Source organism: Dromiciops gliroides, chromosome 4, assembly GCF_019393635.1.
Source record: "Dromiciops gliroides isolate mDroGli1 chromosome 4, mDroGli1.pri, whole genome shotgun sequence".
Lineage (NCBI taxonomy): Eukaryota > Metazoa > Chordata > Mammalia > Microbiotheria > Microbiotheriidae > Dromiciops > Dromiciops gliroides.
This window is the reverse complement of record NC_057864.1, coordinates 261,846,125-262,134,482: the sequence shown is the minus strand read 5'-3', so window position 1 is coordinate 262,134,482 and position 288,358 is coordinate 261,846,125. Positions and strand designations below refer to the sequence as shown.

Below are 288,358 nucleotides of genomic sequence, written 5' to 3'. Positions count from 1 at the left end.
GGTTAAATAACTTGCCCATAATCACACAGCTACCAATTGTCTGAGGCTGAATTTGAACTCACAAAGAGGAGTCTTTTAAACCCAGCACTCTATCCACTATGTCAACTAGCTGCCCTTCATAATCCACTACTTTCCTTCTTATCCTAGGAGTGGTTTCTCCTACTGTATTTGGGGTGATCTCCATTTGTCTTACCACTGGACCCAGATAGCTCCGGGAGAGAGTGGGGTTGGTGACTTTGCACAGCCCTCCCTCACTTAAATCAAATTCACTGCAAGTCATGACATCACCCTGATGCCATGGTCCTCTTTGAGAATGAAGGACAAACAACAATGAAGTAGTTTCAATACTGTCAGGTGATTTTTAGCCTTTTCCTTACTGTATCTACCTGTCTTCAGGATTGCTACATATCCTCCAAGGCCTGGCTGGCATACCACCACCTCCTCCTTGAAGCATACCCTGATTCATTGACTTTAAAATGGTCATTCCCTCTCCAAAACACTCATAGCCTTTTTTTTCAGGTAAATGAGGGATAAGTGACTTGCCCAGGGTCACACAGCTAGTGTCAAGTGTCTGAGGCCAAATTTGAACTCAGGTCCTCCTCACTCTAGGGCTGGTGCTTTATCCACTGAGCCACCCAGCTGTCCCATTCATAGCCTTTTGATTGAGTCTATTTTTTTTTTTTTTTAGTGAGGCAATTGGGGTTAAGTGACTTGCCCAGGGTCACACACCGGATTTGAACTCAGGTCCTCCTGACTCCAGGGCCAGTGCTCTATCCACTGCGCCACCTAGCTGCCCCTGATTGAGTCTATTTTATACACTAATCAAGTCCTAATTTGAATTATCATTATTTGTGTATTCTCTGTTATATTTTATAATGATAGGATCTATGTTGCCTCAAAGCTCACAGTACATTCCATCCAATACATTTGTTGACTCAATCAAGTATATATTGATTGCCTGCTATATGCCCAGCTCTATGCCAGGAACTGTGAGGAAAAAATGAAGAATATTTGGTTCCCTTCAAAGTGCAAATCAGGTACCATGTCCTACATGACACTCCATGGGATTTCTCCCCATTCCCCAGCTGCTAACGTTCTTTCCTTGAAATTACTCTGTATTTACTTATGCATACATTGCATTTCCTCAGTACAGGGCAGGAACTGTTTTGATGTACTTAGGACAGTTCTGTATTCTAATGAATACTGTACTTTGGAAATATTTGTTAAATTGATTTAGGCAATTAAAAGTTGGAGTGAGGAAAACCTGGGTTTGAATCTTGCCTTAGTCACTCACTAGCTATGTGACCCTGGGCACACTTGACCTCTCAACCACAGTTTCTTCATCTGCAAAATGAGGGTGATAATAACCATCTTACTTCATAGGGTTGAAATGAGGAACAAATTAGATAATATTTGTTAAAATATTTTTCAAGTCTTAAAGGTTAGCTATTATTACATAGGGGCAAAATTAACTGATACTGTCTGAAATGAAATATTGTTTTTCCAAGAAATCCTCAGGATCCCTCAGAGGCTCTATTACATTTGCCTCTGAGTTCTGGGGGGGGGAAATCTCTCTCTCTCTCTCTCTCTCTCTCTCTCTCTCTCTCTCTCTCTCTCTCTCTCTCTCTCTCTCTCTCTGTCTTGTTTTTGTTTTTAATTTTCTGGAAACCAGAGCCCTGCTTCTGGAAAGCCGGTCCATCTATCATCAATCTTTTCATTTCCAAAGCTTAAAGAGCAGCAGATTGGTTTTGCACCTGTGTGATTGACTCTTAGTAATTAGTGGCTTCATTATCCCAGAATGGGATATCCCAGTGGCTTCCTTTGGTCCAAAATCAAGTAACATTCTTTTTGGCTTCTCATTTCTTTAAGTTTAGCTTGAGCATTTTTATTTTCCCTTCCCCAAATTTTCAGTTAGAAAATCCAATTTAGTCAAACAACCAGTGGTAGGAGCAAATAGGGCATTTCATGAGCGTTTGCAGCTGTGTCCACACACCCTGTAGCAAAGCCATCCCCAGAGCTCTTCTGAGGGTAACTTTTGGTCACAAGGATGAACACAGACCCAGTTAACAGAGGTTGCAATGGCAGTGTGGAGAGATAGCTCAGTTGGGCTGAAAGTAAAGGACAGAAGGATTCTAGAATCGTTCCTTTGTTGAGAATGCAGATACAACAGAAAAGTTGTCAAGCCTTCCAATGAGCCTGTATCAATATACAAAGGGGAGGGGAAAAAACTGCATAAAAGAAGGCAATTTCTTCGTCTGCCCAGATGTTTTGATCAAATGATGCCCACAAATTATTGGACTGATTTTTTTTAAAAGAAGGGACTGGCCAGATGTTTTGACAAAATGTCAAAATGAAATCATAAATACCCATGAGGAAAGCAGCAATTTGTCTCTTTTGACTGATTCGGTAAAGTGGCAAAATCATTCAATCAGTTGTGTGTTGTAGACATGGCCTGAATGTTTTATTTATCCAAAGGAAGCACCTAATTTAAAATAGCAATGCTAATAGCTAGCATTTCTGTGGACACCTAGGTTGTGTAGTATAGAAGATTCATCTTCCAGAGATCAAATATGGCTTCAGACTGTATCTGGGCAAGTCACTTCACTTTGTTTGCCTTAGTTTCTTTATCTGTAAAATGAGCTGGAGAAGGAAATGTCAGAATCTCTGCTAAGGAAACCCTAAATGGGATTATAAAGAGTCAGACATGACTGAAACAACTGAATAACAACAAAAGGCATGTATATAATAGTATTTTAAGGTTTGCCTATATACATACATATATGTATATATACATATACTCTAAGTATACATGCTATCTTATTTTATATACTTTAATCAGTATATATATATATGCATATATATCAGTGTTACCGCTAAATTGGGTCTGAAAACATTCTTCTTTCAAAGAATTACTCGCCCACACAGTCCAATCAAAATTTAAGTAAAAGTTTTTATTATTTGGCACATTGAGGTATGACTGGGAGAAGAAGTCTAAACTTCAACTTCTGGGGAGGAATAAATAGGTTTATGGTATGTTCCTCAATCAGTCAGCACATAGAGATATGGCTGGGAGAAGTCTAAACTTCAACTCCCTGAACAAAGGAGAGGGTGATAGTTTTATAGAGGAGAGAAGGGGATGGGGGGAGAGACTTAGGACTGAAAAGTTACAGCAGTTTGGAAAATGATGATGCTAGCTATTTGGGGAGTGGGATGCATGAATAATAAAAATTCCACATTTCTAACTTGAGATTATTGTCACTACATGGTCCTAATCACATAGCAAACACTACAGGCTCCCAACTAAGCTCATGTTATAAATTCAAGGCACCCAGCTTTCTGGGTGTCCGTGACGTGTCTGCTTTGTTATCTGTTTGATTAACCACTACCTGGTTAATTAACTACTTTGCTTTTCCAAGGAAAGAGTAATCTCTAACTGACCCCAGCAAGGTGATTAACCATATTTCTCCATGGTCAGAATACCCCCCTCAGGGCCAGAGCATCCCTAACTGGGCCTATATATAAAATTTTATATATATATATATATATGTCTGTGTGTCTGTGTATTTTATATATATATATATATATATATATATATATATATATATAATCAGTACATATGCTATCTTATTTGATTCTCAAAGACAACCTTGTGAGATACTGTTATTATATATGTTGGGTTATTATCTCCATTAAGAAAACTGAATCTGAGAAAAGTTAAGTGACTTGTCCAAGTTCACACAGCTAGTAAATATCTAAGTCAATATTTGAACTCAGGTCTTCCTAAATACAACTACAGAATTCTTATCCATTGCACCACCTAGCTAAGAGACAAGGATGTTAATGAGAACGTAGGAGTTCAAGGTTTGTTATGGATATTTATTCACATTTGTTTATATTTATATTTTAACATATATAAGGTATGTTATGAATAAAAGTCAGTAAAAACATTGAACCTGCAAATTGACATTCAGTTTTGAAAAGCTGGGCAAAAGCCAATTCTAGGGGTCCTCAAAAATTCAACAAAGTAATATGTGACATTGTACATCATGTATCCAGTTGTCAAGGGGAGTCCTTTTACCACAGCAGATGATAATCCCTCCATAATATACAGTTTTAGATTGCAGCTTGAAAATCAAAGAAATTAAGTGACTTGCCCAGATTCACACAGCCAACACCCATCAGAGGTGGCATTTGAATCCAATTCTTCCTGACTCCCAGACCAGTCCTCTGCTTACCATGCTACACTGCAGGAAACTTGGAACTTTCCAGATTCTAGTCAGTTCATTAAACATTTATTATATCTCCTGTATGCAGAACACCGTGTAAGGCAATTGCAGGGGCAGGGAATGAAAGGTTTAGAGAAGACATTTTTTGTGTCCTCATAAGGCAAGTCAAGTTGGAGTCCATCAGAACTGAATTTAAATCCTGCCTAGGATACTTCCTAGCTGTGAGATCCTGGACAAGTCATTTAACATAACTAGGCCTGAGTTTTTTTCTAATCTGTGAAATGAGAATAATAATAATAGCACCAACCTAACCTGACATGATTGCTGTAGTGATCAAATGATAGAATAATGTAAAGGGCTTTGCAAACCTTAAACTGCTCTGTAAGTGGTAACTATTGTTATTATTGAGGCATAGTCATAAAAGTGGGATAAGACACAGATAAGGGCACAGTATACAACTGTAGACATAATGCTGGAACTGGAATTAGGAGAGACCTAGGTTTGAATTTCCTCTCTGAATCTCCTAGCTCTGTGTCCATGGGCAAATCACTTAACTCCTCTGAAATTCAGTTTCTTCATCTACAAAATAATACTGAGAATATCAGTCTCACAGGATTGTTATGAGACTTAAATGTGATAATGTATGTAAACTGTTTTACCATGTATTATCAATATTATTAAGATGATGTAGAATAATGCATATACATATCAGAGAGGTTGAAAACAAAATTATTTTGGCAAAAGAAAGTCCTTGACCAAGCATCAGAGAAGGAGATAAGATTTGAGTTGGGCTTTAAAAGATATATAGGAATTTAAGAAGTAAAGAGAGAAAGGCAGCATGGTTCAATGTAAAGAATACTGGAATTAAAGGACATGGGTTTAAATCCTGACTTTGCTTTTTCTTACCTGTCCCTGGTCTCAAGGAGCTCACAGTCTAATGGACAATATAATAGGTCAACAACTATGTATAAACAAATAACATACAGAATAAATTTGAGATAATCAATAAAAGGAAGATATTAGTATGAATTTGGATGGATTGTAAAATATGGGATTTTATCTAAGACTTGAAGAGAGCCAGGGAAGCAAGAGTCAAAGATAAGTAGGGAGAGAAATCCAGATCTGGGGAGCAGTCAGTAAAAATGCAAAAAGTTACAGGATGTAGGCACTTGTTCAAGGAAACCAGTGTCACTGGATCAATATGGAAGGTGTGGTGTGAGGAGTAGGGACAGGGTGGAAGTAAGTTATAAGAAGATTGGAAAGATATGTGGGGGCCAGGTTAATAGAGGATTAATCTGGGGGCAGCTAGGTGGCACAATGGATAGAGCACCAGCCTTGGATTCAGGAGGACCTGAGTTCAAATCCAGCCCTAGATACTTGACTGTGACCCTGGGCAAGTCACTGAACCCCAATTACCTCACCAAAAAAAAAAAGAGGATTAATCTATTTGATCTTGAAGGTAGCAGGGCACTATTAGAGTTTATTGAGTGACTTAATCAGATCTGAGCTTTAAGATCATAGTAGAGGATAGACTGCAGTCAGGAGAGACTTGAGTCAGGTAGACCAAACAGGTTATTGCCTCATTCCAGGCATGAGGTGATGAGGGGCTGTTCAAGGGTAGTAGTAGTGTTGGAGGAGACAAGGTGCTATATGAAACATTATGGTGGCAACACATTGGACGTTGGGAGAGGGGTGAGAGTGAGGTGTGAAGGAAGATCATGAGCTCTAGGGTGGTGGGAAAATGCAGAGTCTACTGGGGACATCAAATCCAGTTTGCTTGGAGCACAAACAAGTGGATCACAGACATGAAGCCCATTGAGAGCTTTGAATATCAAGCCAAGAATTTTTAACTTTACTTGTTCAGTTCTAGATAGCCGCTGGAAACTTTTGATCAGAGGGAATAAGTAATATTTTTCATTTACGTGCATTGCAAAATACACTTGATCTAAAGCAAAAAGCCAAGAAGCAATCCAACAACTATTTATTAAGACTTACTATATGCATTTATTCACCACTTTTCCTATTTCTGAAAACTAATCTAAGTGAAGGGTTCTTTATTTACAGAATCCTTATCTTCTTAACTTGTGTTTTCTCTCTAACCCCATAAATCTGGTTTTGAGAGAGAGAGAGAGAGAGAGAGAGAGAGAGAGAGAGAGATGCATAAAATTCCTGTAAAAATTTGAGTTTTGCAAAGTACCTTGCAATGTGATTTAAATAATGTTGTGGGTGGACTTAACCAAATGAAGGTTGCTGAACATTTCTCCCTTCATTGCCTATCATGCAAACTTGGAGACCAGTGCTTGTGGATATTAGTCCATGTGTGATGGCTCAGTACTCTCAGGAAAAGGTTTTCCCAGGCGACTCTAATTTTGGCTTTGGTGGAGCAGTCCTTAATGAGCCATTGTTCCAAACTATCATGCTCTATGCAAAGCAAGGGATGGCCCGAGTCCAATCTCTTATCTTCTCTACATCAGTCTTCCCATAGGAGAGTGCAAAAGGGAATTCAGGATAAAGACTTTTAAGGAAGTGCCCTTTCGACAGCAAGCTCTTTTGTTCCCCTCTCTTGCTCCTGACCACTTTAGCCTATTTTTCTGCTATCACTATTCTTATTTGTTATCTAAAATTAGATTATAGATGATCAGCAGTGACAACTGTCAACTGAACTCAATCCATTTTCTGTGGCCAGCTGTCCTTATCAAGACTGGAATCTAATGGACTTTTTGTTCAATCACGTCTTTAAAAAAAGATTGTGGCTTTTGTTTTTGAACAAGCTATTTTCCCTTGAACTTCACCTTTCTAGTAGCTGCCTAATAGGCCTAGGCCCAGTTTGGGATACTCTGGCCATGAGGGGGACACTCTAACCATGGAGAAATATGGTTGGTCAGCTTGCTGGGGTTAGAGATTACTCTTTCTTTGGAAAAACAAAGTAGTTAATTAGCCAGATGGTGGATAATCAAACAGATAACAATGCAGACATGTCATGGACACCCAGAAAGTTGGGCATCTTGAAATTTATAGCATGAGCTTAGTTGGGAGCCAGTCATGTTTGCTGTGTGATTGGGAACATGTAATGACAATAATCTCAAACTAGAAATGTGGAATTTTTATCATTCATGTATCCCACTCCCCAAATAGCTAGCATCATCATTTTCCAAACTGTTATAACTTTTCAGTCCTAAGTCTCTCCCCCTACCCCTTTCTCTCCTCTTTAAAACTATCACCCTCTCCTTTGTTCCGGGAGTTAAAGTTTAGACTTCTCCCAGCCATACCTCTATGTGCTGACTGATTGAGGAACATACCATAAATCTGTTCCTCCCCAGGAGTTGAAGTTTAGACTTCTTCTCCCAGTCATACCTCTGTTTGCCAAATAATAAAAGCTTTTACTTAAATTTCTGATTAGATTGTGTGGACGAGTAATTTTTTGAAAGAGGAATATTTTTAGTTTAGTGGTGACATAGCTCTGGTGTGTTGGCCAGGAAAAGAATATTCCTCTTCTCGACCACAGCACCCTAAGGTAAAATTCCTTTTTGTGTATTTACTCCCTCACACCCTTAACCCTCTCCCTGGCAGGGCAGCTGCCAAAGGGAAGGGAGGCTGGTCTTCTGGGCCAAGGGAGTGGCATCTCCCTTGCAAGGACCACATCTAGTCTCCACACAAGAGAGTCGGGGACGCCCTGACTGGTGTTCGAACTTGGTGTCAATATCTCCCTGGACGCAGGGACAATATCCAGGTAGCTAGTGACTCACACAGCCTTACTTCTCATGGGGCAGGGAGAAAGTATACTAAAGGATTCCCCTATGAGATACAAATTGAACAATTAGGCTTAATTTGACCTTACAGACCTGAAAAAGAAATGCAGGGTCTTTTAATTGTAGCACTGCCTGGCTGTAATATCAGTTAGAATCCCAAGAATTTTGGCCTCTAAATGGGACCCTAAATTATAACATCATTTTGCATTGGACTTACTCTGCAGGTGCAAGGGAAAATTCACAAAGATCCTGTATATACTAGCTTTGTTGGCCTTAAATTTGAACTCAGGCTTGAAGGAACTGTGTTGTTTAAAATCTAAATTATGGGTTCTAATCTGCCTCCCCCCAGTTTTGGTGGGGAAGCTAGCTAAAATTACTGATAAATTCAGCAAGAGTTTGGGCTTTTAAGGATTTATTAACATATATACATATATACATACATACATACATACATATATACATATACATACATACATACATACATATATACATATATATACATACATACATACATACATACATATATATATATATATATATATATATATATATATATATGATAAGTTAGTGAAGAGAGAGAGAGATTGAGAACAGATAACTTATAGCATGGAAACCCTAGCCTGGATCTATTCGGTATAGCCAGAAAGAAAGAAACCTTCCTTTTCCTAGCAGGCCATGTGAAATCTCTCACTACCAAGATAATGTCTGAACGACCAAGAGGGGCCCTTCTGTTCTGTCTGCTGCCACACCTCATGAAAAAGAGGAAGCGGCAGTGCCCTAACCTATGCTTCCTAGTTCTTCTCTCCCTCCCAGAAAGGGGAGGTCCTTTAAACTGATTGGTTGAGAGTGGTCTCTTGCTGATGTCAGTACTACACCACCTCTGAAAATAACAAGTCACTCAGGGCCAGCCAGGTGTGGTCTCCATCCAATCACCCTTAAGTAGGTACTTAGTTTCTCAGTCTTACCCAATTCAAACAATACTAAATCAATCCTCAGGTGGGACCCCTGGGAGTCTGCCAAATCCCATTATTTTATCACAGAACCATGCGGAACAACCCAAAAAAAGCCTCTCCCCTTCATAGGATTCCTTCTGTTATCAGGAACCTTAGGCCTGTGGGACTGGCTGGCAGTAAATTCCATCTCACCTCACTCACTCTTCTCCCTGTCCCTCCCCACCCCCACACACACCCAGAGTGGGCTCTAGTAAGGTAGACAGGAAGAAATAACCTTAACATTGGGAGTGCTGTCTTACAGGTGTTTGTTTGTGTGTTTTATTTTTATGTGTCTGTCAAGCATTGTACTTGTCTGTCTGGAAGGAAAGGGGTTTTGTTTGTTTGTTTGTTTTGTTTTTTCCCTCTTTACTGATAAAGCTAATTCTAAAATCTTTTTGCCTTCCCATGCTTTGGTCAAGCTGGGAAGGTCAGAATCTGACTGCAGGATGTTTTTTTACATTGTGAACTACTCAGAGTTTGACTTTGGCATTAGAATGTAATTTCTTTTCTATGTTGTAAATTAATGCTTCTCATCCTTCAAGGTTAATAGCTGCAAGATGATGAGAAGGGTGAGTATATGATTCTTTAATTCCCAAAACTGTTCAGTAAGCAATTGAGTTCCTAGTGAATACCTTAATTTTATAATGGGCAAATTAGTGAAGAGTAATCTCTAATTGACTCCAGTAAGCTGATTAAGCATATTTCTCCATGGTCAGAGTATCACCCTCACAGCCAGAGTATCCCTAACTGGGCCCAGGCTGCTACTACACCATCCTTCTCATTAAAACCTTGTGCTGTAATGAAAATCAAGCTACTTGATATATCAACTATAAGACAGATTTGTCACATTTCAGACCCATCCTCCTCCACCTTTCCATTAAGAGAAGGGAAGTGTGTTTCCTGATCATTTCTCTCAGATGAAGATCATTAATTATAATTCATGCAAATTCAAGAGCCTTTTAATATCCTTACAGTTGACATTATAAATAATATAATATATAATATAGTCATTTTATATATTGTTATCACCTATCTGGTGCCTTCTTTACTTTGTACTACTTCATACAAATCTTACCATTTTTTTCTGAATTCTTTGTCCTTCCCCTTTCTGGTCTGGAAATGTTATTTTGCTGACACAGGGAATTCTTGGTATGGAAATTACCAAGATTTATTTATAATAATTTCTAGTATTTTTAAGCTGCTTGGGGCACTGAGAAATTATGACTTGTTTTGGGTAAGTTGGTATGTGGCAGAGATAGGACTTGAACCCAGATCTTCATGATTCCAAGGCTAGCCTTCTATCCATTACATCTACCTACTTCTCATCACCTTTTTTTGGAGGCGGTTGGAGTTAAGTGCCTTGTCTAGGGTCACACAGCTAGTAAGTGTCTGAGGTTGGACTTGAACTCAGGATTTCCTGACTCCAGGGCTGATGTTCCATCCATTGTACCACCTTTTTGCCCTCATCACTTTTTAATGGCTTAAAAATATTCAAGAACTTTTTCAGGTATTCAAACCTTAGGTCCTCTCACTCCAAATCTAACTCTTTTCAGCTCCATCAACATCTGTCATATACCTACTTTGCACAAAGTGCCAAACTTCTAAGCTTCCAATGAACCATAAGCCTCTGGAACCAAGAAAGCAAATCAGCTCATTCTGAGAGATTAATGAGTCCAGTATTGAAGCTAGAACTAGAAAATTCTGGATCTCTATTTGAACTACGTCACAAAAATGAAGATAGGATTTATCAGTGGAGGACAAGGACCAGGTTAGAAAGTTCTCAAGGGATTTCCACCCTTTCCTGATTGACTGATAGTCACAGTGACGTTTCCTTTAGTGAGGTTGTTTTCTCCCCTCTTTATGGATTTCTTTGGTTTTATTGAAGGGATCTATTAGAAATCATCATGGCACAGAGAAAAGAGCCCTGGATTTATCAGAAGGTCTAGGCTCAAGTTTTAGTTCGATTGCTTAGTAATTCTTTGATCTTTTGAGTTAATCAGTCATTTAATTTCCCTCAACCTCAGTTTCTTATATAATCAATATGTACTACCTGTGTCACTTCATAGGAAAAGCATTATGTAAATATGATATTTTTCCTCCTCTTCCTTCCCCCTCCCTCCTCCTCCTCCATCTTCCCTCCTCCTCTTCATCCCCCTCCCCTTACCTTTTCTTCACTCCTTCCCCTTCTCCTCCCTCTCTTCCCACCTCCTCTTTTGCCCCCTCCTCCCCATTCCCTCCTCCCTCCCTCCTCTTCCTTCTTTTCCTTCTCCTTCTCTTCCTCCTCCTCCTCCTGCTGCTGCTCCTAGAACTAATACTCTAGAACTAATCCATTTGTATAAGCTCTGAAGAAATTTGATCATATAACCAGAAATGAATAAAATGGGTAAGGAGAGAGGGATGGAATTAGAATAATCAGGGTTTTGACTTTTCTAGTGCTTTGGGTTTTACAAAGTACTTTGGGAAATTGAGAACCAGAGACATGAAGTGATTCAACCAAGATTGCACAGTGAGTCAGGATTAAAACCCATAGGAATTAGATTTTTGACATTCAGACCAAGTTGTTGTTCAGAAAACTGAGCTCCCTCTTGGGGAATCAATATTTTAGGGGATGAGATGACACCCTAACTTGCCCAAATGTCCATTTGTAAATGATGCATGAAATCACTCTCAGCCATGAGTCAGTTCACAATAACTAATGTTATTCATTGGGTAGACAATTTCCCACATTTGGCATAGGAAAGAAAGAAGGAAAAGAAGAAAGTTCATGCAACTTTGTTGTTTTCACATTGAAGAAAGGCATTGTCCATTCTGAGAATATGAATCATTGTTCATTGGGCCATGTTGTGAAATGAAGATGGATACTCCTTCCCAAGGGTTGGCCATTTAGGGGATTATCTTTTTAGAGTCTTATAAAATATGTTCATTTCCAACTGCTTGGAAGAGATTTCTAAGAAGAGGCAGCTAATTACTCTGGCAAACTTTATGGAAATTTGACCCACAAAGTATCTGGGATGGTATTAAAAATGAATGAAGGCATTTTATTCTCTAAGGAAAGCAAGAGAGTGATCATGCCCACTCATTGCTCCAGGTCAGCAGGCTAATAATCATTTATTTATAGAAGATATTCTGCCAACAGGGCATTGGTAAAGCCATGCACTGGTATGCAGGGTGGGCCAGGTGAATGCACATAAGTTTAGGAAGATTTAGGAAGGATAAAGAAAATCTGGAATGGACTAAATTTTTTTTTCTTTGTAGTTTCATAGACAAATGTCCTTGAATGAGTAATTTTTCCTGTTTATTTTTTAACTAGCAAATAAGGAACTTAGGAATAATGATAATAGTCATATTTATAGCTTACATTTCTATAGCACTAATTATATGCCAGACACTGTGCTGAGCACTTTACAATTATTATCTTATTTGATCCTCACAACAACCTTGGGGGGGAGGTACTATTATTATCCCCATTTTACAAATCAGGATCACACAACTATTTAGTATCTGAGGCTAGATTTGAACTCAAGTCTTTCCAACTCCAAGCCCAGGCATTCTATCCACTTCGTCTCATTCTATGTTCTTTGACCGAAAGTCACTTCTAGTTCTGCCATTCTATGCTCTATGGTCTAAGGTCACTTCTAGCTCCAACATTCTTTGTTATATATTTTTCAATTAATCAATCAACATAAATTTATTGTCTACTATGTGTTAGGTGCTGTGTTAGTTTTAGATGTCAATGACAGAAATGAAACATCCCCTGTCCTTACATTCTGTAATGGAGGAAGAGAAAACATGTATCTTTATAGCTATTTCAAAATGAAAGCTAGTTTTTGAGAGAGAAGAAGGCACTAGTAGCCAGGGAGTAGAGAGGAATCAGGGCAGACTTCTTTGTAGTAGGTACCATTTTGGATGAGCTTTGAAAGAAACTATGGATTTTAAGAGGCAGAGGTGAGGAAGTGGTGCATTCCAGATCTGGGAAACATCCTAAGGGAGGGCAGAGAGATGGGAGGAGGAGCATTTTACATGAGGAACAGTAAGAAGTCCAGTTTGGTCGTACCATGAACACATGGAGGGAGTAATAGGTAATATGGCTAAAAGGTCAATTGAGGCCAAATTTTATTTTTAATTTTTTAAATTTAATTTTTTTTTCAGGGCAATGAGGGTTAAATGACTTGCCCAAGGTCACACAGCTAGTTAAGTGTCAATTGTCTGAGGCCACATTTGAACTCAGGTCCTCCTGAATCCAGGGCTGGTGCTTTATCCATTGTTCCACCTAGCTGCCCTGAGGCCAATTTTTAAAGGGCTTTAAATACCAAACAAAAGACTTCATATCTGATCTGAAAGGTAATAGGGAGCACCAAAATTTACTGAGTGATTGAGTGACATAGCAGTTCTAGGCTTTAGGAAATCTCTTAGGGAAGGATATATTAGAATTCAGAGAGACTTGGGGTAGAGATAGCAACTAGCAGATTATTACAAATCTCATAAAAAGAGGAGGTAAAAGCCTGAACTATAGTGGTGTATTTGAGAGAAGTTCTATGATTCTATGATTTTTAATTCAAGGTACTAATCATTCCACTTCAATTTTTTTTTACTTCTTCAATTTTTGATAGGATGATCCTTTCGATTTTGAATCAGATGATCTTTTTTAAAAATATTTTTTCAATTTATTATTTATTTTTAACATTCTTTTCTTTTTAAATTATGAGTTTCAAATTCTCTCCCTCTCCCCCACCCCCTACCCCAACCACTGAGAAGGCAAGCTTATATGATATCAATGATACATGTGAATTCATGCAAAACATACTTCCATATTATTATTCCATATTATTCCACATTTCAAAAAAGCAAGAAAAATACAGTGAGTAAATTTTGCTTCATCTTGCACTCAGAGTTCATCAATTCTCTTTCTGGAAATGGATAGCATTTTTTAAAATTATGAGTCCTTCAGAGTTGTCTTGGATCACTGTATTTATGAGAGTAGCCCAGTCTTCACTGTTGAACATCATTGCAACATTGCTGTAACTGTGCAAAATGATCTCCTGGTTCTTTTCGCTTTGCTTTGCATCAGTTCATACGGGTCTTGCTATGTTTTTCTGAAACCATTCCCTTCATCATTTGCCACCCCACAATAGTACTCCATCACAATCATATGGTATAACTTGTTTAGCCACTCTGAAATTGATGAGCATCCCCATAATTTCCAATTTCTTGCCAATTCTACAAAAAGAGCTTGCTATAAATATTTTTTTTCCCTTTTCCTTTGATTTCTTTGGGATACAGAGGTAGTAGTGATGTTTCTGGGTTTTATATCCCTTTGGGCCTGGTTATAAATTATTCTCCAGAATGGCTGGCTCAGTTCACTACTCCATCAATATCCCCTCCAGCATTTGTCATTTTTGACAGGTTAGGTGATACCTCAAAGTTATTTTAATTTCCCTTTCTCTAATCAATTGTAATTTAGAGCATTTTTTTTTTTTGCGGGGCAATGGGGGTTAAGTGACTTGCCCAGGGTCACACAGCTAATAAGTGTCAAGTGTCTGAGGCTGGATTTGAACCCTAGTCCTCCTGAATCCAGGACTGGTGCTTTATCCACTGCGCCACCTACCTGCCCCCTAAGTCTTTTTCTTTTTTTTTTTTCTTTCTTTTTTTTTTTGTTTTTAGTGAGGCAATTGGGGTTAAGTGACTTGCTCAGGGTCACACAGCTAGTAAGTGTTAAGTGTCTGAGGCTGGATTTGAACTCAGGTACTCCTGACTCCAGGGCCGGTGCTCTATCCACTGCACCACCTAGCTGCCCCTATTTAGAGCATTTTTGTATGACTATAGAGAACTTTGATTTCCTCTTCTGAAAATGCTTGCTTATATCCTTTAACTATTTATCAATTGGGAAATGGCTCTTATTTTTATAAACTTGACCCAGTACTATACTAAGTATATATTCAAGAAATGAGGCCTTTTAAAGAGATACTGGCTGTAAAATATTTGACATTACTTTATAGCCTGGTACCTTTTATCAAAATGTAGATTACCTGATTATCCCTTTTAATTAGACCTAGTTTTGCTTTTGCTTTGTCTGAGATAATGATTGCTATCCCTGCCTTTTTTTAGTTCACCTGAAGTATCTTAGATTCTTCTCCAACCTGTTATTCTAACTCTCTGTGTGTGTCTTTTTATTTCAAGTGTATCTCTAGTAAACAACATATTGTTGGATCCTGGTTTCTAATCCTTTCTGCTATCTGCTTCCATTTTATGGGTGAGCTCTTCCCATTCCCATTCATAGTTATGATTACTGTGTATTTCCTTCCATCTGATTTTATTCTGCTTCTTCTCTTTCTCTCTTTTTATCTTGTCTCTCCTCAAAAGTCTATTTTAGTTATAACCCCTACCTCTCTTAATCTGTTTTCCCTTTTTTCATCTCCCCCCTTCCTTTCCTATTTCCCTATTGGGTAAGTTACATTTCTATACATAACTGTGTGTAGATATAGATGGATAGATAGATAGACAGATAGACAGATAGATAGATAGATAGATAGATAGATAGATAGATAGATAGATAGATAGACATGTTTTCCTCTTTAAACCAATTCAGATGAGAGTGGGGTTTAAGCATTGCCTGCCACCACCCCCATTCCCCCCTCCATTGTAAAAATTCTTCATCGTGCATCTTTTTATGTGAGAAAAATTTCCCCATTCTATCTCTCCTTTCCCCTTTCTCTCACGCCTTAAATTTTTTGAAGATCATTCCATCGTTGTCAACTCATACATCTGCCCTCTATCTATATAGGCTCCTTCTAACTTTCCTAATAATGATAAAGTTACAATTATCTTTTTCCCATATAGAAAGATAAAATGTTTAACTTTATCGAGTTCCTTGTGATTACTCTTTCATGTTTAGCTCTTCATGCTTATCTTGAGTCTTCTGTTTGAATGTCAAAGATTCATTTAGCTATGGTCTTTTCATCAGTAATGCTTGAAAATCCTTTATTACATTAAATATCTATTTCCCCCCGAAGGATTATACGCAGTTTTACTGGCTAGGTTATTCTTGGTTCTAATCCTAGCCCCTTTGCCTTCCAGAATATTATATTCTAAGACTTATGCTCCTTTAATGTAGAGGCTGCTAAATCTTGTGTTATCCTGACTCCACCATATTTGAATTATTTCTTTCTGACTGCTTGAAGTATTTTCTCTTTGATCTGGGAGTTTGGGATCTCTTTTGGGAGGTGATAGATGGATTCCTTTGACTTTTATTTTACTCTCTATAGCTAAGATATCAGGGCAATTTTCCTTCATACTTTCTTGAAATATGATGTCTAGGCTCTTTATGTAATCATGGCTTTCAGGCAGCCCAATGATTCTAAATTATCTCTCCCCAATCTATTTTCCAGACAAGTTATTTTTTCTGATGAGGTATTTCACATTTTCTTCTGTAATGGGCAGTTGGTACTGATTAGAAATTCTATTGCCCAGACGTAGTTCTGGGTCACAGTTCCAGAGTAGAGAGGAGGACTGGGGGTTGGACACAAGAGAGAGGGGGCCTTGATCCCAGTTTCAGGGCCAAGAGGAGTGCTAGCATTTGTGGCTGCAGGGGACCAAGGACCCTTCCTTTTTAAAGACCAGAGTGCAGATAAGGAGGGCAGTGATCATATCTCTCCCAGGATCATACCATCTGGGAAGCATAAAAAGCTTGCAGATTCCCAGAACTAGCTTTGAAAAAAGCAGCATAAAAAAGCCTAAAGTTTGGGACAGTGCCTTTTTATGCCCAAGTGAGCATAATCAAACTTTAACATAAAGTTCAAAATCAAGAAATAGACTGGAAATCCCTTACCATCTCTGAGCTAAGAGTTATCAAAGCTGCTGTTGCTGCTGCAGACCACTGTTGCTGCTACCACATGTGTAGGGTCCAGGCAGGCCTCCACCCCCGTGTCATAAACTTCTTCTACAGACCTCCTAAATTTTCTTAGGCTGGAAGAATGTCTCACCCACACCTTTTGTTGGCTCTGCTGCTTCAAAATTTGATTTGAAGCATTTTATATATATACTTTCCCCCCAATTATATGTAAAAACAATTTCTAACATTCTTTTTTTTTTGTTTTGAGTTACAAATTCTAACTGTTCCTTATTCTCCTTCCCTCTTCTTTGAGACAGTAAGCAATCTGGTATAGGTTATATATATGCAATCATGTAAAACATCCATAATAGTCATTTTCTGGAAGAAAAGAAAGAAAGAAAGAAAGAAAGAAAGAAAGAAAGAAAGAAAGAAAGAAAGAAAGAAAGAAAGAAAGAAAGAAAGAAAGAAAGAAAGAAAGAAAGAAAGAAAAAAGAGAGAGAAAGAGAGAAAGAAAGAAAGAAAAATAGTATGCTTTGGTCTGTATTTAAGAAACCATCAGTTCTTTCTATGAAAGTAGATAGTATTTTTCAACATGAGTACTTTGGTATTGTCTGGGATCATTGGATTGTTGAGAATAGCTAAGTCATTCATAGTTACTCATCATACAATATTGCTGTTCCTATTTACAATGTTCTCCTAGTTCTTAATTTACTTTTCATCACTTCATGTAAATCTTTTCAGGTTTTTTCTAAAATCATCCTACTAATTATTTCTTTTGCCACTATAGTTTTCCATTACAATCATATACCACAGCTTGTTCAGCCATTCCCCAATTGATGGGCACCCCTTCAGTTTCTGATTCTTAGCCACCACAAAAAAAGCATTCATTTAAAGCTGTTTGGAGAGGAATGTTGGGAGAGTTCAACTGAATTACCTCTAATCTGCCATCTTGGCTCTGCCTCCAACCAGAAAGTATCAACAGAATCCCAGAAAACCTATTTCTGCTAAATGTAGTTACTTCAAGGATAAGTATATTCTGGAAAATAAATAACTAATGAAAAGAGAATTGGAGTATTAGAAAGTAGACAGATTTATTTAAACCCATTATAGAGCCAGCTTCATGTGCAATGAAAATAACTGCTAGTGTGATTTAAGGTCTACTGAGTGCTTTAGAAATATTATCTTGTTTGATCCTCACCTCCGCCTTGGGAGATAGGTGCTGTCGTTGCCATCATTTTATAGATGAAGAAACTGAGGCTGTGAGAGACTGTGATTTGCCCAGGGTGACATCCAAATTGGAAGTATCTGAGTCAATATTTAAACTCAGGTTTTTATGACTCCAGATCAGGTACTTTTTCCATCTAACTGTACCACCTAATTGCTACTGAATTTGGATTCAAAAGACCCAGTTTTAGATTAAAAAGATCCATTTTTGATATTTAGCTGTGTGATTTAGGGAAAGCAATGTCACATCTCTGAGACTCATTTCCTAATCTGTAAAATGGTTATCATAATATCTCCACTCTACATTTCACAAGTTTCTTATGAAGAACTTAAAGTATTCCAAAGTATATACTGTAAAGTGCTATATAAATGTAAATTATTATCATCTGTTCCTGAAGGTGTGGCTGGGGGCTATAATTTTCCTTTTGGCCTAGGGTGTATTTTACCCAGGAGTACAATTGTTCAGGATTACTTGTAAGGGAACAAAAATTCCTCAGATTCCTACCTAGGGTCACAAATTTATATTAATTTCTGGACAGAGGGATGGTCTGGGTAAGTGATATTTGTTTTCTAGAGTTACCAGGATCTTCAATTTTCTCTTTATTGTTGCATTGCCCATGTCTCTCTATATTTTCACTTTACTTTTGGGTGAACTCAGGAAACAATCTAAATTCATACATAGTTGTAAATGACCAATAACAGTCAATGCATGACCTCTCAATGTTATTTATATCTTGATAAGGACATATGCAGTCTTAAGAAAAAGAAATGCTTTTCTAATTATGCAATCCAAGGTCCAACAAATAACAGGGAAGCTTCAGGGCGAGAGTTCCTTCTCAAGGATCCCTGAAAGCATATCACATGGTCAGTCAAATAGCCAAATTGAAGAGCCAAAATCAAAACTCAAATTCCTAACAACAAACCACAGTTTGATTTATGTATCCTGTCTTTATTTAACTCCTATTGTCTCAACTCTCTCAATCCTTATTCAATGTCAATGTCATTAGTGGTTACCAAACTGGTTATTACTTTTTGTAATATTCATGTCTGGCCAGTCAGCTCATTTGGTGCTAACAAAGTAAAGGAAACTCTGAGATCCCCAGAGGAGTCCCAAAGTGGGACTACACCTCCTTACCATCCCCCAGCAAGCTACCTTGCAAAGGGATGGTTTTCTGGTGAGAAAATGCGGGTTGTTGAATGGATATCGACCAGCAATTCAGTCCCATACACTCCACTCCAATTCAACAAGCATATATTAATTTCCTACTACACATAAAGCATTGAAATAAGTGTGAAAGTATAATGACAAAACAAAACAACCAAAACACCCTGCCCTAATGGAGTTTACACTTTACTAGGGGTGGGGGGGTGGTAAATAGAATGTAAACAATTAAGTCTATAGATAATAATTTTTGAAAGGAGAGAGCACCAGTTAACTAACAGCTAGGGGAATTGCAAAATGCTTGTTGTAGATTTTGCTTGAGCTGAATCTTGAAGGGAATTCGGGATTCTAAGAGGCAGAAGTATGTGGGGAGGGAGTTCCTTCCATGTATGAGGGACAACCTTGTTAAGGCATAGAACACTGAGTTCTGGGAATAGCAAGGAGGGCAGTTTAGAAGGAGTATATGAAGGGGAGTGGTGTATATAGTGAATGTTCTATCTATCTATCTATCTGTCTGTCTGTCTGTCTGTCTGTCTGTCTCTGTCAATCTGTCTTTCTCTGAAAATATAAACTAGAGCCAGATTATAAATTATGCCAAACTGAGAAATTTTTATTTTTCCTAAGGACAATAGGGAGTCACTGAAAATTCTTTTAAAAGGAGAGTGACAGTTAAATTTGTTCTTTGTGAAGATTCTATTGTGAGACATGTGGAGGAAGGATTGGAAAAGGGAGAGCCTGGAAAGGCAGAGACTGATTAGGATTTAGGATTAATTAGGATTATTTGAAAAGTGATGAGGATCTAAATTATAATACCCTTGGAAGTTCACATCCTATTGATGATGAGTATGGTAGCCTTCATCCAAGACAGCACATTTTCTATATCATATCTGTCTAGAGTGCTGGATTTGCAATCAATAGTTCCAGATCTAGTACTTACTATCTGACTTTGGTCCAGTCACTCCAAACTTTATGGGCCTGCATTTCCTTATCTACAAAATGAAAGAGGTAGACCAGATGATCCCCTTCTATTCTAAATTCCTGAACTCTATAACATAAGTTGTTTCATATTTGTTCTTCCATTTCCGTCTTTAATGTTTTCTCCTGTGAGCCAGAGGACAAAACGGAATCAATAAACTAAAGAAACTGTGCCCTCTAGGGACTGATTGAGAATAGCCCAGAATTAAGGATGAGTGAGAAAACAAAAAGCAAAAGGGGATTTCAAAGGCATCTCTACTTGAAAGGATAGATAAGGTAGTGATTCCTGATCTTCATAGACCTTCAAGTTGGCCACATCCTCCCTTTTAATCTCCCCATCCTACCTTCTAAAAAGTCACTTTTTTTTTAAAGTCACTTCTTGTTCAGTCATGTCCAACTTTTCATGACCCCATTTGGGGTTCTCTTGGCAAAGATACTAAGTGGTTTGCCATTTCCTTCTCCAGCTCATTTTACAGCTGAGAAAACTGAGACAAACAGGGTTAAGGGATGCCCAGTATCACACAGGTAGTAAGTGTCTGAGGCCAGATTTGAACTCAGGAAGATGAGTCTTTCTGATTCCAGGCCCAGTACTCTATTCACTTTGGTGCCACCTAGCAGTCCTAAAATGTCATTTAATATTGCTTTTTTTTTTTTGAGGCAATTGGGGTTAAGTGACTTGCCCAGGGTCACACAGCTACTAAGTGTTAAGTGTCTGAGGCCGGATTTGAACTCAGGTCCTCCTGAATCTCGGGCCGGTGCTCTATCCACTGCTCCACCTAGCTGCCCCCTTAGTATTGCTTTTACACTACAGTAAATTAAAAGAAATTTGGTTTTGACTCGTGTGTGTATGTGTGTGTGTGTGAACCCCAATTCTAACATCTTTACTTATGCTTCTTCCAGGAATTCAAAAGTAATGAGGAAATAGTGCCTTCCTAACTTGTTTCATTTTTTTTATGGGTTTAGAGTTGGAAGGAACCACAGAGGTCATCTAGTCCGACCCTTTTCATTTTAGGGATGAGGAGTCTGAGGCCAAGAGAAGTTAAGTGACAGGGAGGAAGAATCAGAAACAGGATTTGAATTCAGGTCCCATTATACCAGAGTCTGCATATGGGACTTCCTCACTGAGTTACCTGAACCTTGTAAAAGTCAGTTTTTACTTTGAGATTCTAAAGAAAGTATGTTGTATGTTCACCCAAAATACATTAAAACATAGGCATTTTTTCAAAGTAGTTCTTTTATGAAGATCTATTTTGATTTACATTATCCTTTCTTAACATATGGAGCAAAAAAATCCCCAGTAACCATAATCTGAATTTTGAGAGAATAATGGAAAGAGTGGGGTAGCTAGGTGATGCAGTGGGTAGAGTTCTGGGCCTAGAGTCAAGAAGACTCATCTTATTGAGTTCAAATCTTGCCTCAGACAATTGCTAGCTGTGTTCCCTTGGACAAGTCACTTAACCCTGTTTGTCTCTGTTTCCTCATCTATAAAATGAGCTGGAGGGGGAAATGGCAAACCACTCCAGTAGTTTTGCCAAGAAAACCTTAAATAGGATCATGAAGAGTCAGATACGACTAAAATAACTGAAGAACAACAAAAACCAAGATGGTTAGACTAGAAGATTTCTAGGGTCCTTTCTAGTTCTAAATCTATAATTCTAAAGTGTCCATTTTAGATGCCTGTGTTTTGAAATTCACAATTTATTGATTTCTGTGGACTTTTTATCTATAACCACAAGCCAACCAGTGTTCCCATTAAGAAAACGACAATTCCTCAGGTTCATATCTGTGGCTTTTCCATTAGAATGCACTCTATGATGTGTCAGGGGTCATAGGAGGATGGAAACACTTGCTGAGCACCAAACTGGAAGCTCTTCTTGGTCCTTGTACAAAGTGAGAAAGTTGAGACCACTGGTACTTGAATAGGGTAGAATAAAATAGTGTTCATACAGTCATTAGATCCCATGTCATGGACTTCTGCCACAGGTACAGAGTCTACACGGATATATGGTCAAGACTTTATGACTGGTTTTATATGTTTTTTGGAAAACCACACCCAATTCATTTTCATCCATTTCAACAAACATTTGTCAACATCATCAAAAGGTATTTTGGTGCTATGGATTGAAAGATGAGCAAGGTAGTCACGTGGAACAGTGAATGGACCATTTGTCTTAGAATCAGGAAAATGAGTTCAAATTTAGACATTTCCTAACTTTGTGGTTTTGGGCAAATCACTTAATCTCTATTTTCCTCAGTTTCCTCATCTGTAAAATGGAGATAATAACAGCACCAACTGTATAGAATTGTTGTGAGGACCAAGTGAGATAACATATGTAAAGTGCTATGCAAACTTAAAGGTGCTATATAAATGCTAGCTTATTGTTTTATTGTTATCATTGTTTTTATTACCCAGGTACTACTCTCAAATGGTATCTAAGCTAAAAGAAAGTAGATTCAAATCACCTTCTGCCTCAAACCCCAATTCTTTTAAAGTAACAGGAAGGTCTCAGCAGATCTATAGAAAAGTGCTTGCTGTACTATATACTTTCAGTTTTTTAAAGTTTTATTGGCACCTATTTTTTTTTGTATACCATAGCCATTTCCCAGGATACATTCCATTTCCAAACCTCCCTTATAGAAAACAACAACAACAACAACAATTGCATGAAAACAACTAACACGGAATTTTCATCTGACAACTCATGCAGTATTACTCACCCAGAATTCTCTTTATTTTTTAAACAGATTTTTTTTTAATTTACAAGTTTTTATTTTATCTTTCTGACTATCTCTATGCCCAATTGAGCAAATTAAAAAAAAAATCTCTGGTCTTGGGTAGGCTGGTAAGGCTTATTAGAGGTGGTGGGACATATGGATTCAGAAAGAAAAGAGGAGAAAAAAAAAGGGTTTCATGTGAGGAGAATGTCACGAACAGAAGTAAAAAGAGGCTAACATAAGCTATGTCCATGGGACATCCAAACAACCAACCACTTCGGTCAAACAATCAGCCAACCTAGTGGGGGAAAAAATCCTCATTCTAAAAAACTTGACAGAAAATTGAAGGAATTTAGACACTTCCCCTCAAGTACAGGACCAAGTGCAGGATGGATTTTTTCTCCCCATTTTCCAACTGCTTTACAACAAAGATCAGTTTCTGAGTCTGGGGAAATGCTGTCCTTGTCTTGGATTTTGGCTTAGACATTCTCAGTGGTGTAACTGGGCACCCTTTCAAATGCCATTGTCTTACCAGTCAAGCTTTACACAAAGATCTACATCTCACCCGAGATGAAGGACCAATTGTAGGGAGGATTTTTTCCGGTTTTGTAGTAAGATGAGGTTTGCCCATCTTCCAGTTGCTTTTCAGAAAAGATCAATCTCTGCTCCTCTGAGGGAATTCCTTCCTTGTCTTGGATTTTGGCCTTGATATTCTCATAGTATCACTGGGCTCCACTTCAAGGGTGATGGTCTTGCCAGTCATAGTCTTCACAAAGATCTGTATTGTCAAGCATTGGTGATGGCAAAGTACATACTGAACAATAGAATCAACTCTTGTCCTTAGTGGATCTCAAGTTTGTTTGTTTTTTTTTCTATATTATCTTACTATTTAACCTTTCAGTACCCTTTCTCATCATCCTTATTCCCTTCCACCCAAATCTAACCTCTTGTTCTATGTCTGGTTCCCACAGTTTTGCTCTCATTTGACCTCCATTAAAGCTGAAGATATTAGCCCTCTCAAAGACTTAAAAAATATTAAACTTTTTGCTTTTACACCACCTTTGTTTCTCCATATATGACTCTTTCCCCTCTATTCATAGCAATTTTGCAATTGATGGAGAAATCTGGAGAAGACTAAGATTTATAAATAGTGTTTTTGTCCATTGGTTCCACATGACCTCTTGATTAAAGGTCAAAACCTTCAGTTTTTATTTCTTCTTGGTATACATTGAGAGATTTACACTTATAGAATTCAAATAATCTTCTCACCTGATAAGAGAAACTTTCTAAGTAAAAGAGTAGCTATTTAATGTGTTCTTTGATGGAGCCATTCCATTTGATGTCATCATTTTATATCAAGTGATTAATTCAATGTTTTGATGTTACTGTCTTCTCAACTTGGGAGCCATACTGAATTCTAATTTTTTTTCCATACTGAATTTTATTCAGAAGATATGATGATGAGTTTGGGGCTAGGCAGAAATACAAAGAGCTTAGTTTGTTCTAAGAGGCCATATGTTGCATCAATTTTTAAAAAATTTTTTGTTTGTTTGTTTTTGTGTGGGCAATGAGAGTTAAGTGACTTGCCCAGGGTTACACAGCTGGTTAAATGTCAAGTGTCTGAGACTGGATTTGAAATCAGGTCTTCCTGAATCCAGGGCTGGTGCTTTATCCACTGTGCCACGTAGCTGCCACATCAATTATTCTTTATTTGTATTGGTGTTATATTTTTAATAGAGAATACTTTTTCCACATAGTTGCCATTTGCTGTTGGGTTCTCACTATACTCATGCCAATTTTACATATTTGCAATACAGGAATAAGCCATGGGGACTGAGCTAAATCAAAACCTCTGAATGTTCCAATAAAGACCCCATAAGCATTTTGCTTTTGTGTGACTTGCTAAATAATTATCAAATTAATAATGAGTTGTACTTTATACCTCTGGGACTTTCTGTCACACCTTCAGCTGATATGTTGTTTTTTTTGTTCAGTGTTTTTTAAATTTTGGGATAATGCAAGATATGAATGCTTTAAAGAACATGTATAAACATGTAAGTCACTTATATTTACAGAGATAGCTGGTGTTTTCATTTTTGGGGAATAAATATGTGATGCCTTCTGTTAAGAAGTGTGGAAAGGCTTATATCCAAGATGAAGCTAATGAACATTCTTTTCACCACTGTGAAATGTCTAAGTCAATAATAACAAATCTTATCTGGACTCACCATTTTCTAGTTCTGTCAAGAAACTAGAGTTTCAACCATCTCCCTTGATTTAATTCTTCTGGAATTCATTACATTGAAAGTGAGCAAGCTCTCTGCTCTGTGCTTTAACCAAATTGTACTTTCATTGTTGTAAGGCTTTCTGTATCTTACAGATACAGATGACCAGAAATTTTTCATATTTTCCTTCTTTGGAAATTCTCTCTTTCCTCTGATTTCTTTTCTTCTCAAGTCTCTATAGTAACACTTTTTGATTGATGTTAAATTATTTATTTAGTTCACTATGCTGCTTTGACTCCTTGTATCCCCTTAACCTTTCAGCTTTCATTCTCATTTGTTGATTGAGGCCAACTCTCCCGATTAGTGGCTTCAACAATATTACACTCCTCTCCTGACTCCATTCTCTGGACTTCTTTTGCTTCTGCACAGGTGCCTTGCCTCCTTTCTCATCTACCACCCCCTCCTCTTCCAGCTCCCCTTTTTGTGTTGCCTTTCTCAATTAGAAGGCAAACTTGCTTATATTTGTTTGTCTGGTGTTTAATATGGTGTCTAACACATAATAAGTATTTAACAAATGCTCTCTCTCATCTTTCTATAATTACTGGTATTTTTTTTTTTTGCTTTCTAATTTCCATTTTGTGTTTTTTGTTTGGTTTGGTCTCTCTACTCAGGTGGTATGGCATTAAAGTTTTCTACTGCAAATACAGGCTTGGTGTTGATGATAGTAAGACTTCAAAAGTCTTTCTATAGGTAATCAATAACTTTCTCAAGTTGTTTATGCTATGGTGGGGCTTGTCCTGAGGATTATTCCTTGACAGCTCCACCTTTTCCCCTATGGTTCTCATGGTGGGGACACGCACAGCAAATATCTTGTGCAAATCCTGAAATCTTTTCACATTCATGTTGCTAATTGTCCATATTGGTTCTATTAATTATTAGTATTACTGGTATTCTACTACTATGTCATTTCTTGCATGGGATCCTTCCTGTTTGATTTCTGCGCCTATATTCCACTATTAAAGACTGATAACTTATCAATCATATCTTTACCCTTGCTTTTGCTTTATGACAAAATACAAACTGTTTAGCTTAGCATTCAACTCCCCCCCCCACCACCACCAATCTGGTTTCTAGGTACCTTTCCAATGTCATTTCCCATTACTCCTTTTCAACAGCTCAATCTTCTGGCCAAATTGGACTTGAAGTTAGTAGTCCTTAAACTCCACATTACATCTCTTGTCTCTGTGCCTTCACCCAGTGCCTGAAAGGCATTGCCTCCTCACTTCTGCTTCTTAGAATACGTACTTTCCTCTAAGGCTCAGCTTAGATGACATTTTTTCTCTGCTAAACCTTTCTCTGGGAACCAGTCCCCCTCTGTACTATCCCCCCCAACCAGTTGTTAGTTCTCTTTCCTTCCTCAAATTACCTTGTATTTACTTATCTGCCTGTGTAATCATATCTCCTCAGTAGCACATACATTCCTTGAGATCAGAGACTGTTCATTGTTTTGCCTTTCTATCCCCTGTGCTTAGCACAGTGCCTCAGATATAGTAGGTGCATAATAAGTGTTTGTCTTTCTGTCCCTGGTGCTTAATAAATGTTTGTCATATTGAATTGATCCATTGCCATCTCCCTCTATTAACGTGAAAGTATTTCTTCCTGGTGGGAATAACAAATCCCTTTCTATTATTAGTCAACAAATAACAAGTATTTATTAAGTGTTTGTTATAGGGCAAGAAATGTATTGGCTCTCAAGAAGCATGCACTCCACACAGTGGGTAGAGCACTGGCCTTGGATTTGGGAGGACCTGGGTTCGGGTCCGGCCTCAGACACTTAACTAAGCTGTGTGACCCTGGGCAAGTCACTTAACCCACATTGCCCTGAAGAAAAAAAAAAAGAAAAAAAAAAAGAAGCATACACTCTACTGTATAGCTTAAAACCTTATGGAAATGTGAGCTTGTTAATGTATATGTCTATTGTTCTGATGGGTCAAGCTCAACAAAAAGGCCCAATCCAGTGAAGGAAGATGCAGATGCAGTAGGACATCAGCCTTTCTCTCCCCTCCTCAACACACACACACACACACACACACACACACACACACACACACACACACACACACACCTCTGTCTCTCTCTCTTTCTGTGTCTCTGTCTCTGTCTCTGTCTCTCTCTCACCTTTCACACAGGTTCAGTGGGGGAGTCATTTGGGAAAGCCATTTCAAGGACCTTGGTCACAGGAAGCAGGGGGCACTTAAGTAGTGATGGGAAGGAGGCACATCCTTCCCTTCTCTACTTCTCACCCCCCACATTGGAGTTATTCAGCTAGCACAATAAATATCCATTATGCTGAGCTTGGAGTCAGGAAGACACACGTTCAAATGCTGCCTTGGAATCTCTCTGTGTGATCCTAGACAGATCTCTTCAGCTTTTTCAGTCTCAGTTTCTTCATTTACAAAATAGGGGTGATAATAGTACCTACTTCATAGGATCACTGTGAGGCTCAAATGATATATAAAGCACTTTGCAAACCATAATGTGCTATACAGACACGAGTTTAACTATTATTAGAACAATGTGGCATCCTCCCTCTCCTCTACACTACTGCAGATTTCAAATGCCTTCCAAGGTTAATTTCATGACCCACTTCCTCCATTAGGCCTTCCCTGATTAACTTAGCCCACAATGGTCTTTCAGTTATTTGAATCTCTCTAATTTGACTTAGAACCCAGGATAGTAATTTGAAACTTGGATAGAAGAATAGGCATAGTATCTTCCCTTAACCATCTATTTCCCCCTAGCATCTAGCATGGTGTTCTATACATTAGTACTATAGATTTAGACCTAGAAGGAAAATTGGAGTTCATTTAGTACAGTGGTTTCCCAAAGTATGGTCCAGGGACCCTTGGGGATCACCAAGAATTTTTCAGAGGTCCAAGAAGTTAAAGTTCTTTTCATGAAAAACTAAGGTTTTTACAGTTTCTACTAAGGTGAACATCAGTTGATATATAACTCATATAAACAAAAGCTCTTTGGGGTCCTCAATAATTTTAAAGAGTAAAAAAAGAGATCTCGAGACCAGAATGTTTAAGAACTGCTGATCTAGTCCAATTACTCTCCTTATTTTACAGGGGAGGAAATAGAGGATCAGAGAGGTTAAGTAATTTGTCTAAGGTCACACAGGCAGTAAACAGTTGTGGTGAAATCTGTACATAAATCTTATAACTCAGTGGGTATTGGTGGAGACAGGAATGTGAGGCCTCAGAACCCCTTACTCCACTGAATGACGGATTTGAGATAGAAACAATAACAAAGGAATGGGGAGATGCTACTGTTCGTGGGACTTTGGGACTTATCTGCCCATCAAAGGCAACTGGCCAGTAGATTGGTGGACCCTATTGTCTCCATGCATTCATACAAACTATTTTCTGAGCCTGGAACAAACTTCATATATATTTCATATCTCCCTATTCAATTATAGACTTTTTTTTAGGCAATCAGGATTAAGTGACTTGCCCAGGGTCACACAGCTAGTAAATATCTTGGACTGGATCAGAACTCAGGTCCTCCTGATTCCTGAACAGGTACTCTATCCACTGTGCCACCTAGCTGCCCCCAACTACAGACTTATTGAGGGTAGAAATGGTATCCTTTTTCATCTTTGTATGACCTGTGACATGCACCTAATAGGAACTTAGTATATCTTTATTGAATTGAATTAATAAATGTTTTTGGATGACTAAAAGGATGGATTCATGGTGGGAGTGTGTTTACATGAAAGAAGTGGCTAGTGGATGATGGGTCTATTGAATCTCATGAGAAAGTCCATTTTCCCTCATGAAAGCCTAATTCAGCTGCAGATCTAAGGCTGGTAACTTGAAGCCCAAGATACCTCGGAATCAACAAGGCAACAATACACAAAACTAAGGTTTCTTGGTAACTCAAACCTCTATTCTTCAGAGTCAACTGACAATGTGCCAGTTTTTTTAAAACAAGTTATTAGAGTTTCCTTCACTGAGAATTCATTTTACAGCTCAGCAACAAGTCAGCCTCATTGTGTGCCATGGTTAGCCTAAAAAAAAATATCCCATGAGAATACAGTGCTTTGTCCAATCATCTAAGACATCCACCCCTAAATCTGACCCCAACAGATTGGCGAACTATTTAGTCACATAGATTTCCTTGTGTAGTTCATCTTGGTGTCTCTAATCAGTATAATTGTAACTAGGGTAGGGTGGCTACCACTTTGCCCCAGGGTTCTCAAACTTAGAGTGATCTGACAGCACTTATATACTCCTTTAGCAAGCAGAAACAACTGAGTTTAGCACCAAGCTAGCAAGGATAATGAATACAACTAGGAAGCTACCAGATGGTGTTTCTTTCCCCTCTGACATCCTTTACCACAACCAGGATAGCCATACCCAGGTGACTCCTCGCCAGTTAGATTCCATGCTGCTCCCTCTCGAGCAGTGGCTTCAAGCCGTTCTACAGTCTCTGTATCCAGAGGATCTTGTGTCCTTCAGGTTCCCTCCCTTAGGTGGGTTGAAGGTACCCTCCTTGTGTTTTCCTTAGACATTAGAATTCATCAACCTACAAGCATTTATTAAGTGCTAATTAATTATGTGTGGTGCACTGTGTGAGCACTAGGGATACAAATAGAAGGAAAGAAGGAATCAAGCATTTAATTTAGACCCTACTATGTACTATTATGTTAAGAGCTTTACAAACACTGCATTTGATCCTCACAAAAATTCTGTGTTGTTGTTCACTCCTTTCAGTTATATCTGACTCTTTGTGACCCCATTTGGGGCTTTCTTGGCAGATAGTGGAGTGGTTTACAGTTTTTCTCCAGCTCATTTTACAGACAAGGAAACTGACACAAACACAGTTAAGTGACTTGCCCAGGGTCACACAGCTAGTGTCTGAGGTTGGATTTGAACTCAGGAGGATGAGGTCACTTTATCCACTGAGCCACTTCACTTCCCTACTATTCCAGTGTAATTAGTAATAAAGAAGACAGCTTCATCATCATCAGACTACAGAAGCTGGCCTTGGAAAGGACCTCTAGCCCAATCCCCTCTTTTCACAAATGAGGAAATTGTAACCCAGGGAGGTCAGGGGACCTCCCCGGGGCCACATAGGTGGTGTTGAAGCAGATCTGACCCGGGTTCTCTGATTCAGGAAACCAGTATGCTTTCCACTGTACGTGCTGACACCCTGGGCATTGTTATAGGCATTATCCTATGGACCCTGTACACATTTGCTCATCTCCACACCCCTCCTCCCTATCATAGAGGGGGTACTAAGGCAGGGTTCACTTGCCTTAGTCACATGGTTTTTCCATGACCAGCAGAGAAGAAACAGCTAAGGGCCAGCTGACCACTGGTGTGGCTGTTTGGAAAGCCCAGCCCTGTATCCTTGGATTCAATGACTTCCTACCAAATGAGTCTTTTAGCATGTGAGTAATGCAGGATATATGTCAGAGCTTCAGTTAATCATGCATCTAGGCTCTTAGAGCTTTATAGTGACATTAAGTATAATGGGAGCTGATGTAATCATGCCAGGCTGTGTCAATCCAAGAAAACTGACTAGTGTTACATTCAGCTTTCTTCCTCCAGAGACTGTGTTTTATAAAGGGGGTGGGGGAGAGAAGGCATTGGTGACAATGGCTCTGTTTATTCCTAGATGCTCTTCTGGGGCTGTAATCTTATAGATGAGAGTACCCTTGATAACAAGAAGGATCACAGCCAGTCCTAGGTCACCCTTGGCCATATCCTCCTATAATTTTGCCAGTGAGAGGGTCCAACCGGCATGCTGGGACCTTTTTCATGTTCTCTTGATTTTCTGAGGATAGGGGACAGGGACTGGACTTCTGGTTCCTCTGGATGAGGAAACTCCCTTTCTGCAAGGTATTTTGTGCTGTTCCTCGCACGAGTCATGCCATCTCCCAGCTGGAGGCATTTTTACTGGGTGCCTAAAATTCTCTCCCTCATCTATGTCTCTTGACTTCCTTGGCTTCTTTTAAATTCCAGCTAAAATTACTTCTTCTGCAAGAAGGCTTTCCTGATCCCCCCTTGATGTTAGTATCTTCCCTATGGTGGATATCTCCTATTTAAATTATATATATATATATATATATATATATATATATATATATATATATATATATATATATATATATATACACACACACACATATACACACACATATATATACATATATAAGTATATGTATATGCATGTATATATGTGTATATAACACATGTATAAGTATGGATATTTTTGATCATATCACATATATGATCAAATGAGATGGTGTATACAAAGCACTTTGGAAATTATAAAGCCCTCTATAAATTTCGTGTACCACTATTTAATTATAATTAGTAGGAATGTTAACATAAAAAGATAGTCTCATTATCACCATCAGACCATAGAAGCTAGGGCTGAAAAGGACCTCTAGTCCAATTTCTCCTCAACCACCCCCCCCCTTTTATTTTTTCCACTGAGGAAATAGAAGCCCAGGCAGATTGAGGGACTTTTTGCCACATGGGTGGTGTTGAGGTAGATCTGACCCGTTCTCTGATTCAGAGGGCCAATTTGCTTCCTACTGTACATGCTGCCTCCCTGGGCATTATCAAAGCCATCATAAACTATTGTCTTCTGGAAATAGGACTAGTTGATGAGGCAGCAGAACCTGGCCAAGGTCCAGTGATCTTGGACAAGAAGATCCCTTTCAGAGTAGTGTACAGCTCACTACTTTCAAGGATTGGTGATTTCATCCACAAGCACACTGAGCCCATTGGGACAGCTGACAATCCAACTACAGCTTCTTATCTTTTGCAATGCTTGCCTATGTCTTTCTGTGGATCCTTTATCTCTTCAATGTGCTGAAGCACTTCTTTTAGGCTTTTAAAAAATATATTATAGGTAGTGGCACAATACTCAGTTTGTCCATCTGTTTTCTCTCACTCTCAATCAACAAGCATTTATTAAAGAAGCTAAGTGCTAGGCACCAGGGATACAAATATCAAAACTGTGGGGCAGCTAGGTGGCACAGTGGATAGAGCACCAGCCCTGGATTCAGGAGTTCAAATCAAGCCTCAGACACTTGACACTTACTAGCTGTGTGACCCTGGGCAAGTCACTTAACCCCAATTGCCCCACCCCCAAAAAATAATCAGTAGTTACTCTCAAGGAGCTTACTTCCATTCTACGGTGGGAAGCAAGATGTATACTTTTCATATAAGAACATGTCAAATAAATACAAAATGAAAGCAAGGATATTGCATACAAGTAGTTAGGGAGGCAGGAAGAAGTGTGCTGAAGCCTGGTGGCTTGTGAGAACTCATTGAATTTTCAGTGTGAACATTTACACCTCGGGAATCAGCAAATCTAGAAATCTGGGCTATCCTATAATTCTATTGATTGTCTAGATTTAAGAAAGTGAGAGAGAAAATGTTTTTTTTTTCTTTTTTTTTTTTTGCGGGGCAATGGGGGTTAAGTGACTTGCCCAGGGTCACACAGCTACTAAGTGTCAAGTGTCTGAGGCCGGATTTGAACTCAGGTACTCCTGAATCCAGGGCCGGTGCTTTATCCACTGCGCCACCTAGCCGCCCCTGAGAAAATGTTTTTTGTTGTTCAGTCGTGTCTGACTCTTCCTGACTCCATTTAGCAAAGATACTAGAGTGGTTTAAAGCTTTTCTCCAGCTCATTTTAATAGATGAGGAAACCGAGGTAAACAGGGTAAAGAAACTTGCCCAGAGTCACCCAGCCAGTAAGTGCCTGAGGACAGGTTTGAACTCAGGAAGATGAGTCTTCCTGACTCCAGGCCTGGCACTTTAGCCACTATGCCACCTAGCTGCCCCTGAGAAAATGTTTACACCATATATTAAACTTTAAAGTGTGTTAGGGAAACTTTTTTGTGTGTGTGTGTGTGGGGGGGGGGAATGGGGACCTGATTATTCAACACACCCCTGGAGAGAAAGCACTATCATTTGAAGAGGATAAAGAAATATTTTGGGGGGAAGGTAATGCTTGAGCTCTATCTCAGAGGGGGAGAGAGAGTGCATGAGGTGGAGGTGAGAAGGGAGTGCATCCCGGGCATAAGGGGATAGCCAGTCACTTGTAAAGTAAGAGGAAATGGTGAGAAAGTCACTTTGGATGAATTAGAAAAGGAGAATGGAGAGTAATGTAAATGAGGCTGGAGAAAGAGGGTGGGGCCAGGTTGGGAAGGGTTTTAAAGCTAAAATGGGAAGTTTATCTTTTATCTTAGAGGCAATGCAGAACCCATGGAATTTATCTAGCAGGGGAGTAATGTAGTCAGATCAAGGCTTAAGGAAAACCCCTTAAGCAGTTGTTCGGAGGATGGTTTCAATAGGGAAAGACTTGAGGCAGGGAGACCAATTAGATCCTACTATGGACTAGTTGACTTTCTTTTCCTATCATACATTTCCTGAATGATACTGTTTGGGTTTTTGTTTGTTTGTTTGTTTGTTTGTTTTGTTTTGTTTGTGGCGCAATGGGGTTAAGTGACTTGGCCAGGGTCACACAGCTAGTGTCAAGTGTCTGAGGCCATATTTGAATTCAGGTACTCCTGAATCCAGGGCTGGTGCTTTATCCACTGCGCCACCTAGCTGCTCCTCCTGAATGATACTGACAGTGTAGGATAGTAGCAGGTTGGGCACTGGACTAGGAGTCCAGAAGATTTGGGTTAGAGTCTTTCCTTGGACAAATACTAGCTGTGTGAGTCTGGGCAAGTCACCAAAACTCTCTGTTCCTCAGGTTCCTGAAGAGTAAAAATGAGAGGGGTTAGACTTCATAGACTTTAAGGTCCCTTCCATATCTAAATCTATGATCCTGCAATCACTACCACCACTCCTTGGGCTAAGGTTATAATAGGTAACATGTTGTAGCCGACTTGTGCCTACTGCCCTTGAGTCTCTCTATATGTATATGTATGTGTGTATACATGCACACATACATATGTATGAATAAGATGTGTATATAATGTCCATGATGCACATTTGTATGTATGTGTGTATGCATATGTAACTGTGTGTGTTGTTCAGGGAGGACTCTCACTTCTGGTGTGAGGGCTTGCTGAGCCCTTTTCAGGACTGCTCATCTCCATTTGGTGTCCACCTTTCACCCACCTCTCACCTCTAGCTCCAAGAAGCTGTAGCAACTACAAGCAGCCACACCCAAGTAAACCTATCTCAGTAGACTGGCTGAACCAGCTTGAAGGTAATCAATAAGCCTCAAACCCATTGGTGAGTTAGGGGGATGCCTACAAGTTTGTGAATACTTTCCCCAGAGGAATGGGCAGATGAGAACAATTTGTCCCAATAGCCACAAAGGTAGCTGAAGCAAGTGTTGTGGATCTTGGTCAGAGGTTGAAGATGCCAAGGTCACCACTGCGTCCCGGACTACCACCAATTGTCTGACTTTTGTCCTGCCACTGGACTTCAATGACTCTATAGAGAGAGTGAAACTAATGACTTTGTGCAACTTTGCCTCACTGAAATCCAAATCACACACAAGCCCTAGGGCTAGATCTATAGATCTTTATATAGAGATAGATAGATATTATAGATATTATTATATTATTATCGAGAGAGATATCTATAGATATATTTATTGATAGTTAGAAATGCAAATAATGTATACATGTATATATATATATGCATATGTATATTGAAATCCAATTCACAAGCAAGTCAAGACAACATTGGTCCTCTTCTACATGGATAGACAATAAAATATGTATGTGTGTATAAACATAGAAATGTATACATATGTGTATATATTAATAGATTATGGTACATCTACTATCTAATAGAGAATATATTAGATACATAATATAATCTTTTAACAATTATTATATATTATATTATCTATAATACTATATATGACTTTATATATACAGACATATATGTATGTATATTTAGATGTATTTATATCTATAGATATAAATATATCTATATCTTCCTATATCTATAAATTTCTATTATGCGATTCTGTTTCACTTAAATTCAATTCACACATCAGTCAAAACATCTATATATCTCTCTTTAGATATATATATATCTATAGATAGCTATAAATGCAAATAATATATAGACATATATGAATGTGTGGATAGAGACATAGGTAGATGATAGATAGATAGATAGATAGATAGATAGATAGATAGATAGATAGATAGATGATAGATAGATAGATAGATAGATAGATAGATAGATAGATAGATAGATAGATAGATAGATAGATGATAGATAGATAAAGATAGGATAGACAAGATAAATGGATGGATAGTTGGATGGATGGATGGATGGATGGATGGATGGATGGATGGATGGATGGGTGGATAGATATTAGACAGTGACTACCTGGGATCGCTATCCAAAAGTAGAAAAAGAGAATCCTAGACTTCATCTGGGAAATTGTGCATTGCTTTCAATGATCCAAGGCTGCTTGCTCCCAAGCCAAAAAAAAAAAAAATTGATCATTAAAAAGCCAAAAATGTCTTCCTGGTGTCACTAAGTGGTTGGGAATCTTGGAACACCATAATCTCTAAAGAATCAAAGTTGTAAGTGACCCAAAGATCAATTTTTTTTACAGTCTAGTAAAAGCAGGTTTTCCTGCCAACACATTCTCTTTCTTAAGCTGAAAGTGGAAATGACATTTAGACCTTATGAGAACATTGTGACCATGATAGATAAGATGTGTGAAGCACTTTGTACCTTCTAATCAGAAGGGCACAAGGGTCATGCAGGGTACACTGCTATGATTTTATTTCTCCCAAGCCCTGTAGGATATTGGTGTCATCTCTCAGAGCAAACTATAAACAATCTAGTAACTGCCCAAAGGGCAAAGTGTATCATGAAACAGAGTCATGTTTATCTCCCGGTGTCAGCTCTGAGCAGAATTCAAGTGTAAAGTGTTGTAGCTATAAAAAGCAAAAATAAAATGGGTCTCCTTTTGTCATGATATCAGTGGTGACTCATTTTAAGGAATGTATGGAGATACTGAGGTTCTATAGGTGGAATAACTGGGCTTCTTAAAAGATACAAATATAAAGAAAGAGTTATTCATAAAAAGAGAGACCAAGAGAAGGAGGTGGAACAACAACAACAAAAAAAAGACTGATAAATGTAGAACTATCTGAAGAGCCTTAGGGCTAGAACAAGTCTTCATAGTGTCATCCCCCTGCCTTAATAGTAGGCTTTCCTTAAATCATTACTATTAGGTAAGAAACTGCCTTATCAGTAAATACTTACAGAACAGATTTATTTATTTTATACATACATGTATAATATAAATAATATGTAATTGTCATTATATATTATATTTTATCAAAGATATTTATATTATATATTTACTATAGAAACATAGAAGTTAGAGTTAGACAAGACTTTAGAGCTCAAAGAAGGCAATTCAGGGAAGCAGGAGTGTTGTATAGTGGTTAGAACACTTATTCGGGATCTAGAGGGCCTAGGTTAAAATCCCGTTTCTGATGATCACTGCTTACGTGACTTGAGGCATGTCACCTAACCACACTGGGCCTCAGTTTACTCATCTGTAAAATGAAGGGTTGGGAGAGTGGTAGATTAAATTAGATGGCTTCTGTGGTTTCTTCTAGCTCTATGACCTGCTTTATTTTTTTTTAACCTGCACTGATTCCAGAGTCAGAGGACCTGTTTTCAAATTTAGTTTTTTATGTTTATTAAATCTTAATAGTAAATATATTAATTATATATAAGATAGAATATAAATATAATAATATATTAATAATAAAAACATGATCAAGCAAGTCACTCCATTTCCGTGGGCTTCTGTTAATGGCAGGCCAATTTAGGAAGATACCCAGTTGGTTCAGGTTCATTGTTGGAATGAAGTGAGATACTCAGAGGTCTTTCAACTGGTAACAAAAGGAGGTTTAGTTAGCCCTAACAGAGAAGGAATAATTAACAAAGAGACTCCAGCACTTAGCTTGAGTAGATGGGGCTACCCTCTTCTCCATATGCAAACATATTTGGTGGGCAGGGAAGTGTGGCCATTCTACTTGCCCGGTTGATCTTGGGATATTTGCTTCTAAGCATGAAGTGCCCTTATGTCATGACTCCATTTTATGCCCTTAGGCGACCAGGAAGCCATAGCACATCCAAATACTACCAGCAAGCAGCATCAAGAGAGCTATGATTTTGGCTTTAGCTACTTGATCTAGTCAAGTCCCAGAAACAGAATAGAGTGCTGAACCTGGAGTCAGGAAGACTCATCTTCCTGCACTCATTTTACAGATGAGGAACTGAGGCAAGCAGGGTTAAGTGACTTACCCAGGGTCACAGACCTAGTAAGTGTCTGAGGTTGGATTTGAACTGAGGAGGATGAGTTTTCCTGACTTCAGGCCCCTTGCTCTATCTACTGTGCCACCTAGCTGCCCCTAATGCAAATTATCTACCCATCTTTTTTTTTCTAGGCTGAATAATCTCAATTCCATTATCCTTCTCTCCATTCTTTTTTCTTTTTTTTTAGCCCTCCCCTGAAATCTTGCCAATTTTTTCCATGTCCTTCTCTTTAAATTAAATTATATTTATTTTTAATTAATACTCTTTTTTCTCTTCCTCTCATCTACCCCACCCCCATTGGAAAAAGGGAAAACAAAACAAAACTTTCATTATATATATTCAACCAAAACAAATTCCCACATTGCATACCCTTATTTTGTGGTGTCAAGCCTAGACAGTCTCAGAGATCTAATAAAGTCCTGGGTCTTGTTAAGTATAATCAGTCAGTCTGCATGCCTTTATTAAGCAAGACTTAGTACATGCCAGGAACTATGTTAAGTGCTGGGTATACAAATATTGGGTGTATATATACCCACAAGGGATACATTATACTTTGACTTCAGGCTTCAGTTTATCCTATTTTCATTCTTTTACCTATGCCCAAACATCACTGGACACATGACTCTAAGTCCCTGCCCTCAAGGAGCTTATATTCTTTTTTTTTTTTTTTTTTTGGTGAGGCAATTGGGGTTAAGTGACTTGCCTAGGGTCACACAGCTAAGTGTCTGAGGTCGGATTTGAACTCAGGTCCTCCTGACTCCAGGGCTGGTGCTCTATCCACTGCGCCACCTAGCTGCCCCAAGGAACTTATATTCTAAGGGAGAGAAAAGACAACACATAAAAGGGGAAACATGGAGTGGAGCATCGTGATCAAGTCCAGATAATAAGAGATGGATGTTCTGGAAATCTTTCCTAAAATGAAGGTTTCAGGAAAAATTCACTGATAGAAGGGGCCTTCAGGGACACAGTCAGGAGGCAGTTGAAGCATGGTTGTATTGTTCATGAGCATGACAACCAATCCTATTGAAGTATCTGAAAATCATATTTGCTTTTCAAAAAACAGTGCTAGTTTTTCCCATGCCCCTGAGATCATTGTCCGTCATAATGACACCAAGTTCTTTGCCCTTGTGTATTCATTGGACCTGGAAAACCTGCATAGGTCCCTGCTAAACTTCATGTTTACTTATTCCTGATTATTTCTTCAGAGTACCAGAAATACTCTGAATTTCAATTCCATTCTTCCATCATGGGCTAGCTGCTATCACTCAGTTTCTTTCTAGATATTCCTCCCTTCTCTTCCTTGTCACTCCTACAATCCCAAATCTGGTGGTATGTGATTAATCAATGATTGAACGACAATATTTATGTATCTCATGGCTTTGGAAAAAAAAAAGATTAGATGTGGAGATAAACTGGATCTGGAGTCAAAGGACCTCGATTTGAATTATGGTTCTGCTGTTTATTGTCTTGTGTGACCTTAGGCCAGTTGCTAACTTTTTCAGCACTGTGGAAAATATAAAAGAAATACAGGACTGAAGCTTCATGGTCTAAAGAACTCTGGACTTTGCAGGGTTGATCTTAGTACATGTCCTCCCCTTTTTGTGTTGTTCAGTTGTTTCAGTCATACCAAATTCTCTGTGACCCATCTGGGTTTGTTTGTTTGTTTGTTTTCCATCTGGGTTTTCTTGACAAAGATACTGGAGTAGTTTGCCATTTCCTTCTCCAGCTCATTTTACAGATGAGGAAACTGAGGTAAACAATATTAAGTGACTTTCCTAGGGTCACCCCGGTAGTAAGTGTCTGAGGCTAGATTTGAATTCAGGAAGATAGGTCTTCCTGACTCCACTCTATGTACTGCATCATCAGACTACATCATACTACATTAAAATGTTGTAGTAAAGATCAAAATGAGAATAATGGATTGGAAAGCACTTTGCAAACAAATGGATTTGTAACCAGAGGACCTACTTTCAAATCATGAGTTTTCTATTTGTTAGCTGTATTGTTAGACTTGACCTCAATTTCCCTATCTGTAAAAGGGGAAGGTTGGGTAAGATGACTTGATGGGTCCTTAAGATACTTGTAATAACAGTAATTGCTATCCAATGTAATCTCAGAAATATAATTTCCTTGAAGAGGTCAACAAATAGCTGATCAATCTAAAAGCATTTATTAACTGCCTACCACATGTACTCTTCTGGGTACTGAGGAATAAAATGGGGGAAATTGAAATAGTCTCTGCCCTAAAGTAGTAACTATCCAGTACAGTTGAGTAAAATAACATACACATATATGCATCTATTTATGTACTTATCTTCTTTCCCTCCTTCCTCTCTTTTTCCTTCTTTCCTTCCTTCCTTTTTTCTTTCTTTCTCCATTCTTTTTTCTTCCTTCCTTTATCATCTGTCTATTTTCGTGTGTACATATAATCTGCTTTTTAAATTTTTTTTTTTGGCAGGGCAATGGGGGTTAAGTGACTTGCCCAGGGTCACATAGCTAGTAAGTGTCAAATGTCTGAGGCCTGATTTGAACTCAGGTCTTCCTGAATCCAGGGCCAGTGCTTTATCCACTATATAATCTGTTTTAAAAGTGTGTTTATATATATGTGTACAGAGAGAGAGAGAGAGAGAGAGAGAGAGAGAGAGAGAGAGAGAGAGAGAGAGAAACCAAACAAGAAATCATAAAGTCTGCTGCTAAAAGGCAAGGGCCAAATTCCAATTTTATGGGATATCAGAGAATGGAGAAGGCAGTAAGAGTTCAAGTAGATAGGAAAACCCTGGAGGATAGAGGGTAGGACCTGATAAAGTCTTTAAATAGAGGTAGGATTTATATAGCTAGAGAGGAATGAGTCCGATATTCCTGGATCTATAACTAGCACAAAGATGGGAAAGTATAGGGCAGGACATATACATGGGGAGATACTGAAGAGACCAGACTTCCCAGAGTGGTCATAGGGTTGAGAATTGGAAGGAACCTGAGGCATTATCTAATTTAACACCTTCCATTTTACAGATGGAGAAAGATGAAGCCCCAGGAAGTAACATTGCCTCATGTTACATGGCAGAACATTGATTCAGTCTATTCAGGGCCCAGATCTTCTGAGTTCAGATCCAGTGATTTTTTTTCCTATGGCAGCATAGAAAAAAGGGTGAGGCAGTTAGACATTACAGTGGATAGAGTGCTGGTCCTGGAGTCAGGAAGATGTGAGTTCAAATCTGGCCTTAGACACTTACTAGCTGTATGACCCTGGGCAAGTCACTTAATTTCTGTTTGCCTCAGTTTCATTCTTTACAAAAATGGGGATCAAAATAGTTCCCAAGGTTGTTGTATTAATTGAGATAATATTTGTAGAGTGTTTAGCCCAGTACCTGGCAATATAGTAGGTACTCATTAAATGCTTATTCCCTTCCTTCCCTTCATTAGAAAGTAGTCTGATCCAGTGCAAAGAGAGTTGACTTTGGAGTCAGAGGACATGGGTTTGAATTCCATATCTACCACTCTCCCTCTGGGCCTCAGATTATTCATCTGCAAAAAAGAAGGGATTGGCCCGGGTGACCCAAAGGAGGGACTCTTCCTGTTCTAGGCTATGGTCCTTGTGGGACATCATTTTGGATAGACTGGGGTGGCCACATCACAGAGGCCCTGCGGGCAGAGTGCAGATTCGACAAGAGGAGGGGTGGTGACTCTTTCTTTCTCCTTCACTTATTCTCAACCACTTTAAATTGGGGGTTTGCCTTTTATATTTGGCCAGCCCCTAGGTGAATAAAATCATTAGTTCCTAGAACTGCCAGCAGAAATGTTTTAGGACATGACGCTGAGGTATAATCCCATGAATTGAGTTCAGTGGTTAACGTTAAACGGAGAGTCCAGTTATTCTCAAAAGGACACTAAACACGGCCATTTTCTCGGAGCTACACAGAAGGCAGTTCACTTAAAACAAGCATTCATGAAGCACCTGCTACATGCCAGGCTCTGTGTTAAGTGGTGGGAACACAAAGACAAAACAAAGCAATCTCTGACCTCAAGGGGCTCACATTCTGCCTAGAGTCGGAGTCAATACACAAATATAAAATATATACTAAGAAATGTGGAGGAGGTTCTAAGAACTGGGGGGACGGGGATTAGGAAACGCCTCATGTGGAAGGTGACACAAACTGAAATATTGTAGGAAGCTGAAGTTTCCAAGAGACAAAGGTGAGGAAGGAAAACACTCCAGGCATGGGGAACAGTCTGTACAAAGCATGAAGGCAAGAATTGGCATATTGTGTATGGGGACCATCAAGGAGGCCAGTTTGCCTGAAAGTGAAGTAGGATGTGTACCTGCCCCAGAATCTGGAGCTAAAATTTCTCATCATAATGAATGACGGGAGGTAGTTTTCCCCTTCTAGGCTCCTATATGTTAGGCACCCTGCTAAGTACTGAGGATACAAAGAAAGGCAAAAGACAGTCCCTACCCTCAAGGATCTTACAATCTAATGGGGAAGACAGCCTGAAAAAATTTATGTAGAGATAAGATATAGGCAAGATAAACTGGGGGTAGTCTCAGAGATTTGTATGCATGATGGGTACGTGTATATCTTGGTTTCAGCTTCAGTTCATGCCATTTTTATTCCCTTATCCATACCCAAATGTCAATGGACATATAGCTCTGAGTGCCAATATCATCATTGAAGCTGGGCACACCCAAGGCCACCTTTGTTTATAGAGAAATTGACCTATACCATCTGGCCCCACCCAGGTACAAATGTGCCTTTCTTATCAAGCTTTGACTTTCTTTTCCTTTTCCCTGGGTCTCCTTGTCCTCAGGTCTCCAAGAGTCCCCCTTACCTTCAACCCCCCAAAATCTGTTTCTAGGGACACTAATTCAGAGCTAGAATCAAAACTGCTGGAGCATATTATGGTTCTTTAATGCCCAGAGCTAGTCACTTCACTCAGACTAGATAGAAGGTTCTGGAATGAACTTCATGTTTCTTTACACAGAACACAAAGAAAAATGTAGATCTGGGACCTCCCAAAGAAATGGGGGTGTCTTTTGAGCACATAGCTATATCTAGCAGTTTTGGTGCCCAGGAAAAGCAGTGAAAAATGCACTTTGGAGCAAGTCATGTGAATGTTGCCCTTAAATCGATTTTGTAATATTATGAAATGAAAATAAAATTAGTATTTAAAAAAAACCAGTTAATCAGGAGGGAGAATTAGTTACTATAGTGGTTGCTCTATCAGCTTTTCTGCTACAAGAGTGCACCGGTCAAAATTTTCATGTTAAGTTTCATTTTCCGGAGACATTGTACCTATTGCCACACCCTGGTTGTAGCTCTCACAGTTATGTATAGTACAGCCAAACTGCACCTACTTTCTCTTCCCAGAATTAGCATTCCATGACCTAGCCCAAGATTTTTTATAGGCTATCTTAGATACTTGGAATGTATTACCTCCTCCTCTTCACACTTTAAAAAATCTTACATTTCCTTCATTCAACTCAAAGGCCATTGCCTATGGGAAGTTTTTCTTTATCTCCCTCGTTATTTATACTCTGCCCCTTCTTCCACAGTTTACATTGTATTTCATTATATCCCCCAAATGGAATGGAAGCTCCTTGCCGGCAGGGACTTTTTCTGTTTTGTTTTGTATTAGTATCACGCACATGAAAGACAGTGTAACTTCCTAGATGGAGAATTGGCTTCAGAGTCAGGAAGTCCTGATTCAAATCCTGCTTCTGACAAATACCAGCTGTGTGACTCTGAGGAATTACACAAGTCTCTAAGTTACAGAGCTGATCTGCACTGGCAGAAGGAGTTTAAATGTCCAAAGTTCCCTACACCAGGCTCAAGTCCAGACAAATAACAAGAGAAACACACACACACACACACACACACACACACACACACACACACACAGGTGAGGGGTAGAGAAGTTGCCCATGCTGAAACAAATGGCCAGTATGAACTAGAAATTATAGTTTAAAGAGGATCACTCTGTTTTTCCAAAATTAGAGTATAGTTCTGAAAGAAATACTCCAAGTTTACTCTGCCAGCTATGGATTTTGTAACTTTAGAAACACTAGGAGGGGCAGCTGGATGGCGCAGTGGGTAGAGCACCGGCCCTGGAGTCAGGAGTACCTGATTTCAGATCCGGCCTCAGACACTTGACACTTGCTGGCTGTGTGACCCTGGGCAAGTCACTTAACCCCAATTGCCTCACTAAAAAAAAAAAAAAGAAAAGAAAAAAGAAACACTAGGAGTCAGGTTAGACATTACTTAGGCTCTAGAACCTGAGTTAATTTTTGCAGTAATTTTAAACAAAACTCTAACAGAACCCTTGTTCAGTATTTTGAAATTATCTTGTAAATGCCTCTAATGGTACTAAATAGCTGTTATATAGTTGATTTTCTAAAATCATGTATTTTCAGATGGATTTTATTATATGCCTAACACCAAATATCATATGCTAAAGTCTATGATTGTTGGCAAAGTCTATGATTGTTGGCTAACAATCCTTTAATATTTAAAGAATCTTTAATTTCTCCAGTGTTTCTACTTTTCCCATCAGTAAAGATCAATAAGGGAATAAGTGGAGTGTGGATTGCAAGTCAGAGGATCTGGCTCCCTATCCCAACTTGGCCATTTGACAGCACCTGGCACATTATAGGCACATTGATAAAAGTTTACTGATTGATGGATCATGATCCTCTGGGATCTTGAGGAAGCCATTTTCCTACTGTGGGTCTCTCATTTGTAAAACATTAGAGTTCCCTTCTTCACTGAATTCTACGAGGATATGAACTTCTCTGTGGCTTAATATATGCTTCTGGGGAACTCTGTAGCCAACCTGGTGTTCAATCTCTCCCTAGACTGGTCCTCAGATGGCACATGCTTTTTGTCATCAGGACCATACTGGAAGTATGTGCTGGAAGCATAACCTTTAAGAATCTGGTGTCACCCCCCACACCATGATGAGGGCTTTAATGGAGTACTATAAATAATTATTTGATAACTAGGAAGAAAGTTTGGATAATTCCTCTTATAAAGACATCACAATTTTCATTTTCCCCTTTATTTTCAATAAGCCTTGTTGTCACCCCATTTTGGAGGAATTGTTTTGTTTTTATTTTAAAAGTTTTACTGATTTTTTTATATGGAAGTCATTTCATGATAAATCCTCTCCCCACCTTTCCCAATGAATCCTTTATAACAAAGGAAAAGCTAAGCCAAACTGACAAATTAGCCTTATCTAATACTATAAGCAACATTCTGCTTCCATAGCTCCCTCTTCTTTACTGAGAGTAGCAAACTGTGTTTCATCATCTGTTTGGAGGGACTGTTTTAGTTTATCACGTTTTTGTTCCTAAAAATTTGAGAATTTTATTTTATTTTGCTTTTGCAGGGTTTTGAGGGTTAAGTGACTAGCCCAGGGTCACACAGCTAATGTCAAGTGTCTGAGGCTAGATTTGAACTCAGGTCCTCCTGAATCCAGGACTGGTGCTTATCCACTGCACCACCTAACTTCCCCGAGAATTTTATTTTAAAATCCATTATGCTTAATTCATTAATGCCTTTGTAATTTTGCCAAAACCATGGAATTGGTTTTTTTTAAGTTTTGCTAATATCACACATAAACATGAGGTTTACTAGAAGTAACCTCAAATAGATTAAAAATTGTGATATATTTGGTATTTGATGCTTAAGAGTTTTATGGATGTCTTGATAAATATCAGTCTCAGTTATCAACCTTTTGGGGTGTTTTTTTCTGCTTTTTAAAAAAGATCTGATTTAGGGGCAGCTAGGTGGTACAGTAGATAAAGCACTGGCCTTGGATTCAGGAGGACCTGAGTTCAAATCCAGCCTCAGACACTTGACACTAGCTGTGTGACCCTGGGCAAGTCACTTAACCCTCATTGCCCCACAAAACAAAACAAAAAAAAGAAAGATCTGATTTCACTCAACTATCTGTATTATGTTAGTACATGAATAAACCCAGTCTGAAAGCCCATTGGTGAGGGATTCTTTATTGGTGGAGATCAATATCCTGCACATGAATGAGGGGTAGGAAGGAGTTGATGAGAACAGGAGAAGAAAGCTCTGGGGAATCCAAACTCGACATACAAGGCTTGACTCCTTTGCCAACAAATACCTGTTCCAAAAATGAATACACATATAACAATTAGCCAAGAAATCTACCAAATAGGTAGCAAAACAGAAATCAGAGACAGTATGCACAGGAGAATAAATATCAAACAATAGAGAGTAAAGGAGCTTTCTTTCCATTTGGGAGTGAGGTAACCCAGTTCATCCAAGAGAGAATCCTAGATCTCATCGAAGGAGAAGTTCCCTAAAGTCTCTAGTATAGCAAGGTGGGGATAGGGACATGATGGGGACTGCCAGCTCCTCTCATATTTTCTGAGTCTTTCCTTCAGCAACCTGAAATAGGTTTGACCTTGTCCATCTTCTCTTTGTCAAAGCTGGAAGCCAGAAGCTCCCAGGGTGACTGCAGAGTCCAAAGTGACTTGAAGATTGAAGAAAGTAAAAAAAAAACACAAAAAACCAAAATCTCTCTCTCCATTTCACTAGCTCCACCTTGCCCCTCACACAGGTGAGGGACATTGATCTCCACCAATAAGGAGACCATCCTATACCAATGGGCTTTGGAATTGGGGTTACATATTAATTACTTTATATTTTAAAAGCTAAGACTATGATTGGGGATAGCTTATCTTACACATATTCTGCCAGGGCATACTGACAATAAAGTTTGGCATTGGACAAATTCATTGAGTCTGGACCAATAAAAAGTCAGCTTTTCAGTCAAGTAGTTGCTTTCAACTAAACATGGATAGTCTCCCCATGGAAGGCATATATACACATTGTATACCACAAACATGGACCAAAATAAAATGGATTGGTTTGCCATGTGTACTTCATAACAACTTATTTTCCTTCATGGAATCCATTGACTTGTTTCAAGAAATTCACATTTCCATGGAATATAGCTTCAGAAAGTCTACTTTTTATTGTAGCTGAGAAAACATTAACAATAATATTGACAATTCATATGCATATTACACCTTACAGTTCACCAACTGGTTTCCTCAACACAATCCATGCACTAAGTAGCATGATTATCATTGTCTACATTTTACAGATGAGGAAACTGAGTCTCAGAGAGGCTAAGTGATTTGCCAAATATCACACAACTAATATTTACAGAACACCTTTCCTTTAGAAAGCTCAAAATAATTTTATGTATATGTCAGCTTCCCCTCCTTACCACATTCCTAATGTGCTTTTTAAACATATCTCAAAGACAGGAATTCTCAGAACAGAAAAGCTAGCTAGGATGATAGAATCAGGGTAGAACCAAGTTCAGGCCTCTTCAGTCAGTTTAGGACCTTATTCACCAACCATTTCTTTGCTCCACCCCTACAGTGGGTATGTCACTAACCTGGAATGTGTAATCATGAAACAAACAATTTTTCCAAGTGCTTTAGTGATGTAAGCCCGAAACCAACAATGAAAGCAATTAGCCACAATCTTGATTAAATGTCCACTGTAAAGACTGCAAACTGAGCTTTGCAGGTGCTTCCTCCACAGCAAAAATAGCAGCACCCTTCTGGTTTGATAGTAATGTACCTAACAACTTGCTATAAAAGACCCTTGGAGTTTTCCTTCCTCTGTGTCTTTGATTTCTGCTTATTCTTCAAGATGCACCTCAAATTCTACTCTCCACAGGAAAGCATTCTCTGACCACCCCAGCCCATAGTGATCTATTGTCCTCTGAACCACTATAGGGGTCCATTTACTTTACTATTCTTTTGGTGCTCATTACATATCCTCTTTTATTCCTAATTATCTGGGGATTTTTAAAGTAAAACTTATTATCTTTTGCTTTTATATCACCTACATTTCTAACTATTGCCTGCCTTCCCATTGATCTATACACACACACACACACACACACACACACACACACACAAACACCCGAGTTCAAATTTTACTTCAGACCTTACTACCTGTGTGACCCTGGGCAAATCATTTAAATTGCTATTTGCCTCAGTTTCCTTCTCTGTAAATTACGGATAATAATAGCACCAGGGTTGTTGTGAGGATTAAATCAGATAATTTTTAAATGTTTAGCACAGTACCTGGCACATGTAGCTGCTATATAAATATTAGCTTTTGTTCTTCTTCTTATTATTGCTTTATAATAATGAAGACAAGAGAAAGAAAATTGTAAAGTTCTACAAAATTAACCAAAATATCAAAAAAAGTCTAACATTATATGCAGTATTCTATGCCAATAGTGTCTCACTTCTGCAAAGAAATGGGAGTGGTAGAAATATCTTCTGACAAGTTTTATCACTGGGACCAAGCTTGGTCAATATAATTTTATGGCAATCGTTTCAATGGTTTTGTTGTTCTTTCCATTTAAATTATGTTTTTATGTTGGTTCCTGATTGTCTAAACTGATTGCAAGCTCCCTAAGGTGGCAGTGTAGTTTTGTAGTCTCTACTTGTTTTGCCTACAGTAGGTGCTTAATAAAAATCAGCTGAATGCTTTGTAATCAATTAAGATTATGTTTTAAAGGGATTTGTAAACCCAGAAGGTAGTATGATTGTTAGTATGTTAGTAGATGACATTAATGATAATAATTACCCGTGAAAGGCATCATAGAATACTGGAAGTCAGGAAGACCTGCTTTCAAACTCTCCCTCTAATAGGAACTGTCCTTGTGATCTTGGTAAGCCACTTAACCTCTTAGTGATCCAGGCAACTCTTCAGATCTGCCTTGTGCATCAGGAGGAGACAGACATTCCTTACCTGGAGTTCTCTACACTGAGATCAAAGTTCAGGTGAAAAACAGAAATAAGGGGGGGGGGGGGAGAACACCTACCAACCACTTAACACCAGGTATATATTGGTAATTAAGCAAATTAAGATCAAAGTTCGACTGCTGTAGGAAAATGAAAATGAAAACAAAATAACTTTTTATAGGTTGTGTCCATAAGTACAATGTACCAAGCACTGGGAATACAAGTTTTAAAAAAAGGCAACAATCCCTAATTGCAAGAACTTACATTTTAATGGGTGAAACAACTTCATGAAAAAAAAAATATATATATATACAGCTTAAATGCAAAGTTAATAAATACAAACATTTACAAAGTAAGTTTAATATGTTGTTTAAAAACACCTGTCAAAGTTAGGGGGAGAGAGAGAGAGAGAGAGAGAGAGAGAGAGAGAGAGAGAGAGAGAGAAAGTTGAAAAGAACACTGATTCCTGGCTATGAATGAATTTGACCTGCTTGGCTCACCTTTCCCTTAACATGACACCCCGCGCCCGCCCATCTCTCCACACACTTTCCCCTTGACTTACTCTTATTTTTTCCTGGATATAAAGAGATAAATACCTCCTCATTTCTCATGGGGATGGGGGGATTACGCTCCCTGTCGCCTCGTTCTTCCCCTTCTTGAGCACCGATCGTGCAGAAACGGTACTTTCGAGTTGGTAACTCTAGTACTCTGCTGTCCTGAAGAAACTCTTCATAAAAGAAACATTAGAACCTGAAAACCATCTCTGTCTATCTCTCCTCTGCTCTAGCCCTCTCCTTCCTCTCCTCTCTAGTTCTCCTCTCTTCTTGCTCTGCTCATCTTCTCTCCTCCAGGTCTCCTCTGCACCACCTTTCACCCCGCCCCCCCCCCCCATCCCCACTGCCCCTTAGCCCACCCGAGTTTATTTCCCTCTTCTTTTCCCCCCCTTCTCTCGCCCGACTCTCCAAAGGAAGAAGGGCCCAACACATTCCCCGTAGCTCAATCCCTTCTATTAAGGGGGTTTCGCCCCGGATGCGAAAAGGAAGGCAAACCCCAGCCCCAGCCAGGGGGTCGAGCACCGATCCAGGACCCAGCCTGGGGCCGAGTAAGCCTAAGGCTCTGCCCGGCAGTGTCTCCTCCTCCTCCCCCCACTGCCCGCTAGCCCCGCCCTCCTATGTTCCCAGCTATTTTGGGCGGCCTGGGAGCTCAGGAGCGCTGACAGATGAAGATACAGTGACACAACAGAGACGGGCTCGGCACTTGTTGCACCCTGGAACTGTTATCAGCCCCACGGGTTCATTTGTTTCCGTTTCTCCTCTGGTAGCCTGGCTCCTCTCTTTTTGGGTGGGGGCTCTGCCACGGAAGATCCTCCCCAGCTGGAGAACTAGAATGTTTTAGAAAGCTTCGGTGGGAGCTATTGAGGAGGGAGGGAGCGAGAGAGCGAGAGTGAGAGAGCATCCAGCTGTTGCTGAAGTGGCCACCTCTCAGGATACGGGCAGTGACTCCTGCCTATGACAACATGACTGACTCGGCTTCTTCTAACGGGGACAGTAAGGACCCTGAAATTGAGCTCTTCGTGAAGGTAAGTCTACGCCAGCCTCCACTCCCCCACCTGCCACTCAGTCGCACCTTGAGTCGTCCCCGCCCTTGCTGGCCCCTGGCAGGGAGCAGCGGTCCACAGCGGGCCTGGGCCGTACTGCATCCAAGGCCACCTTCTCGAACACCAGCGCTCCCGGGGAAGAGAGACGGGAGTCAGGTGAAAAGTTGGCAGTTACCCCCTGTTTACTTTCTTCTGGGAGAGTTTGCCCTGCACTTTGTCAAACCTGCCGCCTGGGACCGACTGTGTCGTCACCTCCCCAGCTCCACAGCCAGGCAGGAACTCCGTTTGTCTTCCCACCTGGACTTGTTACAGAGAGGAAGATAAAGGGGAAAGGGGTGGAGGCAGATATCTGGATGCTGAGGCTAGGAAGCGAAAGACGAGATACTTAAGCCTCTAGGACCCTAATTGGGAAAGAAAAAGAAAGAAAGGTCAAAGATTATAGATATGTTTCTCCTTTGGTGATACCAGAAAACCAATTCAGTACTTTTCCTTGTCTTTTTTTTTTTTCTAATAAGTAAGAGCTACCTAAAAGGAAAAACAAAGGAAGATGTTCCCATCTCTGTAAAGCAAGGCTGGTCCCTCGCAAGGAGTCTATAATAAATGGGATGGTGATAACTCTCATCATCATGATTGCTTGCTCTTAAAATTGAAAGCTATTATCCGGAAATGCTAAGTTAGTGAAGAAAAGGGAAAACTTTGGAATAATCAGCCCCAGAGAGGGTCCAAATAGATGGTAGAGAGGCGCAGTGCAAAATTAAGCAGTCTTGTTCTCTTAGCAGTAAGGCCTAACCTTGAAAGCTGCTCTAATTCATTTGCAACCTGTAGCTAAGAGGAGATCTGGGAGAGGTGGCTGCTTTCTCTGGTCCTGCCAGTGTGAAGAGAAAGAAACATTTGATCAGTCCCTTCCTTGCACCAGCATCCTCAGGAGCTGAGTAACCTGAGGCCCATTGGATATTGCCTCTAAAACTTGCTGAAGGAAAGGGTAGGAGGAAGGAACTAATAGGGTTCAAACAACTGGGGAGGCTAAACATGGAGGAGAGAGATTTCAAAAAATCTTTAAAATGCAAAGGCAACTCCAGAAACCTGGAGATAAGTTTCAGATGAGAAATAGTATGTTATTTTGGGGGTCAAAGGGGCAGCAGAAGTCTCAGCTTTGGTTTAACTTGAATTTTCCTTGGGATGAAAAGGAAATTCCTGTTCACAGGTGAACCTTCATCATTTTTTAAACTATTAAGGGAATTTGAAGCACCTTGCAACTATTAAGAGCTCTAGAAATCCCTTGATGCTTAACAGAACTCCTAAAAAAATAGAAAAATCAGTTGTTGATTTTTTTTACACTAGGAATTCGGTTATGCCCTACACTTTGCCTGCCTTTTACAGTGTCCTTTTAGTTTCACCAAATCTGTTTTGAGCATGGTTTGCATGAACACACATACAATTTTCTAAATTATCTCTGGGAATGTGTTTGTGACAATTTTTCTCTGACCTCCCCCTCCACACCTCCTCCCAGCTTCCTCCATCTATTTCTATGACAGTTCTCCATGTGGGTGTCCAGGTGCCTTGACAGATAGGGACCATAAAAGATGAGAAAAAACTATCCACTCCCAGTGGAGCCAGCCACGTATCTGTAGCTGAGCTGTGGCTGGTTGTATTGCGGCATCAGTCAGAAATAGCCTCAATCACAGCTTCCAGGTCAGGAGACTAGGAGGAAACCTGAACAAAGACATTAGTCTTGCTTCTCTCTCCTGGAAGACAGCTATTTTGGGGCTTCCTCAGATTCCCTAGGAGTAAGTAGGTAGCTTCAGTCTCAGATTCCTGAACGACTTAAAAAAACACAAATGGGCCCTTCAGAGCCAAAAAGGCCTCTCAGTGCTGCAGGTAACAGTGTCATCTGTGCCCAGGAAATTTGGCATTGACAATCTTGAAGAGTTCTTTCTATGGCATAAAATCTCCATTATCCCAATGGGCTTTTAGAAATAACCACAATGATCAATTTTCCCCACAAAAGATAATCCATATTTGGTAACCCAATCTTTCATAATGAGTCCAATAATCAGTCCACTGCTAAGGAGTTCAGAGGACAGAATGGGACAGGGGATTCTTCAAAAATAATTTTCATTTTTGAACTGCTAAATAATTCAAATCCTGCATTTGATACTTAGTAGCTGTGTGGCTATGGAAATCACTTAACCTTTCTGAGTTTGAGACAATTCTAAGACTACAATTTGGAGGGAGGGGGTAATAGATGTCTTATTTTTATATCAGCTTAATTTTCTAATATATCCCTATATCCCCCTTCTAGAGATCTATCTCTTATTAAAAAAAAGAATTTTTTAAAAGAAAAACAAATGAACAATTAATACATCATCCTCTTGATTCTAGTACCTTCCCTGTTATTTCTTTTCTTTACTTTTTCTTCTCCTTCTTCCTTCTTCCTCCTTTTCTTTTTTTGTGGGGCAATGGGGGCTAAGTGACTTGCCCAGGGTCACACAGCTAGTAAGTGTCAAGTGTCTGAGGGTGGATTTGAACTCAGGTCCTCCTGAATCCAGGGCTGGTGCTTTATCTACTTTGCCACCTAGCTGTGCCTCCCCCACCTTGGTTATTTCTTATTTATTCTGTATAGAGCTTATTTGTACATATTGATTTGCTTGTTGTCTCTCCCCATATGTTATGAGCTTCTCAAAGACAGGGACTGTTTTTTGCTTCTCTTTACATCTCCAGCAAGCATCAGAGTCCCTAGCACATGGTTGTTGTTGTTGTTGTTGTTGTTCAGTTGTTTCAGTCTTTGTGACCACATTTGGGGTTTTTCTTGGCAAAGGTACTGGAGTGATTTGTCATGTCCTTCTCCGGCTCATTTTACAGATGAGGAAACGGAGGCAAGAAGTGTTAGGTGACTTGCCCAGAGTCACACAGGTAGTAAGTATCTGAGGCTGGGATTTGAACTTAGAAAGATGAGTCTTCCTGACTTTAGGTCTGGTATCTACTGTACCACCTAGCTTCCCTGAACGATAATATCACATAGTAGTTGCTTAATAAATGTTTATTGACTAATTGCCTGATAGCTGATGACTCTCCACATTCATCAAATTAGGGATCTTTGATGTAATGACTTAGCCAAGTAATTTACCTTCTCTGATGCTGAGTTCTTTCTTCTATAAACTGGATTTTCATTCATGAGGATAGGAAAATGTTTGAAATATTCTGATATACTTACACTGGTCAGGGCGTTCAGCAGTTCTTTCTAATGAAGTCATAACACTTTATAGAGCAAGGTTTCAATTTTTTTTCATTTTTCATTTTTTTTTTTGGCGGGGCAATGAGGGTTAAGTGTCTTGCCCAGGGTCACACAGCTAGTAAGTGTCAAGTGTCTGAGGCCGGATTTGAACTCAGGTACTCCTGAATCCAGGGCCAGTGCTTTAATCCATTGTGCCACCTGGCTGCCCCTAGAGCAAGGTTTTAAGGAAGGTATTTACTTAAATAACTTTTTAATAGAGGAAAAAGATAGCTAAGTATAGAAGGATCTGTGAGTTAATCAGCACAGGTAATTCCCAGTGTTTGAATTCCCTTCACTAATAGATTTCAACCCATTTATGACCTTGTGGCTAAATCCTAGGGTTTTAATTATTGCCTGAGACACTGAGGGATTAAGTGTCTAGTCCAGCTAGTAAGTGTCAGAAATGGGGTTTGAATCCCTGGGTCACCCTTTTTTCATCATAAAATTAGGGAGTTGAACTAAATGGCCTTAGAGTTCTCTTTCAGTTCTCAATCTATTATTCTATGGGGGGAAAAAAACACCACAGTATTATTCAGATAAATGGGCGATGGTTATGTTATTCAGTAGTTTTTCAGTTCTCTGTGACTCTCCCTGACTCCATTTGGAGTTTTCTTGCCAAAGATACAGGAATGGTTTGCTATTTCCTTCTCCAGCTCATTTTACAGATGAGGTAACTGAGGCATATAGGGTTAAGTGACTTGCCCAGTCAATTAGTCTGTCTGAGACTGAATTCGAACTCAGGAAGATGTCTTACTTACTCCAGGCCTGATGCTCTCTATCCGCCTCTTGCTGCCAAAATGAATTGTAGGTACACCAGATCAGCCCACAATTTTTTTTTGTCAATTAAAAAAAATGACACCAATAACTGTTATCTGGCTTCAAGAGATGAGGTTGGTTTTATTTTATTTATTTATTGGTCTCAAATTATTATAAAGCATGCTCAAGGTGACAAAGATTTCTTCAAGACACTGAGAGTTTAAGTGACTTGCTTATGGTCACATGGCTAAATATGTCAGGAACTGAACCTAAATCTTCTTGATTCCAAGTGTTCTTACTTGGTTTTTTTTCGGGTTAAACTTCTAACTACTATGTCCAGAGAGCCATATGAAGCTGTCAAAGTCAAAGGAGTCAAAGGCATGTCCATGGATTAGAGTCAAAGGCATTTGGGATTCATTCCTGCACCATAAAGACTGTCACATAGCTAGCCAGTGTAAATTTTTCTTCATTCTTGCCCTCTCTTCTCCTGGGCCTATTTGGTCACTTTTTTCTTCTAATGACTGGCATTTACTCAACTCTTTCTTTCCACACAACAACTAGGTAAAATTAGGTACTTTAACTATTATCATCTCCATTTTACAAATGAACAGAGTGTCTCAGAGAGTGTAAATAACTCACCAAAAGTCAAATAATGAACCTGAGATTTCACAGGAGTCGGTTCTCACCTGGATCACACCCAATCTACAATTTATAATGTGAGTTGTCTTTGGCTTATAGACTTTAAATGACTTGCTTGTGGTCATGTATACAGCTTGTATATTTCAGAGGCAGAATCTGAACCCTTTCCTCACCTAACCTCAGATCTAGTCCTCTTTCCAGTATATCATACAGTTTCTATTCTCCTAGTCCCACCCTCTTATCATAGAGCTTCTTAAATTTTCTTAGTCATCAACCAAGATTTCAAATTTAACGTGGGTGTTGTCAACAGAATGTAGACACAATGAGGTAGGTTTTCATGGACCTTCTTAGTGTACTTAGTTGTACTTAGGTACTAGAAGTACATAGTACTTCTTAGTATACTTATGTACTAGGGCTGGACCCTGATGGATGGGAGAAGGGAATTCTAGGAAGAGATAAGTAGAAATAGGAAATAAGTGGGGAGAGATGGGTAGAGTTGAAAAAATAATCCCAGCTTGTCACCGAGTTAGGAGTAAACTTTTGTGCAAGTAGGTGGGACAAAAAAGAATCTGACTAATCGACATAGAGGGTTTATGTTGGGATGAAGTCTTACAGGAAATTAGATCAGTAGGGTGGATCCATGTAATAGAGAACCTTGAAAAGGAAATAAGGTGGAGTTTTATAGGAAGAGTATAGTAGATTCTTAAGAGAGAAGTAACAGAATGAAAACAGAGGAAAATTAAGATCACATGAGTTGGCAGGATAGGTTGAATCACAGAAAAACTGGAGGCAGGGACACCTGCTAGGAAGCAAATGCGGTAATCTGAATCAGGGGTAATGGGGGTTAGGGTTAGGATGGTAGCAATGGGAGGATGAATGGGTGGACCTGAAAGAAATGGCTAGGAGAAATTTGATGAGTATTGTAACTGAATGGATGTAAGGGACAAAAAAAGAAGGCTGGTGTCAGTGAGGAATGATCTCTCTCTCTTTTTTTTTTTTTTTGGTAATAAAGTATTTTTTTTTTTCCGTTACATGTAAAGATAGTTCTCTACTTTTGTTTATACAAGCTTTCCAATTTAAGATTTTTCTCCGTCCCTCCCCTCCCTCCCTCCTCCCCTAGACAGCAGGTAATCTGATATAGGATATATATATATATATATATATACATATATATATATATAAAACATTAAACATATTTCTGCATTAGTCATGTTATAAGAGAAAAATCAGAGCAATGACGAAAAACCTCAGAATAGAAAAATAACAGCATCAAAGACAAAAGAAATAGTGTGGTTCATTCAGCATCTATACTCCACAGTTGTTTTTTTCCCCTGGATTTGGAGATCCTCTTCTATCATGAGTTCCCTGGAACTCTTCTGTACCATTTCATTGGTGAGAACACACAATGTTGATGATACTGTGTACAATGTTCTTCTGGTTCTGGTCATCTCACTCATTCAAGACCCTCCAGATTTCTCTGAACTCCTCCTGCTCATCTTTTCTTACAGCACAATAGTATTCCATTGTATTCATATACCACAACTTGTCCAGCCATTCCCCAATTGACGGGCATCCCCTCAACTTCCAATTCCTTGCTACCACGTAAAGAGCAGCTATAAATATTTTTGTACATGTGGGTACCTCTCCCCTTTGTGGGTCCCTCTCCCCTTAGGAATGATTTAAAAAAGCTATTTCACCTTTTGGCCTCAGGCTCCCCAGTAAAATGAGAGGTTTACATTAGATTATTCTTAAGGTCTCTTCTGCTGTTAACCGGTGAAGAGACATTTATTAAGCATGTGTATGTGCCAAGAATTTTAAGTGCTAGGGATGTATATAGAGAAAATGAGACAGTTGCTTGCTTCAAGGAGTTCATATTCTAATCAGGGGAGACAACGAATATAAAAGTGTTCAACTGTAGGCCAGATGGGCAAGAAGTAGGAGTCCTTAAGAGTGTGGGGGCAGAAGGGGCAGCTAGAGGGCAGCTAGAGGGCAGCTAGGTGGCAAAGTGGATAAAGCACTGGCCCTGGATTCAGGAGGACCTAAGTTTAAAGTGACACTTGTCACTTACTATCTATATAACCCTGGGCAAGTCACTTAACCCTCATTGCTCTACCAAAAAAAAAAAGTGTGTGGGCAGAGAAATTGGCAGAACACTTGGGTCTACATAGCAGACTATAGTAGGACCTGGTGGGCCTAAGGACTCAGCATTGGGGCAGGTGATGGGCCTCCTCCTTACCAAAAGGATTAGAGTGGGTGACTTCCTACTGGGTAACACTTCCTGACTGTAAGATGCTGGGCAAGTCACTTAACTTCTGTTTGCCTCAATTTCCTTATCTATAAAATTGGAATAATAAAAGTACCTACCTTGTAGGGTTGTTGTGAGGATCAAATGAGAGAATAATTATAAAGCGCTTAGCACAGTGCCTGCCACATAATAACCACTACATAGATGTTAGCTATTATTATCATGAAAGCCTGAATGAATAGCCATTGAGCAGAGAGACTAAGACTCATCACCTTTAGGTGGGAGGTGGGGGTGGGGGGTGGTCCTGAGAAGATTTGGCATATAATAGACACTCCAGGTTCCCTGCTTTAGGAATGTATGTGTGACTGAGAAGTAAAGGCTGGGGTGGGGGAGGTTGTCAGCATGAAGCCAGATTAGAGAGAGAGGGAAAAGCAGATATTCCTTTCTTTTTTTTCTTTTTCTTTTTCTTTTTTTAGTGAGGCAATTGGGGTTAAGTGACTTGCTCAGGGTCACACAGCTAGTAAGTGTTGTGTCTGAGGCTGGATTTGAACTCAGGTACTCCTGACTCCAGAGCCGGTGTATCCACTGCGCCACCTAGCTGCCCCGAAAAGGAGATATTCTGATGGGATCTGGGCAAGGGACAGTTCAGAGCTAATATTTTTATGTTCTTCGATTGGAGAAGAACATATTTGGAGGCCATTGACACCTTGCCAACACCTTTCAATTCTAACCTCGTTGGCAGCTGCATGTTCTATTTCAACTAGTTCAATTTTGCTACCTAATCCAGAAAAGGGAACTTCAGATTAGCAATGATGCCACAGGTTTTTGAGTATTTGGGTAAATTTGAGCCAGGTACTTCTCAGCCTTCTAAGCAGATTTAAAAAAACTATGAGACCCACCAGTTTTGTGTAGCCTTCACTCATTGAGGAAAGCCCCCTTCTACCCAATCCACCATCTCCTTGATTATTTTCCTTTGCCAATAAGACCAAAAAAATACTTGTAGTCACTAAGCTCCTGTCAAAGAAAACCCAGGGAAATGTTGACTCTGGAAAAGAGCTAGAAAGAAGTAGACAGGCTGTATTGTACTTATTTTATATCTGTTCACTAAATCCCTTTAGGTCAACTAACAGACATACTAATACATAAATACATATAATATACATACAGATATGTTACATATGTAATTATAAGCTCCTTGAGGATAACTGTATTTTGAAGTCATAAAGCCACAAGATTTAGATCCTGAAAGGACCTTTTAGGTCATATAGTACAAATTCATGATTCAAAGAAGTGACATGACTTGCCCAAGGTCACATGATGTGATAGTGGCAGAACCAAAATTCGAACTTGGCCTTCAGGCTTCAAATCCTATGCTTTTTAGACTATGTCACATGGCCAAAGTACCTAATATAATTCAATGTTTGATCAATATATGCTGCTTGACTGATGTTGGGGGTAAGAGTGAAAGAGATAGGAAAAGAAATGGGATGTGTGATTTCATTGGCCTAGGAAACTCCTAGGTGAGACAGCTCCCTTTACTAATGCAATTTGGCACCTGCTCTGCACCTTGTGGTGGTCTAAAGTGGCCTAGAAAACAGAGGTTAAGTGAGTTGCTTACACAGTCAAATGTGTTAGAGGTAGGACTTAAATTTACTAATTTGAAAATGCAACCCAACTGATCTCCTATACAATTCTGGGTCCACCTCCCTTATCTTTCAGCAGAACTTGTCCAATACATACATATTTTTTTGGGGGGTGGCAGTTTGGAGACAATTGGGGTTAAGTGATTTACCCAGGGTCATACAGGGCAGATTTGAACTCAGGGCCTCCTGACTCCAGGGCCAGTGTTCTATCCACAGTGCCACCTAACTGCCACATACATATTAATAAACTAATTTAACAGGTTTTCTATCCAGGTACATGTTATAATCTGGGTAGTTTTCATTTTTCATCCACTTTGTTTTTTTAGTATGAATTATTAGATTGAGCGCTTTTGCATTTTGGTCAGTTTCATTCAGGAAATTTGAACCCTGACTAACCCTGGAGTATCTTTCAACCCTGACCCCAACCCAAGTGTATAGTACAGTATTCTAGAACTCAATGCAATTATTAGGATGTCATCTGAGAAGAGGAGCAGTTAGAAAACTTCACCATTATGTTAATAATAACTCATAATGGATAAAAATCTCCATCTTATAGGTGATAAAACTGATGCACAGCAATGCCAAATGATTTTCTCAAGGTCATGTAACTAATTAGTGGAAGGACTAGAACCCAGGTCTTCTGACTCCTGGAGTCCGTTGTTCTCATCACTGCTCTATACTTTATTACTTAACAAGGATTTATTAATCACCTGCTATGTGTCAGCCACTGTTCTAGGTGCTGGAACATAGGGTATGAGATCATTTAGGCAGTTTGAGCTTTGATTTTTTTAAAGGACCCTATAAATTTTAGATCTTGAAAGGAGAAGTGAGGGTAGTATTATAGAAGAAAAAGAGACAGGGAAAAAAGGAAAATGGAAAGTGGTTGAGAATGACAAATACCAGATGTGTTGTATATGTTAGTTTCTGATTAATTTTTGGTCTATTTTTCCATGGCCCTTTATTACACGCAATTTTTATTGCATCATGATCTGAAAAGGATACATTCACTATTTTTGCCTTTCTGCATTTGACTGAGGATTTTATGCCCTAATACAAGGACAATTTTTGTGTAGATGCCATGTACTACTGAGAAAAAGGTATATTCTTTTCTATCCCCATTCAGTTTTCTCCAGAGGTCTATCATATCTAATTTTTCCAAAATTCTATTTGCCTCCTTAATATCTTTCTTATTTATTTTTGTGTTAGTTTTATCTAGTTCTGAGAGGGAGAGGTTGAGGTTCCCTACTAATATAATTTTGCTGTCTATTTCTTCCTGTAACTCACTTAACTTCTCTAAGAATTTGGATGCTATACCACTTGGTGCATATATGTTTAGTATTGATATTACTTAATTTTCTATGGTACCTTTTAGCAAGATCGAGTTTCCTTCCTTCTCTCTTTTAATTAGGTCTATTTTTCCTTTTGCTTTGTCTGAGATAAGGATTTCTACCCCTGGTGTTTTTTTTTTTTTTTTTACTTCAGCTGAAGCATAAAATATTCTGCTCCAGCCTTTTACTTTTACTCTGTGTATATCTCTCTGCTACAAATTTGTTTCTTGTAAATGCTGTATATGTTAGGACAGGATTCTCCAGGCTTCGTTTCTCCCACCTTTCCCTCATCTGCCTCCAAGGCTTAGGAAGCAGCAAAGATTCAATACAGCTACTATACAAAGACTCACCATACTGTCACTTGGAGGCCCATAATACCAGAGCTAGGTGTGAAAGGCCATTGTTTCCCCTTGTGCTTATGCTTTGTCACCATTCCTTGATGGGCAAAGAACATATAGGGGCCTTTGAGCAATGCCTTATGGTTATCAATTCCACAGGGATTTGGATCTAATTGTTGTTGTTCAGTTGTTACTCTATATGACTCCATGGACTTGGCTCATGGGGTTTTCTTGGCAGTGATACAAGGGTGGTTTCCCATTTCCTTTTCCAGTGTGTCCCCATTTTAAAGAAGAACACAGGTAAATAGATGTTATGTGACTTGACCAGAGTCACACAGCTAGTAAATATCTGAGACCACATTTGAACTCAGATCTTCCTACCTCCAGGCCTGGCGCTCTATCTGCTGCACCACCAATCTAATAGGTGCTCAATAGGTGCACTAATTGTTGGCTGAGACTGGGTTTACATAACTCATAATCATTTGCTTATATGGTCTATCCAGTCAAATAATCAGCAACTCATTGTGAAAAAAATATAGTCAAATTAATTGCTCTACCATTATTTTGATAGTATATTGAGTGAATGCAATATATATATATAGTAATTATAGCAAAAATAAAGTACTCTATGAACACAGACATAAAAATGAAATCTGAATATGCAAGGGTCTTATTACCCTAGGTAAGATTGGGATAACTCTGTGTCATAGAATTGTGGAGCTGTGTGTGGCCTTCCAAACCTTCTATTCTTTTTTTTAATTATTATTAATTTTTTTTGGTGAGGCAGTTGGGGTTAAGTGACTTGCCCAGGGTCACACAGCTAGTGTCAAGTGTCTGAGGCCGGATTTGAACTCAGGTCCTCCTGAATCCAGGGCTGGTGCTTTATCCACTGCACCACCTAGCTGCCCCAAAACCATCTATTCTAACCTCTTCATTTTATTTATGAGTGAATTGAGGCCCAGTATCAGAACCAAGACCTGATAAAGTTAATCTTGTATGCTTTACCTCCAGTTCTTTCACCATAGTCCATAATTGATTTCTGCTTTTTGGGAAGGCATCCAATGGTCCTCCCACTTTGGTCAGCCTCCAAACCTCTTCTTCCTCTGATCCATCCCTTCCCTACCTACTCTCCCACCCCATCCCTAATCCCTATTACCTTGGCATGGAAAGAATGTTGGACTTGGAGTGAGGGTTCAAATGTCACCGCTGGCATTTACTGTCCGGGTGACTAAACAAACCTGAACTTCAGTTTACTCATCTATAAAATGGGAATGATTCTTGTAGAATTCCCCTCAAAAGGTTGTTGTGAGGCTCAAAGAACAGCAACAATAACAAAATATGGTGCAGAGGCCATTTCTATTGTGGGAAGGAGCCAAGTGGCACACTGGATAGAGTGCTAGACCTGAAGTGAGAAAGACCTGAATTTGAATCCTGCCTCAGCCACTTCCTAGCTGTGTGACTCTCCACAAGTAACTTAAGCTTTCTGCCTCAGTTTCCTCATCTCTAAAATAAGCACTCTGCCTCACAGGGCATTTGTGAAGATCAAATTAGACATATTAAAATTAAAATTATATTGAAAATGTGAAAGCACTCTATAAATGTTAGCTGTTATTACTCAGAGCAAATAGTTTGGCTATTTTAATTGTATGGATTGCTCAATTGAGTCAATAATTGCTTTGACTGCTTCTACTAACTTGAACAAGATTTTTCATTCAAATGACCAAGTTGACATTTGGTTTTGGCACAGCCTCAATCCTATTCGTGATCAAAGTTATGGGGAGAGGGTTGAATGTGAATAACAATACATTTTCTGGAGAAAATAGGACTTCTAATAAGGGCTTACTTTGTTTATTTGGGGATGGGGTATGATTTCTTGACTGTGGAGAACTTATGTTGTGGAAATTCCCTTCATTGATAGAGTTGGCAAATAATTATAATTTATAGATTTGCTGATTGGCAAAACAAATGTAATTTATAGTTCTAGTTGTCTGGAACATAGAAACTTGCCAGGGGCCACATTGCTAGTACATGAAGAACTTGGCTTGTTTAGGCAGGATTTGAATCTGAGTCTTTCTAAAACTGAAGCTCAACTTCAGTCTTCTACTGCAGAGGTCAGACACACAACTCTCCTGAGTGTGTACTGAACCAGATGGGAGGGGCAGCCAGGTGGCACAGTGGATAAAACACCAGCCCTGGATTCAGGAGGACCTGAGTTCAAATCCAGCCTCAGACACTTGACACTTACTAGCTGTGTGACCCTGGGCAAGTCACTTAACCCCCATTGCCCCGCCCCCCAAAAAACTTTTTAAAAATGTAATTGGGAAATATTTAAATAAAAATTCATTTTTTGTTCAGTTGTTTTGGTCATATTTAATTCTTTGTGAACTCATTTGGGGTTTTCTTGGCAAAGATACCAGAGCAATTTGCCATTTCCTTCTCCAGCTCATTTTACAGAATAGGAAACTGAGGCAAATAGGGTGAAGTGACTTTCCCAGGGTCACAGAACTAGTGTCTCAGGCTGGATTTGAACTCGGGTCTTCCTGAGTCCAGGCCTGGCACTTTATTCACTTCACCCCCTAGTTGTCTTCCCAATACAATAAAACATAGATAATGTTAATATGTGGTTTTCTACGTCAATATGTGTCCAGAAGTCTTCTCTTCTCTTCTCTTCTCTTCTCTTCTCTTCTCTTCTCTTCTCTTCTCTTCTCTTCTCTTCTCTTCTCTTCTCTTCTCTTCTCTTCTCTTCTCTTCTCTTCTCTTCTCTTCTCTTCTCTTCTCTTCTCTTCTCTTCTCTTCTCGCAGGGCAATGAGGGTTAAGTGACTTGCCCAGAGTCACACAGCTAGGAAGTGCTAAGTGTCTGAGGTCAGATTTGAACTCAGGTCCTCCTGAATCCAGGGCCTGTGCTTTATCCACTGCGCCACCTAGCTGCCCCTTCCATTTCTATTTGGGTTCAATACCACTGCTCTACTCCATGCTGCCTATCTAGAAGAAACAGTTCTTACTATTGGATTCAGGAGAAATGGTGATTAGGAAATTCCTGTCCCAGCTAGTAGCATAAGTGTGATTTCTGCCTTTCCCTTTATCAATTTAGTCTTGGCCTTTGAAAAAAGTTTTTTAAAATCAGATAAGATTGCATATACTGGGATCAAAAGTGTCAGAGAAGAACCTCTCTGAGAGCAGAGGATGCATTAGAATCAAGGAGACCTTAAAGATATCTTAGTCAATAATAACAACTCCTGGTAGAATGCCAACTACTCGAGGGTATGCAATTTTCCCTTTTTGTGTCCCCAATTCTTGGCACCATATCTGGCACACAGTGGGTACTTACATTTGTTGATTCATGTTTATATTTACCTAGCATTTTATGGTTTACAAGGTTCCTTTTCACTACATTCCTTTGTGTTGGTTACTCAATGATGCTTTAAGATGCTTCATAATTGGGTCCCAACCTACTTTATAACCTTATCTCTCACTCTTAAATTGGACTAAAGGATTTCATTTATCCTATAGGCAACAGGGAGCCAAGGAAAGGATGTCAAGCAGAGAAAGTGATGAAATGGTGTTTTAGGCAGATTCCCTTGGCAGCAAAGAACTGGATGAATTGAAGGCTGCTCCAGGTGTGTGATAATGAGGGCTTGAACCAAGGTGTCATCAATGAGAATGAATGAGAAGACATAATGAGAATAACATGAGAGACATTTTGAAGGGTGAATCCACAGGATTAAGGAGATGAATGAGAAGTAAAATTCAAGGATGACCCTGAGGCTTTCAGCCAAAGTCACTAGGATCATGATGGAGCCTACTGAAAAAAATTGGGGAAAACAGGATGGAATTTGGATTTGGGGAAAAAATAGGAAATTTCATTTAATTAGACTGAATATGTTGAAACATCCACATGGAAATGTGCAGCAGGCAACTAAAGATGTGGGATTCAAGAAATAGACCAGGGATGGTGTTTGAGATATCCAATCAGTTGCCAAGTCTTACTGATCCTACCTATATAGCCTATCTCCCATTTGCCCCCTCCCCTCCATTCATACAATCACCACTCTAGTTCAGGTCCTCATTGCTTTTCACTAAGATTAATAGTCTTCTAAAGTCATCTAGGTGGGACAATAGATAGAGTATCAGGCTTGGAGTCAGGAAGAGTCATCTTCCTCAGTTTAAATTCAGCCTCAGATGCTTATTAACAGTGTGACCCTGGGTAAGTCACTTAACTTTGGTTGCCTCAGTTCCTCATGTGTAAAATGATCTGGAGAATGAAATGTCAAACCATTGTAGCATCTTTGCTAAGAAAACCCCAAATGGTGTTACAGAAGGTTGGACATGACTAAAATGACTCAACAACAACAAAATGAAGATAACAATAGCATCTATCTCACAGGGTTGTTGTGAGGATCAAATGAGATAATAATTGTAAAGTGCTTAATTAGCACAGTGCCAGACACATAAGTGAGTGCTATATCAGTCAATCAATAAACATTTATTAATGTTAGGTACTGTGCAAAATGCAGGAGATACAGAAAGAGGCAAAAGACAGTCCCTGACCTCAAGAAGCTTACAATATAATGGGGAAGACATGATACAAACAAATACATACAAAGAAAGCTGTATACAGGATAAATAGGAAATAATTAATAGAGAAAAGGCACTGGAATTACAAGGGTTTGGTGAAGACTTCCTGTAGAAGACTAGATTATAGTTGGGACTTAAAGGAAGCCAGAGAGGGTTAATAGTCTGACCAGAGGAGGGAAAGCATTCCAAGTATGGTGGATATCCAGAGAGAGTGCCAAGAGTTGAAATGGAGTGTCTTGTTTGTGGAACAGCTAGGAGTGTCCCTGGATTGAATAGTATGTGATATAGATAGATATAGTTTATGTGTGTATATATACATGCACATATGTTTCTATTCACATATATGCTATATATGTAGTTACATATCATTTAATGCATAGTTATAAATATATATTTATAACTAAATATACATATTTACAACTATAGTTACATGTATAATTATATATGTTATATAAGATATTTATTGTTTTATATGTGTATGTATATAGATATAGATATTACATAGGAGGAAAGTGAGACTTAGGGCCCCTACATGTCTTAAATATCCAGTGACATATTTTAGCTTTTACTCAGTCAACAAGCATTTATTATGGTATAGTAGATAGAACAGTGAACTTAGAATGAAGATGTCCTGCATTCAAATCCTCACTCAGACACTAAATAGCTGTGTGACCCTGGGCACTTATCTATAAAATGAGATTGGACCTGATGACCTTTAAGGTCCCTTTCTGCTTTAAATGTATCATCATCATCATCACCACCACCAGACACTGTGCTAATCATTGTGGATACAAAGAAAGGCTTTTGAAGGAGTTGTAATTCTAATTGTGGGTTGGGGATTGGGGGGAGACATTCATAGAGCCATTGCTGTGAAGTAGAAAAAGTGGCTGGATTTGGAGTCAGAGAACTTGGGTTCGGATTTTGACTGTGCCATTATGTGACTTCGACTCAGTTTCTTCATCTGTAAAATTATAAGATTAGAATAGATAGGTTTTTAAGGTCCTTTCTAGCTCTAGATCTCTGATGTTTATCTGAAACTTAATTGATTATAAAAATTATCATTCATGACCATACAGTAGGTAAAGGAACAAGAAACAGGTATCTGAAATCCAGAAAAATATGTAAAATGAAAAGCCTTTAGGAAAGTGTTTTTTTTTATTGGAGTCAAACTGTGAGTCCATTACTGAGAATGAAGAGAACTAGAAACAGTGCCCTAGTTATTCTCTCTTTAAGAAAAAAAAGAACAATTTTGGCTGTTGTCAAGGCAATGGCAAACTGGTACATTCAATAGGTTATGGGGTTGAGAAAACTGTGATTGCAAAGGCAACCATAATTGTTTCTTGATTCTGCTAGTGGCATTAAAGTGATGGCCCAGTAAATGTAGCTGAAGGGGTAGAATTTCATCAGTTAAAAACTTTTAAACTATATAGCAATAAGTTATCATTAATATAGTTTTCAGGGGAGCAAAGTGCTTTTGCAATTATTATTTCATTTGATCCTCATCACAACCCCAAAGGTAGGTGCTGTTTTTATTTATTTATTTATCTATCTATTTATTTATTTGTTCATTTATTTATTTTGGGGGGACAATGAGGGTTAAGTGACTTGCCCAGGGTCACACAGCTAGTAAGTGTCAAGTGTCTGAGGCTGGATTTGAACTCAGGTCCTCCTGAATCCAAGGCCAGTGTTTTATCCATTGTGCCACCTAGCTGCCCCCAGTAGGTGCTGTTTTTAATCTTCATTTTATATATGAGAAAACTGAGGCCCAGAACAGTTAGGTTACTTGTCCAGGGTCGTGAAGCTAGCAAATGTCTGAGGGTAAATTTGAACTTGGGTTCAACTTTATCCACTGAATCACAAATTCCTGAGTATAAGTTTGTTGCTAAGGCTAGAATCACAGAGATATTTTTAGAATTTGCCTCAAAAACTTTTACCTCAAATAAGCACAAGATTTTAAAGGTAGAGAAACTTTAAAGATTCAAACTTTAAAGTGTGTGTGTGTGTGTGTGTGTGTGTGTGTGTGTGTAAGAGTATCGGCACCAGAGAGAACATGATTTGAAGAATAGGAGGGGTTGGTTAAGGGTTAAGTTGAAGAACCTCTTGGTAATAGAACCCAAGTAGTCACAGTACTGATAAAACTAGAATCAGCAGAACAGGACTGGAGATCCCAGGTAAAAAGAAAATAAAAAATCAGAACAGAGTTTGAAGTCCTTTTTATCATGTCCTCTGACATGATGAACTAGGACAGTTTGATGGCAAACTTGCTTGGTTCTCAAACTCTTAGGTATTTAAAAAAAATTTTGTTTTTTCCCAATAACACGTAGACATTTAAAAATATTCATTTTTTAAAGATTTTGAGTTCAAAATTCCCTCTCTTGGATGGTAAACAATTTGATATAGGTTATACATATGCAATCATGCAAAACATATTAACATATTAGTCATGTTGTGGAAGAAGGCACAGACAAAAAATATGCAAAAAGTAGAGAAAGTGAATATGCTTCGATCTGCATTCAGACTTCATTAGTTGCCCCCCCCCAATATGGCTAGCATTTTTCATTATGAATCCTTTGGAATTTTCTTGGATCATTGTATTGCAGAAAATAGCCAAGTTATTCACAGGTAATCATCATACAATATTGCTGTTGCATTGTATACAATGTTCTCCTGATTCTATTCACTTCACTTTGCATCAGTTCATGTTAGTCTTTCCGGGGTTTTCTGAAATCTGCCGGTTCATAATTACTTAAGGCACAATAGTATTCCATTACATTCATATACCACAATTTGTTCAGCCATTCCCCAGTTGATGGACATCTCCTCGATTTCCATTCTTTGCCCCCCACTCTTTCAGCAGATGATCGATCTAACCTTACCCACAGGTAGTCAAGATTAAGACAGGAGAAAGAGTCAGGGAGGCCAGCTTTTCTCTTTTCCACCCATGCTGTGGTTCTTATTCCTTCTCACCTTGCTGCCACGTTCATCTCTTCCCCAGAGTCTTTCTTTCTGCTTTCAAATATACCCAAGACTCCCATATCTTAAAACACAGACAGATTAACTGTGATTCCTCATTCAACTGCCCTCCAATTTCTATCCTGCCTTCATGAACTCACTTATTCCCCATTCACTCTTTTTTTTTTTTTTTTAGTGAGGTAATTGGGGTTAAGTGACTTGCCCAGGCTCACACAGCTAGTAAGTGTTAAGTGTCTGAGGCCGGATTTGAACTCAGGTACTCCTGACTCCAGGGCCAGTGCTCTATCCACTGCGCCATCTAGCTGCCCCTTCCCCATTCACTCTTAAATCACTCACCATCACTCCAGTGGAATTACTCCCTCAGGTTTTCTCAGCCTCTTTACTGCATTCCTACGTATATTGCTCCAGTTGACCCCATTATATTACACTTGGGAAGAGGAAGTGTATCATACTGAATAGAGAGCACGGGGTTTGGAATCAAAGAGACTTTGGTCCAAATCCCAGTGCAGACACTCACTAACTGTGTATCTCTGGGCAAGTCACTTAATCCTTTCTGATCTATAAAATAATGATAATAATAGCTCCTATCTCACAGGACTGTTGCAAAGATCAAATGAGGTAATATGTGTAAAATGCTTTGCAAACTATAAAGGACAATGTAATGTTTATTAATAACAATAATAATTATTATTGTTGTTATTATACCAGCTTCATAAATTGGTCAAATATTTATTAAGTGCCTCCTAGAGGATGTCTAGTGCCATCCTGAACAACAAAATAATTTTGTTTAATAAAGCTTCAAATCCTAAGTCTGACCTTGATGGTTCTCCATTTGGTGGTCCCATTCTTCCTGTTGAAGAAATGTGATATAATAGAAAGAGAAATGCCTTGGAGTAAGGAGAATGTAGGTCAAAATCCTGGTTCTGTCATTCTCTAGCTGTGTGATATCAGGAAAATCACTTAACTTTTGACCCTCACTTTTCTCATCTGCTGAATGTGGAGAATACTTGTATAACACCTCTCTCAAAAGCTTGTTTTGAGAAAAGAACTTTGTAAAACTTGACAAGGTGTGGAAATATGAGGTACTGTTATCCAATTATTATTCTCCAGTAATAAAAAATACCTCATACTTATGATATTCTATGCATCAGTCACTTTGATGGATCTTTGGTCTTGTCAGTGTGGGTACTCCCTCCAATGGTATAGATTGCCGCTCACTTGACTGCTTATACTACAAATTTATTAACTATGTTATCACAGACATCCTCCTCAGGTGTCAGAGAAGGTGGGAGTTCTCTATGTATCCAGGGCTTTTTTCTAAATCTTTTGCTACTCTGTGGATGCTGATAGTACACTTGGGCAATCGTTAGTTAGTCCTTGATCTCACCTTTTTGAGTGACACATTTCCCTGATGTCATCTGTAAGGCAAGTTTCTTGTGTAGTTTTTGTTGGTGATATGTGTTAGCCTAAAAAATGCTCACCGTGCCTTTTGAATGACCTACTCCTTTAATCTTTTTCAAAGACTGTCGTAATCCATGTCTCTGAGTTAATATAGCATCATTGGAAGAATATTAATGTTAAAAGGAATGGCCTTTGTTCCAGGGAGAAGCTTAGAGTCACTGAAAGCAACATGTAATTTCTTTTTAAAAAATGCTTTATCGATGTTCATTTTAACATCTACCTTACTTCTCAATAAATCCTCCACACTTCTCTGTAACAGAGACATACAATTAAGCAAAATAAATCAACATACTGTCTGGGTCTGACAGTTCCCTGTCTATAATGTACAACTTCTCTGGAAAGAGATTAAAGAGACATTGTACAATTTCCCTACTGTCATCATCCTCATTAGAAATTCTCATCTCAGCTCATCATCTGTCGCTGTTATCTGTTCAAGATATATGTAATGAAGGATAGCTATATAGGTTGTCCATCTTATAGTCTGCATAATAACTGTCCTTCATCTACTTCATTTTTCCTATGTGGGTGGTTAGGGGAATTTTTAAAAAGTGAATATAATCTGTAATATTCTGGATATTGATGGATTCTACACAATGTCACCTGTAAATAAGAACCTCTGGAGAATCTCCATCTATAGGAGATCCCCTTTTGATTTGGACTTTGTATTAGACCATCCTCCATGATGGTGATGAACACTTTTTGCAAAGCTTGTCATCCTATTTTATAACCCTGTGTTTTTTGTTTTTGTTCAGTTGTTTCAGTTGTATATGACTCTTTGTGACCCCTTTTGGGGTTTTCTTGGCAAAGATACTGGAGTGGTTTGCCATTTCCTTCTCCAGCTCATTTTACAGATGAGGCTGAAAGAGTTAAGTAACTTGCCTAGGGTCACACAATGAGTAAATGTCTGAGGCCAGATTTGAACCCAGGAAGATGAGTCTTCCTGACTCCAGGCCTGGAACATTATCTACTTCCCCACCTAGCTGCCAATTTTATAACCAACTTGATGTTGATAATTGGAGAGTTGTTGAATGAAGTTATTTCCATTGTTTTATTTTTTGTAAAGAATCATGTATGGGGGCAGCTAGATGGCGCAGTGGATAGAGCACCGGCCCTGGAGTCAGGAGTACCTGAGTTCAAATCCAGCCTCAGACACTTAACACTTACTAGCTGTGGGACCCTAGGCAAGTCACTTAACCCCAATTGCCTCACTAAAAAAAAAAAAAAAGAATCATGTATGATTTGAACATACATATGAAAGATAACCTGTTAAAAGAGATCTTTAAATCAGCATTGTGTTTTACTGAATTTTGTTTTGTTTTGTTTGTTTTTTTGTTTTGTTTTTTTTGGCAAGGCAATTGGGGTTAAGTGACTTGCCCAGGGTCACACAGCTAGTAAGTGTTAAGTGTCTGAGGTCAGAATTGAACTCAGGTATTCCTGACTCCAGGGCCGGTGCTCTATCCACTGTGCCACCTAGCTGCCCCTTGTTTTACTAAATTAAAAAAAATAGTCAACAAACAATAGTCACTGTGAAATCTTGAATTTGCTGTATGTTTCATTATGTGATTGGGAAGATGGAAATTGCTTTTGGATAGCATTTGCAAAATGATGAAACATAGTCTTCTTGTACCTTTATCAAGGATGCCCTCTATATAAGTACCAACTATTCTCAAAAAGATTTTATAAAGTTGGAAGGGGCAGCTAGGTGGTGCAGTGGATAGAGCATTGGGCTTGGAATCAGAAAGACTCCTCTTCCTGAATTAATATCTGGTTTTAGACTCTAGCTGTGTGAGCCACTTCATCCTGTTTGACTGTTTCCTCATCTGTAAAATGAGCTGGAGAAGGAAACAAGAAAACCCCAAATGGGGTCACAAAGAATCAGACACAACTGAAATGAGTGAGCAGCATTAAGTTGAAAAAGTAGGCCTTGCATTGGAAACTTATGTATATACTCTTGATCTTTTGTGGGGGGGGGAGGGCATGGGGATGAAGTAAATATAAAATCTAATTTTCCCATATATTTGCTAAATTCACTGTTTTCACATCTCTTGAGAACCGATCTTTCTTACTTTCAAAATTAGCAGCTCCAGCACTGATATTGTCCATGTGTACTTGGTCTAGTCCAGCTTTTCTTCTAACCTTTTCCTTAGAGCCATGTGTAGTTATTTGTGAAACACACCATGGTCTATAGAGTTGAATCCAAATATGGCAGTGTCATTGTAACTGATGAAGATTTGTCTCAAGTTGGAGTGAATTCCTGACTAAAGGAGACCAGAACTCGAATATGACGTCCGAACTGGTACATTTTTGGCTAGACCACATTAGTGCAGAACTTAAATCCAAGGAGCACACTCCTTGCTCATTCTTTTTTTTTTTTTTTTCCTAAAGCATAATGTGCCTATGAGAGCCTGGTGGGACAGCTTGGAGGAGGGAAAGGAAGCGTGTAACTTAAGAGGCAAAAATGGGCCTTTGAACCAGCCTTTACTTCTAAGTCTAATTGCTTAAATCTCTCTCTCTCTCTCTCTCTCTCTCTCTCTCTCTCTCTCTCTCTCTCTCTCTCGGCCAAATCAAATTTAGAGACAAAAAAAACCCTTTATTTTTCTGCCTGGTCCATGATGTGACTTCATGTACAAAATATCTGAAGGTCCTGATGGAGAATTTTACTTATAGCAATCTTAGCTAAAGTAGGAAAAAGACTGCCTTTATATCTAATTATTCAGCCAATCAACAAGCTTATTTACTAAGCAGAAGGCCATATTCATAGATATGAGTTGACAGACTCAAATGAAATAATGTATGTAGAGTGTAATAGAAATGCCAGCTACTATTATTATTTATAAATTTGTGTGTTCTGTTTTTTCTTTTGACTAAATCCTAGAATACATATTCTTGTGGACTTGACGGTCATTAGACAAGAGGTACAAGGAAAAGAAAAAGTAAATAGGCACTATAATCGTATACCAGGATATAGTAGTAATAACAGAAATAGGGCAAATAATTAAGGATTACAGATTGAGAATAACAGAACTCTGAGGCCATAGCATCCAGGAAGTCAAGAGATAGCAGAGAATTTAATCATTCAGAGATGAAAGAAGGTGAAAGCGTGAGCTTGAATGAAGTGACACACCAAATGATTTCCTGGCAGAGAAGATAATGACTTGGAAAGCTGACATGATTCAGGGAGGCCTAAGGCTGTGAGGACTCAACCCTTCCCAGATACATATTCTATTTGGGCAGAAAGTGAAAGTTGCTATCAGTAGGTAGACTTGGTTCCAAGTCCTGAAGGAAGCTTAGATGAATCCAATCTCCTGCATCTTCAGCAAATTTTGATATTTGCAAGTCTATCTACCTGATTTCTCCAAAGAAACAAGGGTCCATGATGGGGAGAAACTATGGACCATCCATTTAGGTCCCAACCTTACCCTGATTATTTCTTTTAGACTGAATGAACTTAGCCTAAAAGTAAATCAGATTTCGTTTCAAGGGCAATAAAGGTAGGGACATCCTGCCTATCTTCAAATAGTTCCTTATCACCGTGTGTCTGTCTGTCTGTCTGTCTGTCTCTCTCTCTCTCTCTCTCTCTCTCGGCATTCATTTTCAAAAAGAAAAAAACAAATGTCTTTCTTTCCACAAATAAGGCAAAAGATTTGAAATGCAAAGGAACAGTTAAGGGAACAATAAGAATATGAGATGAGTTTCAACCAAAGTATAATCTGGAAGCAGAATGGTGCAAAGTAAAGGAATGTGAATTGAGTGGCAAAAGACCAGAATTTGAATTTCAGCTAGCATCTGATATAGGCCAAAGCATTTGACCTCTTTGGGCCTCAATTTCCCTGTCTGTAAAACAAGAGGGACTGGATTAACCAATAGGTACCTACATCTTAGGATCTAATCAAGGTCCCAGAGTAGACATGACTGGCTTTTAGGGCTGTTTTGATTGTTGTTCTGGCTAGAGTAAGAGGAATTGGAGAATAAATGGATAGGTATTTAAATTGAGGCAGGAACATCACCATGAATAGGGAGGGGTAGGTGGCAGGGTGTGGGTCGTGCAGTGATACAGGAAGATGAAGCTGGGGATAAAAGAAAAATTTCACACACTTGACTATTTTGCCTAAATTCTATGCTTTATCTAGGTAGATGCAGAAAAAAAATCTATGCACTGAAGTGTTTTTGTTACTCAGCAATAAATCACTTGATTTATGAAGGTTTCTCTATAAAAGTCCTATAGATTTATAGCTAGAAGGGATTTTAGAGATGAATCTATTCCAAGTCCCTCTTTTTGCAGATGAGGAAACTTAGGCCCTGTGATGTTAAATGATGTTCCCAAGGTCACACAGACAGAGCCAGGATTTGAATTCAGTTCCCAACACCTGCCTCATCTTATATTTGTTCTCTAATTGTGTTGCATACAGAATTATTGTTTCCTCAGTTAAGTATCTTTCAGTCGAGGACTGTGCCATTTAATATCAGATACTGAGAGCTAGAAGGGCCCCCTAGTCCAGCCCTATCATTTTTCAGATTAAGAAATGGAGGCCCAGGGGCAGCTAGGTGGCACAGTGGATAGAGCACCAGTCCTGGATTCAGGAGGACCTGAGTTCAAATCTGACCTCAGACACTTGACACTTACTAGCTGTGTGATCCTGGGCAAGTCACTTAATCCCAATTGCCTCACCAAAAAAAAAAAAAGAAAGAAAGAAAGAAAGAAAGAAAGAAATGGAGGCCCAGGTTGATGAAGTCACATGCCCATGTTGGAATTTGGACCCAGTTCCTCTGACTCCATAGCCACCACTCTTCCTACAATCCTGTACCTTATGTAGATTTGTTCATTCAATAAAAAGTTATTGAATAATCATAAAAGAGACTTGGGTTCAACTTGACCTGCCCTGCCCTGGCATTAAATAAATCACTTATCTTCTGTGAACCCTAAATTTATTTCTTCATCCCTAAAATGGGGGAGTTGGACTTAATGATTTCTAAGGACCCATTCAACACTTTATTATTGTTTGGTGGTTCTCCAATTTTACTGTGTACATTAACACTCTATTATATACTTTGGAGGGTACAAAGACAAGGTTCTTCCCTTGAAAAGATTTATACTTGGGGAAGAGGCCAGCATCTCAGTGCACTAGGCATTTATCAGGTACTAATTTTATTATAATGTATCATAGCAGCAGGAATTGTGGATTTGGCCTCTCAAAGTGGTGATAATGTAGCCTGTCGACCTCCAACGTCTGCCTGCTTTGGCTGGGGATAGGCACCTGGCCCTGAACTGTTCTCTTCTGATGGTTAAGTAATAAGATGAAGAACTTTTCATTTCTTGGATCTGGTCCCCATGTAAATCTTCAGTTATTACTATTCCTGGCCTGCCTCGGCTGAAATAGTCATAGCAGCTGAGACCCAGGAAGTTGTCTCTCAGCCATAAACTTGGGGTACTGAGTAGCCTTTCTATCTATGGACAAGTACTGTGGTCCTGGTGTTGGACGTCTGCTTTTGAGCTGCTGGGCTTTGCAAAGACATTCTCCTGGAACAGAAGTCATCTACTCCCTCTTGTCTTCCCATTTCTCCTCCCTGCTGCTTTTTTTCCCCTGGATATTTTTGGGGAAATAGCTTTGTCAAGTGATATTCCTGACATTTGTCTCTGGGATAAGCCATGTGGTAGTGGGGAAATGCCACTGCCCCTGGGATAGTAGCCACAAGATCATAGGTTGAGAAGAGCTGCGAGGAGATTCAGAGGTCACTGAGTGCATTCTCCTCATTTTACACAGGAGCCTGAGACCCATAGTAATGAAGTGAGACTTGCCAAAGTCACACATGTAGTAAGTAGAAGAATTAAGACTCAGGTGCTGGTCTTCAGATGACCACTTCTCTTTTCACCGTACCAAGGTCTTTGTCATCCCTGAACAGTGGTGCAAAGAAAGCATTTATTAAATGTACCGTGGGCCAGACATTGGTGGTGGTCTTGGCTAAATGGTGAAGTGAATAGAGCACCAGGCCTCAGACACATGCTAGCTACTTGACGTGGGCAAATCATTTAACCCCCCCATTTGCCTCAGTTCCTCATCTATAAAATGGGGATGCACAGGAGACAGAAATGGCAAACTACTCCAGTATCTTTGCCAAGAAAAACCCATGAACAAAGTCCATGGGGTCACTTAGAGTCGAAGAGAACAACAATGATGGGTCAGGCACAATAGGTAATGGGGACACAAATAGAAGCGATCAAGATCGTCTCCTTCTCATGAGGAGTTTACATTCTCTTTTTCCCCCCCAGGGCAATGAAGGTTAAGTGACTTGCCCAGGGTCACACAGCTAGTGTCAAGTGTCTGAGGCTGGATTTGAACTCAGATCCTCCTGAATCCAGGGCCAGAACTTTATCCAAGGAGTTTAAATTCCAATGGTGGAAGATAACACACAAAGGAGAGATAGAGACTGGAGTGGGGAGAAAAGAAGGGTGTGGTGGCATAGGAAGGGGCCTCTTGATAAAGCAATAAGGAGAGGTGGAGCAGTCTGGAGAGTGAGTAATCTGGGAATGAGCAAGCAAGACTTTGGCTCCTCAAGAAATGCTTGAGGCTTGCCAGGCTGGGGCCAATCTGATGATAAATGATAATCAGAGATAATAGCAATAGCTAGCATTTATGTAGTGTTTTGAGGTTTACAAAATGCTTTACATATATAATCTTATTTGAACCTCACAACAACCCTATGAAGTGGGCAGTATTATTATCTTTATTTTGCATATGAGGAAACTGAAGCTAAGCAGTATTAAGAAACTTGTTGAAGTTCATCTAGCTAATAAATGACTAAGGAAGAATTCAAACTTGGGACTTCTAACTTCCAAATCCTGGAATGTATCCACCAAATCAGCTAGCTGCATGAAGAACTTCATGAAGTTATTGAAGATTATTTCCAACTCTAAAATCCAATGATTCTGTTGTTGCGTCATTTTTCCAGTCATGCCCAACTCTTTGTGACTCCATTTGGGGTTTTCTTGGCAAAGATACAGGAGTGATTTGCCATGTCCTTCTCTGACTCATTTTACAGATGGGGAAACAGAGGCAAGCAAGTTACTTGACTTGCCCAGGGTTACACAGCTAGTAAGTGTCTGAAGCCATATTTGAATTCAGGAAGATGGGTCTTCCTGACTCCAGGCCCAGCATTGAATCTACTTCATCATGTAGCTGAGCTTTCCTAAGTGCAATATCATCTGCCCAGGGGGCACTGCTTAGGGTGTCCAATAACAACACAAAATATGTTTAATGGAGATGGGAAATGACATGAGTTCCTCATTTCTGTACTAATTATCCACCATAAATTAAATTTGTAAACTCTTTTCCAAAACACAAGCCAATCTTGACATCACTGCAAGCCACCCCAGAGGGTGGAGTTGGTAAAGAAATTAGAGGGGCATTTTGCAGTGCTTAGAGACCACACCCATAGCTAATGGCAGGAGCTCTTGGATGATCCTTGCTCTTGACTTCCCTGTGTCTTTGGGCAAGATGCTATACTTTTCTAGAGAAGCTGACTCATCTCAGAAGTGGGGACAAACCATAAACATACTGAGTACCTGCTATATACAGTAAAACAAAGTATGCAACAAAGCATTGTCTCTGTCATGAAGGATTGATCCATTTGGAGAGCCACATGATATCCCTTGACTTCATAGTACCCTATGAATAAATGTTAATGATTTAATATTGTGGTTTGGGTTTTTTTTTTTTGTTTTTTTTGGCGGGGCAATGAGGGTTAAGTGACTTGCCCAGAGTCACACAGCTAGCAAGTGTCAAGTGTCTGAGGCCAGATTTGAACCCAGGTCCTCCTGAATCTAGGGCCGGTGCTTTATCCACTGTACCACCTAGCTGCCCCCAATTTTATATTACTTTTGATAAAGCCATCTCTGGAAGGTTCTAGTTAAGTCAGAATATGTCATTTATCTCCCTTTTCCTATCCTTTCCCATTGTCACTCCTTTTCTCCTGGGACATTTTTATTTTTGATGTTACCAACGGATATTTACTTCAACAATATAGCAAGAACAGAGAAGAAAAAAATTTCCCCAATACCTACCAGGCATATTTTCCCCTGCACTATCTCAGTCTTTGGGAGAAGTTTGCCCAAAACTTATTTCTGTTCCTAGTCTTGGTACCATCAAGTACCTGTCCAAAGGTGACATTGCTGTCCCCATGAATCTTCCTTTCAACTTTCTTTGATGTGGGTTCAGAAGGTCTCTTCTTGTTCCTTGGGACATCAAAGTTGGCTCTAGAACCTGGCCTAGACTACCAGGACACCAAGGCACACCTTCCTGAGCCTCACCTGGAAATCACCAGGTTGAGTAGGCTCCATTCCCTTTGACTCTAATGTAAAGGGACAAATGAAAAGGTCATGTACATATGGCCTTTTTCTCCTGTCCATATGACCTCAGACAGAAAAAAGACTTACAAGGTCTTTCCCCTTATTCCACAGTCTCTTGTGGTTAAATTGCATTAACACAACATGGTGAGCTAAAGAGTCCCCAAGTTTCCCCAGATGTGAATGAAATAGAAAGACCCTTTAGAGTTATTTTGCACATTTCAGTCTAATGCTAAGCTATTTTCATTACCCAAGTGTTTATTTTTAGTCTCTTGTGGTCCCTGAATGAGAAAGGCCCTTTCCTCCTTGGATCCTAGGCCTTTACCTTTTGATTTCTGATCAAAATTACTCTGTAGATAATAGTTGCCAAAGGAATTTGGTTTGGAATAGTTTGGGAAAGACTTTACAGTAGAAAGTAGATTTAAGTTGGGTCCTGAAGTATATTCATGATTGGAAAAATGGATAGAAGTAAGGAAAGGCATTCTAGGATGCAGGATAAGTGTGAGCAAAAACAAGGTAGCTGGGAAAAGATAAGGATAGCATCTAGAGCTTGGCTGGCATGTACAGTTTGGGGAAGGCGTATAGTAGGGAAGTTTGGAAATGTAGGTTGGGGAAGACCTTGAATACTTTGAGTTAAGGAGATTAAACTTCATCTTTTCGGTTAGTTGTGTGCAAAATTTTAATTGTACTTTTCTATTAAAAAAAAAAGAGTATGTGCTCCTAATATACATATGTTTATTTATTTTTAAGTTATATTTCTGTTTTATACAAGTTATAGAAATATATTCATTTCTGTTATGTATATTTCTAAATTATTTAAAACTGTGTTAATAATTTTAAAGGATGAGATAAAGATTAAATAATATTAGTTCTCAGGGTCCATAGGGAGCCACTGGAGTTTGTAGAGTAAGGAAGTGATATGATGAGATCTGAACTTTAGGAAAAATCACTTTGGAGCTATGTGGAATGGGGAGGCCCAAAGCAGGAAAACAATTAGGAGGTTCTTGTAAATAGTTTAGGCAAGAAGAGATGAGGGTTAGGGTGGTAGCTATGTGAGTGGTGACGAGGGAGAGTCATATACATGTATATGTAGAGACATACACACATTTATATACATATAGATAAATGTAGATGTGTCAATATAGACACACACATATATATCTTTATATAAATAATATATGTATACACACACACACACACACACACACACGAGATGTTGTGAAGATAGAAACAAAAAGGTATGGATCCTGATTGTACATGACAGTGAAAGTGAGGAACTGAGGGTGGTGACCAAGGTTTTAACCTTGGCAGCAGGGATGGTGGTGTCCTGGATAGAAAGAGGGAAGTTCAGAAGAGGAATGTGTTTGTGGGAAAGGATTATATGATGAGACTTGATCATATATCATATATCAGCCTGCTTGTCCCATGTGACTCATGCTATCCCCTCTCCCCTAGCCCCCTCCTCCTCACCCCACCCCTCAGGATAGAGCCTGCCCCCCTGAGGCGAGCCTGCTGTAGCTATGAGATGATCTGGTGGGAAGGGGCAGCATGCAATTAGGGGAGTAGTTGTGGTCATGGATTTTCCTTGTGTAGCTGCTGATGCTAATGGGTCACTGTTAGGTGGTTACTACCCAGAGGGGAGGAGAGCTAGAGAAGAAAGGGAGCGGTTGGGAGGTTAGAGTGGGAGTGGCAGGCGCGGGAGAAGGGAGCAAAGTGGATAAAGGTGAGGGCATGATATAGTTGTGTTGGAAACAAAACTGGGACTGGCTACTTAGGGAGAATGGGATGCCATTTTCCCAGCCTCCTTTTGGCTCATCAACATACCCCCCAAGTGATAGCTTTTGGAAATGTCAGGCCTCAGTTTCTTCATCCTCAAAATTAGGAAGTTGGTTCAGATCAGGGCTTCTTAAAGTCCACAGATCTTCACGGGGTCCCTGGATAGATTTCAGAGGATTGGTTGACTTGAATGGGAGAACAAACAAAAACAACTTGCATCTTTATTTTCACCAGCTTCTAACAGTGATTTAAAAACATTTCTGAGAAAGGGTTCATAGGTTTCATCAGATTGCCAAAGGAGTGGTCCATCACACACACACACACACACACACACACACACACACCCCGTTAAGAACCCCTGCACTAAACTATCTCTTAAACACTATTTTGGAGACCATTGCTTTAGGCAATAATGAGCCATGGAAGAGCTTTGAGCAAGTGATGCCCTAGTGGCAGTGGTGTATTAAGAAAAGTAGCAATAGTGTGCAGGATAGACTTACTATGCTAAAAGAGGCTGCTTATCCATCCTGATAATTCAAGAAAAAAAAAGAATTCAAATGGATTTTTCAAAGACTAGAAAGGTTTTTTTTTCTTCTTTTTTTCTGATGGCAGCAAGGAAAATTATCTTTCACAAAGTAGTCACATAGAAATGATGATTACATTGTCAATGAAGCTGTCAGGAGCAGCTGATAAAATTCAGATTTGCCAGGAACTGCAAAGGAGCCTGCAATCCCGATTGGAAGGAGAGATGCTTTATCAAGAAAAGTCAGGACTGAAATAATGTCAGTGCTATGCATCAGAACTTCCAGGAGTAAAAATGTTTCCCTGTAATCTATTATTTGATAATAGAATAAAAATGATCATTAGCCTTTCTTTTTTTTTTTTGTTTTTGTTTTTGTGGGGCAATGAGGGTTAAGTGACTTGCCCAGGGTCACACAGCTAGTAAGTGTAAAGTGTCTGAGACTGGATTTGAACTCAGGTACTCCTGAATCCAGGGCCGGTGCTTTATCCACTGCGCCATCTAGCTGCCCCCTAGCCTTTCATTTTTAAAAAGTATCATAATAGGGGCAGCTAGGTGGAACAGTGGATGGAGCACCAGCCCTGGAGTCAGGAGTACCTGAGTTCAAATCCAGCCTCAGACACTTAACACTTACTAGCTGTGTGACCCTGGGCAAGTCACTTAACCCCAATTGCCTCACTAAAAAAAAAAAAGTATCATAATATATATCACAAGTGGAATTCCTCTATAAAAGACAAAAGCAAGCAAGACAATCTTTACCTGCCTTGATAAACCTGGACAGAGCTGAGGGAGGTCAGCTGCCCAGTCAGCTGCTAAAAGTCAAAAGACCAAAGTAACACAATACAGGTAATTCCCCCCTCCCCCCCCCAAATCTGAATCTAGAACAGAGGCTGTCCCTCTTCACTGTCTGTCTGAGAGCTGTTCTCATTGTTTCAGAACAGTGCATAGGTATACATGTGCTATGGGGATGCCCAACTCTCCACTGAAGGGTAGCCCCATTGACAGCTGATACTGGTTGGATTCAGTGGAGGACAAAGGCAAGGGGATAATGAAGAGTGGGAGTGGATGTTGGATTCTAGCCAACCCGCTGTGAAATCTGACCCCTGACCGTTGGATATGCATGGCACAAATGAAGATGTATGTAGTCATTTATGTAGGCGATTGTGCTTTCCCTTCTCCAAAGACTTCCCTCCTCCAAAACACATTAATGGATTGAGAGGCATGGCCAGAAGTGGGTATGTTAGAATATAAATATAGGGCCCTAAGTATTTGTAAATGTCCTATTATTGGGGGTCAACAAACTATACAGCCAAAATACCAAATCCGCTTCTGCCCATTTAAACTTTACTTTAAAATATAAAAATCATTCTTAGCTCCTTGTTAAGTTGTTTTTCAGTCATGTCTGACCCTTCATGACCCCATTTGAAATTTTCTTGGCAAAGATACTGGAGTGGTCTTTCATTTTCTTCTTCAGTGAATCCATTTTGTCAGGCAATATGACTTTAAGTGATTTGCCCAGGGTCATACAGTATGAAATGTCTGAGGCCGGTTTTGAACTCAGGTCCTCCTGACTCCAGGCTCAGTGCTCTATCAATTGAACCACCAACTGCCTCCAATTCATGATTGTACAAAAATAGGTCCTGCGGTCTATCGTTAGGCAAACTAGTGGCACTTTACTCCTAAGGGCTCACCATATTGATGTAGAACTTGATGCAGATACCCAGTCTTCTTACAGAGCAGCTATACCAGTTCATAGCTCCACCAACAGGGTAGTAGTGTGCCCGTCTTTCTAGAACTCCTCTAAAATGAACAATTCTTTCTTATATCACCTTTGCCAGTTTGCCAGGTGTGAGGTAATAAGTTGTTTGGATTATACTTTTCTTATTGTTAGTGATTTAGCGCATTCTTTCATATGCTTGATAGTACTCAGCAATTCTCCTTTTTAGAATCGTTTGTTCACATCCTATGCATACATTTCTATTGAAAGAATAGCTTTTCGTGTCAAATCCACAATCCATTTATTGAGCTGCTGCCATATGCCAGGCACTACTCTACATAGCAAAAAACCAAACAAACCCAAACCAAAAAAATCTCTAATTTTGTTCCTATTTTCAATGAATTCACAGTCCAATGGGGGAGACAACATGCAAAATGTCTGTGACAAGTTATATACAGATTAAATTAGAAACTGTCTCAAAAAGAAAGAGCTAAGATTGGAGGGGAACTAGAAAGGCTGCTTGCAGAAAGTAGAGACTTAAAGGAAGCCATAGAAGCCAGGAGGTGGAGATGAGTTATGTGGGACAATCATTGAAAATGCCCAGAGTCAGGAGCAGATGGGTGATGCAGTGCATAGAGCACTGGCCTTGGAGTAAGGAGGTCCTGAGTTCAAACCCAGATTCAGATACTTACTAGCTGTGTGACCCTGGGAACGTCACTTAACTCCCCCCCCCCAAAAAAATGCACTGTCAGGAGATGGACAGTTGGGTATGAGGAACAACAAGGAGGTCAATGCTCCTGGATCACAAAGTACATGGAGGAAGAGTCGAGTATAAACACATTGGAAAGGTAGAAGGGAGCCATGTTATAAAAAGCTTTGAAGCCAGAGGAGTTTATATTTAATATAGGAGGTAATATTGTTGTTTTTAGTCTTTTATTCTCGAAGAGGACCATGACATCAGGATGATCGCATGACTTACACTGAATTGGATTTAAGTGAGGGAGGGCTGTTCAAGGTCAGCAGCCTCACTCTCTCCTCCAGAGCCATCTGAGTCAAGTGGCAATTTGTACATCCTGATTACTGGAGATGGCCCTGGATATCTTAAGGCAATCAGGGTTAAGTGACTTGACCAGGGTCACACAGCTAGTAAGTGTCAAGTGCCTGAGGCTGGATTTGAACTCGGGTCTTCCTGACTCCAGGGACTGTGCTGTATTCACCTAGCTGCCCCTAGGAGATAACAAGGTGTTTATTGAATGGAAGAAGTGACATAGCAAGGCATATGCTTTAAGAACACCAGTTTCACAGCGGAGTGGAGGATGCCCAGAGTAGGAAGAGATGAGATAGGGAAACCAACCACAGGGCTATAGCAATAGTCCAGTTATGAGGTGATGAAGGCCTAAACCAGGGTAATAGAAGTGTCAGAGGGAAGGATGGGGCATATGCTAGAGATGTTGCAAAAATAAGATTTATAGGATTTTGGCAATTAGATGTGGGGTGTGACAGTGAAGAGTCAAAGACAACACTTAGGCTATGAGCCTGGGTAGGTGGGTGAGGAACATGGTGGTATGCTTGATAGCAACAAAGATGTTAAGAAGAGGCTTGGGGGAGGGTGGAGATAATGAGTCCAGTTTTGGAATGTTGAATTTAAGATGTCTTTGAGATATCCAGATATCTAATAGGCAGTTAGAGGTATGAGACTAGAGATCAGGGGAGAAGTAGGAATGGACAAACAGATCAGAGAGTCATCTGCTTAGAGATGATCATTGGATATATGGGAGCCAGTGAAATCAGCAAGTAAACAGTAAAGGAGAAGAGAAGACAGTCCAGGACAGAGCCCTGTGGGACATTAACAATTAGTGGGCTTTTGGGGTAAGAAGACTTTTTAAAAGTAATAAACATTTTTATTTATAGTTTTGAGTTCCAATTTTTATCCCTCCTTCCCTCCCTCTCTCCCTCCCCTCATCCCTCTCTGAGGCGGTAAGCAATCGGATATGGGTTATACATGTATGATTATGTAAAAATTACCACATTACTCATTTTGTCCAAGAAAACTTGAATAAAAGAGAAAAATGAAAGAAAGTGAAAATAGCATGTTTTGGTCTGTGTTCCATCAATATCAGTTCTTTCTTTGAAGGTGGATAGTATGTTTCATCGGTAGTCCTTTGGGATTGTCTCGGATCATTGTATTGTTGAGAATAGTTAAAAGTCATTCACAGTTCTTCATCCAACAATATTGCTCTCTGTGCACAATATTTCCTTGGTTCTGCTCATTTCACTATTCATAAGTTCATACAAGTCTTTCCAGGCCTTTTTGAAATCATCCTGCTTGTCATTTCTTATAGCACAATAACATTCCATCACCATCATATACCATAGTTTGTTTAGCCATTCCCAATTGATGGGCATTCCTTGATTTCCAATTATTAGCCAACACAAAAAGAGCTGCTCTAAATATTTTTGTGCAAATAAGTCTTTTTTCTCTTTTTTGGGATGTTTTTGGAATATAAACCTAGCAGTGGTATTGCTGGATCAAAGGGTCTGCACAGTTCTATAGTCCTTTGGGCATAGTTCCAATTGCTCTCCAGAATGGTTGTATCTTTTCACAACTCTACCAACAGTGGATTAGAATCCCAGCTTTCCCTCATCCCCTCCAACATCCAGTATTTTCCTTGTTTTTGTTATCTTTGCCACTCTGATAGGTGTGAGGTGATACCTCAGAGTTGTTTTAATTTGCATTTTTCTGATCAATAGTGATCTAGAGCATTTTTTCATATGATTTTAGATAGCTTCGATTTCTTTGTCAAGACTTTTTAATGACATCTTAGGGATGGTCAGAAGCTAGGGAAAATGTAAAATGACTGAATTAAAAATGAAAAGGTTTGGGGACTAGCATACCAGAAAAGCTTACAAGAGTAGGGGCAGCAGGAAACAGAGGAACAGCAATCAGGAAGAGCAAATGTGGTGGATACAGACATGCTGATAAAGATAGGAAGCTCAAATAAGGGGCAATGAACAAGACATTGACATCAGAAGGACTAGTTACAGATTTCCTGAGGGCAGAGCCCAAGGGAACTTGCCAGCCAAGTTAGTAAAGCAGGTGGCTAAACAGAATGCCAAAAGTTTCTCCCCAAAGCCTATGGTCACCATTTAACTTGGACCTAGATCCTAGATGGAGAAGGACCTTTATTCTTTCAGAGACCAAAAGGGGATTAAATCAAATTTCTTGCCTTTAGACTACGAGGGTAGGAGTAGGGTAGGCTAGTAAGATAAGCCATAGCCTCAAAGGCCAGAGCCTAGCTAGACATGAATTTTGTGAATTAGGAAGGAATTGTGAAGATGAGGAGCACTTAGAAGAGGCAGTGTTTAATAATGCTCAGAACCGGTGCTAAACAAAGTGATTAATATGTTTAAAAAATGAAACAAAAGAAAAAACCCTAAATAGAGGATTTTCCATTTATTTTTATTGCATTAAATCTTCCAGTCTGTTGAGATAATTGTGATTCTTCTATCAACCACTGTATTCACTCCCTCAGATACTCTAATAGATCTGGGGTCTCCTTTGAAATGAATATTCCTTTCATAGATGTCATTGAGAATTTTTTATGTCTGCTCTTGTCCACACCCTTCCATAAATTGATTATTGGGTGTTCAATATTCCAGACATCCTGACTTTCTCTTGACATCACAAAGATACCAAAGAAGCATGCCAGTTGCCCGTTGACTGTCCTTGTTCTCTCAGTCATCCTCACTTTACATGTTCTTCCCTTCATAATTGTTGGCTTGGTGTGTGCTTCAGTTTTCTCATGACCCCCTTGGGTCTCTCTGTTGTGCTTTGGGTGACCCTCAGTTCCAGTTCTTCAGGGAATATAGTAACCCTCTCCCTCCTAATCTTGTGTCATTTGCTCACTTGTAAAGACTATCTGTCACGGCAATTAAATCATTGATAAAAATATTTCAGGGGGCAGCTAGGTGGTGCAGTGGATAGAGCACCGGCCCTGGAGTCAGAAGTACCTGAGTTCAAATCCGGCCTCAGACACTTAACACTTACTAGTTGTGTGATCCTGGGCAAGTCACTTAACCCCAATTACCTCACAAAAAAAATAAATAAATAAATTCAGGGTGCAAGGCCAATCACAGAGACTTAATAACCACCACTAAAAACATTGTACCAGGTAGACATTGACCTATGAATACTTTTTTGCTATAGTTTTTTTTAATTAACATAATTGTAGTTTGGATAGAGTTTTACATCTTAAACTGTACTGTTATTCAGCCCATACTTCTTCATCTTGTCAACAAGGATACTGGTAAATATTAATACCTTGTTTTTTATGTGAAGGACATTCCCCTAAAGTTACTATTTTAAAAAAGGAAATGGGGTTAGGTTGAAGTCATTATTTGATTTTTCTTTTTTTTATGGAAAGGATCCAGATCCTTTAGAGAACTCTTGGCATGGGAATGCCCTCTGCTGATTCCGATTAGCTCTTTATCTGCAGCGTACAGTCAATAGAAAGATTTTGTTGTTGTTTAGTTGTTTTTCAGTCATTTCTGGCTCTTTATGACACCTTTTAGGATTTTCTTAACAAGGATACTGGAGAGGTTTGCCATTTCCTTCTCCAGCTCATTTTTTTATGGATGAGGAAACTGAAGCAAAGAGGGTTAAGTGACTTGCCCAGGTTCACAGAGCTAGTAAGTATCTGAGCTAGATTTGAATTTAGGTCTTCCTGACACCAGGTCTGGCACTAGCCACCTAATCAATGTAATGGAAAGTTACATGGGGCAATAAGAAGTCAAATAATTTGTCCATGATCATGTAGCAGACTTGTTCTTAGTGAACTCATTCCTATTCTTAAGATTGCCTCTTCTTGCCCTGGTTTACAAGTCATCTATTTAATAATCTGTTTTAGAATTTTGTTGGGAATAGACATCAAGCTTAAATGCTATGTGATGTTCAGAATCTGCTTTTCTACTCTTTAAAAAAATATCAGGGGGCGGCTAGGTGGCACAGTGGATAAAGCATGGGTGCTGGATTCAGGAGGGCCTTAGTTTGAATCCAGCCTCAGACACTTGACACTTACTAGCTGTGTAACCCTGGGCAAGTCACTTAACCCTCATTGTCCTGCAAAACAAACAAACAAAAAACATATTGAAAAAGTATCAGAACATTCACAGGATTCCTGTCTTTGAGGTTTTCTCTTATTTTCTGTGTTGGCTCTAAGATTACTGACATCAATCACTCCTGCAAGACTTTTTCAAGTCAGTAGAATGCAATTAATTCATCTATGTATGGAGATTTGAACTCATTTAAATCAGATAGGTTCTGTCTAAAGGAGGAGCCAGTCATTATAACCTTCATAGGGAAAATATGGCAGGTTGGCTATACATCAATTTCAAAAAATTATTTTACTTTAAAAATATTGATGATATTAAGCACAGAATTCTCTAAAGTATATACTTTATTTTTTTAAATTTTTATTTTTTTCTATGATTTTGCCAAGATCCTTATTCCCATTAAGAGATGGTTGCTTTATTAATTCTTTTTTTGCAGGGCAATGAGGGTTAAGTTACTTGCCCAGGGCCACCCAGCTAGTGTCAAGTGTCTGAGGCCGGATTTGAACTCAGGTCCTTCTGAATCCAGGGCCAGTGCTTTATCCACCGTGCCACCTAGCTGTCCCCTTTATAATTTTTTAATACTATGAATCAAGTGACAATCATTTGTCCCTACTGTTTACCAGATACTGTGGTAGGCGCTGAGGACATAAGGACATAAAATGGAATCTCCTTGGCCCTCTAGGAACTTACATACTATATATATTTTACTTATGAGGAACTTACATATGTGTGTATTTATATATCATATTATTTGTGTGTGTGTGTGTGTGTGTGTGTGTGTATGTGTGAATCCCCAAACCATATTATTTGGTTTTTCTTAAATGACATATTGTATTTTTCACTTGCTTTCAGCATATGGATACATTACCATACTGCTATTTGGTCAGTGAATTTAAAAAGTCAATTCTCATTTATCCAAACTATTGGAGAGAGTCTATCACTTTTTTAGGCAAGATAGGATCATGGTTCTAGAGCAGGATGGGAATTCAGAGGGCATTTAGGCCATCCCTTTCATTTTAAGATGAGGAAATTGAGGCCCAGGGACTTGATGTGACTTGCCTGAGGTATAGAGGTAGAAAGTGGCAGAGGTGAGATTTGAACCCAAGTCCTCTAACTCTAAACCCAATGTGCCGTCTTGCTACCATATTCAATCTAAGAGGATTTAAAAAAATTTATTGCACCATCAAGACTTGAGTATGGTTCATTTAATAGCAAGGGAAACTGAGTCATTGAGCGCCAAGTGACTTGCCTCAGGTTACAGAGTATTAACAACTTTAATGCTAACATTTAAGAGTCTGGCTTTTGGTGGTTTAAAATAGTTGGATTAGTGGTACTTTTTTATTATACTTACCCTCAAGCCTTTTGTAAAAAAGAAATCCAAGACACATTGTAAACTTTTTTCTCTTTTTAATAAAGAGCTAAGATAGACAGAAGCTTGGCCAATTCATCAAGCTCAGCTCCCTTCTACTTTCCATGCCCCATTGAGTGTTTCCCAGAGCTCTATTAAACATGTATACTTGACACCTAATGAATGCTAAATACACTTCCCCTTAGTAAGCAGGAATTACTGCTACTGATTTTACACACTCTAATACCTAACCAGGACATAGGGGTTTCCTGTCATTTTCCATTATTGAAAGATTTCAGGGCATTGTGTTCTGAGACAGATTCCTAGAACCTCAATTTAATTTCTGGTCATAAATGAGGCACTTTTGGAAGTCAGGGTCAAAGTTTGTAGCCCAGGGAGGAACTTCAGTTTGGAGATTTCTTCTGTTCAGGGAAACAAATGTTATAATTAAAAAGGATGTTTTAGCCAAAGTGTGTTTAAAAAATATGACTGTATTTCCATCTTAGTCTTCATGTCACCTTTAGGAGTTTACTGTCAAGGATTTTTTTTTCCCTAACCATTATACAGGTGGAGAAACTGAGACAGAGAACCAACAATCTTGAATTGCCCTAGACATGTGGTATTTTTTGTGTTCTATGGTTCAAAGAGATGCCCTAGTGATTAACTGTACTTCATTACAGATGGGCTCTAAGAGCTCCCCTGTGCTAGTCTTGGAAAACCCAGTTTAATAGCTGCAGAAGCATATCCAATTAAACCATTGTGAGGTAAGGATCCAATACCTTAGTATTCCAATAGGCTAAATGCCCAGTGACTTAAAGGCTGCAGGATTGGATTCTACTTTAGTTTGTGTATTTTCAATGAATGCAAATTCGACTGGCTTCTAATAGTACAGGGAGACTCATGGAATTTCAATAAATAATTTAACCCTGGCCCTGGTGTCAGTTTCAGTGTTAACTTTCAGCACCTGGCTGCCAGTACTCTATGTATACAGCAGGCTGGACCCTCCTCCACTCAGAAGTATGGAAATTTGGCTGAGATTCACTACCCTTTTTAGAATACAGAAGTACCAGATTACTGTCCTGGAGTCAGAGATTTTTTTCTTCTTTTTCCTTAAACAGGAGTTATGTGATTTCCAGATGTGCACAGATGTGATTTTAAAGTTTTTTTTTGTTGTTGTTGTTGTTGTTTTTTTTTTTTTTTTAAGGAACACTGGGCACAGATATAGCTGGTTTTAGTGCATCGGTTATAGAATGTGTCTTTACATAGCTACTGGGGAGCAATATACTCGTTTTTTTTTTTTATTGTCAAAATGTGCAAGATGGGAAAGTTATACCTTGCTTTACATCCTGTTGATGCTGTTGTCTCTGTACAAAGAACCTCCCTCGGGGACTCTGGAGAAAACCTCTGGAGATCTCCTCCTAAGGGAAAAAGAGGAAAAGGAAAAGGAAAAGGAAAAGAGTTCTCTTTCTCAGGGCCACACCTCTAAGAGATAAGAGAGAAAGTTGCTCAGGGAGAGACCTAGACAGACCAACAGAGACAGACGGAGACAGAGATTTAGGGGAAGAAATGTTATCTTAAAACAACTTGAAAACTGTAGGAGAGGTGTGCTTTTAATTATAACAACAAGAAAAGTCACATTTTCATGGTGCCTTAGGGTTTATAAAGACCTTTGGTCACAACAACCCATTGTAGCCCCTGGTTACTAAGGGGAAATGTATTTCACATTAGACTGTATTGTAATTAATGACTCCCCAAACCCTATGGTTTGTTTTGGTTTATACGAATTATATTGTATTTTTCATTTGCCTTCAGCATATAGCCAAGCCACCGAGTTTCTGCTTGGCCATTTAAAAAGCCAGTTCTCAGTTATCTGCATGGTTGGAGAGAGGCTTGTCAGTTTTTTAGGTAAGATAGGATCGTGGTTCAAGAACAGGATAGGAATTTAGAGGGTATTTAGTCCATCCCTCTCATTTTACAGATGAGGAAACTGAGGCCCACGGGAGGGAAGATGACTTGCCTGAAGTACAGAGGTAGAAAGTGGCAAAGGTGAAATTTGAAATTAGAGCTGTCCCATATTGAGGTAACATTTGTATATAGCTCTTAATACTTTTAAAAGTATTTCCACATCTATTATCTTGCTTGATCCTCACAACCTCTCTATAGGCATAGACAGGGTAGGAGTATTACCCTCATTTTATACGTGAAAAAAATTAAGATTAAAGAATTTACTGAAAGCCACATAAACTAGTATATTTGACTGCCTAGTTAATAATCTTTCAGTTGAACCATATTGTCAACAATTCATCATAGCAGTGAATCTCCCAGTTCTTGTCAACTCTTCATTTGATCACTTTATAGAGAATTCTCCAATTGATTTCTTTCATGAAAATTTGGTAGATGGAGACAGGTTAGGGAATGATCTGAGGGGAGTGTGAGACCAAGCTAGCTAGGGATAGAACAACAACAACAACAACAACAACAACGATTATGATGATAATAATAGCTAGTATTTATATAGCACTTACTATATACAAGGCACTGTGCTAAGTGGATTTACAAGTATTATTTCACTTGATCCTCATAACAACTTTAGGAGATAGGTGCTATTATTATCCACATTTTACAATGGGAGAAAGTGAGGCAAACAGAGGTTAAGTGACTTGTCCAGGGTCACATAAGCCAGTAAGTATCTGAGAGCAGATTTGAACTCAGGTCTGTTGGATTCCAGGCCCAGAACTTTTTTGACTCCATCAGATATCACAGGGAGCATGACAGGGTTTTAGGTACTAATTTTCCAGCTGGACTGTAAGCTCCTTGAGGGAAGGACACAAATCTCATGTTTCTCTGTTATTTCCTTCAGCATTGAAGATCATGTTGCATAATAACTAAGTGTTGACATTGATGGGGTACAGTATACCCATCTACACTTTATCTCACTGCCTCTGGAGTCAGATGTTCTGGGTTCAAATCCTGCCTCTAATGTTATTATTTGTGTTACTTTGGGTAAGTCATTTAATCTCCCCATGCCTCAGTTTCCTCATTTGTATCATGTTGAACTAGGTCAAAACTTCTTTTTTTTTTTAAGTGGGACAATGAGGGTTAAGCGACTTGCCCAGGGTCACACAGCTAGTGTCAAGTGTCTGAGGCTGGATTTGAACTCAGGTCCTCCTGAATACAGGACCGGTGCTTTATCCACTTTGCCACCTAGCTGCCCCCAGGTCAAAATGTGGGGTTCGTGAAAAATTTGGTAACAGTAAAAGGTTATGTATACCTATTTTATATACCTATATACCCAAGGTCATGTAAAAATTTCTCAGGCAAAAAGGGGTTGCCATTGGAAAAAGTTTAAGAAGCCCTGACCTAGATAACCTCTGACATCTGACATTTATGACTTTGGGCAAGTCAACTTAACCTCTTTGGGCATTAGCTTCCTCATCTATAAAATAAGAGAATTGGATTAAATGACCCAAAAGTTCTTTGGAGTTGTGTTGTGTTGTGTTGTTGTTGTTCTTGGCAAAGATACTGGAGTGGTTTGCCATTTTCTTCTTTTGTGGATTATGACAAATGGAGGTTAAGTGACTAACCCAGAGTCACATAGCTAGTAAGTGTCTGAGGCTGTATTTGAATTCAGGTGGTTGTTCTTTTTTTGTACTCCAGGCCCAGTGCTCTCCATTGAGCCACATAGTTGTAGAGCTGTGCTTCTGAGTGAAGGTGGGTGCTGCTGTTGTCTCTGTTTTGCTGATGAGAAAAATGAGACCCACAGTTAAGTGACTTACCCAGGGTCACTCAGTAAATCTAGGAGAAAAGATTTGAATCCAAGTGTTCAATAAATATTTCTTGAGTCGAGCTATGTGTGAAATGTTTGGGAGATCTGAGATCTAGATTAATTTTTACCCCCTTACTGGCTTTGTGACTTGGCCTCTGTTGCACTACTATTCAACAGATCTATTGAAAACAGGCATATGAACTTAAAAGTAGTATTGAAAATTCACTAGACTTTTTTGTTCAGCGCTTTTTTGTTCAGTTTCCCAGACCTTTCCACATTTACTTGTGCCCTAATGATGACTGGCAGGAGGGCATCTGTAACCTGAAGAATCCTAGAATGTCCTCTTTGGAAGAGACCATAGTGATCATTTAGTCTGACCCCTTTCATCCTACCAAGTAGGAAATAGACTCTTATGGAGGTCAAGTGACTTTATTCAGCATTACCCAGATAGTTATTGGCAGACCTGGAAGTGTTCTATGATCAAAGCCCTCCCTTGCCTCCAAGGGCACATTCTATTTTTCCCCAGATGGCCTGCCTCATGTCACTGTATCATAGATTGTAGACCTAAGATTCCAGGCTTCACTTGCCTAACTGAAATAATTGATGATGCCTGGCCTGATAATGCCTTTATTTACATTGCATGGTCAGGAAGAGGTAATGTAAATGATGTAAGTAGTGTAATGAGCACTCCTTCACACAAAGATGTCCTATAGAAAGAAGGTGTGATTAGTAGATACTTAGGTGACTCACTGGATAGAGCTCTTGACTGGAAGTCAGTAAGACCAGAGTTTGAATACTTCCTCAGACACTTACTGGCCATGTGAACCATATTCATACAAATAATATAAATCAGAAGCAGGATAAGAACCCAGTTCTGTTGACTCCAGAACCTGCACTCTGCTCTGTGCCCTAATGCTTCCTCACAAGATTGTGGCAAGGAACCAATGAGATAATATACAGAAAGTGTTTTTCAAACTTTAAGCTATCAGAGAAGGTATCACTGAAATGTTACTTGAGTCAACTAGGTGGCTCAGTGAGTAGAGTGTCAGGCCTAGAGTCAGGAGGACCTGATTTCAAATGTGGCCTCAGATGCTAGCTCTGTGACCCTGGGCAAGTCGCTCAGTTTCCTCATCCGTAAAATGTAGAAGGAAATGGCAAACCCCTCCAGTATCTTTGTTAAGAAAACCCCGAATGGGGTCATGGAGAGGAAGACACAACTGAAATGACTGAACAACAAAATTTTTATTACTTAGTATAGTGTTAGGTGCTAGGAAAGTCAGGGAACCTCTCTAAGCCTCGGGTTTCTCAGCTCTAAAACTGAGCTCTAAGCTGCTGTTGCTACTACTACTACTACTACTACTACTACTACTACTACTACTACTACTACTACTACCACCACCACCAACTACTTGGTTAGAAAGATTCAAGGGGTCACCATGACTTCTTTCCACAAAAGCCCTTTTCATTTTGGCTGCTAACCACTTCTTTTAACTGTTCAAAGACCTCCTTACTTTCTGCTCATGAAGAGGGCCTATATAATTCTGTCCAAAAACAATCGAAGGGACTGGCTGACCAAAGCAACTGATAAGACTGAACAGGGGCCTCACTGCTATTTGTGCTTAAAAGGCCATTTTTCTTATCACTGAATACTCTAAACATAGTCAAATAATAGCATGTTTCCTTCCTTAGTAATATGCCATCAAAATAAATGGAAGCTGGTGTAATTCTGTCCTGCCCTAGGCGACTACAGAGGAGATGGTGGTGAGGAAGAGGGAGCTAGGGAGGGACAAAATAGTCTCTCATTATCCAAGGACTGGAAGCAATTTTTAGAAACAGGTGAAACTAGTTAATCCTGAGCCTTCAGATGAAGGACTGTATACCTTTGTCTGAAATTACTTTTGTTCCATATTTGTAAATGGACAAGGAATACTTGAAAAAAATTGTTACTGTCTTTTGTTTTTACAGCTCAGTCATTTCCTGATATGCACTGCCCCCCACACACAGCAACCCCCCACTGAAAGCCTCCTTTCCAACAAAGAAAACAACCAATGAAGCAAAACTAACCAATGAAGTCTGATAGCACATGCCTCATCAATAACCTCCACCTCTCTAGGGAGAGAAAGGAAATGTGTTTCATCATCTTTTCTCCAGGACCAAGATCAGTCATCACAATTAATCAAAGTTTAGCTGCCTTTCCGTGTTATTTTAATATTTATTATTGAAATGATTTTGTAAATTAGCTTAGCTCTCTGTCAGTTCACTCGAATCTTTCCATATCCCTCTGAATTCCTCAATAATAGTAATATTTACAGTTAGCATTTAAATAGTGCCTACTATGTGCCAGGCACTATGCTAAGGACTTTACAAATATTATCTCCTTTGATCCTCACCATGGCCATGGGAAGTAAGTTATATTATTATTACCATTTTACAGATGAGGAACCTGAGGCAAACCGAAGTTAAGTGTCTTGCCCAGGGTTATACAACTAGCTTGTATCACTGAGGCTAAATTTGAACTCCGGTCTCCCTGACTCTAGGTCCTTCACTCTCCCTACTGTACCATCTAGCTGCCTCTATTTGTTATTTCTCATAGTGTAGATGGGGTAGCTAGGCGGTACAATGGATAGAGCACTGGACTGGGAATCAGGAAGACCCCAATCAGGATTTTGCTGGAATATGTTTAACAATGGGCTGGGAGGAAGAAGATGTATGCACAAATTTTTTTTTTTAGTGAGGCAAGGTTAAGTGACTTGCCCAGGGTCATACAGCTAGTAAGTGTTAAGTGTCTAAGACCGGATTTGAACTCAGGTACTCCTGAATCCAGGGCCGGTGCTCTATCCACTGCGCCACCTAGCTGCCCCATGTATGCATGAATTAATAAAATATTACTATTATGAATATCATCAATAATATTTAATTAAAACATTAATTACTAATAAAATAAAAATAATCTGCATAATTAACATTTTCTCCACCCCTTTATTAAGACTAGACAGTTAACAAAATAAATCAAGCCCCATGTGTAGCATTTGCTAATTTCCAACGTGAAAAGTTAACAGTCCTTTCAGGATACCCCTGAAATGGTCTTTTCCTCTGTCCTCCTCCCCCACTCCTTTTTTCTTCATTAGAAAGAAGTGGCAAGAAATCAAGCCGATATCAAGAATTTATATTTTAAAATTAAATTCCAGGGAATGTCCTGGGTTCTGTGCAGATGCTGCTTGATCTAGTTCTGCAAATTCATCCATAGGAGTACAATGGCTCCCTTGGATGTATATTCTGTTCCAACTGTAAATGTGAATTCCTTGAGGACAGGGAATGTGAGTGGTTTGGTTTTAACATTTTTTTGTCTTTGACTCTCCAAGGTCTGGGAGGCAATTTGGTATAGCGAGAGGGAACCCATCTCTGCATCAGGAAGATGTGACTTCATTTCTCTATCATCTTTATAGTTATAGGGGCTTAGACTAATGATATCACATGTCTGATCTACATCCCCTCACTCCACCCAGAAACCCAGCTCCTAGCACAGCATCATGCACATTGGGGTCGGGATGGGTTATGGACCTTTGATTTCTTTTCAAAAAATAATTTTATTGATTTTTTTTTACATTCCCTAAACTTCTTCTTTTATCCCACATTTCCCTTCTCCCAGAGAGTCAATTTATATATGTGTGTGTGTGTGTGTGTGTGTGTGTGTGTATAATATATATGTATACATTTGTGTATAATATATATGTATATATAATAAAGAGAAATGAGAAGAGGAAGAGAGAAAATGGTGCAAAAAGGTTAATTCATTGAAAATATCTGAAAATGTATTAATTATTTCACACCCATGGGCCTCCTACCATTGCAAAAGAGTAGAAAGTATCATATTATATCTATTATTTGAGCTTGTTCTATAATTTAATTTTTTTTGGTGGTGGTTCTTTTCATTTTACATTTTTGTAGTATAATTGTGCATGCCGTTGGTTCTGTTTCTGTTTGCATCAATTCATATAAACCCTTGCTTTCCATCATACTTGTTTTTATAGTGCAGTAAATATTCCATTATATCCATCTATCATGATTTGTTTAGCCAAACCCCCATTAATGGACATCTTTCTCTCCCCCTCCCCAACCCCAGTTCTAACCTTTGATTTCATTGTTCCTTCCATTCATGCAAATCCACTACTCTTTTGCCCAGGGCATTGAGAGGCTAAATTATCTCCCCTTGAATCATACTAGGGCAGCTGGGTAATTTAGTGGTTAGAGTGCTAGACCTGGAACAAGAAGATTTCTCTTCCTAAGTTCCAACCTGGCCTCAGACATTGACTAAGTGTGTGACCCTGGGCAAGTCACTTAACCCTGCTTGCCTCAGTTTCCTCATCTGTAAAATGAGCTGGAAAAGGAAATGGCAAACTGCTCTAGTATCTCTGCCAAGAAAATCCCAAATGGGGTCATTAAGTGTCAGAGTTACTGAACAACAACAAAAAGGATCACCCAAGCAGTCTAGGGTCACCCAGCCCATATGTATCAAAGGTGGGGCCTGAGCCTAGATCTTTCTGACCCCAATGCAAGCTCTCTAACCACTGTGCCATACACCTTTGCCTTGCAGAGATCAAGGGCTTAGTTATATGCCTGGTGAATTGAATCCAGAACGATGACCCTGAGTTCTCCCAAGATCCTCTATCCTCAGCAGTTGATTCAGTAATGTACACTCAGCTCCCCAAGAAAAAAGAGGGAGCAAATAAATCTCAGGAAGGATTTTAAGAGCAAGTATCAAAACAAAAGGGAAGCAGGGTGCTTAGCTACTCATTCATCAGCTATTTTTGGAGAAGCCCTTGGCTGACTTCCCACCACCTGAGCATGTGTGTGTGGGATGTCATAAAATGCTGTTGCCTCTAGTTGATGCTTATCCATGGGCAAATTGTCATTGCCAGAAGCTATATTCCCTCAGGCTTTATTCTCTGGATGTGCTTTATGTGGTTTGCCCTTGGACTTCCAACATTGTCTCCAAACTGCAACTCACCATTTCTGCCAGGATCTTGGCAATCTTGTTCATTTCTCATTTCAAAGCTCTGAGGCTGCTGGGTACAGTGTTGGACGTGGAATAAGAAAGACTCTGGGGGCAGCTAGGTGGCGCAGTGGATAAAGCACCAGCCCTGGATTCAGGAGGACCTGAGTTCAAATGCGACCTCACACACTTGACACTTACTAGCTGTGTGACCCTGGACAAGTCATTTAATCCTCATTGCCTCACCAAAAAAAATTAAAAAAAAGTTCTAGTTCTAATCCTGCCCTAGACACTTAGGACACTGGGCAAGTCATTTGACCTCTCACAGCCTCCGTTTCCTCATTTGTAAAATGAAAATAATAACTGGCCCTACTTCACCAAGTTGTTGGTGAACTCATCAGATGAGATGACATTTTGTAGAGTGTTTTGCTTTTTCCCAATTACATGTAAAGACAATTTTTGACATTCATTTAAAAACGTGTTTTATTAACTTTTTTTTTTTTTGGTGAGGCAATGGGGGTTAAGTGACTTGCCCAGGGTCACACAGCTAGTGTCAACTGTCTGAGGCCGGATTTGAACTCAGGTCCTCCTGAATCCAGAGTTGGTGCTCTATCCACTGTGCCACCTAGCTGCCCCGTGTTTTGGAAACTTTTAAAGCATTTTTATAAATTCTGGCTTTTTGACCTTGGACTATTACTGGTGCCTTGTTTGATTCTTAATATTTGAACCCCTTATAGCTCCATACACACACCATGTAAAGTACAAATATAAAGTCCATTAATATAAAATACAAATAAAGTGCTATGGTTGTAGAGGAAAGAGAGAAATTGCCTGGAGAGGCAGCACCAGAGAAAGTTTTGTGGAGAAGGTAGCAAATGAGTCAGTATTAAGTATTAGGACCCATAAGTAATGCAGAGTGAACTGTAGAGATAATTTAGCCCAACCTGTGGAAGACAACATGGTATAGCGGAAAGAAGACAAAATGGACAGTCATAGTACCCAAGTTTTTATTTTGGCTCTGCCATTTAAAAAAAAATCAACTTTTTGAAGGTAAGATTAGCTAATGATAACAAATTATTTGGGTTCTTTTTTGTGGGGCAATGAGGGTTAAGTGACTTGCCCAGGGTCACACAGTTACTAAGTGTCAAGTGTTTGAGGCCAGATTTGAACTCAAGTCCTCCTGAATCCAAGGCCAGTGCTTTATCCACAGTGCCACCTAGCTGCCCCCAATCACTTGACTTTCTATGTGATCTTAAGCAAGGCATAACCCCTCTGGGCCTTAGTTTCCACATCTGTAAAATGAGGGGTCTGGGCTTGTTGTTCAGTCATTTCCGTTGTGTCTGACTGTCATCCCATTTGGGGTTTTCTTGACTAAGCTACTAGTTGCCATTTCCTTTTCCAGCTCATTTTATGTGTAAAGAAGTTGAGGCAAAAAGGGTTAAGTGACTTGTCAAGGGTCACACAGCTAGTAAGTGTCTGATGCTAGATTTGAACTCAGTTTGATGAGTTTTCCTAACTCCAGGCCAAGCACTTTACCCACCGGGCCACGTAGGCACTAGACTAGAATACCTCTAAGTTCCTTTCCCTCTGGGATCTAAATTCCTATCAACTCTCCCAACCCATTTTAAAAATCTATTTTATTTTATTGGTGAGGCAATTGGGGTTACGTGACTTACCCAGGGTCACACAGCTAGTAAGTGTCAAGTGTCTGGGGCTGGATTTGAACTCAGGTCTTCCTCACTCCAGAGCCAGTGCTCTATCCACTGTGCCACCTAACTGCCCCCTCCTAACCCATTTTAAAGATAAAGAAATGGGCTCAGAGGCGCAGCTAGATGGCACAGTAGATAGAACACCAGCCCTGGAGTCAGGAGGACCTGAGTTCAAATCCGGCCTCAGACACTTAACATTTACTGGCTGTGTGACCCTGGGCAAGTCACTTAACCCCAATTGCCTCACCAAAAAAGAAAGAAAGAAAAAAATGGCCTCAGAGATAAAATTAGTTGTTCAAAGTCATAGAGGATTTCATTGGTTATGATGATGATGATGCTATTGTTGCTGCTGTTGTTATTGTAGATGATAAATGGGTCTCACAACAAAGTCTTCTCATTCCTATCCCAATTTTGCCTGGACTCAGCTAGGGTAACTCTAAAAGGGTTAATAAGAAAATCCATTCCACTAGAAAATTCTCCTGCTCCTTGCAGATTCTGACTAACCAAAATTTTACTGTTTATGAAGAAAGCAGAGCATATGTTGTTCCAAAAACGTCTTGCTTATTAAAAAAAAAAATACATCCCGATAGTCTCCCACCTCCAGATTAATTAAAGGGAAGCTTGTGTGTGTGTTTTAGGTCACAACACTTGAACTAAGGAACTAAAGTAATTTAAAATAAAGGCCTACATGGAAATTAAAGCCATTTGTTTGCAGAGATGTTCGTGCCCATTTGCCTGTGGCAACTACTGTAAAAAAGGAGAAAAAAAAGGAAAAAGAAAAGTTTCCCTAATAAATCTAGGAGGTGATAGTCAGGTGACTTTATCCCTAGTTAGAGTAGGAGGCCATCTCTGTGGTGTGACTTCAGGGACTCTAAGAAGGTGCCAATGCCACCTCAACAGCTTAATTCTATCTTAGGAAAGTAATTGGCTATACTAGAAAAAGCTTTGGTCTTGGGAGTCAGAAGATATGAATTAAGTTCTAGCTGAGACAGTTCCTAGCTATGATTCTGTTCAGTCATTTAAACTTCTTTGAACCTCAGTTTGACCATCTCTGAAATGGGGATGATAATACTCTTATTATTGTAAGGAAAGTGCATTGGAAAGCTTCAGGCATTGTACAAATGTGAGAAATAGTATTATTAGACTTTGCTACTTCAAATGGATTTGTGGATTCATCCATATGGGTACTCCCTTCAAAAGGACAGATCGTGGCCCATCCATCTTTCTCCTATGCTGAGAATCTTGTAAATGTCCTGTAATCACAGGGCTCCATCCAATGTGCTGGGCTCCTTCCTCTGGGATTCCACATTGTATGGATACCAGTGAACCATGTGGGCTATTTCTCATTGTTTCTTGCTCTTGCTACATGGCCAGACCATCTCCTTTTTCAGCTCATACTTCTCTCTGATAATTTCCTTTATATGTAACAATTTTCCTGCATGACTCTTTGTTAGTAGTAAATGTATTTCCATCTATTTATATCCATCTTTTCCCAGGCTATTCAGTAACTTTTGTAAATTAGATGGTGGCTACAATTCCTGCAGTGGTTTTAGGTTTTTATTTTTATGTTTAACCAATTTTTTTAAGGCCAAAATGAAACCTAGGTTCATTGTAGGGTTTTTTGTTTGTTTTTCAAAGAGTGCAACAATAAGGCCTTTAACTTGGCTGACTTCCTGTAATAGAACTTTTGGTCCCTTGAAGTCTTGTATTTTTTCTCTAATTGTTCTATGCACCTAAGCCTTAATTCCCAACTAAACTGTGAGCCTCTTACATTTTAGGACTGCACGTCTTGTACTCTTTTTCTATTTTTTTTCATTTGACAAATATTTGTTGAGCTTCTGTAAACATTGGACCAAGGGTCAGGGGATCTGTATTCAAAATTCAGTCTCGGGGAGCTAGGTGGCACAGTAGATAAAGCACCAGCCCTGGATTCAGGAGTACCCAGTTCAAATGCAGCTTCAGACACTTGCCACTTACTAGCTGTGTGACCCTGGGCAAGTCACTTAACCCTCATTGACTCACAAAACAAAACAAAACAAAAACCTCAGTGTCTACATCATCCTGGGGAGATGGGGAACCTTGGCTACCATCATGTCAAAGCATAAAAATTTGTGTGAGGTTCAGGATGTGTGTGTTAAGATACCTTAGACCTCTCCTTTGTGGTATGAAGACTGTAGGACTCTCATGTCAGTTCTGTTTGCATTAAAGATCCCTCAAGTACATGTCAGGGAAATTACTTTATGACCAAGTGCTGGAAATAATTCCCCAACATCTTGAATAACAAATGGAAAAGTGTCAGGAGAAGAAAACAAAAACTTTTCGACAGTGGTCTGATGGTGTGGGAAACATGTTTCTTCTATCAGGTTTGAGGATTCTCCCAGGGGGAGATTTATGCAAGAAGGGTGTCTCTTTGGAATTAGGACCATGTGGGAAGGAATTCTGTTTATTTGAGACTATAGATTTGTATCTCATTTTGGTTTCCTGTGCTTGGGCACATTGCCGGGACAGAAGGATTCAAACCCACCTTGCTGATCCAAGTATTAGGGCCAGTGAGAGAGCCTGAAGAATAACATGTCTATATAATAAATATTTGTGAAAAAAGTTCCTGGTGCTCTCAAGCAAGACAAAAGCTTGCATTAGACTTTGGTAGTAGATTCTCAGGAAGCAGCAATGGGGTCAAAGACCCCTTCTCATTGCAACTTTCAGTTTCATAACTTTGGTTCCTGATATAATCAAAATAATCCTTCACTTCTCTTACTTGAAATTTTCTGCTTCATACGAAAGCTTAATGGCTTTTTTTTTTTTTTGCTCAGACCTATGATTTGGTGGGTATGCTTCCACCATGTAAAATCCCCCCTCCCCCGGATACAGACTGGCAATTTGTTTATAATTTTTAATCAGAGAGAGTTGCCTGGATTTCTAGGGGCAGTGGTGACTAGTGAAGATGCTTAGGGAGTAGAGTAAAGCATGACAAGAGCTAGGAATAGGAGAGAGGAGGGAAAGGATGAGTGTTGCAGAAGCTGAAAGATATGGGAGCCACAGCACAGGTAGGGGGTAGGACGAATCTCCCTCCATGAAACTGCAGGGAAGGATGAGAGGCATGGCAGCAAGTGGAAAGAGACATAGGACCTGGGGTTCAAATCCCAGAGCTGCCTATTTGGACTTCCATGGCGTTGGGCAAGACTCCTCTCTTTTTTTTTAAGTTTTAAATAGAATTTTATTTTCCAAAATATATGTAAAAAACAAATTTTAACATCAATTTTTTTTAAAACTTTGTGTTCCAACTTTTCTTCCTCCCTCCATTCCCACCCCCCCCCACAAGAACTCATGGAAACACATTTTTCTAATTTTTTTTTCCTCTTTGACAATTCCTTAATCTGAAGTTTTGGATTTTTTTTTATTGTTTTCTCTCACAACCTAGCTAACGTGGGAATGTTTTCCATGACTACTAATGTATAACTTATTTTGAAAAGACTTCTTTCTTTTCTGGACCTCAGTTTCTTCATCTGTAAAACAAGAAGTGTGGTATCTAAGGTTTCTTCTAGCTCCATATGAGGACAAAGGCAGAGATGGAAGCATGCTAAGATACAGCTCACCTAAGATGGTCTCAGGCTTCTTGATGAAGAACATAGCATTAATAAATAATAATAATAGTAAACAATAATAGACAACATTTATGTAGCATTTACTATGTGCTGTGCACATAGTAAGAGCTTTACAAATATTTCATATGATCCTTCCAACAAGCCTGGGAAGGAGGTACTATTATCATCTCCAATTTACAGTTGAGGAAACTGAGGCAGCAGAGATTAAGTCAGTTGCCCAGTTTACACAACTAGTAAGTGTCTGAGGTAGAATTTGAACTCAGGTCTTTCTGACTCCAGGCCTGGTGCTCCATCCACTGCATCACTGTCATTTAGCAGATGTACCATCAAAGGCACAAGGCATTACAATATTAAGACACAGTAGGGGGCAGCTAGGTGGTGCAGTGGATAAAGCACCAGCCCTCAGGAGAATCTGAGTTCAAATCTGGCCTCAGACACTGGACACTTACTAGCCCATGTGACCCTGGGCAAGTCACATAACCCTCATTGCTGTGAAAAAAAATACACAGAAATTTGAAACTCAAGTAGAGCAGAATGTTCTGCATGTATCAGAGAATGAGATGCTTCCAGTGAGAAATTCCCTTGGCCAAGGCAGATTGACATCTGTTCTGAGACTCCAGAAAGGGGCCTGGAGGCCCTAAGAGATCTAAGGACTTGCCCAAAGACACAGAGAGTCAGGGCTAGGTCATTAACACAATCTTGTAACTTTTCAGTTATTTCTACTATTTTTTACACTCAACAACAATTTATTGAATTCTTTGTGGAATACTTTCCTTACTATGTAAGGCACTGATGATTTATTTACTTATTTTGGCTGGTTTCTTTAGTGTAAGACATTCATGGGAGAGAATAGTCCCACTGCCTACCAATGAAAATGAGCAACTGACCTGTGATTATAACTGATAGAGTTGTTTGGGGATACAAAAGCTTAAGTGACTTGTAATGTGTATCATTTGGTACAGTGGATAGAGCACTAGGTCTAGAGTCAGGAAGATCTGAGCTCAAATTTAGCCTTAGAATTTAATAGCTGTGTGAACCTGGCCAAGTCACTTGTCCTCTGTTTGCCTCAGTTTCCTCATCTGTAAAATGGGCATAATAACATCTATAATAATATCTACTCCTTGGGGTTGTTATAGGATTAAAGGAGATAATTATCACAATGCCTGGCATAGAGTAAAGTGCTATATAAATATTAGATATTATTTTTTTAAACACAGGACTTGAAACCAGGTCTTCATGATTATAAGAATGTCTAAAGGGGGCAGCTAGGTGGCGCAGTAGACAAAGCACCGGACCTGGATTCAGGAGGACCTGAGTTCAAATCCAACATCAGACACTTGACATTTACTAGTTGTATGACCCTGGGCAAGTCACTTAACCCTCATTGCCCTACCAAAAAAAAAAAAAAGAATGACTGTATATAATAATACCATTTGTTCATTCGTTCTTCAGTCATGTCTGACTCTTTGCGACACCATTTGTGGTTTTCTTTTATTTATTTTGTTTTGTTTTGCAAGGCAATGAGGGTTAAGTGACTTGCCCAGGGTCACACAGCTAGTAAGTGTCAAGTTACTGAGGCTGGATTTGAACTCAAGTCCTCCTGAATCCAGGCCCAGTGCTTTATCCACTGCACCCACCACCTAGCTGCCCCCCCCATTTGTGGTTTTCTTGGCAAAGATGCTGGAGGGGTCTCCTATTTTTCCCCAGCTCATTCTACAGATGAGGAAACTGAGGCAAACAGGGCTGAGTAACTAGCCCAGGGGGTCACACAGCTAGTAAGTGTCTGAGGCTGGATTTGAACTCATGAAGATGAGTCTCCCTGATTCCAAGCCCAGTGCTTTATCTACTAGCTGCTCCATCATACTAACACAGAGAAACAAAAGAAATAGCCGCTTCCTTCTAACCCATTATCCCCGCCCAATATGCCCATGAAGGGAAATTTCTGGAGACTCCTCACCCTGTCCTTTAGGTGAGAAACATTGACTATCAGGGTAGGAATGGGATGAGGGAGGAATTGTTGGAAATACTAGTATAAAACTTACATGGTCTCAGGTCTCTGTAAAAACCTAATTGAAGTGTTTTCTGCCTAGGATGTTTTTCGCATTTTTAGTTTAGTTCCTAAGTAGCTACATGTTCTTTTGTTCCTACCCAATGTGTTTTGGCAGAACCAGTCACTGCATTAGGATGGGGAGATATGCCTTATCTTTCTTCTAATGGCTCCCAACAGACTTGACCTTGCCAGTTTTTAAGCTGGTCTCCAGCTGGAGCACTGTGCCTTCACTTCTAAACGTTAGATATTTTGCTCAAAGTTCCCCTAGTCCTTATTATTGTCTTGTTGCTTCCCTACAATTCCTCATAATTATAACTCCTTGCACCGCATTGAAGAATTTCCCTCCTTCACTGGCCGTTGCCACAAAGCCAAGTGACGCATATTTTGCTCCCCCCGAACCATAGTAATAATCACCCCGTGTGCTTTGCTTACAGCCTTATTCTTTTCAGACATGATCTAATTTGGTATTCAGAGCCATGCACCAGGGGATGCAAGGCACTTGTTATTATCCTCCTTATTTAACAGATAAGGAAATAAATGCTCATAGAAGTTGAGTGACTTATGTAACATTTGTATCAGACCCATCGATCTCCATTGGCCAGGTAGTCACCGAGGTTCCCATCTTTTTCTTTCTTTCTACCATAATGAAATTCTCCTTCTGGAACCTCGAGTAAGATCACTCCACTGGCCCACGTAGGATAGTCCAACCAGCTCTACAAAATGATCAAATTTTTGTCTTTTCCAACTGACCACCTTCAAAATGCAAGTGGGGAGCTCTGTGTTTTCTGTCTGAGGATCTAGGGTCAGTCAAGAGGATTGTAAACTAAAGGATGACCATCTTGATAGCCACATAGTAAATACTTCTCCATTTCAACAACCTACCAGGTATCCCATCAACTTTAATCTCTCCTCCAGGATTCAACATTCTCTGTTCGTTACCCCCTGCCCACTGTGTTCCTAAGGAACCCAGGGCTCCTTCTTAGCCTTCAATTTCAGTTCAATTCATCAAGTATTTGTTGATGAACTTTCAATACCCAGTGTTCACTACTTCCACATGTAGCACACATTAATTTAGCAGGCTAAACAAGGTCCTGAGAGGGATGGGCCCACATGATAAGCATATTTAATGGAGGAAAGGAGGAAGAGGAAAGAGGGAGCCTCCTAAAATGGAGATGCAGGTATGGAGAAGACAAATACTAAATCTATGATTTTGCTTGTAGCTTCCTACTCAAGGGATTTGCTTGGATTTTTTTGAGGGAGGTAATTTTTCTGATGTGTAATTTTATCTTTATAGGGAATTTCTGGTGTGGGAAGTCCCTTGACCCATGCGTATAGGTAACCTATCAGTAATTTTGGGTCTTAGAGCATTTCCAAGGGTCACCGAGACATTGTTCAACTTGCCCATGATCATACAGATAGTAATAATGATGATAACAACAACAACAACAATAACTAGCATCTGTATGGTGCTTTGATTTATATAGTTGGCAAAGTGCTTTACATATTATCTCATTTGTTCTTCGGGGAGGTAGCTACTATTATTATCTCCATTTTTACAGATGAGGATACTAAGGCTGAAACACTTAAGTGACTCACAAGTGTCACTCAATAAGTGTCTGATGCAGGATTTGAACTCAAGATCTTCTTGACTCTAAGCTGAGAGCTCTAGCCATTGTCCCACCCAGGACCTGAACTCAGGCCAGCTCTCTATCTACTACACCAAGTTGCCTCTCATATTAGTAATACCAGAGCCACAGTTGGAAGAAATGAGGATGAAATAGAATAGAAGATTGAAACGTTTTAGAAACAAGACAGTGAAGGGAGCACTGGACTGGGGATCAGAAGTCCTGGGTTCTAGTCCAGACTACTCCTACTTGTGACCTTACATACATTAATTCCCCTCTTTGTGATACTCAGTTTTCTCATCCATAAAATGTAAATCTTGGATTAGACAAAACTTAAGGCTCCCTCCTAAATTTTCATATTTTTTTAAATACCAGACTCTTTCTTTCCCTAAAAGAAACCCACCAACAAAATTAATTTAAAAGAGAAAAAAATTCTTCAGACTTCATCAAAGTTAAATTGACTCTAACACTGGGATAGTTTTTTGTCAAACTATCTTAAATCTGTCAATCTATTCATCAACTATTATTTACTAAGCACTTGCTAATGCCAAGCACATAACAGATTTCAAGAGAGATTCTCTGTCCTTGGCAATTTCTCTTGGAGTAAGCAACATGTATACTATATGGAAACACAACATAAATACAAAGTAAATAAAAAGTGCTGTTGGGGAAGAGGAGGCACTAACAGCCAGGAAATCTATACAGAAAGTCTTCATGAAGAAGCTAGTGTTTAAAATGGGTTTTACATGACTAAGAAGGCAGCTGGGTGGGCTCAATGGAGAGAGTGCTGGGCCAGGAGTCAGGAATACCTGAGTTCAAATCCAGACTCATATATTTACTAGCTCTGTGACCTTAAGCAAGTCACTTAACTGCTGTCTGCCTCGGTTTCCTCATCCGTAAAATGAGAACAGTAAGAGCATGTATCTCCCAGGATTGTTGTGAGCATCAAATAGGATAATATCTGTAAAGGACCTAACACACCGTGGGCACATAGCAAGGTAAAGGAACAGGCATTTATTAGTACATTCTATATGTCAGGCACTATGCTAAACTCTTCCCCCTGCCCCCATATCTGGCCATGGCTTCTTGCAGTGATCTTTGGAGAAACACATGATGAATTCACTTTTAAGTTAGCAGCTATTCCACCAGCTGGGGTGATATTAAAATTAAAGGTGGTCTAGCCTGAGTAAGCTCTGCAGAATAAGGACCTGTCAGGAAGTACAGCTCTGTGGGTGACATACAATGCCCAGTCATCTTATCCTCACACATATAATAGAGCCCATGCACACTTAGTTACTCAGGAGCAGGATGAAGTGAGAAATGAAGAAGTGTTGGGGTTGCTTAGTTTGGTTAGGACCGAGTTACAATGCTCCTGATTTCACTGACGTTCCCAACCTTGGAACAGGGCTGAGTTTTCCATAGTAACTCTAAGTCTAGGTGAGTGTGGAATTGTCAGGTGAGAAATAACTATATAATTTGGGTACTCCCTCCAACTGTGCATCCATCTTATCCAGTTCTCATCCTGGGTAATTCTTGACTGGTTCCTCTTATAAATAAATCCCTGTCCGTTTCTCTGTCCATTTCTTTGTCTGTCTCTCTTTCTCCCCCTGTTTCCCCCTTTTTCTGTTTCCCCCTTTTTCTGTTTCCCCCCTTTCTCTGTTTCCCCCCTTTCTCTGTTTCCCCCCTTTCTCTGTTTCCCCCTTTCTCTGTTTCCCCCTTTCTCTGTTTCCCCCTTTCTCTGTTTCCCCTTTTCTCTGTTTCCCCCTTTCTCTGTTTCCCCCTTTCTCTGTTTCCCCCTTTCTCTGTTTCCCCCCTTTCTCTGTTTCCCCCCTTTCTCTGTTTCCCCCCTTTCTCTGTTTCCCCCCTTTCTCTGTTTCCCCCCTTTCTCTGTTTCCCCCCTTTCTCTGTTTCCCCCTTTCTCTGTTTCCCCCTTTCTCTGTTCCCCCCTTTCTGTCTCTCCCCTCTCTCTGTCTCCTCTCCCTTTCTGTCATCCCCTTCTCTCTCTCTGTTTCCTTCTCTGTCTATATACACAATATGAAAACCTTAAAGAGCACCTGTAAATACCAGCTAGTATTGGTGGTATGTATCATTGTACGATGGCCAAATGATTCTATCTCTAGGGTAGATAGGTGGTGCACTGGATAGAGTGCCAGGCCTGGAATCAGGAAGACCTGGTTTCAAATCTGGCCTCAGACACTCACTAGCTGTGTTACCCTGGGCAAGTCAATTAACCCTGTTTGCCTCAGTTTCCTCACTTGTATAATGAGCTAGAGAAGGACATGGCAAACGAGAAAGAGTCAGATGTGACCGAAAATGACTAAACAACAATAACACTCTATGAGAGGGGGGTGACCAACAGAGAGATGGGGAGAGAGACAGAGAGGAAGGGAGAGAATGTAAACTCCTTGAGCGCAGGGACTATTTTTTCCACTTGTCTTCATGGCCTCAGTGCCTAGTGACCCAATAGGCTAGGTGCCTTCTTCTTCCAGATCTTTCATGTTAAGTGGATGCTGTGGATATTACTCCAAGAAAATGTGCAAAAATTTGTAGCTCTTAAAGAGCACACTTCAGTGACTGTTAGAGATATTGCAGCAGCTTTTGGTGTGGGGAAGTCAAGCATTTCAAAGATCATTCATGTGCACAGTGAAACAGCATCAGTCACAATGAAGCACAAAAGAAAGTGGGGTCATAAACTGAATATGGAGTCAAGAACTTTCTGTAAGACAGCCTAATTAAACTACAGGAAATAAACACAGATCAGCAAGGGCGCCAAGTGTCAAAAGGGGCTGGTAGCAATTCCCTTACAGTGTGACGAAAAATTCTTGAAGCTGGAAGAAAAGTGAGACCAGAAAAAAACATAGCTATTTGCAATTCCTTGTAAGAATAAAGAAGAAATATTGTTATGGCCAAAACTATACAAAGATTAAAGTCCTGATGACTGGAAAAGTAGAGTTCATTGATGAATGAAGCTCCATTTTTCATTCAAGGGTATATCAAAATCATTTTCAAAAAGTCCAGGTCAACCGTTCAAATCTGGGCACTTTTATAATTTTTAAAATATCCACCCCACAAAGCAATATAGTATTGGTGGTATAGATCATTGTGATGTGGCCAAAGAGTTTGTTTTCAGGGGCATCTAGGTGGTGTAGTGGATAAAGCACTGGCCCTGAATTCAGGAGGACCTGAGTTCAAATTCAGCCTCAGACACTTGACACTTACTAGCTCTATGACCCTGGGCAAGTCACTTAACCCTCATTGTCCCACACAAAAAAAAGAACCTAAATAACTTATCATCATTAGCTAATCTTACCTTCAAAAAGTTGATTTTTTTTAAATGGTGTTTAAATATCTCATTTTTTTTTTCCTTCTGGAAACTAATTTTTCCTGAAATACCTCACTCTTACCAGTGTAGTACTTAAAACGAGATGCAGAAGACAATGCTGTCTACTGCAAAGGTATTATTCCTACAGCCAGGGGCCTACTCAGTAATATTTCATATTTAGGGAGAGAGTGAGTGCTTATACTCCCTAATCTGAATGGTTTTCTTTACTTGTTTTTGTTTGTTTACTCATTCTGACACATGCCATGATCATTCTAACTTTTGCTTTATTGTTCAGGTTTTCCTCTTTCATTGCCTATATTTCCACCTGCCTTTCTGCCTATCTAAACATATATCATGTCCTTTAGGGTGCAATTTAAGGTCTAGCTAGTAACCTTCCTGTTTCTCCATATGGGACATTCCCTCTCTTACCTCCACAGTTAGTCCAGGTGACTCTCTCATGCCTGGATATTCTTCCTCTTCACCTTAACTTCCTGGAGGCCTCACAACTTTCAACTCAAGTATTGTCTCCTTTGGGAGATATGGCCATTATTAGTTTATCTCTACCCTGAAATTACTTTGTATATATTTTTCACTGCTACCTCAGTAGATTATTAGCATCTTGAGGAGCAGGAAGGTTTCACTTTTGTCTTTGCATTTCCAGCACTTAAAAGACTGCATGCACTTATTAATAAATGTTCATTGGATTGAAATACTTTGGGTTTCTTTTCCCCTAGGCTGGATCAGATGGCGAAAGCATTGGGAACTGCCCATTCTCTCAGCGTCTCTTCATGATCCTGTGGTTGAAAGGGGTTGTGTTCAATGTCACCACTGTGGACCTGAAAAGGTAACAGAAATATGCACTGACATGTAGAACAGCTTAGGAGAGTGAAACACCTCAAGAAGGGAGATGCTCTTAGCCTGGGACATCTCAAGAAGCATTGTAGATTGGAGAGTTTGAATTTCCAGGGCTATGAAAACCATGCTGTTTTCTCATAGTGGGTTCATGGGTTTGGAATTCCCTACAGGTTATTAGCTTTTAGAGAAAAAGCGTTGGTTCCCCTTATTTCTCAGTGTGATATGACTGCTGCCATTTAAAAAATATACTTTGATCGCTAGTTATAAGATATTCAGGCACCTTCTAATAAAGAGACCAGATTTAAGGAAAATGAAGCCGTTTATGTGGACCACTCCTTTGTCTCTTCACTAACTCACTTTTTTTTTTTTTTTCGGGCAATGAAGATTAAGTGACTTGCCCAGGGTCATACAGCTAGTAAGTGTCAAGTGTCTGAGACTGGATTTGAACTCAGGTCCTCCTGAATCCAGGACCGGTGATTTATCCACTGCACCACCTAGCTGCCCCTAACTCACATTCTTAACTTGGGGATGGAAGTGAGGTTATAAATCGAGGTTCAGTGCTTTCTGCTTTTCTCTCTCTGCACTCCCTTTCTCAGTGAGCTCATCCATTCTTCTAGGGTCTTTATATCAGGTCATTTTTCTTTCAGTCTTAACATCCCTATTTTCATTCACATGTGTATATATGTGTGCGTGTACATGTGCATACATGTATCCATATACATGCACATGCATATACTGATGTGCATGTATAGGTGTGTGTATGGGCATGTATGTGGATATATTAATATATAGATATATAGTATGCATATATGTGGTATGTATATATAGGGTATCTATGTGTATATATATCTGCATGTATATATGTATATTTATACACATATGCATGTGCACATGCATTTTTATATATATATTTATACATATATTATATGAATATATCTTGGTTTTATAATACCTAGATTTCCAAATTTATCTCTTCTGCCTCCCCTACCCAACACATCATCCCTTTTTTTAAAAAATGAAAAGGAAAGAACAATTCAGCAAAGCTAGCAAATATCAACTGAGCCTGACAGTATCTGTAATATTTCACACCTCTAATCTCTGACCGAAAGAGAAGAATTTTCTCATCTCTACTTCAGGGGCAAGTTTGGTCATTATAACAGCACAGTGTTTTTGACCACCCTCCTGATATCTAACTGCAAACTTCCATCTGTTTACTTAACTCTTCACTTGGATATTCCAAAATCACATAAAGCCCAAGGTTCTTTAATCCTCTCTACCTCCAGACTCTCCTTCGTAAATAAGAACCTAGAGATGAGCTTAATTTGGGTTCATAATTCAAACATGCCATATTTAGACAGATTGACAAAACTCTCATCATTGCTTACTCTGTACTGGTGTTGTGTGCGCTCTGTGTGTATGTGCACACAGGTTCGCACATGTTCATACATCAACACACCAGGGCACACATACACACAGCCTTCCACAGTTATCAGAGCTTAGCCTGGCACCTTATCAACAAATGCTTGTTGACTCGATTTCACTTACCATACAGATCTCTGTAGACCACCATATTTATTTACACCTGTTATTCCTTCCTTTCATGCCAAGCTGAGGACTCTTACAGTCCATGCACACATCCAAGACAACTAGCCACAAATGCTATCTAAACTACTTCCTGTCTTTTATGCTGCCTTGTTAACAGCCCTCAGTTTGGCTTCTAGCTATCCCATTGTCTCATACACCAGCCCCTTGCCTCCTCCTTCATACTCCAAAATTCCCCTATCCTATGAAATTGCAATTATATCTCCTCACTTTAGCTCTAATAATGGGAGAGGCAAAGATGAAAACTTCCTGAATAAGCAAAAACACCCGTAGAAACTGTATTTTGCCTTTCTGTGTATCCCCAGATCTTACTTAGAATAGTGCCTGGTACACACTGAATACTAAATAAATGCTTGTTGACTGGCTCACCTATATTTTTGTCTTCTCCTTTCAGTCTTCCAGCACCTTAATCTCTTGATGGAAATTATTTTTTAACTTTTCCTTTGAAGATCATATCTATAGTTAATCACCAAGTCTTGTCCATTCTTCCTTCAGAATATCTCTTACTACCATGTTTTCCTTTTCATTTCGCTGTATACATTATGATTCAAGATCTTAATTCTTTAAGCCTAGGTTCTTATATTAGTTTCCCCATTGGAAGCAATTGACAAATCTGCTTTCAATCTCATCTTCTAGTCTATCCTGTATGCTGCCACAAGAGTAATTCTTGTAAAATGCCACTTGCATCATTCCATTGTCCTACTCAGAAACCTTCATTGGCTCCCTACTTCCAGGTTCTATATACTGACATTCAAGGCCTTTCATATTCTAGATCTGAACAAGCTCATTGATTCCAAGCTAATCTCCTAGTAGTCACATAAATTCTCTATCCAAGCAATTACTCACTGTCCTTGCTCGTTCCCATCATATAATATTCCCCTCACCTAGAATGCCCTCTCTTTTTGGTTTGTCCAAATCCTACATATAATTCAACACTCAGAATAATGATGATGATAAATAACTAGCACTTATATAATACTTTAACATTCACAAAACACTTTATACCTATTATTTCATTTGCTCTTGGCAACAGCCCTAGGACATAGATGCTTATTCACTCATTTTTCAGTTGTGTCCCACTCTTTGGGATCCCATTTGGGGTTTTCTTGGCAAAGATACAGGACTGGTTTGCTATTTCCTTCTCCAACTCATTTTATAGATGAGGAAACAGAGGCAAGCAGGTTAAGTGACTTGCTCAGGGTCACACAGCTAGGAAGTGTCTAAAGCCAAATTTGAACTCATGAAGAGGAGACTTTCTGACTCCAGGCCTGGTGCTCTATCCTGTTTGCCACCTAGCTTCCTGGGTGCTATTATTATCCCCATTTTTACACTGGTCGTCTTTGAAAATGAAGAACCAACAACAGCAGCAGCAGCAACAAATGAGGAAACTGAGGTTGAGAGGGATGGAGAGACTTGTCAAGCATCATACAGCTAATAAATGTCTAAAGTAGCATTAAGACTCTTTCAGAGTCTAAGTTCATCCCTCTATTTTCTTTTTTTTTTGTCATTTTAGTTTTAATTTATGGAATAAAACAAACATTTCCATAATATAATACAATAACAAAAAGATGATTGTACATGAAACTGCTAATCTACTATGCATGGCTTGTTATTCCTTTCAAATATACAGCAAAATTATCGTAGACATTTATTTTTTTCTTCCCCTTCCCCCCACTTGAGAGATGGCTGCCACTAGACATAAATTGTATGTGTGTCTAAACATTTGTAAGATTATTCTACACATACTTCTATTTGTTAGTTCTTTCTCTGGATGCAGATAGCATCTTTCTTCATATGTCTATAGTTAATTTGGGTATTTATAATAGGCAAAATAACTTATTCGCTCCAAGGTGTTCCTAAAACAATATTGCTATTATGGTATACAGTGTTCTCTTGGCTCTGATCATTTCACTCTTCATTATTTCTTGTAAGTCTTTCCATATTTTTCTAAGATCATTGAGATCATTTCTTTTTTTTCCCTTTTTTTTCTTTTTTCTTTTTTGGTGGGGCAATGAGGGTTAAGTGACTTGCCCAGAGTTACACAGCTAGTGAGTGTTAAGTGTCTGAGGTTGGATTTGAACTTGGGTCTTCCTGAATCCAGGGCCGGTACTTTATCCACTGTGCCACCCAGCTGCCCCTGAGATAATTTCTAAGATCATAATTTCTTATAGCACAATACAATACAATAGTATTCCATCAAAATCATATACCACAATTTATTCAGCTATTCCCCAATCGATGGGCATCCCTACAATTTCCAGTTCTTTGACACCATAAAGAGAGCTGCTATAAACAATTTTAGAACATATGGGTTCTTTTCCTTTTTCTCTAATCATCTTTGGAAAAAGACCTAGTAGTGGTATTGCTGGGTCAAAGGGCATAAGTGGTTTAATAACTCTTTGGACTGAATTCCAGATTACTCTCCAAAATCATGGTTGGATCATTGTACAATTGCACCAACAATGAATTAGTGTCCCAATTTTTCCACATCCTCTCCAACATTTGTCACTTTCCCTTCTGTTATTTTATCCAATCTGGTAGGTATAAAATGATATCTCAAGGTTGTTTTAACCTGCATTTCTCTACTCAATAATGATTTAGAGCATTTTTAAAAATATGACTTTAAATTATTTTGATTTCTTCATTGTCAAATTTATGAGAGCAAGTAATTCCCAAATTAATAAATGGTCAAAGGATATGAACAGACAAGTTTTCAAAGTTCTTTCTATATTTTAGATATGAAACCTTTATCTGATAAACTGGCTATAAATTCCAGTCCCCCACCCCCATTTTCTGTTTTCCTTCTAATCTTGGCTACATTTGTTTTATTTATATAAATTCTTTTAAATATAATGTAATCAAAATTATCCATTTTATGCTTAACTTTTCTCTCTATCTCTTGTTTATTCATAAATTGTTTACCAATTCATAAGTCTGAAAAGTAATACCTTCCATGCTCTTCTAATTTTCTTGTAAAAAATCTCTTTATGTCATGTATCCATTTTGACCTTATCTTGGTAAATTGTATAAGATACTGTTCCATGACCTGTTTCTGCCATACCATCCTGCTTTCCAATTTTCCCAACAATTTTACCAAATAATGAATTCTTCTCTCCAAATCTTAAGTCTTTGCACTTGTCAGATACAAGATTTATTTTGTTTATATAATGTTTGTATAATTTATATAATGTTTATTTGTTGTTGTAAATTGTATGTCTACTCTATTCTGTTGATCTACCTTTCTACTTCTTAGCCAGTACCAGACAGTTGGATAATTATTGCCTTATAACATAGTTTAAATCTGGTACTGCTAAACCTCCTTCCTTTATACTTTTTCATTATTTCCTTTGATATCCTTGACTTTTTGTTTTTATAATTTTTCTAATAATGCTAATAATTTAATCTAATAATTTTTAATTCTACTTAATGTAAATTTTTGGGGTAATTTAACTTTCTGAACCACCTAAAATGCCTTGCATCTAATCTTGCCTTCTCCAGGAAGCCTTCCTTGAATACTTCACTTTACCTTCTTATTTCTATTGCTCCAGCAGTCTACCCCATTCATTTTCTACTTAGTATTTCTTTGTCTTTAGAGAGGGTAGAGAACACTTGAACCTAGACCCTCTGACTCAAAGCCTCCACTGATCTCCACTCTCATACTTCCTCCCAAGGAGTTGGCATTATTACTTAGCTTTTCAAGTGTGCTGTTGTTTGTTTGTCTTGTCTCTTCAACTAATTCAGAAGCTCCTTGAATAAGTTTCTGACTGTGTCTCATGGTACCTCTTACATGATACAGTCACTGAATAAATTGACTGAGTGTTAGAAATGCTGCACCTATTATGCTGTTATTGATGTGGGTAAGAAAGAGCTAAAATGATATTTCAGGACATTTCTATTTAAACTTTGTCAAGAAAAGTTTCAAGGAAAGCGAGATCAGTAAGGACACATCTGATGAAATATTTTACAAAGTTTGTCAGGTTTCTGCTCACGTGTCCAAATAAGAACTTAAGGAGAAAGCCATTTAGAACAGAAATGTCAAACAAGGGGCCTGCAAGTTATATGCACCAAGATACTCCTAAGTGCTCTAAGAACCAGATTAAAATGTAATTGGGAAATATTTAACAAAAATAAATAATAATACAATAGAATATAGATAATGTCAATATGTGGTTTTCTAAGTTGATATGGGGCAGTAGGGATCCTTACATGTGGCTTAGTGTCCCCTGTTTCTATTTGAGTTTGACAGCACTAATTTTAAGAGTACCTCCCCATCTCTCTAAGTCGGGGCAACTAGGTGGCACAGTGGATAGAGTGTCAGGCCTTCAGTATTGAAGACTCATCTTCCTGAGTTCAAATCTGGCCTCATCAACTTATTAGCTGTGTGACCCTGGGCAAGTCACTTAACACTGCCTCAGTTTCCTCATCTGTAAAATGAGCTGGAGAAGGGAATGGCAAACTTCTTCAGTATCTTTGCCAAGAAAACCCCAAATGAGGTCACAAAGGGTCAGGCACAAATGAAAATAACACAACAACTTCAACAACTTCTCTATAGTCACCAAATCTCTAGGTCTTCCAGGCAGAAAGTGCTAATTATTGAAAAATAAGAACAGTGTTTCATCTTGGTTTCTGGGAACTGAAGAATTGCTGACTTTTATCGTTAGCTCTCAGAAAAAGGAGGTGAAACTAAACAGGCCCTTTTATTTGTCTGAAGTGAGGAACACATACAGAATAAACAAAGAAACTAAGTAAATGAGATTTTTCAAATGCTTTCAGAAGGCGTGCCACAAAACACAGCTGGTAAGAGTGTGTATATTTTAGAAATGGTATGGGAACAGCAATGTAATTGAAATTCTTCCTTGCTTACTCCCCCATTCCAACCCCCCCACCCCCAATTGATCTCTCTAGAATTTTAATTGACTTCAGGTTGGTCTCAATTCCAGTACTCCCTTCTTATTTTTACAACCCTTCCACTGCCACTTTCCCCATTGCTAAGGCCCCTAAAAACTGCCCTTTTACAAAGAGTATATTTGGAGAGGGACTTTCTGAACTCGCCATCCTTCATATGGATTCTCCCCTCCTTTCCAACCTTATTCTTTCCCTTAAGGCAAGGGATTCTCAACCTTTTTTATGACATGGATCCTTTGGCAGTCTGGTTAAGCTTATAAAACTCTTCTCAGAATAATGTTTTTAAGTGCATAAAATGAAATATATAGGACTATTAAAATGAATTCTTTTGCAAAACCGTTCTCAAAATATATTTTAAAACAAGTTGTGGACCCCAGATTAAGAATACCTGCCATAGGGAATATTCCTCCTTTGTTCAATACCGCTCCAGTATCGTTGGCCAGAAAATCCCACATGGGGTCATGTGATGTCAGACACAACTTAAACAACTCAACAACAACAACAAAATGAAGGAATTGCTTAATATGATCTCTAAGGTCCCTTCTAAATCCAAATCTTATGGTCTCACTCTATCTTAGGCCGTAGCCAGTCATCTTGACCTTTGTCTTGCCACTGGATTTTGATGACTCTGGAGGACAGAAAACGGCAGATGACTTTGCATGGCTCTGCCCTGCTCATAGCCAATTCACACACAAGTCAAGACATTACCCTCATAATATCAATGGTCATATTTTAGAACAAAGGACAAACAACAAAAACAAATCCCATAGTCCTGTATGTAACCAAATAAAAATGAAGTTACTGAAGAATATCATGTGCTCTTACAGTGTGATCATTTACCTTAGATATTATTTCCTTGAAGGTATAGTAATCATTAAATATTTAGCTTTACCTAACCCTCAAACAATTTTAACAAAGTAACTCCTTTGTTAACTTACTGTACCATTTTAGACATCTTTAAACAGTAATACCACATGAGTCAAATATATAATCCCTGGTTGGGAAAAGATAATAGCACATAAAACTAAGGATTGAAATGTCCCGTCTTTGCTTATTAATGGGTGTTTGCCTCATTGTCTTCTGGGACATGTGGTCTATGAACTAATGTCTAGTATGCCTCTGTTGATCTTTCTTTTCCCCCTCGATGTAATGGTCTCAATGCCTGGTGTTCTCATTTAGGGATTGTTAGCATATCACAGTATTAGTTGGTGAGTTTGGAAAGGACTTTATCATTGTGAGACCAGAAGTTACCAGATTTTTCCTGTAGGGTGAATAGTAGGAACACTTTATCTTGGACAAAATGGCAGCAAAGGATCTTAAATTCTCTCTGTGTGAGATAAAGTATTCCCTGGGGATGCATTTGTTACACAATTCGTACATTTTTTATGTTCAAAATTCTGCTAAGTGTATTTCTGTTAAGCAAATGATATCTGTGCTCCAAATATGCTAATTTCCAAAATAACATATCAAAGAAAAAAAGGACATGGTTATATATAAGCTATCGTTATACATAAGCTAAACTTGTAGCTAGTCACCTATTTATGGACTTCCCATGGCCATTTTTTTTTTCTGGTAGAATTTAAAGTATGGGCTTACTACCTAATTATCTCTCAGTAACATTCTTGGCATAGACTATGGAAGCATAATATGTTAGGACTATAGGAGACCTTAGAAATATTTTTTTTTATTTTATCAATCATTATATCAAGGTTCAGAGAAGAGATGTAATTTGTTCAGGGTAACAACAGTTAGTTGGTGGCCACCCAACCATTGACTAGAATCCAAGTTTCCTATGTCTCAACCCTATCCATTATCCACTATATACCATTGCCTTCTTTCCTATAACACTACATCTCCTCATGTTCTTTTTCATCTCTTTTCCCCTTCCACATAAAATTTGCCTTTATCAAAGGGAGAATGGGGTATTAGATTCAAATATATTTCTAGTTTCATTGATTCATGAGGTCAATCCAGTGGTACAGATTGCAACTCATCCATGCCTCCTTATCCTATGTGATTCTTGACCATATTGTCCCAAAAGTCTGACACAAGGAATCTACCCAAGGTGCTTGGCAATAAAGGAATCTTGATCTTATTTTAGGTTTGATATGTTCCTGAAACTGTAAATAGAGTAATATGAACTAACACCTGCTTCTCTTCTTTGTAGAAAGCCAGCTGACCTGCACAACCTAGCCCCTGGGACCCATCCACCATTTCTAACATTCAATGGGGATGTTAAGACTGATGTCAACAAGATTGAAGAGTTCTTGGAGGAGACTTTGACCCCACAAAAGTAAGGAGGGATTTATTTTCTAGGCTTTATGGAATGGGGGTGGGTTGGGAAGAAACCAGGGTATCTAACTGGGGTCAGAAAAATGTTAATTATTATTTGTCTGCTTTGCTTTGCTTTTTTTTTTAAGTGAAGCAATTGGGGTTAAGTGACTTGCCCAGGGTCACACAGCTAGTAAGTGTTAAGTGTCTGAGGCCAGATTTGAACTCAGGTCCTCCTGACTCCAGGGCCAGTGCTCTATCCACTACGCCACCTAGCTGCCCATATTTGTCTGCTTTGTAAAAGGGTGTTCATCAAGTTTGGTTAGGTCTAAAGATTACAGTAAATGGGGTCTCTCTTCTCTGAGAGACTCTTAAATTTCATAGAGAGATCTGTCAGTTGCCAAAAAGACCCAGACATAGAGGAGGCTCATAGAATAAATGCGTCTCCTTGACAAGGTAAGCTTTCCACTTAAGGGGGAGTAAGGGGTCTACATATCCCATCCACCCTTGATACCTGAAATTCCAATGACCGGGAACAAATTCTTTCATACCACACTTAGAGATAAAAAGTTTAACATACAAATGCCCATAGTGTGTCATGATGGATAGGGCTCTGGACTTGAAATAATAAATCCTAGGTTAAATTCTACCTCAGACATTTATTAACTGAGCAATTCATTTAACTCTACCTCAGTTGCATCATCTGTAAAATAACACTGGACTCGGGGAGGGAAGGCAACTAGGTGACACAGTGGATAAAGCACTGGCCTTGGATTCAGGAGGACTTAATCCAGCCTCAGACACTTGACACTTAACTAGCTGTGTGACCCTGGGCAAGTCACTTAACCCTCATTGCCCACCAAAAAAAAAAGTAAAAAAAAAAACAAAAAACAAAAACACTGGACTCAGTCCAACAAATGTCAAACTCTAAGCTCATCAATTAGGAAACTAACCATATGATCCATGAGGCAGTTAACTATTGACTTCAATGGATAATAAGGTATAAATCTTAGATCATATATTTGAAATATATACTCTTTGAGCCAGAAGGGTCCTTAGATATCCCTCATTTAACAGTGAGTCCTTATGATATAGTGGGAAGAGTTCTGACCTTAAATTAGGACTTCAGGTTCCAACTCTGACACTGATACCCTATGTGAACTTGGACAACTCATTTAGCTTCTCTGGAAGACTCAGTTTCTTCATCTATAAAATGCCTACACTATTTCAGGGAGTCATTTTTAAGGATCAAATGAAATGTGAAAATATATTAAGAGCTTTGAAGAAAGACAGCATTGCATAGAGGTTAGAGAATTAGACTCAGTAAGGAAGACCTGGGTTCAGATTTGGCCTAGCTACATTAATCTTCATAAGCTACCCCAACCTATCATTGCCCCCAAGAATCTCTCACAATTGCAAGTTGCAGCACAACTTCTTACTGGCATTGGTAGAGGGAGTTTCCTCACTAAGGAGTTCCCTTTGCCAGTGAAATCACAGATCTCCTTCTCTGCTACCTTCTGCACCCCCATCAGAGTATTCCATAAATAAAGAAAATGACTGCTGTCAGAACATAATGGATTAGTCTAATGAATAAGAAGACTACTGAAGGGCACAGGTTAGCCAAAGATTATAGAACAGAATGCCAAAGAGGAAAGAAAAAGTCACAGAAAAGGGCACCTGGAGTCCAGGAAATTTCACCACCCTCGCAGTTTCACTTGCTTCACTACTATATAATCAGAGGTGCACTAGTATAGTTTAACAAGTTCGCTAAAAATGTATACTATATATACAAAACTTTTAAGTTTAATATGCATTATTAAAGGGCAGCTAGGTGGTGCAGTGGATAGAGTCCTAGGCCTGAAGTGCGGAAGACTCATTCTCCTGTGTTCAAACCTGGCCTCAGGCACTTAGTAACTGTGTGATCCTGGACAAGTCAGTCAACCCTGTTTGCCCCAGTCCCTCATTTGTAAAATGAGTTAGAGAAGAAAATGGTAAACCACTATAGTTTATCTTTGCCCAAAAAGGGGTCAGAAGAGTCACACATGACTGAAATGACTGAACATCAACAAAATGCATTATTAACATTTTCCCCATCACCTTCTTATCAACAAAACAAATCAAGTGCTGATTTATATCATTAGTTGATTCCCAAGGCCTAAATGCTTACACTGGAAATTTAATAATTAATAACCAACTCTTTTGAATCGGTTCAAGTTGCATACAACATGTGCTTGGGTATAGTAGAAAGAAGACTGGATTTAGGGTCAGGGGTAAATTTTTGGTTCTGCAATGAAAATGCCTCCCTTTTCTAGCCTTGTTTTCTTCATCTCTAAAATGATGGGGTTAACCTAGAAAATCTCTAAGGTCTCTTCTGGTTCTGGTTCTTAATCCTATTAAACCTCATTTTCTTGCTGAAGATATTTATAATGGGGGGAAATGGGGTATGGGTTGGGTTAGGGGTTGGGGTTCTTGGGAATTCCTCTTTAAAGAATTACACCCTCTTGCACGCAAAAAGTAGTTAGAATAAGGTGGTAGTGTATTTAGGAGCAAGGGAAGGGAAGGGTGGGGGGAGGGAAACCATGAAAGAAATCCTTGGACTTCTCATGGGGAGATAGGCACAAAGCACATGGCTCAGAGGTACCAAATTTCGAACAGGAGACTGGAGGGTACTTTTATAGAGGACTGATGGGGGTGGACCATCTGACTGTGGAAAGTTCCTTTAGTGAGGAAGGACCATCCCCCACTGGTGGTAGCTGGGGGAATTGGGTGAGGAGTGGAGGACCATTCCCCACTGGTAGTAACTAGAGGAATTGGGTGAGGGGTGGCTATAGACCTCTCTTCAGGACACAAAGGCTGCAGCCACACCCAAATTTATCTCCCCAGGGTAAGGGAGACCAGGAAGAAGGGTAGGAATCCGAAGCTAGCTCAGTCCGATTTGGTTCAGCTTATCTTTCTAGGCATTATCTGTCCTCTGGTTTAGTTTCTCAAGGAGAAGATTCCTTGATGTGCCCCAGAGAACTTCTGGGGTGCTCCGCACCCCATTACATTCCCCACTACCTTTCCTAGTGCACAAGGTAACTTACTATGTGAGTTGAATCTTCTTCCCTCCTCTTCCTCCTTCCCTTCCTCATGTGCTTTTTTGGTGGGGTGGTGGTGCTGAGAGTTTAATGTACAGGGCCTGGACAATAAGCAAGTTTTGTGTTGAGTTCTATTAAGACAAGTAGGATGGTCAGCCTCTCCCAGCCCCAGTTTAGTACCAGAGAGAAATGCTGTGTTCCCTCCAGCAGCCACAAGTAAAACCATCTGGGTCTCAGTGATTTTGATCCCTCAGGGTGCTCTGTTTCTGAGTTCTTGTCTTCATTCTTCATTCTTCACTTCAAGATCTATTGTTTAGGGCTTTGGAGGACACCAGAATTCAACCATTGTGGATAAAAAGAGGGCTAGCCTGGCCTTTGGTTAGCCATACAGATGACCACAATAAAGAAATATATGGGAACCTGCACAGGGTATGCTGGTAAATATTTAATAACTGTCTGTATGTCCCCCTAAAATGTACATATGAAACACTTTTAAGTTTAATAAGCTTTACTAACATGTTAACTCTCACTTTCTCGTGTCTAGATGATCAACAAAACAATAAATCAATCCCTGGGCCTAGAATCAGAAAGATATGTGTCCACATATGGCCTCAGACACACTGAGCTGTGTGACCTTGGGCAAGTAACTTTGTTTTCCCCATCTGTGAAATGGGGATAATAATAACACCTATCTCCCAGGGTTGTTGTGAGGCTCAAATGAGACAATAATAGTAAACAATCAGTATAGTATCTGGAACATAATAAGAGATATATAAATATATTAGCTATCATTATGATTAATTTCCTACTTGTAAATGCTCACACTGAAAATTTAACAATTGGTTCTTTTGAGCTAGGTTCAGCTGGCTCCAGCATAATCCTAGGCTTGCATGTATCTACAAAGTATCCCAGGACCCACTATCATATATCAATCAACCAATTAAGAAACATTTATTAAATACTTACAATTATGCCAGACACTGTTCTTACTTGTCCTTGTTATGTTTCATCAGTCAGGACAACACACACACACACACACACACACACACACACACACAGAGGAAGGATCCCCTGTGCAATGAAGCCTTTTACAAAGTTCACTAATCTAGCAGGCAAGTGAAAGTGCCTGTGTGTGTGTGTATGTTTGTGTGTGTGTATGTGTATGTGTGTTGGATAATGTATAAACATATCTGTCTATGCTTAGGGTCTCCTGGAGAGGGGTAAGCTGCTTTGTAGTTACATCACACTCATGATTAAAACTCATAGCTGACTTGACCCTCACTCATTTATGTTCTAATTATGCCATATAATACATTAAGGATACATGAATTTTAGAGTGGAGAGAAAAGACATAAACAGAAAAGCCAGAAAGCAGCATGGTACAGTGAAAAGATTTTACTTTGGATTGGATGCTAAAGAATTGGGGTTAGAGTCTCAGCTGCCATTTTTAGCTGTGTGACCTTGGGCAAGTCATTAACCTCCCCAGACCTCAGTTCCTTCATTTGTAAATTAGAGGATTGAACCAGATGGATTCTAAAGTTCTTTCTAATTTTATGACCCCATGCTCTCTTGAAGTACTTTTAAACCTCAGATTTTTAATCCTAAAACATAGCACACCCAGTACCTCCAACAGTGTGGCCACTATTCCTGCACATGGACACATCTGTTGGCACTCAGCACCACCAAAGCATTCCTGTCTGCTGTAGTACCTACCCATTCAGTCACTAAAAGACTGATGTCAGGCTCTATGATGTGGATTCTGTTGCACATATGGTCTCTCAGCTCACAGAGGTCATCCATTCATCAATGACTCTATCTTCCTCTTCCAGTATGACTGGTTGGCAAGACTGTAAGACCCCCAAAACTACCATTCTGGATGCGTCCAGCAATCTTAGAAAGACCATAGATTTAGAGCTGGCAGGAACCTCATACATCTAGTCCTAGCATCTTCCTCATTTTAGAGATGAGAATCCTGAATCCCAGATTGACCAAGTGACTTGATCTAGGTCAGCATGGGTAACAAGTGATAGAGTGGGATTTGAGTCTAAATTATGTAACTCCAAATTGAGTATTCTTTCCACCATACCATTTGCTCTCCCCATAGCATGGGATATCCTGAATTGGTCTTTAGTATAGGTTACAAATTTTTCTTCATATCTACCTTGTACTAAATATGTGTGTCCTAAAATCATGTCCTTAGTAAGAGAACAATGAAAAGGATGAAAATCAAGAAAGCAGGTGATAATAAAAAATAAATGAGACCTCTTCATTTGAATAAAAAATCTCTTAAAATTTCATAATAAATATTTTATTCAGAATTTTCTTTTTTTTCATTTTATATTTTTTTCTTAAATCTTATTTTTAGGGCTATATTGTAAATTCAAAGGAAACTCTAGATCTAGACCAGCACAGTAAGCTAACCAATCTAATGGTCCTTCAGCTGACATAAGAGGGGAAATTTTTTAATATGATAAGCATGAAAGTCACTCCAAGATGTAGCATTGGGAACCCCTATAAATCACAGTTGTCTGGGAATTTCCTTTCCGGCTAGTTCTTTATATGAATTCAATGTTCCTTTCCTTTGGTAAGGAGGTCGGGAGAAAACTGTCTTTTTCTTGTACGTTTGGGAGAGGGGTCCAGTTGTGGCAACCTTCTGGCTGTGCATGTATTTTCAGAACAGGTGGTCTTTGGGGGTAATCTCCAATTAATTGAAATTTGTTAAGTGTTCCTCTCTGTATGTAACATGCAATTTCTGGTTTCTATGCCTTTCTCCATGCTATCCCCCATAAGTGTAATGTTCTCTCTCCTCACCTCCACCTCTTATAATTCTTAGTTCCTTTCAAGGCTCACTTCAACTACCTACAGGAATTCTTTTCTTACTTCCATGATTGCTAGTCCTCTCCAGATTTCCACACCCTCCCCCACACTCACAATTATTTTGTATATTTTGCAATTTTCTTATCTGTTTACAATTTATGTTGCCAGATTAAGAGTTGGTGACTCCAATTTCCCAGGAAAAGTTTTTTAAAAAAACCTTTAAAATATCAATTCACATTGATCAAAAAGTATCTATTGATCATTGTGCTAGATACTGTGGAAGAATACATAGGTGAATAGTTGCTTTAAGGAGTTTACAATCCAGTCAATTAAATAGAAGATAAACCAAATACCTATGAAAAGAAACAATAACAACAATTGGAGAGGATCACAAGAAGTATAATGGATAATTTTGATTACATGTAATTAAAATGTTTCTGCACAACAAAACCAGTGAAGCCAAAATTAGAAGGAAAGCAGGATGGTGGGAAATAATTTTTACAGCAAGTTTCTCTGATAAAGGCCTTATTTTTCAAATATATGGGGAATTTGGTCAAATATATTGGAGAACTTATAAAAATAAAAGCCATTCTCCAATTGATAAATGGTTAAAAGATATGGAACAGGCAGTTTTAAAGAAGAAATCTAACCTATCAATAGTCAAATGGAAAAAATGCTCTAAATCACTATTGATTAGAGAAATGTAAATTCAAATTGCTCTGAGGTACCACTTCTTTCCTATCAAACTGGCTAACATGAAAGAAAAGGATAATGACAAATGCTGGAGGGGATGTGGTAAAATAGGGACAATAATGCACTGTTGGTGGAGTTGGGAATTGGTCCAAGCATTTGGGAGAATTATTTGGAATTATGCCCAAAGGGCTATAAAACTGCATATACTCCTTGATCCAGTAATACTACCATTAGGTCTGCATCCCAAAGAGATCAAAGGAAAAGGATCTGTACGTACAAAAATGTTTATAGCAACTCTTTTTGTGGAAGCAAAGAATTAGAAATTGAGGAGATACCCATCAAGTTGTGGTATATGAATGTAATAAAATACTATTGTGCTTTGAGAAAGGACAAGGAGGATGGTTTCAGAAAAACCTGGGAAGACCTATATGAAATGATGTAGAGTGAAGTGAGCAGATCCAAGAGGTCATTGTACACAGTGACAACGATGTTAATCATCAGCTATGAAAGACTTAGCTAACCTGATTAATATGATGATCTAAGATAGTTCCAAAGGACTCATGATAAAAAAAATGCTATCTACCTCCAGAGAGTGAATCTATAAACCCTGAATACAAGTTGAAGTATAATTTTTTTTCATTTTCTTTATTTTCCTTGCTTTTTAGTAATATGACTAATATGGAAATATGTTTTGCATAATTTCACCCATAGAATTGATTTCATATTTCTTGCCTTCTCAATGAGTGGGGGAGGGGCCAAAGGAAGGTAAATAATTTAGAACTCAAAATTTAAATAAAAAATATTTAAAATAAATAATACATTTAAATAAAATTGCAAAGTGAGAAAATACTAATAATAGCTCACATTTATGTTGTGCTTACTATGTAATAGGTATCATGCTTTAAAATTATCTCATTCTATCCTCAAGACAACCCTGGGAGATAGGGGCTATTATCCTTATTTTACAAATGAAGAAACTGAGGCAAACAGGTGAAGTGACTTGGCCAGGGTCACACAGCTAATAAGTGTCTGAAGCAGGATTCAGATTAAGGTATCCTGACTTCACATACAGTGCTCTAACCAATAGAATGTATAGAAGACAAACTGAGAAGTGAGCTGCAACACATACAGAACCCAGGATATCTAACACTCAGCTGTCCAGTCCCCTACCCCACCCCCAAGCTGAAAACACCTTTTACTGAATCCAGCTGGTCATATTGCTCAAAATACCTGAGACCAAGGACATATGAATGGCCTCCTCTATGGTTCTGGCCCTTCCCTCATTGTAGGACTTCATTTTAAATCCCACCATAGGGATGCATAAGCAAAACTTGGGAGATAGAGAGGGTGATTTCAACAAATATATACCAAGTTTCCCATAAAATCAAGTATCTGTATGTACTAACAACCACAATAGTAGTAGTACCAATACTCTATTAAAGTCCTATACTAATACTTCAGTAGTTCATGGAGGTAATCCTGGATTCTTAAAGACCATGACCCTGGAGCAAGTGTTCTAATGAAGTATACTGAGGTGGAAAGCTTTCAGTATGGGTCAGGTGAGACACTGTGTCAATCATCAGTCCATCAGCCAGTCAACAAGCACATATGAAGTGCCCTTTGTTTTTTTCTGTCGCTATTTAGTCCTTTTCAGGCTTGTCTGACTCTTCACCACCCCATTTGGGGTTTTCTTGGCAAAGATACTGGAGTGGTTTGCCATTTAATTCTGCAGCTAATTTTACAGATGAGAAAACTGAAGCAAACAGGGTTAAGTGACTTGCCCAGGGTCACATAGCTAGGAAGTGTCTGAGGTGAGACATGAACCCAGGTCCTCCTAACTTCAGTGCCAATGCTCTATCCACTTTGCCACCTAGCTGCCTACAAGGGTTGCAGTTATATAAGTGGAGTTAAAGAGGTGTATCAGTGAAAGGGTGAACATAGAAATGATAACACCTGACAATAGATTGGTTATGTGGGGTGAGTGAGAATGAGGAGTCAAGGATGATTTTGAAGTTGTGGACCTATGAAACTGGGGGATGGTGGTACTTTTGAAGGTGGTAAGGGAGTTCAGAAGAGAGGAGAGTTTGACGGGTGAGATAGGGAGAAGATAATGGGTTCTGTTCTCAACATATTGAGTTTGAAATTTTTATAGTTCATGATGTCCGAGGGGCATATGGTAATATAAATCTGGAGGTAAAGAGAAAGTTAGGACAGGATGAGTAGATCTGAAAATTCTCTTGGACAATAAATGATAGGTGAATCCATGGGAACTGATGAGATCATCAAATGATACAATATAAAAGAAGAGAACAGGCTAGACCCTTGAGAGAGACCTGTGCTTAATGAGCATGACCTGGAGGAAGATACAAGAAAGGATACTAAGGAGAGGTCAGACAGGGAGGAAGAAAACTTGGAGAGGACAATACCATGAAAACCCAGAGAGCAGAGAGTAGCTGGGAGAGGATGGCAATTGATTGCTTCAGAGGCTGCAGAGAAGTCAATAAGGATAAGTACTGAGAAAAGCCCATTGAGTTTGGGAGTTAAGAGACCACTGGTAACTTTGGGAACAGTACTCTAAGTTGAATGATGAGATTAGAAGAATGAGAGAAGAGGAAATGGAGGCATCAAGTGAAGGAAGCTTAATCACTAAAGGAGTTTAGTAACTTAAGGAGGAAAGATAGAGGGCAATAAGTAGAAGAAAAGGCAGCTAGGATAGAGCACCAGGCCTGGATTCAAGAAAGACTCATCTTCCTGAGTTCAAATCTGGCCTTAGACATGTACTAATTGTGTGACCCTGGGCAAGCCATTTAACCCTGTTTCCCTATCAAGGCTCCACATAGAGGGCTTTGCCGTGGCAAGTAGATCTATAGGTCTTCATGAGAGACAGGGGTGAAGATGAAGGAGAGAAATCTCTGAATGATGTGAGATAAGAAGCGGAGACGTCATTAGCCAATGGCCTCATTTTTTTTCAGGGAAGTATTGAGGCACAGCCTCCATCTTAGGAGGCAGGGAAAATAGACACGGAGGAAGGCTGGAGGAGGAGAGATGGAAAGGTTTATCATCCAAGAGCTAGCCCCTTCTCTTCCTTGGGCCTCAGTTTCTCCTCTCCAAAATCAGGTCATTGGACTACATGGTCTCTAAATTTTCTTCCAGCTCTGACATGCTGTGCTGTCTTTCAACATTTTGTTTTCTAAATCCCCTCTAGTTTTGATACCCCAGGTTTCTAAGAAACGACTCTAGTAGGCTACTTGATAAGTATTTCCCCTGTCATCAGCTCCTACGTGGGTCACAGACCATAAGTGCAGATACCAGTTTGACCACAATTCGATGTTTTGCCCTAAACAAATCTCTTTGTCCTTCCCTTTCTTAGCTGTGGCTAGCCCACCACCTCATCTACTACAAGTGCAGGTTGGGAAAAGAAAAACAATTTTAAAGCAATCTACTGGCCCTAAATGCTGAATAACATCGATGCCAATAATTATGCATCTCCTTCCTTTCATCAGAAACAATGATTTATGGCCTCATCCTCTTCCATTCCAGGTACCCCAAACTGGCTGCTAAACACAGAGAATCCAACACAGCTGGGATTGACATCTTCTCCAAGTTCTCTGCATACATTAAGAACACAAAGCAGCAAGCCAATGCCAGTGAGTAATACACAGATGCAGGACCCTGGTGTCTTGCATGCATCACATCATCTTTGCTGGTTTTGCTCATCACCATTTATGAAATCTACGGCCAATTCTTGGTTGGTATTGATGCCTCCTCTTTGCTTTGGCACAGATGAGGAAGTTGTTAGTGAAACCCTGCCAGGGATACTTCAACATCTTTTTTGGGGGGGAGGGGGGGCAATGGGGGTTAAATGACTTGCCCAGGGTCATACAGCTAATAGGTGTCGAGTATCTGAGGCCAGATTTGAACTCAGGACCTCCTGAATCCACGGCTGGTGCTTTATCCACTGTACCACCAGGCTGAGCTTGAAAGAGGGATGTAGTTTGGTTCCTGTGTGTTCATTGTTGCATAGTATAATTAACACAGTGCTAAGGGTTCTCAGGTTCTGATGTAGCTAAATCAGAAAAGCTTGCTTATGTGTCAGAGAGTATAGTTTGAGGAAGCCCATTTTGCTTTCTTTATGGTCTCTTACTTTCAGGATAATAGTTTATATCCAGAAGAGGCCTTAGAGGTTATCTAGTCCAGAGTTTTCAAAAATTTTTAGAACTCTTTTATAAACTATTGAGTAGCCCAAAGAGTTTTTATTTATGTGTATCAATCAATATTTTTTAAATTAGTAAGTATTTATCAAATATTTATTAAATGAATTGGCAAATTCACTTTCAAACAATAGTAATCCCATTACATGTTAAAACAACATATTTTTATGAAAAATAACTATACTTTCTAAGACAAAACAATGGTGATAAGAGTGGCATTGTTTTATATTTTAGAAAATGTATTTTTTAAATTGTTTTTATACCATTAGTGAAAAAGGCAACCCAGTTGTTATGGGTTCAATCATAAGATTTGAAAGTTATTCCACATTGAGTATTTCAGCACCACTTTGGTTTGATGCCAAATATTCATCCCAAAGATGTTTGACGATTATTAGTGCTGATACCAGACCAATACAAGCAAAATATCAAGTCTAACCATGTCTATAGATTCAATAATTTATAAAGCTTTATAAAAATACAGATGTACAGATGAGATATTAACCCAATCTTCATCCTTGTATCTTAAATCTTTAATCCACAGGTCATGTGGCCTCTACAGAACTCTACTGTACACTCATAAGAGAATCAGAGTGCAAATAGTACATAATTTCTTAGTATTATTACATTAGTTTTGATCTTACTGATCCCTTGAAAGGGTCTTAGAGAATCTCCAGGGGTACTAGGACAACACTTTTTTGGGGAAGCAATTGAAGTTAAGTGATTTTCTCAGGGTTACATAGCTACTAAGTGTCTGAGGTAGAATTTGAGTCAGGTGCTCCTGACTTCAGGGTCGGTGTTCTGTCCACTGTGCTGCCTAGGTGTCCCAGACCAAACTTTTTTAAGAACTTCTATTATAGGGGGCAGCTAGGTGGCCCAGTAGATAAAACACTGGCCCTGGATTCAGGAGGACCTGAGTTCAAATCCAGCCCAGACGCTTGACACTTATTAGCTGTGTGACCCTGGACAAGTCACTTAATCCTCATTGCCCCACAAAAAACAACAAAACAAAACAAAAAAGAACTGCTATTATAGTCCAACTCCATTTTCCATTTACTTTCTTCATTTTATAGGTGAGGGAGTTGATTACAGGGGTATATTTGATTAACAACTGACCAGAATAAGACAAAAAATGTAAGCACCTACAGTTTTAAGTTTAATCTGCATTATTACATTCTGTTCATCACTTTCTTAAATTTAGACAATCAACAAAACAGTAAGTCAAGCCCTGATTTTGTGGCCTTTGCTGATTTCTGAGGTATAAATGTTCACACTGAAAATTTAACAATTAGGCTTTTGAGAGCCTATACAAGCTGGCTCCAGTGCACTCCTGGACTTGAAGCCCAGAATGGTTATGGTTGGCTGAAGATGGCGCAAGGTAGTGAGAATGGCTGGCCTGGGATGTGAGCCCAGGCCTTCTACCTCCAAACACATTATACCAATGCTGCCATGCATTCAGAGTTTCTTGGAAAGGTTGATAAACCATTGGTGACGTGAGAGGTGAGGGCAGAAAAAAAAATGTCATGCTAAGACCCTTGTTTTCTTCTCTCAGCTCCATTGCTAGTGGAATGGCTAGAGACCTCCTTGGCACAGTGGAGAAAGATTCATCTTCCTGAGCTCAAATCTGACTTCAGACACTTTCTAGCTGTGTGACTCTGGGGATGTCACTGAACCCTCTGTGCCTCAGTTTCCTCCTCTGTAAAATGAGATGCAGAGTTAAATAGCAAACCACTCCAGTAGCTTTGGAAAAGGGGTCATGAAGAGTTGGACACAACCAAAACAACTCAATAAGATACACATCCTTTGCCTCTCTAGATCTGAATTTAATATCTGTCTGTACCATCTGGAAGATGGTTGCTGACCAACCATCCCCCTGACTCTGTCACTTAGTAGTTTGCGACCTTAGAGGAAATCTTTCCTCCCTATGAAGCCTAATTCCTTCATCTGTAAAATGAACCTGTTGAATTAGATCATCTCTGAGGTCCCTTCCATCTATAAGAAGTCTACAGGGATCATTTTTATTTCCATTCCTGGTTAGAGTTTCCTTCCCTCATTTCCTCCCAGTGCATTTATTTTGTAATCCCATCCTGTCCCCAGGGAAACACCCAATGGGAGAGCATTTTGGCACAATCAATCCATTTGCAAATATTTACTGACTGCCTTTATGTGTAAAGCATTGTGTCATATTCAAGGAAGTACATGACACTGTCCCTTAAGGAGGTCATAGTGTAATGAGAGAATGGTAACCTGTATCCACAAGAAGATAATTAAGTATCAATGAATGGTATAGACATCAAGTGCTATTCGAGTGCAGGATACAACCTTAGGCTGGATTGGACAGGAAAGGCTTACTAGATTTGGGAATACTGGGGACTGGTCCCTGATGCTAGGATTTAGATGATTACAGAGCAGTGATATGCCAGAGCCAACTTGTACTAACTCAAGAGGGGCAATTGTTGGGGCAGCTAGGTGTCGCAGTTGATGGAGTATGGGCCCTGGAGTCAAGAGGACCTGAGTTCGAATCCAGATTCAGACACTTGACAGTACTGGCTGCGTGACCCTGGGCAAGTGATTTAACCTTTAACTCCATTGCCTTGCAAAAATTGTGTGTGTGTGTGTGTGTGTGTGTGTGTGTGTGTGTGTGTGAGAGAGAGAGAGAGAGAGGGGGGGGGAGGGAGGGAGGGAGGAGAAGAAGGGGAGGAAGAGGAAGAGGAGGAAGAGGAAGAGAAGAGAGCTAATTGTTAAATTTGTATCTTGGAAATCTTCAAACACTGTAAATCGGGGCTTGATTTGTTGTTCCATTGATTGTCCAGACTTGAGAAATTGGAGAAAATGTTAATAATATTAAACTTATATGTATACATACATACATGTATATACGTTCTATATATGATGTGTATAGATGCATACATTATATGTGCATTTACATGTATGCATGCATATACATATATGAGAACCATTTGTTAAACATTTATAAGCACACCCCTGAGGGACCTGAAGAGTATAGGAGGCAGGGAAATCTGCATTAGGTCAGGCATAGAGATAGGAATGGACAAGGTAGGGGATAGTGAATCTACCTGTCTGGCTGGAATTAAAAGGGTTTTCAGGAGAGTTGTGGAAAATAATGCATAACTTAAAAAAAAAATTACTGTTGTTCAGTCATTTCAGTCATGTCTGACTCTTCCTGATCCCATTTGGAGGTTTCTTGGCAAAGATACTGGAATGGCTTGGCATTTCCTTCTCCAGCTCATTTTATAGTGAAAGAAACTGTGGTGGCAAACAGATTGAAGTGTCTTTCCAGGGCTCACACAGATAGTAAGTGTCTGAGGCAAGATTCAAACTCGGGTCTTCTGGACTCTAAATCTGGCCCTCCATCTATCCACTGTCCAGCTGTCCAATGCCACTAGACAATCAGCACCTGAATGGCTATCAGAGAATTGGTACAGATAATAGATGTCATAGGTATTTGGAGGGTTTGGGGCAGAGAAAGCTGATCCTAGAAGACTGAACGAGGGAGAACTTTGGCCTGAGTCCTGAAGGATTTAGATTCAGGTAGACACATAGGAAGGCAATGGGGGTGAGAGTGTGAAGAAAGCCCCAAAAGTGAGAACAGTCTAGTAGGGAGGGGGTAAAAGGGAGGGATGCAAAGGCAGGTGTAAACTGGTTTGGACAAAACAAAGAGAGTGTTTTAGAAAGTGGGAAGTAGGAGATAAGATTGGAAAGATAAGGGGGAGAGAGGGAGCTAGATTTGAATACCAGGTGTTGGAATTCCAGACCTCTAGGCTAGGGAGAGCCTTTTGTGTAATGCCCCACTTCTACCATCTAGTGAGACCTATGACCTCCTCAGGAGAATTTCTTTAAATAATTAAAGGAAATGCTCAATTATACTTAGAAATTATTTTAAAAATTAAAGTTTATATTTTCCCCATCTAAGTCCATGGACCCTCAGAGGTTGTTGATTGCAGGTTAAGAACCCTTGCTTTAGGCCTTAGGGAGTCATTAAAGGTTTTGGGGCAGAGAATTGTCTCATCAAGGTGGTATTTTCTTTTTTTTTTCCTTTTTCTTTCTTTCTTTCTTTCTTTCTTTTCTTTTTTTTTTTTTTTTTTTTTTGGTGTGGCATTTGGGGTTAAGTGATTTGCCTAGGATCACACAGCTAGTAAGTGTAAAGTGTCTGAGGCCGGATTTGAACTTGGATCCTCCTGAATCCAGGGCCGGTGCTCTATCCACTGTACCACCTAGCTGCCCCAAGGTGGTATTTTCAGAAGATTAGATCCAGACATGTTTTGTGGATTTAGCAATGTGGTAGAGTGAAAACAATCCTGGTCATGGAGTCAGAAGACCTGGATGGGAGTCCCAGATTTGCTATTAACTACGTGACCCTGAACATGACTTCTTCACTTCATTTATAAAATGAACTAACAATCCCACTTTTCAGATTTGTTGTGACGAACTTCCTCCTCCAGGAGATTAAGGCAAACAGAGGTCATGTGATTTGCTCAGGGGCACATAGCTAATAAGTGCCAGAGGCTGGATTTGAATTCAGGTCTTCCAGACTCCAGGCCCAGGTCTCTATCCACTGAGGCACCTAATTGCTCTCCCTGGGTCTGTCTCATCTCTGTCGTGTTTTACTCAGCTCTAGAGTGGAAAGGGGACCTACAGGTCCATCTACACCCACGAGTCATTATGCAGATGAAAAGGATAGAAATAAACATTTACTTAGCACCTGCTATATACCAGACACTGTACAATATTATCTCATTTGATCCTCACAACCTTGTGAGATAGGTGCAATTATTAAACCCCATTTCCAGTTAAACTATAATACAATTAACACAGTAATAAATAATACAGTATTATTAAACCCCATTTTACATCTGTAGGAAAATGAGACAGGTATAAAATAACTTGCCCAGGGTCACACAGATAGCCAGTCACAAAGGCGGGATGGCCTACTCTAGTGCCTGAGTCATAGTAGGTGCTTAATAAATGCTTATTCATTGATAGATAAATGTTCTCTAATGTTTCTTCCAACCCTGACATTCCATAATTCTGTAATACCATCCTTCATTTCCCTGAAGAAGGTGTGTGTGGGAGGCTGGGGGCGGGGGGAGGGTGAGGTGGGTGAGGTGTTATCTTAATTATTTGTTAAGAGTTCCACAGCACCACAGAAATGAAAGGGCTGCTATCTGTGTTGTTGGAGGGAACATTCAAACTGATGAGACCAGAGAACCCCTTGCATGCTTGATTGGAGTTCCCTGGGTAGCTTTGGGCAAGTCACATCCCCTCTCTGGGCCTTCATGTCATCATCTGAAAAATGATGGGATTAGACAAGCTGATCTTCCATATCTGACAGGCTATGTTCTTTTTTTTTTTTTTTTTTTTTTAGTGAGGCAATTGGGGTCAAGTGACTTGCCTAGGGTCACACAGCTAGCAAGTGTCAAGTGTCTAAGGCCGGATTTGAACTCAGGTACTCCTGACTCCAGGGCCGGTGCTCCATCCACCTCGCCACCTAGCTGCCCCGACAGGCAATGTTCTAATAAAACAATTACATTTACATGACACTTTATGGTTAGGGACCTTCATATACTTTGTTACACTTGATGAGTCTTTATTATAAGCACTACAAACATTATATTATGTATCATTGTATTATATTATATGTTTTATATTATATGATGGATAAGATGTTATTTTCTTTTTGTTGTTTAGTCATTTAGCTGTGTCTGATTCTTTGTGACCCCATTTGAGATTTTCTTGGTAAACATAACAGAGTGGTTTGTCATTTCCTTCTCCAATGGATCCATTTTGTTAGGCAATTGGGGGTTAAGTGACTTGCCCTAGGGTCACACAGCCAGGAAGTATCTGAGGCTGGATTTGAACTTCGGTCTTCCTGACTCCAGATCCAGTGCAGTATCCATCAAGCCACCAGCTGCCTCCTGTTATTTTCTTTAGATACAAGGAAATTAAGACAGAGAGTCTAAGAACCTTGCTCAAAGTGACATGGCCGACAAAGTGGCAGTCACTCCTCTGCTCAAAGACTTTCAGCGACTCTTCGTCTCATGATGAGTTCAGTTTAAGCTTCTCTTGTTGGCATTGAAGACTATCCATATTCTAATATCAACTTCTCCTTCTTGGGTTCCCTATCACAATACTGCTACATTCTGCCCCTACTCGGGTGGATTCACTATTCAGTTCCTCTGACACACCCTGTTCTTTTGCCCTCTCTACCTCTACTCATGTTATTATCTCTATCGGCAATGTCCTCCTTTCTATCTCTGTTGTAATTCTAGCCAACCTTGGAGGCCTAGATCACATTCCACCTTCTTCATGATGCTTTCCCTTGATACCCCCAACTGAAGGCAGTATTGTAATGCTCATTGCACTTTCTTTGTGCCTACATTTATGATTTCCTGCTTTGTATTAATGTTATTTGTCTATTTGTCTTATTTTTTCCTGCTTCATTCCCTACTGGACTCTATAAGGCTATTTCTTTAATTCATTTAGTAAATACAAGTGATTTTAAGAATATAAGTTTAGCAGCAATGTGGAGTTTGAATTAGAGAGAGGAGAGATTGGAGGGGGAGCTAATTAGGAGGTTTTTGCAAAAGTCCAGGGGAAGGTATGAGAATAGAGACAAGAGATCTCTCACACCTGTGAGAGATGTGGAGGTAGAATCCATAAGACTTGCCAACTGATTATAGGCAAAGGAGTTGTTCTTGCTGCTGCTGCTGTTCCTTTGTTCTTAAAGAGGACCAATGACATCACAAGGGTGATGTCTTGATTTGTTGAGTGAACTAGATTTAAGTGAGGCAGAGCTGTGCAAAGTTGTCAGACTCACTTTCTTCTCCAGAGTTATTGAAGTCCATTGGTAAAACATAAATCAAGTAGACCGACAATGTCCTGAGGTGTAGTGAGTGACCTTGGCTTTTCTAAATTCAGGTCTTTCCCCTCCCAGATTGAGGCAGAGGAGTGAAGGAGAAGGGAAAGTCAAAAATGACTACAGGTTGGGAATCTGGCCTAACCTAACCTAACCTAACCTAACCTAAGCACATTTTATTCATCCTGGTATCTACCGCATTACTTGCCATAGTGTTTTGTAAAAAGTGCTTAATAAATGTTCGTTGTATGAATTTCTTATTATCCTTTTTCTCTTATCACCTGCTCTTTGTCTATAATATTTTGCTTTTAGCTATTTCAAGTCTAAATCCACTTACACTTAAAATATCTCATTGATCTATGTATTCCATCAAATGCCTTTTCAGCTGGGAATATATCTTTTTGCTTTTTGGAGCTGTTAACTTTTTATTCCTTCCTTTGAGAAATTTCATATACATGTGCATATGCTTACATATATGTATATGGTATTCCCCAAAGTCTAGGACTTTTAGGACACCCTATGTGTACATGTATGTGTGTATAAGTAAGTGAATGCTGGACTATTGCCATGAGCATCTAAATAAGAATTCTTCAGACTTCTGTTTTAAAGATTAATTCTGTGTATTTGGCTTCTAAGACACATTTCTGGTCATTTTTAACCTCTTTCCAGGGATACAATTGATTACTCTGCCCCCACCCCCACCCAATCCCACACATGCACACAGTGCCCTTCTCATTGTAGGAAGGAAGGATGCTATATATTCCTAAATAACTTGTTCCTTTCATATTTCTAAGACTTCTCCATTCACAAATTTGGGCTTTTCCCCTTCTCAGTTCATATCCATGATAATTCATCTTTCAATATTGATCTTATATCATTGAGACATCCACATTTTGCCCTTAAAAATCAACAACAGACAAAAAAGACTCCCATTTTTCTATGGTACTTTTGATTTCTTTGACTGGAGGGAAGGTTTTCAAGGACAGTTTATAATTTCCCTCTTCATATTCAGCCTTGTTTCTTATATTAGAATTACATCTAACTTCTCTCAAGAACACTGTAGATAGACATAGGCTCTGTTCTTCTACATGTTATGATTGTAATCACCTGGAACCTCTGTGGGTATTTAACCAAACTGTCTGCTCCTCTCACTCAGAATCTTCAGGGTAGCTGGTTACCACTCATTCAGTGGCTCAGCCCCCTGTTTCAGATTATGCCAAATTCTGAAATCAGTCTATAGGGTTTATGTGTGTCCACCAATCCAATCTCTTGTTTTGTTCCTCCACCTGTTAGTTATTCCCTTCCTTCCCTTTATGCTGTCAATCAACCTCTATTAAAAAGATCATTACTTTGGTAGCACTTTAACTGAATTAAACTAAAAAGGTAATAAAATTTTAAAAAATATTCTATTCTATTCAATCCCAGGGCCCCACATCCCTCTGACCTACCTAAGGTAGGAAAGTCCCCCTTTGGGTTTGTTATCTATTTCTTAAATAGCTATAGAATCCCCAGATGAGATCGAGGTCACAAGATTGTAGGATTTAGTATCTGGTCATAAATATCTTGACTCCCAGTAAAACTCGAGCTACGCTTGGAAAACTATCAGATAATCCATTAACCCATTGTCTGTGCTAATATTAGAATGCCTATGGAAAATTTCAGTACTACTCATGGGGTTGTAGCAGCATGGGTAAACAGGATACCAGGATGCTGACACCTGGGTTTATTATGTCCTCACGCTGCCTGCTCTCTGGTTGGGCAAAACGTTTTCTCCCAAATTCATCTGCTCCTTCCCGTACTTCAACCTCACTTTTCCCAAACTTCTATGCTTGAGATCAACACAGGTGTGGAGAGAAACTTTCTTGATGTTACCATGGCTTTCTATCTCTCCCCATGTCTCTCTTACCTTTAAAATAAAAATAATGTACTTTGTACCATATACAAAGAGACTTTTGGGGTAAGCTAGGTGGTGCAGTGGATAAAGCACTGGCCCTGGATTCAGGAGGACCTGAGTTCAAATCTGGACTCAGACACTTACTATCTGTGTGACCCTGGGCAAGTAACTTAACCCTCATTGCCCAGCAAAAATAAAAAAAGAGACTTTTATATTAAATGCAATTTATATGATCTTACTATGCTTCCCTGTTTCACTTATTTGTAGATACTTTGGAAAGTTTTATTGTTGCTTAAATGGTTATGACTATTTCTATTTAAAAAGTGAGTATCAGGAGTAGAACCTCCTATTATCTTATCATTCCTGTGGAAAAGTCAGATTTTACTTATAGTAAGCACCATTTCCAGGAACAAAATCCTCTTTAAGTGTGAGAAATGCTTATAAATCTTTTTTCCCCCTCCTGAACTTGAAGTTCATAAAGTCCTCAAATCTCAGAATTTAAGTTACTATAAGTATGTCCTTTGGATACATTACCATTAAATTATAATAATTAGGAGTTTCACCAAAGACTCTCGACTGGGAAGTTATTTCTTCTTTGACAAACAGCTCTTCCCAACATGTTTTTAAAAGAGGTTTTCCCATGTCTCTTCACTCTTGGAAATAGTAGAACTGTAGATTTAAAGAAGACCTCAAAGGTCATCTAGTCCAACCCTTCCCCCCCTTCATTTTGCAGATAAGGAAACTGAGACCCAGAGAGGTTAAGTGACTTGCCTATGGTCACACTGGTAGCAAGTGGCAAAGTCAGAATTTGAACCTAGTTCTCCTGATGCCAAATATAAATTATTTCAATTGTACCACTCTGCCTCTAATTTTTTTCTCTTTCCTTTTGCTTCACCTCCTGTAGCCCTTACTGAAGATAAAATCCACAAACTAATATTTCCTATGTTTCTCACCTATTTATCTTCCTCATCCTTTTCCTTCTCTTCCATCCTTCTCTAATTTATTATTTTCCTCCACCTTCCATTTTATTCCATATTCTTCTTTGCAGCAGATCAATGACACTCATTTTCCCCCTTGCCTGTTCCATCCAGTGTCAATCCAATGTAGACTCAACATATCCCAACTCCCATAGTTGTGTTCCTGCTGGAGGTGTGTGTGTGTGTGTGTGTGTTCTTTTTCTTCCAATTTCTATGTGGCTTATGTCCATACCAAGATCTCACTGCCCTCCTTTTCTGTATCTTAGCCTGCATGCACCACTACATCTCCTACTGTTCACATTCAGAAGACTTTATTGTCTTCTTCCTCTTCCTCATTTTGTGAGTAGCCATGTTAGCGTCTTCCTAACATGTACCATATATAAAGGAACATGTACATGTGCAAGGGAAGCCAATTTGGTTTACAATATCTCTATGATAGAGATGTTTATCCCCACTGGCCAGAAGAGGAAGCCAAAATTCAAGATTTGGGCAGGAATTTGCTCTCTACTCCCTCTCCCCAATACCTCACCTCCAAATCCACCAATGTTTATGCCCAGGGTTTTAAGGAAAGGCATGGACATGGGATGACGTGCTGTCATCATTCCTCTATTTGTTCTATGTGTAAGATATAAGGAAAATGGTGTTTGCCATTCTCCATTAGAGCTCTAATAATTAGAGCTATTTAGCATAAAGCAATGGAGCCCGGGTGATGATGGTTGTTGCTCAGACATTTTCAGTCCAGCTCTTTGTGACCCCATTTGGAGTTTTCTTGGCAAAGATACAGGAGTGGTTTGCCATTTCCTTCTCCAGGGTGATGGTACTTGTCTATAATCCTTGATACTGGGGAAGCTAAGGTTGGTGCATTACTTGAACTCATTAGCAGTAGTGTTAAAGTTGACTGGATGTGCACACTAAGTCTTGCTCCAATATGGTAAGCCCATAGCAGCAGGGGATCACTGGGCTATCTAAGGAGGAGTAAACTGGCCCAGGATGGAAAAAGAGCAGGTTAAAGCTTCCATGCTAATATGTATTGGGATTTAAAAAAATAAATTACTCAACCTTTCTGGGCCTCATTTTTTTTTCTCTGTAAACTGAAGGGCTTTGGACTAGATGACCTCTGAGGCCCTTTCCATTTTAAATCCATGATCTGATGATCTCTGAAGCTTCTCCCATTTCCAAGTTCCACGTTAGAAAGGGGATTCCGGCATGAGTTAGATAACCTCTGAGTAGATAAACCTTTTGACTCTAAAATTTCACAACTCTGGGATTACCTTACCCCATGCATGAGTTAAATTGTGAATAAAATGTAAAATTTTTGCATTTCCTCTGAGTCTTGCCTGTTGTTATTCAGTCATACCCAATTCTTGGTGACCCCGTGTAGAGTTTTCTTGGCAAAGATACTGGAGGAGTTTACCATTTCCTTCTTTAGCTCATTTTACAGATGAGGAAACTGAGGCAAATAGGGTTAAGGGATTTGCCCAGGGACACACAGAGGCTGAATTTGAACTCAGGAATAGCAGTATTCTTAAGGATAGGCCTGCCACTGCATCCACTGTGCCACCTATCTGCCTGAGTCTTGTCTAGTTTCCCCTAATTTCCGGCCTCTTTCTTCTTACTCCCACTTTGCTCTTTTATTAACCTCTTTGGCTTAAAATTTAAAAGGTTTGAAAGAATTAGAGCAAAGATACATATGTTTATTTCTGGAATTGTAGGACTCTCAGTTCTATCAAAGAATCAGAAAGTTTTATTTATTTATTTGTTCATTTATTTATTTTGCCTAGGGTTAGAGGTGGACAACAGTATTCCCAGTGTCTACTCTCCATTCCTACCCTGCCACCAAAGCTAATTCCCCTTGTGTAGAAAAGTATCCTTTATCCTTTTATGTCCTCCTCCCCAACCCCGTTGGTTTTGCTCTCCCTTGATGCCAGGAAATGCTTTCTCTTAAACAAATAGGAGTAATCAGGGTTCCCTCCTATCCCCTTCACTTACTGAAGTGGAAGAAGTTCCTAGGTTTGGAGTTTTGCATCCTGGCTGTGTCTCATGCCTGTGTTACCTTGGATAATTCCCTTTATTTCAACAAATGTCTATCAAGTGGTTAATATGCATTGTGTTGAGTACTAAAAAGGGATATGATAAAGGAAGGAAAGAAGGGAAGAAAAGAAGCCCTGCCTTCAAGGATCTTATATTCTATTGAGGGAGGGAGAAGGCAGTAACTTTCTCTCTCTGGACCTCACTTTCCTACTCTGTAAAATCAAGGGGCTGGTCTAAATGAGCAGAGTTGTATGATGGGATGAGCACTGAATTTAGATCTCTGTTTCCTACCTGAGTAACCTCGGACAAGTGACTTAACCTGTCTTGTCCTCAGTTTTCTTATCTGTAAAATGAGGGTCTTGGCAGCGTGGTCTAGTATGCTGGACTTGGAATAAGGAAGACCTGAATTTGAGTTTGAATCCTGCCTTAGACACATACAAGCTGCGTTACCCAAGTAGGTCACTTAACTGCTGTGTGCCTCAGTTTACTCATCTGTGAAATGAGGTAGTTGGCCTCTAAGAGCCCTTTGAACCCTCAAGCTAGGGTCCTATAACTTGACTATCTCTAAGGTTCTTTCCAGCTCAAGATCTATGAATTTCAAGGATGTTTTTTGGTTTCAAATCCTATGAACCTATGCATTCTGGGACTCTGTACAGCTTTCCATTTGACCAGAGCTCCTTTTGCTTTTTTCATCTCCATTTGTAGAGTTGTGTGCTGCCCTCTCCTGGCACTTGGAGAAATAGATGCTAGAGAGATCAAAGCTACAGTGTCTCTTAGATTGCTGGTCAGCCCCAGACCTTCAGGGACCCTCATACAGGGTCCAGCCTGGTCCTCTGTCAGACTCATTCCATACCCAAGGAAGGAGATTCAGAGCAGAGATGCAGCTTGCCTTCTCTTTCTAAGGTGGTGGAAGATACTTGGATGTTAGTTACCTCTAATTTCCAGCCTCTTTCTTCTTTCTCCACCCTTTCCTCTTTTATTAATTTATTGGCTTAAAATTTTTAAAAATGTTTGAAAGGATTAAGGCGCAAGGATATATGTGTTTATTTGTGGAATTTAGGACTCCCAGTTCCATCAAAGGATCAGTGCATTTGGTTGGGTTTTGGGGGTTTGTTTTTTTTTTTTGGTTTTTTGTTGTTGTTGTTGTTGTTGTTGTTTTTTAGTGAGGCAATTGGGGTTAAGTGACTTGCCCAAGGTCACACAGATAGTAAGTGTTAAGTGTCTGAGGCTGGATTTGAACTCAGGTACTCCTGACTCCAGGGCCGGTGCTCTATCCACTGTGCCACCTAGCTGCCCCCTTTTTTTTTTTCATTTTTTTTTTTAAATCATGAAAATAAGAAGGATGGAGAATCTGTCCCAGATCTCCAGGAAGTGGCAAGTGATGTAAAAAGAGAAAGTGCCTGTATTTATTATTCTAAGCCCCTTCAATTACAAGGCTCTCAATCCCTTCTACTCTTTCCCCTTCTCTCTTGCTTCCTCCCATTCCCCTCCCATAGGGATTAAGGAGGAAGGAATATCAGAACAGGGTGGCCAGGAAAGGAGCCATAGATTAGGAGGAGGCCAATTTAGGTTCTAGACACACCTCTTTCACTAACTTGCTGTGTGACCTTGGGTGAGTTGTTTAGCCTCTTCTGTCCCTTTGCCTCCCCACCTGTAAAATGAGGTGGTTAGACTGTGGTTGCTCAGTCATTTCAGCCATGTCTAACTCTTCTTGACCCCATTTGGGGTTTTCTTGGCAAGGATACCGGAGTAGTTTGCCATTTCTTTCTCCAGCTCATTTTACAGATGAGGAAACTGAGGCAAACAGAGTCAAATGACCTGCTCAGGCTCACACACCTATTAGGTGTCTGAGGCTGGATTCAAACTCCTAGCCTGGTGCTCTATCTACTGTGCCACCTAGCTGCCCATTGGACTGAATGGCCTTTTAAAATTCCTTCTAGCCATCGCATCATGGCTTGTGCAGTTTGAGAAGAGTCTTGCCATCTCTGGAGCTCAAAGATTTACTTTAGGAGATAGTGGGGAGGCGGCGGCTAGGTGGCACAGTGGGTAGAGCACCGGCCCTGGATTCAGGAGGACCTGAGTTCAAATTTGGCCTCCGACCCTTACCAAAATTAAATTCCCTCACCAAAATAAAAAAAAAAAAAACAGAAACAAAAACAAAAAACAAAAACAAAAACAAAACACAAGATATTTTAAAAAAAGGAAAAAAGAGAAAAAACGGAGATAGTGGGGTATTAAATGCTGCATATGTGCTAGAACTGAAATCAAGAGGCTTTAGATTCAAATTCTGATTCTGACTCACCTTATTTGTGCTGTGAGTAAGCTACTCTAAGCCTTAGTTTCATTTCCTATAAAATGGGGGCAAGGGATACTTAAGGTACTCATGAAGTTTGCTGAGGCTCAAGCGAGATAATGTAGGTAGAGAAATGTATAGATGTCAGCTATCATTATATCATCACCATCCTCTTGCTCCTTTGCATCTCACAGGGAGGATTCACAGCATAAGGCATTGTACCACTGGGCATGACTCCTGATGTGATCTCAGTGTCTGGAGTGCCTTGGGTTGCTTGCTTATGTGAATGTCCTACAAGGACCTCAAGAATTGAGACAATACGGGGTTGAGTAGAAGGAGCACAGGATTTGGCATCAGAAGACTTGAATTACAACCCCAGCTCTGCCATTTACTATTTGTGTGTCATTGGGTTGGTCAGTTAACCTTTCTGGGCCTCAGTTTCCTCATCTGTAAAAATGAGGCAGACTAGCTGACTTTTAAGCTCTTCTAATCTTCTAAACTGACTTCTAATCTATAATCCAGTGACCCTTTGTTGACTTGCTTAGCTCTGGGGATCAATTGCTTTGGGAGTTTTCTGACTTTAAGATGAATAGATGGATCTTTATAGCACCGGGAAAGTGGGGTGACACTCAGCAGTGACCCCATCATCTCCTCCTTCATCAAGCAGGTCCTGTGGAGGAAGGTATCTGGATCCCAATACATGATTACTTGTTTCACCTTAGCATAACCACTTGAGGCAGTGGGATTGGGAAGAGAGGAGGAGAAGGCCCCCATTGCTGTTATCTTTGTGGCATTCAACTGGGTGGTCCAACTAGTCCCACCAGAGCAATGAGGAGAAGGATGTGACTGTCTACTTTTACTTCCTCATAAACCACACGGTGCTTTCTCCAAACCCACCCTGGTCACAAAGGGACCCTTCAGCCCAGCTTCCCTGGCAACACCAATGTGTAAATGGCCAGCCTTGGTTGTTGATGTTGGGTTTTTGTTTTTGCTTTTGGCTGTTGTTTGTTTGTTTGTCAGTCAAGCTCCAGTTTTGCTTTGCTTAAAATTCCTGCAAGGAAAAACAAACAACATAGGTCTGGTGCACCCAACCTTCCTGGGAGGAGACTCCTCAGGGCTCAAGGGGAGGGCTTGGAACATCCTGCAGAGTTGCACGTTGCCTCCTGTCTGAGGTGCACATTTCCTACTGGCGCCTCTTAGTTCCCCTCAGAATTGTCCAGGGGCTGATCTCCAGAGGGCTGAATTATTGGAGAGGAACACTCATAATTTATGGCTCAGAGACGTTCTTGAAATGAATCCTTGGGCGGGCATGGGGATGGCGTGTGGTGGTGGCCGCAGGCCCCGTGCTCAGAAGGGAGGGTGATGGTGGAGGAAGGGTAGGGAGAGAACTGGGTCCTCTGTGGGTGGGCGCATTCATTAGTGGGATGAGAAGGCCTTTCACTGTGTGGGCTCCCTCCTCAGAACTGAGCAGGGAGACCACCAACACCATTCCATGTGGTGGAATTTCCAGCCGTCTGACCAGAATGATTCCTGTCAGCCTGGCCTGGAGTCAGATCAAGGGCCGGGGATAAAGGAACATTAAATGACTAATTTGTCCATAAGTTAAACGCTCTTTTACCTCTTGCTACTGCTCCCTCATACTGTATGATGGATTCTCTTTTATGCAATTTATAACTCTGTATGTGTGAATCTCTTTGTGCATATATATGTGGATATATGTATATACACATACATGTTATATATATAGATGTGTATATGGAGAAAAATGCACATGTAGCCTGTACACTGTATGTGTGTGTTCTGATCTTTTTATGTACCATCAGAAGCCATCACATACCTCCTTAAATAAACAGCCACATATGCCAATTATCCAGGGAAAAAATGTACTTACACAAGAAAGTTATTAGTGATAGGATGAGAATCCAGGTCTCCCCACTTAGCTGCAAAGTATAGTGGTGATTAAATGAAAGAAACTTGATTTTACATATGTAGATACACGTATGGATATATTTATGGGTGTATGTGTTTGTATATGTATACATGTTTGTATGTAGGTGTGCTTGTATGTGCATTTCATTGTGTTTCTATGGCTACACATACACAGCATTACAGTTAAGTTTACATAACGACTTCCATAATAACCCCCATCTGTGTTGGAAAATAGCTTGAAGAAAAGGTCTCCTAGGCTGTCTGGACCATCAGAAAGAAATAGGTTGCTGGACATGATGGTGCATACCTGTAATCCCTGCTACTGGGGCTTCTGAGCCTGGTGTATCACTTGAGCTGTTGAGTTCTGAGCTGCAGTAGGGAGAAAGCCATTCAGGCGTCTGCACTAAGTCTGGCACTGATAAGTGATCCTAAGTTAGGGCAAACCAACCCAGGGTGGAAAGAGAATAGGTCAGAGTTTCCATGCTAGTCGTTAGTCACAAGCCTGTGAATAGCTTTTATATTTCCAGCCTGGGGGAAGGAGGGAGGAAGGACGGAAGGAAGGAAGGATGGTAGCTAGGTAGGAAGGGGGTTGTCTCATTTTGTTCAAACTGGGCTTAAATTAATAATGATGTTGTTTTCTCGTGTTAAAATCATTGGACAATAGAGCTAGAAGGGATCTTAGAAGTCATCAAGTTCAACCCCCTTCTTTTTGAAGGTGAGGAAACTGAGGCCTATAGAGTTTAGCAGTCTACAAGCCCACATCTTCCTGACTCCCAGGTTCAGTACTCTATCAACTACATTTTAATGCCTCCCAAATCAAACTGACATTTTAAAAGGCTAGACAAAAACAATTTATAATCGTGACCTCTGCAACACACCTCCTCTAATACTCTCTTATAGTATGGAGGTGACCATCAGTTCTCTAAGGTATACAAGAGTATCAGGGGGGATCTAATCTCTTGACACCTCAGGATCTTCTCAGGCCATTTCCCCTTCTCTGACTTCATACTCTTCTCTTCCCAATCTTGACCCTCTAGTTAAGTAATTAATCTCTACCCACTCTTTTGCTCTCGAATTCTTAACCTCCTTGTCTTTCCATCTGACTTGCCAATTCCTGCTCATATCTGCTGAATGAAGCTGGAAGATGTCATACTGGCATTCTAATTGGGGGCATTATATAGATACCTGTCATGCAACTTCAACTGAGCCTTCACTGCAGGAAGGCAGTCTTTTTATTCCTCCCTAATTGATTCCCTTATCTCACTCTCCACAGTTCTTCCAAACCTTCTCTTCTAAACCTTCCACACTTCTCCTTTCTGTCACCCTCTTGGCCAAGGATCTTGCCTCATACTTTATGAGAAAATTGGGACCTCCTGCTCTTCATCTCAAAGCCCTTGACAGAATCCCCAACTCTCTCCTTCTTTTCTATGAAGTCTCTGCCAACAAAGTGGCTCTTCTTTTCAAGGCTAACCCTTCAGGATGTGCCCTTGATTCCATCCCCTTCCTTCCATTCCATTGACCCTAATTTCCCTGCCCTCTTTCTTATCTTCAACTTCTCCCTATCTACTGGTTCTTTCCAACAAGCTCAGGTCCCTCTATCCTTAAAAAAACCTCCACTAGGCCCTATTCTTCTATCAAGCTACCATCTTATATCTCTCTTCTTTATTTCAGCCAAACTACTAGGAAAATCTATATCTATTCTTACCACTTCCACTTTCTCTTCTCTCATTTACTCTCCATCTTCCATATTCCTTCTAACTTCATCATCATCTGAAAATGTTTTCTCAAAAGTTACCAATGATAGCTATCTCTCTCTCCTTTTTCTCACCCTCCCACTCTCTCTTTCTCTCTTTCTTCCTCCCTCCCCATTTCCTTCCTACCCTCTTCCTTTCTTCCTCCTTCTTTCCCTTTCCATTCCTTTCCTTCCTTTCCCATTCCCTTCCTTCCCTGTCCTGGAGACATCTCAAACTCAAACCATCCCAAGAAGAACTCATTATCTGTCTCCACCAAACACATCTGTCTTTCAAACTTCTCTATTTCTGATAAAGACACTACCATTCTTTAGTATTATTTCACACTCCTCATTTTCCTTTATCCCACATATCCAATCAGTTGCCAGATCTTGTCATTTCTCTCTTGAAGCAAGAGAGAGAATCTTTGAGGGGGGAGTGAAAAGGGGATGGGGAATGAATGACCAGAGCAAATACAGAGAGATAGGACATAAAGTACCATGTGTCAGGGGAAGGGGAAGACCACTTTGGCCTAACATGCATCCTCAAATGTGAGGAACAGAGAAGGCCATTTTGGCCTCCCCTACATCCCCTGCTCTCTACTCAAAGAGACACCATGTGAGTTCAGGCCCTCATTACTGCTTGCCTTAATTACTTAAACAGCTTCTTCATTGAACTGCCTGTCTTAAGCCTTTCCCCACTCCGGTCTATCCTACATAGATTTGCCAAAGTGATTTTCCCTAAGCACAAATTTGACTATGTTACTTGCCTCTTTGATAATCTCCCGTGGCCCCATATTACTTCAGGGATAAAATATAATTTCCTCTGTTTACTTTTGAAGCCTTTTACAACCTGGCCTCAAACTATTTTTCCAGCTTCGTTATGTGTTACTCTGCATCCTGCATTGGCAGATTCAGTCAAACTGGCCTTCTCTTTGTTTCTCCCCCACAACATTCCACATCCTATTTCTGTCTCTGCTCCGATTGTTCCATATGCCTGGAATGTATTCACTTCTCATTTTTAGTTCATTGAACTCCTCTTTTCCTTCAAGATTCAGCTCAAAACCCACTTTGTACAAGAAATGTTCCCCAATCCCCTCAACTGCTAGGACCTTTTCCAAACCACTTTATATTTAATTACCTTGGTTTTTTTACTTGTATTTATTCCCTTTATATTTATTTTGTACATACTGACATAATGTATTTCTTGTCTCTCCCAAGAGAATGTAGTCTCATTAAGACAAGCGATTGTTTCATTCTTTGTATCTCTATCACCTTAGTGCAGTGACTGGCATATTATAGGTACTTAATTCATGCTTGTTGATTGATTTGTTGGAGTGGCCTCCCCAGAACCACCTGAGAAGACTTTTCTTGGTACTTTTGTCACATCTTGTGCTTCTTGTCTGCACAAATAGCTAGTTACTGCTCTGATTCTGAGCACTAGTTTTGGACAAGAATAGAGTAGGGAGAGATAGAGTTTGAGGCATAGAAGAGGAGACCCTAAGGAAGGGAAATCACTGATATTTTGAAGCTGAAGTAGAAGAATGTAGCATATTCTCCAGAGTTCGAATTTTCAAGCTTTACTTCATGAATCCCTCAATACCCCATTGAGATGTAGGATATGATTATCATCTTATCATTTCATTATCTGGAAAAGCTGAAACCAAGAAAGAGAGTGGAGTCTATTAATTAACAAGCATTTATTAAGCACTACTGTGTTACAGGCACCAAGCTAGGTTCTGAGAGTACAGAGGAAAAATGGAGCAGTACCCACTGTCTAAGAGTTTATCAGAATATATATGCATACATTTAATAAATAATATAAATTACAAATATAAAATAATCTATAACAATTTATGTAATAATATAATACATTTTAAATATTTTTATAAGGAATATAAAATAAATACAAAGGAAATGTTCTTTGAAAAAATCAATTGATGATTTCCTTTGATAGAAAAACAGGAAAAAAAATTTTAAAAAAAGAAAACCAGGAATAATCTATCCCTTCCTCTGCTGATAAAGAAGTGATTAGAAACATCTCAGGATGAAGTAAGGAAAGTCTAAAAACCAACATTGTTAGTCTAAAATCAACTATTGCTTATTGGTCTTCTTGGGATAGATGAATTTGGGGAGAGTATTTAAAAGCCAATACTAGTAATGGTTGAAATCATTCCCTATGGTTCTGTTAGGCCAAATAGGGTGGAAGGGAATGCTCTCTTATCTAACTTGATGGTGTAATGAATGGCTAGAGTCTTGTTGGGCCTTGGAGTCAAGAAGATCTCAGTTCAAATCTGGCCAGACACTTCCTAGCTATGTTACCCAGCACAAGACATTTAACTGCTGCCTGCCTCAATTTCTTCATCTGCTAAATGAGGATAACAATAGGACCTACCTCTGAGGTTTGTTGTCACGATCAAATTATATACTATTTGCAAGACTGTTTAGCACAGTGCCTAGCACTGTGGGGGCTTGATAAATCCTCTCTCCCTTCCTTCTTTCCTCCAAAGACTTAGCACAGGACCCAGACCTCAGCTTTATGACCTTCTTGTTAGAATACCCTTCTTGGTAGCCCTTTTGGAGTAATAAATTATGCTGTCTGTTCCAGCTGTGAGGTTGGGTCATACCAGGAGGCTAGCCTTCTCTGTGTGTTTCCTGGGGGAAGTAGACTACATTAAGGCTCCAGGTTTGTTGTAATCATCTGGGAAGTGGTCTATGATGGCAAAATTCAGGTTTGTTCTAGAGGGGGCACAAGCCCATATAGTCTTTTTTTATTCATTTATTTATTTTGCAGGGCAATGAGGGTTAAGTGACTTGCCCAGGGTTACATAGCTAGTTAGTGTCATGTGTCTGAAACCGGATTTGAACTCGGGTCCTCCTGAATCCAGGGCTGGTGCTTTATTCACTGCACCACATAGCTGCCCCTAGCCCATATAGTCTTATCTGAGAGTTGGAAGGTCTCCTGATTGGATCCAGGGATAGATAAAAAGGACTCTTAGACTTTTAGTCTTTCCCCAAAATACTAAAGGACACAGTGTGGTTTGAATGGCCATCCTGGTCACTTCTGTGGTCCATCAAACCCAATGTTCTATCTGTAAAATGGATACTAAGGGGGGATCTTGTAGGAAAGCATCATGGCTGGTCACCTTCCATGGTGGGGACTTTAGAAACTGAAGAATCATGCGAAATGTCTCTAATTTTCCTTGATAACTTCTTGTGGATCTACCTTATATGAATTCATCTAAATCCTACTTGCACTTATTTATATTTTCAGCCTCTATTACCTCTTTGACTAAGGAGTTCCATATGCTCACTACCCACTGTATAAAATACTACTTCCTTTTTTGGTTTATTCTATAAATTCTCTTTTTCCAGGCTTCATGGTGGGGGGATAGGAATGGGGGGAGCCTCAGGTCCACTGAGATTTGGCAAACAAGCCCATGCTTGGTCTACACATATCTTCTCTGATTTTATAAACATATACCATATTTCCTTGAATTCTTCTTTATCTTTACATCAGAGTCCCAACTTTTGTAGCCCACCTTTCTCACTTGCATTATTTTAGTTGATTCTCTGGTTTTCTCCAGCTTTATTTTGGGATTTTCAAGGTTCTATCTGTGACCAGGATGGAATTCCAAGTTGGAAAGCAGGGTTTCATGACCTCTTCAATAATTGCTTCCTTTTAGAAACAATAAACAAATTAGTTTAAATATATAAAAAGTGCCTTTGCATGGATAAATTGCATGGGGCATTCCTTTCATTTGTTTATCTTTTACTCTTTGCATGACTCATAGTAAAGATGGCTAGCATTTATATGCCTATAGACATGCACATACTCACATATGCATATCTATGTATATATGTATGGGTATATGTATGTAGCTGTATACATATATAATTTTAAGGTTTGCAAAGTATTTTTCCTATGTTATTTATATATCTAAATCTCACAAGAATCCAGTGGAGTACTTATTATTATTATCCCCATTTTACAGGTGAGAAAAATAAGAATGAGATAGGTTAAGTGACTTGCCCAGGATCACAAACTAGTAAGTATCTATGGCAGGATTTGAACTCAAGTCTTCTTGACTGCAATCCAGGGTTCTATCGACTAAACTACTTAGCTGCCCCAATTCTTAGGTTTTCCCTGGCAGAAGTAGGAAGGGGAGACCATTATTCACTCTAGGAATACCAGTTGTGCAACATTCAGTGGCTTGCAGATTGGAAAGTCTTATGCCCAAGTATGTCTCTCGTGTCTAGTATAATGTCTATCCTAACTATGAGGGGATTGTGACTCTTCAGTTCTCTAACAGACACTTCTTCACTGATACCTATGCCATTATCTACATTAGCATTCACCAAGCTAATTTTCCTATAGAATGCCTTGGTACTTGAAATATATCAATGGAACCTGTAAATTCTGGTCTCAGAAGTCTGAGAAGGGGAGGACTTGTAATACCTCCCCTACCCAACATACCTATACTATATGAGAGTATGTAGGGGTAAATTTTGGAGCAAAACAGAGAAAACAGCAGAGTTTTTTCATATACCAAAGTTGCACATTTTTATATGAAATTATTTAATATGTTACTGGGCAGCCAGGTGGCACAGTGGATAGAGCTCCAGGTCCTGAGTCAGGAAGACTCATCTACTGTAGTTCAAATCTGGCCTCAGATACCTATGAGCTGTGTGACCCTGGGCAAGTCACTTAATCTTGTTTACCCTATTTTCCTCTTCTGTCAAATGAGCTAGAGCTAAGGAAATGGCAAACCACTTTGGTTCTTTGCCAAAAAGCAAAACAAAACAAAATAAAACACAAACGGGGTCACGAAGAGCTAGATGTGACTTAAAAATTACTGAACAACAACAAATTTAATATTTTAGAGGGAAAACATCATTAGCTTTAAAACTTCCTCCTAGATCTTTTGACATTGTGCAGAGAACCAGGGATGTATGGAATATTAAGTTTGAGAAAATTGAGAAATACAATCACCAACCCTTCAGTATGATAATACCACAGTCCTCGAGAAATGGTGTTTTCTGGTTCATTGTAAAAGGTATAGAGTCACCAAAGATAAATTTCCTCACTTAACAGTTCACCTGACCTCCCCTTGCCTACTTTCAGTTTTCTGTTTCACATTGCAAAGAGCAGATACAGTGCAGTCTTTATGGAAGCTTTTCCTCAGGGTGCCTAGATTTAGAAGGGAACACTTTGCAACCTTTCAGTAAATAGAAACAACTGAACTTAGCACCTAGCTAGCAAGAATAATTAGTTAAACATAGAAAGCTCCCAGCACACTGTGGCCAGCAAAACTCTAGGTGAAACTCTTTTCCTGGCCCATTGGCCCACCCTCATCAGGATTTGATGGGACATTTCATATTGCCTGATCCGGGTACCTTTTGTGCTCATTCTTGCCCACAGAAGTTGCCTCTGAGCTGATTTTAGATGGGAACAAAGTGGGGAAAAGATCTTAGGTGGGCACTAGAGGAAGAGACCCTGGGGCAGACAGGCAGGATACCCTTTTTCTGATAATTGGCAAACCTTCAAGAAACCACTTTATACCATTCTCTCTGGGTCAGGGAAATAGATGGAACTAGTGAGGGAATGAATCAAATGTTTGGCCCATGAAGTCAAGATCATCAACATAAACTGTTTCCTCAACAAATTTTGCAATACTGTAAACATTTACTCGTGTTGTATAGATATATACCTTTAAGGAAAATTATATAGAGTTCACTTTTAGCTCCAAGTGAATTCTTACAGAATAGGAAAATGTCTGAACAAAAGACCAACGTGAAATCATTAGTATTAACATAATTCGACATCCCATGAGCCAGAAGGGACCTTAGAGATCATCTAGTCCTCTTGTTTTACACATAAAGAAATTGAGGCCAAGAGAAGTTAAATGATTTGTTTAGCAATACAGGTAGTAAGTAATCAAATAATCAGACAAAGATATCTTTTATAAAAAATTGCTGCTGCTTCAGAATTAGGGCAGTTAGGTGGTTTAGTGTATAGAGTGCCAGGCCTGGAGCCAGGAAGACCCCTCCTTCTGAGTTCAAATCTGTGTGACCTTGGGCAAGTCACTTAACCCTGTTTACCTCAGTTCCCTCATCTGTAAAATGAGCTGGAGAAGGAAATGGCAAAGCACTCTAGTCTCTTTGCCAAGAAATCCCCAAATATCATCACAAAGAGTCAGATGTGACTGAAAGGACTGAACAATAACAACTAGCTTAAGAATTTACTAGCCTTTTTGTACTATTTTTGTTATTGCTGTTATTATTGGCCTTCTAATTGTTATCAGTAGCATATTTAAATTCATGTACCATTGTAAGGACAAAGTATGAATTTAAGCTAAATTCAACAAACATTTATTAAACATCTACATTGGGGGCAGCTAGATGGCGCAGTGGATAAAGCACCGGCCCTGGATTCAGGAGTACCTGAGTTCAAATCTGGCCTCAGACACTTGACACTTACTAGCTGTGTGACCCTGGGCAAGTCACTTAACCCCAATTGCCTCACCAAAAAAAAAAAAAAAAACCAAACAAACCAAAAAAACCAAAAACATCTACATTGGAACATTGTTCTGGGCACTGGCGACTCCCCCCATTCCCTTTATGCAAGCATCTTATAGTGACTATAGAGTATCCCAGCCTCAAATGCTGCCTTTGAGATATACTGTGGGGCTATGGGCAAGTCACTAACATCTCAGTGCTCTTCAGGCAACTTCTTGGGATAACACAAACCAAAAGAAATGGTCCATATTCTTAAGGAGTTTTTCCTCCATGACAACACAGTCAAAGAAATACAAAATAAAGGGGAATAATCTGAAGGAAAAAAGGAACATAAAATGAGAGGAAGTGGTGAGCAAAGGGTTCTTAAACAGGAGTAGAAGTAACATAAATTGTCACAGGCTCATAGATTTAGATATGGAAGGCACTTTTGAGAGTTCTTGTACTCTAACCTCTTTATCTTACAGTTACAGAAACCGAAACTCAGAGAGTTAACCCAATTTGTTGTTGTTGTTGAGTTGTTTCAATCATGTCTCACTCCTTGTGACCTCATTTGGGATTTTCTTGGCAAAAATGCTGGAGTAGATTACCATTTCCTTCTCCAACTCATTTGACAGGTGAGGAAATTGAAGCAGAGTTTTACCCCATTTTACCCAACTAACACAGGTAGTAAGCAGCAGTGTGTATTTGAACACCAAGTTCTCTGTTCTAACACTAGTACTACACCTAACTAATCTAATTACAAAGGACTACTCTATATATGTCCCCAATTTAGCCCTAGGTTAAGAGCATAGGTCCCATGATGAGATTAAGAGGTCAAGAACTAGGCAACTAGGTGACCCAGTGGATTGAGAACTGGGCCTTGAATCAACAAGGCCTGAGTTCAAATTCAGCCTCAGATACTAATAACTGTATGCAAGTCACTTAATGGTCTCCATCTCAGTTTTCCTCATCTATTAAATTGAGAATAATAATAACACATACTTCACAGAATTGTTGTGAGCATCAAATGAGATATTTGTAAGGTATTTGGCACAATGCTCAGCACACAGTAGGCACTGAACAAATATGTTTTCCTTTCCCTTCAAAAAATGGGAAGACTATACTTTACATGACTTCACATGTATAATTGGTATCGTGTTGCTTGCCTCCTCAATCAATGATCAATGGGTGTAGAAAGGGTAGGAGAGAATTTGGAGCTCAAATTTTAAAAAAGATGGGTGTCAATTAAAAAATGTAATTGGGAAATATTTAACAAAATAAGTAAAAATACAAAAAATGGAAAGAGGTTCAAAGGACAGTCTCAGAATGACCAAGGTGAAAAATTGACAAGGATCAGGGATTGTTTACATTGGGAAAATCATAGATCAGGGTCTGACTTCCTACCAGCCTTATTTTTTCTTACAAAGAATCCTTCTGATAGTCACAATGAACATTACCAGAAGAAAACAAAAAGATAGGTAAAGTAAAACATGGCAGAGGGATGGGGGTGGGGGAAGGCCATTTGGTTCAATGGAAAGAATTCTGGTGCTAGAAATAATAGACCTGAGCTTACATCCCAGCTATGCCACTGTTCACATGAGTGACCTTGAGTTGAGTCCTGTCATCTCTTTGGGCCTAAGTTTTCTCATCCGTAAAATGGGAGAGAGCTTTATATCTGTAGCTGTTATTTTAGGGGAGCAAGGAGGTAGAACCTCTTAATCATTAAACATTGAGTACATGACCCAGGGAAGTCGAAGTCTCTGGTTTTTCTTTCTTTTTTTTCCTTCTTCTTCCTTGCTGGTATTACACGAACATCCAAATTAAGTCCAACCTATGGCTTAATGAATAATAATAACCTGTTATAAAATAACCATAAAAAACTTAGCTGTTTTCAGCCTAATTCAGTGTGCCGTATAAACTACGACCAGGACTAATAACTTTAGTCAGCATTTATGTCGCTCTTTCTATTAGCACAATGGGGTTTACAACCATTTATGAGTTTCTGGAAAGCCTAATAGGAAACACACATTCCCCTTCTCCCCGTCTCCCTAACCTCTCTTGGCTGCACAGGAGCAGGATTCAAAAACAGGTGCTTTGCTAGAGCAAGGCCAGTAGGGGTCGCCACCACCCCACCGCTGAAGCAGGAATTGGTCATGCTAATAAGGAACACGTTCAAGCCTAGTGCTTGACTTGCCCCCTCCATTCATAGCTGCTGGCTCTTTTTGCTCTCCTTACTTTTTTCCCTCGCTGGCTTGCTTAATTTCTCCTTGCTCTCTTTTCTTTTCTTTTTTTCTACTGATAAATAAACATGTTGGGGGCCTTCCGTCTGTATAAAAACAAAGGGAAACTTACATTCAATTCCCAAAGTGATCAATTTTTCTTTTAAATGTGGCTTTTAGGAGATTGAGAAAATGACTTGATTCTGTAGTTGTGTGTATTATCTTTTCTCTCCCTTCAGTCTTATATGTGTTTTTTTGTGAATACAGATGCACACATATACAATATTTTTATACGTGTATGCATAGTATAATATATGCACACACCTATACACACAAATATATTTGTCTGTCTGTCTTTCTATCTATCTATCTATCTATCTATCTATCTATCTATCTATCATCTTCTTTCCATTAGATTGTAATCTCCTTGACTTTTGACTCTTTTTGTATCCCCAGTCCTTAGTATAGTGTTTGGCACATAGTAGGATCTTAATAAATGTTCATTTATTGATTGATAGGTGTTTGTGGATATGTATACATTTTATATTTATTGCATGAAAGGCAAGCTGTAGTCATTGTAAATACTGTAATTCACTTTTTTAGTTTGGTATTTTACCCCCAACTTGCCTTAGGACAGCCAAATAATTGTCCAAAGCTGATGTTTTTTATTATTTCTTTGGTTTAAATATAGTGACCCTGGACACCTGGATTTAGAACTCGAGGTTATTCAACCCAAACCCCTCATTTTCTAGATGAAGGATCTGAGCTCTAGCAAGGAGAAGTGATTTGCTTAGGATAATAAGGTGACAAATTTAGACCTCTTGGGCCATCCCATTCAACCACCTCATTTGGCAGTTGGGGCCACTGAGACTCAATGAGGTTCAGTGACTTGCTCAATGTCACATAGGAGGTACAGGATGAAGGCAGGATTTTTACCAGGTCTTCTAACTCAAATCCTATTCTCTTGCCAACTGTCATTCTGAATTAGAGCTAGGATTCAATAGCAGATCCTCTGACTCCAAATTCATTGTTCTTTTTATTGCTGAGACTATCCTATTGATTTGTATAGACTCCCTGACAAGAAATATGATCCCTTTAAAAAACAATGTCGGGGCAGCTAGGTGGTGCAGTGGATAAAGCACCAGCCCTGCATTCAGGAGAACCTGAGTTCAAATCCGGCCTCAGACACTTGACACTTACTAGCCCTGTGACCCTGGGCAAATCACTTAACCCCAATTGCCTCACCCCTCGCAAAAAAATTGACACTGATTTTTATTTATTTATTTAATCAAGAAGCACTTATTGAATACCTGCTGTATGTCTAGCACTGAGCTAGGCCCTGGGGAAACAATTATAAAACTGAGCCAGTCCCTATCCTCCTAAGGGATTGAAGGAAGGGAGATAAATAGTCCTATTTCAGCCAGGTTATGTCCGTGGCAATCTCTTTTGGAAGACAGGGTTCCTGAACCCACAGAAATCCGGAGAAAGTTCCCCTGTCCTCTGTCTTCCCCATTCCCTGTTGCTACCCTCAAAGGAGAAAAGAAGCCCCTGACCTATACTCAATCTAACAGAGATTTCATGCCTGTAATCCTGTCTACTTAACACCGAGTTTTTTTCATAGAATCTTAGAGCTGAAAGTCCTCTGAAACCTAGAGGTCACCTAGGTTAACCTCCCAGCTCATGCAGAAATCCCTTCTTAAAACCCCCCCAAAACTAAAAACAACCACCACCACCACGAACAACAAGCTTGTTTCGGTGTGCACAGTAAACTTTTCTCTGACCTAACCTACATGGTTGAATGAGAGGATTTGGTTATGTTGCCAGTCCATTTTGTTTTCTGGTAAACTTGATGTGGCTTTCCCCACTCCAGTCCCTCTTTTTGTCATGAAGATTTAGAAACGGAGGCCCAGGCGTATCCTCAGAAATGGGATTCTCCGAGCTTTTCACAGCCAGTGTCAATTTGACAGCATTGCCCTCTCTGGCTGTGAACCCAAGTTCAATTTTCCTCTGTCTGCTGAAGAAGGATTCTCTAGAACAGCTGACCAAGAAAATTGGGCCCAGCCATGCAGCCTGAGAGAAAGGAGGATGCCAAACCCTCTGAAATTATTCCAGCCAGGCTTGGATCACGGAAGTGTTGGAAAATGCATGAAAGAGATTTATTCTGTGAGCTGTCCAGCCTGCTCCTTGGACCAGAAAGGTCTTGGGGATGTTCAGATAAGTTTCAGTTGAGGCACTGACCTTTTGCCTCCAGCATATCTCTGTTACTCTGTCTCTCAACCTTTTTCTTCTCTCTTTCTCTGTCTCTGTCTCTGTGTCTGTCTCTCTTTTTTGGTGAGGCATTTGGGGTTAAGCGACTTGCCCAGGGTCACACATCTAGTAAGTGTTAAGTGTCTGAGGCCAGATTTGAACTCAAATCCTCCTGACTCCAGGGCCGGTGCTCTATCTACCGCACCACTTAGCTGCCCCTCTGCCCCTCTGCCCCTCTCTCTTTTTCCTTTTCTTTTACTTCTTCTTCCCTTCTCTCTCCTTCTCAGGGGCTAATGATAGAAACCAAGTTCATCCTGAATGTCACTGCCTTCCCAGATACAAATGTTAGTTACTTACTACCTTAGCCATAAAGCTGAAATTGATGACTGCTCAAAAGGTATGAGAGAAGTTCTTATTCTTTCTCACCCCACCCCCTTACCTGATAACTACAATTCTATCTCACATTCTCAACTGAGCTTACTTACCACTTCCATAGTGCTATGACTTTGATGAAGGGCAGGTCATCCCAAGTCCCTGAGACTTACTTTCCTTATCTCTAACATGGGGATAATAATATTTGTATTGAATTATAGTTTGGTAGCCTGTACAAGGTATCCCAAAAATTTCAGTGCCATTTTTTTTATTTTAAAACTTAAAATACATCTAAGACTTTTGTGACACCTTGTTTAATACCCCATATCAAAACTGGTATTATTAGTTATTTCCAATTCAGTATGAAAGAAGGGAATAAGAGAAGATTTTTCTCAAGTAGAGTTTGAGGATACCAGATACTATTGGGTGGGAAATGCAGATGTGTAGAGTGAGCACCTGAAATGGTTGACTTGGTGCCAGGGAAGATGATTTTGTGATTTTTGCCTAGGTCCTTCCTATGGTATTCTGCTAAGACAGACAAAGGATAGTATCAGGAAAATGTATTACCAGGGGGAAAAAATGGGCACATAGCAAGGGGGAGGGATCAGCAATGGACACACCATTTGCTAAATTGTTATGTACATAATGAGTGGAGAACACAAGGACAGGCCCCAGTGAAGGGGGTTCCCCCCTCTACCTCCCCAGTAGATTTATGGGAAGATATGTACAAGAATCCCCCATGATAGGAAAGCTTGCCCACACTAATCAGATCCATTGGAGTACTAATATTTGTTTTTCCTATCAAAAATCAACAAGGTGTGGCAGCTCCTGCACATCCCTTTAAAAGAAATAGTAGATATTGATGATACCCTGTGAAAAACAACCTCAACGGTTTCTGATTCAAGTCTTTTAACAAAGACCAAACCAGATCTCGAAAAACATAATAATAGCTCACCTTCATCTATCACTTTAAACTTTGCAAATTCTACAATCCAGGTGTTGTTAATGTGGGATCCATTAACTTAAGATATTTTTTTAATAATTGTACTTTGATCTTTTCTAATCCCATGTATTTTGTGTATTTAAAACAAAAAACAACCATCATCCTAAGAAGGAGTTCATAGATTTTACCAGACTGCCAAAAGGGTCCACCAGGGCAACCCCCCCCCAAAAAAAAATCCAACATCAAGAGCCCTTGCTCCACATGGATTATTTTATTTTGTGAGATAAATGCTGTTGTTATCCGCACTTTACATATAAAGAAACAGTGACTTGTCCATACAACTAGTAGTCACATAGCTAATAAGTCTCATAAGTGGGATTCAGACTCAAAGTGAAATTCAAAGTCTTCCTGACTTCAGACCCACAAGGCCCCACTGCCTCTGTGCAAAGCTTCCATCTGTCACCTGTTTCTTTTCTTACTATTTTTGCACATTCCAGCTGAGTCTGTATGATCATAAACAGCAGATGCAAAGTGAAAAATTCAGTCAACTATATTTGGTTCTATATGGTCCCAAAATGTCTGTATTTCTCATATGACATTGCCCTCTAACAATGTCATTTTACCATAATGTTAAGAATATATTATAACTAAACCCTACCATAAAGTATGTCGTTCATATTTTCATAATGTTATTAATATGGACCCAGAGAGGGTAAGCAGTTAGTTGCCCATGCATGCAGATAGTTAGTTTTAGAAGTGGAATTTGAACCTAGATTTTTCTATTCCAACATCAGCATTCTCCCCATTAGACTAGACAACTGCTTTTCAAAATTAGCATATTCAAGTTTAATAGACACCAACTGGGTGTTATGCTTGTAAATATTTAACAACTGGCTTTCCAAATATAGGCACAACTCACTTTTAAGTTTAATCTGCATTGCATTCTTCATATTTTCTCCATTGCTTTCTTGAGTCTAGACAATCAACAAAACAATATGTCAAGCCTTGCTTCTGTAGTTTGTTCATTTTCAAGGTGTAAAGGTTCATTTTCTAAAAATTTAACCATCAGCTTTCCCAAAGCAGCTAACTCCATTACTGTAGCCAGAGAGGTTCCCTCCTTGCTTCTTGCTTCTACATATTTGTGTGTCAGAGAAGGGTTGCTCATGAAAATGAAGATTGTAGGAGTTCCATGGGTTTTAAAGGTCACATTTTCAAGCAAATTTTGATTGGGCATAGGAGTAATATAGTTTGCTAGTGAACTGCTAGACAGTACCACTTTTTGTAGTTAATGACTATAGGGAAAGAAAGAAAGGAAAGGAAAGAAGGAGAAAAAAGGAGAAAAGAAAGGGGGAGAAAAAGAAAGGAAGGAAATTCTGAGCTCTGCTGTGTTGGAGGCTCTGTTTTAAAACTTGGCTTCCCAGTCTCCATTCAGACTCTGTGCCCTGGTAAGAGTATATTATTTTCTTAGCTCAAATTGCTGTTTCCAAATCATCATTTCTCTACGATGAGAAAACAATATTGGGTCTTATGTAATATCAACCTCAATGAATCTGGAAGTGATCAGGGAATGGGTGGGTTTTTCCCCTTCTCTTTAAAAAAAAAAAGAAGGGGGAATAAATTTGAGATTGTTTGCATATGGCTAAGAATATTTATGAACTATTCCCCTTGTTTCCTCATTACATATTTCACCCAGTGTGTTTGTGTGTGGTACAGGATAAATCTTTATAGGAATGAGGAGATGGAGTAGAGAAACAGGTATTATTAGTCAATAACCTGAGCTATTGGTGAATCACAGTTCTCTGGATACCCTAGGAACCCTTCCCCCGCCCCCCACCCACTTTAGCTTCCCATGCCAGGACAATTACCCAGCCTGCCGCTCAAAGGAAGCCATTGGGGTTGGGGGAGGTTTCAGATCGCAAAGACAGAAAGAATCTAAGCCGCCTTGTTTGGACGTTTTCAAAGCCTTCTTGCCTCTCTGGTTTCGATCATATGCCCCTCACATTTGCCGAAATGGAAAGTACAGCATACACTGCTGTTGTCATGACCTAGGCTTAAATAGGTAATGGAATTCTTAGGCTGCCAGATTGGGACAGAACTAATGGTCTGAGATGGAAGGTAGGAGAAAAAAACTCAAATCTCTTGGCAAGGGCCATCTGAATGCAGGCAGCACTTGTCAGATAAGCTTGTTGGCTTTCCAGGGTGTGGAGACGGAGGGATTTGTTTGTGTTTTGTGATGCCTCTCCATATTCGCTGTCCCTCTTCTTACTGAAGTGATTCTAAGGAACAGAGAAATGAATGAGACTGACAGAAGACAATCAGACAGGAAGCAGAATTCTGTGCTGTTGATCCCCCCTTCATTGTTGTGTCTCCAGACCAGACCATAGCTTTTAAGTCTGTTGTATGCCTTAAGTACATGAGAGAGACAGACACGCACAGAGACACAGACAGACAGACACGCACAGAGACACAGACAGACAGACACGCACAGAGACACAGACAGACAGACACGCACAGAGACACAGACAGACAGACACGCACAGAGACACAGACAGACAGACACACACAGATACACAGACAGACAGACACACACAGAGACAGATACCCTCTTCCTCAGAGGCATCATATGCATGAGACTTCAAGTCAGAAGATTGGGGTCTTTGATGACATGGCAGTGTGACCATGGACGAGTCACTTCACCCTATAAGCCTCAGTTTCCTCATTTGTGAAATAGGAATATCATTATATTTGCTTTACTTAAGGTTGTTGTGAGGAAAGCATTTTGCATGAGCTGTCATTTCTCTGGCTATCCATTGGGCAATGTGGTGTGGTGCATGCAGATCGAGCCTCAGAGTTATAAAGATCTGGGTTCAGGTGCTGCTTCTATCACATGATGACTGTGTGACAGTGAGCAAATCACATAAACTCTCAATTCCTCAGGCAGCTCTCAGTAAATTGCAGAGTAGGTGCTGATTTACATGGGTATAAGGAGTTTCCCCAACTCAGTGCTCTCATAGGTCTGGTTCAAAAAGAAGCTCTTAGATCTGAGGTGTTGAACGCACTGTCCATGGACTGCATTGCAACCCACCACTTCCAAGTGATGTCCAAACCAGATTAAAATGTAATTGGGAGAGATTTAACAAAATAAGTAAAAATACAATAGAGCATAGGTAATGTTAATATGTGGTTTTCTAAATTAATATATAGTCTCAGGCATCTTTTTCTACAGTTTAGTCACCACCTTTTCTATTTGAGTGTAACACCACTGTCTTAGACAAGTCATTGGTCCATTTCTCAACACCCACACTCACACATCAGCCATTCTTCCTTTCTACTCTATAATGCTTACCTCCTCCAACCATTATCTACCTATTGAAGTAGGTACATGGGCTTGAGAAAATGAACTAGACTAGTTAACTCCAAGATTTGTTTAATCTATTTGTTCTGGGATCCCAAAATCATAGTATTTTATGATCCTACCCACCAAAGATAACTTCACTCCATATGTCAGTGCTCTATCATACCAGTTAAGAAACAAGGTTACTAAATAATATCCCTTCAAAACCTGTGAGCTCCATAAATGGACCATGTACTTCTATGGATGGGAGATGCACATGCTTATATAAGAAGCATAAAATACTTCTCCACTATCCCCAATACCTGCCCTTGAAGATCTTCTATTTGGGTGTTTGTGTCCTTAAGTGCCTCCAATAGAGACCAGCACATAGTAGGCATTTAATAAGTCTTTGTTCATTGTATTTGTATATTCAGTGTCTAGCACACAGTGAGCAACTGATCAATTTGGGTTGGTTGATCTCAGAGAACTATTGTTAAAATAATTTTCCGGGGGGTGGGGGAGCAGCTAGGTAGCACAGTGGATAAAGCACCGATCCTGGATTCAGGAGGACATGAGTTCAAATCAGGCTTCAGACACTTGACACTTCCTAGCTTTGTGACCCTGGACAAGTCACTTAATCCTCATTACCCTGCAAAAAAATAAAAAAATAATATTTGGTATTTCTTTGGCCTTTCCTCCAAGGCCTTCTTGCTGCTCTTCTGAAAAAAAAAATATTTGTTCACATAAAGTATAGCTCTGTCTGGAATATGATATTGGAATGGCGTCACAGAACTATGAAACAACTTGCTGATTCCAAGTCCCACAGTAGTAGACTGTGGAATTAGAACCTGGGTCTCATGACTTCTCTGTTTGAGGACTCTTTTTTTTCCACAGAAAAGGGACAGTGGAAAGAGCCCTGGATTTGGGGTTAAGGAACCCAGGTTTGAAACTTGCTTTTGTCACCTGCTACCTTTGTGACATTGGGCAAATCACCTAAACTGCCTGGGCCTCAATTTCCTTATCTGTAAAATAAATGGTTGGACTAGATGGCCTCTGAGGTCCCTTACAACTCCAAATATATAGTTTTTGATCTGGATGTGTGTTTTTAAAGACGTTTCAATCAAGAACTAGTCAAAAAATTAGTCAAATGGTTTACATCAACCTTAGTATTTTCCACAACTGACAGATGCCAATTAGCTCTCCTTTATTCTCCTTTTTCCTGGTCCCCATGACTAAAAGGAGCAGAGGGACTTAGCAGACAAACAAAAATAAGACATGAATGCTTCAGGAAGAAAATACAATAAAGCTGTATGAATATTCACTTCTCCCATGGCTCTTAAAGACGCTTACAAACCCATGGAAGTCTAGACTGTGTGACAGAGGGGAATGCAGGCATTTCTGCCTATCCCTGGACTCTCCTTCCTTCCCCTTATGCTGGAAACACAAAGCAGATGATGAAGCAGAAAGGATGAATGATGCACAAGGGAGGGGGAAGTATTGGGAAACAACCTCCAACCTTCAGCCAGTTTTCAAACATTCCAACAGGAATTCAACTGATTTATCCAGAGTTGGTGTCATTCCATTGTTTCCAACAAAAGCATTCTGAAAAGAAGACAAAACATGTATATGTGTTGAATGGCCAACAAAAAGGGAGGGGAGACAGGAGGAGAAAAGCTGGTCCAAAACCAAAAATGTCCTTTCTGCTCCTATTAGAATTAAGGTCAGGCTTGAATCATCTTAGCTTATGGGTTCCTGCTCTGCACAAACTCTGGTGAAACTGGGCAGTTGGGGCAGTGTTGACAACAAGGTTCCATTGGCCAATGACCAGAGTAGCTCTTTGCTCTGGTTGTGCCATTTTTCTGGCTGAACACAGGACAAAGACAGGCATGTATTGCCTAATATCATTAATCGGTTCCATGAAAATATAGTATTAGGTAAAGTAACATTATATGGGTCAATTAGTTCCATAGTTAAATCAACCAGTTTCTTTCTGGATCATTCCAGTGGGGCTCTATCATTGATTTGAGAGGCAGCATGGTACAATGGAAAGAGCACTGGATTTGAAGTCTGAGGACATGAGTTAGAATCCTACTGTCTGTGTGACCTTGAACACCTTAAATAACCTTTTTGGGGGTTTAATTTTCCCATCTGTAAAATGAGCATGGGGGGCAGCTAGGTGGCGCAGTAGATAAAGCACTGGCCCTGGATTCAGGAGTACCTGAGTTCAAATCCGGCCGCAGACACTTAGCACTTACTAGCTGTGTGACCCTGGGCAACACACTTAACCCTCATTGCCCTAAAAAAAAAAAAAGAGCATGATTAGATTAAATGGAAGGTCTCTTCTATCTCCAAATCTCAATCTTATGATCCTGCATTATTATGAAACAACTTTGGCAGGAGGAAAGTAGGTAGAATAGAGGAGACAACATTGGACTTGAAGTCAAGAAAACCTAGGTTCAAATCTTGCCTCAGATACTTATTCATTGTGTGACTGTGGGCAAGTTACTCAATCTCTGTGCCTCAGTTTCCTCATCTATAAAATGAGAAGGGGTGGACTTGATGGCCTCTAAGGTCCCTTCTAGCCTTAAACCTATGATCTTATAAGAGTATACCTGTATTTAAGTGCAAAGAGAGAGAAAGGACAGTGCAGCATAAAGAACACTAGACTTGGAGTCTGTCATGTCACCATGAAGAAATCACTCACCTTCTCTGGATTTCCTCATCTATAGAATAGAAATAATAACACCCGTACTTCCTACCTCACAGTGCTGTTGTAAAGAAATCAACCAACACGCATTTATTAGATACCTTCTGTGTGCTAGCCATGGTGCCTAGGTGCTAGAAAATCAGAAATAAAGATTGGAACAATTCCAACTCTCTTGGAGCAAATAAATAAATCACAGAATAAACAGAAAGGATAATATAAACACAGGTAATCTTCATACCACATCCAGTACAGTGCTCTGCACCAGGGAAATATTGAATAATGTTTGTCAAATTGAATTGAAAATATACATCACTAATACATCACCCTGGAAATATTTAAGCCTCCGGTATCACTGAATTTCTGATTTGGAACATCCAGTGGCAGTGTAGGATCAAACATTCCCCTCATTTTCCAAATAAGGAAACTGAGGCTCAGAGAGAATCAGTGACTTTTTCAAGGTCACACAACTAGTAAGTGACAGAGGAGAGATTTGAACATGGATCATTTGACTTCAGAGTCAGGTTTTGTTTTGTTTTGGGGTTTTTTTGTTTTCTTCCATTGGTGCTACACAGCAGGGTAGTCATTTGAGGTTGATCATTTGAATGCTTTATTTTTTGTTCCAGGAGGTCAGGGAAATCCTCTTATGGAAACCTTTTAGGGAAAGTCTTTGAAAGTAGCTCTGTTACTCACTTTATGAATATGAACCCTGAAATGAATATTCCCCTACCATATATAACATGTGAAATATAGGAAAAGGTCATCTGCTTTAGGGTTTTAAGGATGAAATGTCCAGATCCCATGGTTCTCTCAATCAACTTTTTATCTTATTGAAATTTTTAGCCCCCTCTGACCTGCTATTTTATTGGTAGGGGAGCTCCCAGTGTGAAAACTCTTTCCACCTAAGTAGGTGTAAGACTTGTGCTCTTAGGGAGTTGCCTGGGACACTCTCCAAGGCCAGCCTCTATATCTACCTCTTAACTCCATTGTTTCTCATTACAAAAAAAGTGTTGGGGTCATTTATAACACAAATAATATCTTGGATATACAACGTGCCTTATTTGTTATGCATTTTTGTTGGGAGAAGGTGAAAGCATGACATTAATTTTTCTCACATTTTGGAATGAAGTTGTTATCATGTCCATTTTTAAGATGGGAAGACTGAGGGAAAGTGATCTCTCTGGGTCCTATTCACTTTAAAAGTTCTTTGTGGCTATGAATGTGTGTATATGCATATATGTGTATATACATGTATGCATAAGTGTGCCTTCATTTATATGTGTGTGTATGTGTGTTGTGTTGGGACCAAAGAGTCTAACTGAAATTCATGACTTATGGGAAACTCTGTCTCTGTTTCTGTCTCTGTCTCTCCCTCTCTCCCCTTTCTCCCCTTCCCCTTCCTTCCCTCCTCTCCCTCTCTTCCCCTCCTCTCCTCATTTCCCCATTTCTCCTCTTCCCCTCTCTCCCCCCATCTCTCTGTCTCTGTATGTGTCTTTCCTTCTTCCCTCCATCTCTCTTTCTCTGTTTTTGTCTCTCTTCCCTCAACCCTCTTTCTTCATCAATAGGTCCACACCTAGGAAGGACTTAATAAATAGTTGCCATGTAAATCAATAACCATTACCCAAGGGGTTGGCAAAAGCCTTTATATTTTTTTTAAAAAATTGTTTTTTTGGTCTTGCCTCCTAGGTCTTGAAAGAGGCTTGACAAAGGCATTGAAGAAACTGGATGATTACCTGAACATACCCCTGCCTGAGGAAATAGATGCTGACACTTTTGGAGATGATGAAAAGATATCTAGGCGCAAATTTCTGGATGGTGAGGAGCTGACCCTTGCTGACTGCAATCTGCTGCCCAAACTCCACGTAGTCAAGGTAAGGCAGAAAGCCTCCTGACATTGGCCAGGTGTCCTGTAAGAGCCAATACTACCAATGGTGTTCAGGGCTACCATTTTCCTTGAGTGAGTTTTTACTCCTTTATCCATGGAAGGTGTATTTTTCTTTCTGCATAGGACCTTTTTCATCACTTTTTCTAAGTATTATTGATGCAGGCTCTGCAGGAAGATTGTTTCTCACTGTTGTGAACCTCAAATGAGAAAGAAAATTTATGTAAAGTGTTTGGCAAGCCTTGCTATGTGTCAGTTATTTTTTCACATAATTCTTTCCCCATCCCTTGATTTTTTGTAGTGCAGAAGGCTATGGGACCTACCTGCTAGCATTGAATTTATTATTTGTACCATGGGATTGAACATTTTATCATATATTGAACCCTTAAAGGGTTGCAAGGGACAGTAAAGGTCAGCTGGGCCAACTACCTCCCACCCAGTGCAAGAATCTTTTCTACAATTGCCCTGATGACAGTCTCTGCTTGAACAGTTCTAGTGATGGAGAGTTTGCTATTTCACAATGCAACTTATCCATTGTTGGATGGGTTTAATTGCCAGAGAATTTGCCCTTATACTGGGCCAAAATCTCCCTCTCAGTAGCTCCTGCCCTTTGCTCTTTGTTCCACACACTGGAGCAATACAGAGCAAGTCTTCTTTGCTAGAGTATTAATCCTGGAGCACCAGAATTTTTTTCATTTTTTGTCCTTATAATTCTCAAAAGCCTAATCCAACCTCTAATACACAGCAGATATTTAACAAATATTTGTTGGTTGATTGATTCTATAAAGACAACTCTTCAAAAATTGAAAAAAGGAATTATATCCCCCTAAGTTCTCTTTTCCTATGAATAAATCTCCCTAGTTTCTTCAGTTCTTCCTAATGCAACATGAGTTCAGGTCCCATCACTATTCTAGTTTCCCTTCTCTGGACATTTTCTGGAAATATTCTAGGATATATTATTAAAGAGATCGTTGCTAAATATTATAAAGGGAAGCAATGATTACAGAGAATCAATATGGTTTCATTAAGATCATGTCACATGCCACACTAACCTCATTTCCTTTCTTGACAGGATTACTAAACTAGTAGATGAGAGTAATACTGTAAATATAGTTTATCTGGGTTTTAGCAAGCTTTTGAGAAAGTATAATACACTATTCCTAATAGCCAGTGCTTCACATAGCCCTGAAAGTTTGCAAAGCTCTTTATGAATATTGTGTCATTTGGTCCTCACAGCAACACGTCAAGGTAGGTACTATTATCATCCCCATTTTATAAATGAAGAAACTGAGACAGTGGCCAAGGTCACTGAAGCAAGATTTTAACTAGGTCTTCCTGAATCCAAGTCCAACTTATGTATTAGACAATACAATTAGATTCAGAGCTATAGCTTATAGAGAGATATATTAAAGGATTAGATAATGCAGTCAGATTCAGAAATGGTTGGATGGCTGGAGTCAAAGAGGGGTTAATGTCAATACAGAAAGAGGTGCCCAGTAGAATCCCCCAGGGATGCATTTAATATTTTTCCCAGTAACTTAGATAACAGCATGGGTGGGTGGTGTGCTCATCAAATCTGCAGATGATATCAAGCTGAGAGAGACAGCTCAGGCACTGGATGACAGAGTCAGGATCCAAAAGGATTTTGTAGCCCAGGCCAGAGCAAAAAGCTGACTCTAATAAGATGAAATTTAATAGGGATAAATTTAAAGTCTTGTATTTGGTCCCCAAATACAACTTCACAAGTGTAAGATGGGGGAGTTGTGGTTTGTCTGAAAATATAACAGCTTGTATGTCTCATGACTTCCTTCTGCCCTGCAGTGAATAAATGATTGAATGAAAGAATGTCAGCTCTTTCAGTGTACCAGGCACTGTGTTAAGCACAGGATACAAATATGAAGAGCAAGCCCACCCTGGCCCTCAAAGAGCTTACATCCTAATAGAAGAAGACACACAATTAATAATGATAATGATTGTAAATAATGATAGCTGACATTTAAATAGCTCTTTAAGGTTTTCAAGGAACTTTACTTATGTTAACTTATTTGATCCTCACAACAACCCTGAGAGGTAAATGCTATTGTAGATGGGGAAACTGAGACAAACAGTGGTTAGGTGACTTGTCCAGGGTCACATAGCTAGTAAGTGCCTGAGGCTGGATTTGAACCTGGGTCTTCCAGCACTTCATCTATTCTCCGATGGCTCTACTTACCATCTCCGTGACTACCTAAACCATAACATCCTTTCCTAGTCACCCCTCCCCTATGTGCTTTTTCCTCACAGTTCTTCTGCATAGAAAAACAGTGGCCTGGTTAAGAGAGGGTATTTTGGACCCAAGAATTCATCAAGCAGTTAATTTCATGTCCTTTCTAAGAAAGAGAGTGTTGATTTCATTATTCTATTGAGAGGTAGAAAGAATATGTGTGTGGGGGAGAGGAAGGGGACTCACTGGGGAGAAGATGGAGGAGTTTCTAGGGCAGGAGAGATGTGGTCAATTAGACACCCAGAGCACAGGGGCAGGAGCACGAGTGCCAGGTCAGAGGTGGAGGCTAGAGTGTAGGAGCATGGCATGAAGGTAAGTTAGTCAATAAACATTTATTAAACATCACCATCATAGCTAATATTTATATAAAATCTCCTATGTGACAGGTACTATGCTAAATGATTTATGATTATTATCTTATTTGAGCCTCACAACAACCCTGGCAGGTAGGAGCTATTATTATCCCCATTTTACAGATGAGAAAACAGGTGAACAGAGATTAAATAACTTGCCCAGGGTCACACAGCTAGTAAGTGTCTAAATGCTGGATTTGAACTCGGGTCTTACTGATTATCCTCTCAGAAGGAAGTCAACAGTTTCTAGCCAGAAATTATGAGTGAACCACATATGTCCATATGGGCTGGAAAAACCTGCACAACTTTCTGACTTGAATTAAAATAATTGTTTGGGGCTGATCCAGTGGTCATCTGTAGTTCCAACCAGAGTATATTTCATCAATGGACTGCACGCCTTTCATTGTCTTTCCTAAGCATTCTTAATTTTTTTGGGGGGTGGAGCAGGGCAATGAGGGTTAAGTGAGTTGCCCAGGGTCATACAGCTAGTAAGGGTCAAGTGTCTGAAGCCGGATTTGAAGACAGGTCCTCCTGACTCCAGGGCTAGTGCTTTATCAACTTCACCACCTAGCTGCTCCCTCCTAAGCATTCTTTATCTTTATTTTTTTTAAATCTTTTTAAAATCTTTTTTTTGTTTGTTTGAGGGTTACTTGTTCCCATTAGGAAAGCCACAATTCCAGTCCAATTCACTCAGCCAGGGAAAGGTGATAGGAAAAGGACAGGACAGAGAATCAGGCCATCTGGGTTCTTGCCCAAGTCTCTGCCACTAACTAGCTTTATGACCTAAGGCATGTCAGATGATCACTCTGGGTCTCAGTTTCCCTTATCTATAAAATTAGGAAATCAAAGTTGATTGATCCATTCATCCAACGCCCTCACTTTATAACTGAGGGATCATTTGTTGAATACCTGTGATGGGCAAGGAAATGTGTTGGGTTCTAGCTCTCAGAGTCTATTCTAGGACTTCCTTCTTGGGGAAGCTCAATTAGTCACTGTGGTGCAGAAATGAGGGATCAGGTATAGGATGGCCAATGGCGGGGTAAAGAGGCCAGGCAGCATATTGTGTCTCCTTAGATTTCTGCTGATCCCACTTATCAGATCCCAGAGACCTGGCAAACTTCTGCAAGGCAGGGAGGATGGAAGCGGCAGCCAAGTCATGCCTCCAGTTTGGCTTTTGGAGCCAAGACTTAATCTGGGCTGTGGGAGCTAACTGTTTTCATATGAAAAAGCAAATTCAGAACATGAGGCAGAAACATCCCTGTGCACGTCAGAGAGTCATGTGCATACATTCCCTCTCCCTTGGCCTCTCCTCAAGTTCATCCTCATACATGGAAACTGAATGGACCTGGCCCGAACTCTCAGCAAAAACCTGGTTTGAACTTTTGTTGTCTGAAACACTTGTAGCTCACCCCTCCGGGAGTCCATTCAACAGACAAGGAAACAAAGCAGCCAAATCGGTGCAGTTCTTATCTGGGCCTACAGGGGAGCCGCAAGGAAGGCAACTTTTTTTTATCATTAGAGGATCTGGGTTGAAATCCTACCAGTGCTACTACCAATGTGACTTGGGAAAGTCACCTAACTGCCCTGGGTCTCAGGTTCCTCATTTATAAAATAAGATTAGTAGACTACATGGATCCTAAAGTGATCCTTGTGGTCAGTTAATTACAGAGGGATTGGATGCTCTCCTTGTTGTTCTTGTTGTCCAGTTGTTTTCAGTCTTGTCCAACTCTTCATGACCTTATTTGGGATTTCCTTGACAAAGATGCTGGAGTGGTTTGCCATTTCCGTAGCCAGCTCATTTTACAGATGAGGAAACTGATGCAAACAGAGTTAAGTGACTTGCCCAGGGTCACACAGCTAGGAAGTGTCTGAGACCAGATTTGAACTCGGGAAGATTAGATTCCTTGACTGTAGGCTTAGCAGTCTATCCACTGTGCCACCTAGATCTCCAAGATGCTCACCTAGCAGCATGTTTTACAATGATCAATCTGTATGCCACAGCATAAACATCTTTTCTACTTTGGAGAAAACACTTAAAGAATTTTCCAAGTAATTCTCCACTTTTTGTCAGCAGCTGTGCTTGGTTTTGACTTCTTGAAACATCATGGACCCTCCAGTAAGACCTGAAATGTCATCACTATGCTGATTGACTCAGTTTTTGGTACTTGGTACCTTCTCAGCTCCTCAGTGGCCTCTCTCCTCTAATTGGAGAGCTGGAGGATGGGGCAATAAACTCATCCCTAAGCCTTCCTTCATAGAAGGCTCAGAACTTTCACAACTTTGCAGGTAACTCCATTTTCCATCAGCAGCTCTTCTTGGTTTCAAATATCATCCCCTTTGGTGGTTCCCCATCCTCTCCTTTTCAGCTTCCTTTTCTGTGTTGTCTTTCCCCATTAGATTCTAAGTTCCTCAAGGCAAGAACTGCATCCCTTCCTCCTTCCCTTCTTCCCTTCCTCCCTCCCTTCCTCCCTCCCTCCCTTCCTCCCTCCGTTCCTCCTTCCCTTCCCTTTCCTTCTTTCCTTCCTTCCTTTCCTTTTTCCTTTCTTTCCCCCTTCCTTCCCTTTTTTATTTGTATCCCCAGACTTTAGCATAGGGCTAGGCACATAGTAAGCACTTATTAAATGTTTATTGAATTATGGAATTAAATGGTTCTAATCATTAAGAAACCTACATTTTTCTCCTGGCAGCTTCCACTGCTTCTTCCTAGTTCTACCCTCTAAGGTCCAAGAGGAACAAGTCTGATTCTTTAAAATGCTTGAAAATAGCCAACATATCCTGGGTCTCCTAAGTCTTTAATTCTTCAAGATAAACGCCACAAGTTGCCTCAGCAGATTTTCCCATAATCTTGAGGCACATTACCATATTCTAGAATCATAGACTCTAAAGCCAGAAGGGAGCTCAGGAACCAAAAAGTTGGACTCTCATTTTACATATGAGTCTCAGAGACATGATGTGAATTGGCCAAGGTCACAGACAGTGTCACAGGCAGCATTTGAACTTAGACTCTTTCCCTTCAGAACCACTCTGCTTCCCACTACATTATGTTGCCTCCCATAGCTCACCTTTCACTGGATGCTTTCTTTCTGATTTTTTTCTTCTCCCTCCCCTGCCCTTCTCTCCCTCCCACCCTTCATTGGAAAGAACAAGAAAAACAAAGCTGCAAAACAAATATGCATTGTTGAGCAAAACAAATTCCCACATTGGCCATGTCTAAAAATATATGTTCTTTGGATGCTCTCTAGCCTATCAACATTATTGCTAAAATGTGGTCCTCACAACCAAGTGCAGCACTCCAGATGTGGTCTAAGTGAGGCCAGAGGACAAAGATCTTCTCCTTCCTGATTCAGGCTTTTGTCTTTCCTGGTTGGCAGATCACACGGTTGACTCATATTGAGTTTGCAGTTTCCTCAAAATTCCCAAGTCTTTTCCAGTGGATCTGCTGTCTAGCCACACCTCTCCAGTCTTATGAAGTTGATTTTGTGGACTCAAGTTGTAAGACTTTATATTAGTTCCCACTTTCTTAGATCCAGCCTAGGGTTCTAGTATAGGGGTCAGCAAACTATGACCCAAAGGCCAAATCAAGCCTGCCCACCTGTTTTTGCATGGCCTTTAAGCTAAGAATGTTTTTTTTTTCGTGTGTTTTTTTTTTAAAAATGCAATAAAGCTTGATTTAGGGCAGCTAGGTGGTGCAGTGGATAAAGCACCGTCCCTGGATTCAGGAGGACTTGAGTTCAAATCTGGCCTCAGACACTTGACACTTAATTAGCTGTGTAACCTTGGGCAAGTCACTTAACCCCAATTACCTCACCCCCCCAAAAAAAAATAAATAATAAAGCTTGATTTAAAAATCATTCTTTGCCCTTGTCTCTATGGAAACAGGCAGTGGACTGCAGCCCACAGGGCATTTTTTGCTGACCCCTCTCTTTCTTGTTGAGCTTCTCTTGGTTCCAGACTCAGTTATTTAGTGTGCTGGCTGTCTGCTCTCCTGCCGCTTTGTTACATAGCAATCCAATGTAACAGACATTTTAGACCTTAAACTTTCAGTCTCTTAATAATTTCAAAGACCCTAGGGTTCATAGTAGCTCATTAAGGCTTCACCTTTCACCCTAACTTAAAGCCTGAAGGAAGAAATCTGCCACTGTGTATTGGATGGACACTATGATGAAAAGTACTGCTATGTCCTTTGCAAACCTCAAAATGCACTTACAATATGGAGACACATGAGCACATTCCAACCAAGCTGCAATAGAGAGAGTGCGTGTACTTTTGTTTCTTCTTTTTTAATATTTTTGTTAGATATTTCCCAATTACATGTAAAATTTTTTGACATTCATTTTTTAGTCTTTTTTTTTTTTTGCCGGGCAATGGGGGTTAAGTGACTTGCCCAGGGTCACACAGCCAGTAAGTGTCAAGTGTCTGAGGCCGGATTTGAACTCAGGAACTCCTGAATCCAGGGCCGGTGCTTTATCCACTGCGCCACCTAGTTGCCCCCGACATTCATTTTTTAAAATTTTGAATTCCTAATTCTCTTCCTCCCTTCCACTCCTCCCCGAACTATTGAAAAGGCAAGCAATATGCTATCAATTATACATATGGAGTCATGTAAAAATATATTCCATATTAACCATGTTACAAAAGAAAACACACACAAATGAGAAAAATTAAGTTTTAAAAAGTATGCTTTGGTCTGTACTTAGAGTTCATCAGTTCTCTCTCTCTCTCTGGATGTGGATAGCATTTTTCATCGAGGGTCCTTTGAAATTGTCTTGGATCAGGGGCAGCTAGGTGGCACAGTGGATAAAGCACCAGCCCTGGATTCAGGAGGACCTGAGTTCAAATCTGACCTCGGATACTTGACACTTACTAGCTATGTGACTTTGAGCGAGTCACTTAACCCTCATTGCCCCACACAAAAAAAGAGAGAGAGAGAGAAAGAGAAAGAAAGAAAAAGATCATTTTGGATTGTTGTATTGCTGAAAATAGCAAAGTCATTCACAGTTGGTCATCATGCAACATTGTTGTTACTGTGTACAATGTTCTGGTTCTGCTCATTTCACTTTGCATCAGTTCATATAGGTCTAACCACATGTTTCTGAAACTAACCCCCTTGTCATTTCCCATAGCACAATAATATTCCATCACAATCATGTACCACAACATGTTCAACCATTCTCCAATTGATGGACATCCCTTCAATTGCCAATTTTTTACCATCACAAAAAGAGCTTTCATATTTTGAACATGTAGGTCCTTTTCCATTTCTTTTATCTCTTTGGGATACAGACCTAGTAGTGGTATTGCTAGGTCAAAGGTTATGCACAGCTTTATAGCCCTCTGGATATAGTTCCAATTGTTCTAGAGAGAAGTTTTCAAATTACTATTATTATTTTTAAAATTAAGAGAACAGTTTGTTTTTTGTAGACCCTTTCTTGTAATAAACATTTTTATTTATACTTTTGGGTTCCAATTTTTAGCCCTCTTTTCCTCCCACCTTTCCCCCCCTCCCCAAGGTGGCAAAAATCAGATATGGGTTATACATGTATGATTATGTAAAACATTACCATATTAGTCATTTTGTACAAGGAAACTTTATTGAAAGAAAAAAATGAAAGAAAGTAAAAAATAGCTCCCTTCAGTATGTTCTATCAATATCAGTTCTTTCTTTGGAGGTAGATAGTATGTTTCATTAATAGTCCTTTGGGATTGTGTAGACCCGTTTTTAAAGTCTACAATGGTGATTGCCTCCTACCTTTGATTAGGATGGCTATGTTAAGACTCTACTATTGCTTGCCTTAAATAACCCCTTCTTATCCAGTGACACCAGATTTTATGACAAACACTAGAGAGATTAACAGCTGGTACACTTGACCAAGGAAAAATGACACACATCTGGCTTTGCCACCAACTTGTTGGGAGGTCTCTGCCAAATCAACACTCTGTTCTTAAATTACCATCTCTGTAAAATTAGTGGTAGTAAGGCATCATTCAAATGTTAGGAATTATTGAGTGCCTACTATGTACAAAACACTTAGGGAAAAATGGGCGAAGTAACATAAGGACAGATCCTTTGGACATAAGCACTTTATTAATTTCAAACTATTCTGAATAGATGAATGCTCTTCTCATTTATATAAAAGTGACAAAACACTGTGAAAAAAGTTACAGATGGGGGCAGCTAGGTGGTGCAGTGGATAGAGCCCTGGCCCTGGAGTCAGGAGGACCTGAATTCAAATCCAGCCTCAGACACTTGACACTTACTAGCTGTGTGATCCTGGGCAAGTCACTTAACCCCAATTGCCTCACCAAAAAAAAAAAAAAAAAAAGTTACAGATGCCTAATTCCCAGCTCTGCCTTTACTTGTCTATGTAACCTTGGGCAAAGCACTTCCCCTTCTTGGGCTTCAGTTTCCTCACTTGTAAAATAAATGGGGGAAAGGCCCATTAAATGTTCTCCTTAAGAGCCCTTCCAGTGTTGACCTTCTGGGATCCTAGTAGCACTTTGCAATGAAATTAGACCCGCCTTGTCTACTGGTTGTACACAAAAGGCCAGTGATAACAAATACAAGTGTCTTTGTCTCACAAAAAAATACTATGTAGACACAACCAAACCAGAATGTTCTTTCATTTGAGTAGTTGTGTTGTTTTCCAGAAAGAGGAGTGGTGAGCGATCAGAGAGGAGGCCTAGGCATTTTGCCATGCTTCCCCCTTCCATTTAAATGATTTCCAGGAAGAGTGATACATACTGTACGCTGGCCCACTATTTTGCTATCTCATAGTAGCCACAGTAACTTTGATCTATACTCATTCCTTCCCTGTTTAGTGGAAAGGAGAGATAACATATAGCTTTCCTCTTCACCTTTTATACTCCTCCAGTTTACTGATTTTTTTCCTTCAGAATTTTTTATTTTAGATTAAACATGATACTACCTCATAATTTCAGTTTTCTATTTTTTTTTATGGGGCAATGAAGGTTAAGTGACTTGCCCAGGGTCACACAACTAGTAAGTGTCAAGTGTCTGAGGCTTCATTTGAACTCTGGTCCTCCTGAATCCAGGGCTGGTGCTTTATCCACTGTGCCACGTAGCTGCCCCCAGTTTTCTACTTCTTAAAATTTTGTTTTTATTTTTAAACTGTGTGTATGAAAGATAACCTGGCATTGTAGATAAGGCACTGGACTTGGAGACAGAAAGATCTGAGTTCTGTGATGGGTAAAACTAAATCACCTTACCTGCCCTCTCCCCCCCCCCCCCGTGTGGGGGAAGCTAGCTAGGGTTTACTTATAAATTAGAAGCTTCAGCAACAGTTTAGGCATTAAGCATTTGTTAAAGTATATTAGAAGTCGACAAAGAGAGAACACGTGTCTCTGAAAGAATAGAAAAATCTAGCTAAGATCTACGCAGGAGAGAGAGAGAAAAATCCGCCTCCACCTAGCATATCAAGCTACCCAGAGAAAGAACCTAAGTCTTTTCCAGTGGAAGCTTCCTGTGGGACAGGAAGAGGGGCTGTCCCCTTACACAGCTCCAAGCTAATTGGCTGGTAGCATTAGACTTGAAGGTGGTCCATGAACTGTGAGGTAACTTCTAGACACTGAATTGACCTTGGAAAGGTCACCCCATGCTCTCTCAACAGGGGGCCCCTGGTAATAATGTTCTTACAGTTCAAATCCTATCTCTGACATTTACTATCTGCATCACATTTCACAAGTCACTTCATCTCTGGGTTCTATAGTTTCCTTATCTATAAAATGAGAAGGTGAGACTCATAGGTTTCTACAGTCTATTTTAACTTGAAATTGATGATCTCATAGGCCTGTGATTTCAATGTAATTACCCATACAGGAAAACTTAGCCCCTTTTCTGCAACTTATATTCTTGGAGAGTCATATGGGGTAGGTGGAGGAAGGTTGAGCAACTAGCCTGGGGTGACAGCAACAGTATATGTCAGAGAGGAAACTCCAACTATGTCATCCTGACTCCAAGGACACTGGTCAACCCACTGGGCCGAATTACTTATGATCTCTCTAGTTAAGAGAGTTAGATCTGGGGTGACTGGCTATCCTCCAAATGATCTTCATTTTACCCAAGGATACCCACAAGACAGGGACTACTCTAAGAGAAACACAGAGCAAGGAGGAGACCCAGGAATGGTCAGAGAGGTTGGAGGAGAAGCATGAAAGTAGTGTCTACACACACCTAGAAAAAAGACAGTGTCAAGGGGAAGGAGACCAAGGTGTCAAAGGCTGCACAACATTCAGTATAATATAAAAGAGGGAGCAGGCCTGTTCTTTGTGGCTCCAGGGAACACTTCATGAATTCTTCCTTCATCCACTCTATGTTCATATTTTTAATGTTCTAGCCAAAAATGGCCTATTTTGTTTCCCCAATTCAGTATTCCCCTCCTTTGCCTTTAGTAGGCTGTCTCTCTGATGTGGAATACACTTCCTCTTCCCCTCCACCTCTTGTCCTCTTTAGCTTTTTTTTTTTTTATAGTGAGGCCATTGGGGTTAAGTGACTTGCCCAGGGTCACACAGCTAGTAAGTGTTAAGTGTCTGAGGCTGGATTTGAACTCAGGTACTCCTGACTCCAGGACCAGTGCTCTATTCACTGCGCCACCTAGCTGCCCCCTCATTAGCTTTTCTTAAGGTTCAATTCAGGTGCAACCTTTTATCACCCATCCTAACCTGTGTCCTGTAAGTAGGATGAACTCTTCTTTAGGGCAGGCACTATTTTTCATTTTGTCTCTGAGTTCCCAGTGTCTAGCAAAGCGCCCAGCATGGTACACTAGAGAGAGCACTGGCTTTAGAGTCAAAGGACTGAGGGTGGAATCTTGCTTTCTGTCACTGTGACCTTTGGCAAGTCACTTAATTTTTCTCATTCTAACTTCTTTATCTCTGTAAGATGAAGGAATTGGCCTAGATGATCTCTAGGTCCCTTCTAGTTCTAAATCTGTGATTCCATGGTTCTTTAAAGGAATCAAGTTGAATTGGTTCATCGAGCCTGAATCAATGGGTAGAAATTGAATGGAGGCAGAATTTGACTCGATGTGTTTTCTTTTAGTTTTCTTAGTTTAGTTTTTTTGTTTTGTTTTCATTTTGGGGGGCTTGGTTTTTTTGGGGGGGTGTTTTGAGGGGAGAGAGAGAGAGAGAGAGAGAGAGAGAGAGAATGAGCTTTCCAATAATGAGACAGTCTATGTGGTTAGGTAATAGGGATGTTCAAGCACAGACTGTATGACCACCTTTTTATAAAGGCTGTTGGAGACTTTGATCTAGCAACACAACTGCTAGGTCTATATCCCAAAGAAATAAAAAAGTACAAAATTTTTGTACTTGTACAAAAATATTTATGGCAGGTCTTTTTGTGGTGGATAAGAATTGGAAATTGAAGGAATGCCCATGAATTGGGAAATGGCTGAACAAGTTGTGATATATTATTAGAATGAAATACTATTGTGCTATAAGAAATGATGAGCAGGATGCTCTCAGAAAAAACTGGAAAGACTTACATGAACTGATGCAAAGTGAAGTGAGCAGAAACAAGAGGACTGTGGGGACAGCTAGGTGGCGTAGTGGATAAAGCACTGACCCTGGATTCAGGAGGACCTGAGTTCAAATCCGGCCTCAGACACTTGAAACTTATTAGCTGTGTGACCCTGGGCAAGTCACTTAACCCTCATTGCCCTGCCCCCCCAAAAAAAGAATAGTTTTGGGGATCAGCTAGGTGGTACAGTGGATAAAGCACCGGCCCTGTATTCAGGAGGACCTGAGTTCAAATTTGACTTCAGATACTTGACACTTACCAGCTGTGTGACCCTGGGCAAGTCACTTAACCCTCATTGCCCTGCCCCCCCCCAAAAAGAATAGTTTTGGGGAGCAGCTAGGTGGTGCACTGGATAAAGCACCAGCCCTGGATTCAGGAGGACCTGAGTTCAAATCTGACTTCAGATACTTGACACTTACTAGCTGTGTGACCCTGGGCAAGTCACTATAACCCTCATTACCCAACAAAAAAAAAAGGGGGAAAAAAAGAGGACATTGTACATAGTAACATCAATATTGTACAATGAAACAATGTGAATGATTGTTCTTCTTAACAGTATGATAATCCAAGACAATGCCAAAGGAATCATGAGGAAAAAACTATCTGCTCCAAAGAAACAACTGATGTTGTATGAATACAGACTGAAATATGCTGTCTTTCCTTCCTTCTTTCTTTCCCTTCTTCCCTCTCTCCCTCCCTTCTTTCCTCCCTCCCTCTCTTCTTCTCTCCGTTCCTCCCCCTTCCTTCTTTTATCTGTCTTCTTCTACAAAATGGATAATATGGAAATGTTTTACATGATTGCACATGTATAACCTATATCAGATTGCTTATTGTCTCAGGGAGGGGAGAGGAGAGGGCAGAAGGGATAGAATTTGAAACTCAAAAATTTTAACAAAGATGTTAAAATTTGTTTTCACATGTAATTGGGGGAAATATATATACATACATACATATGTTTATATATATACATACATACATACATATATATATATATATATATATATATATATACACATACACATACACATACAGCTAGTGATGCAGTGGATAAAGCACCAGCCTTGGATTCAGGAGCACCTGAGTTCAAATCCTACTTAAGATACTTGACACTTACTAGCTGTGTGACCCTGGGAAAGTTACTTAAGCCTCATTGCCCCACAAAAAATAAAAATGAAAAAATAAAAAGGCTATTGGAGAGGGGATTCCAACATTGCACAGGAATTTGGACTGAATGACCACTAAGTTTCCTTTCAGTGATAAGATTCTCTGATTATCAATGTCTTTCCTGCTCATTTAGAAATGAACGAACAAAAATGCCAACAGCCTTGACATTACAAACACATTCTGCTGGTGATCTTTTTTAGGATGCCCAACATACTCTTGCAATATATTTGCCCAAGGAAACAATTGCCATGCTACTCTTCCTTTCTCCATTTTCCTTGTACCCTCAAAGATGCATTTTAAATCAATTGCTATTGTCTTTGTTCCAGATTGTAGCCAAGAAATACCGCAACTATGAGATCCCTGCGGAGATGACAGGTCTGTGGCGGTATCTCAAGCATGCCTACGCACGAGATGAATTCACCAACACCTGTGCAGCTGACAGTGAGATTGAAATGGCTTACGCTGATGTGGCCAAGCGACTCAGCAAATCTTGAACACTCCCTCATCCCATCTTGTCTCTGCTGCAAAAGAACTTATTCTCCACCAAAGACTCCTGCTTCACAGACTCTTCTTCCCTATTGTCTTGGGATTTTATTTTTTTTTCATTACCAAGTCTTGCTGATGTCACCACAACACCAGCATTCTGTCTTTCAGAAAGATCTGGAACTCATCTGGTCTTACCAGTTGGGGAAATTGAAGGGCAGAGGTGCAAAATCCTATCAGTTGATCTCTTCAAGCACTGGTCTGATCTTCGTTTAGCCCAAGTGCTTGAAGCCCTCTCACACTTGTGGTTGTTTAGCTGGCTATCCTGCCAACATCTCAAACCATGTTCCTGAGTAGATTAGGAACATATAACCAAAACTGGCTCCTCTTCTTCCCTTTTCATTAATCCCAGTGACTAAGGATATGAGACACTTTTTAAGTAGATCTTGTCAGAGGCAGTAATTTTGCCTCAATGGAGAGGTAGAAAGTATGTGCTGAGGATGAGGGTGGGTGGGTGGTGATTGTTGAATTCTGGCAGATCCACTTTCAGCCAGAACCTTTTAGCAACCCCCTTGCCAGTGAGTCCTACACAAAGATAAAATTGAATACTCCTTAGTCACTGGTTCAGCAGGCTCAGCTGCTACTTTTGGTGCTGGTAATGTTGTTATAATGCTGCCCAGCAGTAATTAATCTAAACTTTCATTTGTTTCAGACTATGGTGGGAAAGAGGGCGAACACAATTTTCAACCAGTGTACTTGAAGGCCAAGGGAAAAGTTGGTGACCCAGAGGGAGGAGAGGGCAAAGGAGTGGAGCAATGTTGATGCCAAAAGGCCCACTGGGTCTGCCAGCCAGTGGGGAATGCTTGAGCACTGATATTTGCTTGCCACTGGGTTGGGCATATTTATCAATGTATATGTTTTGATCCATGGGGAGAGGAGAAAAATGAGTTCTCTGCAGGCCTTAAGTGCTGAAATCTGCCAGGCAGGTATTGTCTCTTCTTCTCTAGGTCTTGGGATGGTGTATTATCTCATCACCACCAGCCCTCCAGCCAGAGAACTAAGAAATGGCCAAAAGATTTTCCTCCACTTCCTGCTGGTATTCCTTGTCTACTGACTTTCTCAGATGAGTCCGTCCCGTTGCTTCTGGATGTTTCATTTATGTTAGTAGCTGTCTTGACTGCATGAGAATTACCTTTGATCTATGGATTGAGCATTGAGCATCTTAAGGACAAGATTTTCATGCTGAGGGAGCTATGTGTTTTGAACTCAAGTTCAACATGGTTTATTTCACATTGGGTGGAATCTACCAACACATCTGGGTCATGTTTCCAATCTTAAACATTTTCTGCCAATTACAAACAGATGGCTGACCTTCAGAGGTATAACTAAGTCAGGGTGACCAAAGCTTGGTCTGAGGATGCCAAAAATACCATCTTATAGTGCTCTTCCTTTTCCTCTCATATGAACTGCTCCTTTACTCATCACAACCATAGTGATGGTGGCCTTGTTTTGGGATGTGCTTCCCCCACCCCATCCCCAGCGGTCACTTCCAAGGCTGTCTATTCCACCTTCCTTTAACCTCCTTTGACTTGCTCCCTGCCTCTTCCTCTATTTTTTCCTGCCAAAAAATCCTTATTATGGTTCTAACCAACATTTTGCCTCCTGGTTTTGCCTCTATCACATTTCATTTATAACAGAAGGATCTGTGAAAAGGGAGCATTAAGAAATTAACTGACCACCATCTGTGTCTCCCAATTAAGTCATTGTGAAGAACACTATATCAGGCAGGGACCAAACTCAACAATCCTTCCCTATTTATTGCCTGCTGTTAGAGTTATTGGGTTTAAGAGCACCTCAAAACCACTAAATTTGATTTAACATTTCCCACAATGGTCAAGACAGACAGGTATTGGTCTCCCCATAGGAACAGCACCAGATTTCTGGCAACAGAGGGAAGAATCACCTTTTCCCCTGGGATTTTGGAAGGGTAAATGACACCTTGACTAGAAGACAGAGAGGGGAAAGGATATACCTTAATTCTCAATATTTTGCCTTTTGCCTATAGGAGGAAATGACTCAGTAAGACTTTTATAAGCCCTGAGAGGTGGAGGGAAAGGAGGGTTGAAAAATATAGAATGAACTGATTCAGTTCTCTGTCTCAAAAAACCTTTCCACAGGCTCCATGGAAACCCTGCTACTTGAGATGTTTAAACATGAGACCTGATGAGGAAATCAACCATTTTTACTGCAGGAAAATATTCTGAATTGGGCCCTGGGGGCTGATGACCTGAATGGTCCCAGAGGTCTTTTAATTAGTGTGAAATCCTGTCATACTCAGAAATGCTTCCTTGGCTGTACAGAACAAACTAGATGACCTGGAAGAAACTTTACATTTCTCATTTCTGTGAGCTTCTACACCCTCACCCTTCTTTCCCTTAAAACACATTCAATAGTATATACAGGGACCTACTGTCAGCTCCAAGGTAGGGCTGCTTGAGTGAGAATTTTAAATGGAATGCAATAACTCTGATGGATTCCCCAAAGCCAACTGCGAGAGAAACTTTTAAAAATGGCATCCTTAGAGCCAGCTATGATCTTGATGCCTGAGGGAAGGAACCCCATGTATAATAACCAGAGTCAGTAACTGAGCATTTATAATGTTGACATAAAAGATGACATTTTAAAATGATACCCAACTGGGATAAACAGTTTTTTGGTCTCCAGAATAGGTAATTATATAACATATTTGATTAATGTCCATGTTTTAATAATGTTTTAAGACTGGATTGATTGGCACAGTTAAAACCCAGCAAGATATATAGTGGAAGACCAGAGCTGAGAGTCAGAAGATCTGGATTTTCAAGTTGACTTGACTTCTAAGTCACTGTGTGATCTTGGGCAATTTATTTCTCCTCTTGAAGCTTTACTTCCCCCACCCATTAAATGAAGACTTAGATCAGATGACCTTCAGTTTCTTTAACACATTGACCTTCTATAATCACACCAACAATAACATTAGTGCCTGCCTATATTTTTGAAAATGCTTGCATTCTCCTCCAGGAATTTGCTTGTAGATCTGGTGATTATCATATATACTATCTGTTCAATATAAAATCCTAGTGAGAGATTGGACCAGTGTTCCTATGAACTAAATTTCTGGAATGAATTAGAGTTATTAAGGAGAGGAAGGCAAAACAAAAAAGAGAATTAGGTTTCTCAAGGAAATATTAATAACTTAAATGATCCATGATAAGAGAAATGTGAGCATCCACAGCCAAATTTGCATTGACCCACTGAAATTTCCTGATGAATGTCTCTGTGAGACAACTTTTCTACCCTCTGTAGGTAATGCCCCTTCTTAAGGAGAGTAAATCCGAGATCTTGCTTCTTGGATAGATACAACATTAATCCTATGATGGTAATAGAACTTAGAAACAGTTTCCCAAAGGTTCATTTCTTCATTTATTGTTTGACATTGCTACTTTTCATCATTATTTTAAATACTTATTTGAAAAGTTATCCTCTGTTCCCTCTGAAGTGATTTTTTTTTCTGATGGTAAGAGAACTGGTTTCTAAATTATGTGACCTTTAGAACTATTCTTTGTTCAAGGGAGAAAATGTCAGACCAACCTTCAACCTATTTGGCTCCTGAGTTCACATCCAATAACTACATACTGGTACTATGTTAATATATGAAAGAAATAAAAATGTGATGTTTCCCCTATCCCTTCCAGAACTGTTCCAATTGAATCTCACATTCTATCAGAGAACTGTTATATGTAAGCTAATCCTAGATATGGTTAAAGAAAACAGAAGCCATCTTCATGGAGAAACACTCCTAAATGAATATGGGGTTTATTTTTTTTAACAGCCCTGTTGGTGAAGCCTAGTCTCAAGGAGACAAGAACCTAAGATCTGGTTGTAAGCAAGTTCTCTTTGTACATAGTCTATGCAGGTATTTAAAATAGGAGCTGTCCAAAAGAGATGTTTGAATATCCCTTTCTTTCCCTCTGCCTCTCTGACAGACTTTCCTAAATCTATAGATTGGGGTAATATATCTTTTTTTTTTTCACAAGAAGGAGCATTTTGTTTGCAGACACACTCCAAGAGAAAGTCACCCGATTCTCACTAGACCTTTAACTGTGGTGATAAAATAACAGGACTTTCTGTGAAGCCTCAATAAATGTAAAATGCTTTTTAAATGAAGAAAAAGGAAACACAAGGGTTTTTGTCTCCTCATGGATCTGAACCATTTGTAAAATTATTTCCCAGTTCTGATTGGTACTTGATTCAAATAAAATTTGGTTTATTTTCAAATATTACAGAAAGGGTCGTCAAACTTCTTCTGAATGTAGACTGAAATTGTTTCAGAGGATGGTATTTATGGTGAGATATTCCTATAGTACATAATGCTGAAAAGAAAAATACTAAATGAGAGGAAAGAAAATTATAGTGAAGTCTGTTCATATTTTTCATCATTGATCACCTTCATATTTTTCTATTTAGAGTTGGCACAATTTTCTGCTAGAAGGCTACACCAGCCCCAAAGTCCAGTTCACTGGCCTCCCATGCTGTTTTATGCCAAACCACACCCTCTCTTCCCTGGCCTTCCTTTCCCCTCTTGCCCTAAATCCCCACACAGTATACCTCTTTCCAAGAATTTCTGCCTCCATGCTAATTCCTTTGGGTTGGAAAAGGAAGGGGAGGGGGAAAGGATTGTCTGAAGAACCACTGGGAAAAATGCAGATAATTTACCTAACAAGTGAAAAGTTTCTAGTGGTAGATAGCAGGAGAATATGCTATTATCACTCAATACATTAAGATGCATTTTTAGTTATTTTAAAGAGGAGGTAGTGAGCTAGGTTAACTCAGATAAACTGATCATTGAGTTTAGCTCATTGTCACCTCAATGAAGTTGAGTGGAGCCAGATTATGGAAATCCAAGAAAGCTGGACAGAGCAATTTTCCTTTGGCAAGGTAACCAATAGGAAGCCAATGAAAGGTTGTGAGCAGAGCAGTTGTTCCTGGTCCCAAAGTGATGAGTGTCCTCGGGACTGATAACAATGGAGGATGGTATCAGTTTCTATGCAGAGAATCCCAGCTAACGTTTCGTAAATGGTACCAGGGAAAACAAACCTCAGGAGATGATAAAAGGCGAACAGCATAAGTCCTTGGTTTTGTCACTCACTACTTCGTGTGACCTTGGACTCGTTTCCTTCTCTGAAAAATGAACAAGTTGAACTACATGCTTTCTAAGATTCCCCCTTCTATGTCCAAATCAATGATCACATAACACTTCTCCCCCTCCCCCCACCCCTACATAGGCTCTCAGTCCATCATCTCAGTCCTGGAATGGTGAGGTAATCTACCAAGTGAATGAGTTTCTCTCACCTATTCTGTTTACCTGTCGAGTTCTCCTCAATGCTCGGCTCACAACCTTTCATTGGCTCCCTGCTCTGCCTAGCTTTCTTGGACTTCTATAATCGGGCTCCACTCAACATCATCTTTCCCCCAACTCCCCAAAATATATCCTTTCCTCTAGCCAGATTGCCTTTTTTTTTTAAAGCATTTTTTAAAAAACGTGGCAATGAGGGTTAAGTGACTTGCCCAGGGACACACAGCTAGTAAGTGTCAAGTGTCTGAGCCCAGATTTGAACTCAGGTCTTCCTGAATCCAGGGCCAGTGCTTTATCAACTGTGCCACCTAGCCGTCCCCCCAGATTGCCTTCTTAAAAAGTGGCCCTTGATTATTCATCTCCTTCATCTCACAGCCTTGAATTTCTTCCTTTTCTCCATCCATCCACCTACTGGCAAGTTGTAATGCAGTGAATAGAATACTGGGCCTAGAGTCAGGAAGAACTGAGCTCAAATTCCACCTCAGACACTTACTAGTTGTGTGACCCAGGCAAATCACTTAACCTTATTTGCCTCCATTTTCTCATATGTAAAAATGAGTGGAAGAAGGAAATCACCAATCACTCCAGTATCTTTGCCAAAAAAACAAACAAACAAACAAAACCCAAAGCAGACATACCTAAATGGAATCCCAAAGAGTCACACATAACTGAAAATGACTGAACAATAACAAATGCTAAAAGATGACTTTTTTCCTACTTCACAATTTTGCCCAGGACTACATTGATGATTTGAAGTTGTGAGAATTGGAAAGACACCCCTTGCTGGGAAATATACTGTAGGGAAGCTCTGCCATGAGGAGAAAGCATGAGATTTGGAAACTATGAGATTTTAGGGCTGGAAGTTACTGCCTGTTAGTTGTATCTGCCATCTGTGGGTAGCTGTCAATCAGTACCACCAACCAATTAGCTGGGAGCTGTGTGTGTGGGGATGGCCCTGTTTCCTGTTTCACAGGAGGTTTCTGGGAGAAGGAGGGAGGAGCGAGGTCTTTTTTGGGTTCCTGACCTAGGCTTTGGTGGGTGAGATGCAGGGCCCTCTTAGAGATAGTTAGATTTTTACCTCTCTCTCCTCACCAACTTCTCATGCACTTTAATAAATACTTAAAAGTCTAAACTCTTGTTAAAGTTTCTAATTTAAGGCGATCACTCATTAGATTTTAGACATCATAGCTAGAATTTTAGGCCCTAACAAAGTATAGCCTCATAATCACTGTATTTAATTCAACTGTTACTTGCCAGATATAGAACTTCCTGACCTATGCCACTGTACCTGACAGAACCAAAATGGGAGATTTTTATAAGGATAATTGAATCCTAGTTCCATTACTTACATTTTTTTGAAGGGGCAATAAAGCTTAAGTGACTTGTCCAAGGTCAGACAGCTAGTAAATGTCAAGTGTCTGAAGCTGGATTTGAACTCGGGTCCTCCTGAACCCAGAGCTGGCGCTTTATCCACTGTGCCACCTAGCTACCCCATCATTAGTTACTATTGATGACTTTGGCAAGTCATAGATCCTTTCTAATCCTCAGTTTTGTCATCTATAAAATGAAGGGGTAAGATTAGATGACCTCTAACATTCTTTCCAGCTCTAGATTTATTATTCTAATAGAGATAAATTGAACTTCACAGGTGCCACTTGAGGCTGGGTAGGATACAATTTCATGGCTGGATGTGTAAGAATATATTCTATGCTGAAAAGGAACAGATTAGATAAGAGGGGCACCAAAGTAACATTGAACACTAGATGTATTTAGTTCGATTAAATTTAACAAGCATTGATTAAGTGCATAATTAAGTGTCCTAAACACTATACTAATTTCATTGAGTCAAAACAGATACCGATAAAATGTCATCCATGCCCCTAAAAAGCTCACTTGCATAGCAACCCTTTTTTTTTTTCTAATTCACATCTAGCAATCCCATGGATAAAATTCCAGAAAAGAAAGTCCTTTGCAGTACATGAATCTGTGAGCAAAATATTCTCATGTGCTCTCAGGGACAAGCACCACCCCTTCCACCCTTTAGTCTGTTATTGACTTGTTACCATATTAATTCTCTCACTGAATTCAAAGGCAATCTAGTAGGTATAATGTGAAATGATCTGATAAATTATTTAAAATGCAAAAACAATATCATTAACTACTCTGATCTATCACTCAAAGTGATATCACTCTGTGATATCGAAGAAATCTACTTTCCCATCACTTAACTCTCTTCTGTCTCAAAACCTAAACTTAGGCAAATATCATGTTCCTAGCCATATATACAGAACCATAGACAAACATTTAAGTAACATTGGCTGTGAGAAAGGTCACTCTCCAGTATCACCTCTAATACTCTAGAAAGGCAAGGGAAAGACAAAGTTGTTTATTAGAATTCCTTTCACTCATGTCAACTGTCAGCTTCTCTAAATTACTAGAACTAAGATCTGATGAATCAGTTCCCCTAAAAAAAGTTGTCTTTTCCTCTCATAATAACATTTTACTGAATTCAACCTCAGAAATGTCACTTAAATGCTTTTCTTCAGAGAATAAGGTTTCATTCAAAAAGTTAAGTTTTCGGGGGCAGAGCCAAGATGGCGGAGAGGAGGCAGCAAGCTGCCTGAGCTCTCCTTCTGTTCCCTCAAAACGAACATTAAATCAAGCCTCTGGACGGATTCTGAAACTACAGAACCTGCAAAGAGACAGAGAGACACAGTCCTCCAACCAGAGATAATTTAGAAGACTTCAGGAAAAGGTCGGTCTGACTCGGGCAAAAGGGAGGCCCAGCGCAGGGCAGCAACCCAGCGCCGAGGGGGTCGGGGCAAGTCAGCAGGAGCTGCGGGCCACAGCCGAACAACTGAGGCTCCCAGAACCTGGTTCAAAAATCTGGTGGCCAAGAAGGACAGTGGAAAAACCTACCGGCACCGGCCGAGAGGGCCACGAACGGCGGGATCAGACGCCGGGGTCTGGCGCCTGGCTGGCCGAGCACAATCAGACAGGAAGTGCAGGGCGGGGGTTCTCCACACACCATAAAGGCCTCAGAGTAAAAGCCCGGTCACACAGCACCTATACACCTGCACAAGAAGCCCAAAACAGGGACCCTGGTGCCCCCAGAGCAGACCTCAACTTAAAGAATAAATAAATAGGCTGCAAAAAAGAGCCCTCTCCATTGAGAGCTTCTGTATCAATAGGGAAGAAGCCAACACAAACTCAGATGAGGACAATAGCCTCAAATTGGCTACATCTGAAGCCTCACAAGGGAAGGTGAATTGGTCGCAAGAACAAAAAGCCTTCCTGGAAGAGCTCAAAAAGGATTTTAAAAATCAATTGCAAGAGATAGAAGAAAAAATGGGGAGAGAAATGAAAGCAAAACAAAAAAACTATGAAAAAAGAATCAGCAGCTTGGAAAAGGAAGCTGAAGAAAACAAAGCCTTAAAAAATTCATTTGGCCAAATGGAAAAAAAGGTGCATAATCTCACCGAAGAAAACAATACCTTAAAAAATTCACTTGGCCAAATGGAAAAAAAGCTGCATAATCTCACTGAAGAAAACAATACCTTAAAAAATTCACTTAGCCAAATGGAAAAAAAGGTGCATAATCTCACTGAAGAAAACAATGCCTTAAAAATTAAAGTGGGACAGTTGGAAGATAAGGAATCCATGAGACACCAAGAATCAGTCAAGCAGAATAAAAAAAATGAAAAAATAGAAGAAAATGTGAAATACCTCATTGGAAAGACAACTGATCTGGAAAACAGATCGAGGAGAGACAATTTGAGAATCATTGGACTGCCTGAAAGCCATGACCAGAAAAAGAATCTAGACACCATATTCCAGGAAATTATTAAGGAGAACTGCCCTGATATCATAGAATCAGAGGATAAAATCATCATTGAAAGAATCCACCGATCACCTCCTGAAAGAGACCCCAAAAGGAAAACTCCAAGGAATATTGTAGCCAAATTCCAGAATTATCAGGTGAAGGAGAAAATACTCCAAGCAGCCAGAAAGAAGCAATTTAAATATCATGGAGCCACAGTCAGGATTGCTCAGGACCTGGCAGCTTCAACATTAAAGGACCGCAAGGCTTGGAATATGATATTCCGGAAAGCAAAGGAGCTTGGATTGCAGCCGAGAATCTATTACCCAGCAAAAATGTGCATTTTCTTTCAGGGGAAAAGATGGACATTTAATCACATTGGGGACTTTCAATCTTTCCTGGTGAAAAGACCAGAACTGAATAGAAAATTTGATCTCAACATACAAGACTCAAGAGAAGTTTAAAAAGGTAAACAGAGGGGAAAAAAAAGTTACCCTATTAGGTTAAACTGTTTATATCTCTACACAGGAAGATAATACTCATAACTCTTAAGAACTGTAAATGTATTTGGGCAGAGAGAAGGACTTTATATAGAGGGTATAAATATAAATTGTCTTTGATGTGATGATACAAAAGAATTAAGGGGATAAAAAGGGAGTCTATGGGGAGGAGAGGAAAGGGGAGGTGGAATGGGATGAATTATATCATATGAAGAGGTGGAAAAAAACCTATTACAATAGAGGGAAAGAAAGGAGGGGGGAACATGGTTTCAACCCTATTCTCATTAGATTTGACTCAAAGAGGGAATAACATATACGTTCATTGGGATAAAGAAACTTAACTCATTCTTTAGGGAAACAAAAGGGGAAGGGAAAGGGGGGGACTGATAGAAGGGAGGACAAAAGCAAGGGAGAAAAGGGTAAAGAAAAGAGAGGGGGGTGATAAAAAGGGAGGGCAGATCAGGGGAGGCAGGGGTAAGAAGTAAAACGTCGGTGAGGAGGAATAGGGTGAAAGAAGGGGGGAAAAGTACAAAGGGGGTAAATAGAATGGAGGGGAATAGACAGTCAGTAATAATAACTGTGAATGTGAATGGGATGAACTCTGCTATAAAACGGAAGCGAATTGCAGAGTGGATTAAAAACCAGAACCCTACAATATGCTGTTTACAAGAAACACATTTGAAGCAGAGAGATACACACAGAGTAAAGGTAAAAGGCTGGAGCAGAATATATTATGCCTCAGCTAAAGTAAAAAAGGCAGGGGTAGCAATCCTTATCTCAGACAAAGTGCAGGCAAAAATAGATCTCATTAAAAGAGATAAGGAAGGAAATTACATCTTACTTAAAGGTACTATAGATAATGAAGTAATATCAATATTAAATATGTATGCACCAAGTGGTATAGCATCCAAGTTCTTAGAGGAGAAGTTAAATGAGTTACAAGAGGAATTAGATAGTAATACTATACTAGTGGGGGATCTGAATCTCCCCCTCTCAGAATTAGATAAATCTAGCCAAAAAATAAATAAGAAAGAAGTGAAAGAGGTGAATAGATTACTAGAAAAGTTAGACATGATAGATGTCTGGAGAAAATTGAATGGGGATAGAAAGGAATATACCTTTTTCTCAGCAGTACATGGCACATTTTCAAAAATTGACCATGTATTAGGGCACAAAAACATCATAGTCAAATGTAGAAAGGCAGAAATAGTAAATGCATCCTTCTCAGATCATGATGCAATAAAAATTACATGTAAGAAAGAGCCAGGGAAAAGTAGAATGAAAATCAATTGGAAACTAAATAATTTCATTCTAAAGAATGAATGGGCCAAACAAGAAATCATAGAAACAATCAATAACTTTATCCAAGAGAATGACAATAATGAGACAACATACCAAAATCCATGGGATGCAGCCAAAGCAGTGCTTAGGGGAAAATTTATAGCTCTAAATGCTTACATGAATAAAAAAGAGAAAGAAGAGATTAATGAATTGGGCATGCAACTTAAAAAGCTAGAAAAAGAACAGATTAGAAATCCCCAATTAGACACTAAATTAGAGATCCTGAAAATTAAAGGAGAAATGAATAAGATTGAAAGCAAAAAAACTATAGAATTAATCAATAAAACTAAGAGCTGGTTTTATGAAAAAAACAATAAAATAGATAAAATATTGGTTAATTTGATTAAAAAAAAGAAAGAAGAAAACCAAATTACCAGTATCAAAAATGAAAAGGGTGAGGTTACCACCAATGAAGTGGAAATTAAAGCAATAATTAGGAAATATTTTGCCCAACTGTATGCCAATAAATTTGACAATCTAAATGAAATGGATGAATATTTACAAAGATACAAACTGCCCAGGTTAACTGAAGAGGAAATAAAATCCTTAAATAAACCCGTATTAGAAAAAGAAATTGAACAAGCTATTAATGAACTCCCTAAGAAAAAATCCCCAGGGCCAGATGGGTTTACGGGTGAATTTTACCAAACATTTAAAGAACAATTAATTCCAATATTATACAAATTATTTAGAAAAATAGGGGAAGAAGGAGTTCTACCAAATTCGTTTTATGACACAAATATGGTGGTGATACCAAAACCAGGCAAAGCAAAAACAGAGAAAGAAAATCATAGACCAATCTCCCTAATGAATATTGATGCTAAAATCTTAAATAAGATATTAGCAAGGAGATTACAGCAAGTGATCACCAGGATAATACACTATGACCAGGTGGGATTTATACCAGGAATGCAGGGCTGGTTCAACATTAGGAAAACTATTAACATAATCAACCACATCAATAAGAAAACCAACCAAAATCATATGATTATCTCAATAGATGCAGAGAAAGCTTTTGACAAAGTACAGCACCCATTCCTAATAAAAACACTAGAGAGTTTAGGAATAGGGGGAGCTTTCCTTAGAATAATAAACAGTATCTACCTAAAGCCATCAGCAAGTATTATATGCAATGGAGATAAATTAGAGGCCTTCCCAATAAGATCAGGGGTGAAACAGGGATGTCCATTATCACCCCTATTATTTAATATTGTACTAGAAATGTTAGCTTTAGCAATCAGAGAAGAAAAAGGAATTCAAGGAATTAGAATAGGCAAGGAGGAAACAAAACTATCACTCTTTGCAGATGATATGATGGTATACTTAAAGAATCCTAGAGAATCAACTCAAAAATTACTTGAAACAATTAACAACTTTAGCAAAGTAGCAGGATATAAAATAAATCCACATAAATCATCAGCATTTCTATACATGACCAACAAAGTCCAGCAGCAAGAGATAGAAAGAGAAATTCCATTTAAAGTAACGGTAGATAATATAAAATACTTGGGAGTCTACTTGCCAAGACAAACCCAGGAACTCTATGAACACAACTACCAAACACTCTTCACACAAATCAAATCAGATCTAAATAATTGGAAAGATATCAATTGCTCATGGATAGGCAGAGCTAATATAGTAAAAATGACAATACTGCCTAAATTAATTTACTTATTCAGTGCCATACCAATCAGACTACCTAAAAATTATTTTATACAGCTAGAAAAAATAATAACAAAATTCATCTGGAAAAACAAAAAATCAAGAATATCCAGGGAAATAATGAAAAAAAATTCACAGGAAGGTGGGTTAGCGGTACCAAACCTGGAGCTTTACTATAAAGCGGCAGTCATCAAAACTATCTGGTACTGGCTAAAAAATAGAGTGGTAGATCAGTGGAATAGGCTAGACTCAGGAAATGCAGTAGTAAATGACACTAGTAATGTAGTGTTTGATAAACCCAAAGACTCCAGCTTCTGGGATAGGAACTCAGTATTTGACAAAAACTGCTGGGAAAACTGGAAGATAATATGGCAGAAATTAGGCATAGACCAACATCTTACACCTTATACTAAAATAAGGTCAAAATGGATACATGATTTAGACATAAGAGGTGATACCATAGGTAAATTAGGAGAGAAAGGAATAGTCTACCTATCAGATCTTTGGAAAGGAAAACAGTTTTTGACCAAACAAGAGATAGAGTATATTATAAAATGCAAAATGGATGATTTTGATTATATTAAATTAAAAAATTTTTGTACAAACAGAAGCAATGCATCCAAAATTGGAAGGGAGGCAGAAAGCTGGGAAACAATTTTTGAGGCCAGTGCTTCTGATAAAGGCCTCATCTCTAAAATATATAGGGAATTAATCAAATTTATAAGAATCCAAGTCATTCCCCAATTGAGAAATGGTCAAAGGATATGAACAGGCAGTTTTCTGATGAAGAAACCAAAGCTATCTATTCCCATATGAAAAAATGCTCTAAATCTTTAATGATAAGAGAGATGCAAATTAAAACAACTCTGAGGTACCACCTGACACCTATCAGATTGGCTAAAATGACAAAAAAGGAAGATAATAAATGTTGGAGAGGCTGTGGGAAAATTGGAACACTAATGCATTGTTGGTGGAGCTGTGAGCTGATCCAACCATTCTGGAGAGCAATTTGGAATTATGCCCAAAGGGCAATAAAGCTGTGCATACCCTTTGACCCAGCAATCCCACTTTTAGGTCTTTTGCCCAAAGAAATCATGGAAGGGGGAAAGGGACCCACATGTACAAAAATATTTATAGCTGCTCTTTATGTGGTAGCAAGGAATTGGAAGTTGAGGGGGTGCCCATCAATTGGGGAATGGCTGGACAAGTTGTGGTATATGAATACAATGGAATACTATTGTGCTGTAAGAAATGATGAGCAGGAAGAGTTCAGAGAAACCTGGAGGGTCTTACGTGAGCTGATGATGAGTGAGATGAGCAGAACCAGAAGAACATTGTACACAGTATCATCAACATTGAGTGTTGACCTACTGTGATGGACTATATTCTTCTCACCAATGCAATGGTACAGAAGAGTTCCAGGGAACTCATGATAGAAGAGGATCTCCAAATCCAAGAAAAAAAAAAGAAAGAAAGAACTGTGGAGTATAGATGCTGATTGAACCATATTATTTCTTTTGTTTTGGGTGCTGTTGTTTTTTTTTTTTTCTTTCTATTTTGAGGTTTTGCATCACTGCTCTGATTCTTTCTCTTGTAACAGGATTAATGCAGAAATAGGATTAATGTTATTATGTGTATATATGTGTGTGTGTATATATGTGTGTGTGTGTATATATGTGTGTGTGTGTATATATATATATATATATGTATATGTATAGAGATATATAGATATAACCTATATCAGATTACCTGCTGTCTAGGGGAGGGGGGAGGGAGGGGTGGGAGGGAGGGAGAAAAATCTGAAATTGTAAAGCATGTATAAACAAAAGTTGAGAACTGTCTATACATGTAATGGAAAAAATAAAATACCTCATACATAAAAAAAAAGAGGGTATGAGGGCCTGAATTAGGTTGGTGGCTGTGTGAATAAACAGAAGGAAAATTTTCAAATAAAGTTTCAATCATTGACTAGTTAAAAGCTAAAAAAAAAAAAAAGTTAAGTTTTCATCAGAATTAAAAGATAACTAAATGTACTTGGTTCCCCATAGGAATTCTCCTGAGAATGTCTTCTCCAGATAATGATTTTTAAAGTCTCTCAAATAAGACAGTTAACTACCCAAGTCTCCCCAAAACTCTTGTCCAAAAGTAGTTAGTTGTTAGTCTTCTCAGGTAGTTCTTTCTGTCCTCTCTCAGTGCTTCAGACTTGCTCAAAGATGAAAACTATCAGTCCCAATTGTTTGTATTTTACAAGATTTCGTTTTTCTCTTTTTATACTTCTTTTTTCGTTTTTAATGTATGGAATAAAACAAACATTTCCGTAACAGTACAATGAAAACAAAAATGGTTGTACATAAAACTGCAAATGTACTATGCACAACTTGCTACTCCTTTCATATATACGACAAAATTATCTTGTAATTTTTTTCTTCCCTCTCCTCCCCCTCCCTAAAGATGGCTACCATTAGATACAAATAGATATATACATGTAAAATTATTCTATACATACTTCTATTTATCACTTCTTTCTCTGGATGCAAATGCATCTTTCTTCATATGACCTTTATAGTTAATTTGAGTATTAATAATAGACAAAAGAACTTATTCACTCATAGTCTTTCTTAAAACAATATTGCTGGGGGCAGCTAGGTGGCACAGTGGATAAAGCACCAGCCCTGGATTCAGGAGGACCTGAGTTCAAATCCAGCCTCAGACACTTGACACTTGCTAGCAAGTCACTTAACCCTCGTTGCCCTGCAAAAAAAAAATTATAATAATAATTAAAAAAACAAAAGAACATCGCTATTACTATATACAATGTTCTCTTGGTTCTGTTCATTTTGCTTTTCATTATTTTATGCAATTCTTCCCATGATTTTCTAAGAACATTGAACTCTTAATTTCTTATAGCTCAGTGGTATTCCATTACAATCATAGATCACAGCTTGTTCAGCCAATCCCCAATTGATGGGCATCCCTGCAATTTCCAGTTCTTAGCCACTACAAAGAGAGCTCTATAAATATTTTAGAACATATAAGTTCTTTTCCTTTTTCCCTAATCATCTTTGGAAATAGACCAAGTAGTGTTATTTCTGGGTTAAAGGGCATAGGTAGTTTAATGACTCTTCGGGCATAATTCCAGATTGCTCTCTCAAATGGTTGGATCATTTTACAATTCTACAAACAATGAATCAGTGTCTCAATTTTTCCACATCCTCTCCAACATTTGTCACTTTCTCCTTTTATCATTTTAGCCAACTTGGTAGGTGTAAAATGATATCTGCAGGTTATTTTTAATATGCATTTCTCTAATCAATAATGGTCTAGAAAATTTTATATGACTATGATTTGTTTTGATTTCTTCGTTGGAACACTGCTTGTTCATATCCTTTGACCATTTATCAATTGGGTAATGACTCATATTCTTACAGATTTAACTAAGTTCTAGATACTATTTGTGAATTTCCCTCCATCTTCTTTTACTCACTATTTTCTTTCTCAGTTTCTCTTTTTACCCTATCCCTGTTACCTTATTTTCCCCCTTACTCTCTTAGTCCATATTTTCCCCATCCCTCTAAAATCCCCTCCCTTATCTTCTCCCCCAACCCATCTAACCTTATTCTATACATCCTTTTAGAAGTTCCCCCCTACCTTATCCCCTTAGTTTTCTCAAGTCTCTAGAAGCTCAGACTTTTAAACTTCTTCAGATGTAGACTTTATTTCCTCTTCAACATCACCAGCTGTCCACCCCCACCTGTTTCCTCTGTATTAGTTGTTCCTTTCACACCCCATTTTTGTGAAATAATTGCTCCTTTTTAACTTTTCCTATCCATTTTTTTAGAATCACCCCATCATACACAACTCAGTCACAACTTTTCTTTCAAAATACCTTAGTAATGTTTTAAGAATACTGATCACTTTTTCATTTATCATAAGTAAACAGTTTAGCCTCTATCAGTGCCTCATAATTAATCTTTAATGATTTTCTTATATTTCTTCTTATATTATTTTTTTCAATTAATAAACAGTAATTTCTCTCCTGCCCATCAACCCCCAATGAGGAAGAAAAAAGAGAAAAACCTCTTGTAATAAATATGCGTATTCAAAAAAATCAAATTGTTATATTGGCTATGTCCCAAAATGTCTCATTCTTCATCTTGAGTCCATTAACTCTTTCTCACATGGTAGATATCAATGCATCATCAATGGTCCCCTGGTTATTGCATATATCTGGGCAGTTCAGTGGCACAATAGATGGAGTGCTGGGCCTGGAGTCAAAAACACTCATATTCCTGAGTTCAAATCTGGCCTCAGATACTTACTAATTATATGACCCTGAGCAAGTCACTTAACTCTGTTTGCCTCAGTTTCCTCATCTGTAAAATGATCAGGGGAATGAAATGGCAAACCACTCTAATATCTTTGCCAAGAAAACCCCAAATGGGGTCACAGAGAGTAGGAGACAACTGAACAACAACACCACAACCTTTAGGGTGCCTGGCATTAGCAGATGGGGAGATCAAGGCAGGCTTTCTGGAGGAGATGTTGTTTGAGCTGACACTTGAAAGAAGCCAGGGAAAACAAGACGAGGATTGAGAGCCTTCAGGTATTGGGAACTGTCATTGCACAATCAATCAGACACAAGAGAGAATAATCAAAGAATGGCAAATAACTCAATATAACTGGATCATAGAGCATATAGTGGAGAGTATAATGAAAGACTATGGGAAAGGTAGGAAAGGCCCAGGTTGTGAAGAACTTTTAATGCCAAAGGAATTTATATTTGATCTTGATAATGATGGGAAGCCACTGGAGTTTATTGAGTGGAAGGAAAGGGAGTGCTTATTCTCACAAAGCTAGTAAGTGTCTGAAGCTAGATTTGAACTTAGGTCTTCCTGATTTCTAGGGCCAGCTAGATTTAACTAGTGGATAGAGTGGATAGAGCACTGAGCTTGGAAGACTCGTCTTCCTGAGTTCAAATCTGGTCTCAGACATTTTCTAGCTGTGTGACCCTGGGAAAGTCACTTAACCCTATTTGCTTCAGTTTCTCATTTCTAAAATGAGCTGGAAAAATAAATGGCAAATCACTCCAGTATCTTTACCAAGAAAACCCCAAATGAGATCATGAAGAGTCATCCACTACTGAAATGACCCAACAACTTCCTGATTCCAGGCCCAGTGTTCTATCCATGGTCAGGCCTATTCCTACGGATAATAATCTTGGCAGCTGAATGGAGGATCGATTGGAGTGGATAGAGATTTGAATCAGGGAGAACAATTAGAAGGCAATGGCAATAGTCATGGCAAAACCTCATCCTGTCTTATATTATAGCATTTGGATTTATCTAGGACCTTCCATATCTTAAAGAATTACCAACACTGTGCAATAGGTCTTGTGAGAAATAATTTTGGTAAGGAGTGTTCTTTTCACCCATCAGATTACACTATACATAACACAAAATTACTTAACTCTATTTGCGTGTAGGACTGGACCCTTTAGAGAAATGCAGAAATATAGGGCCATGGAATTTAGAATAGAAAAGAACTTTCAATATCGTCCAGTCTAATGCCACCATTTGAAAGGGAAGGAAACTGAAGCCCAAAATGTGAAACAGCTTTGCTAAAGTCACAGTGATCATAAGCAAGAGGGCCAAAAGTTGAAACCAGGTGTTCTGGTCCCAAATCCTGTGATCTATCCACTACTTCGTGGGGGAGGACTGAGCTTCTCAGTAACTGGTAAGAAAATGGCTGGAGTGAAATGGGAATCAGGGCCAGAGCTAGCCCGAGAGAGCGGGTTGTCTTGCCATTTCAGTTTGACAAAGTAACCGTAGTTGATGAAGAATGTTGGAATTCCCCCTTTCCCCAACAAAGAAATGTTTGAGAATCCCAGAGGGGACATCCAGTTTGGGTGAATGGAAGAATGGTGATGCCACCAACAGAAAGGGGAAAGTTATTTGAATTGTGAGAGAGTGTTTTTTGGGGTAAGGTAAAACAATTAAGTTTTGGACATACTGAGTTTGAGGTGTGTATGGGATATCCATCCACGTGGAGATATCCAGCAAGCACTGGAAAATGCAGGGCTAGAATTCAGGGGAGAGGTTGGGATTGTAGTTGAAGATTTGAAAGTCATCTGCCAAGAAAAATCATCCCTCCACCTGCATATCAGTCAATCAAATAAGCATTGATTAAACATTGGGCAGCTAGGTAGCACAGTGGATAGAGTGTTGGACCTGAACTCATATTCAATGGTTCAAATCTGGCCTCAGACACATAACTAACTGGGTAATCCTGGGGAATTCACTTCATTCTGTTTGCCTCAGTTTCCTGAAACTCTACACCTAATATTCTTCATCATCAAATAATCAATTAAATGTATTATATTATACTGACTTAGATTATAAATGAACTGGTACAGTTTGGAAAAGTCTTCAGTAAGAAGGGTAAAAAAATGAGTTTCTAATTGTGCTGTATTAATTCTTTTTCAAAATCTTACATTTTTAAACACGTATGACCCCTTTCCTGAGGCCCTTGGGAAAATTAATGACCCCACTTTTCCATGACTATAAATTCCATGAGAGCAGAGACTTTCTTATCTAAGTCTTGTGTCATTCCTAGCACCTAGCACAGTGCTCTGCATGCATTCATTCATTCAAGTACCTACTATATGTCAAGCATCATTCTGTGAATACAAAGACAAAGGTGACATATTCCCTGCCTTAGAAGAACTCACATTCTATTATAAGGAAATGATATGTACACAAATAATTAAAACTAAAATATATACAAGTCTATAAAAAGTACTAGAGAGCAGAGGGGGCTCTCCCAGCTGGAGGGGATCAAGGAAGGCCTTTGCATGTAAACACAATAAAAGTTTGTTGAATTGAATTGAACCAATGGACTCCATTGGAACTATAATAGCCCTGAGTTTCTAGCTCTAAACTTTAAAAAGTAGCAGACAATATTAAGTTAAAAATGAAGGCAAAGAACTGACAAATATATCAGACAAATGGCCATTAGCCAATGAATAAGTGGTCAGTGAATATGAGCAAATTGTTCTCAAAATAAGAATCACAATTATCTCATATAAAAGAATGCTCCAGGGGGCAGCTAGGTGGTACAGTGGATAGAGCACCAGCCCTGGATTCAGGAGGACCTGAGTTCCAATCTGGCCTCAGACACTTGACACTTACTAGCTGTGTGACCCTGGGCAAGTCATTGCCTCGCAAAAAAATAATAATAAAGAAAGAATGTTCCAGAATATTAATGAGAGAAACATAAAACAAAACAACTCTAAGGTGTTACCACATACCCAGAAAATTGGATAAGATGAAGAAAGAGTGGAACAGTCTTGCTTGGAGGGGTTGTGGAAAGACAGGCATGTGAATACACTGTTGATGGAGTTGTGAACTAGTCCATTCATTCTGGAAAGCAATTTGGAATGATGCTAAAAGTGACTAAAATGTCCATACCCTTTGACTTAGAAATTTCACTGCTTGGAATATAACCCAGGAATTCAAAGGTAAAAAGAAAGGTCCTTTATAAAACAAACAGAACATTTTAAAGAAAAACAATTTTGAAAGACATAAAGACTCTAAGCAATGAAATGGCCAACCATACCTCGAGGACTAAAGATGCTACTCTCCTCCTGCCAGAGAAGGTGGGAATAAGTATTAATACCCACTATGTGTCAGGCATTATACTAAGCACCTTCCCACCCCACCCCTGCCCCAATTATTATCTCATTTCATTCTCATAACAACCTTGTAATAAAATTTTAATTTTTTTTTATTTTAAATTTTTTTAAGTCTTTTTTGGGGGGGTGGGGCAATGAGATTTAAGTGACTTGTCCAGGGTCACACAGCTAGTAAGTGCCAAGTGTCTGAGGCTGGATTTGAACTCAGGTCCTTCTGAATCCATGGCCAGTGCTTTATCCACCATGCCACCTAGCTGCCCCCAAAACCTTGTAATAAAGGTGGAATCATTATTCCCATTTCACATCTGAGAAAACTGAGGCAGAGGTGGAGTTGCCCAGGATCACACTGCTAATAAGTATCTTAGGTCAGATTTGAATTCAGGTCTTCCTGACTCCAGGATCTATACTCTATTCACTGAGCCCACCAGCTGCTTTTGAATGATAGACTTAAGGAACTGAATGAGACATATTTTTAGACATGACCAATGAGGGAATTTGTATTGCTTGACTACACTAATTTGTTATAAGCTGATGTTCTTCTTTTGTTTATTGAAGGGAAAAGATTTGTCAGGAAAAGGGGAACTAGTGATAGTTGTTAAAAAAAATGAAACAGAAGCTGTTCCTAGTAGAGATGCGTTTTCATAGACAAATCTATCTCTGTATATGTAAACATTAATGCCTTTTTAAACTTTTAAAACAATTCTGACTCTAAGACCACCCCACCGAAAGAGAACATCTTCTTTTACTTCTTTCCTCCCCTTCTTTTATCTTCCTCTTTTTTCCACTTTCCTTTTCCCTTCTTCTCCCTCTCTCTCCTTCTCCTCCTTTTCAATATCATAGTCACTATATAAAATATTCCCTTGAGTTTGCTCACTTCAGTCTGTATCAGTTCATACTATTATTCCTAGGTTCCTCTGAATCCATCCCTTTCATTATTTCTTATGACAAAATAGCATTCCATTACATTAATATATCATAATTTGCCTAGCTTTTCCCTAGTTGATGTAAACTATACCAAAATATTTTACTTGTGTAGTAGCAGAATATTGAAAACAAAGTAGATGCCCACTGATTGAGGAAGGGATAAATAACTTGAGGTTCATGAATTTAATGGGATATCACTGTATTGTAATTAATGATAAATATGAAGAATAAGAGAAGCATAGGAAGACATGAACTGATTCAAAATGAACTAAGCAGAACCATAGACATAATATACAGAATAACTACAATAGAGTAAATGGAAAGAAAAAATAGAAATCAAATACTTTCTAAGTATGATGATCATGTTAGACCCCAAAGAAGACACAGAAAAATGTACCTCTCTTCTTTCTTGGCAGGACTGAAGGTAGGAAAATATGGATGTGGAATATCACCTATAATATTGGCCATGGTTGATGCTTTCCCATAAATATTTAAAGTTTATAAAGTACTTTTATCACAACCACCCCACGAAGTGGGCAGTATTATTTTGCAGTATTTCTATCCCTACTTTATAGATGAGGAAACCAAGTTTCAGCTACTTGCCCATAGTCACAGTGTCCGCAAGGTTCCAAGAGTAGATCAGACCCGACTGAGTTCTTGTCTTCTGACCCTATGTCCAATGGGGCTTTTATCACATCACATTATCTAACCATTGTTGTTCAGTCATTTTTCAGTCAGGTCTGACTCTTCGTGACCCCATATGGGATTTTCTTGGCAAAACACTGGAGTAATTTGCCATTTCCTTCTCCAGGTCATTTGCCAGATAAGGAAACTGAGGCAAACAGGGTTAAATTACTTTCCCAGGGCCACATAGCTAGTTAGTGTCTAAATCTGGATTTGAATTCAGGTCTTTCTGACTCCAAGCCTGGAGTTTTATATACTGTGACTCATAACTGCCCCATTACAACCTGATAGATAATGCTGATTCAAAAAAGAATGAAACGTTAAACATTCTAGAAAGAGTGAGAGACCCCCACATCCATCATTGTGTTACTTGATTCAGAAAAGGGAAACTTTATACAATGAAATGGTAGGGAGGGTGTGTGGGGGCAGCTAGGTGGTGCAGTGGATAAAGCACTGGTCCTGAACTCAGGAGGACCTGAGTTCAAATCTGACCTCAGACACTTCACACTTAGTAGCTGTGTGACCCTGGGCAAGTCACTTAACTCTCACTGCCCAACAACAAAAAAATGTTTAAAAAAAATAAATAAAATAAAATGAGTTGTTGAAAAAGTAGATCAGTGGAGTCTATTTCTTCTTAAAGTGTTAATATTTATTTATATAGTTTAAAATTAAATATTAAAATATTTTATCTTTGGTTGTGAGATTATCTTCATTTCTTAACATATCCCTTTCCCTCTCCTGCCCAGAGAGCTATTTCTGTAAAAAATAATTTTTTAAAAAGAGGGAAAAATCAGTTTAAAACTAACCAGCACATCGGGCTTACACTATGTATGTTAAGTTCCAACTCCATAGTCCCCTCTACAAAGAAGGGAGAGAGGGAGATGCCTTCTCATGCCTCTTTTTTCAGGGACAAGTTTGATCCTTATAATTATATAGTATTCAGTATCTGGACTGTTTTAAAAAAGAAAAAAACCTTATCATATCACCTTGCAAAAAAGTACAAAGTCATTTTAAATACATCAGAATTAAGAGGCCAGCTAGAGAATTAGAGAAGGGAATGGGGGGGGGGGGGGAGCGGTGCTACTTGACTATAACAATGCAAAAACAGTATTTAGAGGTGAAAAAACAGACTCAGTGAATTCTTTGCCTCAGTGTTCAAAGAGAAAAACCCTAAGGGAATTGCCACACTCAAATATTCAAAGGTCATAACTGACCTGGGAAAGTTTGTTGGTTTTGGTGTCATCGAAGTTAGGCTTTATAAAATGACAGAATCACTAGTTTTTAGAGTTGAAAAAGACTGTTGCAGCCATGATAAAAAAGAATCTCCACTCTTACATATGGGGCAAGTGCTCATCTGGTCTCTGCATGATAACCTACAATAACTAGAAAACTTCCATCTCCTAAGGCAGCCCCTTCCACATACTGTTAGTGACTTTGCTGACATCATCTCATTTTACCTCTTTGCAGCTTCCTCTCACGTTTACTAATTCTGTTTTCTGAGGTTGGACACACAAAAGACTGTATAGAGATGCAGGTTTGGCTCCAGAATATGTGGCTAAGCCCCTTCATTTCACCAATCATTACAGCTGAAGGTTCCTGTCTGCACTGGATCCTTAAATCTGTAGCCGGTGTCCCCATAGCAGCAAATGTTGTTCCTTGTTCTGGTTGTTGGTCATATTCTAAATGATGGGAAAATATATTTATCCTTCAGTGACAGTGAATTTATCTATTTTTTAAAATCTAGTAGTGAATAAATGCCTTTTCTACTCTTGTAAAACTTCTATATGCATTGTTTCAAACATATTAAATGGAACTAGATGAATTAAAAAAAAAACACAGAATATGTGGCAGTAGGCAAATCCTTCAAGCATTTGAAAATGGCTACTAATCCCCAGAGAACCTTCTCTACTCCAGGATTAACTTGTGCAATGCCTTCAACTTCTCCTCATAGGACATAGACAAGAAGCCCTTCACCATTATAGCTCACCCCCTCTGCATGTTTTCCAGCTCATCAATATCCTTATTAAACTTTGTCACCCACAATCAAGTCCTCTAATTGTGGTCTAAGCAGGGAAGAGTACAAAATAATCATCACCCCTTTGTTCCTGGAAGCTAAGCCTCTTTTTTATGCAACCCAGAACTGCATTGCCTTTCTTTGCATGCTATATTCATGGCTGCACAGGACAAAAAGTTAATTGTGGTCCTCTTCAAGAATGAAGGATGAACAATAACAATGCTGCTGACTCCTTCTGAGTTTGTAGTCCACTAAACCCGCAGGATCATTTTCGAAGTGCTATATAACTGTGCAGCCCCATCCTGTACTTGTGGAAGTGCACTCTGAGCCCTTATACAGACTCTTAACATTTATCCCTATTGAATTTCATCTTATTAAATTCAGCCTGATATTCTAGTCTATTGAAATAGATCCTTTTGGATCTTGACTCTTCTATCTAGTAGTGTGTTGACCAGTTACTTCAGATTTATATACTATTAGCACATTTAATAGCATGCCACCTAGGCCTTTGTCCAAGTCACTAATAATAAGGAAGAGTTCAACAGGAAGGGGGCAGAGGGATGGGTAATATATTCCAGGTATCGAATAGCTAGGTGGTGCAGTGGTTAGAGTGCTGGGCCTAGAGTCAGGAAGACTCATCTTTGTGAGTACAAATCTGGCCTCAGACACTCACTAGCTGTGTGACCCTGGGCAAGTCACTTCACCCTGTTTGCCTCAGTTTCCCCATCGGTTAAATGAGCTGGAGAAGGAAATGACAATCCATTTAGTATCTTTTCCAAGAAAACCTCAAATGGGATCATGAGGAGTCAGACATAACTGAATAATAACAAAAAAAATGAGTGAGCAAAGGCTGTAGGACAGCAGAACTTGGGGTGTGTGTGTGTGTGTTGTGTGTGTGTGTGTGTGTGTGTGTGTGTGTGTGTAAGGGTGTAGAGTAGCCCAACTTGACTGCAATATAGGGTATGTGGCACATAGTCTGAAATAAAGCTAAAGAAGTAAGTTGGTGCCAGGTGATAGAAAGCCAGACTTTAGAGGAATTCCTTGTCCCTTGCCTAATGCCACATATTCTGTTTTTTTTTTAATTCATCTAGTTCCATTTAATACATTTGAAACAATGCATATAGAAGCTTTACAAGAGTAGAAAAGGCATTTATTCACTACTAGATTTTTAAAAAATAGATAAGTTCACTGTCCCTGAAGGATAAATATATTTTCCCATCATTTAGGATATGAACAAGGAACGACGTTTGCTGCTGTGGGGACACTGGCTACAGATTTAAGGATCCAGTGCAGACAGGAACCTTCAACTATAATGATTGGTGAAATGAAGGAGCTTAGCCACATATTCTGGAGCCAAACCTGCATCTTTATACAGCAAACCTTTGAAAAAAGGTTATCTGACACCTTAGAAATTATTCTTCAACTTCCCATTTGCCAATGCTGGCCTGGGCCATCTGACTCTGCTCCTGGTCGAGTTTCTTTAAACCCTGGCTAAAAACAAAGCACAGCAATGCCTCGGAATTCTCTAGATAAAGGAGGTTTTGGAAATGAGTACAAAAAGGTGAGTCAGGTCATGGCCCATGACCCATTTTCTCTTGGGACCAACCAGACTGAAATTCATGCACAACTTAAATGCCCTTTATTTCTTTTCTGTCGTTATGAACACCGGGCATTGGGAGAGTCCTTTCTAATTGGGAAGGAACTTTTGCTTTTTTCTACTTGTCCTGTATGAGGAGGCAATCTCTCAGTGTCATCCAGCCATAAATCAAATGCCTTTGAACTCTGCCGTGACTAAGGAGAGAGGACCAAGTTTCAAAGGTGCTTACCTTTAGGCATCTGGAGGACTAAATTTGTTGGCCTCCGCACTCGGATTTCCTTTCAGGTGATCATGGATTTTTCAGTAAGGAGGCTGGCTAATCCTCAAAGAACAAAGATCATCCCACCCTGCTCCCCTGCCCCATAATTAGGTGCCCCAGTTACTCCCAATAAGCTTGTGATAAAAGGAAATCTCCTGAGTGGATGTCGGGCAGGTGGCTTTAAAAAGTCTAAATTACCATCTGAAGCAGTTCTGATGAAAGGGGTCTAGGCAGGTGCAACTTAGCCTAACAAGGATGGGGACACACTTGTTCAGGGGCGGGGCAGCCACAGCCACTCACCCAACACCAATACCAGCACCGCTCAGGTGAGACTCAGGTAAGTGTCTTTCTCCCACAGTGAGGGTGCCTTAGTCACTGCCATAGACTAAAAGAGAGAGGCTTGGGACCCTACTGACTCCTCGCCTACAGGTGATGGTGTCAAGAATTAGGCACCTAAAGGTCAGAGAATAGGGAAGCCACAAGTAAGGGGAGTAGGATGGAGACCACAACAAAGAGAAAGAGCTTGTAGTCACAGAGGTGCCAGATCCAACGTCCACGGTACGCAAGGATCAAAGTCAAGTTTAAATTGATCATTCATCTAGCATTTATTAAACAAACACCCTGGCACGACAGTGCACTGTGCTAGGTATCAGAGAGCATTCCTTTATTAGAAGGGACTTACATTCTGATGGGGGGAAAACAAGGATATAAAAAACTTGATAGAGATAAAGACAGGGATAGGGATAGAGAGAGATGAGAGATATGGATGTGGATGTAGAGATAGAGAGATAGAGATAGAGAGACAGGTGGGGAGAGAGACAGAGACAGAGATAGAGACAGAGGGAGAGAGAGACAGAGACAGAGAGAGACAGAAGTAGAAAGATAGAGATAGAGAGATGGATATGGATATAGATGTGATTGTGGATGTGGCTATAAATATAGATACAGATATAGAAATAGATAATTACACACATATACAGAATAATCTCGTATTTGCTCTTTTTTCTCCTTTGACACTGACTGACACCACCCTTGTGTAAACCCTCATTACTTCTCTTCTGGACTATTGCAATAGCCCCTAACTGGTCTATTTGCTTCCAGTTTCATTCCAGTCCATCCCCCACTCAGCTACCAATTTAACCTCCAAAAACACAGGTCTGATAATGTCACTTCCCTAGTCAATAAACTCCAGTGACTCCCTATCACCTCTGGGATAAAATTCAAAATTCCCTGACTTTCAAACTCCTTCAATCCCCTTTACTTCTTTTCTCTAGTGATGGACACTAGGCATTGGGAGACACTTTTCTAAATTGGGAGGGCACTTGCTTTGCTTTTTTTCTCAGCCCCCTCCTGCCTTTATGAATTTTCTTAGACTTTGCTCCCCACCACCAACTCTACACTCCAGTTATACTGGTCTCTTTACTGTTCCTTGAATAAGACCCTGTATCTCCTGACTCTAGGCATTTTTACTGACTCTCTCCCATGCTTCTCTGGCCTCCTTCAAGTCTCGGCTAAAAAGCCCACCTTCTATAAGAAGCTTTTCCCAGTCCCCTAAAATTATCTTCTACTAACCATGTCTATTGCTTGTTTGTATATTGTTTTCATGTTGTCTACTTCACTAGAATGTGAGCTCCTTGAGGGTAGGAACTGTCTTTTAATCACTTTAGTTGAGTAAATATTTATGCCTGCTTGCATTTAGTCTACCCCATTAGACTGTAAGCCTCTTGAGGGCAGGGGTTGTCTTTTACCTCTTTTTGTAGTCCCAGTAGCTTTTGTGGCTTGACACAGTCCCTGACACATAGTAGCCCCTTAATCAATGCCTGTCAACAGGCTGTTAACTGATCAGAAGGCAGGTTCTTGAGCACCTTCTTAAAGGAAGAGAGGATTCCTGTGAAGAAAGGGAGTACCTACCAGGCACGAAGGCAGAAAGTGAGAAGAGAGTAAGTAGAGAAATCCTCAGGGTTATAGCTAGAAGAACTAGGAGTCCTTTCTCGCCTTAGTTGAACAAATATTTATATTGTTTGCATGTTGCTTCTCCCATTAGACTATAAGCTTTTTGAGGGCAGGAGCTGTTTTGCCTCTTTTTTTATCCTTAACACTTAGCACATTATCAGGCACATAGTTATCCCTTTCCCATTGTGGTTTCAATATATTGTGGGTCAGTATAAGAAATTAAATTAAAATTGGGGGGAGTTTTGCAGAAGGCCAGTAGACAAGACAGAAAAAAAAATTTAGAAACTGAGAAATATATGAAATATATGTATGGTATTGCATAATATAGCTTATGGCCAAATACTTAACCCAAATTTTATAATAAGATAATGTAAGTACCCCATAAAATTTTTTAAAATCCAGACTTCTTCTCTGGTAAGAAGGGAGGGTCAAAAAATTTTATATGGATCCTCCTGATCAAAGGGCTACCATACCCCAACTCCTGCAAGGTGGAAGGGATAACTGTAGTAGGCACTTCATAAATATTTGTAGATCAAGTGATGCTTACTATGTACAGATGAGTGTGATATGTCAGGGTGTGCATGTGTTGGGGGACAAGTGGTGAGTGGAATGAAACACATTTTCCATAAGACATAGTCCTTGTCTAATTGTTGTTGTTCTCCTTCTCCTTCCTCCTCCTCCTCCTCCTCCTCTTCTTCTTCTTCTTCTCTTCTTCTTCTTCTTCTTCTCCTCCTTCTCCTCCTCCTTCCCCTTCCCCTTCCCCTTCCCCTTCCCCTTCCCCTTCTCCTTCCTCCTCCTCCTCCTCCTCCTCCTCCTCTTCTTCTTCTTCTTCTTCTTCTTCTTCTTCTTCTTCTTCTTCTTCTTCTTCTTCTTCTTCTTCTTCTCCTCCTCCTCCTCCTCCTCCTCCTCCTCCTCCTCCTCCTCCTCTTCTTCTTCTTCTTCTTCTTCTTCTTCTTCTTCTTCTTCTTCTTCTTCTTCTTCTTCTTCTTCTTCTTCTTCTTCTTCTTCTTCTTCTTCTTCTTCCTTTGTTCTCAAAGAGAGGACCATGACATCAGGGTGATATCATGACTTGCGCTGAATTGGATTTAAGTGAGTGAAGGCTGTACGAGGTCACCAACCTCACCTTCTCCTGAAGAGCCATCTGGATCCAGTGGCAAGATATACATCTGGACGATTGGAGATGGCCCCGGGTGTTTAAGGCAATTGGGGTTAAGTAACTTACCCAGGGTCACACAGCAATGAACAGATAATATATACAGATAGCATAGTTATGGTGTGCATTTTACTCAAAAGTAGCAAGACAAAATATGAAACTCTATCAGATGGGGACAAGAGGGTCACTCAAGGCATCATGGAAGAGATAACCTTTGGGCTGGACTCTAAAGGATGGTACAGCATTCAATAAATAGAAAGGGAAAGAGGGAGTCATTCCAGGCATAGAGAAGAGTATAAACTGAATCATGAAGATGTGAAATCTCAGGCTGTGTTTGAGGGCACAGGGAACTATCCAGTTTGGCTGCATCAGAGAGCACAAGGCAGAAAGAAGCACAAAATCAGGCTAGAAAAACAAAATAATGCTGGAGAATGGAAAGCTTTTAAATACCAAACAAATAGGTTTAACTCTTATTCAGTAGGAAGTAAGAGGCCACTGAAGATTTTTAAGGAAGGGAGTGACATTAATGGATCAATACATAAAGAAGAGGGACCACTTGGCCCTATTCTCTATCTCTTCATCCTTCAGGATCCAAGGCCTCCATGAGGCCTTTCCCAATCCCTCCCTCCTCAATTGATCTCAGAATCATAGAATTTTGAATCTAAAAGATATTTTAAAGACTTTTTAATCCAGGGCTTCTTAGTTTGTGGGTGGCAATCTAGTGAAGCCAATGGCCCTCCTTCTCAGAATAAATTTTTTAAAACAAAATACATTAGAATTACAAAGAAATCCAATTACAGCAAAACAAAAATTAATTCATTTTTTTCCATCCAAATATATGGACCCTATGAAATCTGTCCAAGAATCTCAGTACCCCTGATCTAGTACAACTCTTCCATTTTACAGATGAGGAAACTGAGGCCCGGGGAACTGATCTACATCCAGTGTCCTACCATGAGTCAGTAGCAAAGTTGAGATCTGAACTACAGTCCCCAGACAACTGTAGTTCCATGTCTTTCCAAAATATCACACTCACCTTTCTTTGAACTTCTCCTTTAGCCATTATTGACCATCCGTCCCTGGGTTCACATCCTGTGTTTTCATCCTGGTTGAGTAATCTCAGGAAGTTGCTTATGCTTTCAGTGCATCAGGTACCTTTCTAAGATTTTAAGTTGCAGAACAGTTATAGGTCTGCATTGGTAGAGGGAATTTCCTTTCTTGGAGTTCCCTTTGTTGATGAAATCATGGGTCTTGTAAAAATATGCATATATCTATATATCTATATATAGAGAGAGATATGCACACAATCATACATATACTGTCTAGCATGACTACTTCATTTAGCTGTTTTGTTAAGTTTTATGTTTTGTCTCTCCAAACTAAATTATAATTTCCTAGAGGACAGGGACCATTCTTTACACTTTTTCAATATTCTCTGCAGTGTCATTCAGTCATGTTTCAGTCATGTCAGACTCTTCATGTTCCTATTTGAGGTTTTCTTGGCAAACATACTGAAGCGGTTTGCCATTTCCCTTCTCCAGCTCATTTTACAGATAAGGAAACTGAAGCAAATAGGGTTAAGTAACTAACCCAGGATCACAGAGCTAATAAGTGTCTGAAGCAAGATTTGAACTCAGATCTTCCTGACTCCAGTCCTGAAGTTTCATCTACTGAACTACCTAGCTGTCCTAGTCTCTGCAATCCCTAGCACAATACTTGCAAACAGATCTATAACTGCTATGGAAGTAAATGGGATTTTCCCCCAAGGTGCTTATATCTACAGAGGACTGTGCCACTTCCTTGGGATGACTGAATACGCCAGTGGCCAACCTGTTGCCATAGATAGCCACACCCATGGTGTCCTAGGACTCTCTCAGGGCCATGCTGTTATCCTTAGTCCCAATGGGGGAAAGAAGAAGGGGATAGGCATCTTCTCTTCTTGCATGACTATTAAGCTGTGTTCTGTGTTATTGATGCTGTCACCCTACCCCACCAAATATTTTTGCCCCAAGTGGAAGAAAAAAAATCCCATTTATAGCTCTTCCAAGGAGCTGAAGGAAGGGAAAGGGAAAGTGAAGGTAGGAAATGAAATGAATGGTCATCCCATTTTAATGCACAATGATCAGCATCTTTAGAATCAGAGAAACCTTTGCTTCCCTGGAGACTTATTTCCAGATTGCCAAGTGAGAGCTCCTTAGGAGTTCAGTGTCATAGAGTCCCATGGAAAAGATAAGGGCAATGAAAAAAGGAAATGAGGAGCAGCATCACAGATGGAGGTTTGGGGGAGAAAATCCACGGCGGCTTCTATCAAGTACCAAAAGTTACATGTGTCTTGAGGTTTGCAAGTGGTGGTCATTCATCGCTAAAAGTCAGGCCTCAACTGGGACCCGGTAGATCTGGAGACCCCAATGGCATCAATAATCAGAAATGGGTAATGACATGTTTATTTTGGATCAAAGCAGTGATACTGTGGCTTGCATTCAGGGCATGTTCTATTGTGAATGGAAGAGTGGAGGAGCTATCTGACCTTTCTGCAGTGATGCCTATGACATTTGAAAGCTTTTCAGAAGTATTTGGGGATATCCCCCTCTAGTCTGGTGACCTCTTAAAACATTCTTCCCAGTTCAGAAGGGTATTTTTCTAACAAGGCCCCAAAGGGGAGCCTCACCTACAAATTACAAGCCTATCAACAGAGAGGCTAAGGCAAACTAGTCAAAACCTCCTCTCTGTTTTCAAAGGTTTGTTGGCAGATAGGATTGGACTTCAGGGATTAGGTTGCATGTCAACTTGTTGTAGCATTTTTATGGAAGGCTCTCCTACTCCTAGTGGGTAAACAATGAGGCCAGAGAGAATTCAATCCCATTTCCAGAACCCACTCAGAGTTCATGAGTTCGATATTTCAAACCAAACCCAAACCTTCAGTGGTCAGGTTGGTTTTTGTCTTTGGCCAAGCACAACCTCCTATGCTCTATAAGTGGGAAGGCTGAGATGGGAGGTCTTTACAGGGCTCATAACAAATGGAAGCAAAGGCTTCTGGGACAGAAAACAAACTCTTTCCAAAAGAAGATTTCAATGATTAAGTGTAAATGAATCAGAAACATATGGATTAAATTTGAACAAAATTATACAAGGTTTTATAAATTAAGAGGGGCATGGAACAGGCCTGGTTTTTCTGGTAATCCCCAAAACATCTGAGAAAAAAGACAACACACACACACACACACACACACACACACAAAACCTCAGACATTCTACAAACTTAAAATCCATCTGGGAAGTTACTTCTTTGGTAAACAAGATTGTGTCTTTTACCTTCCATCAGAATCTGAGGCAAAGAAAATAAAAACATCTTGAGGGAGAGGAAGGGAGGGGGTAGTAGGGGAAAGCCCGTCCATGAGCTGTCTGTTAAATCTTTTCATTTAGTTACCTTTCCCTTTATGAATGCCGCTAAGATTCTGGCTTTACCATACATAACTTTAACTCAGTAATATCCTTCATGGGGTTATGATTTGCTGGCACCATATGTAACCTCTTGGCCTGCAGAACTGACTCCATCTCAAAGCCTGTTGTTACCTCAGTTTGGGAGGATTTAAAAAAAATCTGGAGGAGGTAGTGGGGGAGAGGTGAGAAATGGGGGAAGAGAGGAGGTAGCAGACAGGAGGAATGAGGGATAGAAATAAGAGGGGGAAAGTAAAGAAATTGTTTTCTCTTGTTGAATCTATTTAATATGGAACTCATTGTCTGGGCTGGTTTGGAAGGGGGAAGAAAAACCCCAAAACAAAACAAAACAAAAAGACAAAATAGAAATCCCAAGAGTTGAGATGTTTGTTGAAATTTGGATTTGGCCCCCTCCCTCAATTCCCCTCCCCACTCCCCCAGTCCCTATTGTAAAATTAATCTTGGAGCTAGCAGTTGACATCTAGCTCTGGAAATGTCATGGGTAAGATGGTCAGTATTCCTATTTTCTGGGCCAGTGTGTTCAGTTCCAATGCTTCAGGGCAATTAAACTAAGGCTTTCTCCTCCTCCTCCTCCTCCTCCTCCTCCTTCTTGTCCTCCCTCCTCCTCCTTCTTGTCCTCCCTCCTCCTCCTTCTTGGGGCTAGCCTGACAGCTGCCTTGCATTTGGATTTACTGTGTGATTTATCAGGCCCGCTGATGTATGGCTGCCTGATTTAGTACTGCAAAAATACTGTGGAATGCACCCCCAAAAGCAATATATGCATTATTATTATTAATAATAATAAAGATAAATGTCAGCCCCAAGAGGCTTTGATGGGTCTTACCACTCCATTTAACATTTTAACAGGGGCATGCGGCCCCTCCATGGCACTTGGTTACGTCTGATGCATTCAAGCAGGCTAAGAAAAGGTTATTTGTCAAATGCTGGGTCTGAGTTGGGGGATATTTTTAAAGCTTGGGGTCAGACCAGCCCCAGCTGCATTCCTGTCCCTAACATTCAACGGGCTGAACTTTGTCACATTATTAAACTGTCAGCGATGCATGGGCGTTGTTTAGATTTCTGGTGGGAACTCCTTACACATGCTCTGCCTCCTCTATGGGGATTATATCAACACCATTGTTGAGCACATACAAGTGAACTGGGCTGTAATTACCCCCGGAAAGCCTTGCTTGCTTGGTCTCACTGGGCTACAATGGAAATACCAGAGACAGGTTTCTATGGGCAGAGAGATATCAGCCCACATACATACACACACTCACACACACACACACAATCCCTTCATCTAGGCATTCACCCTTAATGTGGCCACAGGATTGTTCCTTGGCAATATACTATGGGGAACAACATACTGCATGACCAGTTAACCAGACTGGAGTTTGGGAGAACATCAGAATTCTGATAGGTATGGAGAAGAGCATTGTCATAGCACTAGAAAAAATTTACAGATGTGCTTGCTGAAATTCTCTCAGGAATCTTTAAGTAATTGTGGACAGTGGGAGAGTTTCCAGAAAACAAGAAAACAAATTGTGTCCTTGTTTTCATAAGGGGAAAAAAGAGGAGGATTCCATAGACTATCTTACACCTGATGTTAATCCCCAGCAAAATTCTGAAACTGATCTGAGCCCTAGAAAGGAAAACTGATCACTACAAGCCAGCATGGGTTCACTAAGAACAAATAATATAAAACTAACCTCATCACTCTCTCTGTCTCTGTTTCTCTCTGTCTCTGTTTCTGTCTCTCTCTCCCTCCCTCCCTTCTTCCCTTGCTCCCTCCCTCCCTCCCTCCCTTCCTTCCTTCCTTCCTTCCTTCCTTCCTTCCTTCCTTCCTTCCTTCCTTCCTTCCTTCCTTCCTTCCTTCCTTCCTTCCTTCCTTCCTTCCTTCTTTCTTCTGTCCTTCCCTTCCCTTCCCTTCAATTCAATGATCCAAAACAACTCCAAAGGACTCACAATGAAAAATGTTGTCTACATACAGGTAGAGAACTGATGAACTCTGGGTGTAGACTAAAAAACATTTTTTAAACTTCCTTTGTTTTTCTTGATTTTTTTTGCAACCTGGCTACTATGTAAATCTATTTTGCATTACTTCACTATGTAGTTGATATCATATTGCATGACTTCTCAATGTACAGAGGAGTTAGGGAAAGGGAGAGAATCTGGAACTCAAATTTTTTTTAAAGTTAAAATAAATAAATACATCATAATTTTAAAAATAAGGTTACAAAACTGTTAGATTAGGGAAATGCTGTTGACACACATATGTCATGCACCTGGATTTTTAACAAGTCAGCCAAGGCATCCATGATATCTTTGTGGTTAAGATTGATAAGATAAAATTTTAACACCAATAAGGTAAAATCGAACAAAGGCAAATGTAAAGATCAATATTTAGGTTAACAAAAGGTCAACTGTACAAGTGACAAGTTGGGGAAATTCAGCTGAATTATAAGTAGTTCATAGGAAAAGGATCTGGAGACTTTAATGGAACAGAAGCTTGTTATGAGTCAACACTCTCATGTGTTTGCCAATTTAGTTAATTTCATTACAGGCTGCATTAATAAAATTATAGCAGGGTGGCTAGGTGGCGCAGTGGATAAAGCACCGGCCCTGGAGTCAGGAGCACCTGAGTTCAAATCCGGCCTCAGACACTTGACACTTACTAGCTATGTGACCCTGGGCAAGTCACTTAACCCCCATTGCTCTGAAAAAAATAATAATAATAAAATTATAGCATCTTCAATGAAAAGAGATCCCCTGGATGCTGTGACATACTCTTAAAAGTCATCGACAGATCTAAACACATATGCTGTAGGTGACTAGAATGGTTCAGGGGCAGGCCAACTATATTATGAGGAATGATCAGATGAGGGAGAAAAATGGGAATGTTTAGCTTGAATTACACATTTGAAAAGAATAGGTAGGCCTCCTAGCTGTCTTCAGATTTTGAAGGACTGTTATGAAGAAGGTTTAGCCTTACTCTGTGTGACATCAGAAGGATGCAAAAGTTTTCAGTTCAATAGAAAAAATGATTATTTGATGAGAAGAGTTGTTCAAAAATGGAAATGACTACAGCTTATGAAGGGAGTTCCCTTTCCCTGACATATTCAGCAGAGGCTAGGCTGGATAATCAATGAATCAATATTTATTAAGTACCTACTATGTTTCAGACCCTGTGCTAGGCACTGGGGATACAAAAAGAGGCAAAGGGCAGATGATTTATCAGGGATGGTAACCAGGCCCATGGGAATGACTTGAAATGAGAGAAGTCATCCTTCCTACAACTATGATCATCATCCCTAGCATCAACCAAAAGAAGAAAGAAAAGGAAGGGAGTAGACCCTGAAAGTGACTGTGGAAGAAAGTTAAATCTCATATTCCCAGAGATATTTAAGCCTAGAACAAATGCTTATCTGTGTATGGGCTTGTTCCAGCCAGGAGGAAGGAAATCATTCTAGATGATTTAGGTCCTTCTGGATTACAAGGAACCTTAAAAATCATCCGACCTGTCATTTGTCAGAGGAGGAAACTGAGGCTCAGAAAAAATGAGATGAGTCAGGCAAGAGACATTTATTGTGCTTACAATGTGCCAGGGATACAGAGGAAGAAACAAACATTGTTCCTGTCTTAAGGAACTCACATTCTAATGGGTGAGAGAACATGTAAATAACCAGGTCCATATAACATATGGACAAGACTAGATGGGAGGTAATCTCAGAGGGTAAGGGACTAGCTAGAGGGATTGGAAAGGCCTCCTGCAGAAGGAATCACTTGAGCAGTCTTAAAGGATAGGCATTAAGCCTCCAAGCCAGGATCTGGTATAGGATCCTCTGACTTCCAACCCAATGTTCTTTCCACTTTACTGTGTGAGCCATTCCAGGGTCTGGTTCAGACTTTTCCAGTAATCATGACCTTGGAAAACCACTTTCCCTCTTTGGACCTCAGTTTCCTCATCTATAAAATGAGGGGTTTGAACCAAATGGTCTCTGAGACGCCTTCCAATACTGACATTCTATGTTCTATTTCTACCTTGGGGACCAAAAATAGAGCAAATTAGGGTTAGAGCCACTTTGCTGAATCCCTGGAATGAACAGAGGCTGAAACAATACAGGCATAGCACTAATGGGATTTAGTTACCTCAGTTTGAAACAAAACACAGGGTGTAGCTTCTCAGCCCAGGCCCTGCCTTTACGGCCCCATTCCAGCTCTCATAAACATGTGGGTGGTCCCTGGTGGGTGACTGTTAGAGTGTGCCTGTGTACAGAGAAGGGGGAGATAGGAAGAAACCACCCTTTCTGTCTCTCTCCACAGCCACTCCCTTTAAATGACCCATCATGAACAAGTTCCTTAGGGAGAAGAAATAGAACCCAGCCAGAGAAAGAAAGAAAAAAGAGGGAAAGAAAGGAAGGAGGGAGAGAGGGGAGAAGGGAAGGAGGGAGAAGACAGAGGACGGGAGGAAGGACAAAGAAAGGAAGGAAAGATTTTTTGTTTTTGTTTTTGTTTTTGGCAGGGCAATGGGGGTTAAGTGACTTGCCCAGGGTCACACAGCTAGTAAGTGTCAAGTGTCTGAGGCCGGATTTGAACTCAGGTACTCCTGAATCCAGGGCCGGTGTTTATCCACTGGGCCACCTAGCCGCCCCTGAAGGAAAGATTTTTAATGGTCTATGAAACCCTGAAAGTGACTATGGTCCTGGTGCTTTTTAGGCCTTGGCATTTGCAATGATGTGGGAAAGAAGTATCAGATGTGGGGGCAGCTAGGTGGTGCAGTGGATAGAGCACTGGCCCTGGATTCAGGAGAACCTGAGTTCAAATCTGGCCTCAGGCACTTGACACTTACTAGCTGTGTGACCTTGGGCAAGTCACTTAACCTTCATTGCCCCACCCCCCAGGCCCCCTACCCCAGAAGAAATATCAGATGTTTCACCTGGGAAACACAAGTAGTTAGATGCTCTTTTATCTTAATTCTCATATTTTCCAGAAACTCCTTGTTGTTATTAGTAACAATTTCAGAAACTTGGAGGAGGGTCTTCACTCGGTAAGCTTCTAGATTGGCTAAAAGGCTCAGAAGCAGATAACTCTGGGAGATTGTTACCTTTAATCCCTTTCAAATAGCTCCTCTCTTTGGAGGTGGATAGCATTTTTCATCATGAGTCCTTTGGAATTGTCACAGTTGACTGTATTGATCTAAGACTTTCACAGCTGATTGTCATTGTGGTTATTTCAGTCATGTCTGACTCTTTATGACCCCATATGGGGGTTTCTTGTCAACCATCTTGGAGTGGTTTGCCATTTAGGCAAATAGAGGTTAAGTGACTTGCCCAGGGTTGCACAGCTGGTGAGTGACTGAGGCCAGATTTGAACTCAGGTCTTCCTGACTTCAGATCCAGAACTCCATTCATTAAGTTACCCAGCTGCATCCATGATGAAATATTGTTCAGTCAAAAACAACAGCTAAAACTTTTAATATGGTTCTCTGTTTGGAATAATGACCATCACTTCCATTTCACATCTCAATGAAGAGGACCCATTTGGATTATGGTGAATCAAAATGACTGATATCAAACTCTCAGGAAGCCAAGATGACCAAGTTTCTTATAGATCAGTTGATAATTAGCATTTCTCAGCAGAAGACAATTATAATGTTCATGATATGAAATGGAAGTAGTAGTCATTATTCCAAAAAGAGAACCCCTTAGACCATCAAATTGTTTACATGTAAAGGGGATATCATCCTACATCTTTCACCAGGTGACTTAAATCCTTATATTTATCCCACAGTTCATTTTTTGTTCTTTACTACAAAAACCGCATCTGAGACTATTTCGTTAAACACATATTTTAGCCATTTTTATTAAACTGAACATTTTGTTCCTCTTCCTTTCAAGTGTCAAAATTCTCATCGATGACAGAGGCACTAGCTTACATCCTTTGAAAATTTATATAGTTCTATTTCTTTAGACAAACGTAATTTTCCTGCTCGTTTCATCTCTAACTTACTTTATTTAATATTGTTGTTGCTGTTGCTGTTCAGTCATATCTGATTCTTTGGGGTTTTCTTAAGAAAAATACTGGAGTGGTTTGCCATTTCCTTTTCCAGCTCATTTGACAGATGAGGAAACTGAGGCAAACAGGATGACGTGACTTGTCACATGGCTAGTAAGTATAGTAAGTAAGTGAAAGTAAGCATAATAAGTATATGTAGTAAGTGTCTGAGGCCAGATTTGAACACAGGTCTTTCTGACTCCAAGTCCTGCCCTCTATGTTATCTAGCTGTCTCTAGTGAGAAACATATGAGGATGTTGATACTTTAAAGAGATAGAGGACTTTAAGCCTAGAAAACTTGTGATGTGCAAAGGTGTTAAACTTGAAGCCTACTGGCCTCAGGAACAAGAAAATTCCCAAGTGTGGTTATGGGGAGATGATTAAAATGTAATTTGGGGGCAGCTAGATGGCACAGTGGATAGAGCACCAGCCCTGGATTCAGGAGTACCTGAGTTCAAATCCGGCCTCAGACACTTAACACTTACTAGCTGTGTGACCCTGGGCAAGTCACTTAACCCCAATTGCCTCACTAAAAAAAAAAAAAATGTAATTGGGAAATGTTTAACAAAATAAAAATAGAATGCCATTGTTCAGTCTTTTCCTACTCTCTGTGACAAAGATACTGGAGGGCTTTGCCATTTTCTTTCTCCAGCTAATTTTACAGATGAGGAAACTGAGGCAAACAGAGTTAAGTGACTTGCCCAGGGTCACACAGCTAGTAAGTGTCTAAGGTCAGATTTGAACTCATTAAGATGATTCTTCCTGCTTCTAAATCCAATACTTTATTCACTGCGCCACCTAGCTGCACCTAAAAATAGAATACATCATAGATAATATTTATTTGTGGTTTCTAAGTCAATATAAAGCCAGCAGGCATCAGTTTCTATTTGAGTTTGACGCCATGGGAATGGAAAGAGCTGAAGACCCGGGTTCTAGTCTACTGTGACATGCCAAAAAGTGCTTGGCAGGAAAGCAAATATGGTTTCCTAGGATTCTTTGGGGACACTTGCCAGTCAGTCTCTAAATAGTCATTGGCCTAAATGAATAAATTTGTAAGAGGTAAAATGATGCAAGAAAACCAGTGCTACATTAGAGTTGAGAGGTCCTGGCTCTGCTACTAACTAGCTGTGTGTCCTTAGGTAAATCAATTCCCACCTTGGGGCCTAATTTTTCTCATCAATAAGATGAAAATTGTGGACTAGTTGACTTCTAAAGCAGCCCCCAGATTTAAGGCCAATAAAAGAAAGGAAAGGAAGACAGGAGAGGAGAGGAGAGGAGAGGAGAGGAGAGGAGAGGAGAGGAGAGGAGAGGAGAGGAGAGGAGAGGAGAGGAGAGGAGAGGAGAGGAGAGGAGAGGAGAGGAGAGGAGAGGAGAGGAGAGGAGAGGAGAGGAGAGGAGAGGAGAGGAGAGGAGAGGAGAGGAGAGGAGAGGAGAGGAGAGGAGAGGAGAGGAGAGGAGAGGAGAGGAGAGGAGAGGAGAGGAGAGGAGAGGAGAGGAGAGACACATATTCAGTTCTTCCTAGCAATATCCTGAGACAAACAACTGGCAAAGGATTTGGAGATAAATTGGAAAGTTAATCTGGCTATTTGGTTCTTGTTATCTGCAGAGCAGCTAAGTGGTGCCATGGTGCAGTGTGCTGGGCCTGGAGTCAGGAATACTTGTCCTCATGAGTTCAAATCTAGCCTCAGACACTTACTAGCTGTGTGACCCTGGGCAAGTTACTTAATTCTATCTGCCTCAGTTTCCTCATCTGTAAAATGAGCTGGAGAAGAAAATAGCCAAACACTCCAGTATCTTTGCCAATAAAATACCAAATGGGGTCACCAAGAGTCTGAAATGACTGAACAACAACAAAATGACCTTAGTCAAAAAGGGTTTCCTCTCTGGGTTTCATCTCCTCAGTAACAAAACAAAGGACACAAACCACGAGATCTTAATAGTCTTTTCAACATCTAAATCCTATAAAGAGGCATCTAAGGAAAGCACTGAATATATAGAGGCAGGGAATAATGTTTTATTTTTGGACAATTGCTGGTCTGGGAGTCATCTTGTTTTTATTTTCTTCTATTGTAAACCCTTCAGATTAGAGTTCATTGCAAAATGCGCTACCACTCATTTCTTGCTTTGCAATCTTCCAATAAACTCTGGCAACAGCCCAGGTTTGCAGAGAGGAATTTCCACCCATTCCCCCCAAAAGAGAAATCATTTCAATGTGAGAAAGCTAGGCATGGCTGGTATAGATCAGCTGAGCCTTTGGATTTCAGGAAAGGGACAAGTACTCATTGATCGTCCCAGAAATCCACTGGACTTCCAATCATTTCCCGGCTCCATCCCAGCATTGTGGCTGCTTAGTTTTCAATAAAAGCACTTAAGGAAAGTTTAATGAAAGGAAAAACCAGGGTGGGGAGCTGCTTTTTTAAGGAACAGGACAAAATATTGTGTTGTCTTCCCTCTCCTTATTTTTCTTTCCTTTCTTTTTGCAGTATTTCTGCTCAGAGAAAATTATAGTGTGCAGGGCCAGCGTTGTGCTCTGTATGTTTTGCTTATTACAGTGGTTAAAATGAGAAGCCTGGGCAATGGCATATCATTATGACATTCCTTATATCCCTGATATATTTGTGCATAATTGTGTGTAGTTGTGGGTGAAGGAGGCGAGATGACGAGCTGATATTCTCTGAGCAGTTCCATATCTTTGTTTATTTGTTCAATGTCCTGCTACGTATGAGATACATACTGTGTGTCTTTTTTTCAGTTTCTCTCTCTTTGCCCTAAATTCCTTTCTTCCTTTCTGGTCCCCTATGCCTAATGCTTTCTCTCTCCAGGATTCTCTAGCATCCTTTAAGTCTTAGCTTAAGCCCCACCTTCATCAAAGAGCCTTTCCCATCGCCTCTTCATGCTAATGCCTTCTCTCCAATAAGAACATCAGTGTATCCTGCCTATATGTTGTTTGCATGTATCTTGTGTTGCAGTGTTGTCTTCTCATTAGACTATCAGCTTGTTAAGGGCAGGGACTATCTTTTGCCTTTCGGGAACATTTGTTGTTCAGTCATTTTTCAGTTCTGTCTTACTGTTCATGACTCTATTTGGGGTTTTCTGGCCAAAGATGTGGTTTGCTATTTTCTTTTCAGCTCATTTTACAGATGAGGAAACTGAGGCAAACAGGGTTAAGTGACTTGCCCAGACTCATACAGCTAGGAAGAATCTGAGGCTGTATTGGAGCTCCAGGTCCAGCATTCTATCCACTACACCGCTTACCTGCCTCTTCAGGTACATAATAGACATTTAATAAATGCTGCTTTTTTCCTTTCTTTTTTTTTGGGGGGGGGCAATGAGGTTAAGTGACTTGCCCAGGGTCACACAGATAGGAGGTATCAAGTGTCTGAGGCCTGATTTGAACTCAGGTCCTCGTGAATCCAGGGCCAGTGCTTTATCCACTGTGCCACCTAGCTGCCCCCTGATTTCCAATTCTTAGCCACCACAAAAAGAGCTGCTATAAATATTTTTTGTACAAATAGGTATTTTTCTCTTTTTTGGGGATGACTTTGGGATATAAACCTAGCAGCGATATTGCTGGATCAAAGGTATACACAGTTCTATAACACTTTGGGCAAAATTTCAAATTGCTCTCCAGAATGGTCAGATCTTTTCTCAACTCTACCAACAGTGGATTAGTGTCCCACCTTTCCCATACCCCTTCCAACATCTAATATTTTCCTTTTTTGTTATATTTGCCACTCTGATAGGCTCAGAATTGTTTTAATTTTACATTTCTCTGATTGATAGTGATGTAGAGCATTTTTTTCATATGACTATAGATTGCTTTGATTTCTTTGTCTGAAAACTGCCTGTTCATTATCCTTTGACCATTTGTCAATTGGGGAATGGCTTGAATTTTTATAATTTGACTCAGTTCTCTCTATAATTGAGAAATGACACCTTTATCAGATATATTTGTTTCAAAAATTCTTTCCCAGTTTTCTGTTTTTGAAGAGGACCAATGACACTACAGAGTGATGTCTTGACTTGCACATTAATTGGATTTAAATGAGGCAGAGTTGCATAAAGTCCATCAGCCTCACTTTCTCTTCCAGAGTCATCAAAGTCCAGTGGCAGGACAAAAGTCAAGATGATTGGCAACAGGGGGAAGTTAGGTGGTGAAGTGGATAAAGCACCGGCCCTGGAGTCAGGAGGACCTGAGTTCAAATCTGGCCTCAGATACTTGATACTTACTAGCTGTGTGACCCTGGGCAAGTCACTTAACCCTCATTGCCCTGCAAAAAGAGAGAGAGAGAAAGAGAGAGAGAAAGAGAGAGAGAGAGAGAGAGAGAGAGAGAGAGAGAGAGAGATATGATTGGCGATGGCTAAAATACCGTGGATGACTTTGTTATCTTTGATGTCTGACCAACCTCTAAGCACTCCATAGTGCCTCCTTCAGCCACATTCATGGCCATTGGAATAAATTGTTCTCATTTGCCCATTCTGCTGGGAAAAATCTTCACATGCTTGGGGGAGGCACCCCTCCCCCCCAAGTTGCCCTCAACCTGGTTTAGCCCATCTGCCAAAATGGTTTTCCCAGGGGGTAGTTCCAGCACATGCTACAGCCACGGGTGAGAGTTGGGTGAAAGGTGGAGGAGCAGCCTTCACATTCCAAGTACTCACTGTTTCAACTCATTTCCTCTCTCTTTCTGCCATATTGGGACTCTTTTATCCTGCTTCACAATCTCTCCTGAACAACCAAATACTTAACCCCAATACTTTCTCAATTATTTACAGACTTCAAGCTTATTCCACCACAATACTAATTGTCAATTCACCACACCCGAGCCACTTTCCACCCACCTGGATGACCCACTCCAACCCCAATCTCCTTCCAGAGCACTTAAATAAACCCTTCAATAATCTGGGTCAGTTGCTTAGAGTGGGTTCGTGCATAGCTGGGCAAGCAGCTGTTCCCACTTGCAGACTTCAGCTTGTTCAGATGGTAAAGAACTATATAAATAATCATGAAGACCAGAGTTCAAATCCAGCTACTTACTACCTGTGTGAACCTGGGCGAGTCACTTAGCCTCTGTCTTAGTTTTCTCAAGTGGATAATGGAGATAATAATAGCACCTATCTTATAGGGTTGTTGTGAAGACTAAGTCAATTTTTATTAAAAAGCAATTAGGGGACAGCTAGGTGGCGCAGTGGATAAAGCACCAGCCTTGGATTCAGGAGGACCTGAGTTCAAATCCAGCCTCAGACACTTGACACCAGCTGTGTGACCCTGGGCAAGTCACTTAATCCTCATTGCCCTGCCCAAAAAAAAAAAAAAAAGCACTTTGCACAGTGCTTGGCACCTGGTGGGTGCTGTATAAATTGCATCTTACCTTCCTCTTCCCCACTTAATCTCTGTTTGCCTAAATTTCCTCATCACTAAAATGTAGATAAGAATAGTGCCTTCCTTCCATGTTTATTGTAAGAATAAAATGAGATTAAAATTTGTAAAAAGCTTTGTAAACTTTTGGTGGTGGTATTTGGTCTTTACAATCAAGTCTGACTCTTTGTGACCCTATATTCAAAAGCTATCATTTACTTTCTTTTCTTTTCTTTTTTTTTTTTTTTTGGCAGGGCAATGAGGGTTAAGTGACTTGCCCAGGATCACACAGCTAGTAAGTATCAAGTCTCTGAAGCCAGATTAGAACTCGGGTCCTCCCAAATCCAGGGCTGGTGCTTTATCCACTATCATTTACATTTTAAAAATATATTTAAAGCAGTATATTTATAAAAGCTAACAATTATTATTGAGTATATAAGGAAGAATAAAATGGGTGATGGTGTGTCCTTTCAAATTTGAAAAGGCAGTGAGTTTTTTATTTTATTTATTTATTTATTTAATTTTACTTTCTTTTTGCGGGCAGGGCAATGAGGGTTAGGTGACTTGCCTAGGGTCACACAGCTAGTAAGTGTCAAATATCTGAGGCTGGATTTGAACTCAGGTCCTCCTGAATCCAGGGCTGATGCTTTATCCACTATGCCACCTAGCTGCTCCCCTTTCCAATTTAAATAACAGAAAGTACATGACAAGTGGATAGAATAATATGCATAACAAATGTGATAGATTTTAAATGGATATGGAGATCACCAGAGGGGAACTTAAGATGGGCCTTAAAAGATAAGTAGGATGTGTGTGGATAAGGAGACTACTCTAAATGGGAGAAGTTCTAAGACTACAAATGAATCTCAGGCAAGTCATAATTGTACTGGGGATCAATTCAGTCCAGTATGGTCTACATGGTTGACCCTAAGTAAAATTATGAGTTAAGTAGTATCTGTGGTCATAGTGATACCATCTTCTTTAGGCCCTGCCCTAGGATCTCTTCATCAAGTGGAGCCTACTCTCTATGAAAAATAAATATCTTGGGGGGTACCCAGTGTTTTCCCCCTTTTTTTTTTTTTTTTGGTGAGGCAATTGGGGTTAAGTGACTTGCCCAAGGTCACACAGCCAGTAAGTGTCAAGGGTCTGAGGTCAAATTTGAACTCAGGTCCTTCTGAATCCAGGGCCAGTGCTCTATCCACTGTGCCACCTAGCTGCCCCGTTTTCCTCTTTTTTTTAATCTTCCCTTCCTCCTCCCCCCACTTCCAATTCCAGTTTTTCTTGTAAAATAACTTGAATCACTTCATCTGGGTCAAGCCCAACAGGAGCTTACAAAGAATCCTGGGTGGAGACAGATGGTTATCTAGATGACTGAAGGACTTTACTGATGAGATTTAGCCTGTACCAAACCACACCTAGGTGTAAACTATTATGCTCTGATCAGCTTGGGTGGAAGGGTCTACTTCTCTGAAGTCATTCTTACCAAGATCTGAGTGACCTAAGTCAGTATCTCCAAACTTCATTTCAATATAAAACCTCTAAATCATGTCAACCAGTTAGATTTGATTGCTGTGTGATGGACTTCCTCCAGTTAGAAGGATATATAAATTGTGACCCCACCACTATTAGGGATCTTTGGGCCACAAGACATGGCCAATGACTATCCCTTTATTAATAAACTGTTGCCTATTAATAAAATGATAACATTGCCCGGAAACTTTGTCTCTCATATATATATATATGTGTGTGTGTGTGTGTGTGTGTGTGTGTGTGTGTGTGTGTGTGTATTTGGTGAGGCAATTGGGGTTAAGTGACTTGCCCAGGGTCACACAGCTAGTATGTGTCAAGTGTCCAAGGCCGGATTTGAACTCAGGTCCTCCTGAATCCAGGGCCAGTGCTCTATCTACTGCGCCACCTACCTGCCCCATCTCTCATATTTTAATCATCGCATATAACACATCACATATCTATGTGTACAGTCTTGGAAGTCAAGTGAACAAGTATTTATTAAGCACTTACTGTGTGTCAGGCACTGCTAATAGCTGGGAATACAAATACAAGCAAAAAGAAAAATAGTCCTTGTCTTCAAGGAGCTTACATTCTAATAGTTGTTGTTCAGTTGGGTCCAACTCTTAGTGATCCCATTTTGGGGTTTTCTTGGCAAAGATCCTGGAGTGGTTTCCCATTTCCTCCTCCAGCTCATTTTACAAATGAGGAACTAAGGCAAATGGGGTTAAGTGACTTGCCTAGGGTCACACAGCTAGGAAGTGTCTGAGGCTGGATTTGAACTCAGAAAGATGAGACATCCTGACCGTAGGCCCAGTACTCTAAGCACTATGGCACCACATGGCTGTCCTAGGGGTTAGTATATAAAGGACCAAACAAAGGATGTTGCTTTTGTACCTAGAGGTAAGCAGTGCTGCCATCTTTGTTTTCTAACCCTAGACCCTGAGGGTGAAAGTTTCATGACAATAGGAGAGAAAGGCTGTATCATAACTGCCTGGAGATAGAGTTATTGAGGTGTATATGTTGTGTCTCAAATCACACCACAGAAGTACTCATCTGCTCCTGCAAAACTCAAGACAGCCCTAGATGTCATTATGAAGAAAGAATCATAGTCTATACCCTTTGACCTGGAACTAGGGAAAAAGAAAAATAATCTGTATGTTCTAAAATATTTATAGCAGTTCTCGTTGTAGTGGCAAGGAACTGGAAATTGCAGGGGATGCCCATCAATTGGGGAATAGCTATACGAGTCGTGGTATGTGATCATAATGGAATATTATAACAAATAATGTGCTATAACAAATGATGAGCTCAGTGTTCTTAGAAAAACATGGATAGATTCCATGAAATAATGAAGAGTGAAATGAATAGAACCAAGAGAATGTTGTATATGGTAACAGCAATAATGTTTTAAGAAAAACTTTGAGCAACTAGGTAATTTTGACTATTATAAATATCCAAATTGGGGCAGCTAGATGGTGCAGTGGTTAAAGCACCGGCCCTGGATTCAGGAGTACCTGAGTTCAAATCCGGCCTCAGATACTAGACACTTACTAGCTGTGTGACCCTGGGCAAGTCACTTAACCCCCATTGCCTGCAAAAAAAAAAAAAAGAATAAATAAATAAATATCCAAATTAACTACAAAGGATATACAAAGAAAGACTCCATCTGCATCCAGAGAAAGAACTGTTAAATAGAAGTCTTTGTAGAATAATATATATATATATATATATATATATATGTGTGTGTGTGTGTGTGTGTATGTGTGTGTGTGTGTGTATACATGTTTGTGTCTAATGGTAGCCATCTCTAGGATGAGAGAGTGAGGAAAGAAAAGAAAGGAAAAATAAAAGAAAAATGTTACACGATAACTTCATTATATATTTAAGAGGAATAGCAAATTGTACATAACAGATTTGCAATTTCATGTACAATCATATTTTTTTCCTATTCTACTATGTTATGGAAATGCTTGTTTAATTTCTTAAGTTCAGAATAAAATAAATTCAATTAAATTATTTAAAGAGAGGTATCCTAGTCATTTCTTCTGTGCATCATCCATGCTACATTTTCTTTTCTAATCTCTCTTTCTTACTATGACCATCTCCTACTTATCAACATGGAGATTATCATGACTACTAAGAAGACACTAACCATTGTAGAGAGCCATGAACAGAAAAGAAATAAAGTATTCTCCAATTACCAGTCAAATGTAACTACATCGGCCTTAAAAACAGGCAGGGAAATTCAATCTTCCTACAGAAAATGAAATGGGCCTGTATGTGAGTACAATACTCCAAGGAACACAACCACCACCCTGTCCTGGCTAGGCTGGGCCCACCCCTTCCCCATTGAAAAATACTTACCACGGGAGCTATTAGGTACAGGATAGACCTTTCTCAGGCTTGCTGTTTTCTCTGGCATCTGAGTGCTATTTGCTTCATCTTTGTCTGCAGAAGGACCTTTTGCTTTCTTTGTTTTCACTGGGTATATTTAAGTGCTTTTGTGGACTAGATTTGTTCTGCTGTTTGCCATCCACCATCTTGGTAGAGTTCTTTGCTAACAGAAGTTCATCACAGTTTTTGGAATCCCCATGTAGTGTTCCCAAAGGGTAAAATAGATTTGACTGTGTCCTTTCACACAATGACTTCTGTTTCCACTAAGGAATAGGTGTTCCCAAATGGGGGAGAAAGGAATTTGCCTCTAATTGGCTTGGTAGTTAAATTCATTCACTTACTGGATGAACATTTATTAAGCATCTACTATATGTAGAGCACTATAATGGATATTGGGAGCATTATGAAATTTGTATGTCATTCTGCCATGTTTAAGTCCATTATATTCTAGTGGAGAAAACGTCACAAAGACAGAGAATGAAAATCCACCACCTTTTATTGTTGGTGGTGGTGTTCATTTTTTTCATTAATGTCTGGATGTTTATAACCCTATCTGGGCTTTTATTGGCAAAGATATTGGAGCAGTTTGACATTTCTTTCTCTAGCTCATTTCACACAGATAAGGAAACTGAGGCAAATAAGGTTAGATGACTTGCCTAGAGTCACACAGCTATTATCTTAGGTCAGATTTGATTCAGTTTCCTCAATTGTAAAAGGGTGATGATAATAGCTCCTACCTCCCAGGGTGGTTATGAGGATCAAATGAGATATTTATAAAGCACTTTGCAAAATCTGAAGCATTTCATAAATGCTACTTAGTACTATTCAATAAAAACTAAACATTAAAATTCTACTTTGAGCATATTCAGTTTTGTGATTGTATTTCTCCTGATGAAACTAGAAAATGAAACTTAACCTGAAGAGTGATTTTGTGTATGTGTGGGAGATGTATTTTCTTCTTTTCTCAAGTAGATTAAACATTAACCACCCCCCCCAATGTTGGACATTACCCCCATCATTGAACATTAGTTGTAACATATACATCTGTTCTCAATGCCAGAGCACTTAATTTGAGAACCAAAATTACGATAATATAATAAAGAGAATGTATATATGATGAAAAATAAACTCTGAAGGATATTAAGTTACAACTTGATGCTTTCTACTTTATTCAATCAATTTCAAGTTCTTTCCTATAAGTCAGTTAAAATAAGAGGAAAGAAGAGAAAGAGAAAGTAGTACTTTAAAAGTATCTCCAATTTTAACCTATTTGTGATACTTCAATAGATTTAATAACATTTCATATTTTAAAACATACAGAGTAATCCTATGTATTTATATAGTGTCGTTCTTCAAGCAGATTCATAGAAATTACCTTATTCCCCTTAATACTTTGTTCAGGGGGAAAAAACAAACAAGATTGGCTTGTTTTTCATGAGTCTTGAAGAACTGAAGGGCATTAGGAAAGATTTGATGCCTTAACACACCAACCAAAGTTTTCCAATATTCTAGGGTTCATGAAAACATTTGTACTGGAAAGAGAAATATTGGGGTTTGGAGGCAAAAGACTTGGGTTTGCCTCTTTACCCTTCCATTTCCAGGTTTGGAAATCTGCTTGGAAAGTATGGAATGAGAATAATGGAAACTAGCTCTTATTAGGATAAATTTCCATCAGTCTTGGCTAGCTTGGGGAATTGTCCTCTACTCAGAGGACATTTCTGTCTAAAACATTAGGTTTAAGATAAGGGCGTCTGATGCCCTGCACAATCCTGGATACCCATTAACAACTTGAGTTCCATAGTAACAACTCTTCCTACTGTCTCTCCTTTTTTTCTAGATTCTATCGTAGACCACCATCCCTCTGCTATGACCACATTCACTTGGATATGGGACAATGAATTGTCTCACTATTTATCTTGCATCACTTATATTTTCACATCTTTGATGAGAATGGGGAGACACCCTTGTCTCCTCAGCAACCCATAGACAAACTATTTCTTGGGGTGGGCTGCTTCCTGAACTGGCATACTTCATCAAGTTTATAACAATTCTCAGTGGATTCAATTTCGAGGGCTGATATTTGACCATGCAATCCAAATTATGGCAGTGCATTCCTATTGGGAATCTTCTTCTGCATTTTACACCAAGAATGGTCCAAATTCATATGATGAAGCAGAGGACATTCAATTACAGTTTTCCTATAGTATTGGTATTATATCAATCCTCATTGATTGTATCCATGACACATCATCTGAAGACATTAAAACCTTGTCTCTTTTTTATTTTAAGAAGACCAGGGGGCAGCTAGATGGCGCAGTGGATAGAGCACTGGCCCTGGAGTCAGGAGTACCTGAGTTCAAATCCGGCCTCAGACACTTAACACTTACTAGCTGTGTGACCCTGGGCAAGTCACTTAACCCCAATTGCCTCATTAAAAAAAAAAAAAGACCAGGTCAAAAGTCGTCTCCTACATGAAACCTTCCCAGATGTCCTTGGACCTCATAGGGTAATTTTTTTTGCAGCTTTCTAAACTAACTTTTCATGTAAGATAAAATCACAGGTTCATACATTTAGGGCTGGAAGGGAAAGGAAATGTGATTTTGCCCAACTCCGTCATTTCTCAAATGAGGAAACTGAGGCTCAGAGAGGTAAGATAACTTGCCTTCCTGGTCACACGGATAAAGTTAGTGGCAGATCTGGTATTTGAACCTAGTTCTCCCACTCCATAGAGTTCTATCCACTGCATTATCTTATTCCTTTCCCATGTTTTATTAGCCTAAGGATTTAACTATTCAGTCACTTTAATTAACTTTGTTTTCATCATATTCCCTTCCCATGTTCTATTAGGTTATGCATTTAGTTGTTTAGTCATTTTTTTCAGTAGTGTCCAACTCTTCATGTCCCCATTTGAGTTTTTCTCAGTGAAGATCCTGAAGTGGTTTGCCATTTCCTTCTTCAGCTCATTTTACAGATGAGGAAACTGAGGTAAACAGGATTAAGTGGCTTACCCAGGGTCACCCAGCTAGAAAGTGTCTGAGGTAGGATTTGAACTCAGGAAAATGAATCTTCTTGACTCAAGGCCCAGCACTGTATCGCACGGAGCCACCTAGCTGCCCCATCCATCATATAACTTCCAAAATAATCTTCCTAAATCATAGGTCTGACTAAATCTTCCTAAATCATAGGTCTGACTATGTCCCTGCTCAGAAACTATCATTTGATCCTCTTTGTCTCTGGGATAAAAGAGAAACTATTCTGTCTGTGAACAATCTGACCCCAATCATTTTTTAGACTTATTTGACATCACTCTCCTTCATGCCCTCGATGTTCTAACCTAAAAAAATCATTCTTCAGAAAGAATTGGTAATTAATGTCACAGTCACTTGACTCCAGGTCTAGACAATATTTTTTCTAAAACTATTGTTCCTAAGCAGCAGTAATAAAAACATGACAACATCAGTCACCAGTATACAGAAAGCCAAGAATAAATACGAACTGACTGGTCCCTCTGCCTTTGATCACACTGGCCACATTATTTGTCTAATGCTACAAGGTTCAAGATGAAATTTGTAATGAATGATGCTTGCCCTTTTCCGAGTATTATCTAAAGTCTAGCAAAATAAAAACCCCACACACAATAGACTATTTGCTCTGTGTCCCCTTCCAAATCTGTGTGCACTGTTCTTAATCTTCGGAACTTATTTTGTATTGTTTTATAGAGGCCTTGCTTTCTTTTCATTTTAATTTATAGAATAAAACAAAAATTTATATAACATAGTACAATAAAAAAGATAATTGTACATGAAAATGTAAATCTACTGTGTACAACTTGCTATTCCTTTTAAATATACAACAAAAGTATACTGTAAATTTCTTTTTTTTTTTTCTTCTCTCCTCCTCACAAGCCTCTCTGAGATGACTACCATTGGACACAAATAGGGATATATATGTAAATATTCTATATATACTTCTATTTATCAGTTCTTTTTCTGGATACAAATAATGTCTCTCTTCATATGTCTTTTATAGATAATTTGGGTATTTATAATAAACAATATGACTTAGTCATTCAAAGTCTCTTAAAATAATATTACTGTTACTATATTCAACATTCTCTTGGTTCTGCTAATTTCACTCTTCATTATTTCATGCATCTTTTCATGTTTCTTTATGCTCATTTTTTTGCCTTATGTATGTACTTTTATCAGTCTTACAACCCTAAGAAATAAGTACTTCTGGGACTATATTCTTTATTAGTAGGAAAGATAAGAGGCTCCCATACTCACAATTCTGGGAAGTATCAGAAAAGGAATTTTAACACAGGTCTTCCTTACCCATAGTCCAGTGCTCTTTTGACTAGGCCAGGGGAATCCAAGTCCTCTGATTTCAAACCCTGTAGTCTACACAGCCTTGCAAGGAACCACTGGAGATGGTGGTATGTTTTCAAAGGAATTTGGCAGGTCTGGAGTCACTTGGATGACCCTCAAAATGTAGCAGTGGTGTCACCAGCCTTGGGCAGGAGAACTTCTGGCATATATAGGAAAAAGATTAGAAAAGGATACACAGAGACAGAATGACAACTAGATAGACAATGGGAAAGCAGAGACACAGAATGACAAGAATGATGAAGAGAAAGTGACAGAGACAAATATTAATAGGCAGTTTCCTGTTAAAATGTGCATTACTTGGGAAGGAGAGAAGAGGAAGAAAAGAACAATGAAGATAAATTTTCTCCCATTTTACCATTTTGAGACAAATAGAGAAAATGATAGCCAAGGACACACACGGAGAGATAGCTAGTCAGAGGCAGAGACACAGAGAGTGTATCCTTCCTTTTTATAACACCAAAACATCCCAAAGCATTAATACTTATTAAATAATTAATATGCCAAAATGTATTCAATGCTCTCTAGTCATTAAACAATTTAGGTTATTAAACAAGAAATAAAGTAGCTATGAATACAAACTCCTTGAGGGTAAAGAATATTTTGTTTTGACCCCTTTATCCCCAGCACTTATAGCACCATGGTTTACACATTATAGATGTTTGTTGAACTGAACTGAATTGAATTGAATAAGAGGTCACCTATACTTGTCCACCAAAGGGCCATCCAACAAAAATTATTCTTTCCACCAGTGAGTCACATTGTCCAAAACTCCCATCACTACTGTTACTACTTTCGTTTAAGCTGCTTTCTCAGGTAAATTCCTGTAAAGATGGGCATTATTTGCAGAGAGGAGAGAAAAAGGAAAGGCAAAAATGAAAATAAAGTTTTCTCATTTCATCACTTCACCCTATAGGACAAATACATTTTTCTCATTTCATCGCTTCACCTTATAGCAAGTAGGACAAACTAGTTACTAGGAAATCTGATTTCTCTTTTTCTGTTTATTGTATAACCTTGGTCAAGGCACTTTCACTTCTTACATCTTCAGTTCTCTCTCTCTCTCCCTTCCTCCCTTCCTCCCTCCTTCCCCCTTCCTCCTCCTCTTCCTCCTCATCCTCTCTTTCTCTATCTCTCTAAAAATAAGAGAGAGGAAAGAAAGGAAAGAGAAAGACGGTTAAAGAGACAGAATAAGAAGATGGAGAGAATGGGAAAGAGGAGAGAAAAAGGAAAGAGAAGGTAGAGAAAAAGAATGAAGTGAGAGAAAGAGGAAAAAAGAGAGGAGAGAGGGAGAAAGAGGAGAAAAGAATGAGGTGAGAGGAAAAAGAAAGAGAGAAGAGAGAGTAAGGACAAATAAGAGAAAAAGAAAAAAGGAGAGGGGAGAGAGGAGGGGGGAATAGTGGAGGGAAGAGAGAGAAAAGGAAAGGAACTGAAAGATAAAGATGCAAACACACAGGCACACAGAGAGCCTTATGCTCCTTCATATTATGCTTACCTATAGACTTTTCTTTTCCAGTGGAATCAAGCAATAACAATTTAGTAAATAGGGTTCTGCAAGTAAACATACGACAGATGTTCTAATGAATTTGGACACTGCAGCTGGACAGACCACCCAGAATTCAAACTTCTTTTACCAAACCAAAGTATCTTGTCACTCCAAGGAGGCTTGTGATAGAAAAGCTGGCATGGAACCCATGGCCATTTGCTTGCCTGCTATCCCAGTTTGGCTAAGGACGAGGCTGCATTGTTCCCAAAGGGAAAGGGTGATCTTAACTTCTTTGAAGTGTATGTGATGTTATAGGTGGAGTCATTGATATAATAGCAGGACCAGATCAGCCCAAAGACATGGCTCTGACTAGGGCCAACCCTTTGCAAATGTGAATTTTTTTCTTTAGTTCATTTTCACGTTTGGGCAGCCCTTCTCTCACTTATTCTACTGTACTCAGGGCATTCACGCTACTGTTTAGGTGCTTGATATCTTTTATCATAGGCCTCCAAAATGAACTCTCTCTTTCCCCATTATATAAGAAGAAACTTGCAAACAAATAAAATTGTACCTGGCTTCCATCATGGCCCTGACCCAGGGCCTTCCCCAGTGCAGAAGCCAAGACATAAGCTAAGAGCTTCTGAGATTCTATGTTGTCCAGGACTTGCCCCATCCCAGTGATTCTGAAGCCCCAATCATCATTGCACAAATTCTATCACCCATTCCCAACTGACTTGTAGCTTACTTCTAATCATACTTCTATCCCCAAAATATCCCACTACAGATATGCCCACCCTTTCCATTGTGCCTTTTGGAAGATGCTTCATAATTAGCAAACTTCCCTTCATCTTTTTCACACCTTCCATCTTCCAGTTCTCACTGAGACCCAGCTCCCTGGAAACACTGCTTCTCTCACCATCCTTTCTAGTACTGGTTGGACTTTCACCCATCCTCCAGTTCCCTACTCAGTCATAGTGGAAGAGTCCAACTATTCCTGATTCCCCATGGCCATTTCCAGAATCTCCCCCTATCACCATCACTGAGCAACCTCTCCTCTTTCAAGGTTAATTCTATACAAATTCACCAGCCGATCCTAATCCTGGTGGCCATTACCTGTTGGCTCCCAGGGCAATCTCCTCAATGAGTTCAGTGAGTCTCACAGTGTTTCTCTCCACCATAACTCCTGCCCTCATGCCATCATCCACATGACTTCCTTTTCATATTCATTCATTTCCATATTTCTTTATGTGACAGAACGACTGGTTTCCTGACATAGCTTCCCTGACCCTGACATAGCTTCATCCCTTTAGTAAATCACATTGCCTCTAGTTTCCCTGATGCAACTTCCTTGTTTGGAGGAATAAGAGGTCCTAGTTACATATAGTCATGGCCTCTTAAATGTGGTGGGCGCCTGAGACCTTGCAAGCTGCCTTATCTTCATGACTAATAAGAAATAAGTTGTTAATTGGGAGAAGGATTTTTCATCAAATAATAATAACAACAAAAATGGCATTTAAACATTCCTTTTAAATAAATATTAATTTTTATAATAAAAATTAAATATTTTAAATAAGTAGATTTTATTGCTATTTTAAAACATTTTGTATCATCTATATTTTCCCTGTATCTTTCCATTCCTGCTCCCAAAGAGTTATACTTTATAATAAAGAATATCTCTATCTCTCTCTATATATACATAGTGGGACAATGAGGGTTAAGTGACTTGCCCAGGGTCATACAGCTAGTAAGTGTCTGAGATCAAATTTGAACTCAGGTCCTCCTGAATCCAGGGCCAGTGCTTTATTCCCTGCGCCACCTAGCTGCCCCCAATAAAGAATATTTTTTAACGAAAGAAGAGAAAGAAATTTGGTAACACTTCAAAAAATCTGAAATTATATGCAATATTCCATACCCATAGATCTTACTCTTGGCAAAGGAGTTGGGAGAGTGTCTCTTTTCAATTGTTTTGTGGTGCTGTTTTTTTTTTCATTTACATTGTGATAGTCATTGTGTATATTGCTATCCTAGCAGTGTTTATTTTACTTTGTGTCATTTTATATAAATCTTCCCATCATGTCTATCATTTCTAATAACTCAGTCCTATTCAATTGCAAGTACCAGGACTTGTTTAAGCATTCCCAATTGATTAACATCTGTTTTATTTCTAGTTCTTTGCCACCACAAAAAGGGCTGTTATAAATATTTTATGTATATGGAGTCTTTTTTGTGTGTGAATGTCTTCCTTAGGGTAAGTGTCTAGTAATGTAATTTTGGGGCCAAAGGGTATGGATGTTTTAGTCATTTTATTTGTATAATTTCTAATTGCTTTCCAGAATGACTGTACCAATTCCCAGCTCCATCACCAACTAATATGTGTATGTCTTTCCAAAATCCCTCTAACACTGATTATTCCCATTTCTTGTCATCTTTGTCAACTTGCTAGTTGTGATGGGAAACCTCAGGGTTGTTTTGATTTTCATTTCTATTATTGTTAGTGATTTGGAACATTATTTCGTGGTGGGATTTTTTTGTTGTTTTCAGTTTGGTGGGGGTTTTTTTGAGAACTGTTTGTTCATATCCTTTGATCACTTGTCTACTGAGGAATGACTTTTGGTCTTTTATATTTCTGTTAGTAGTCTATATAACTTCAATATCAAACTCTTATTGGATATAGTTGATAGAAAGACTCTTTTCTAATTCAACAATTTCTCTTTCATCCTGGGTGCTTTAATTTTATCTATGCAAAAGCTTTTCAATTTCATGTCATCAAAATTGTCTATTTTACTTATGTAATTGCTTCTATTCCTTTAAAAATCCACCCTCTACCCATAGCTCTGAAAAGCATATTAATTGTTTCTCCTTTAATGTTTTATAATGAATTGAATACCCAGGTTAAATATGTATTTATTTTTGAATATGATATAAAACATTGGGGTGGCTGGGTTGCACAGTGGATAGAGTGCCTGGCCTGGAGTCAGGAAGACTCATCTTTCTGAGTTCAAATCTGACTTCAGTCTAATTATGTGACCATGGGCAAGTCACTTAACCTTGGTTGCCTCAGTTTCCTCTTCTTAAAATGAGCTGAAGAAGGAAATGACAAACCACTTCAGTATCTTTGCCAAGAAAACCCCAATGGGGTCATGAAGAGTCAGACATGACTCAAATGACTCAATAACAAAAAAGAAAATGTTTATATAAGCCTAATTTCTACTACACTGTCTTCTAGTAGCAGTTCTAATTCAATAGTGATTCTATTTTTGAAAATTATATTTCAAACATTGGGTAAGTGAGTTCAATTATTTCTGATTTTTCTTTATGTAGTCTGTTTCACTGATCTGCTTTCCTATTTTTTAAGCAGTACAAACTTGTTTTAGAGAGTACTTCTTCATAATATAATTTGAGGACTGGAAGTGCAATTTTCCCATCTTTCCACCTTTTCCCCATTATTTCCCTTGATATTTAGATTTTTTTGTTCTTTAAATTACTTTTGGTATTACTTTACCTTTGTGAAGTATCCCTTTGGTCATTTGATTGGTATAGATTTAAGCCTGTATATTGACTTTGGAAATATTGCCATTTTATCTATATTATCATGACGTAGACATGAGCAATGAATATTCCTCCATCTATTAAGTTGTCCTTTATTTCTTCAAGGAACATTTTGTAATTCAGTCCTTAGAAGTATTGAGTGTGCTTTGATAGAATGATTCCCAAATATTTTATGAATTTCTGAGTTATTTCAAAAGGGACTTCCAATCACATTATTGCCTTATGGATTTTATTAATATTACATAGACATTTTAATGTTGGTTTTTGTAAGTTCATTTTGTAGTTGGCAGGTTTGCTAAAGGTATAATTTAGCCAGTATTTAGATAATACTTTCAGCTTTGTAAAATACTTTACAAATATCTCATTTTATCCTCACAAAGCCATTTTATAGATGAGGAAACTGAAGCAGATAAATTCAGTGATTTGCCCTGGGTCACACAGCTAATAAATGTCTGAGGCCAGATTTTACCTTATGCCTCTCTAACTTCAGGTCTGGAACCCTATCTTACTATGCTTATCAGCTGCCTCAATATGTTAAATGTCTCAGTTTCTTTGCTAACTCCTTAGGATTTCCTTAGTAAACTATAATGTCACCTATAAAAAGGGATAGTTTTCTCTCTTCTTTGACTGTCTTTATGCCTTTATCTTTTTTATCCTGTCAATGCTATTGCTATAGTGGGAGCCTGAACATTCTTGCTTTACTCCTGTATTTATTGGGAAAGCTTCTAATATATTCCCATTACATAAAATGCTTGCTTTAAGTAGGTACTTCTTATCATATTAAATTAGATCCTCTGTGTATATGTTTTATAGAGCTTTTGAAAACATAAATGAATGGTATACTTTGCCAAGGGCTTTTTCTGCCTCTATTGAGATAATCATGTGATTTTGGTTGTTGTTTTTAATGCAGTTGTATTGATAATTTTTATAATGTTGACCTTCTTGTAGAAATCTAATTTGGTCATAATGCATTTTTGGATAAATTTCTATATTCTTTTTGCCAGTATTTCATTTAAGATAGTTGAATGAATATTCTTTTTTTTGTGGGGGGGGGGCAATGAGGGTTAAGTGACTTGCCCAGGGTCACACAGTTAGTAAGTGTCAAGTGTCTGAGGGCAAATTTGAACTCAGGTCCTCCTGAATCCAGGGCTGGTGCTTTATCCACTGAGTCACCTAGCTGCCCCTAATGAGTATTCATTAGTGATATTCCTTTATTTGTCATTCTCATTTTTTTTGTTCTCTGGTTTAGATATTAGGACTATATTTGTCTTGTAAATAGGAGATTGTTAGAATGTTTTTTCTGTCAATTTTTTAGACCAGTTTGGGTAGGATAGACAGTATCTATTCTTTAAAACTTTGATAGAATTCTCCTATACATAAATCAGTACAGTTTCCTTTCCCCTCTTTGGTAATTACTTTAAAGCTAGTTTTATCACCCTTTCTGAGATTGGATTATTTAAAGTCAGTCTATTTGTTATTCTGTTAGTTTTGGTCATTTGTATTTTTGAAGGTTATGGTTCATTTCTTTTTTGTTTTCAGTTTTGGTGGTAATATTGCCAATTTTTTTTTTTTTTGGTGAGGCAGTTGGGGTTAAGTGACTTGCCCAGAGTCACACAGCTAGTGTCTGAGGCTGGATTTGAACTCAGGTCCTCCTGAATCCAGGGCTGGTGCTCTATCCACTGCACCACCTAGCTGCCCCGCCAAGTTTTATTTTTTTAATTTTTTTTTATTCTAGTTTTGTTGTGATTTCACCTTATTCAGGTTTTTATTGTGTTGATTTTCTTCTCTTCTAAATCAAGTTAGCTAAAGATTGATCAATTTTGTCAATCTTTTCAAAGAAACAGCTTTTAGTTCTATCAGTCCTATAGCATTTTTGATTTCTAAAAGTGCTTCACATGTTTCCTCATTTGATCCACACAACAATCCTATGGGGTAGGTGCAATTATTATCCCATAGGTATAATAACTAGGCCTAGAGTCAGAAGACCAGGATCCAAATCCAGCCTCAGATATCTACTAGCTGTGTGACTCTAGGCAAGTCACTTCACCTCTGTCTGCCTCAGTTTCCTCAACTGTAAAATGAGGGAAAACAGTACTTACCTCCCAGAGTTGTTGTGTGGATCAAATGAGATATTAATTATAATGTTCCTGGCACAATGCCTGATATATAGTTGATGTTTAACACAACTTCTGCCTTGCTATTTTTATAGGTGGGGAAACTAAGACTGAGAGGTTAAGTAATTTGCCCTGGGTCACACAGCCGGTAAATATCTGAAACAGTATTTGAACTCAGGTCTTCCTGCCTCCAAGTCCAGCACCCTATTTAGTATGTCACCTAGGTAAGCGCCTACCTTCAGAATATTGATACTAAAATTTTTGAAGCTATTGTAGACAATTTTCCTCTTGACTTGATTCAGATGTTTGAAGTTGTGAGTCTGGAAGAAATACTATTTATTGTAGAAGCCTATGTGTGCTTTCCATAGTACAAGCCAGGAATTAAGATAAAGAGAAGAGGGTATGGATAAAACTTTTTGCATCATTAGATAGCATTCCTTTCTAATGGTCCAGTTCACTTTCTTTCTTTTTTTTCCAAGGCAATGAGGGTTAAATGACTTACCCAGGGTCACACAGCTAGTAAGTGTCAAGTGTCTGAGCTTCCTAGCTGCAGCTGCCCCCCCTCCCCTGTTCATTTTCAAAAGCCTCCCTGATCAAGTTATTTGTGATCCAAGTTGGCCAAAGTTTTGCTTTCAATAAACTTGACTTTGATATTTGCAGAGAAATGGAAATTTAGGGGGGAAACTGTTAGAACAGAGTAAATAAAATAGTTCCACCTTTATGGGATTCAGAACTGAAGAAGTTCTGGGTTGGGCAGGGGAAAGACTCATCTATATTAGACAAGTGCTTTGGGAAACAAAAGTCAATAACCTTAGGGGTTCGGTTCTGTTATTTGTTTTAAAATACATTTTAAAATTTTATATCATTTGGTAATACCAACTAACCTGGCCCTCTCTGCCTGAAGGCCGAGCATGTTGCATCTCACTATTCTCCCAGGGTTCTCCAGTACATTTAAGAGGGTTCGGAGTGTCTAGGCTTTGCCATTGGCTACAGCCCCGCCCCCACTGATCATTCCCTTGTGTAGGGGTAGCCTTTGCACCACAGTTCTATTTAGCCACTAACAATTGTATCAGTTATTACAAAGGAAGATTTACTTCAAAGGTACAACAACAAATATTTAGACATTCTCCCAAACATATGGAGTTTAACACTACTCCCACCCCTCCTTGCACCACCTCATACTCTGGGGAAGGGGAAGGGATTAGGTCCACATCTTAGCTCATTTCAGTTCCTATAGAGCAAAGTCCCAGTTCCAAGTCCCAAGCCCCAGGCACCCTGGCTTCTCCAGGCTTTTTTGACAGCCTGGCTGCAAAATCCAGCCTAGAATGCTGGCTCCAACCATGGCTGGGTCTCCTGGATCCAATGAGAATAATTGCCTGTATCTGAAATTAAGGATAAACAAAAACACCTCTGATGGGATGAGGTTGGGGTGTAGGGAAGGGGTTGGATCAGGGAAAGTAGATTTATATTGCATTGCTTCTAAATAGGATAAGGTAAGAAGACCAGTCTCACCTATTCAGTTCAGGAAGATGTGTGGGGGGCTGACCAGTGTTAGCAAACAGCATCCTATACCTCAAGCCAGCTAAGATGGTGCAGTGGATGAAGCATTGGACTTGGAGTAAGGAAGACCTACATTCAAATTTTATCTCAGACACTTACAAACTGTATGACCTTGGGAGAGTCACTTTGCTTTTACCTGCCTCAGTTTCCCCATCTATAAAACAGAGATAACAATTGACACCTGGGGTTGTTCTAAAGATAAATTTTATATATATATAAAATATATATTATATATAATATTATATATATAAAATGTCTTTTACAAACCTCAAAGCATTATTTTCGTTGCTATTCAGTCTTTTCAGTCTTGCTTAACTTTTAATGACTCCATTCAGGCTTTTCTTCACAAAGATACTTAAGTGGCTTACCATTTCCTTCTCCAGCTCATTTTACAGATGAAGAAACAGAGGCAAACAAGATTAAGTGACTTGTCCAGGGTCATACAGCAAATAAGTGTCTGAGGCTGAATTTGAACTTAAGAGTATAAGTCTTCCTGGCTTCAGGCTCTGCACTCCATCCACTGTGCCACCTACCTACCCCCAAAACATTATATAAATGCTAATCATAATTGTCGTCGTCGTCATCATCATCATTACAGTAATGAAAGATGAGGAACAAGAACTACATACAGATTCCTAATTGGTGCTACCTAGTTTTTCCAAATTTCTTTTTTCTTTAATGCTATTTAAAACTTTGTCCCTTCCTTTTTCTTTTGGTTGGCAAGTGATGAATCACTCAAATAAATCAGTAAATGATCTAAATTAAGGGAGCAAGCTCTGCTGGGCTGTTTCCATATTTGTCAAGGCCACATCTATGCGCTTCTGCTGTCTGGGCTTCAGAAGTTTGCCCTTTCACTCTGCTTTATGAAGTAGGCTAATCGATTCCATTAAACAAAATGGAGTTGTAGCAAATCCATTGCTTTCATTTGGTTCTTAAGTGAAATGGAGAGATGCTGGCTGAACACCCTGTTCTGTTTCTAAACCGAGTGCTTTATTTGGCCAGGGAAGATGTGATTTAAGGGAATAGAGTCAATTGCATTTAAAAGAAAAATGGATTGACTTGTGATAGAACACAAGAAGCTTTAAGATGGTATTGCTAAAACGAATGACTTTGGAGGGTAAGGGTGGTGATGGTAAATATTGCTCACCTCATATTCATTCTAGTTTGATTGTAAAGGCACAATTATGTCATCAAGTGCTTGATTTTTTTAACATTTTGGAATAAGGAGAGAAAGTTCTTCTTTGAAAAGGCCTATAAAAATCACCTTTCTATACCAAGTGAAAATCAGCTTTGTGGAGTGGGCCTGGAGTCAAAAAATTAGCATTGGAGTCCTGCCTTTGCTACTTATGATACTGGTGACTGTGTTGAAGCAACTAGGTGATGCAGTGTATTAAAGCACCCAGCCTAGACTCTGGAAATCTCATTTTCCTGAGTTCAAATCCGGTCTCAGACACTTACTGGCTGTGTGACCCTGGAAAAGTCCCTTAACCCTGTTTGCCTCAGTTTCCTCATCTATAAAATAATCTGGAGAAGGAAATGACAAACCACCTCAGTATCTTTGCCAAGAAAATCCCAAATTGGGTCACAAAGAGCTGGACACGAGTGAAACAACTTAAGGACAACAAGCAATAATATCCACCTCACAAAACTATAAAGAGGTTGAAACTTGATAATACTGTATGTGTAACATCTGTGAGTGTCGATTGTGAAGAATTGGCCTCAATCCTTTGGCTCCTTTCTGCTACCTTCTCCCTGATGGAAAAGGGTAGGTCTGAGTCCTTCTCAAGCCTTTCCTATCTTCTCCCTGGGAGGTAGTTGAGGGTGTGATCTTCAGTCATTGCCCTTTCCCTCCTACCTACCCCCCTCCTTTTTTTAAATTTTCCTCTGGAGATTTAATCAGCCTTACTCTATTACAATAATTAGCTCGCTTTAAACTTTGGGAAAATATAATGTCCCTCAGGTCTATGTGGTTTCCTTGCCTCCAGTTTTATGGAATCTATATCAGATGAAAAATTAATAGTACAATCACAATAGCTCAGAACCACCAGTTAGGAAAATCCCTAACGTTTGAGCAGAGGTTTGCCTCTCTGTCTTAACAAAATTTTCGTTTATCTCTAGTTAACCCCCGATCCTTTTATGTTTCAGGCAAAAATCAGGATATGGGAAATAACAACGACGATGATGGTGGTGGTGATGATGATGAAAACTAGCATATATGTAGCATTTACTATGTGCCAGACACTGTGCTAAGCACTTTACAAATATTTCATTCAATCCGTGGCAACAGTGGGAGGTAGGTATAAAATAAGTTGTTTAGCTGTTTTCTATCATGTCTGACTCTTTATGACCCCCTTTTTGGGTTTTCTTGCCAAAGGTACTAAGGGATTTACCATTTTCTACTCTAGCTCATTTTACAAAGGAGGAAACCGAGATAACTAGGATTAAGTGGCCTTCCCAGGGTCACGTAGCTAGTGTCTAATACCAGATTTGAACTCAGGAAGATGAGTCTTCCTGATTCCAAGCCTAACACTCTATCCACTATACCATTCTATACACTGTGCCACCATGCCTATTACCAGATAGGGAAAGGAAAAAATGTAAAGAGCAAATTAAAAAAAAAAAATTCCCTTAGTTCCTATAGAGGTGAGCATAAGTCGTTTTTTTTTTGTTTGTTTGTTTTTGTTTTTTTTTTGTTGGGTAATGAGGGTTAAGTGACTTGTCCAGGGTCACACAGCTAATAAGTGTCAAATATCTGAGGTTAGATTTGAACTCAGGTCCTCCTGAATCCAAGGCTGGTGCTTTATCCACTGCTCCACCTAGCTGCATCTGAGCATAAGTCTTTTGCTCTGAGATACCCATTAGAGTCCAATGGCCCTTCTTTATCTATCCCTTTTCTACTACAGCTTATTCCTCCTTTCAGTCTTTCCTTTTACTTTCTCCTTTTTTCCATTATCCCCCTACAACTGATTCTTTCTCACTCAGCTTTAGTCCTGGGTGATGCTGGGGAAACTACCTTCCCACTAAAACTCCTTAGCTCCTTTCTCTCTGTCCTTGTCTCCCTAACTCTGTGTCTCTTTAAGAACACACTGATATGACTCAAATCCTTCTAACTCCAATACTGAGATAGTCCCAACTCTTTCTCAGGACTGAGATGGAATACTTGTCCCTCTCTATTACAATTCCATAGATGTCAGTCAGTTCTCAAACAACTATTCTATATGCAAAGTGCTTTGTCAGAATCATAATTAGCAACATATCTATATAGAGATATGTTGTGTATCCATATATACAAACACATATGCATATATACACCTACACATAAAAATACATACAAATATACATGCTTACATACAGATATGCGTGTATAGATATATACCTGCAACTCTTCTGATGGGGAACTTGGGACACAATAGGGTCCTTTCTGAGAAGACTATGTCTTTAGGGTAAGGCCCTGGAAGGACAGGAAGTTCACGAAGGCTTTGAAGGGGAAGAATCAAGTTATGCATCTTAGTTATCTATTTTAATTGGATGCCTTCTCCCTGAGAGGTGGCTGAGATACAGACAGTGAGGAAATGAGGAACAGGAAGAAGTGCTCATTTTGTAGTGTGTGGTATGACTTCAAAAGAGGCAGGACTGAGGAGGCTCTCCCTGGGTGTGGGGAGAATCTAAAGACAGGGTTCTGTCTATGGGCACCAAACTTTCCTATTAGTTCCTAGTGAGATAAGAAAATGGAGGCATTCAGTATCTCAGAAGCCTCCTTCGCAATTCATAAGCTCATATATTTATAGCAGGAAGGGACTTTTAGGTGCCAGCAAGACCAACCCTCTTGATTTACACATGAGGAAACTGAGCTCCATAGAGATTAAGTGATCTATGCAGGGTCACACAGGGCTCCAACCTGGTCTTCTTCACTCCAGCCTTAGTGCTCTGACCACTCTATTTCCATGTTCATAATGACTTTTTGCCTAGGATCTCACATAGCTCTACCCACCCCACTTTTTTTTTTGCACCACTGATGAAATGTGGATTTTTTTTTTTAACTTTCTCCTATTACTTGTCCATAATACCCTTAAGGAAAAATGGCCTCTTTCTCAACTAAACTTTGTACCTCCCTCTCCTCGAGCCTAGTACATGGATTGGTATGTTGATAGGCACCTAATAAAAGTCTGTTGATTGAATAAAATTGGAGGATATTAGGAAAAGCAGTTAGGAGGGGGCCAAAGGCAAACTTCACCTAATTCTCCGTTTTGCAGGAAAACCTTCTCTGTCAATGGAAAACAAATGATTGCTAATCCTGAGGCCTGTAGGAAGAGAACTGTCTTCCAAAGGCAGAATCCTATGTTACCACAGGCTCCCGGGCTGCCAGGAGAAAACCACATCATGTGCTAGCCCACGTTACGGGAGTCTCACATGGAGCGGGATTTGGGACGGCCGGGCCTCTGAAAACCTGGGAGCAGCCCTGCCCCAGCACCGGGGCTACTGTGTTCTCTATTGAATTGCAATTTTTCCTTTTGGTATCGATAAACAGCTGCAAAGTCAAATTAGTCCTGTTTACTGTCAAATTAACATGGAAACCAAGACTTTCTGTTCTTTGTTTATAGCTCCTGTACGGCATGTCCCAGCTCCCTGGAGTGATTAAATGCAGGCAGACGGCTTCTGATGGTGGATGCTCTCACAGATCAAGCGGGAGGCAAATTTTGTTTGTCTTCTAAAATAAACTATCTTTTCAGGTTCATGGGCTCAGAATAACAGGGATCGGGTTTCCCCAGCTGTTTTTTATTCCTCCGTTAATTTGACTTCTGGCTCTTTTGAATGATGGGGTCCGTCTTTGTTCTGTTGCTTTAATGCTGAAGGAAGAAAGAGAGTAGAGGCTTGTGAAAAAGCAGGAAAAGGAAGGCAAGGCTGGAGGTTGTATATGCATACAATATCCTCAGAGTGCTCCAACTCATGATGCAAAGGGTTTTATTGGTCAAAGTGAGAAGTTTAGTTTATCTCTTATATGCAGATGAGTGGCTATATAGCTTAGAGAGCTAGCCTCAGAGTCAGGAATACCTGGGTTCGAGTCTGGACACTGTCTGTGTCACCTTGGCCAAGTCTTTTAACCTCTTAGTGCCCCCAAGACAATTCACAAAGACTATATTTCAAAGCCAATCTACACCGGTGGAGTGCATTCCCTACATTAATGAAATCAGAGGTCTAATCAATTTTTTTAAGTTAATACAAATCAGTGTTCAAAAATTAAATTATTGTACCATCTCTATAATGTTCTCTAAGTACTCAACAAAGAAATCAAGCATCATCATCCTAGATGAATTTTTTTTTCCTACAGGACCTTCTGAAGGCCAGCTGTCACTCAAAGGCCCCAGAAGCTGGAAGGTTGGACATTCCACATCTCCAGGCTTAAGAAGTATTGGGGGGGGGGGGCGTGGGCAGCTAGGTGGATCAGTGGATGAAGCAGGAGGACCTGAGTTCAAATTCGGCCTCAGACACTTGACACTTACTAGCTGTGTGACCCTGGGCAAGTCACTTAACCCACATTGCCCCACAAAATAAATAAATACAGAAAGAAAGAAAGAGATAAATAAATAAACAAACATATAAACAAATGAACAAACAAACGAATGAATGAATGAATAAAAGAAATATTTATACCAAGCCAAGTCCACTTTATACCATATAGATTTTCTATGCCTGGCCTCTTTCGAAATAGGAGCCAGACAGGATCTTCCCAAGTGGTCGAAGAGGAAAGTATAATAAATTCTCCCCAACATACTGAAAAACAAACAAACAAACAAACAAACAAACAAAAAAACACCTTGAGAATTTGGTTTGGAATATATAGCTGGAAAACAAAGACTAAGATTTAGAATCTAACACCTTATACCACACCCCAAAATATACATATATGGGGGCGGGGTGAACAATTGAAAGGTCAACTAGAGCACTGATTGCTTAAGTGATTTGGCCAGGCTTACACAGCCAGTGTGTGTCAAGGGTAAGCCTTGAAAAAGTCTTGTGACTCTGAAATTGGTCTTCTATTCACTACACCAGGCTCCCCATCCCCCAACATTCATCCCCACCTTTTCAGTTTTCTTTTATATGTTATCTTTCCACATGAGATCGTGAGCTCCATAAGGGAATGTCTTTCATTTTTCATATTTTTATCCCTAGAGCTTAGCACAGTGCCTGACCCATAGAAGGCTCTTACAAAATACTTATTAATTATTAATAAGGATTATTGAATCAAAGAATATTGTTTTTCATCAGTAAGTACAAAACAGTAGTTGGAATTTAGTTTAAATTCATGTTTTTCTCTCCATTGTTATAACTATCTTCCTCAACTCCTAAGCCAATATAATATAAAGTCTCTGAAAACTTTAAAAACTGTCAGTTGATACTCTCTCCTTTGAAAAATATTTTTTAATGTTTTGCATGATATTACATGTATAATCAATATCATATTGCTTGCCTTCTCAAGAGGCTTGGGAGTGGTGACAGGAATAATGAATTTAAATTTTGAATAATGAATTTGAAATTTGAATAATAAACCTGAATAATAAATAATGAATCTGAAATTCAAAAATTTTTTTAAATGTTAAAAATTTTAAAAATATAATGGGAAGTATTTAACCAAAAAACTATATTGGAAAATCATTTTAACTAATATATATTTCAAGGGATGGAAAGAATTGATTTTAACTACATAGACTAATTAATGGAATTTGAGATGAAGATAGAGTATCAAAGCCAAAAATAAGATTTGGAACAATGGTGGCTAAACCAATCTATTGGAGGAGTATTGTTGTTCAGTCCATTTTTTAGTCACGTCTGACTCTTCATGACCCCTTCTTGGCAAAGATACGGGGTGATTTGCCATCTCCTTCTCCAGCTCATTTTACAAATGAGAAACTGAGGCAAGCAGGGTTAAGTGACATACAACTACTAAGTCATATAGGTAGTGTCTGAGGACAGATTTTAACTCAGGGAGATGAGTCTTCCTGACTTTAGGCCTGGCACTCTATTCACTGCACTACCTAGCTGCCACTTAGCTTAGGGGCAGGATGTATGGTTAAAAATGATCAGATCAAATTATCAAGGAAAATTGCCCAGATATCTTAAATACAGAGGGTAAAATAGAAATTCAAAGAATCTACTAATCACCTCCTGAAAGAGATCCCCAGATGAAAACTCCTGGGAATATTAGCCAAATCCTAGAGCTCCCATCTCAAGGACAAAATAATTCAAGCAGCCAGAAAGAAGCAATTCAAATATTGTGGAGCCACAGTTAGTATCACACAAGATTTATTAGCTTCCACATTAAAGAAATGGTGGGCTTGGAATATGATATCTTGGAAGGCAAATGGGATTACAACCAAGAATAACCTACCCAGAAAAACTGAGCATAATGCTTCAGGGGGGGAGATGAATAGTTAATGAAATTGAGGCCTTTCAAGTACTCCTGATGAAAAGACCAGAACTGAATAGAAAGTTTGACATTCAAACACAAGATTCAAGAGAAGCATGAAAAAGTAAACATGAAACAGTAATCATAAGGTCTCAATAAAGTAAAACTCTGTACATTCCTATATGGGAAGATGATACATGTAACTCCTAAGAACTTTATCATTATTAGGGTAATTAAAAGCAATTTACATAGACGTAGGGCATGGATGTGAGTTGATTATATTGGAATGATCTTTAAAAAATGAAGGGGTAACAAAAAAGAATGTACTGTGGGAAGGGGAAAGGGAAAGGTAGAATGGGGAAAATTATCTTACATAAAAGAGGTGATGAAGGAAGAGAAAATTTTGGGGAGGGGTGATGGGTAATGCTTGAACCTCACTCTCATCAAAATTGGTTCAAAGAGTTATGTTATGTATACAAATATAACTTACCCAATAGAGCAATAGGAAGGAAAGGGGATAAGAGAAAGCTAGGGGGATGGAGGGGTTGAATGATAAAATGGAGGATTGATTAAGGGAGGCAGTGCTTGAAAGAAAAATAGACTTTTGAGGAGGGACAGGATCAAAAAGAGAGAAGAGACAAGAAAATGTGATGGAGAAAAATACACAGTAATCACAACTGTGAATGTGAATGGGATAAACTCACCCATAAAACAGAAGTAGATAGAAGAATGGATTAGAAACCAGAACTAAACAATATGTTGTTTACAAGAGACACACATGAAACAGAAAGACATACACAGGCTAAAATAAAGGGCTGAAGCAGAATATAATATGCTTCAGCTGAACTAAAAAAAAAGCTAAGAGTAGCAATAATGATCTCAGACAAAGCAAAAGCAAAAATAGACCTAATTAAAAGGAATCATCTGAAAAACTACATTTTGCTAAAAGATATCACAGAAAATGAAGTAATATTAAAATATTTTTACAGCAAGTTTCTCTGACAATGGCCTCATTTCTCAAATATACACTGAGCATAGAACTGAGTTAAATTTATAAAAATAAGAGCTGTTCCTCAATTGATAATGGTCAAAGGATATAAGTAGGCAGTTTTTAGTAGAAAAAATCACGGCTATCTATAGTCATATGAAAAAATGCTCTGAAATAAATATTGATTAGAGAAAGGAAAGAATGGTAAATTAAAACAACTCTCAGGCACCACCTCATACCTAACAGAAATGGCAAATGCTGCAGAGAATGAGGGGAAAATAAGTACACTAATGAATTGGTTGAGGAGTGAACTGGTCCAACCATTCTGGAGAACCAGGAACTAGTAGAACTAGGAATAGGAACTTGGAACTAGGCCCAAAGGGCTATAAAACTGTGCATAGCTTTTGACCTAGCCATACCACTACTAGGTCTGTATGCCAAAGAGATAAAAGGAAAAGGATCTATAAGTATAAAAATATTTATAGTAGCTCTCTTTGTGGTAGCAAAGGATTGGAAATCAAGGGGATGCTCATCAATTGGGGAATGGCTGAGCAAGTTCTGGCATATTATTGTAATGGAATACTATTGTGCTGTGGGAAATGATGAATGGGGTGGTTTCAGAAAAATATGGCAAGACCTATATGAACTAATGTAAAATGAAGTGAGAAGTACTGGGAGATCATTGTACATAGTAACAGCAATGTTGTAATGATGCTTAACTGTGAAAGACTTGGCTACTCTGATCAATACAATGATCCAAGACAATTCCAAAGGATTCATGATGAAAAAATGGTATCCACCTTGAGAGAAAGAATGGATGAACTCTGAGTGTAAATTGAAGTATAATATTCTCACTTTATTTTTCTTGCTTTTAAAACATATGGGTAACATGGAAATATTTTTGCATGATTTCATATGTATAATTGGTATATTGCTTCCCTTCTCAGTGGATGGGGGAGGGAGAAAATTTAAAATTCAAAATTTTAAAAGAAAAGAATGTTAAAATAAATTACATATATATAAAGTAAATTATATATATATAATGTTAACATTCTCTCACTCCCCCCCCCTACATATATGTGTGTGTATACTCTATCTATCTATCGATCTATCGATCTATGGGAAATTATCAGATTGTGGACAGGCTTCAAGGCCAAGCTAAGGGGTTTGGCACAAAGATACAAATACTAAATACCCTAAGCAAAGTATAAACACTGCTCTGATTTTGTCACCCTTCTACTCAATAATCTTCAATGGCTCTCCAGTGTCAAGTAATAAAACTTCTGATCTTGACTCTCAAAGCCCTCCACAATCCTACTTAATAAATGATTGTTAACTCAAACTGATCTGAATTGAAATGAAATGAATTTGAAAAGAAGTGAAATCTGTTCAAATCAACCCTCCTTTGATATGAAGTATCGTATCAAAGATGAAGTCTCAACAGTGATCTAACATTAGATGGGTGGCATGGTATAACATGGTAACTTTAGAAAGAGTGTTGGATTTGAAGACTCTGGATTTTCAATCAATCTATCAATTGTGGGGGAGATTCCAGAGAGAAGACCCCCTGAACTCCCCTGAAAATTCCCAAATACTTCAGAGACAGAGTGACTGAACATTTGGATGAATAAGAGATTCTTCTGGATTTCCTATTTCTAGCCATATGGTGACTTTGCACTGATAAACTTGGCATTTTGGCATCAAGTGGCACACACAGAATAGGGAACATCTAGGCTCCCAATCCACCCTTTGCCCCAGCAGAGGGCTAGTGTGCTAGATGAGTTATAAGAAGAGACAGCTTCTGACTTGACCCCTTCCTTCAACCCTATAGGTGTCATCATGTAACAACTTTTTTTCCCTTCGTTTTAAATGGTATTTTATTTTTTCCAATAATATGTAAAGGCAATTTTTACTTTCATTTTTACAATAAAATTTTACAATCAAATTTTCTCCCTCTGTCTCTCCCTCCCTAAGATGGCTACTTGATATAGGTTATATACATCATGTAACTTCTTTTTTTTTCCCAGGCCAATGAGGGTTAAGTGACTTGCCCAGGGTCACACAGCCAGTAGTCTAAGGTCTGATTTGAACTCAGGTCCTCCTGAATCTAGGCCCAGTGCTTTATCCACTGTGCCACCTATCTGCCCTCTATCATGTAACTTCCAATGGGTCCTTTCATCATTGGTCCTCATGGCCCCCAAACAGCTAGTACTTCATCATTCCCTTGCCTCAGCTAGGACTTCATTCATGCAGCCAAATAGGCTGGTGACACTCTGAAGGCACTAGAAGTTTTCAGGGGAGTTCTGAGCACACAATTCCTGGAATGGGCCTCTTTGGACCAGTTAGACCTTTGTTATGCTTTAAACGAGTTGGATTCTTTATGTGTTTCCTTGATGGAGCCATGCACCAACTGTTGTATGTCAAATGCAAGCTTATCTCTCTGTTTATGCAGAAGCTGAAAACTGAGTTTTAATACAGTTCTGCTATTTGCTACATCTGTTAAATCACATGAGATGTCTAACTTCTCTGGCCTCCTTTTCCTCATCTAAAAAATAAAGGGGTTTTATTTGGTTACCTTTAAAGTACATTCTGGTTTTCAATTTATAACCCTATGAAGCAATCATCAAGTGCCAAACTATTATTAAATGTTGTTCAGTTGTGTCTGACTCTTTGTGGCCCCATCTGGAGTTTATTTGGCCAAGATACTAGAAGGGTTTGCCATTTCCTTCTACAGCTCATTTTACAGATAAGGAAACTAAGGCAAACAGGGTGAAGTGACTTGCCCAGCGTCACACAGCTAATAAGAATCTAAGGTCAGATTTGAGCTCAGGAAGATGAGTATTCCTGACTCCAGGCCCAACACTCTATCTACTGAGCCACTTACCTGTCCTTCTGTTGGCAAAGACACTGGTCTCATTTAACATTTTCTTCTCCAGTGAATTAAGGCAAACAGAGGTACAGTGACTTGCCCAGGGTCACACAACTAGTGTGTCTCAGACTGGATCTGAACTCAGGTTTTCTCTCTCCATGTCCAGTGCTCTATCAACTGAGTCACCTAGCTGCCCCAAATGACAAAGTGGCTTTGTCTTAATTAAATAAGACAAATATAGCAGCAAGACCATGGAGGATTATTCATATTCTTCCAGTCCCTCCATGGCTTCCACTGCTTAGAGATGCAGGGAATGGAGTGAACCTCCAAAGATAGTTCCAGAGGTAGTGCAGAAAACATCAGAGCAAGGTAAGGACAGAGCTTCCTTTTTCAGTCAATCCCTTATGACTTCTTTTTTTTTTCCCTATGACTTCTAATAAGTGACCCCTGTTGCTTATGATAAGTGATGTTTAAGCCATTTAAAATTTGAAGTTTAAATTAAATTACATTTACATTCAAGCTATTTCAAAAGATGCCGTTGAAAACAAGGTCTGCTGACTACAGGGTAGCAGAGGTTCCATAACTTATTGACCTTGTTTTGTCATTAGAGAGAGTCAACCTTTGCCCAGAAAATGGCAGATCCTTTCCCTGTGATTTACAAATTACCCAGAAGCCTCTGGCTTCCTGGAATTTCCACTTAAAGAGTACAGATATCCAAAGAAACATTTTGAAACCTCACAATTTTCACTAACAAAACCAACCAACTAACCAAATTAAAGGGTGAGGGAGAGGGGTGGGCAGACTACATAGGCAGTAGAGGGAGATATAAAACAGAGAAGCCAGAGTTTAAGCACTCAAAAAAAAAAAGTGGAGAAGTATAGTCATGTATCTGTGGTAGACCACACTCTCGAAGACATTTTCTGGGCTCTCTCTCTGTCTTCATCTCAACTTCATTTGGCATGACTGGGTCTCAAGCCCAGAGATGCATTGCATTTTAAAGCTGGGAGGGGATTTAGAAATCATTTAATCCAACTTTCTCATTTTACAGATGAGGAAACTGTAGTTCAAAGTGACTTGTTGACAATCGCACAACTAATTAGTGTCAGAGATGGGATTAGAATTTTGGTCTCCTGACTCTTGGTTCAGAAGAGTGGTGGGAGGTACATTTGTGCCCATTGGCTTCTCATGAGAATATTTGAATCACTAATCATAAAAGCAAAAGCCTATTCTGGGACACCACAAGACTGGAAAGCCATCCTGAAGACAGATGAGGGGTTTCATGTTTGCTGGTTTCTTTCTTGCTAAATCTCCTTTTGGGACAAGTATTTGGTACAGGACCATAGAGTTCCTAGACCTGGAATCGAGAAGACCTGAGTTCAAATCCAGTCCCAGACCTTTACTAGTTGTGTGAGCCTGGGCAAAATCACTTGACCTTTGTATGTGTCAGTTTCCTCATCTGCAAAAGGGGTACAGTAATAACACCTTCCTCCCAAGATTGTTGTGAGAATAAAATGAGATATTTGGAAAGCACTTGACAAACCTTAAAAGTGCTATATAAATGCTAGCTAGAAACTAGAAGCATGATACAGGATGGTCTTTACTCAGAAATGTTGAAGAGATCCTTAAGGTACAGATGAATGCTAAAGGATGGTATTTCTCTCTCCGTCGGTTCCACACCAGAGTCAATAGACATCTACTGTGTGTCAGGTACCATTCTATGCTCTGGGAATATAAAGAAAGGCATAAGATAGCCCCTAACCACAAGGAGCTCACAATCTAATGGGGGGACACCTAAATAGAAACTGAAAAGTGAGGTACCCAGTGTGGGGAGTGATTGGGAAATGATCTGAGGAGCTGTGAGTTACAGGCTTGATTTCATCTTGCACAATGATGAGTCTCTGAAGATCTTGAAGGACAAGAGAGAGACCAGGTGCCAGATGATACCAGCACCTTCATTGGGCTTCCCAAAATACTGTCTCCGTGATTGTGCCACTCCACTCATCAAAAACCTGCAGTACCTCCCAATCCGATCCACAAAATGAAGTTCAAATTCATTCTAATGATATTTAAGACCCATTTTAACTGTACTGCCCACCTCTCTTCTATTTGAACCTATTCAATTTGTGGTCAGTAAGACCTGAGTTTGAATCTTGTGTCAGGCACTTATAGCTGTGTGACCTTGGACAAGTCATTAAACTTCCTTCACCCTCATTCTCCTTATCTGCAAATTGAGTATAGTAACAGTACCTACCTACCACAATATGATCACATGAAATAACATATGTAATTTATAAAGCACAAATTGCTCTTTATTGTTGTTGTTAGTGTTGTTGTTAGCAGCAGCAACATCTTAACATTATCCTCTTTGCCTAGACTTGACTTCTCACCTGAAATGAACGTCTCTCCTTTCTCCTGTAAATTGGTTCCTACACTACTTATCTACTACCTACCTATTATCCAAGAAGGGGCAGCTAGCTGGTGCCGTGGATAGAATACTGGCCTTGTAGTCAAGAGGACCTGAGTTCAAATCTCATCTCAGACACTAGGTCTGTGACCTCAGGCAAGTCACTTAAACCCAATTGCCTTAAACATCTGGGTCCATCTCCAGTCGTCCTGGCATATATCTTGCTATAGGACCCAGATGGCTCTGGAGGAGAAAGTGAGGTTGGTGACCTTGCATAGTCCTCCCTCACTTAAATCCAATTCAGTGCTAGTGATGATATAACCGTGATATCATAGTCCTCTTTGAGAATGAAGGACCAACAACAACATTGTTCAAGAACCAGCTTAAGTTCTATCTCTTCCAAGAGGTCCCTCCCTTCCTTTTTTCTATCCTTTCTTCCTCCCTTCCTTTCTTTCTTCCTCTTTTCTTTTCCTTCTTCCTTCCCTCCTTCCTTCATTCCCACATTCTCTCCCCCCTTCCTTCTCTGTATATCACAATTAGTTCAGTTATTCCCCAACTAATAAGCATGTACTTTTCCCCCAGTTTTTTCTACAACAAACAGTGTAACTATAACTGCTTTGTACATATGAGTCCTTTCTTCCTTTAACTTTTTGGGGAGCATATTCCCAGCAATTGTATTGCTGAGCCAAAGGGTTTACACAGTTCAGTGATTTTTGCATACAGTTCTAAATTTCTTTCCAAAAAGTTGAACTAATTCACAGTTGCAGAGTACAGTAGAGACCCTGTCCTTGAACAGTCACTTTTAATAATTGCTATTTTTATCTTGTATTATCTTTGACAATATCATGGATATGAAGTATAATCTCAGAGTGGCTTTAATTAGAAAATCCTTTACAATTAGGAATTTTTTGGAAATTATTGTTGATAGTTTCCATTGCATTATTCATTTGAAAACTATTGAAACTATTGAAAACTGAAAAAAATTAAAAACTAATGAAAACATTTGAAAATTTATTTCCCAATAGTTAAGTGGCCAAAGACTATAAATAAGCATATTTAATTTAGTGTTGGCGTAGGGGTTAGGAATATTTATTTATAGGAATATTTATAGTCATTGATCTGTTGAGGAATGGCTCTTAATTTTACATATTTCTATCAGTTTCCTATATGTATTAGCTATCAGACCTTTACTTATAAAATCTTTGTAGAAACTTTAACCCTAATTAATAATAATAACTAGCATTTATATAATACTTTAAGTTTTATAAAGTGCTTTACACCTATTTTTCCCATGGATGTTGATCATATTTTTGGAAGAATATAACTCAGGCATTTGGGTTTTTTTTAACCAATTGTTTTTACTATATAATCTCAAAAAAAAAAAAAAGACTTTGACTAAAAGCTAATTATGACTGATAAGCTACAGAGTAGCCAGTCATAGAATTTTCCAAGAATCTGACACAGCAGACATCCATTGTGGATCAAAATACTTAATTTGAGTTTAGGTTGGAAGAATTCTCCAGAAGGGGTTACAGGTAAAATGTTAAACAAAACACACAAATGAATGAATGAACGAATAAAATAAAATAAAATAAAAATAAAGTGCTTTACACTTGTTAACTCATTTGATCATCACAACACCCCTGTGAGGTAAACATTATTATTATCCTCATTTTACAAATGAAGAAACTGAGGCTGAGAGAGGTTAACTGACTTTCCTAGGATCACACAGTTAAGTAAGCATTTGAGACAGGATTAGAACTCAGGTCTTCCTGACTTCAAGTCTCCACCGTGACCCCTATCTGCATCCTATTCTCTTTCTACTTCAAATGGCATGGATTCTGCTTGTGCACCAGTTTTTCGATTTTATTTGCCATTTCTTTTGCAAAATCCTGTCCAAGTCCTGCCTACGAAACAATGATGATGGCGAAATCAGGCCAGCCAGGGAAAACTAACCGTGGCTTTAAGCCAAGTATCTGGCTCAAGCTCAACCCGGCTGGTAAACGATCACGAGCCCCTGTAAATACGCCAGTCCCCCCCCCCCAGCCAATCAGGAGTGCTACCTCCCTATTTTCCTTCTCTTGAAGCCCATGCTTCAAGGCAGTGGTTAAAGTTTAGGTCCTATCTCCTGGGAACAAATCCAGATCTCAGGCTGGGTGTAACTCAAGGCTCTGCTTTGTCTCCATCCTCATTAAGGGAGAGATGGGGCTCGCCAGAGGGTTGTTCTCTTTGTTTTGCTTCTCAGCGTGCTTCCCTCCCCAGACTTCTGTGGTCAGGAGACCTACATTCTAGGCCTAGCTCCCGCATTAACAATTTGGGTGACCCTGGACAAGTTGTTTCCCATTTCTGGACCTCAGCTTCCTTCTCGGGAAAATGAGAAGGTTGCATGGGATGATCTCAGAGGTCCTTTCCAGCCTGGAGATGCTATGCTTTTCACGGCTTCAATAGATGGAGCCGTATGGTATTGAATTCCCTCTCAGCCGTCCAACCTCAGCCGTCGCTTTCCAGGGTTGGGGTAACTTTAACTAGAGGGCTGCAGACTTGCAACATTAAAAGCCCTTCCCAGTGGAACCTAATTGGAGCCATACCGAATCCAGGCACGCCCGCTTCCACGGAGGGTCTGCCTATTTCCAGGCTGACTGTTTGCTCCGCGTCACTCTGAATTTAACTTACTTCATTTCAATTTGATGTCATTTTGAGTGTGTGTTTATTTTACCTAATAAGTGAATCATTTACCCCATAAAAATCTCATTTTGGAGGAGGTGGGGTTGAAGGGAGAGGAATGAAATTCAGGAATGGGCGATGCACGGCATGCTCACTGACCTGCTCCATTAGCTGAAACCAGGGGGTGAAGGGTGATGTCATCTCCACTGATGAAGGCCAGACACGCAGGGATAAACAAGGCTGCCGTTCTCCTCTCATTGGAATAGACAGTGCCAAGGCAGTCATGCCGGATTTAAGAGAAAGGCGATCCAGTGTTGATTTCATTATAGAGACACCACGAAGTCTCCACAAATGGAGGAATCTGTTGACCCACTGTTTGCTCCTAAATTAGAGATGGGATTGAGAGAGGCAGCCGACAATACCCAACCCTGTGAAACTCCCACCAGATCATACAGATTTGACATCTCCTCCCACCCACGTGGCACCCAAATGCCTATGTGAATGTGCAACTTCGTTTATTCAGTGACATTTAGCATCACCTAACATCAAAGTCGCTTCCAGCTTCTTTTACATCTGTGGCCCGAATACTATTGACAGAGCCAAATTCATCTAGTGGGGGCAATATGGTGCAGGTAGGAGGCAGGATGGGGGGGGGGGGTGAGTGTTCAGGTATTTGGGGAAGAGCTCCAAGGAGTCACTGCCTGTCCTCCACAATCTTGGCTCTACCCAGGAAGTCTCGGGTGAGTGTTCAAAGGGGAATTAGAAAGCTCTGGGTTTTAATCTTGCTTACTCTCTGACCAGGAGTAACTCTATTAACCTCCCTAAAACTTTGAGTCAGAAAGACCTGGGTTCAAATCTTGCCTCTGGCACTTCATGGCTGCCTGATCCTCAAGAAGATATTTAACTTCTCAATGCTATGGATAATCGTTTTCATCTGTAAAATGGTAATGATAATAGCAGTCTGATTTTAAGTTTGAATGAGATATCGTAAATAAAATACTGTTGAAGAAATAGAGTACTATATAAATGTTGTTGTTCAGTCATGCCTGACTCTCTGTGACCCCATTTGGGGTTTTCTTGACAAAGATACTGGAGTGGTTTGCCATTTCCTTCTCTAGCTCATTTTACAGATGAGGAACCTGAGGCAAACAGATAAGTGACTTGTCCAGGGTCACACAGCTGGTAAGTATCAGAGGGTGGATTTGAACTCAGGGAGATGAGTCTTCTTGGTTCCAAGCCCATTGTTCTATCCACTATGCCACCTTGCTGCTCCACTATATAAATACAAGTCAGGTTTAAAGGTAGCATGGCAGAGTGTTTTGAGAGCTGGGCTAGAAGTTAGAAAGACCTGTGTTCAAGTGTCTCTGACATATCCTGGCTGTGTGATCCTGGAGAAGATACTTAACTTCTATCAAATGTTCTAGATAACTGTCTGAAAATATAAATTGCCAAGAAGGTACTAATTAGCATCATCAGGAAAGGAAACTCTTCCTACCTTAATGAAATCTCAAATGTGTTTTTTTTTAAAGTCAGCTTATATGAGTATAATTATTATCCAAAAATAGAATTGAGAAATAAAGAAGTTGTGTGGGTCTCTGATGGGAAAAAGGAAGGTGGAAAGAAAGCACGAGTTGTGAATAAAAAGAACACTAACCTGGAAGTCAAGGAAACTGGGTTCAAGTCCTAACATTGCTGTGTTGTATGACCTTGGGAAAGTCACTTTCAGAGCCCTCATTTCCTTATCTGTAAAATAAAGGAGTTGAAATTAGATGATCTCTATTTCCTCCAAGCTCTGGTGCTTGTGAACCTATGTTCCCTAAGGTCTTTTCCAGTTCTAACTTTCTCTAGTTTTATGATACTAGACCTAGATCTAGAACTATTTACTAGGTGATTTGGGGTAAGTCATGTCACTAGGATCCCATTTCATTCTTTTGCCATCAGCCTTATTGCAACTTTGCTTGCTGCATCTGGAACGATGTCCCCCCTAGACCTGATTTCCAAAGACCACAGAGGAGTTGATGCCCCTAGTTTTGGAACTTTGCCTGGGGAGCTGAACTATCCTGAGGGGTGAGTGCAAATATACCTAACTCCTCTATAATGAGCTAGCCTCACATCATGCTTCACATCCATCCATCTAGTTCATCTTACCATCCTCTGCCCTGATGCTGCATAGAAATGCAAATCACTCCAACCCCCCCCACACACACACACACAGAGAAGAATTTTTTACCTCTTGCTTAGGGAACAATAATCAATTGGAAAGGATGTGACTCTATTAGCTGGTTGTTGTCCTTCATGCTTTAAATGGTCCAAAATGACATTTCTATGTCTCTATAACTCTATTAATGATTTCTATGACTCCCTAGACCAAAACAGCTCTTCCTGGCCATCACTCCTCATATATATTGTCATCCCCTATTAGAACATAAGATTCATGAATCACTGAGGTACTCAAGAGGCATTTGTTAAAAAGTTATAGTGAGCCAAACACTGTGAGAAGTGCTTTGTTGTTGTTCAGTCATTTTTCAGTCATGTCTGACTCTTAGTGATCCCATTTGGGGTTTTCTTGGCAAAGATACTGCAGTAGTTTGCCATTTCCTTCTCCAGCAAGTGCTAAGTACTGGTAATACACATAAAAGGGTTAAAAAGTGATGTGCATACACTATATTCATAAAGTAGATGAAGGTAATCTCAGAGACAAGGTACTACCCATGAGAGGATGGGGACAAAGGGTATTTGAGCTGAATTTTGTAGGAAGCTAGGGAAGCCAGGAGGAAGATGAGGGAGAATATTGTAGGAATGGAAGATCACCAATAAAAGCGTATGGAGAAAGAAGATGGTGTGATATGTATGAGAAACTACACGTAGGTCAATGGAGGTGAACCATAGAGTTAATGGAGTATAAGACTGGAGAGTTAGTGTTATGATTGAAATCAAAGTAAACTGGGGCACAGGGTTCTGAGCATGATTGATTTATTGACAAAGTGTGAATTGGCCAACAAACGGGGTCTCAGCCCCCTCAGAAAGGCCAAAACCCCAAATGAGGAGGATAACTCTCATTTATGGACAAAAGGAGGAACCTTCAGGATGGAAGGAAGATGGGGAAAACAGTATGATTGGTTATAAAGTCTATAACATCATAGCCAGGTGGCACAGTGGAGAGAGCACTGGCTTGGAGACAGGAGGACTTGAGTTCAAATCTGGCCTCAGACACTTACTAGTTGTGTGGCCCTGGGCAGGTCAATTAACTATATTTGACTCAGTTTGACTCAGTAAAATGAGCTGGAGAAGAAAATGGCAAGCCATTCCAGTATCTTTGCCAAGAAAACTCTGAATAAAGAGTCAGATGTGATTGAAATGACTAGACAACAAAAAGCATCATAGTCATGATGAATAATATGATTGGCTGGAAATTGTCAATGAGGAGCTAGCAACAGCCCCTCCTTCTATCCTCTTGCTGGGAAATGTTCATTTTTGGTGTCTACATTACACTTTATCAATAGTGGACCAGGGAGGCAGCTGGGTGGAACAGTGGATAAAGCACTGGCCCTGAATTTGGGAGGACCCAAGTTCAAATCTAGTCTCAGAGACTTGACACTTATTAGCTCTGTGACCCTGGGCAAGTCACTTAACCCTCATTGCCCTGCAAAAAAATTAGTGGACCAGACTACCTTGGATAACAGGCCAAACTCTCTGTCATCCACCTGCGTCCTTCAAGGATAATAGATTTCCTTGAGGCAAGAATAGAGCCGTGATTAGCAGAGCTGAACATCTATATTTAACCCGGAGACAATGAGTGATCTACAGGAAAGATGAATTTCCAAACTTAATTCTGAAACAGATGAAACATGACAAAGGCAATTGAAAAAATGTTGGCAGTGATACAAATTGAAATCAGTTATAAAATAGAATCAATTTTATTTTCTCAATTTTCAGTAGGAAGGGATCAAGTTGTAAAGGGCGTTAAATATAAAAGTGAGGACTTTATATTTTCTCCAGGAAGTAATAGTCACTGGAGTTTATTGATGAGAGACAGAGAGAGACAAAGACAAGGAGACCAATTATAAAGTTATTTCAATAATCTATATGAGAGGTTATGAGGGCCTGAACTAAGTGGGTGGTGAGTATGTGAGTGAAGAGAAGGGTATAAGTACAAGACTTTTTGTGAAGGTAGAAATGACAATATTTGACATTGGATTAGATATGAGAGGTAAGTACAAGTTAAAAGTCAAAGATCTCACTGGGGTTGCAAGCTTGGATAACTGGGAAGATGGTGGAATCCTCAATAGTAATATGAAAATTTACAAGAGGGGGAAGGGAGGGGGCAGGGTTGGTGGTAGTTAAAGTAATGAATTCTATTTTATAAATGTTGAGTTTAAGATGACTAAGGAATATCTAGGTGAGATGTCTAAAAGGCAATTGATGATGTAAAACAATCTCAAGAGAAAGGTGAGCTAGATATATAGATCTGGGAATCATTTTCATAAAGATAATCATTGAAGATATGAGAGCTGATGGGTTCACCAAGTAAGAAAGTAAAGAGAGGTAAGAGAAGCAGGCCAGGACAGACCACTGAAGGACCCCCACAATTAGGAGGTATGCCATGGATAATGATCCAGCAAGAAAGACAGAGAAGGAGTGTTCAGATAGATTAGAAACTGGGAAAATACTGTGTCATGAAAGCAGCATTATGAATGCAGGACTGTCTCCCTTTTGTATTTGTATCTCTAGCACCCAGTATAGTATCTGGCACATAACAGGTACTGAATATTATGAATTTAATGAATTCATTTTCATTCATTTATTCATGTATTCATGTATTCTTTCATTCATTCATTCATTCATTCATTCATGTATCTATGAATTTACACTTTCCCCGCCTGTTTCATAGGCTTGTAAGGGTGATCAAATACATTAAGAAATATAAAGGATTTTGAAATCTATGAAGTGTTACATGTAAGATGTAATATTATCTTTATTACTGAGTGGATTCAAATGCAAGAATCTGAACAGATGTGGGCCTGTGGCTATGTCTACTTGACAACAAACACACCTATGACAATTTCAAAATTCTGTTCATAATCCAGAGGACTCTAAATAGTGAACACAGTTTATCTGAAAAGTCCCACTTTTCTGAAAATCAACCTGCTTTTTAGCAACAGTAATCCTCTAGAACATAGGTAGGAACATGAGAATACATCAAAAATATTTCCAGGAACTTTATACTACAGAGTAGCGATGGAATTATCCTAAGACCAGACTTAGAACCATGTGCAAGTTAAGACTTCCAAACAAGTATTTCTATCTGGGTTCCCCTTATTCTTTCCTCCAGGTCATGACTTATAGCAGATTAGAAACAAGAAGAATAGGGAGTAGAGGATGAGAGGTGGAGAAGAAGGCATCACTGGAAGGCATTGGTACTGAGAAGTGATAGTTGACTTGGAAAGAGTATATAAAAAACCGCTAACAATGTTATGGGGATATTCAATGACAAGGGCCAATAGCCTTGCATACCTCAATATTACTAAGCAATCAAGTTGTTGGACAGCTAGGTGTTGTAATGGATAGAGCACTAGGCATGGAATCAGGAAAACTTATGTTCATGAGTTCAAATCCAGTCTCATACACTTACTAGCTATATAACCCTGGGCTATCACTTAACTCTGTTTGCCTCAGTTTCCTCATCTGTAAAATTAACTGGAAAAGGAAATGGCAAACCTCTCTAGTATCTCTGTCAAGAAAACCCCAAATGGGGTCATGAAGCGTCAGACATGAAGCAACAACAAAAACAAAATCAAATCGTTAAATTGTGTTTAATAAAAAACATTTAATCAGACTGGGAAACAATTTGAAATTTTGGTTGCTTGATCAATTGCATTAACTGCCTGCAATGCTTACTTTAATATCTCCATGATGGTTTCATCAGTGTGGACAGTCCCTTTGGCATACAAATAGCAATCCATCCTCACCCTCTCATCCTCTATGACTGTTGTCCATGACTTCCCATAAATCTTCTACAGGAAGTCTACCCTATGTTTTAGAATCTGTCCTCTGATTCTTTGGACATTATGTGGGTTCCATTGGAGCCCATCATTTATCTCACTGTTGTCACATGACTAGTCCACCTTTTTTTTCAGTCATATATCTTTCTGAGTCAGTCTTCATGCTGCTTTTCTTGTGTAATTCTTGGTTGGCAATGTGCTGCAGCCTACTCACACCCTCCATGAGCATCACCATTGCCCTTTGGGTAAACCTCAACTTTCATTCTTCAAAGACTTTAATATTCTGAGACCCTTTCCAGCTCAAAATTTATGATCTTATCATGCTGTTCTATGATTCACAGCCTTGGAGCAGCACCAGGAGAACATTGACATTAAAAAGATGGGTCTCGGGGCAGCTAGGTGGCGCAGTGGATAGAACACCAGCCCTGGAGTCAGGAGTACCTGGGTTCAAATCTGGCCTCAGACACTTAACACTTACTAGCTGTGTGACCCTTGGCAAGTCACTTAAGTCCCATTGCCTCACTAAAAAAAAAAAAAGATGGGTCTCTGTTTTAGAGAAGCTCGGACATCATTCAAGGCATGGCGCAATTTCCCAGTGGTCATCCAACCCATGCTCCTCCCCCTGCTCAGTTCTGCCCTCAGCTCAATTGCTTATGGACAGTATAGTCACTAATGGAACAAGTCTATGGGGTGGTCCATCCAATCCCTTCATCTACTTGTCTCATTCAGATTGGAGGGTTAGACTAGACCCTTTAGTATTATTTTGGAGCTCATTCAGACAGCTCTACTATGGCATTAAGGATATCCTTCAGGAAAATATGAAATGGGGACATTAAGGCATCCATAAGTGATATTCTGTAAGTCATCTTTACAATCACCAAAGTGACTCGAAGGTATCATAAAAACATCCCACTGTGCTTATTTTTGTCAACTATTAAAAAAAGTGTAGCACAAGACACTTTTTTTTTGGTGAAGCAATTGGGGTTAAGTGACTTACTCAGGGTCACACAGCTAGCTGGTGTCAAATGTGTGAGGTAGCATTTGAACTCAGGTCCTTCTGAATCTAGGGCCAGTGCTCTCAAGAATTTTATGCACTGCGCCATCTAGCTGCCCCCTCCACCTGGCTGCCCAAAGACACTTCTTTAAGATGTCTCCTCCACTAATTTGAATCCCATAATGTCAGAATTACACAAGAATACCCAAAAGATTTAATAACAGAGAGAACTTTTTCTAATGACTCTCTGATTTTAGTATCAACTGAGGCAAACAAAAAGGGAAATACAGGCTTTTCAAATGTACTTGAGACCATCATGGAGGATATCCAGGGCACAGTCCAAATAAATGTTTCAAATAAGTAGAATAAGAATTTCTTATGGAAGTGAAGCCCTTTAGGTATTTCTTCCTATAGACAATGGCATACCTGTTGAGAAAATTCCTACAATTCACATTTATCCTGTTTACTCCTTTACCATAGTCCACCTCAAATCCTGCATCATGATCTGATGAAGTGGAAATCAGAGATGGTTTTCCAGCTATGCCAAATACGGTTCATAGTTGAAGATTTAGGAGAAGTAGGAGAACTTAGTGGTCATAGAATCCAACCCCATCATTTTTAAGATGAGGAAACTGAAGCCCATAAATATTAAATGACTTGTCCAAGGACACACAAATAGCAGAGCCAAGAATTGAATTTGTGGTCAGCAAAAAAAGAATCAGGACAGGGAGCACACTCCTGGGAAAAAATTAATTACTCCTCATTGGTTTGGTACCCTTCAACATGAGCTTCTAGAGAGCAGAAGTCATATCCTTTAGACATTAATAAGTGTTATTATCATTGGATCATTTAAATTGTGGCCGACTCTTTGTGACCCCATTTGGGATTTTATTGGCAAAGATACTGGAGTGGTTTGCCATTTCCTTCTCTAGGTCATTATATAGATGAGGAAACTGAGGGAAACAGGGTTAAGTGACTTGCCTGGGGCCATACATGTAGTTAGAAAGTGTCCGAAGCCAGATTTGAACTCATGAAGGTGTGATAGAGTAGAAAGAACCCTAGAGGTAGAGTAAGAATAATTAGGTTTTTTGTTTGTTGGTTGGTTTGGTTTGGTTTTTGTTTTTTGGCAATTGGGGTTAAGTGACTTGCCCAGGGTCACACAGCTAGTAAGTGTCAAGTGTCTGAGTTTGGATTTGAACTCAGGTCCTCCTGAATCCAGGGCCAGTGCTTTATCCACTACACCACCTAGCTGCCCCCAAGAAGAACTAGGTTTTAGTCTTGGCTCTGCCACTAATCTGCTGAATGACCATGGGCAAGTGACTGTCTTCCTCTTTAGAAGTCAACTGATTCCTCTATAAAGTGAAGCTCTGGCATTCTGTTCTCTAACAGTCTATGTTCTATGGAAAGTTTTCTCTGAGTGCCTACACTTTGTATTTTATATTGTAGCATCCTATGGTCTAAGATCTCTTCCAGCTCCAAACATTCAATGGTTTTCTTCAGAGCTATGAGAGAAGCCAAGTCCTGGACTGCCAGTTGATGTGAAAATGGTTCCTGTTCCTTATGACCACAATTACCAAACTGATTTAGTACTTGTTTCCACATTGAAGTTTAATTACAGAATTTTTACGTTTTCATTCTTTTTTGGTTGCTGCTTGAGTTTAAGTTGGTTTGTTCAATTTTTTTGAAACTTTGAGCCCTGAATGGATTTTTAGGAGTGAATTATAAATGTCTTTCAGAGAGAGGGCTAGATTTATTCCCTTTGTTTCTGATGTGACTCCTTGAAAAGTCCAATCAAATTTCAATAGCCAAAGAATTTGAATAGAAGTCTGGAAGTTGCATCACCTTCTCTAAGACACCATGTTTGGTTTGTACTCTACACTGTTACAAAGGCCTCTAATGTTCTCCAAGCTAATACAGCTGAGGAAACCGAGGCAGAGGCTAAATGACTTGCTCAGAGTTTGTTGTTGTTGTTGAGTTATTTTTTCATCATGTCTGACTTTTTATAACCCCATTTGTGGTTTTCTTGGCAAAGGTACTGGAGTGGTTTGCCATTTCTTTCTCCATTTCATTTTACACACAAAGAACCTGAGGCAAACAGGGTTAAGAGACTTGTTTAGGATCACACAGCTAGTAAGTATCTGAGGCCAGATTCGAACTCACTAAGGGGAGTCTTCCTGACTCCAGGTCCAACAGTCTCTCCAGTGCACCACCTAGCTGCCCAGGGTTCCATAGCTAGTAAGCATCTGAGGCAGATTTTGAACTCAGGTCTTCCTGACCCCAGGCCCAGTTCTCTATTTGCCGTGCCGCCTGGCTGACTGAAGATTATATTTATTTCTCTTCAATTTCAACTTCTTAGACTCAACCCAAGAATTCTATCCTATTAGGTTATTTAGAATTCTGACTGTCATTCAGTGTTTTATCTATCCCTTTCAACTTTTCATCATCCCCAAATTTTATAAGCATGCCATCTATGCCTTCATCCAAAGCTTTAATAAAAATGTTGAACTGTACAGATATCACCAATGCACTCCACTAAGTGATAACTCTTCAGGTGTCATTAGTTTGATTTGAAGTATTATTTTAAAGTTGTTTGGAGGGGAACACTGGGAGAGTTTACTGCCTCTACTCTGCCATCTTATCTCTGCCTCCCGTTTCTATTCCTTCAATAGTACATTATAGGATTTTTCCAGTTGAAAATAAAGACCACTAGCCTATACTTTGAAGAATCTACCCTCCTCTCCTTTTAATTTAATTTTTGATCATATAGATTTTATTTCTAGTCATTTATATTTTTATTTAGACCTTAGACCATTTTAGGGAGGCATGATGTTAAATGAATGTAGATAAGGATTCTCACTGTTCCCTTCTGAAGAAACCAAAGCACCCTCCAGACATTTCCTTTCCTTGTGACACCCATTAGTAGTAGATATAAGACAGATTTCTTTTTTAAAAAAAATTCAGTTTTTTCTGTTCATTTATTTTGTTTTTAAAATATTTTTATTTAAAGTTTTGGGTTCCAAATTCTATTCCTCCCTCCCTCCTTACCCTGCCCCCCCCAGATGGTAAGTAATCAAATATAGGTTATACATGTGCAACTACATAAAACATTTTCACATTATTCACCTTGTACAAGAAGATAAATAAAAGGAAAAATGAAAGTGAAAAATAGCATGCTTCAGTCTGTATTCAAACAATATGAGTTCTTTCTCCGGGGGTGGAAAGTATGCTTCATCATTAGTCCTTTGGGATTATCTTGAATCATTGTACTGCTGAGAATAGCTAAGTCATTAACAGTTCTTCAGTGAAAAATATTGCTGCTACTGTGTACAATGTTATCCTGGTTCTGTTCACTTTACCATTCATCAGTTCATGTAAGTCTTTCCAGGTTTTTCTGAAATCATCCTGCTTGTCATTTCTTATAGCACAATAATATTCCATCACAATCATATACTACAGCTTGTTTAGTCATTCCCTAATTGATGGGCATCCCTTTGATTTCCAATTCTTTGCCACCACAAAAAGAGCTGCTATAAATATTTTTGTATAAATACATTCTTTTCTATTTTTTAAACATCTTTGGGATACAGACCTAGCAGTGATATTTCTGGATCAAAGGTTGAGCACAGTTTTATAGCCCTTTGGGCATAATTCCAAATTGCTCTCCAGAATGGTTGGATCAGTTCACAACTCCACCAACAGTGCATTAGTGTCCCAGGTTTACCACATTTCCTCCAGCATCCAACATTTTCCTTCTTTTGTCATATTATCCAGTCTGAAAGGGTGAGGTGATACCTCAGAGTTGTTTAAAATTCAGTTGTTTGGTTTTTTATTTTTACAAACTCTTTAATAAGGTTTCTTATTTCACCGCATATCTCCCAGTAGTCTAGAAGGCTTTATGGATAAAATAATTTTTTAAGTAAAAAAGACTTAATAGGTGGCCCTAGGAATCATCTCCTAATAAAAGAAGTTATTTATTTAATCTTCCACAACAAAGCTTCTTAAACTGTGGGTTGCAACACCATATGGGGTCATGTAACTGAATGTGAGGGTTGTGAAAAATTTAGAAACAGTTAAAGGCTACATATACCTAGTTTATATACCAATATACCCGGGGGTATGTAAAAATTTCTTGGGTGAAAAGGGGTCTCGAGTGGAAACATGTTAAGAAGCCCTCATCTAAAAGACTGGCCATTGAAATGGGACCCTTGCCATACCCACTGTAAAGTAAGAGAATAAATGCGGCCAGTGTTAAGGACCTTTAATATTCTCTTTATCTTTCTGTTAATGGACTACTTTATTGTTCCATTCACTGTCTTTGTAAAATTTTACTTCCCAGACCATAATTCCCTTTTTTTAAAGATAAAAAGAGATTTATTAGGAGAGAAAAATATGGCTGGGAAACAGATCACCTTGGTGACTGTTCCCAATAATTCCATTTTCTTTACCATGACACTGCCTTATGTATCTTCCATCACATTAGAGAGTAAGACCCTTGTATCCTCAGCATTTAGAAGACTGCTTGAAACATGGTAAGTACTTAATAATAAGAGTTGCTAGTATTTATATAGTGCTGTAAGGTTTGTAAATCGCTTTATAAGTATTACCTTATTTTTTTTCCTCACAACAACCTAGGGAGGCAAATGCCACATTTTTCCCATTTTACAGATGAGGAAACTGAATCAGACAGAGGTTACATGGCTTGACCAGGGTCTTATACTGGACAATGATAACAACAATAACAACAGTCTGAGTCTGGTTTAAACTCAGTCTTCCTGGCTATAGGTTTAGTACTCTTTTACTTGCTACCTAACTGCATCATTCATTCATTCATTCATTCACTCAGTCACCCATCCATCATCCATCCATCCATCCATCCATCCATCTATCCATCCATCCATCCATCTCTTCATTCATTCATTCACACAAACACGCTGTAAGTGATCCTATAAATACTTAGAGTCGAGGTTACCCATATCAGCCAGAATCAATTCTAATTCTTTTGTGCCCAATTCAATTCCACAACTATAATAGCACCCTACTGGGAGTCAGGAGATCTAAGTCCAGATTGTACCAATAACTAGCTGTATAACTTCAGGCAAGTCACCCCATCATTTGATAAAGAAAGAAATCAAGGCCTAGGGAGGTTAAATGATTCACCCATACTATTAGCAAATAACAGAACCCATATTCTTACCACAATGGCATCCTTCCTTTCTCCCCTGTGTGGGTCCTTGGAGAACAAGGGTAAATGGATATGTTCAAGAAAGGAAACAGCAAGATGACCAGAGAGCCCTGCCTTGGGCAAACTCAATTAAACAGATATGTTTTTCTTCACATTGCGTTCAAGGGCCACATGCCGCAGAAATCTGATTCTTGAAATGTTCACCACTGATCTTGGCAGCTATTCCCTTTCTGGTCTGTGACTCTTTCAATAAGACACCAAACAACTGGGAAAAAGAGGGAGGAGATCCCCACCCTTCCAAACCCAAAGAGACAGCTACATCTATCATCGCGGTTCATGCAGTGACCTCAGGGGAGGTCACCGCTACTTAGGCATTGGCAATGCTACTGTGGCAAGCCCCATAAAGCGTTTTGGCCCAGGAAACCAATTAGCCAATGATCAAATCCACTTCCTTGTGCCTTCCTGAATTTCTTAAACATGTGTTTCTTGGAATCAGCCCCTTCTGCCACATAGACCAAAGTGACAAATCATCCAGCAAAAATAAATAAATAAATAAATGACAACAACCCAAAAAAAACCCCTTAAAGCTAAACAAAAAGCCCATGGGCATGTGTCGCAACCAGTCAAAAGAATCTTGTTAAGCACAAAGTGAGAAGAATAGATAAATTCAACTTCCAAATTTGGTCATGAAGCATTTGTACTTGAAAATAATCCTGTACAATGAAGCAGGATGGTGACTTGGGACTTTGGAGTTAGAAGTCTTGAGTTTGAATCCTGACTTTGCCACTGGTGACTTGCATGACCTTGGGTAAGTCATATAACCCCTCTAAACCTCAGTCTCTTTATCTCAAAAAAGGATGAAGTCAGATTAGTTTACCTCTAAGGTCCTATCTAGCTCAAAATCTATTATTCTATGATATCATTCCTATCTACACCGTGGGGTATCCTGGAAAGAGTTCTGGATTTGGCTTAGGAAGACATGGATTTGAATTCTGATTCTACTACTTTCCACTCTATAATGTGAATTCTTTTTCATTACATTATTACATTATATTATATTATATGAGTGGGTATAATGATTGGACAGACTGTTGGCATTCTAGATGACTGGATTGATTGAGGTAAGGAAGGTAAGTGACAGTCCCTTCTTCTACACCCTCTGTAGTCAATTCTGAGATGTTTTAACATCACACATTGAGAAAAGTCTGTATATTGATTACACATTATTCTCTGTCCCTATGTTCTAGTCAAATTAGCCTAAATATTATGCTTTGTGCACAACCCTCCATTGTCCACCACCATGCCTTTGCATAGACTCTTCCCCATTTCTGAAATGCCCTCCTTCTTCAACTCTTCTCTGCTTTTTGGAACCCCTATCTCCTTTCAAGATTCAACTCAAGTTTTACTTCTTTTGAGAGTCCTCTCCTGAAGGCACTGAGGTAGAGCTGGAAAGAGTTCTGGTTCTGGAGTTAGAGGACCAGGGTTCAAATTTCACCTCTGATGTTTGTTACTTATGTGACTTTGGGTAAGTCATTTAATCCCTGAGACTCAGTTTTTTCATCTGAAAGGGTTGAGTTAGATGGCCATTGGGGTCCCCTCTAGCTCTAAATATATGATTCTCAGGGCAGCTAGGTGGTGCACTGGCCCTGGAGTCAGGAGGGCCTGAGTTCAAATCTTGTCTCAGACACTTGACACTTACTAGCTGTGTGACCCTGGGCAAGTCACTTAACCCTGATTGCCTCACCAAAAGTGTGTATGTATATATGTTTATGTGTGTAGGTCCATTTGTATATATGTATATATATATGTTTCTATAGATATACACATATGATTCTCCCAGTTGTCAATGCCCCCAACACTGTATTTATTATGTATGTGTGCATGTATTGTGTATGCATATATGTATACACAACATATATATATGTATATGTTCTGTCATTTACAGAATATACATATATACAATATATAGACACATATATAATGAATACAGTATTGGGGAGTATTGATCACTGGGAGAATACTTACATACATATATGTGTATATATTACATATATGTGTGTATATATACATTTATATGTGTGTGTATGCATATATCCCTTATTTATTTACTTGTGAACATATTGTAGAATTTAGGCTCCCCAAGATCAGTAACCGTCTCACTTTTGTTTCTGTCTCCCCATGACCTGGCTTAGCTCTGGACACACAGTAGGCACTGAATAAATGCTGGTTAGTTTAGTGATTGGTTAGGAAGACGCTTCTTGGAGCTGTTTCTTCAGACTCCACTAAACAATGATAACTTTGTTGGATTGGCTGAAGTGACTCTTCCTGCTTTCCTGGGTGGTCTTAGGTAAATTACTTCATTTCTTCAGACCTCCATTTCCTCAAATATAAATTTAATAGGTTGAACTATGGCATTTTCCCGGTCCCATCTATCTTAGTGGGATCTGTCTTGGGCCTTCTTAATCAGAATGATACACAGAAGACGGGGTGAAGTTCTAGGCAAGGTTCTGCCTACCTCCCCCTTTCTGGTAGGAATTTACAAATAAGGGAGAAGGAATGGAAGCAAGCAGAGCGACCAAGTTTCATTTAGCCTGAGCCCTGTGCTTCCTGCCAGCAGCCCTAAAGATAAAGTAGAAGAATTTCAAAATAATGCAAGAGGAGCACAGAGAGACACAGAGTTTTCTTGACTTGCTGAAGGTCATATAGTGAGCTTTATATCAATTTAAGACAAACACTCCCAAGCCCTGGGTCTGTCCTGCTCCTCCCTGAAAAACTGGACCCTAGAGGAGGGAATTGAAGAGAAGATAATCTTCCAAGAATCCACAAGGATTCTTGTGAACAGATCAGGACCAACAGTAAAGAAGCCCAATGCAGATGGCCCAAGCTGGCTAGGCCTAAGCAGAATATCCCATTCGAATACTCTAAAGAGCGATTAGTAGCACAATCCAAAGATCAGAGCTAGAAATCCAGAAGATGCCAGGTCAAAGGGGTCAGGCAAGAAAATAGGTTCTGATTTAGAGAGTGGTAGATCCAAAGCCAAGGTGGGATCCACACAAAACAGGATCAGGAGAACCCGGTGGGAGAAGTATAGGGCTTCCCATTATGCCAATTTATTTCATCTAAAGGCATTATTATTTTTGGATGGACAAGCCCTACCTGCTCCATCTCTGCATTTCCTGTACACCTGCCTCAGCCTACCCAAACACACACACAGCTGAAGGCAATGGGGGTTCAGACATCTGCCTGCCACCCTTGGCATCTGGAGAATGTAAAGACCTTACAACATTCATGCCTCCACAAGCATCACCATCTCAGTCTGCTTTATCCACATTTCAGGGAGGCAGCATAATGGATCCCATTTTGCAGAAGGTAGAAATATCATTTTCCAAGGAGATAAGTGACTCTCTTCTAGGCTAATCAAGTGAGGGAGTCCTTACCTGTCTTGTGGGATGTCCAGTGGGGAGGTTTTCTCAGGCTTATCAGTGAGGAGATTTGATATAAATAAAGCATCACATCCACCAAATACAAATTGAACCCTTGGCACCACTGTATAATTTCTCAATGCTCACTGCCAAGCATCTCTTCTCTGGGAAATAGTGGTGGTAGAAAAGATCAGTTTGGAATAACATAATGACAGAATTTCAGAGCTGAAAGGGCCTTTGGAGGTTCCATAGTTCAACCCATGCCTAAAAACTAATTTCTTCTACTATATACTTGAGAAATATGCATCTGGCCTTTGCTAAAAGATGTCCAATAAGGGGAAACCTCATACCCTCCTAAATAGCCTAATAGACCTTGGGATCATACTAATTGTACGGAATCGACTTTTTATATATCAGGTCTAAATATACCTCTTTGCAATTCCTACCCACTGCTCCTTATTCTGACCTCTGGAGACATTTAGAAAAAGCTTACCCCTTGTTGCATATAACAACCCTGGAGATACTTGCAGAGAGCCATCATCTGCCTCCTCACCTGTCCTACCTCCAATTCTCTTCACAGGCTAAGCATTCCCAGCTCCTTTCAACTGATCCTTTCAGGGAATAAGGAATTCTTCATTTGTATCTAGCACGTAGTAGGCCCTTAATAAATGTCTATTGATGGGTTGACCCCATTAGTTAAGAACATAGAGAACTCTAGTTGTTTCTAAGAATATTGGATAAATGAGCTTATGGAATCCCACCATTTTCCAATGCAAATAAATGTAATGATTATAATTTTTTATCTGGACCAATTATTTCATTATTGTGTGTGTTTGAGGACTCCTACTTAAATAAAAAATTCCCTTCTTGATGTTTATCATTAGTACTGAGTACTTAATTTTATGGCAAAGTTTTCTGGAAGAATAAGAGAAGGGGTCAGTGGAATTATTTGCATAAGAGTTTCAAAGATTGATTTGCCTTATTCCCCCATAGAGGTTCTTAAAGATATATCAAAACTCCTAAATCGTTGACCATATTGGCTTTCCCATCACAGATTGGAGATGCACCCCATGGCAAATTAGTGAGTGGTGACTAACATCCTATAGCCATGGGATGAGGATTTTCCTTAACAAATTATTTGATCATGGAAAGAGTTGTTGATACATCTTGCTATATGCTAATGTTGCTAATTGTTTTATTGTAATCCATGCCTGTATATATGTGTGTATACACACACACACACACACACACACCTTTTGGATATTTATTGAAAATGGAATAAAAAAGATACTTTTTCCATAATGAAGGTTTTCTTAGGATCACAAAATCTCATAGTTGGAAGCAGGAATGTTGTGAGGTTCAAATGACATAATGGATATAAAATCTTTGCAAAACTTAATTCACTATATAAATGCCAGTTCTCTTCCTCTTCCTTCTCCTGTTTCTTTTCCTTTCTCTCCTCCTCCTTCTCCTTCTTCTTCTTCTCCTCCTCTTCTTTGCCTTCTTTTTCTCATTTTCCTTCTCATCCTTCTATTTCTTCTCCTTCTCATCCTATTATTATTATTATTATTATTATTATTATTATTATTATTATTATTATTATTATTATTATTATTATTATACCCTACAGTCACCAGAAAGCTAGATGGCTAAGTGAATAAAACACTGGACCTGGAGTCAGGAAGTTCTTAGTTCAAATCTACCCTTGAACACTCACTGTATGTGTGATCCTGGGCATGTCACTTAACTTCTGTTTGCCTTAATCCACTAGAGAAGGAAATGAGAAACTACTCCAGCATCTTTGCCAAGAAAATCCCATGGACAGTATGATCCAAAGGGTCATAAATCAGCCATCACTGAACAACAACAGTCATCAGGCGTCTAGGCTAGAAATGATTTCATTCCCTGAGTCTTCACTCATGTTGAGCTCAAGCAATGTTTTCTGAACAATACAGAGAAGGGCTGATAGATTTTAACAACAGGGCAGTAGGGGAAAAATGCATGCCCATATCCTAAGTTTTATCTGCATCATTAACACTTTCTTAAGTCTAGACAATAAACAAAAAAAATAAATTAAGATATGATGTGGAGTGTAAATACACTGAAAATTTAGCAATCAGCTCGTGCAAGCCATTTAGAACTGACTCCATCACAGCCCTTGTTGGAAGGGAACTCAGTGGCAATCTAGTCCAATCCTGATGTGATCAAGAATCCCCTCTACAGCATAGTCAATAAGTTGCTATCTATCCTTTTCTTGAGGATCTCCAATAAGAGAACTCTCTATTTAGGATCATCTCTCTCATCCCCAACCCAACCCCATTTCATTTTTTGATAGCTCCAATGGTTATGAAGTATTTTCCTTGCCAAAAGCATTCAACTTGTCTTTTTTCTGAGACAGTCAAGTCTCAGATTTGCCCAGGGTCACACCACTAGTGAGTGTCTGAGATTGGATTTGAAGTTGGGTCCTCCTGACTCCAAGACTAGTGCTCTATCTACTGTGCCACCTAGATGCCATTCAACTTGCCTTTTTAAAAAAATAACTCAAGAGCATAGGACCATAGATTGAGAGGTGGAAGGGACCTTAGAAATGAATCCTCTCATTTAACAAATGAGGAGATTTCTGCCCATTGCTTCTAATTCTTCCCTCTGGGACTAAATGGATCAAATTTGATTCTTTCTTCAAGTAACAGCCCTTCCTCCTACACAAGATGAGACATTTCCAGATCTGCTTCCCCCATCAAAATTCATGCCTCTCTCAGAAGACTGAGTATTCACCATCTTCCTTCACCCCTAAATAGAAGTCAGATAGAGAACATTCAGAGTCCTCACACTTGCAAAAGAGGGGAAGAGAGAGGGAGAGGAGGACTTCTCCCTCACTTAAGTCCAACTCACTTGCAAGTGAAGGCTTCACCCTCCTGATGTCATTGGTCCTCTTCAAGAATGAAGGATGAACAACAACAGTGAACAGTTGTTCCTCACTCCATTGCCCAGTGGCCTTTCCTTGGCATAGGACCTCCCTACCCTCACTCTTCATTACAGAAACCAAGGGACCAACTAGGAGCCAAGTATGCCTTTTAGCAAGAGTTCAGAGCACACATGTCCAGATGGGTGTAACAGACAACAAGAGCTCTCAGAAAAGGGGAAGAGGTAAGGTTCAACAGAGGTCACATTTATGCCTCCAACTAAAGGGTAAATGACTTATGGATCCTCATTTTTTAGGTATTCTTGAAGTCTTGGTTGCATCATGCAGCCTAAACGCATGTAATAAGTTCGTGTTTCTTTATACGTCCCTGACCACAGGGTAGCCTGGATCCAGGAATCCACAAGCCTTATTGTGAAAGACCTATATGCAGTTGAATACATAGGGATACATGGAAATATCTCTGATTTTTTTCTCCGTGGTTTCTCTTAGTTGCTTTCTTTTCCTTAAGTGGAAGAGAGGAAAAAGGAGGGGGTATTGATACTTCTTTTTGTGATATTGTGCTAGCTTTGGAGCTTGGCAAGTCATCTTCCTCTCTAAGCCTCATTTTCCTTATCTGTAAAATCAGGGGTTTAGGCTAGTGATCTTTGAATTCCCTCTGACAGTGTATACTCCTAGAACTGTGTTGTCCTGCAATTGTTCTTTTGTGTTCATCATCCTTCTTACCTCTGCCTCTTAGAATCTCTGGTTTCCTTAGTGAACACACTACAGTCACTCACTTGAAAGCACTGATTGGCTGATCAAGACAGAGATAGTCTTTTTTTTTTCTTTTTCAGTCATTTTATAGTTGTATCCAACTCTTCCTGACCCCATTTGGGGTTTTCTTGACAAAGATACTGGAGTGTTTTTGCCATTTCCTTTGCCAGCTCATTTTACAGATGAAAAACTGAGGCAAACAGGGTTAAGTGACTTGCCTAAGGTGGTAACCATGGCAGACAAAGCACTGGCCCTGGAGTTAGAAGACATGGGTTCAAACCCCACCTCTGAAGCTCACTACCTGTGTGACCTTAGGCAAGTCACTTAACCTCCCTTGACTTCCATTTCCCAATGCAGGATATGTGGGCACTGGACCTCATAGGTGAGTCAAATCTAATATGCTAAATCTACCAAACCTATCCACATGAGTAGACTCAGTAGAAGAGGTATTTGACCATAAATATGAACGTGTTAGATCTCTTTATTGGAGCAACAAGCTTAGGAGGAGGACCAAATAATAAACATCTCAAAGAGCAACAGAGAGATGCACCAGGAGGGGGCATCAGAGGCACGTCCAGGGGTGTGCTGCGGCCAGCTCTAACCTGCTCAGCAGGGCCAACTTCGGAAATTTTTCAGGAAACATTTGCACCTTGGAAATTGGCAAACTTTCCAAATAAGAGCTTGGCTTATTGTTTTATTGATTGTTTGGACCCAAGAAAATTATAGAGAAAATGTTAATAATGCAAATTAAACTTAAAAGTGGGTAATGTGTACATCCCCCACCCACCCAGCCAGTTGTTAAATATTTACTAGCACTCTACTGCATATGACCAAGATTTGCATTGCACAAATGTCATTGTGAATAAATATGATTGGAAGCTAGGTGGTTCACTGGATGGCGTGTGGGGACTAGAATCAGGAAGACCTGAGTTCAAATCCAGACTCAGATACTTACTAGCTGTGTGACCCTGAGGAAGTCACTTAACCCCATTTGCCTTGGTTTCCTCATCCATAAAATGAGCTAGAGAAGGAAATAGGCAACTACTCCAGTATCTTTGCCAAGAAAACCCCAAATGGGGTCATGAAGAGTGTTGCAAGACTAAAATGACCCAACAACAGCAACAACAAAAATGTCTATTATATGGCAGGCACTGTACCAACCCCTGACAATAGAAAAAGAGGTGAAAGGCAGTCTCTGCCCTCAAGAAGCTCACAATCTAATCTTATCTGAATTATTGCAAGAGCCTCATAATTGGGCTCCCTGCCACATCTTTCTCCACTCCAATCCATTTTCCACATAGATGCCAAAATGATTTTCTTAAACTGTAGATTTGACCACATTGGGCAGATAGGTGGCACAGTGGATAGAGCACTGGACTTGGAATCAGGAAGACTCATCTCACTGAGTTCAAATCTAACATCAGACATTTATTTGATGTGTGATCCTGCGAAAGTCACTTAACTATGTTTGCCTCAGTGTCTTCATCTGTAAAACGAGAAGGAAATGACAAACCACTCCAGTATCTTTGCCAAGAAAACCCAAAATGGGGTCACTAAGAACTGGACACAGCTGAAAAAACCACAACTGAATAGCAAAGCAGACTACATCATCCCCCCCACACACACACACTCAATAAACTCCAGTGCCTCCTTTCTTCTAGCAAATTACATTCCTTCACACCCTCACAGTAGGTAGGAAGATGAAGAGGTACAGGAACACAGTAAGAGTATCTTGCCTTCCCTGGAGAACATCCTCAAGTTCTAGAAGTAGAATGGTACTTGTCCCCATCAGTTTGCCTGCAGCTATAGATGGCTCTGGGTCCAATAAAAACCAAGAAGGAGGGAAGAGAAGGGGATGGGGGATGACTTGAAGAGATGAAGCCAAGGACAGCATTAGAGGTGAGGGAAGTAGCGTCTTGAAGAATGGAGTGAATGAGTTAGTTGTATATGAAAAGTGGAAAGTTAGGGTTAAGGAAAAAATGGGCCAGGTAAAGGGGCCCAACTGGTGAAGGCTCTTGAAGCACCTGTTTCATTTAAATTCATTTTAGACTCTTTAAAAGATTCATTTTAGACTCACTGTAGGAGGCAACAAAGGTTTTTAAATCTGGGTAGGGGAATGCTGTGATTTCCTTTGGAAGATTTTTGCTGCCAGTTGGATCAGAATGTCTGTAAATTACATATATAATGGAAATCAAATTGCTTGCCTTCTCAAGGAGGGTGGGAGGGAAGGAGAGAACTTGGAACTCAAAATCATAAGATATGATTGTTAAAATTTTTGTGTGTAATTGGGAAATATTTAACAACAAAGATAATTAAAAAAAAAAAGAATGTCTGTGAATTAGAAATTCAGAGTCATGTCCCTCCCATGTTCAGAGATTTTCATTGTCTTACCATTGTCTAAAGGATAAGAAATAAATTCCTTATCATAGGATTAAAAGCCAGGGCTAAAGGAAATTAATTGTTTCAACTCCTGTTACCTGAACACTTTTCAAGGGATATGCAAATATCATTCATATTTTCTCAGGGTTCCCCATACTCCTCTTACTTTGTCTGAACAGTGAGATAAAAGCTGCCCCATAGAGCTTTAAGGAAGGCACTGGTTAGATCTGGTCACTGTTGTTTGTCCTTTGTTCTTGAAGAAGACCAGGGACATCAGGAGGGTGATGTCTAGACTTGCAAGTGAATTGGATTTAAGTGAGGCACGGCTGTGCAAAGTCATCAGCCTCACCCTCCATTCCAAGGTCATCTGTGTCCAGTGGCAAAATGGAGATGATCTCAAATGCAGTGGGAGGGAGACCTTGGTCTTTTTAAGCTAAGGTCTTTCCCAGGTCTTAGTTTGTCTGCTGGTCAAATGAGAAGGTGGCACTACATAGAACCATTGATTTAGAGCTGAAAGATCACTTAATCCTACCCCCTTATTAAGGAAAATGAGGCTGAGAGAGGTTATGTGATTTTCCCAAGGCCACACAGATAATACATGGCAGGGTTGGGATTTGAACAACTAAGGACCTTCTGACTCCAGGGTCAGCAATTTTTCCACTAAATCACTGCAGGTTGCTGTACTAACTACCACCATCCCCTCCACCTTTTCCCCACTTCCTTAATTAATGGGAACTCTTCATGTAAGAACCTGAACCCGGAACTCCTAAATCCCATCCTGCTGTTCTTCCCACTCACTGACCTACACTGTTTTTCACTTCTGCTCCACAGTTTTATCTAGAGATGGCCCTAGAGCCAAGGACTCCTGACTATAGTTCCCTACCTCCTACACCCCCCCTCCAAGGCACTGCCAGAATTTTGCCATGATAATGCCAATAAAGGAATTTTCCTCTCTTGGATTGTTGTTGTTGGTTGTCCTTCAGTCTCAAAGAGGACAATAGGGCAACATAACTCCTTCCTTTTTTATCCCTTTTCCCTTCCCTTCTCTTCCCTTCTATGATGAAATAATTAGATTTAGCAGATACTCAAAGACCCACCTGGAGCTTAATCTAGACTGATTGAATCAAGTGAGAGTGATTAACTGCTGATTAGCCTACTTCAAGTTAACTAGATTGTAATCACACCTTGAGAACACATTCAAAACCAATGGATTTGGATGATGCCAACCAATCAGCTTGAAGCAGTGTGTAAGGACCACCTCTGTTCCAGACCTATAAAAAGCTTCCCCAATCAGCTTGCTGATTAAAGCAGGCTCGTGGAGGAGGACTTGAGGAAGAACCCAACCAGGCTGGAACTCTAGGCTAGGTAGGACTTCTTTTTCTTAACTTTCTGAACTCCTTGTAAATATCTGTATGCTTTAATAAATGTTTAATGCCCAAAGACTGGTACTGAAGCTTTTTAATTTAAGGTGATCACACAATATAGATTTTAAACATCACACTTCCCTTCCCTTCCCTCACCTTCCCTTCCCTTCCCTTTCCCCTTCTCTAGCTCTCTTTTTCCATATAGGAATCATACCCTTACTTGCAAGCACTCTGCCCAAAGGGATACAAATTTGTCTGCAGAAATCTTACAAGATTTCCTGGGGTTTAGCTGCAAGGTATCTTCTAAGGACCACTCCTTAAACCTAAATAACTCTGGCCTTCAATGATTGGTCAATAATGGGCCCCAGCCCAGGCCTCATTTTGCCAGTGAGTCTAAATATCAATTATATCACTCTTGGATAAAGAGCCTAACATTGCACAGGTAGCTAAAGCTATAAGCTTATAGAGGGTTCGTCCAGTGAGGATAAACAAGATAGGGCTGGGAGAGGATCTTGGGGAAGAGGAGACACTCAGTTGGAATTCTTCAACTGGAATCCTTGGGACAAGCTGCCATGAAATGATAACACATTCTTGTGGCTGGGGCTATGGAATTTTCTTTAAAAATACTTCTGAAGTTTTTGTTGGACTTTTTTTCCTGTTAAAGATGAGGATGGCAAGAGGGCAAGAAGAAAAGGAGAAGAAGAGAATGGAGGAAAGGAAGGGAAGCAGAGACTTAGAAGCCAAAAGTTCTTAGTGAGTTTGTAGTTCACTTTATTGGAAATAGAGGCAGAGACAGAGAAACAGAGAAATACAAAGACAGTGAGAGCCAGACAGAAAAAGAGATAGAGACAGAGACAGAAACACAGAGACATAGCAGAAACATACAGACAGAGACAGGAAGAGAGCCAGATCTAGAGAGAGGGATAGAAAGACAGGCAGAGAGAGACAAGAGAAAATGATGTGAATAGAAATAACCAGAGGATTAATTAGGATCATTTTTTTTTTCTGTGTCTGTTGTATATATTCCCCTAACAGGTCATAGAATTATAAGACTAGAACAGGAATTCTTAACCTTTCATGCGTGGTGGATTTCATTGTCACAGTGGTGAAACATTTCACCATAATGCTTTTAAATGCATAAATATATATATATATATATATAAGATTATGAAGTAGCAGCAGCAGTATTAGTTAGCAAGTAGTAGTAGTAGTAGTAGTTGTCATCGTTGTTGTTAATGGTGGTGGTAGCAGTAGTAGTAGTAATAGTAGTATCAAGCATTTATATAGTACTTTGAGGTTTACAAGTTGTTTCACAAATATTATTGCAACAATGGAAACCAGAGCCAGAACTAGAACCCAGTGATTCCCAAACCAAAGATCACTCCATATCAGGCTGAATCTTTGGAGCTCAGGAATCTCCCAGTCATTGTGACCTTCACCTCTAGCTACATGAGCCATTAGCAACCTTTCCTACACACAATGCTGGATTCCTGGGATTGGAATGGGAATAAATGGAGATGAAAAGGAAATAAAAGCACATGTTTCCCTTCAGAGTACTCATCCCAAAATGGCTCAAGAATTTTTGGCAAACATCACTATTACCATCACTATTATCATTATCATCACTATTGCCCCAATCATTATCACTAGCACACTTTAGCACTTGAAATTTTCCAAGAGCATTTTTCATACATTATCACCCTTAATCACAACAGGACTAACATCCAGGTGCTCTTCCCATTTCAGAACCACAGAGTGCTATTGATGAAGAAAAGATTAGAACCCAGGGTTCCTGTCACCTGGCCTAGTGATCTCTCTTGGTGATATCAGGTTGCCTCCCTAGAGATCAGAACCTCCCAATTCTTTTGGAAACACAGAGAGGATTAAGAGATCATAGATGCATAGACTTAGAGCTAGAAAGAATCTTGGAGGCCATCTGACCCAAACACATACGGCCCCATTTTAGTGATGAAAAAACCTAAGACCCAGGTTTGTGTGACTCAATGTCACACCAATAGTAAGTAGCAGAGCCAAGACTAGAACATGGATCTCCTTTCTCCCAATGGAGCGATTTTCCTAGCACTCCAGATATCCTGTCCCATGTGTAATAGGACTTTTTTTTAGCAGAACCAAAGACAGTCCCCACTGCAAATCTTTACTAATATGTTTATTATTATTATTACTAGTTATATTGTTTTATTATTTATATATTATGTATATTATATCTATATATAATTTTATAATATATTTTGTTCTTCAAGAAAAACACAATTATGTAGATTTTCTTTAAGCCTTCATGAAAAAGGGAAAAACCATTGACTGACTTCACTGTTTTTTGAAGAAGCTATTCTGAGTCTTTCTCCAAGTTCTTCACACCTTTGCTTTATTCATTCCCCTCACTTACAGTCCCCTGCTGCTTCTGACTCTCATGTGAGAGATTTCTTCTCATAAAAGAAATCTCAGAAACCATTTCGTCTCACTCATGACACTACAAGGATCTCCTCTACAGTATTCTGCCTCTGCTCAAATGTTTGCAAGAAGAGGGAACCCAACGTGTCTGAGGCAGCTCATTCCCCTTCTGGCCAACTCTCTTCATTAAGAAGCTTTTTCCGACATCAAGCCAAAATCTGCCTCTCTGTAATCTCCCCTTTTGCTTCTATTTTTGTCCTCTGGGACCAAATAATAGAAGCCTCTTCTGTCTTCAATCTTTTATATCCTTGAAAAGTTTTCATGTCCCAACCCCCAAACCCAGTCTTTTCTTTTCCATAGTAGACATCCCCTCTTCTTCTAACAGACCCTCATGTGGGATCCTCCCACTCTGTTTGCCCTCATCCAGATGCGCTCTATTTTGTCAGTGCCTTTCCTAAAACATGGCCCTTAACTGAATGCACTATCCTAGAGCATAGTACAGTAGAACTATCACCTCTTCTGACTTTGCAAATTCTCTTCATATTTTAGGAACCAGTTCAAGTCACACTTCCTAAAAGAAGAATTCCCTGACCCATAAGATGAAAAGGCCGGACAATGTGACCTCTAAGGTCTCCCTGAAATTGAACTATCTCAGAATCCATGACTTGAGTTCTCTTCTGAATTTCTCCACTATGATGATCCACCGTTGTAACAGCTGACCCTTACATGGTGACTCTGATTTACAAAAGACTTCACAACAGCAATTATCATTTGGCACAACAATCAGCTGGAGGGGTCTTGAGCAGGGCAACTGGAATGGTGAAGGACCTCAAGTTCAGGTCATATTAGCTGGGTGGCATAGGAGGCAACTAGGTGAATCAGTGGATAGTGCTAGCTGGTCTAGACTTAGAAAGACTTGAATTAAAATTCAGGCTCAGATACTTACTAGCTGTTTGACCCTGGGCAAGTCACTTAACCTCTGTTTGCCCCAATTTCCTCATCTGTAAAATGAGGATAATAATATCTCCTATTTCCTAGGGTTGTTGTAAGGATCTAATAAGATAATAATTGTATAACTTAGCACAGTGCCTGACACATAATAAATCCTATATCAATGTTAGCTATTATTATTGGCATCATTTAAAGGAACTAGTAATTCTTTGAAAAAGAGAAGACGGGGTAGGGAGCATGGATAACTGTCTTTAAATATTTGAAAGGCTGTTATGAGGAAGAGGGTTTGGCTTTCTATGACAGAAGTAGAAACTACTGCAAGAAAGATATCAATTCAATGGAAAGTTTAGTCAAAATCTGAGCTAGGCAAAAGGGGAATGGTCTGCTAGAAGGCTTTTGGCAGATGCCAGATGACCATTGATTATTAATAAGGCAGCTAGGAACCACAATTCAAATTTTGTCTCAGGCACTTACTAGCTGTGTGACTCTAGGCAAGTCATTTGATCTCTGACTGCCTCAGTATTCTTATCTGCAAAATGGGTTCTTGGGAGAGTGAAATGAGATAATATTTGCAAATATTATCTCAAAAGCACAGAAAAGGGAGGATGGAATATCATAGTGTGTGATAAATGCAAGAAGGCGAATTTGACTAGAAAGATTTAGCCCAAGTTGTGAAGGGTTTTAAATGACAAATGAGGTTTTTATATGATCTTGGAGGCGATAAAGAGTCTCATGTCAAAAGTGTCATGGAATGCCACAGATTTACAATTGAGGGGTTTTTAGAGAGCATCTAATACAGTGATTAGCAATTCCCATCCTTTGGGCTGCAGACCTATGTGAACCCATGAAATTGCTACAAGAGATCCTTGAATGTGTGAGCCAAGCATTGCTTACATTGTAAACTTTACAGAAGAGTTATGTAAAGTGTTATGCAAAGGCTAGCCATGACTCTTATTGGGGACACTGTAGGCCACTTTGGCACCTTCCGACTCTAGCATTCTGTGTGAACAATCTTGGGAAATAGGTAGTGCAGGTATTACTTTATTCCCATTTGATGGGTGAGGAAACAGAGGCACGATGAGGTTAAACAATTTGTCCAAAGATTCACAGCTAATAAATGACAAAGCTGGGATTTGAGCCCAGTTCTTCTGGATCAAGATCCCCAAGATTTTCCGCTGTCACATCTGTGCTATCTACTTTGGGCAACAACACAGTTTAGCACCTAATTTTAACATTGTGATGTGGCTTCATTGTTTCATGCATACTCATCTTATCTTCACATCTAGATTATAAGCACCTGGAGGTCACAGACCGTATCTTATATTCCTCATGCTGCAACTCCTGGTTCACAGCCTACTGCTGGACTCTGTAGAATATTGTTGTTGAGTCATTTTCATGTCTGACTCTCTGTGACCCAATCTGGGATTTTCTTGGCAAAGATGTTGAAGAGGTTTACCATTTCCTTCTCCACCTCATTTTACAGATGAATAGACTGAGGCAAACAGGATGGAGTGACTTGCTCAGGGTCACACAGCTAGAATTTGAATTTGAACTCAGGTCTTCCTCACTGTAGGCCTACTAGCTCTCTATCCACTGTGCCACCTAGCTGCACAGAATAGGTATTTAATAATTACTTTTTGCTCGATCAAGAGGTAGGCTGTAAAGGGGCAGCTAGGTGGTGCAGTGGATAAAGCACGGGCCCTGGATTCAGGAGGACCTGAGTTCAAATCTGGCCGCAGACACTTGACACTAGCTGTGTGACCCTGGGCAAGTCACTTAACCTTTATTGCCCCACAAAAAAAAAAGAGGTAGGCTATAAGTCAAACTAGAAAAAGGGGAAATATGGTTGAAAGATAATAAGAATTTTATCATTTAAAAAGAGTCTTTGAATGTTGATCAATCAGCAAGCATTGGGGCAGCTAGGTGGCGCAGTGGATAGAGCACTAGCCCTGGAGTCAGGAGTACCTGAGTTCAAATCCGGCCTCAGACACTTAACACATACTAGGTGTGTGACCCTGGGCAAGTCACTTAACCCCAATTGCCTCACTAAAAAAAAAAAAATCAGCAAACATTTATTACGCATCTACTATGTACTAAGCCCTGGGGCCACAAAGACAAAAATGAATCAGTTCCTTCTCCCAAAGGGTTTAGATGCTATCACAGGAGATAATATATACATAAATAAGTATGTGCATGCAGCATGTATTCATACAGTAGTTATAATAATGTAATTGCAATAGGTAATTTTGGGACCGGTAGCTGAAGGAATCAGAAAAGACTTCATCTAAAAGTCTTAAAAGAAATGAGCACTTATTAAATGCCTACTATATGGTTACCCCACATTGGGAAGGGTTTTAAATGCCAAATATACTTACATTTGATCCTGGAGGCAATCAGAACCTCATGTAGAGAGTGTCATTGAATCCTACAGTTTTATAGTTGACAACGCTTTTTTTTTTTGCAGGGCAATTTGGGTTAAGTGACTTGCCCAGGGTCACACAGCTAGTAAGTGTCAAGTGTCTGTGGTTGGATTTGAACTTGGGTCCTCCTGACCCCAGGGCCAGTGCTTTATCCACTTCACCACCTAGCTGCCCCAACAACACTTTTTAGAGATCATTTAATACAGTAATTAGCAATTCCCAGTCTTTGAGTAGTAGACCTATGAGAGTCCATGAAATTAATGGAGGCAATCCTTGAAAACATGCACCAAACATTGCCACTCTGATCTATATCAAATGCCAACAAACTATACAGTCTGACTCAGCATAATAAATTTTTAAAATGTCTTCCATAGTCTGAATAAATAAAGTGTCTCCAGATATATGCTTTATTTGGTGGCACAGAATTATTTGATAATAGTTCAGATCCTGCCTCAAACATTCACTATGTGACCCTGTGTAAGTCACTTCACTTGTTCCAGTTTCTTCATCTATAAAATGAGGGAAATAATAACACCTACCTCCAAGGTCAGCTTCACCTGTCTTCATCTATAATAATAGCACCTATCTCCTAAAGTTATTGTGAGTATAAAATGAGATGATTATAAATGCTTTGCAAATTTAAAAGCATTGTATAAATATTACATATCATTTTTCAGATGTCTCTGTAATTAAAATGAAAATTCATTTCATACTAGCTTTTAATTCACATTTTCAAACCATATTTTCATCAAAAATGGATGCTAATAGTATAACCAATATCATGCAGAAAGGGGCCTCTGTGAAATGTGTTGATGTTTTTAAAAGGGTCACCTTGCCTGAAAAGGATAGGAATCATTGATTGGGACACTCCCTTATTTTAATTCCTGTTAATGCTTGTTTGGCTCGGTTGTATCTTCCCAGATCATGGTTGTTCATTATCCAATGACTTATCTTCTTCTTGGCTTCTGACTGATGGGTGCTAATATTATCCCAGGTGCCAGTGTTTACCAGATGAATCTGTAGTTTCCAGCATTGTTCCTTTCTATTGACTTTTCTATCTTCAGGACTCTTAAAAGTCACAGGCAGAGGCTCTGTAGTAATAGCTATCAGTTCCTTTTCTATGCTAAGGTTCACACTTAAACTGTGTCAGTGTTGGGAGCCCTAGACTCCATCTTTGTTTCTACCCATTTCCTTGCTGTGAGACATTGGGTGAGTAAGATCTTTTCTGGGCCTCAGTCCCCTTCATCTACAAAATTAGAGGGTGTCA

At 39.5% G+C, this 288,358-nt stretch overlaps 1 protein-coding gene across 1 annotated transcript; it reads left to right on the top strand.

Annotated features, from left to right (window-relative positions):
- Positions 1-49,483: 49,483 nt before the first annotated feature.
- Positions 49,484-185,412, top strand: CLIC5 (chloride intracellular channel 5). The gene is made up of 6 exons (XM_044000908.1): positions 49,484-49,832; positions 109,702-109,811; positions 118,497-118,622; positions 128,728-128,834; positions 167,129-167,313; positions 180,966-185,412. Exons 1-6 carry the CDS (start codon positions 49,770-49,772, stop codon positions 181,131-181,133), a joined length of 759 nt encoding a protein of 252 aa, XP_043856843.1. The 5' UTR covers positions 49,484-49,769; the 3' UTR covers positions 181,134-185,412.
- The last annotated feature ends 102,946 nt before the right edge of the window (positions 185,413-288,358 follow it).

Excerpts from the sequence above, each read along its gene's own strand:
- CLIC5 (XM_044000908.1), top strand. The coding sequence starts at position 49,770 with ATGACTGACTCGGCTTCTTCTAACGGGGACAGTAAGGACCCTGAAATT. Across the intron at positions 49,833-109,701 it reads AAATTGAGCTCTTCGTGAAG|GCTGGATCAGATGGCGAAAG; the intron begins GTAAGTCTACGC and ends CTTTTCCCCTAG. Across the intron at positions 167,314-180,965 it reads CCAAACTCCACGTAGTCAAG|ATTGTAGCCAAGAAATACCG; the intron begins GTAAGGCAGAAA and ends TCTTTGTTCCAG.